The 250,848-nt window shown below is 44.4% G+C and overlaps 6 protein-coding genes across 14 annotated transcripts in view; 2 read left to right on the forward strand and 4 right to left on the reverse strand.

Annotated features, from left to right (window-relative positions):
• The first annotated feature begins 40,415 nt into the window (after window positions 1–40,415).
• LOC144691216 (epithelial sodium channel subunit gamma-like) lies at window positions 40,416–53,390 on the forward strand. Its single transcript, XM_078559270.1, has 12 exons — window positions 40,416–40,735; window positions 41,816–42,128; window positions 42,685–42,884; window positions 43,774–43,877; window positions 45,483–45,646; window positions 47,720–47,818; window positions 47,915–48,032; window positions 48,535–48,613; window positions 49,009–49,066; window positions 51,065–51,126; window positions 51,713–51,788; window positions 52,755–53,390. The coding sequence occupies exons 1-12, from the start codon at window positions 40,416–40,418 to the stop codon at window positions 53,115–53,117; spliced, it is 1,956 nt and encodes a 651-aa protein (XP_078415396.1). The 3' UTR covers window positions 53,118–53,390.
• A 14,653-nt stretch (window positions 53,391–68,043) lies between these two features.
• Window positions 68,044–88,606, forward strand: LOC144690286 (epithelial sodium channel subunit beta-like). The gene is made up of 12 exons (XM_078557641.1): window positions 68,044–68,363; window positions 70,138–70,411; window positions 70,693–70,883; window positions 73,379–73,482; window positions 74,157–74,320; window positions 75,060–75,158; window positions 76,726–76,843; window positions 79,606–79,684; window positions 81,407–81,464; window positions 82,855–82,916; window positions 83,773–83,848; window positions 88,163–88,606. The coding sequence occupies exons 1-12, from the start codon at window positions 68,044–68,046 to the stop codon at window positions 88,526–88,528; spliced, it is 1,911 nt and encodes a 636-aa protein (XP_078413767.1). The 3' UTR covers window positions 88,529–88,606.
• A 3,992-nt stretch (window positions 88,607–92,598) lies between these two features.
• cog7 (component of oligomeric golgi complex 7) lies at window positions 92,599–156,372 on the reverse strand. Of its 7 annotated transcripts, XM_078558443.1 has the most exons (19): window positions 156,266–156,372; window positions 145,888–146,064; window positions 140,150–140,347; window positions 138,550–138,698; window positions 137,158–137,274; window positions 136,068–136,236; window positions 131,017–131,099; window positions 130,317–130,439; window positions 118,943–119,141; window positions 112,881–113,008; window positions 106,952–107,106; window positions 106,344–106,460; window positions 104,982–105,047; window positions 103,576–103,762; window positions 103,299–103,439; window positions 102,914–102,997; window positions 97,989–98,103; window positions 96,200–96,343; window positions 92,599–95,326 (listed from the first exon to the last, which is right to left on the reverse strand). In XM_078558443.1, the coding sequence occupies exons 3-19, from the start codon at window positions 140,313–140,315 to the stop codon at window positions 95,160–95,162; spliced, it is 2,310 nt and encodes a 769-aa protein (XP_078414569.1). In that variant the 5' UTR covers window positions 140,316–140,347; window positions 145,888–146,064; window positions 156,266–156,372; the 3' UTR covers window positions 92,599–95,159. The 7 variants fall into 7 exon arrangements, with proteins under 7 accessions (XP_078414569.1, XP_078414568.1, XP_078414571.1 ...); XM_078558442.1 differs by lacking the exon at window positions 145,888–146,064; XM_078558445.1 differs by lacking the exon at window positions 145,888–146,064 and having other exon boundaries at window positions 140,150–140,344; window positions 156,266–156,357.
• Window positions 156,373–158,926: 2,554 nt separating this feature from the next.
• LOC144690705 (ADP-ribosylation factor-binding protein GGA1-like) lies at window positions 158,927–193,388 on the reverse strand. 3 transcript variants are annotated; one of them, XM_078558460.1, is made up of 17 exons: window positions 193,281–193,388; window positions 187,092–187,176; window positions 186,659–186,734; window positions 185,712–185,810; window positions 180,097–180,220; window positions 179,292–179,392; window positions 178,611–178,691; window positions 177,767–177,904; window positions 177,561–177,642; window positions 176,076–176,186; window positions 170,204–170,326; window positions 169,492–169,553; window positions 169,077–169,204; window positions 168,413–168,727; window positions 167,495–167,660; window positions 167,166–167,276; window positions 158,927–160,895 (listed from the first exon to the last, which is right to left on the reverse strand). In XM_078558460.1, exons 1-17 carry the CDS (start codon window positions 193,318–193,320, stop codon window positions 160,893–160,895), a joined length of 1,845 nt encoding a protein of 614 aa, XP_078414586.1. In that variant the 5' UTR covers window positions 193,321–193,388; the 3' UTR covers window positions 158,927–160,892. The 3 variants fall into 3 exon arrangements, with proteins under 3 accessions (XP_078414586.1, XP_078414585.1, XP_078414587.1); XM_078558459.1 differs by having other exon boundaries at window positions 158,927–162,594; XM_078558461.1 differs by lacking the exon at window positions 187,092–187,176 and having other exon boundaries at window positions 158,927–162,594; window positions 193,281–193,353.
• Window positions 193,389–204,106: 10,718 nt separating this feature from the next.
• ears2 (glutamyl-tRNA synthetase 2, mitochondrial) lies at window positions 204,107–219,165 on the reverse strand. The gene is made up of 9 exons (XM_078558462.1): window positions 218,881–219,165; window positions 216,951–217,106; window positions 216,380–216,593; window positions 213,763–214,235; window positions 212,920–213,028; window positions 208,138–208,291; window positions 207,749–207,879; window positions 206,664–206,802; window positions 204,107–206,081 (listed from the first exon to the last, which is right to left on the reverse strand). The coding sequence occupies exons 1-9, from the start codon at window positions 219,119–219,121 to the stop codon at window positions 205,998–206,000; spliced, it is 1,701 nt and encodes a 566-aa protein (XP_078414588.1). The 5' UTR covers window positions 219,122–219,165; the 3' UTR covers window positions 204,107–205,997.
• A 7,089-nt stretch (window positions 219,166–226,254) lies between these two features.
• Window positions 226,255–250,848, reverse strand: part of LOC144690708 (UNC93-like protein MFSD11) — a 25,819-nt gene continuing 1,225 nt past the window's right edge. The window contains exons 2-13 of the mRNA XM_078558463.1: window positions 244,074–244,129; window positions 242,002–242,109; window positions 240,585–240,664; window positions 240,035–240,131; window positions 238,670–238,728; window positions 237,480–237,618; window positions 236,785–236,834; window positions 232,971–233,036; window positions 232,255–232,380; window positions 229,620–229,785; window positions 228,536–228,671; window positions 226,255–227,143 (exon numbers count right to left, since the gene is read on the reverse strand). Of these exons, the coding sequence (XP_078414589.1) occupies window positions 226,991–227,143; window positions 228,536–228,671; window positions 229,620–229,785; window positions 232,255–232,380; window positions 232,971–233,036; window positions 236,785–236,834; window positions 237,480–237,618; window positions 238,670–238,728; window positions 240,035–240,131; window positions 240,585–240,664; window positions 242,002–242,109; window positions 244,074–244,129 (1,236 nt within the window). The 3' untranslated portion in view covers window positions 226,255–226,990. The remainder of the gene's footprint in view (window positions 227,144–228,535; window positions 228,672–229,619; window positions 229,786–232,254; window positions 232,381–232,970; window positions 233,037–236,784; window positions 236,835–237,479; window positions 237,619–238,669; window positions 238,729–240,034; window positions 240,132–240,584; window positions 240,665–242,001; window positions 242,110–244,073; window positions 244,130–250,848) is intronic.

Here is a 250,848-nt window from a genome sequence, read left to right on the forward strand (position 1 = left end):
TCTACCTCTATGTTCCTCCCATACACCATATTTTGATTATCCAACAATAATTTGTACACACATTGCACCTTTAACAGTGAAATGTCACAGATCTGTCATCAGACAAATTTGACATTGAGTCACATTCGGAGATTTTAAGACCGCTGAGCAAAAGCTTGGTCAAATAAACGAGTTCTAACAAGCTCTCAAAGCAGGAAAGAGAGAGATAAAGAAAGGCTTAGGGAGCGAATTCCAGTGCTCGGGGCCTAGACACCTAAAGGCACGGCCATCAATGGTGGAGCAAAGGAAATTGGGGATACTCAAAAGGCCAGAGTTTGAGAAAGATAAAGTTCTTCCTCAGTGGTGCCCTATGAGTGTCACAATAAAAGCCTGAGTCCTGGAGTAGGGCTTGAACTCACAACCTTCTGGATCAGGAAAAAAAAAGTTCTGCAAGTTCATAACGCAATGATTTCCAAGTGGTTATTTATCGGCAGATAAAATGAGTAAATGCTTCAGCCATTGAATCCTCATCTGATGAGCACCTAATCGCTTTTTTTCTGTTGTTCCATTTGCCTAAGAGAAAATCAGAAGAAAGCTAACCCAGTAGCAGGGTCATGGTTTGATGTGGGTGTGATATCAGAATATTGATCAAAACAGGAAACCAATATGGGTCTCACATCATCACCCACAAGATTAGTGCCCTTGTATATTGCCCCAGAGTGATAGTGAGCACCTACCGATGCACAGAAGCGACTATGACATTTCACCAATGCAATAATTGTATCAGAGGTTTTACAGTAAAATAAAAGCAAAATACTGTGGATGCTGGAAATCTGAAACAAAAACAGAAAATGCTGGAAAAACTCAGCAGGTCTGACAGCATCCATGGAGAGAGAAAAACAAAGTTAACATTTCGAGTCTGAAGAAGGGTCACACGGCCTCAACTTTGTTTTTCTCTCTCCACAGATGCTGTCACAACTGCTGAGTTTTTCCAACATTTTCTGTTCTTGTTTTACAGTAAAATCTGGCCACAAGAATCTTACTATGCAACCACTGGCTGAGTACTCAGCAATAATAGCGAAGTGGTATTCTCGGTTTTTTAAATGTTATTTGATTGTATGGTTTGGGTGGAGATTCTGGCTTGAAAGCCAAGTCAGTGTGAGAGGAGGAGGAATTTATTTGCACTTTTGGATGTAATGTCAACGTCAAGCTCAGATAGGATAGGTGGAACACAAGCTGTAATGAATTTTGAATTGTTTTGTTTCATTTTCAGATAATTTTTGATCCTAAACAAGATTCAGTCATTGATTTAGATTGCCAATGGCCACCTAAGTTTAAGTAGCAAGGAGTTCTTCCTATTGGGACACACTGTGTGTCACTGTCAATACCTGAGCCAACAGAAGATTGAACATTTAATGAGTCATTGCAAACATGAGTGCTGATTGGGAGTATGAATCCATGATTGCATCAATATAATTATGCAGATACATTTGTTTGTTGCAAAGTCAATTGTGGTTAAGAAATTTGCAGGGCCATGGGGAAAGATCAGGGGAGTGGGACTAATTGGATAGTTCTTTCACAGAAACAAACAGAAAATGCTAGAAATGTGCAGCAGGTCAGGCAATATCTGTAGAGAAAGAAACAGAGTTTACATTTCTGTTCTAAAAAAGGTCATTGACCTAAAATTTTAATTCTGTTTTTCTCTCCTGCTGCCTGACTTCTTCTGTGCTGTATGATCTTATGATAATATTAAGTTGCCCGATAATCTGACCACGAAGGAACAAAGGATTACCAGAAGGTCCCTGAAATACTACCAGAGTCATTGCTGCCTCTGGTGATTGTTCAGGCAGAAGGCACCTTGAATTAGTGATTAATGGAGACAATTCAACACAATGTTACACAGATGCTGAGGGTAGAATGAGGGTCAAAATTGACTGAACTTATCCTGCTAGTCACCAGAACTTTGTGTTTAAAAATGAAAAATAGTGTTATGTTTCTTCAAAAGAAATGATTTTTAAGGCTAACTGACCCTTTAAGGACCAAGTGACCTACAGTTTTTAGATTATAATATGTGCCAAAACTATTGGACTTCATAGCAGAATTTAATTGTGAATAAATATATAAACTGTAGTTTATAAAGCCTATTTTAGGTTTACCATCAGTCATTCCAAATGGGGTAATGGTACCGTAGAATAATAGAATCATTTGGAACAGAAGGAAGCTATTCAGTTTATCGTGCTTGTTGGAAGAGCTATCCAATTAGTTCCACTCCTACTCTTTCCCCTGAGCAGCTTCTGTGTCAAATAAAAGTTTCCTCATGTTGCTTCTGGTTCTTTTTCTGATCATCTTAGATCACGTTATCAGTCCTTCTGCCACTGGAAACAGTTTCCCCTTATTTATTCTATCAAAACTATTAATGATTTTGAACACCTTTATCAAATCTCCTCTGAATCTTCTCTACTCTAAGGACAACAACCCCAACTTCTATAATCTCTCCACAAACTGAAGTCTGTTAATTCTGGTACCATTTCGATAAATCTCTTCTGAACCTTCTCTAAGGCCTTGGCAACCTTCTTGAAGTGTCTTACCCAGTATTGAACACAATACTTCAGCTGAAGCTCAACCAGTGTTTTATAAAGGTTTAGCATAACTTCCCTGCTTTTGGATTCTATTCTTCTATTAATAAAGCCAAGGATCCCACATGATTTTTTAACAGCTTTCTCAACTTGTCCTGCTTTCTTCAAAAATTTGTTTATGTACATTTCCAGATCTCTTTGTTCTGCAACCCCTTTAATATTTCATGTCATCTGCAACCTTTGAAATTAACTGCCATGTGTACCCAAGTCCATTTCATTAATATATATCAAAAAGAACACCAAACCCTGGGAAATAACACTGTACACCTCCCTCCAGTCTGAAAAACAACTATTCGACCCTACTCTGCTCTCTGTTCATAAGCTAATTTTATATCCATGTTGCCACTGTTGTTAATTTCCATGGGATTTAATTTTACTAACAAGTCTGTTTTGTGGTACTTCGTCAAGCATCTTTTGAAAATCCATGTACACAACATCAACTGCACTGCCGTGTCATCAATACTGTCTGTTACTTTACCAAATAACTCAATAATATTAAGTTAGTCACACACAATTTACCTTTAATAAATCCATACTGATTTTCATTTATTAGCCTGTGCTTTTTCCAGATATCAGTTTTGTCCCCAATTATTGTTTCTAAACATTTCCCCACCATTGATGTTAAGCTGTCTTGTCTGTACTATCTGGGTTTATCTTCTCCCCGTTTTTAAACAGGGGTGCAACATTTGCAATCTTCCAGTCCTTTGACACCACCCCACATCCAAGGAAGATGGGAAGATTGTGACCAGAGCCCCTGTAATGTCCACCCTCAGTAACCTACGATTCATCCTAACTGGATCAGCTAACTTTTCTACTTGAAGTCTGCAAAGTCTTTAAGTACATCCTCTTTATCTATAACAAAAGTTTATCCTATCCAATACCGCTACTGCTTCCTTTACTGCTACACTGGCAGCATCCTCTTCTCTGGTGAAGACAGATCCAAAGTACTCATTCCGTATCTCTGCTTCCACAAGACTACGTACCTCCTTTATGCTCCCTAATTAGCCTCACTCTTCCTGTGACTATCCCTTTACTATTTATATGTTCATAAAGCACTTTTGGGTTCCTTTTAATGTTAGCTGCTGATCTATTCTGAAACTCTCCCTATGTCCTCCTATTTTAGTTCTCCTCTGTACTTTCTATACTCAGCTTGGTTCTTTACTGTATTATGAACCTTACATTTATCAAAAGCCTCCTTTTTCTGCCTCATTTTTAAACTCCATGTCATTAATCATCCAGGAAGCTCTAGCTTTGGATGCCCTTCCTTGCTCCCTCATGGATCCAAACCAGTTTCCCTTTGAAGGTCTCCCACCATTCAATTGCTGTTTGCCTATCAACTTTTGATTCTAGTCCACATGGCCAGATCCCTTTTCAACTTACTGAAGTTGCCCTTCCTCCAATTAAGCATTTTTATATTTGATTTCACCTTATCCTTTTCCATAACTAGTTGAAATCTAATGATATTATGATCAATGCTTCCCCATTTAAACTATTTGCCCTACTTCATTCCCCAGAACTAGATTCGGCATTGCGACCTTCATCATTGAGCTGTAAACACAATGATTAAGAAAGTTCTTTTTTACACATTCCTCCCCTTCTTTATCCTTCACACTATTACTATCCCAAATCTATACTAGGATAATTGAAGTCTTTCATTTTGTACTACTCTGTAGTTCTTGCATCTAGGAACATATAGGAACAGAAGTAGGTCACTTAGTCCCTCCAGTCTTTTCCAAGTTTAGGTGAGATCATGGCTGATTTCTGACCCAATTCCATATTCCCACCTTTGCCCTATATCCATTAATACTGAGGGTTAACAAACCATCATTATCAATCTCAGATTTAAAATGCTGTCTGTGGAAGAGTGTTCCAAACTTCTACCATCCTTTGTGTGTAGAAGTGTTTCATTCAGGAACTTCATTCCACCACCACCGAAGCACAGTGGCAGCAGTGTCTATCATCTACAATATGCATTGCAAGAACTCATCAAGGCTCCTTAGACAGCATCTTCCAAACCCATGACCACTACCATCTAGCAGGACAAGGGCAGCAGACACATGGGAACACCGCCAGCTGGAAGTTCCCCTCCAAGCCACACACCATCCTGACTTGGAAATGTATCGCCGTTCCTTCACTGTCGCTGAGTCAAAACCCTGAAACTCCCTCCCTAACAGCACTGTGGGTGGATGTACACCTCATGGACTGCAGCAGTTCAAGAAGGCAGCTCACCACCACCTTCTCAAGGGCAATTAGGGATGGGCAATAATGCCCACATCCCATGAATGAATAAAATAAAATTCCTGAAAGGCTTGGCTTTAATTTTTTAGGCTATGTGCCTCAGTTCTAAATTCCCCAAGCAGCAGAAATAGTTTTTCTCTGTCTATCCTATTAGTTCCCCTTAATATCTTGAAAGCTTCAATCAAATCACTCCTTAACCTTCTAGATTTCAAGGAATACAACACTAGCTTATGTAGTCTCTCCTCATAATTTCACCCTTAGAGTCTAAGTATCATTCTAATAAATCTATGCTGCATTCCTTCCAAGGCTTATCTATCCTTCCTAAGGTGTGGAACATAAATCTGCTCTTAGTACTCCAGGGGGGGAATTTTACACCAGCGGGATTTTACGGTCCACCAAAGTCAATGGACTTTTGAATGGCTTGCCCTATTTTATGGCTCTGCAGCCCCCTGCCCTCCACCCCCATGACGGAGGCTATAAAATTTTACCCTAGGTATCATCTAACTAGGGCTTTGTATAGCTGTACTGCAGCACAACTTCTGCCAATTCCATTCTAATTCTCTAGATAGCCTTTTTGATGATTTTCACTACTTGTCTGTGACATTTTAATGATCTGTGTACCTGGACCCCAAGTCTCTTTGGATCTCCACTGTTTCTAGCTTTTCACCATGTGTAAAGTATTCTGATCTATCTTTATTTGGTCCAAAGTAGGTGACTTCACACTTACCCACATTGAAATCCATTTGCCACAATTTTGCCCATTCACTTAATCTATTAATATTGTTTTATAGGGCAGGAATTTTAAGCCCCAATGGGGTAAACATGGTGGTGGGCAAGTGCAAAAATTAGCGCCACTGGCTGGAGTGCTGGTTTAATGTTGCCATTTCTGCCTCTGATGATTTTGCTCAGGATGGGAGAAGGTGAGAGTCAGCAACCCAACCAACTTGGATAAATGGTGAATTCATCTTGTTAATGAGCTTATTGTTAGTTCGTTAATGGCCAGTTTAGAATTTTGGTGAGGTGCATAGGTTACATGATGGATCAGAAACAGTCCAGGTGCATGAAAGTGGCAACACTGTGTGGGGCGACAGACAGTCACAGCCACACCATTGTACACAGGTGCCATCGGGTGAACAGAGGTTCCAGAGCTAGAGGGCTGTGCGCACTCGGGCAACGGAGGGAGACGTGACCCTCCAGGGATTGTGTGGCTATAAGAATGGTGGGGGTCCAGAAATTATTGTGAGTGCAGCTGAACATGAGCAAGGTAACAGCTTGACAGGAGATTAAAGTACTGAGAGATTGAGTTAGTAGCAATGAGGCTAAACATCCTCAGCAGCAGATGCAGAGCCCCGGGCATGAGGAGGAAGAGGAGAGAAACAAGGGGCAGGAACGCAATGGAGGCCATACCGACAGTAAATCAGCCATATTGAGTGTGCCATGAAAAAAGAAGCTACCTGGAAATGTTGGATAACCAGTGCCACAGGAGATGGCGCCTATGTAGCCAGATTGTCACTAAGATTTATGCCCCCTTTGGGAAGACATCACACCTCACATTACTGATCACCAGTAGCCGTCGAATCCCTGTGGCCATGAATTTCTTCACCCCTGGCTCCTACCAAGGATCAGCAACAGATGTTTGTGGCATCTCATAAGCAGCAACACACCACTGCATCTCGCAGGTCACTGATGTCTTTTTCATGAAAGTTGGGTGGTACGTACAATTTCAAACAGAAAGGGCCTTGCAGAGAGCGAGGGCAGTGGGTTTCACCTCCATCACTGAATTCCTGCATGTACAGGGCACCATTGATTGCACCTATGTGGCCATCAAGACACCAAATGAGTGGCCAGGGAGATTCAGTAAAATAAGGGCTTCCACTCTCTCAACGTTCAGCTGGTCTGCGACCACATCAAGAGCTTCCTGCATGTGTATTTGCATTTCTGGCAGCTGCCATGATGCCTTCATCCTCTGGCAGTCCCGAGTGCTGCAACCCTTCACACCAACCCCCATGGGATTCAAGGGGACAAGAGGAGAGGTGGCTATTTACCTATTTATATGATCTAGAACCATAAAGGTGCTACAGCCAAACCATCTGCTCGCAAGGATCAGTGCTGAGCAGGCCACAGGACTCCTGATGATGCAGCTCCAGTGCGCAGTCGGGCGGTGCCCTGCAGTAGACGCCTGCAAGAGTCTCACATTTTGTGGTGATCTGCCGCACTCTCTATAACATGGCCCACAAGAAAGCTGTAGACTTTGAAGAGGATGAAGCCCTAGAATGACTTAGTTCATGGGAGGAAGAGGAGCAGGAGTTGGAAGAGGAGGAAGAAGATGTAGAACACCAAGATGCCCAGACTGTGCAGGGAGGTGGCCAGGGCTGGAGCAGGACTTGAAGGTTTTATGAGGATGGTATCAACACCAGGGAACATTTGATCCAGGCAAGGTTTACTTCAGTGCTTCTGACCCAGGAGGATTGCATGCCCTGAAAGGAGATTGTCTCTGTGAAGGAGATTCTTTGATCTGCCTGCGAGAACACTTACATTGATGATGCAGCATTGAATAGATTGGCTCTAACCACCAATGAATGATGCATGTCTATCCAGTGGTCTCACTGTCCTCCTTCAAAAACCATGGCTTCCATTCAACACTTCATCCCTCTTTTTGAGTTTTGCTATTAAAGAATGGAAGCTTCCTTGTCTGGGGTCATATGTCAATATTTACAGTGTTAGCAAGAAGTAACAAAGTGTACATTAACAAGTGAAATAAACCCCAGTGAACCATTCAGTATTCTGACCGGCGCAGTGACTTCCACTTGCAGCCACTTCTACGTGATTCTCCCCTTGTGGCCATGGATGAGATGGAAGCAGTCTGCCCACTTGTGTCTGCTTGTTGCTTGATGCTTCTGCATCAGTGTCAATGCAGGAACAATCTCCTTCACAGGGCCCTGCTGCATAGATGGTCCCTCAATCAGGGGGGCCAAAGAGGCAATGAGGATGATGGCATCCTCTGAGTGGAGGTACCTCATCCTCATTGGTGACTGCCTCAGCCTTTGGATGGTCCTCCAGTTCAATAGAAGGGAGTATGAGTTAGGGCGTAACAGACATCCACTCCATGCAATTTTGAGGCACCAGTGCCACTGACCAGTCCAAGTTATAGTGCGTTGCATATATTCTGTGTTTGTCTGTGTGATATTCTTGCATCCATTCAGAGTGCTGTTGCACCTGGCTCTCCATGAGGTTGGCCTTTCTCACAATGGAGGGGCTCATGTGTTTAAAGTCCTGAGCCAAGATGGTGCACATGAGCTGAATGGACTCTTCCATTCTCAGCCCATAAGCTCACTCTGCCTATGGGACTCTGAAATGTCTGTCTTTGGTGGTCAAAGTAGAACCACCTTTCTTATAACTCACAAGGCTCTCCATCAGCGCCTAGCTGAGCAGGGCTATATATGTCTTCCATCCTCCAATGGGGACTGCCTACAGCTGCCTCTGCCTCTCTCAACTCTTCCTACTCACCACTGATGTTATTTCCACCCAGTGCCACCCTTTCTAACCGTACGCAAGAACCCTCTGATGTGAGTGTATCTGCACTGGTGGAGGATATGCTCGAATGATGTGACAATGCTTGCTGCTGCCTCAGATGCTTGACCTTCCAGTCAGTTAGAAGCCTCCCTGTACCAAAACCGTGGTCTGTGACTACTCCCACCCCTAGTGCAGATCAGGGCCTGCAAATGGTCTCGATATCAGATTCCCCACCCAGAAAGCAGAATTCTGCCTTTAATTATATGCTTTTACCTACACTGTTCACGATCCACCTATCTTTGAATTGTTGACAAACTTGGATACGTGCCTGTGTGTCCCATCATCTAAGTTGTTAATAAATGTGGTGCATAGTTAAGGCCCCAACACAAAACCTTGCAAGAGACCAGCAGTCACATCCTGCCAATTAGAGTACATGCCTATTAACACAGTATCACAGAATCTTTACAGTGCAGGAAGCCATTCAGCCCATCGAGTCTGCACTAGCTCCCTGAAACAGCATTCCACCTAGTCCCACTCCCTGCCTTAGCCCCGTAAACTTGCACATTCTTTCTTTTCAGGTAGCAATCCAATTCCCCTTTGAATACCTCAATCGAACCTGCCTCCACCACTCTTTCAGGAAGTTTCCTCCAGACTCCAACCACCCTCAGGGTGAAAAAAATTTTCTCACATCATATTTACTCCTTTTGTCAATTATTTCGAATCTGTGCTCTCTAGTTCTTGATGTTCTCTTGAGTGGGAAAAGTTTATCCTGTCCATACCCATCAGGATCGTGAATACCTCTATCAAGTCTCCTCTCAGCCTTCTTTTCTCCAGGGAAAAGTGTGCCAACCTCTCCAATCTATCCTCATAGATACAGTTCTTTATCACTGGAATCATCCTTGTGAATCTCCTCTGTACTCTCTCCAATGCCTTCGCATCCTTCCTCAAATATGGCACTCAGAACTGGAAGCAGTACTCCAGATGAGGCCTAACTAACATCTTATTCAAGTTCAACATGACCTCCTCACTCTCGTACTCAATGGCCCTATTAATAAAGCCTAAGGCACTATTTGCTTTATTAACTGCTCTCTCAATATGCCCTGCCATTTTCAATGACCTATTACATTTACACTGAGGTCCCTCTGTTCCTGCACCTCCTTTAGAGGCTGTCCGTTTATTTATACTGTCTCACTATATTTTTCCTGCCAAAATGAATCACCTCACACTTCCCTGCATTGAACTTCATCTGCCACTTGTCTGCCCCATCCACCAACATGTTTATGTCCTTGAAGTTCAAGACTATCTCCATCACAGTTGATAACATTTCTAATCTTTTTATCATCCGAAAATTTTGAAATCATGCCCTGCATACCACCGTTTAGGTCATTAGTATACATCAGGAAGAACAAGGTTCCCAACACTGTCGTCTGGGGAACTCCACTACAAACCTTCCTCCAATCTGAAAAACAATCGTTTATCACTATTCTTTGTTTCCTGTCACTCAGCCAATTTCTTATCCAAGTGCTTACTTTCCCTTTTATTCCATGACCTAGAATTTTGCTCACAAGTCTGTTGTGTGACACTGTATCAAATGCATTTTGAAAACCCATATACACCACATCAACAGTGTTTCCCTTATCAACCTTCTCCATTACCTATTCAAAAAGCTCCAGCAAGTTAGTTAAACATGATTTTCCCTTAATGAATCCATGCTGGCTTTCCTTAATTATGCTGCACTTGTCCAAGTGACTATTGATTTTATCCTGTACTATAATTTCCAGAAGCTTCCCTACCACTGAAGTCAAACTGACCAGTCTGTAGTTGCCAGCTTTATCCTTGCATCCCTTTTTGAACAAGGGTGTAACATTCACAATTCTCCAGTCCCCTGGCACCTCCCTCTGTCTAAGGAAGACTGGAAGATTATCACTAGTGCCTCTGCAATTTCCACTCTCACTTCCCAAAGTACCCTTGGATGCATCTCATCTGGTCCTCGTATCTTATCTATTTTAAGTAAAGATAGCCTTTCCAACATCTCCTTCCTCTCAATTGTAAGTTCTTCTAGTGTACCCCACTCTAGTGTATCCCTACTCTCTGTCTACTGCTGGTAGGCCAATTTCCTAACCAGCTTAATCATCTGCCTTCAAATTTCTGAATTTTAACTTTAGCTAACTGTCTCATGAAGCACTTCATCAAATGCCTTCTGAAGTCCATATAAGTAACATCCATAGATATTCCCCCGTCCATTTCTTTTGTCAAATCTTCAAAAAATTCAATCAGGTTTGTCAGACATGATCTACCCTTTACAAATCCATGCTGGCTCTCTCTTATCATCTGAAAATTTTCGAAGTATTCAGTCACTCTATCCTTAATCGTAGACTCTAGTAATTTCCTGATAGCAGATGTTACATTAACCAGTCTATAATTCCATCTCTCAACTTTCTTAAATAGCGGAGTGCCACACGCAATTTCCTAATCTGAAGGTACGGTTCATGAATCAAGACAGCTTTTGAAGATTATAGTTGTTTCATCTTGGGGTCGGGTTCTAGATGGGGTTTCTTTAGGGTTTGCCTGTTCACCCAAGAATGCTGCCATAGATTGTAATTTGTAGGAACCATTCTTGTTTATTGACAGACCTATGTTCATCTCAGTACTCTATACGAGGTTTCCCACCAGTTCTCAGTTTCTTAGACATGTAACATTGAATCATAGTTACATCAGTAGTTACATCAGTATCAAGTGCTCCCATTGTTAACCCTTTACTCTACATCTCCCCCCAAGTCTTCATTCCAACAATATACATCCTACTACATCTCCACCAAAGTCTCAGACTTCACAGGTTTGTCTCTGTGGTGCCTTGACCAATTTCCCTGATCTGGTCTAGATTTCCTTTCGAGGTTCAAGCCAGACTGCACTCTCTCGTCGTTGGATAAGAGTGTCTTCCACCTGGGTGGTTTTAGAGTTTCTACTTGTTTCTGATTCCTTGTCTCCATCCAGATCTAAATACTATGTTCAAGGCTCCATTGGTCTCCTTCCCAATGATATCAAGGCTCTTCGGTTCCCTCTGGCATTTCCATGGTCCACCTCAATTCTATGAGATCTCGGTTGTGGAACTCTATGACAATGCCTTCTTTCTATTGATCTCGTATCCACCATCTTTCCCCGGGCTGTAGCACTTTCAGTCTCGTGCTCTGTACCTGAAGTTGAAATTACGAGCTTGACTGTCTCTTTATTGCTCCTCACATTTCCTAATTGAGGTAACGTTAGGTTGCAGTGTTTGTTGTAGAGCTGGGAGTTGTGTTCACAGCTGTCTTCCCATCAATAGTTCTGATGGCGAGAATCTGCAGTTTAGCAGTGAGGTTCTGTAGTTAAGAAGGGCTAAGTTAATATCTTGGTTCTTTTTCATCAATCCCTCAATTGTTTGAACTCATTTTTCTGCTTCTCAGTATGACTGAGGATCTAGGCAAATTAGTCACATGTATGAAACCATATTCCTGTGCAAAGTTGTAGAACAGCTCATTAACAAACTGAGGTCCATTGTCTGACACCACAATGCCATTTGTCGTGAAGATCCTTCTTGGTGATATAATGACTGCTTCCATTGTAGTGCCATGCAGTCTACTGACTTCAAACCATAGTCAGTGATGATGATGAAAACTTTTCCTACAAACTCAAATAAGTCCATTGCTAGGTGCTACCATGGCCTCGAAGGAAAAGTGAAGGCATTCCAAGCCGTCACCGCCCTCTGGGTAAAAAAGTTTTTCCTCACATTCCCCCTAAACCTCCTGCCCCTCACCTTCGACTTATGTCCCCTCGTGACTGACCCTTCAACTAAGGGGAACAGCTGCTCCCTATCCACCCTGTCCATGCCCCTCATAATCTTGTACACCTCGATCAGGTCGCCCCTCAGTCTTCTCTGCTCCGACGAAAACAACCCACGTTTATCCAACCTCTCTTCATAACTTTAATGTTTCATCCCAGGCAAACACCCTGGTGAATCTCCTCTGCACCCCCTCCAGTGCAATCACATCCTCCTTATAATGTGGCGACCAGAACCGCACACAGTACTCCAACTGTGGCCTCACCAAGGTTCTATACAACTCCAATATGATCTCCCTACTTTCGTAATCTATGCCTTAACTGATAAAGGCAAGTGTCCCATATGCCTTTTTCACTAGTCCACTAACATGCCCCTCCGCCTTCAGAGATCTACGGACACACACGTCAAGGTCCCTTTGTTCCAAAGAACTTCCTAGTGTCATGCCATTCATTGTATACTTCCTTGTCAAATTACTCCTTCCAAAGTGTATCACCTCCCACTTTTCAGGGTTAAATTCCATCTGCCACTTATCTGCCCATTTGACCATCCCGTCCATAACTTCCTGTAGCCCAAGACACTCAAGCTCACTGTTAACCACCCAGCCAATCTTTGAGGCATCCACAAACTTACTAATCCTACCCCCCACATAGTCATCTATGTCATTTATATAAATGACAAATAATAGGGGACCCAGCACAGATCCCTGATCCCTGGACACTGGCTTCCAGTCACTAAAGCATCCTTCTGTCATCACCCTCTGTCTCCTACAACTAAGCCAATTTTGAATCCACCTTATCAAATTATCCTGTATCCCATGTGCATGTGTCTTCTTAATACGTCTTTGCTGAAATCCATATAAATTACATCAACTGCACTAGCCTCATCTACACACCTGATCACCTCCTCAAAAAATTCAATCAAATTTGTTAGACATGACCTCCCTCTAAAAAGCCATGCTAACTATCCCTGATCAAACCTTGCCTCTCCAAGTGGAGATAGATTCTTTCCTTCAGAATTTTCTCCAATAGTTTCCCTACCACTGACGTGAGATTCGCTGGCCTGTAGTTCCCTGGCTTATCTCTACAACCCTTCTTAAATAGCGGAACCACATTAGCTGTTCTCCAGTCCTCTGGCACCTCCCCCATGGCCAGAGAAGAATTAAAAATTTGGGTCAGAGCCCCTGCGATCTCCTCCCTTGCCTCCCTCAGCGGTCTGGGACACAAATCATCCGGACCTGGAGATTTGTCCACTTTTAAGCCTGCCAACATCTGCAATACCTTGTCACTCCCTATAGCAATTTGTTCGAGAACCTCGCAGCCTCTCTCCCCAAGTTCAATACCTACATCCTCATTCTCTTGGGTGAAGACGGATGTGAAGTATTCATTCAACACTCTACCGATGTCCTCTGGCTCCACCCACAGATTGCCCCCTTGGTCCCTTATGGGCCCTACTCTTTCCCTGGTTATCCTCTTCCCATTGATATACTTATAGAATACCTTGGGATTTTCCCTACATTTACCAGCCAGAGCTTTCTCATATCCCCTCTTTGCTCTCCTAATTGCTTTCTTAACCTCCACCCGGCACTTTCTGTACTCCACTAATGCCTCCGTTGATTTGCTTCCCTTGTACCTGCTAAAAGCCTCTCTTTTCCTTCTCATCATATCCTGAATATCTCTGGTCATCCATGGTTCTCTGGGCTTGTAACTCATTCCTATCACCCTAGAGGGAACATGTTGAGCCTGTACCCTCCCCATTTCCTTTTTGAACGTCCCCCACTGCTCCTCTGTAGATTTACCCACAAGTAGCTGTTCCCAGTCTACCTTGGCCAGATCCTGCCTTATTTTACTAAAATCTGCTCTCCCCCAATCCAAAACATTTTTTTGCAACTTGTATATTTCTTTGTCCATAACAAGCTTAAATTGTACCATGTTGTGGTCGCTATCATGAAAATGCTCCCCCACCACCATCTCAGCCACCTGTCCAGCTTCATTCCCCAGAATTAGGTCCAGCACTGCACCATCCCTTGTTGGACCCTCTAAAAAGTTCTCCTGTACACATTTCAAGAAATCCACTCCATCCAAGCCCTTAACACTATGTCTATCCCAATTAAATGTTGGGAAAGTTGAAATCACCTAATATAATTACCCTATTGTTATTGTTTTTACACACCTCTGCAAATTGTGCACATATTTGCCCCTCAATTTCCCGCTGACTATCTGGGGGTCTATAATAAACACATAACAATTTGGCTGCCCCTTTTTTATTCCTAAGCTCTACCCACAAAGCTTCATTCAATGCCCCCTCCAAGATATCATCTTTCCTTACTGCAGTAACTGACTCCTTAACTAATAATGCAATACCTCTTCCTCTTTTACCCCCTCCCCTGTCTCACCTGAAGACTCTATATCCTGGAATGTTGAGCTGCCAATCCTGCCCCTCTCTCAACCACGTCTCAGTGATGGCTACTATATCACAATTTAATGTGTCAATCCTCACCCTTAATCCATCCGTGTTACCTGTAATACTCCTGGCATTAAAGTAGAGGCCATCCAGCCTTACCTTACTCCTTTGAAACTTAATGCAGCTGTACTCCCTCTGACTTGATTGTTTTACTGTATTATGATGTGTCCCTATTCTGCTAACATTCTGTGCCCCCTCCCCCTGCCGAATTAATTTAAATTCCTCCCAACAGCACTAGCAAATCCACCCGCAAGGATGTTAGTCCCGCTCTGGTTCAGATGTAGACCGTCCCTCTTGTACAGGTCCCACCTTCCCCAAAAATGGTCCCAATGATCCAGGAATCTAAAACCCTCCCTCCTGCACCAACTCTTAAGCCACGTATTCATCTGCGCTATTCTCCTATTTCTGAGCTCACTAGCACGTGGCACTGGGAGTAATCCAGAGATTGCAACCCGAGAGGTCCTGCTTTTTAGTCTACTGCCTAACTCCCTGAATTCTTGATGCAAGACCTCATCCCTCTTTCTACCTATGTCATTGGTACAAACATGTACCATGACCTCTGCCTTATCACCCTCCCCCTTCAGGAATGTGGTTGACTCTTAAATGCCCTCTGAAATGGCCTAGCAAGCCACTCAGTTGTATCAAACCACTACAAAGCTCAAAGAAGGAATGAAACTGGACGGACCGCCCGCCATCGAACTAAACATTGGAAACACTGCCCTGTTGACCCTGCAAAGTCCCCCTTACTAACATCTGAGGCTAGTGCCAAAATTGGGAGACCTGTCTCACAGACTAGTCAAGCAACAGCCAGACATAGTCATCCCCATGGAATCATACCTTACAGATAATGTCCCAGGCACCACCATCACCATCCCTGCAGAGTTGGCAGCACAGTGGAATACAATCGGGAGGGAGTTGTCCTGGGAGTCCTCAACATCAACTCCGAACCCCATGAAGACTCATGGCATCAGGTCAAACATGGGCAAGGAAACCTCCTGCTGAATGCCACGTACCGCCCTCCCTCAGCTGATGAATCAATGCTCCTCCACGTTGAACATCACTTGGAGGAAGCACTGAGGGTGGCAAGGGCACAGAACATACTCTGGGTGGGGAACTTCAATGTGAAGGCGATACTTCGGTAGCACCACTACTGACCAAGCTAGCCGAGTCCTAAAGGACATAGCTGCTAGACTAGGTGGTGAGGGAACCAACAAGAGGGAAAAACATACTTGACTTCATCCTCACCAACCTGCCTGCCACAGATGCATTTGTCCATTACAGTGTCAATAGGAGTGACCATCATACAGTTGTTGTGGAGACGAAGTATCGCCTTCACATTGAGGATACCCTCCATTGTGCTATGTGGCACTACCACTGTGCTAAATGGGATAGATTTTGAACAGATCTAGCAACTCAAGAATGAGCATTCATGAGGCGCTGTGGGCCATCAGCAGCAGCAGAATTGTACTCAAACACAATCTGTAACCTCATAGCCCGACATATCCCCCACTCTACCATTACCATCAAGCCAGGGGATCAACCCTGGTTCAATAAAGAGTATAGGAGGGCATGCCAGGAGCAGCACCAGGCATACCTAAAAATGAGGTGTCAACCTGGTAAAGCTAAAACACAGGACTACTTGTGTGCCAAACAGCATGAGCAGCAAGTGATAGACAGAGCTAAGCGATTCCATGACCAACAGATCAGATCGAAGCTCTGCAGTCCTGCCACATCCAGCCGTGAATGGGTGGTGGACTATTAAACAATTCACTGGAGGAGGAGGCTCCACAAAAGATCCCCATCCTCAATGATAGGAGAGCCCAAAATTCAGCGCAAAAGATAAGGCTGAAGCACTTGCTACAATCTCCATTCAGAAGGTCCAAGTGGATGATTCATCTCGGCCTCCTCTGGAGGTCCCCAGCAACACAGATGCCAGTCTTCAGCCAATTCAATTCACTCCACGTGATATCAAGAAATAGTTGCAGGCACTGGATACTGCAAAGGCTATGGGGCCTGACAATATTCTGGCAACAGTACTGAAGAATTGTGCTCCAGAACTTGCCACGCCCCTAGCCAATCTGTTCCAGTACAGCTACAACACTGGCATCTACCCGGCAATGTGGAAAATTGCCCAGGTATGTCCTGTACACAAAGAGCAGGACAAATCCAACCCAGCCAATTACTGACCCATCAGTCCACTCTCAATTATCAGTAAAGTAATGGAAGGGGTCATCAACAGTGCTATCAAGCGGCACTTGCTTAGCAATAACCTACTCACTGACACTCAGTTTGGGTTCAACCAGGACCACTCAGCTCCTGATCTCATTACAGCCTTGGTTCAAACATAGACAAGAGAGCTGAACAGCCAAAGTGAGGTGAGAGTATCTGCCCTTGACATCAAGGCTGCATTTGACTGAGTGTGGCATCAAGGAGCCCTAACAAAACTGGAGTCAATGGGAATCAAGGGGAAAACTCTCTGCTGGTTGGAGTCATACCAAGCACAAAGGAAGATGGTTGTGGTTGTTGGAGGTCAGTCATCTCAGCTCCAGGACATCACTGTAGGAGTTCCTCAGGATAGTGTCCTCAGCCTAACCATCTTCAACTGCTTCATCAATGACCTTCCTTCGATCATGAGGTCAGAAGTGGGGATGTTCACTGATGACTGCACAATGTTCAGCACCATTTGCCACTCCTCAGATACTGAAGCAGTCTATGTCCAAATGCAAAAGACCTGCACAATATCCAGGCTTGGGCTGACAAGTGCAAGTAACATTTGCACCACACAAGTGGCAGACGATGAACATCTCCAACAACAGAGAATCTAACCATCACCGCGTGACGTTTGATGGCATTACCATCATTGAATCCCCCACTACCAACATCCTGGGGTTTACCATTGACCAGAAACTGAACTGGACTAGCCATATAAATACTGTGGCAACAAGAGCAGGTCAGAGGCTAGGAATCGTGCAATGGGTAACTCACCTCTTGACTCTCCAAAGTGTGTCCACCATCTACAAGGCACAAGTCAGAAGTATGGGAATGCTCCCCATTTGCCTGAATGAGTGCAGCTCCCACAACACTCAAGAAGCTTGACACCGTCCAGGACAAAGCAGCCCGCTTGATTGGCACCACATCCACAAACATTCACTCCCTCCACCACCGACGCACAGTAACATCAGTGTGTACCATCTGCAAGATACATTGCAGGAATTCACCCAGGCTCCCTAGACAGCACCTTCCAAACCCACGACCACTACCAAGTAGAAGGACAAGGGCAGAAGATCGATGGGAACACCACAGCCTGGAAATACCCCTCCAAGTCACTCACCATCCTGACTAGGAAATATATTGCCGTTCCTTCACTGGGTCAAAATCCTGGAACTCCCTTCCTACACCATGGACTGCAGCGGTTCAAGAAGGCAGCTCACCACCACCTTCTCAAGGGCAACTAGAGGTGGGCAATAAATGCTGGCCCAGCCCACATCATTCACACGTGAATGAAGGAAAAAAAGGAAAAAATGGAGTGACCGATGCTTGGCCACCAGACTGACTGCTGGGCTCTTGCTCAGCATTTCACTATTCCCAAGTGACCTTGATGTATTTTTTGGAGAATGTCGAGTGGAAGTGTTTTAGGGATGACTAGATTGTTGTTCATAAACTAAGAAATCATCAATGATTGTGAGATGTTTTCTCTGTTCAAGATACTGGCAAATTATTGGGTTGATAGGAACATAATCTGGTCATCCATTCTGGCAATACTCTTTTATTTTGATGCACTCATTATCCTGCTTTTGAACTTATTTAATTTCTTGTAAACTCTTCTCAATAGCTGGTAAATGTTCAGTAGTGAGCGAAATGTATGCTTCCACTTCCCCAATAAAATTTAAATCTTCCAGTTTGACTCCTTCCACTGGTATTCTTGTTAATGCATCCGCTGCATCTATTACTTCTGTAGAATGTACTCAGTAACTGAATCGTATCTTGTGAGTCTCAGTTTAAATTGTTGAATTCTAGGTGATATTTTTGAAATTTCCTTTAAGTTAAGAAGAGTTATCAAAGGTTTGAGGTCGGTATCAATTTTAAACCTTAATCCCATGACATAATCAGAGAGCTTCTTACAGGCCCATGTAGCTGCTAATGCTTCTTTCTCAATAGTTGTCTAACCCTTCTCTGTATCTGTGAGAGATTTCGAGGCATAATAAACTGGTCTTCTTTGTCCATATTTTTGTACTTGAAATAACATGGCACCGAAGCCATGATGATGCATAGGCTACTACAATTGTTGGCAATCCTGGATTGTTTCTGGTGAAATTAAGAGATTTTTGATCTTGTCAAAAGTATTTTGCTGGTTCGCATTCCAGCATCACTGTTGACCTTGTCTCAACAACTGTCATAATGGCTCAGTGATTTATGCCAAGTTTGGTAGGAACTTGCCTACTTGGTTGACCATTCCAAGGAACATTTGTAATTCTGTGGGAACTCTCTAATGACCTTGTTTTTCTGTGGGTCAGCTATAATTCCTAAAGCTTTCATAATGTGCCCTAAGAATTTTATCATAGGCTTTGAAACTTCACATTTGTCATTTAATGTCAAACCTGCATGACTTTGAGGGCTGCTCTCATTCAACAGTCATGTTCTTCCCTTGATGAACCATGTACGAGAATGTCATCCAAATGGCATATTACTCGTTCCCTATCTTCCAGGGTCTGGAATATTGTTCTTTGGAATAGGTCAGGTGCAGAAGCAATTCCGAATGGTAACCTGTTAAAATAAGAATGACCAAATGGGATGATTAAAATAGTTGGCAATCTGGATTCTTTGTCCAGGGGCAACTGCCAAAAGCTACGGTTTGCATCTAATTTTGTAAAGAAGGTGCTTTTTGCTAATTTGACGAGACTTTCATCCACAGATGCCATCGGGTGAATCTCGTGCTCTACTAGCTTGTTTAATTGAGTCAAGTCCACACTAGTTCTAATTGAACCATTAGATTTTTGTATTGTGACCATTTCAGAACACCAGTTCATCGATCTGGTTACTGGAGGGTTGGCTCCTTGTTGTAACATGTTTTCAATCTCACTCTTGACTTTGTCTAAGGGTGGGTGAGGGACCTTCTTCGCTGTGAAGAGAAATATAGGCTTAGCATCTGCTCTTATGGTTATGTGATATTCTACTTTGAGCTTTCCTAAGCCTGAAAATAGGGATGGAAGTTCATTCCTGTAAATCTCACCAGACTGCTCATTAGCAATTCCATCAACCTTGTAAATAAGCCTCAGTTGCAAACATGCTTTGCTGCTCAGTAATGATGATTCCTCATTCTTTATCACATACAGGCATTCAATAATTTCTTTATTCTTGTATCTTAATCTTGCCAAGTGTTGACCGATTACTTTTAGTGTAGTCTCTCTTGGACCTTGCAACTGGATGGAGGATGGCTGTGATGTGACACTTTTAACCATTTAACTTCATTAGATAATACTGAAATACCTGAGCCAGTATCCAGCTTGAATTCTTTGGGGTGACCATCAGCTTCTAATTTAATGCTCCAGTAATTATTTTACATTTCCTTAACTTCTCCTAAGAATGTTACTTGTTTTTTTTTCTGTGGCTGTTCCACTTCTTGGATTTTACTTGGTTTTGTTGTTATTTTCTCTTTCTTCCTATAGGAACTTTGGATCTGCAGATTATTTTAAAATGTCCTAACTTGCACAGTTGTGGCGTTCAGCTCCCCCAGCTGGGCATTCTTCCCACTAACATAAGGCTTTTCCGCCAATCAAGAGCATCTCAAGATGGTGGTTGGCGCATTTTTCTCAGTTTCGAGGGCTTTTGCTCCACTGCACTGTCTTCTTTGTCCAACATATTGAATGGCTTCACTCAATTTTTCCAAGGGTCATAACTTTCCCCATGAACAACCATTCTGTTTTGCTTCCTAAGCTTGGTCTGTTGCGCTATTTGCATTGCCTTTGTGAGAGTTAAATCTTCCCTTATTTGCAAAAGATTTGATAGGGTTTCATCTAACATCCCAACCACTATATGTTCACATCTTAATTCACCTCTGATGATCCCATAGTTGCAATTCCCCACAAGTCGGTATATATCATTTATAAGCGAGTCCATGGACTCACCTGGGTTTTGCCTCCTCTTGTTAAATTCTGCCCACTCAATTATCAAATTTTTGCAAACACAGAAGGATGAGCTGAATGCCTAGAGGACTTCCTCATATGAGCTCAAAGTCTCATTGACACCCTGACTTGCAATAACTTTATCTGCTCTTGTCCCTACAGCTTAGAGTAAAGTACTGACCTGATCCTTCTGATTCCACTTACACAAACCTGAAGCTGTTCTGTATCTGGAGAATGGCTTCCTCCAACTGTCCCAGTGTTGAATCTATTGCGAGCCTTCGGTGCTTCAGAACAGTTCTGCAGTGGCCATGTAGACTCCATGCATACCCTAAGCTCTGGATCTGTTGCTGCTTCAGCAGTTTGGCTGTTAAACTGCATTCTGTACTCACTGCCATCTGGACTCTGGGTCTGTGTGCCTGCTTGCATCTGGGTCTGTGAGCCTACTTGCATCTTGAGAAGCACCCACAATGCTCCATTTTCAGGTAAGTCTTCAACGTTTTTATCGTCTTGCCCTTTTTCCAAGGATTTGTAGGTGTTTCAGTTATGCAGTCTTCTCTTAGAGTTTTGCTGGGTCTTTAAGCTCTGTCCACTGCCACCATGTTTTGGTTGGTGTATATGAATGACCATAAGACGTAGGAGCAGAAGTAGACTATCTGGCCCATCGAGTCTGCTCCACCATTCAATGAGATCATGGCTGACCTGATAATCCTCAAGTCCACTTTCCTTCCTTTCCCCCATAACTCTTGATTCCCTTACTGATTAAAAATATATCTCAGCCTTGAATATACTTAATGACCCAGCCTCTACAGCCCTCTGCAGTAAAGAATTCCACAGATTCACTACCCTCTGAGAGAGGAAATTCCTCCTCATCTCTGTCTTAAATGCTCAACAGAAACCACCAGCTGCCACCATATTTTGTCTTGGGTTCAGTGTCTACCAGGGGTTTCTTTAGGGTTTGCCTGTTGCCCTAAGAATACTACCATAGACTGTTATTCATAAAAACATTCTTGTTTATTTACAGATCTACGTAAAGCTCAGTACTCTACACAAGGTTGTTCTTCTGTTTCCCACCAGATCGCAGTCTCTTGGTCATGTGATATTGCATCATGGTTACATCAGTAGTTCCATTAGTATCAGATACTCCTGATGTTAACCCTTTACTTTACAATAGTTGGGGCATCTACAATGTTCTCACCTATTTCCTTTAAAACCCTGGAATGGTTGCCATCTAGTTCTGGGTATTTGTCACTCTTTAGTGCCATTATTTTCTTCATTTTAAAAATTTGCTTAAGTTAATTTTAGTGAGTCACTGTCCCGATTCAATATTAGTTTCCTTGGGATTTCCATCATGTTGACCTCTTCCTCTACAGTAAATACTGACACAAAGTAATTATTCAACGTGTCCACCATTTCCTTATTTTCATTGAAAATATAATCGTTCTCAGCTTTTAAGGGGCCCATATTGCTCCTGACCACCCTCTTTTTCTAATATATTTGTAAAAAGAAAGACGTTGTTGATACCCCTTGCAAATTTCTTTTCATATTCCTCTTTTGTAGCTTTAACTATCTGTTTGTCACCCTTTGCTGTTCTGTAAATTGCCAGAAAATTTGCTCCTCCACCTCCTTCCCACTATAAAGTGTTTAAATCCAGCTGAGAGATTCCTAGAAATGGAATATGTGTTAATTCTCATGTCAAACAACTGAAGGTGATGACTTCTTGCACCACTGCAGTCCACGTGATGAAGGCACTCCCACAGTGCTTTTAGGGAGCTATTTCCCAGGATTATTGAGCCAGTGATGACAAAGGAATAGTGTGATATATGTCCAAGTCCAAGAATATGAGTTAAAATCAGACCCAACAGAAACTCTCAGCGCTCCCTGGCAAACCACACCACATTCTTCCAGTCCATGCCATCTTCACTATCTCCCCTATCCCTCTGCCCCCAAAGAGGGTTCAGGTTTGCAACATATATCCTTTGTCATTGGACCATTAAGTTCCTCAGACAGTTTGATTGTGTAATTTGGAACCACCAGCCAAAGATAAGGAGTAATTATCCAATCCTGTGTTTCTGGGAGGGAGTCTTATGCATCAAGAGATGCACATCAGAATTTCAAGGGATGTCCAGCCCACAATTTCCGATTTGTAATTTTGAAGCAGGAGATCCAAAAATCTCTCTGTCCAGTTTAATCCACCTTCTATTAATCAGAACAGAACTCAAGCTGACAGGTCTGGGTGTTCTAACTTTAAGATTGAGGTGAGATTTCCCACATTTTTAAACATCCAGTCCCCCAGAACTCAAACAATTTGAGTCAAACCCACCAATTGATATTGGAGTCTCGTGAATGAATTGCAGGGCTCAAAGTCTACGTGCAATACAGCAGATGGAGATGGATCTCTTCCCTCTGCCTCAGCTGTAGGTGCTAAAAACAACAGCTTGAATTTATATAGTACCTTTAACATGGTAAACAAACCACAAGGCCCTTTACAGGAACATTAACAAACAAAATTTGACACAGCCATATAAGGTGATAATAGGACAGATGACCAAAATCTTAATCAAAGATGTAGGTTTTAGGGGGGCACCTTAAAGAAGGAGAGAAGTGGAGTGAAGAAATTATTTAGAGACGGATTTCCAAGATTTAGGGCCCTGGCATCTTAGAACTTGGCCGCCAAGGGTGAAGCAATGAAAGTTGGGGATATACAAAACACCAAAATTGGAGGAGTGCAGAGAATTTTGGAGGGTTGAAGGGCAGAAGGGAATTATTACCATTGGTGACAGGCTGCTCTACAACTCTTGTAGTTAATCAATTAGAATGATTAATCCTTAAACAAAAACACTTAAACCCTTAATATATAATTGTGCCTTTTTAAAGGGGAACGAATAATAAATCGCAACTTCTAATAAAAAAAATGTCAAATTATATTGTTCCTTATACCTACCATGCACTCCAGTGCGCACTGGTTCCAGAAAGTCTCAAGCCGACTGTCAGACACTGCATCTTCACTCTCCAAGGACACTCAAGAAGTACAGAGGACATTGGGCATTGTGAAAGTGTTCAGCTCCTCCAGTGGAAGCCTGTCCCAGGAGTGTGGCTGACCTTTCTTTTGGAAAAATATACTGTATTCATAAAATATCTGAAGGAACATTACAAAACATTTCAAAATGGCCATCACAAAAAGTGCAATCATATTCCAGTTTTTCACATAGATCATGAGATGTTTCTATACAATCAATGAACATTACAAGCATTTCAACATAGTCAGTCAGACAGTGAAATGGTACTCATGTTATTGGACATAGATCATGTTGCACTCTGAGGTGCTTCAATACAATTGTGATACATGTAGTATTCACAGGATACATTCAATATGAGTCATACAACCTAAGGGGTCTAAAAAATTCCCAGCCCCTCTGTGCACTATGGCAGAAATGTCTCAGACAGCAACCTTTCCCCATTGTGCCTTTGTGGCGGCCGCCCCAAGCTTTACTGCGTCCCTCAGCACGTAGTCCTGGACCTTGGAATGTGCTAGTCTGCAACACTCAGTCGGGGATAAATCTTTGAACTGGAAGACCAACAAGTTTTGGGCAGACCAAAGAGCATCTTGCACCGAGCTGATGATCCTCCAGCTGCAGTTGATGTTTGTCTCGGTGTGTGTCTCTGGGAACAGCCCGTAGAGCACAGAGTCCTGTGTCACAGCACTGATCAGGATGAACCTCAACAAAAACCACTGCATCTCTCTCCAGACCTTCTTTGCAAAGGCACATTCCACAAGGAGGTGCATAATGGCCTCTTCCCTACCACAGCCACCTTGAGGGCAACGTGCAGAGGGGGTGAGACTCCCAGCGTGTAGGAAGGATCTGACGTGGAGGGCCTTTCCCACCACTGGCCAAGCTACATCTTGGTGCTTGTTGGAAACTTCTGGCAATGAAGCATTGTACCAACTGACTTTGACAGTCTGCTCGGGGAACCATCCGACAGGATCCAACATCTCGCTTTCCCGCAAGGCCTCTAGGACAATACATACTGACCACTGCCTGATGGACTTGTGGTCAAAGTGTTTCTCTGCATAAATTTTTCCATGAGGGACAAGTGGTACGGCACAGTCCAACTACTTGGAGCGTTCCACAGCAGTGTGGCCAGACCCATCCTTCGCAACACCGGGGACAGGTAGAACCTCAGCACGTAGTGACACTTGGTGTTTGAGTACCAAGGGTCTACGCACAGCTTGATGCAGCCGCACACAAAGGTGACCATCAGGATGAGGGCGATGTTGAGCACGTTTTTTCTTCCTTTATCTAGAGGTTTGTCCCTTCGAACACGATCCATTTTCGACCTCCAGATAAAGTGAAAGATGGCTCAGCTGATCGCCACAGCGCAGGAGTGTGAAGTGGGCCAGACCTGCGCCACATACAGCAACAGCGAGAGTGCCTCACGCCTGATGACCAGGTTCTTATCCACAATGGAGAGGGAGTGTCATTCCCATATCCCAGTTTCAGTTTTCTTTTCACCATAGCCACTCGCTCCTTCCAGTTTCTAATGCATGCCCTGGTCTCTCCGAACCATATCCTCAGCACCTTCAGGCCGCCTGACCTGACGGTGAAGGGGATAAAGGATCGATCACCCAATTTCCCAAAGAACATGGCCTCGCTCTTGCCATGATTTACCTAAGGCCAGTTTGAACTGGTCGCAGATGTTGATCAGTCTGCTCACTGACAGCAGATCCGAGCAGAAGATGGCGACATCGTCCATGTACATGGAGGCTTTGACCTGAGTGCCTCCGCTGCCTGGGATCGTCACTCCTCTTGTGCCTGGATCCTTCCTGATGGACTCAGCAAAGTATCCTATGCAACACACAAACTGGACAGGGGAGAGAGGGCAGCCCTGCCTGACTCTAGATGTAATTGGAAAGCTATCTGATCCCCACCCATTAACTGAAACTGCGCTACAGATGTTTGTGTAGAGCAGTTGGATCCAGTTGCGGATTCCCTCCCCAAACCCCATTTTGGAGAGCACATCCACCATGTAGGTGTGCGATACTCTGTCAAAGGCCTTCTCCTGGTTCAGGCTGATAATGCATGTGTCCTCACTCCTGTCCTCTGCATAGGCAATCGTATCCCTGAGCAGCGCGAGGCTGTCAGAGATCTTCCTGCCTGGCACAGTGCAGGTCTGGTCAGGGTGGATCATCAACTCCAGAGCAGACCTGACCCGACTGGCGATGACCTTGGACAGAATCTTATACTCTACATTCAACATATAGTCCAATTGGGTCACCAATTTCTAATTTCCTCCCTTTCCCCCTTCTGCTTGTAGATGAGGGTGGTGATGCCTTTCCTCATGGATTCTGACATGCTGCCGGCCAGGAGCATACTCTCGTACACTCCTAGCAGGTCTGGGCCGATCAAGTCCCACAGAGCCAAATACAACTAAGCCGGTAAGTCACCGCTTCTGGGAGTTTTACGCTTCTCAAACAACTCAAGGGCCTTAGCCAGTTCATCAGGAGTTAACTCAGTTAATTTGTCCAGACTCTCCCGTGTACTCTGGTCTAAGACCTCCGTGATAGAGGGCAGGAAGGATTGGGCGGCTGTGCTATCTGTGGGCTTCACGTCATACAATCTGGCACAAAAGGACTTGCTGATCCACAAAATGTCGGACTGCGGTGACTTTACTGAGCCGTCTTCTTCCTTCAGGCTGCTGATCACAGAGCTCTCTGTGTGTACCTTTTGGAAGAAGAAACGTGAGCATCTCTCATCCTGCTCCACGGAGCGGACTCTGATCGGAAGATGATCTTGGAGGCCTCCGAGGCAAAGAGCGAAGCTTGCTGGCTCTTCAGCTGTTGGAGTTCCTCCTTGACATCGACCCCCTTCGACTGCAGCCAGAGCAGGTTCTGCATGTTTTTCTGGAGTCGGGACATTTCCCTCTGTTCCTTTTTAGCTTTCTGGACACCTTTGAGGATGAAAAACTTCTTGATGTTCTCCTTGATCGCTTCCCACCAGTGTGTCAAGGACTCAAAGAGGGGTTTCATGGCTCTCCAACCTTTGTAATCCCTCTTGAGTTCCTCAATGTTCTCTGGGGTCAGCAGTTGCACGTTCAGCTTCCATGTCCCCCTGCCAACCCTCTGGTCTTCCTGTAAGTGACAGTTGGCCAGTAGGAGGCAGTGGTCAGAGAAGAACACCGGCTTGACGTCGGTGGATCTGACTGTGAATGCTCGGGGCACAAACAGGAAGTCTATCCTGGAGCGGATGGACCCGCCCGGCCGCTGCGCTCCATCTGCAGGGTTACTGAAGATGTTGTGCAGCTTGGCATCCTTTACTGTTTCCATCAGGAGTCTGGATGTGGCATCCAGTCTGCTGTCAGCCCTGCCGGATCATCTCGCTGCATCAATGATGCAGTTGAAGTCACCGCCCAGAATGATCATCCTGGAAGTCGGAAGCAGCAGTGGGAGCTGCTGAAGGACTGCTAGCCGCTTGCTGTTTTGAGCCGGGACATACACGTTAATTAGCCAGAGCAGACCATTCTTGTATAATACGTCTGCTACAAGGAGACGCCCACCCACCACCTCCATAACCTCAGAGATGGTGAAGTTGCCTCCCCGCAGCAGAATACCCAGGCTGGAGGAACGTGAGTCGTTTCCTCCCGACCAGATCAATGGCCCATGGGACCACCATCGTGACCATTGCCTGTAGGAGCTGAGGTGCGGTATCGCACACTCCTGCAGAAACAGCAGGTCAGCTTTGGCCTTGGCAAGGTAATCCAAGGTCGCAACAAAACAAGGAAATTAGAAATTGGCGGCCCAATTGGACTATATGATGAATGTGGACTATAAGATTCTGTCCAAGGTTATCACCATTCCAGTCAAGTCTGCTCTGGAGTTGGTGATCCACCCTGGCCAGACCTGCGCTGTGCCCGGCAGGAAGATCTCTGACAGCTTCGTGCTACTCAGGGGTATGATTTCCTATGTACAGGACAGGGGTGTGGACACCTGCCTCATCAGCCCGGACCAGGAGAAGGCCTTTGACAGAGTATCGCACACCTACATGGTGGATGTGCTCTCCAAAACGGGGTTTGGGGAGGGAATCCGCAACTGGATCCAACTGCTCTACACAAACATCTGTAGCACAGTTTCAATCAATGGGTTGGAATTAGATGTAACGCTACGCATGTTAATGGATACAATCTTTATCCCCATTTTTAAAGCATTTTGTCACATACCAGACCTGTTGTCTTTGACAGTTCCAGTCTTTTGGTCTGCTCCTGTATACCCGTCGTGTTTCCAAATTGTCTGACTTTGGATGGGCTGAGGAAACCATCCTGAACCACCCCATTGGAGATGTTCCGCTCAGGCGGCATCGTGCAAGGAGTGAGGTTTGAATTGTTCCCTGTTGGAGAAGTCTCTCCGATCCATTCCCCCTCCAGGGCCTTGCAGCTCCCGGCTTCCCAGAGCTCGGGTGCGCTGACCCCTTCAAGTTGAGGGCAAAGTTGGGGTATGCTGATCTCTTTGTTGTCTCCAATGTTCTGGAGCTTGGGTGTCACCTCGTCCAGCTCCCTAGAGCTTTGCCATTTCTTCTGTAGGTGCCGCCCTTGCCCTTCTTCATCCAAAGAGCAGCCCCTGCCATCCGTGTCGGATGAGAGTCACCTCTTGCCACTCGTCTGGGATGTGACTTGGTCCCTTCTTAGCCCCTTCTTCTTTCCAGTCTTCTTCACCAGCTGCCACTCGTCCAGTTGATTGTCTGCTGGTTCCTCCTCCAGTGTTTCGCTCTGCTGAGGAGTGGGAGGTTCAGTTGTTCCCAGTGCGGTGCAGTTGTTTGGCCATCTGCTGCCTCAATCTTTTCCTTCATCTTGTCTCTCTCTGTGTCCTCCTTTGTCCCATTGTGCTCGCTGGAGGCCTTGGTGGGTGGAGGTTTGCAGGTGTCCTTGGTGGTAGTGGCACTGACCATTTTGTCTGCTTCCCCCTCGTTGGTTTTGGCCGCCTGTGCATAAGTGAGGCAGCGTTTGGGGCAGGTCTTGTAGAGGTGGCCTGCCTCGCCACACAGGTTGTAGCACTTAGTCCGTTTGCAGTCCTTTGTCGGGGCTCTTCCTGTTTGCAATTCTTGCAGAGGACGGCGCTCCAGTTGGCCGCCACATGACCAGATTTGCTGCATGAGCAACAAAGTTTGGACTGCCCAGTGTTGATAAGGTAGCCACGGCTTCCCCCGATAGCAAAGCTGGAAGGAGGGTAGAGGATTGCTCCCTTACGATCCATCTTGAGTGTGACCTTGACCTGGCATTTGCTGGTCCAAATCCTGAAGGCGTCTTTGACCTTGGTGCAGTTCCCAACAACCTTGTCAACGTACCTGGCGAGGAAGGTGAGCACATCAACGACAGGAACATGAGGGTTGTAGAGGTGCACAGTCACCACACAGTCACATTGAGATGGCAGAGTAAACAGCGGCTCCGCCGTGAGGATTCTCATCTGTGGCTGCTCTCTCTTCTCCTTGAACGCCTTCAGGAACTTGACGCAGGCAGCCACGTTCTTGAAGGTCACATCGAAGTATCCAGCGCTGGGCAAGTCCTGCAGACAGTAGATCTCCACAGCTTCGAATCCACAGGATTCCAAAAGGATTCTCTTAATGACAAAGGCACGGTCAATGGGTGTACATCCTTCGCTGTCTTTCGCTACCACCCTAATGGTGTTACATACCTCCTGATTTGGGGATCGACTGGTTGCAGCCATCATCTCTTTAAGGGAGTGTGGCTGACATTCAATGGCTAGATGGCAGTACAGCATTGGTTTGCAAAACACTGCAGTCTTGGTCAATTCACATTCCAGCAGGCTGTATTCACATCGAGGGCGAGGGTGCATAGGGTATTAATTATTCCCAACTCATGGATTTGTTGGAATAGGATCATAGTTTTCACAGTTGCTATTAAATATGTTCTTCAGTATTATCATCAGTTTGTTGTGCTATATTTTAATCAGGGCCAGTGCAAGAGTATTCGGTGCCCTAGGCAAACCCTCAGCTTTGCGCCCATCCCCAACAATTAACTTTCAAAAATGAATATTGTGAATTTGTATGAATAAAAATTCTGCATTTATAATTACAGATTTATTTTATATGAAAAACGAGAATATTATGATACTGATTGTACATTGTCACTGTCTACACTTTTCACTGGTAAAAAAGGAACTTTATAATGTGTAATATGGCTACATAATGTGTTCCTGCAACAGTAATTAGATGATTTTATGCACAAGTTACGCACTCAACAATCATTAAAATAGAGTGGGCTAAATAAAATTGTGTTTTTTGGTATTATTTATTGGTTTGCAGTTTTGGAATAGTCATGTAGATGCACAAATTTGTAAAACTGTTACATAAACAGAATGAGGAATATAACATTTTGGGAAATACTGCAATGTAAATACATTGAAATCTATATGTATGTTAGCATACCTAGATATATATCAGTAGTTCTAGACCTGTCACTCTCACTGCTGAAGCCTGTTTACTTATGTAGTTTCATGAATAGTTCACTCATTTTTTTTGCTGCCACCCCCACCCCCCCACCCAAAATTTTGCCACTCTAGTCAACCACCTAGTTTGCCTAGTGGTTACACTGTCCCTAATTTTAATATAACCCATGGCGGTTTGGTTATACATTGTATGATTTAAAGATTTTTTTATCAAAGCAGGGTGAAAAGGTTACCTCACCACAGATCAGTGGTTCATGTTATGTTATGGGTTCGTTTGATGTCTCACTGATGAGATCTTGAGAATTATATGTTTAAACATGAACCACTTTGTGGTAATCTTGAACTATATACAGATCCCAGTTAATGTTATGCATGGTGCTGCTGCCATGCAGGTAGGCTGCCTCTTGAGTGTTCTCTCAATCTATTACCATGTGCCTCTAAACATCATATCTGGAAGGTGCTATTCGCCAGTCCCACATTAACCTTGCTCTGCTGAGTACCTTTACATTACAATGGCATGCAGGCACATACAACATCCCCTTTCTTTTCAAAAGGAAACTTTCCTCTCTTCCAACAGAGTATGACTATTTGCAATACAATCTTTACTTGCTATCCCTTCTCCCCAACCTCAAGTCTCTGACTTTATAAATTCAGACGGTCTTGAGGCTTGACAGTTCTTTCACATCTTAGTCTGTCATGTTTGAAGGAATGGTAGTAGTACTCTGTGTTTCTGGTTCTTGCTTATCTCCATGTGATTCACTTTTTACGCCTCTTTGAGTAGTGTTTCTCTTTATTAACAACCCATCTGCTTTTATCAGACATTGTAGGCTTGTGACATTCCTTCCAAGGGAAATATGCACTCCATTCATTCCTAGATTGGACACGAGTTTTCTTTTTCTGTGGTGTCCACCAAGTTCTTGCTGGATATGTATGTTTCATAAATGGAACCTTCATTTCCACTTGTTTCACAATCTCAGCCAAACATTTGTTTGCTGTTTTATTTTTAAATCATTTTGCAAGCTTATGAATCTTTTCATTCAGCTCAGCTTTTTCTCCTTCTAGTTCCTTGCGCTTCAATGTCGCATTTACATTTTCTGATCTTATTTCTGTCTTTTCTTTCTCTGGCTACAACAGAACTTTGTCCTTGTCCTTCATTTTGGTTTAACTGTTGGCCAAGTCTTTCTCCGGCAAAGTCTTAACTTGTTTCAGTTCCGTAATTGTGCTACTCATGGCTTCATTATCCGCTCGCAGCTTGAAGGATCTATGGATTTTCCTTCCAATGCCTCCTTGTTTTCATTCAACTGCTTCTTCAGCTCTTCAGTCTTTTTCCTGTAGATTTCATCTTCCTCCTGGAATATGGAACATTATTGAGTCTTCTCTGCCAACTGGTTCTTCAGTTTGTTCAGAGTGACGTTAAATTCATTTTGCTTCTCTTTGTAATTTTCCAGAAGAATAAACTTTGTCCTGAGGGATTCGCTGTAGCGTGGGAAGGTTCTTCAACAGATTTTCCTTTTCTGTGTGAAGCTCACTTGCTTCATCTTGAGTTTTCCTGTAATTCAACATAGTCTCCTTGAGTTTCTTTTGCTGTGCTTCCATTCTGCTGTTTAAGACAGTCTTCATTTATTCATGTTGTTGAATTCCTTTTGCATTTGATCTTGAAGGACAATCAGTTGTTCTTTCAACTGTTTATTTTCTTGTTGACCTTTTGCCAACTCACTCTGGGCTTCAGTGCATCATTTTGTTGCTACTGATAGTTCCAACGCAGCTTATTCTGAAGTGATATTCAACGTTCTTTTCAGCTCCTCATGTTTTCTCACGGCTACATGTTGATTTGCAGGGAATCTTTCAGGATCACAACTTCTTTGTGTGCCTTTTCTGCCTGTTGTTTTGCCTGGCTGTATATCTGGCTGAGTTTTCCCAACTCCCGCTTTGATTTGTCAGCTGTAGAATTGAGGGTCATTATTTCCTCCTGATACCTTTGTATCATCTCTGTAACTTGTTTGTTTAGATCGTGAACAGCTTGGTTCATTGAAGACTTTGGTTTATTGCACATTTTCAAAGGTATATACTCAGCTTGAATCTTGTTCTTCAAATCTTCCAGTTCAGCTCTGATATGAACATTTTGCTGTAGACAGCTTTATTTTCAAAAAACTCTATTTTTAAGCCTTTCAGCTGCTTCTCAGCCATCTCATTCTTCTGCACTAAACCTTTCAGCTGGTGCATTTCATTGCACTGACATGGCCAGCAACCATCTTGTGGTTTACTTGAATATTGTCTCCCTCACTCTGGGGTCTTCTCTCTCCCTCTCATTGGGGTCTTTTGTTTCCCTCACTCTGGAGTCTTTTGTTGCCCTCTCTCTAGAGTCTCTTGTTGTGATCAGTGCTTTATTGAGAGTTGCCCTCTCTCTCGGGTCTCTTGATGCCCCAGCATTTTATTGTGGGTGTGCTAAACTTTCTTCTAGGGCCTGCACTCTCTACAACTTGGAATTTAAAAGATTTGTCAAAGACTTTTAATATCTCACCAAAAGTTGTCAAGTATTGATCTATACCTTGGCTGTGGAGTACTTCACCAGCAAATAAACCAAAGACAAATAAAAACTCATCAACTTGTATTTCCTCTGATTCCTTGTTCAATCTTTACTTCTTCTGTACACTAAAATTTGTCTTCTCCAAGACTCCCAATCTTGGGTCTGGGTTTAGCCCTTTCTATAGCAAAAATGCATCTGGCACAGCTTTAAATGTCATTGCCCCTTTAAGACTGTCTGTGCAGTAATTGTTTTTTCACTCAGGCTGTCTGCAGTCTGTTAGTTTTCTTTGCTGTAAGTTCCCCCTGCTTTTACAATTTTAGCAGCCTCCCCAGTGATCGTTGGCCTTCTTAAAAAAAACTTTCAAGGTAGGAGCATTTATTTTTGAGGCAGTTCTTTCCTTTTACCTCTGCAGGAACTTTTAAATGGCAGCTATTCGTTCCTCTGTACCAGAAGCCAGGGACCCAGCTGAAAAGGGTTCCCTTTCTCTTAAACTCTGCAGGCTTTTTCTTTTTTTCAAAACTGTGCTCTGCAGATTGCTCTTGACTATGCAAGCTGCTTTTATTTAACTTTTTTTTAACTTCAGTGCAGCACAGCCACCACTGCTGCAATCTATTGAGCCCCTGGGACTGTCACCTATTCTACCATATAGGTATGCTTCTTTTTTGTAGTTTTTGCTCACCAGCTCGTGAACTGACCAGATCCTTTGACTCTGTGTTATTCAGGGTCTTGCAATTTTCTGTTGTGTTGCTCACTCTACTTGTGATCTGAGCAATTTTTTTGCTCTGTGTCACTCAGGGGGTCTTGCAATTTTTGTAGTTGTCCTCACCTGTCTTTGTGACCTGAGCAGGTGTTTTTCCCATTCCTTTAATGCAAGGAGGCTTCCTGTCCCATCAAGTGGTTCCCCATCACTCAGAGCTATTATTAGACAGCCATCCAACCCAGAATGGTCAAGGTCTGATGGTAAATGCTGACAGGCCCAACCCAGGGTGTCTCATTACCAGATGCAATGCATTTCACACTCAGCCCAATACATCTCACACCAGGTGTATGGTGTGTTTCACACCAGTTGTAGTGTGTCTTGCTACAACTATGCAAGGTGTTGGGGAGATCATACCTAGAGTACTGTATATAATTTTGGTCTCCTTATTTAAGGAGGGATATATTTGCATTGTAAGTGGTTCCAAGAAGGTTCACTAGGTTGATTCCTAAGATGAGGAAAGGTTGAGCAGGTTGGGCTGATACTCACTGGATTTTAGAAGAATGAGATATGATCTTATTGAAACATAAAAGATTCTGAGAGGGCTTGACAGGGTAGATTCTAGGAGGATGTTTCCACTCGTGGGGGAATCTAGAACTGGCGGGTAAGGTTTCAGAATGAGGTGTCTCCCATTTGAGATGAAAATAAGGAGGAATTTCTCTCAGAGAGCCATAAGTCTTTGCAATTCTTTACCCCAGAGTGCTGTGGAGGTTGAGTCATTGAATATATTCAAGGCTGAGTTAGACAGATTTTTGAATTCCAGTGGTGGGGGTTGAGGACTACAGGGAACAGGAAGGAAAGTGAAGTAGAGGCCAAGATCAGATCAGCCATGATCTTATTGAATGCTGGAGCAAGCTCGAGGGGTCATATAGGCTGTCCCTCAAATCAAGGATGACATCTACTGAGGGTCACGAGATTTTGCCATGGATCTTCAAGTGACCGAACAGGCCAATTCTCGGCCAGCAGATCTTTGGGTACATGGGTCAGGATGTCCCACAAGGTAGTAGCTCCGGAGTGCAGGATCTGCTTCCTTTCCCTTCCACCGCTCAGTCTCATCGTTAAGGCACTGGGACACAAAGCGTGATGCAGCTTGATGAACAAGTTGCCACCATTTTGAACAATTTGTAGTTAGCTCCTCCAAATCATCGATGTCAATGCTGCCGTGCTTCAAGCAGAGCTTCAGAGTGTCTTTGTAGTGTTTTCTTTGCCCTTCCCTGGAATGTTGGCCATTTGAGAGTCGAGAAAACAGGACCTGGCTGGGGAGACGGTTCTCGGCCATCTGGACAAAGCATCCACTCCATCGAAGTTAATTTTGCAGGAGTTTTGCCTGACTGCTAATGTAACCGACTTCAAGAAGGACATTGCATATGTCCAATGGTATCCCTTGAATCCGGAGGATACGGCGAAGGTATTGCTGGTGGAATTTCACTAATGCTCTTATGTATCACTGATACACAGTCCAGGTCTCAATGTGGTCCAGGTCTCAATGCAGTCCAGGTCTCAATGCAGTCCAGGTCTCAATGCAGTCCAGGAGTGTGGTCACGACAACTGCTCTGTTCACTAGGACTTTTGTTGACTTGCAGAGGAGCTGATCTTTGATGATAGCCACTGTCAGGTAGGTGCCAATAGTATGGGGGCTATCACACAGCCTTGCTTGACCCCAGTCTGGATTTTGGAGGCATCTGTTTCAAATCTCTCACTCAAGATAGTTTGAATCATATTATTATGAAGTAATTGCAGGATTGTAATGAGGTTTTTTGGACATCCAAATCTTTGGAGCACAATCCAGAGAGCCGCACGATTTGCCGAGTCAAATGCTTTGGTCAGGTCGATGAATGCAACGAAGAGTTCCTGGTATTGCCTAGGCATTTTTCTTGGATTCTCCTGGCAATAAAGGAGGTCCTCCTGTTGAAGGTTCCTTTGGAAGATCTGAAGACATACTGTGTCTCTGGGAGGATTTCCTCAGCCACAGGGAGTAGGCAATTCAGGAGACCACATGTAGGATTTCCCCTACTATGGACAAGAGGGAAATACCTCAATAGTTTCATGCTCAATAGCATGATTTATCTTCCTTCTTGAAGATAATTACTGTCACATTCCCAAAGTTGGGGGAAATTCTTTTTCCTCCCAAACCTGCAGGATGAGTGCATGGAGTCTTGATATGAGCAGAAGTCTTCCAGCTTTGAAGACCTCAGCTGGATACCACCACGGCCACAAACGTTGCTGTTTTTCACCCGTTTGATTGCTTGTTGCAGCTCTCCCACTGATGATGGTTCACCCATGAACTCTATCACATGGTACCAGGGGGATAGCCTGGAGAGTTTCAGCTGCCACTGCTGAGGAGTTGTTCAAAATGTTTTTTTCCAGCATTGACAGGTGGCACTGTCATCTTAAGAAGAGAAACACCATCCTGTGAGTGAAGGCGATTTTGTCCATTTGACTTTGATCAATAGAGGCTCTGGTGACTTCAAAAATGCTTTGTATGTCATGGTGGTGTTATGGACAGGAGAGAGATAGGCAAACTACTGATCTCCTCTCACACCTGTCCGTAAGCAGATGTTTTGAATTATTTTTAAAGTACGCGGTGGCATGGTTTTCCAATCCCTCAGTTTGCATGATCCAATTTACTAGCAATCCGCAGCAAATTTGCATTATCATTGACTCAGGTTAGTTTATATCGCTTTCACAACCCAGGGGAAGGCGTGTTCACAACTTCTCACTCTACTACACACACACACAGTAAAAGGGGGGAATAGAAAAAGGAATTTTACAACCATAGATATTAACAGTACAAGGACCACAGAAATGAGTATTAGTTCATGTGATTTCCAAAGTCCAGAGTCAAAGCCCAATGAGGAATTCTTTCACATGAGAATTTGAGTTCAGCTGGCTGAAGACGGGAGTTGTAGGTCACACTTTGCAGTTGGTGTGGATACCATAGATGAAGTAGGTACACAGAGACTTGGTCAGTTCTGCAGGTGATGGTAGGAAATCTTCCAGCAGAGACAGACTTGAAGGAGCTGAGAAATGGTAACTGACTGTTTGCTCAGCTGGGCAGCTGGAGTCCTTTCCAGTTGATTTTAAAACAGCAGATTGACGATTTCTCATTTCTCAAAGGCATAAAAGATTTCAAAATGGTCACTCGAGTCATGTGACCTTCTTTGCCCACAGTGACTTCCAAAAGGGATGTTTATCCAGTGTTTGGAACTGGCTTTGATTTCAGGACTGATAATGCCCCAGTCATTACTTGTTGAAAGATATTTAAAGGTCTGTGTCGGGAAGCCATCATCTAGACAGAACCATTGACTTCTCTAGCAAGGTGAGCTTATCAGATGCAAATGACATCCCTTTGGTTCCCCTTTCAAGTGGGCCTGGACAGTCCCAGAAGTGAGATGAGTCTGTTAGCAGCTGCGCAGGCATGAGTTTCAATGTGCAATCTCCTGGGCTTTGTGATTACAAGAGGTCTGCACAATGAGTTGTGAATTAGGAGAAAGTGGGACAGCTTATTTTTAGGCCCCCTTTTCTAGCCCCCTCCCCATGTTGGGTGAGCAGAGGGTATCCTAAAGAGGACTGCTCATTCACAGCTGCTGCTGCCCAGGGACACCTCTATCCCAACACAGGTGTCCAAGGGCCTTCATGCATCTGCTGCCTGTGTGCAGATTCTTGACCAGGGACTCCTAGGTTCACAGCTCTGTCCAGATTGCCAATTCTCCATCGCCACAGGACTTGGCAAATGGATTTTGCTGCAAGCCTCTGCATGACTTTGTTTAACTTGGCACCATGGGACGCCATCTTTGTCCACGCGATCTTGAGGGGTTGATGATCAGATTTCATTGATATGTCAAACCAAGGGGACTGGGACAACCTTGCCATTACAGCCTTCTTTCGCCTTTGCAGCTAATGAGATACACAATCTTCCTTCACCTGTTCTGCCACTGAGGACATTTTGGACTGCACTTTGTCTGGCACCTCCCACCAACCTTGCCACCATGGGTGGCCCAACCAGGGGCAAGGAGCTCCTGATGGCATAGTTTAAGGAATCTTTGGAGCACACAAGCCTCTCCACCACATCAACGTGATGACCCACAAAGAAAGATCTAGTCATAGGGTATCTCACACCAGTCAAAGGGTGTCTCACACCAGTCATAGGGTGTTTCAAAATAAGCTCAAGATGGCCACCCAGGATGCCTGAAACTTTAGCCTCCCCTAAATTTAGCAGTCAGTCCAATGCCTGTGTAAATTGCGCAGGGACCCTCCCACTATATATTGGTGCACTTTGTGCTTATTTTACGTCCAAAAAAAACAGGTACAACCTGTACACCTTACTGACCCCTGAAGTGGTGGAACAGGTCCCTCATTTGCACCATCAATCACTTTTGGCAGTTAGGGTTGGGCAATAAACGCTAACCTTGCAAGCGTTCCCTTATCCTGACAAATCTGTGGTATTTGCCGCTACGTTCTCATTTATTTGCTTTCTTGAATTGTGTTTTAGTTTGTTTTTCTAGTTTTCTTTTTTCAATTTCTCGACTTCTCCGGGACATATGATCCAGCTTGTCTAACATAGAGAAGGTGTTATTAGGTCATTGACCAGGGGCTGGACTAGAAGGTGTCCCTCGGAGCCCGAAGGCAGTCCCTGCACCTGGGGGCGGCTTTGTGCAGCAAGAGCTGGCAGTCGAATCCAGTCTCGCTGTCCAACAAGACCCGACAGAACTTCACAACTCTGCTATCCCACTTTCCAGGGATCGCTTAATTAAAAACGGTTGCTGTGTCTCTCGCGCCCTAAACAGGTATGTTCACCTTTATTTCTAATGTGAATTATCTCCAGTTAGAAAGTAATTTAAACTAATAATTCTGAAGAGAACTTTATCAGTTAGTACAGGTAAATAGAGAATCTAAACAAAGTCTCACTGGAGTTGTTGGTAAAACTTTTCAACAACTAGCTAACCATTGTGTTGGACTGAAACCCTTTCTCCCCTCCAACTTTTTGAACTGGATTCAGGTTGATATGAGAGAGGGCAAATTGTATGATTGATGTGTAAATTGTATGATTGATGTGTAAATTATATGATTAATGTGTAAATTGTATGATTGATGTGTAAATTATATGATTGATGTGTAAATTGTATGATTGATGTGTAAATTTTGTGATTGATGTGTCAATTTTGTGATTGATGTGTAAATTGTATGATTGATGTGTAAATTTTGTGATTGATGTGGAAATTTTGATTGATGTGTAAATTGTATGATTGATGTGTAAGTTGTATGATTGATGTGTAAATTTTGTGATTGATGTGTAAATTTTGTGATTGATGTGTAAGTTGTATGATTGATGTGTAAGTTGTATGATTGATGTGTAAGTTGTATGATTTGCTCCAAGATGTCCACAGGGGCTGAAGTGTGCTGGAGTCTCGTGTTATTTTTTAAATAACGAAACTGAAAAAGTTTAGAGAAAAAAAACACTTCAAAACTTTTTTTTAATTGTGGGAAGGGGCATTGATGCATCCCCTTAATTCCTTGAGGCCTTGAAATTAGTGAATATTTACTTAGTAATTGACAGTGCCGCTGGCGGGACCAACTCTGATCACTTCAAAAGAGGCAAACTTTTAAGAAGTTTGAAAGCTGGGTGTTTTGTTAAAGGAGTGGATCGTTCTTTCCTCCTTTGCCTGTAACTCCCTTCACCCTTCCACCACTCCCACCTCCCTCACAACACCGTCGGCACTATTCTTCTTTCTGAGGTATGGGTCCCGTGAGTGCCAGTCACATTTCAGAATCGCACCCGGTTGCTCATCCTGCTAAGTGTGAGACCAAAATGGGAAGTCTGGTCTTTTCTTCCAATGTGGCCATGACTTCCCCGCTGATGGCTGTAACTCATTTAAAATAACACCAACTGAAAGGCCCGGGCTTGAGCCTGAGTCAGCTATTCGACTGTGGGGGGCCTGCATCATTATTATTCGGGTCAGGCACGCGCTTTAAACTCCACCCGATTTTACTTACCATGGACCTCTTGAAACTATCCCTTTCTCAACCCCAGTGAGTCGGGTTAAAATTGGAGCTATAACGTTCTTGCTATTTATTTTGTATTTGAGCAATGCCATGGGAGGTAGACGCATTTCAATTCTTGGGGGAGGGGCCATGGGGAGGAGGGGTTTGGGGTTGGATGGATGAAAGGGGTAATAGGGGAGACAGGGAGAGGGAACAAAATGGGAGGAGAGGGAGGGGTAAGAAAAGGAGGAGTTACGGGCGAGAGACAGGGGACTGTGGGGGGTGATGAGGGAGGGAGAGTAGAGGACAAGGAAGGTGGATGTGGGGCGGAGGGGAGGGGTGGAGGGGAGGGGTGGAGGGGAGGGGCGGAGGGGAGGGGCGGAGGGGAGGGGCGGAGGGGAGGGGTGGAGGGGAGGGGCGGAGGGGAGGGGTGGAGGGGAGGGGTGGAGGGGAGGGGCGGAGGGGAGGGGTGGAGGGGAGGGGAGGGGCGGGGAGGAGGGGAGGGGGGGAGGGGCGGGGAGGAGGGGAGGGGGGGAGGGGCGGGGAGGAGGGGAGGGGTGGAGGGGAGGGGTGGAGGGGAGGGGTGGAGGGGGAGGGGTGGAGGGGGAGAGGAGGGGTGGAGGGGTGGAGGGGTGGAGGGGGAGGGGAGGGGTGGAGGGGGAGAGGAGGGGAGGGGGAGAGGAGGGGAGGGGGAGAGGAGGGGAGGGGGGAGGGGGAGGGGGGAGGAGGGGGAGAGGAGGGGGAGGGGGAGGGGGAGAGGAGGGGGAGGGGGAGGGATGGGAGTGGGAGGGAGGGAGAGGGGGAAGAGAGTGGGGGAGAGGGAAGTGGGTGGAGGAAGGGAGGTGGAGAAAGGAAGAGGAGGGGGCATGGAGACTGGTAGAGTTTACTGTGAAATCTTCTCCTGTGACAAGGTCCAGCTGCAGAGATCCAATGGATTCAGGAACAAAGCGACTGAAGGAGAAGATCAAAGAGAAGCTGCCGGTGACTGGACCACAAGCAGCAAGCGCCTCCGAGTTGCTGCGATGGTACTGCTACCACACCAACACCCATGGCTGCCGTAGGATTGTGGTATCGAGAGGCCGGCTGCGCCGGGCAGTCTGGGTGATCCTGACATTCAGCACGGTGGGCATCATCTTCTGGCAGTGCGCCCTCCTCATCATCTCCTACTACACTGCCTCAGTCACCGTCACTGTTCAATTTCAGGAGATCACCTTTCCTGCTGTCACCATCTGCAACATGAACCCATACAGGTCAGTCAGTATCCCATCAATTCCCAAACCTCAGCCTCTCACTAACACTACTCTCCCTGTGAAGCCAAGAGTGTGTCCAAAAAAAATGACCTCCCATTTCTACAGCGCTTTTCACAACCTCAGGATATGCAGAAGTGTTTTATAACCACTGAATTACCTCAAGTGTGGTCACTTGTTGTAATGTAGGAAATGCAACACACAGCAACCTCCCGCAAGCAACAATGAGATAATGATCAGCCAATATGAATCAGTGATATTGATTGAGGGATAAATATTAGCCGTGGTGTTGGGAGAACTCCTCTGTTCTTCTCCAAAATAGTGCCTTGGGATCTTTTACATCCACCCGAGAGAGCAAATGGGGCCTCAGTTTAATGTAAAAGCAAAATACTGCGGATGCTGGACATCTGAAACAAAAGCAAAAATTGCTAGAAAAACTCAGCTGGTCTGACAGCATCTGTGCAGAGGAAGACAGAGTTAACGTTTCGAGTCCGTATGACTTCATCAGAGCTAAAGAGCAGTTCTGATGAAGAGTCATACAGACTCGAAACGTTAACTCTGTCTTCCTTTCCACAGATGCTGTCAGACCTGCTGAGTTTTTCCAGCTGTTTTTGTTTTTGCTTCAGTTTAATGTCTCATTTAACATACTTCCTGGGGAGATGATGAGAGCAATTAGTGAGCTAGAGATCAAGCTATAGAACAAAGTCCCTGGGGAGATGTTGGGAATGGTTAGCATTGATACATTCAAATGCAAATTAAATAAATATCTTTGAGAAAACAATATCATGGGATACAGTGCATGAATAGTTTCAGACTTGATGTGTGATGGTGTAACAGAGCTCGCAAGTAACAGTTGTCCTCTGACCTATGGTTCCTAAAGCTTTTCACCAATGGGGTTTTCCTCGTCTCATGTCTGGGTCTGTTATAGACTAATTGATAGAGATTGATTGTTATAATTAGTCAACAACACCATAATCATTGTATCATGTGTACTAGGATGGTAGAAGGTGAACATGATGGATCTTAAATTTTATTGGTCCAACAATTCCTATTCAGCCTGAGTTTATTCATATCTGTTCACAGATACAATGCAACAAGACATCTCTTTGAGAAACTGGACCGGGAGACTCTGATTGCCATCAAGGAGCTGTACCGCTTCACGGATGGTTCCAATAACAGCCAGGTGAAAGCTCTGCACAAGATCCCCACGAACAGCCAAAATGACATCCTGTTCCACACCATTCCATTGCTGCAGATCGAGCTGGTCAACCAAGAGTATAGCATTGTGTCTGACCTCATCACCAAGAGACAGTACAGGATCAATGGGACAGTGAAAACCAAGCCAATCGAGGGCATCAACACACAGACCCGAGCCAAAATGGTCGGCTTCAAGCTGGTGAGTTCCACCTCCAGCTTCCAGGCTTATAAAGAAAGTCGTTGGGGCTCAAAACTAATCTGGAGTAGCAAGGGGCACAGGGTGGGGAGACACAATGGGGCCAGAGGGTAAGCTCTGGATAAACTGTGTCCTGACTTTGTGCCCAAGTTTCTGTGATGCCTTTGTGAAGGCATTGTGGGTATTGAGCAACCCAACTAACCAAAGCGAGGGTCCTGGCAATGACCACAGTGAGTGGGCTGGCTCTGACCACAGTGACCGGGTTTGCTCTGACCACAGTGACAGGGCTGGCGCTGACCGGAGCAAGGGGCCTGGCGCTGACTGGAGCCAGCGGGCTGGCACTGACCAGAGAGAGTGGGCTGGTGCTGACCGGAACAAGGGGCCTGGCGCTGACTGGAGCCAGCGGGCTGGCGCTGACCGGAGCGAGCAGGCTGACGCTGACTGGAGCAAGCGGGCTGGCGCTGACCGGAGCGAGGGGCCTGGCATTGACCTTGTGCTCTTTTTGCTGCTGTTCCTTTTTGTGATGTATTTCCTCTTGTTTCCTTCTCTCTGGTGACAGTGCGACAAAAACAATGATGAAAACTCCACCTGCACCATCTACACATTCAATTCAGGCATAACTGCCATCCAGGAATGGTACCGACTGCACTACCTCAATATCATGGCACAGGTGCCCCTTGAAACCAAACTGCAGATGGGTTACTCCGCTGATGACCTCATATTCAGCTGTCTGTTTGAAGGACTACCATGTGATTCAAGGTTAATTCACTGAGCTATCTGTAAATAAGTCTCTTCAATTATTTAGCTGTGGTTCAGTGGTGAGCACTGTCACCGCTAAATCAGGAGGTCATGGGATCAAGACCATCTCCAGGCTAACATTCCAGTGCAATCGTGAGGGAGTGCTGCACTGTCAGAGGGTCAGCACTGAGGGAGTGCAGCGCTGTCAGAGGATTAGCATTGAGGGAGTGCAGCGCTGTCAGAGGGTCAGCACTGAGGGAGTGCAGCGCTGTCAGAGGGTCAGCACTGAGGGAGTGCAGCGCTGTCAGAGGGTCAGCACTAAGGGAATGTAGCACTGTCAGAGGGTCAGCACTGAGGGAGTGCAGCGCTGTCAGAGGGGCAGTACTGAGGGAGTGCAGCACTGTCAGAGGGGCAGTACTGAGGGAGTGCAGCGCTGTCAGAGGGTCAGCACTGAGGGAGTGCAGCACTGTCAGAGGGCCAGTACTGAGGGAGTGCTGCACTGTCAGAGGATCAGCACTGAGGGAGTGCAGCGCTGTCAGAGGGTCAACACTGAGGGAGTGCAGCACTGTCAGAGGGTCAGCACTAAGGGAGTGCAGAGCTGTCAGAGGGTCAGTACTGAGGGAGTGTAGCGCTGCCAGAGGGGCAGTACTGAGGGAGTGCTGCGCTGTCAGAGGGACAGTACTGAGGAAGTGCAGCGCTGTCAGAGGGTCAACACTGAGGGAGTGCAGCACTGTCAGAGGGTCAGCACTAAGGGAGTGCAGAGCTGTCAGAGGGTCAGTACTGAGGGAGTGTAGCGCTGCCAGAGGGGCAGTACTGAGGGAGTGCTGCGCTGTCAGAGGGACAGTGCTGAGGGAATGCTGCAGCGTTGGAGGAGCAGTAATGTTTGTATCCCTCTCTCTCCCTATTGAAGGAACTTCAGCCTAATGCACCATCCCCTCCACGGAAACTGCTTCACCTTCAATGGCGGAGAGAATGGCAGTGTTCTCCGGACCATCACTGGCGGTCATGAAAATGGTAAAACCCACTGGGCAATAATGTTTATCTCTAACAGAGAGGCAATGTCAAAAGTTAAAGAGAAAATGGAACTTGAAATGATTTTGTACAACATTTTACTCTGCGGCCTACCCTATCCTCTGGCCCCTGGGCGTAGCCTACCCTTTACTCGGCTCCTAGGATGTGGCCTACCCTTTTACTCTGATCTCTGGGCCCTGGGTGTGGCCTACCTTTTACTCTGATCTCTAGGTGCACCCTGTCCTTTACTTGGGTCCCTGGGTGTGGCCTAACCATTTCTCTGTCCCTTGGGTGCAGCCTACCCTTTACTTGGGTCCCAGGGTGTGGCCTATCCATTTCTCTCACCCCTGGGTGCAGCTTACCCTTTACTCTGGCCCTCAGCTGTTACAGTTAGTTATCAGGTAGTAGCACAGAACAGAGGGTTCAGTTCTGGGTCCTCTGAAGCTTGTAAAGCTCAGTTACTGACTGGATTAATTTACTGAGTCATTGGGAAACCATCCAAAATCTCTTACTGCATGTATTCCAGCCTTATTTCTGCCTCTTCTCCTCCTGCAGTTTCAATTCTTCTCTTAAGTTTTGCTATAATTACCACAAAGTAGATGACCTTCATGATAGACTTCTTCTTGCACATAAACTGTGACCGATATCCATCATAAACTCTGATAACCATCTTAAACTCTGACTGATAACCATCTCAAGGTGTTACTCGCTCCTACCCATTGTCCTCTAATCCACTGTTTTCAATTTGACACCAAACACTGTCAGATACATGCATGAGTGCACTCAGCAACAACTAAAATTACTCAATCGAACAGCACAGAAGGTGGTCATTCAGCCCATTGTGTTTGTGATGGAAGGCTCTTTGAAAGAGCTTAGATCAACTCTTTTCCCCAGATCCTGTTAAATGTTTCTTTTTCAAGTATTTATCCACTTTGTTTTTGAAAGTTGCTATATATTCTGCTTCCTCGGTTGGACTTTCCATATTCTAGCAATCCTCTGCCTAAGAAAGTTTATTCAATCTCTCCCTTTGTTCTTAAAGTGTTTTTATCCTCTAATTACCAATCGCTTTCAGGAAAGAATGGGAGAAAGACAAGGGGTTGGTGAGGGAAAAATGAGAAAAACTTGCATCACACAGGAGTATTAACAATCAATGGCCAGTGTCAGCCATGGCTCATTAAGTATCTCTCGCTTCAGAGTCAGAAGGTCACGGGTTCAAACCCCACCCCCTCCTGAGATTTGAGCACATAATCCAGACTGGCACTCCAGAGCAGCACTGAGGGAGTGCTGTCTTTCAATGAGACAATAAACAAAGCTGCTATCTGCCCCCTCAGGTAGATAGTCAAGACCCCATGACACTAATCAAAGAGGAGCAATAAAGTTCTTATTATTATCTTGGCCAATATTTATCCCTCAATCAACATCATTAAAGCAAATTATCTGGCCATTTTCACATTGCTGTTTGTGGTGGCTTGCTGAACGCATATTAGCTGCTGCGTTTCCTACATTACAACAGTAATGACAGTTTATTGATTGTAATGCACATTGGGATGTCCTGAAGTCATGAAAGGCACTGTATAAATGCAAGACTTTCTTTATTTTCTCTCTCAGGCCTGAAGGTGACTCTACACCTGGATGAGAACGAGTATAGTCCATATCTGTTCACCTCAATGGGAGCGAAAATCGTCATTCACGATCAGAATGAACAGCCCTTTGTTGAAGACATGGGGATTGAGATACAGACAGCAACTGAGACAGCCATGGGCCTTGACATGGTAAACCACCCAACAGGAACCTCGTTCACCAGGTTTGGGGGAGGGGGAATTAAACATCATGCATGCATGAGCTAATAATCCCAGATCAACAGATGCCATATCAAACCTTTCAGAGCTCCACAATCTCGGCTTGGAACTAACTACAAATGTCAGGGCTCTTTTTGTTTGACTTTGAGGTTACCTAATCAAAGATTCTTAATGGAATGGACAAAAACTGTGGTGATGTGATTTTAAAATGTTGTTCATTAGGAATAAGAGTGGGAGTGAGGCAGGGAGGACTTTATCACTCAAGAAATAATGGAATTTCCATAGAATGTTAATTGTATATTAATTGTGCTTAATTGTATGCAAGTAGTGAGCAATAACTAGGGTCTCACTTGGGCACAACTTTAAAAGGGGTAATAAGAGACATTTATTGAAACTGGGGTGGTTGAGGTAGGAGATGTATGCTTGTAATGTTTTACTCTGTAAATAAATTTAAGCCTGAGTAAAGATTGGCTCCAGTACTATCCTTCACCAACTAGCTTTCCAGAATATAATGTAGAAACGCAGCCAGTATACATGGACTCAGGGGGTAATTTAACATCTTTTTGGAGAGAGAAAGAGAGAGAGGTTGAGGGATGAGATGAGGAAGAGATGTTGGTGAGGTTAAGAGATATATTTAAGGGCAAATTGTGTTTAACTAAGAATGAATTTTTGATGAGGTAACAGATAGTTGATAAGGTTGATGTGGTATATGTGGACTTCCAAAAGGCAATTAATAAAGTACTACAAATCAGGCTTGTCAGTAAAGTTAAAGCCCATGGAATAAAAGGGACAGAGACAGCACAGTATGAAGTTGGCTGAGTGACAAGAAGCTAAGAGTAGTGATGAAGATTTGGTTTTTGGACTGGAGGCAGGTATATAGTGGGGTTCCCCAAGGGTCGGTATTAGGACCACTGTTTCTTTTTGTGTATATTAATGACCTAGGCTTGAGTGCAGGGTACAATTACAAATTTTTCAGATGAAACAAAACTTGGAAGTGTCTTGAATTGTGAGGATAGTAACAGACTTCAATGGAACATAGACAGGCTGGTGGAATGAGCGGACACATGGCAAATGAAATTTAATGCAGAGAAGTGTGAAGCGATACATTTTGGTAAGAAGAACAAGGAGAAGCAATATAAAATAAAGGATATGATTTTAAAGGGGGTTCTGGAGTAGAGGGACCTGGAGGTATATCAGCACAAAATCATTGAAGGTGGCAAGGCAGGTTGAGAAGGAGGTTAAAAGGCATAAGGAATCCTGGGCTATATAAATAGAGACATAGTGTACAAATGAAAGAAAGCCATGGTGAAACTTGGGAATAAAAATGTTTTGGCCTCGACTGGAGTATTGTGTTCAATTCTGGACATTGCACTTCAGGAACGACGTATAGGCATTAAAGAGGGTGCCAGGAGTGAAGGACTTTAGTTACAAGGATCAGCTGGAAAAACTGGAGCTGTTGTCATTAGAGTAGAGAAGGTTGAGAGGAGATTCAATAGAGGTGTCCAAAGTCATGAGGTGTCTCGGTACAGTAGACAGGGACAAACTGTTCCTATTGGTGGAAAGGTCAAGAACCAGAGGATAAAAGAACCAGTAGTAACATGAGGAAAAGCTTTTTCACACATGAGTAGTTAATATTTGCTGGAGACTGTGATGGAAGCAGATTCAATTGTAGCTCTCCAAAGGGTATTGGATAAGCATCTGAAAAAAATTGCAGGGCTACAGGCAAAAGACGGAGGAGTGGGACTAGCTGAGTTGCTCTGGCAGACAGCCAGCATGGACATAGGCAAATGGCCTCCTTCTTTACTGTAACCATTCTAAGATTGATGATGTGATTATTTCAGTCTGTGTACAAAGGCTTGCTGCCCTGTGCTAAATTCTCTATAACGGGCTAACACCTGCGAAATAGCGCACAGGAACGTATTGCCTGTTTGTACACAATCTTCTCTGATAGGTGATTTTGTTGGCTGTGATTTATTTGCCTCTTTCTGAAGACTCTCGGAATTCCAGTGCTTTCCAAAGAGCCCATTTTTTTTGCTGTTGTTTCAGACTGTACTGAAGAGGTTGAGCAGCCCATACAGTGATTGTACAGTGGACGGAGCTGATGTGCCTGTGACAAACCTCTATAACAAGACCTACTCATTGCAGGTAAGGCTTCGACTCACTTGCAGCCGACAAAACAGATCTAAGGGCTGAGGATAGAGGTGGCAGTCTTAAATGGCTGATTTTCTGTTTTCCATATAGATGTGTCTGCACTCATGCTTTCAGATGGAGATGGTCCATAGCTGTGGCTGCGCTCACTATGAGAAGCCATTGCCACCGGGAGCAGAATACTGCGACTACATAAAGTACCCAGGATGGAGTAAGTTCACACTTTCTCCCTGTAGATACCTGCAGTTGTGTAGAATTCTATCACATCCAAAGATCATCACGTAACGAATCACTTTGAAACAATTTGACCTGTTATGTAGTTCGATACAGTGGCCACTTTATGCACAGCAAGATCTCAAAAACTGCAACAATTTGAATTTCCAGTAAATCTCTTTTGATGGTGATGGTTAGGGAAGGAATGTTGAGCAGAAGGTTGAGGGAAAGAGCTGATAGACGTGTTTAAAAGGACTAGACAATTTGATAGGAGAAGCTACTTCCTGTGGTGAGGGGGTGGATGGCCGGTGGGCAGAGTCCAGGACAAGGATTAGTAATCTTAAAATTAGAGCTCGCCCACTCAGAACTGAAATCAGGAAGCACTCTTTCACACAGGAATGATGAGAATCTGAAAGCATATAGATTTAATTCTGTGTTTATATCAAGTGAGATTATTGTGTTACATGTGATTGTTTAAGAAGCTGCTTTTTTCCCTGCAGTTTCCTGCTATTACAGACTGCACAACCAGTTTATTCAGGAGCAGTTGGTTTGCCAGAAGACTTGTCGACCTGCCTGTCAGTAAGTTCCCAAGACCCAAAACTTGACAATCCTTTCCCAACTCTGAGACAATTCTGGAGAGACGCACCAAAGATGCAGAATTGCAAATATTCCCCATGGCATTTACAACCGCACACCCTCTCAGCACTCATTACTGAGAAAGGTATTTCCTTCCCTACCTTCAGATTGTCAGACCACCTGAACAAATACAGTAAGAATGTTCTCTGTAGAATCATTATCCAGTTCAGTGCTGTTCCTGGACTGGGCTGGGTCCAGTTCGACGTTGCTGCTATATTGGGCCATTGTCTGGTTCAATGCTGGCCCTGTAGAGCCAGTGCCCTATTTCAATGATCCTATCTTTCTATTTACCTAAGTGACTCAGCTTGCTAATAATGCACTGTGTGATCTTTCCGCAGTTCCAAGGAGTGGACAATGACCATCAGTGTAGCTCAGTGGCCTTCATCACCATCTGAGGTGAGCAGCATCAGATGCGGAAATGTATCCTGTCTCTAGCAAATGGATCATTTATTTATCATCAGACTGTGTCAAATGAGAAATTAGTTTAAAAGGGAACATTGTTGGGGAGTCAAATATTGTGAACAGACACCTACATGCATGCTTCACACTGAAACACAACATACACACATTCAATTAATTATCCACACTCACATACACTCTCTCTCACACACCCACTCTCACACCCTTACTTGTCAGAGATTAATCACACCTCGGCATCATGTCGTACGTAGAAACCCCATTTATTATTTGTGCACAAGGGAGACAGCACAATGAGAGCTACTGTACAGTCTCATAGCAGAATACACGCAGACTTGTTAAAAGCATTTTTACAGCCAATCAGTAAATTTTGCACAAACCTATCTACTTATTTGCATAAGTTAACTGACCAATCCATGTTCCAGTAAATTTCCATTTCCCTCACAACAGATGTTTTGGTTACGCAGTTGCTTATCACAACCCTGATTACATTCGGCCTGGGAAAGAACAAAATGGAATGTCCCAGGGCTCATCCTACAACTGTGGTCAGACAAGATGGTATTGTTTCTCAAGGTTGGAGTATTTTTCTCTTAGGCCTAGGCATACAATTCAACTTCTCCATTAACCCTTCCAGCACCAAATGGGTTCCTTGCAGTTGCCTAGGCTACCACAACTCACTCAGTCACAAACCCAGTCACACCCATGGATACTCACAAGTAAAGACACATTCACACCAACTCGCATGCCCACTCATTCCCACTTAGCCAGACACACATGCAGATCAACAACTGAGATACACACAAACCCATTGACACAAACAAACATTCACATACCCATGCAGTCTGAAAAGAAATACAGATTTGCATTTATATAGTGCCTTTCATGACCTCACAACATCCCAAAGTGCTTTACAGCCAATGAAGTATTTTTGAAGTGTGGTCACTATTGCAATAGAGGAAACATGGCAGCCAATTTGCTCACAGCAAATTCCCACAAACAGTAATATGATAAATGACCAGATAATCTATTTATTGTGATGTTGATTGAAGGATAAACAAGGGCCAGCTGGTAGTATTCTCGCCTCAAAGTCAAAATGTTGTGGGTCCAAGTCTCACTTCAGAAACTGGAGCACCGAAATCTGGATTGATTTCCCAGGACAGTACTTGGGGTAACTCCATGCTCTTCTTCAAAATAGAATATTTTATATCAATTTTTGAAGTTTATTCTTTCATGGGATGTGAGCATCACTGACAAGACCAACATGTGTTGCCCATCCCTAATTGCCCTTGAACTAAAAGGCTTGCTGGACCATTTCAAAGGGCAGTTAAGAGTTAACCATTTTACTGTGGATCTGGAGTCACATGTTGGCCAGACCAGGTAAGGATGGCAGGACATTAGTGAAATATATGGATTTTTATGACAATCAATGATAGTTTCATGGTCACCATTGCTAAGGTTAGCTTTCAATTCCAGATTTTGTTAATCGAATTTAAATTGCACCAGCTGCTTTGGTGGGATTTGAACCCATGCCCCCCAGAGTACTAGTCCAGTGACATTATCACTACACCACCACCTCTTAGCAAGCAGATAGGCCTCAGTTTAATATCTCTTCCTAAAGGCAGCACATTTAACAGTGTAGCACTCCCTCAGTACTGTCCTGGGAAATCAGTCCAGATCTTGATGCTCCAGGCTCTGAAGTGAGACTTGGACCCACAATATTCTGACTTAGAGGTGAGAATATGACCAACTGAATCACAGCTGACACACCCTGTACTGGTGAGCTTGTGTAACTTATTTCTGGGAGGGTGGAACAGAGCATGTGGAAGGTTTCTAAAGGAGTTAGATTGACTCAGTGGTAAAAGTATATCGAACATGGTGAAAGGGAGGAGAGAGAAGCAGATGGATGTACTATAAACTATTCCTATTCTGACTATGGCTGAATGTGATGAAATTATCTCACTCCATTGTCCTTCCTAGGAGTGGATTCTTCATCTTCTGAGCTGGGAAAAAGGGCTCCATGGAAACAGAACATTGAGAAAGTAAGCTCTAATTTATTAACTTGTCCTAATTTCCTGAGGGTGCTGCCTCACACTGTACAGGATGGCTTCCACTCGGCTAGAATCCTCTTGTTCCTCACCTTAAGTGACATCCTTTATCCACAAGCCTGAACAGTAAGTTGCATTGAGCAGTTCAACTGTCATAGGATCAGCACACATGCGCACAATATGGAAGGGATTGGGGTGTGCAACACCACTTACCAACATCAGACATTCAAAAAAACAGATGGGAAGGAGGTTGGTCCATTGGCATTCTGTACAATGGGAGTGACTAGGAATGGGTTTGGTCCATTGAGATTCTGTACAGTGGAGTGAATAGGAAGGGATTTCATAAACAATGACTACACTTCAAAAAGTACTTAATTGGCTTTAAACACTTTGGGACGTCCTGAAGTTGTGAAAGGTGCTATCTAAATGGAAATCTTCTTCTTTCACTGGAATTCCATACGATGGGATAAGGGCCAGGGGGTTAGCTTATTCTATGCTTTATGTCTGTGTCTAACAGGTGTGTATATAACAGAGTGCACAGACTGTACTGAGACATCATGGTCTTATTTCCACTTAACAGGAATGAGTTAGCCAATCTGGGCATCTTCTACAAAGATCTCAATCAGAGGAACATCTCTGAAACAGCCGCAAATAATGTAAGTATTCAGTTATACTCATTAAACTCCCAGATGGCCCATAAAGCTTATTGTGAGTGCTTGAGCCAAACAGAGCAAGGCAATGACCATCTCCAACAAGAAAAAAATCTAACCATCTCCCCATGACATTCAGTGGCATTGCCATCACTGAATCCCCAACTATCAACATCCTGGGGGTTGCCATTGACCAGAAACTGAACTGGACCAGCCATATAAATACTGTGGCTACAAGAGTATTTTGAGGCAAGTAACTCACTTCTTGACACCCCAAAGCCTCTACAAGCCACAAGTCAGGAGTCTAATGGAATATTCTCCATTTGCCTGGATGAATGCAGCTCCAAAAACACTCAAGAAGCTCGACACCATCCAGGACAAAGCAGTCCACTTGATTGGCATCCCATCCACCATCATAAACATTAACTCCCTCCACCACCGACGCACAGTAGCAGCAGTGTGTATCATCTACAAGATACACTGCTGCACTGTGCCAAAGCTCCTCTGACAGCACCTTCCAAACCCATGACCTCTGCGCCTAAAAGGACAACGGCAGCAGATGCATGGGAGCATCACCACCTGCAAGTCCCCCTCCAAACCACATACCAGCCTGCCTTGGAACTATATTTCCATTCCTACACTATCGCTGGGTCAAAATCCTGGAACTCCCTTCCTAACAGCACTCTGGGTCTACCTACACTACATGGACTGCAGCAGTTCGAGAAGGCGGCTCACCACCACCTTCTCAAGGGTAATTCAGAATGAGCAACAAATGCTCGCCTAGCCAGCAATGCCCACAACCCGTGAAAGAATAAAAAGAAATGATACCAGCACAATGTCCTGATCAGTGTCTACACCTCATGTCAATCTGCACCTTCCACTCCACCCTCCCCCCCCACCTCCCACAATTCAGGGGTCCAGGCCACAGTCAATGACTCTGCAGCCATTCTAATACTCCACCTCTCATTCCAGGTTGTCACCTTACTCTCGAACTTTGGAGGCCAGCTGGGTCTGTGGATGAGCTGTTCTATAGTTTGCATCATTGAGATTGTCGAAGTGTTCTTTTTTGATATGTTCTTGATAATCATGCGGAAGGGTGTGCAAACAGTCCGCAAGTGGTGGCAGAAGGAACAGGAGGAGCTGCCACCAACCATCAGCAACGCAACTCATGGAGCTCCTTTCTACATCAGTGATGAAGACCCACCAACTTTCAACTCTGCCCTCCAGCTACCTCGTCCCCCTGTCCAAGACACACTTCCCCCCACTTACGAAACCTTGCGGATACGCAACAGTTTCATCCCAGACACTTCCACTATGGAGCCCTGCAGTCACTGATTGCACTATTGCAAGGGTGTTTGACCATATAATTTTGTTTAGCAGTAAAATGATTCCATATAGGAGGGTTGTGGGGAATGAGCTAGTGCAGGATGAGCAAGCATAGAGAGGTGAGCTAGTGTAACACGATCATTAGAGCAAATGATTCCATAAGTCCAGAAACTGTAGACAGTCTTCTTACCTCTTATCTTCATGATTCAATCAGTAATACATGCTATTTCAAATTGTTGCCAGTTAACAAACTACTGATGATCCAGCTGGAACTAGTTCAATCCGTAAAAAACAAGTTCTTCCATGTTTGATTCTAACATGTAACAAAAGTCACAGATTGTATATCATTTTCGAACGTGTAGCTAACACCTTTTATTGTAAAAATAAATGTGATTTAAAATTACGAATGCTTCATTCCCATCTGGTACTGTATGGCCTGTGTGTGTCTCAGTGTCAGCTCCAGCTTCTGTCTACTGCTGCCTGATGCTGTGTGTGTCTCGGTTTGACTATTTGTTTAGAACATTGGGTAAGCTTTTATTTTGTACTCAGAAGAGTGAGGAATTCTTTCTGCAGGTTTTGTACTGTGCCTTAGCATTGAGGTACTTCCTGACTTCTGTCCCTCCAGTGTCCATTCACAAATTCTGTATATTCCTATAATAGATCAGTTAAGAAAATCTGGCAAAGGATATCCAGCAGGCTGCAAACATAGTCCAGCCGTGATTGGGATTGTTCCCTTTAGAGCAGAGAAGGTCAAGGTCAAGATTTGATAGTGGTGTTCAAAATTGAGGGATTTTGACTAATAAGAAGAAACCATTCCCATTGGCTGAAGGGACACAAACCAAAGGTCAGAGATTTAAGATAATTAACAAAAGAAGCAGAGATGAGATGAGGAGACGTTTTTTCATGCAGCAAGTTATGATCTGGAACGTGTTGCCTGAAAGGGTGACGGAAGCAGATCTGATAGTAACGATCTAACGAGAATTGGAGAAATACTTGAAAGGGAAAAATGTATACTGGAATGGGGAAAGAGTGGTGGAGTGGTATTAATTGGATAGCTCTTTCAAAGAGTCAGCACTGGCACAATGGATTAAATGGCCTCGAATCCATGCTGTAAGGTTCTGTGATAATATAAAGAGAATTCAGCTTCAATTCATGTGCTGAAAGTAACTAATAGTCTCAGGCAGTTCTGAAGGTTACCAAATTTTTTTAAAGCTATTTTCAGGTCTGTTCCCATTCACAACACAGCCAGGAGAGGTGTGATTTCAGCCCCAGTTCATTGAGGAGGATGATTTTGTGTAATTGTCAGAGCGCCAGCGCACAGCAGCTTACTATGACAGGTCGATCAATTTCAGTAATAAATGAGGAAAGAAATGCCTACTGCCCACACTCTACCCCTAAATATTCCCCACTCCACACTACCCTTCAATATTCCCCCACTCCACACTCTACCCCTTGGAGACTCCCCACCCCACACTACCCCTCGGAGACTCACTCACCCCACACTCTACGCTTCGGAGACTCCCCCACACCACACTCTACCCCTCAATATTCCCCCATCCCACTACCCCCTCAATATTCCCCCACTCCACACTCTACCCCTCAATATTCCCCCACTCTAGCCCTCGGAAACTCCCCCCACCCCACACTCTACCCCTCAGAGACCCCCCACCCCACACTCTACCCTTCATAATTCCCCCACCCCACACTTTACCCCTCAGAGACTCCTACTCCCCACACTCTACCCCTCAATATTCCCCCACTCTACCCCTCGGAGACCACTCCACACTACCCTTCAATATTCCCCTACTCCACATTCTACCCCTCAGAGACTCCTCCTCACCACGCACTACCCCTCAATAAGCCCCCGGTCCACACTCTATCCTTGGAGACTCCCAGACCCACACTCTACCCCTCATGGACACCCTGCCCCATACTCTACTCAAGCTCTCTTTGTCCAACACTCTGCCCCTTGGGAACACCCCACCACTCTGCCCCTCAGGGACACACCACCTCACATTCTGCCCCTCGGGGTCACCCCGCCCTGCACTCTGACCCTTGGGGACACCCTGCCCCGCACTCTGACCCTCGGGGACACCCCGCCCCGCACTCTGACCCTTGGGGACACCCCAACCCACACTCTGCCCATCTGGGATGCTCTGACCCACACTCTGCCCCTCAGGAATACCCTGTCCTGCACTCGGCCCATTGGGGACACCCTACCCCACACTCCATCGCTTGGGGACTCCTCACCCAAGTCTTCTGTCAGAGATGCCCTCACAATGAATCCACTTCTTTAGTACTCCACAGTGCTATATCAGAGAGGTGAATGGGAGTTCTCACCAGTGTGTTGGCCAACATTTTATCCACCAACCAACATCACTGAAAACATTATCTGGTCACTTATCACTGCTGTTTTGGGATACCGCTGTGCACAAATTTGCTGTCATGTTTCCTATATTGCAACAATGACTACACTTCAAAAAGTACTTAATTTGCTGTAAAGCGCTTTGGGATGTCCTGAGGTTGTGAGAGGTGCTACGGAAATGCACATTCTTTTTGGAGTGAAGGCAAACTCTCTGGAATCTTTTAAAGGTATGGCTACCTGTTTAATTTGGATTCTAGGAATGGAAAACACAAGCCAGCTTGCATGTGTCAAATCCAGCTGGGATCATAGATCCAGTTCTTGGGTCCACAAATTGTGTTAAGGCAGCTGATTCGTAGATGTTTGGGCTTCTGGAATTGGGTCTAAGCAAGCTTAGGTCAGCGGGTCCCTCTCTTACCTCTGATTCAGAAGGTCAGGAATTCAAATCCTGCTCCAGAGTTGAGCAAATAATCCAAAGTGATGTTTCAGTGCAGCACTGAGAAAGTGCTACATTGTCAGAGGTGCTGCTTTTTAAATGATACATTGAAAGACTCCAGTTGAGAGTTCATTTAAAAGGGCTTTTGTATACAAAGAATGTTTTCCTGGTATCTGACCAAAATCCCTCCCTTAACCAACACGACCAAAATATATGACGGTATCTGCTTATTCTTGGACATGGGAGGTTGTCATGCACAAGCTTTTTTGTCCCATTTTGTATAAAACAGCAGTGGCCACGTTTCAAAAGTAATGAATGGCTTTGAAACACATTGCGATGTCCTGACGATATGGAAAGTCTTATGTAAATGAAATTAAAATGAACAAATGCCAGAAATGCTCAGCAGGTCAGGCTGCATCTGTGTGAGAGACAGAATTAACATTTCATGCCAGTGCTGTCTCTCTCCACAGATGCTGCCTGACCTGCTGAGTATTTCCAGCATTTTCTGTATCTATTTCAGATTTCCATCGCCTGAAGTGTTTTGTTTTTGTCTTAAGTCTGTTTCAAACTGTGAACAGCCTCTGGGGAAATCCATCAAGGTGAACAATGCAAATCCCCCTGAGGGACACAAAACTCAGATCTCAGTCTGAATCTGCAATTTACTCTACTCCACCCCGACCAGTTACATTCCAAAAATTCCAGCTCAATCATCTCTCTCTATGTTCTTTCACATGTTCTTTCAGCTCCTTATCAGATGGGTGTCATTGCTACCAAAATCATTGCTTCAGCAATAGTACGTTCAGTCTTCTAACCTGGTCAGATCCAAACTATGTTGTTTGGTTTCTGATGAAAGGTCATGACTTGAAAAATGACCGTAACTTCCGAGCTCCAGGGCAGTGTAACTCAGGGAGTACCCCAAAGGTGAGCTGGGGAACCTACCCCACAACCCCGGATGTTCCCAGGTAAGATTTGCACATCAGTTGCCCAGAAGTGCAAACTTCCCCTGTGCAACTGCCCTGCATTGGGAACCACCCGAAAATGTAATTTTATATCACAAACTTCGGATGGTCCGACTGGGTTACATCAATAGTTACCCAAGAAAAGTTACAAGAATTTAAATCTCTTCTAACTTCAGGGTAACTATTGCACAGGCCCACATTGGCCCCCGATAGGACTCCCCCAACACCATTGGCCCCCAGGGGACTGGCCCCCCCCATCCCCCGACTATTCGCCAACTCACCCCAGATGTCTATCCCACCCCCCCCAACTACACCACCCAACCCCACAGGACTCCCCCACCCCCAACCCCCCAGGGGATTTCCCCCCACCAGACTACCCCAGCCTGCAGGAAAACCCCTCCATCTTCAACGGACTACACTACCCCTGACAGGAACTGCCCAGCCCACGGGATTCCCCCCACCCCCCAACCCCCACACGGATGCTTTCCTTCTCCTTCCCCTGCAGGCCCAACTCTCACCCCCACCCTCCCAAAGGCCCGACCCGTACCCTCCAGAGACCCAACCCTCCCCGGTCCCCCAAGGCTCGAACCAACAAGACCCACTCTACAGGCCCAACCCAACCTGACACCTCTCCAGGCCCCACCCGATGACTCCTCCCCAAGGCCTGACCCGACCCCTCCCAAGGCCCAACCCAACCTCGCTGACCCTTCTATGCCCGACCTGACAGCCCTGCCCCCACCCCAGGCTCGACCCAACAACCTCTCCCTGAAGCCTAGCCCAACACCCCGCCCCCCAGGCCTGACCAGAACCCCCCCCTTCCACTGAGGCCCAACCTGACACCCTCACTCCATAGGGCCCAGCCTGATGATCCAACCCCCAGGCCTGACCCTCCCCCAAGGTCCAACCCAACAACCCCACCCCCAAGGCCCAACAAGAACTCCCCCCCCCGCCCCAATCTCCCTGAAGCCAACCTGACCTGACACCCATCCTGACCAGACACCCCCCCCCCGCCCCCCCCCCCCCACCCGAGGCCTGACCCCCCTCTCCCCCAAGACCGGAGGCACGTCCTGACCTGCCCCTCACCCCAGCCCGACCTGACCCAACTCGTTCCCCACCCCCCAATCCTACCCACTTACCTTGTCAAAAACTTTTAAATCTGGCTGAACTTTTTGTCCGCAAGAAAGACCCAAACCTCCCTGTCGCTTGCCATTTTAACACTCCACCTGCTCTCTTGCCCACATGTCTGTCCTTGGCTTGCTGCATTGTTCCAGTGAAGCCCAACGCAAACTGGAGGAACAGCACCTCATCTTCCGACTAGGCACTTTACAGCCTTCTGGACTGAATATTGAATTCAACAACTTTAGATCTTGAACTCCCTCCTCCATCCCCACCCCGTTTCCGTTTCTTCCCCCTCCCTTTTGTTTTTTCCAATAATTTATATAGATTTTTCTTTTCCCATCTATTTCCATTATTTTTAAATCTATACCTGTAATGCCCTGTCAGTCTTTCCACCCCACCCCCACTAGAGCTGTACCTTGAGTGTCCTGCCATCCATTCTTAATTAGCACATTCTCTTAGATAATATCACCACCTTCAACACCTCTTTGTTCCTTTATCTGTGACATCTTTTGATTATCTGCTCCTATCACTGCTTGCTTGTCCCTATAACCACCCCACCCTCAACTTCTCTCTGCGCCCCCCCCTACCTTAAACCAGCTTATATTTCACCCCTCTCCTAACTATACTCAGTTCTGTTGAAGGGTCGTGAGGACTCGAAACGTCAACTCTTTTCTTCTCCACCGATGCTGCCAAACCTGCTGAGTTTTTCCAGGTAATTCTGTTTTTGTTTTGTTTTACTCTTATCTGGTTTATGACAGCTAGTGCCAGAAGGGGACATGGCTTACTTCCCTTTGACTCTACAGACCGTGATGCTAGGCCTCAGGAGCACAGTGCACTGCCTGGATCTCGCCTGGCCTGAGTTGGAAGGTGGGGCAAGATAGGATCACCTGGATATTAAGATAAGAACTTTCAAGCAGTGCTGCAGTTCAACTCAATTGCCACTCAGTTGGAAGTTACAGCCCATTAACTCTATTTCTCTATCCATACATGCTGTCTGACCCGCTGAGTATTTCCAGCAGTTTCTGTTTTTATTTCAGATTCCCAGCATCTCCAGTATTTTACTTCAACAACTATTTGCACTTTATATCTAACACTTTAATGTATGAAAATGTCACAAGTCAGTTCACAGCAGAGTTATCAAACAAAATTTAACACCGAGTCACATAAGGAGATATCAAGGCAGATTACATAAACCTTGGCCAATGAGGTAGGTTTTAAGCGGTGTCATCAAGAAGCCAACAGAAGTAGGGATGTGGAAAGGTTTAAGGAAGGAATTCCAAAGATTAGGGTCTAGGATGCTGAAACACAGCAACCATTGATGAGCCATCAAAATCGGGAAGCCAAAATTGGAGGACACAGAAATCTCAGAGGATTGTAGGTCTGGAGGAGGTTACAGATTCAGAGATGGGCGTGGCCATAAAGGCATTTGAAAATAGGGATGAGAATTTTAAATTGAGCCATTACTGGACCAGGAGCTGTATAATCAGAAGGAGCAGGGTGGAGAGTCAGTTGTCTTCCTGGCATCTGATTAAATAAGGGGCACGGAAGGTCAAGGTCGGCCTTCCTGCCCTTAGGTCAATTAGGGGCCACTTAAAGGTCTCATCCAGTCCTTGCTGGTATTCTACCAGCAGCAGGGGGCACTTACCCAATGCAGTGAGCCTGGCAGCCTGGCTGGTGGGCAGGATTCCCTGCCATATTGAACACCCTCATGCCCCACAGAGGTCGCCACCACCACAAGAAGAAGCCCCTGCTCTCCACCAAACCCCCGGCACCACCCCATCACTGGGGCTTGCCTGACTGGCTCCAGCAAGGCGGCACCACTTACCTGCACTCCGGGCCTCCATGGCTGCTCCTCATCCTGGGTCTCTTGCAGTCCCACCATTGGCCACCACTCCCAGTGGCGCTGCTGGGTCTGAAGAGCTGGCAGTCCATGATTGGCCGGCAGCTTTTGGAGGCAGGATCCTCATCCTGAAAACCCCAGGAAGCCCGTAGACAGATAAGTGCCTGATTGGAATCTAATCCCATCAGGATTCCCAGAAATGGCCATGGTGGGATTCACACTGGTTCTCCTGCCGGTGGAAGGGGTCACCAGCGCAACCATTAAATTCAGTCCATTATATTCCATCTGCCATATTCTTTCCCATTCACTTAGCCTATCTACATCCATTTGCACCCTCCTCGCAGCTTATTTTTCCACCTACCTTTATATCATCAGCAATCTTGGATATATTGCATTTGGTTTCCTCATCTAAGTCATTGATATAGATCCAAGCACTGATTCCTGCATTACCCTGCTGGTTACAGCCTGCCACCCTGAAAATAACCCTTTCATCCCTACACTCTGCTTTCTCTCTGATAACCAATCCTCCATCCATAATAATGTTTTGACCACAAACCCATGAACGCTATTTAGTATTTTGTGTGGCACCTGTTTGCCACCTTCCAACCCAGGGGACTGTTCCAGAATCTAGGGAATTCTGGGAGAACAAACTCAAGGCACCGACTATCTCTGTGGCTCTTTATCTCTCTTTTAAAATCCTAGGTTGCAGGCCATCAGGCCCAAGGGATTTGTCAGCTTCTGGTCTAATTGATTTTTCCAGTTCTGCTTCTTTACCAATAATATATTTTTAAAGTTCTTCATTCCCATGAATCTCTTGCTTCCCTACTATTTCCAGAATGTATTTTGTGCCTGTGGATCTGTGCCCCAGAAAGAGCCAGTGCTATTGGGGTGGGAGCGGGAGATGATGGAAAAAACGGGCGAGAAAGGGGAGAAACCACCCATAAACCAATCTTTATGCAGAAAAACACCTTTGACCACAAGTCCATCAGGCATTGGTCAGCAAGTACATCCTTGAGGCCCTGCAGGAAAAAGAAATTGTCAACCCTGTCGGATGGTTCCCTGAGCAGACTGTCAAAGTCATTTGGCAGAATGCCTCATTGTCAGAACTTTCAAACAAACACCAAGATGCAGCTTGGCTGGTGGTGAGAAAGGCCCTCCCCGTCACATCCTTCCAACATGCCAGGAGTCTCACTCACTCCATATGCTGCCTTCAAGGTGGCTGTGGTGGGGAAGAGAGTGTTGTCTATCTCCTTCTGGAATGTACTTTTGCAAGGAAGGTCTGGAGAGAGATGCAGTGTTTTTTTGTCGAGGTTCATCCCAAGCCATGATGCAGTACTCTGCTCTATGGGCTGTTCCCAGGGACGCACACCAAGACCATCAATTCCGGCTGGAGGGCCATCAACTCAATGAAGGGTGCTCTTTGGTCTTCCAGAAACTTGCAGGTTCACCAGTGCAAAGAGTGGTCCTTCACCGAGTGTTTCATACCGGCACATCCCAAGACCCGGTCTATGTGCTGAGGGACGTACTAAAGCTTGGGACAGCCACCACAGAGGCACAATGGGGCAAAGCTACTGTCTAAGACCTTTCATAATACACCAAGGGGCTGGAAACTGTAGAACCCCTCAGACTGCATGCCTGACATGGAATGTATATTGTAAATACCCAAAGCATTGAAACTGTATTGAGGCACCTCAGAGTGGAACATGCTGTCAGGAGAAAAGTCGAATTCTATTCCACTTTCTGTTATTTTCAATTTGAAATGTTTTGAAATGTACTTTTACAGATTTTATGAATAAAATAAGTTTGGAAAATAAAAAGAGGGAAAATAAACCCAGAAAATAGTGAGAAGTGTCTATTTTTGAAGATTTGAGGTAATATTTTTGGTGATAAATCTGCTGATAGCTGAGATTTACAATTCTATAAAGGAGCAATCTTGAGGTTTTTAGTGGGATCACTGCCATCTCTTGAGTGAGGAGATGAGAGTTTGAACCCTACTCCAGTCAATTCTGGGATGTGAAGATAGGAGCTCTGGCTCAGAATTCCAATGGGATACACATGTCTGGTGAATGTGGGTGCCCATGCTGCTGCCCCCACCTCTCCCATTGTATGAATTGCCTTCCACAAAATAGACTAAACCCCAAGCAACACTATCCACATTACTTGGTATAAAGACTCCGTATGTGTGTTTGAGAGTATGTACGTGTAGCAGTTGGAAATTTTTATCTGAATGAGTGTGTATTGCATAGTATTTACTGAAACAGGCCATTTGGTACAACTGGTCTATGCCAGTGTTGCTGCTTGGATATTGCAAAGGCTCTGGGTCCTGAAAACAATATTACTGAAGACTTGTGCCCCAGAATTAGCTGCGCCCCTAGCAGTACAGCTCCAACACTGGCATCTACCCAACAATTTGAAAAATTGCCTAGGTATGCCCAATCCATGAAAAGCAGGACAAATCCAATGCATTGCAGGTACAGCAAGTAATTAGGAAAGTTAATAGAATGTTACCATTTATTGAGAGGGGAATTGAATATAAAGGTAGGATGGTTATGCTTGAGTTATTTAGGGCATTGGTGAGACCACATCTGGAGTACTGTGTACAGTATTCATTTAAGGAAGCATGTAAATGTGTTATAAGCAGTTCAGAGAAGGTTTATGAAACTAATACCTGGAATGGGCAGGTTGTCTTATGAGGAAAGATTGGACAGGTTAGGCTTGTATCCACTGGAGCTTTGAAGAGTAAGATGCAACTTAATTGAAACATATAAGATTCTGAGGGGTCTTGACAGGGTGGATGTGGAGAAGATGTTTCTTCTTGTGGGGGAATCTAGTACGAGGGGTCACTGTTTAAAAATAAGGGGTCGCTCATTTAAGGCAGAGATGAGGAGAAATTTTTTCCCTGAGGATTGTGAGTCTTTGGAACTCTCTTCCTCCAAAGGCAGTGGAAGCAGAGTCTTTGAATATTTTTAGGGCAGAGCTAGATAGATTCTTGATAAGCAAGGAGGTGAAAGGTTATTGTGGGTAGGTGGGAATGTGGAATTGAGGTTATAATCAGATCAGCCTTGATCTTATTGAATGGCAGAGCAGGCTCGAGTGGCCTACTCCTGCTCCTAATTCATATGTTCATACGTCCATCCAAATTCCACCCCATCGGCCTCCTCTCGATCATCAGCAACAAAGTGATGGAAGGTATATTTGACAGCGCTATCAAGTGGCACTTAAACAACAATAACCTGCTCACTGATGCTCAGTTGGGTTCTGCCAGGGCCACTCAGCTCCTGATCTCATTGTAGTCTTGGTCCAAACAAGGACAAAAGAGCTGAACTCCAGAGGGGAGTTGAGAGTGACTGCCCTTGACATCATGGCAGCATCTGACCGAGTTTGCAACCAAGGAGCCCTGGCAAAACTGAAGTCAATGGAACTCTCCACTGGTTGGAGTCATACCTAGCACAAAGGAAGATGGTTGTGATTCTTGGAGGACAATCACCTCAGTCCCAGGACATTGCTGCAGGAGTTCCTCAGGGTAGTGTCCTAGACCCAACCATTTTCAGTTGCTTCATCAATGACCTTCCCTTCATCATAAGGTCAGAAGGAATGTTTGCTGATGATTGCACAATGTTCAGTATCATTCGTGACTCATCAGGCACTGAAGCAGTCCATGTCCAAATAAGACCCGGACAATATTCAGGCTTGGGCTGATAAGTGGCAAGTAACATTCATCCCACACAAGTACCAGGCAATGACCATCACCAACAAGAGAGAATCCAACCATCTCCCCTCAATATTCAATTGCATTACTATCACTGAATACCCCACAATCAACGTCCTGGAGGTTACCATTGACCAGAAACTGAACTGGACTAGCCATATAAACACTGTGGCTACAAGAGCAGGTCAGAGGCTGGGAATTCTGAGACAAGTAACTCACCTCCTGACTCCCCAAAGCCTGTCCACCACCTACAAGGCACAAGTCAGGAGTGTGATGGAATACTCCCCACTTGCCTGGATGAGTGCAGCTCCAACAACACTCAAGAAACTTGACACCATCCAGGACAAAGCAGTCCACTTGATGGCATCCCATCCACCAATTTAAACATTCACTCCCTCCTCCACTGATGCACAGTGGTAGCAGTGTGTACCCTCTATAAGGTGCACAGCAATAACTCACCAAGGCTCCTTAGACAGCACCTTCCAAACCCATGACCACTACCATCTTGAAGGACATGGGCAGCAGACACATGGGAACTCCACCACCTGGAAGTTCCCCTCCAAGCCACTCACCATCCTGACTTGGAAATGTATCATCATTCTTTCACTGTTGATGGATTAAAATCCTGGAAATCCCTTCCTAACAGCACTGTCGGTGTACCTATACCACATGGACTGCAGCAGTTCAAGAAGGCAGCTCACCACCACCTCGTCAAGGATAATTAGGTATGGGCAATAAATGCTGGCCTAGACAGCAATGCCCACATCCTGTGAAAGAGTAAAAACAAGCCATCTCCCATCCTTCATCATCTAACCTCAGTATGTGTTCTTCTATTCTTTTCTCGCTTGTGTGTTTTTCCAGCTTTCCCTTAAATGCATTTATCCTATTCACTTCAATTATTCCCTGTGGTGGCAGGTTTCACATTGTAATCACTCTCTGGGTAAAGAAGTTTCTCCTGAATTCTCCATTTGAGTTATTAATAACTATCTTATATTTATGGCACCTAATTTGATCTTCCCCAATAGGGGATACACCTTCTTCACGTCCTACTCTATCAATCTTAAAAACCCTTATTAGGTCATCCCTGTGGTTTTATTTCCCCAGAGAAATGTGCCACAGCCTGTTCAAATCTTTGCTAATTATAACCATTCAACTCAGGGATCATTCGAGTAAACCATTTTTCACTTTCTCCAGTAACTCTACATCTTTTAATAGTATGGACACCAAAACTGATCGCAGTACTCCAAATGTGGCTTAAGCAAGGTTCTATATAAGTTTAACATAAGGTTTCAATTCTACCCCTCTAGAAATGGACCCCAATGCTTTGCTTTTTTTGGCCTTTTTAACCTGCATTGCTACTTCTGTGATTAAAGTATCTATACCCTCAAATCTCTGTTCCCCCACCCCATTTAGACACTTAATTGCAGCAGTTGGAAATTGTCTTTTGTGCATATGAGTGTTTGAGTGTGTTTGAACTAGAGCATATGTTTATGTGAGTGTGTGGGTGTTTTTGTAAATGTGAGGGTGTGTGTATGTGTGTTTATGTGTGTGTGTAGGTGTTTGTATGATATGTGTGTGTGTGTGTGAATGTGTGTAGGTATTTGTGTATGTATGTGTGTAGGTGTTTGTGTGAGTATATATGTGTGTGTGTTTATGAGTGTGTGTAGGTGTTTGTGAGTATATATGTGTGTGTGTAGGTGTTTGTGAGTATATATGTGTGTGTGTGTATGAGTGTGTGTAGGTGTTTGTGTGAGTGTATGTGTGTGTGTGTGTATGAGTGTGTGTAGGTGTTTGTATGATATGTGTGTGTGTGAATGTGTGTAGGTGTTTGTGTGAGTATGTGTGTGTAGGTGTTTGTGTGAGTATATATGTGTGTGTGTTTACGAGTGTGTGTAGGTGTTTGTGAGTATATATGTGTGTGTGTGCAGGTGTTTGTGTGAGTATATGTGTGTGTGTATGTGTGTGTAGGTGTTTGTGTGAGTATATATGTGTGTGTGTTTATGAGTATGTGTAGGTGTTTGTGAGTATATATGTGTGTGTAGGTGTTTGTGTGAGTATATATGTGTATGTGTGTGTAGGTGTTTGTGTGAGTATATATGTGTGTGTGTGTGTGTGTATGAGTGTGTGTAGGTGTTTGTGTGAGTATATATGTGTGTGTGTTTATGAGTGTGTGTAGGTGTTTGTGTGAGTATATATGTGTGTGTGTGTGTGTATGAGTGTGTGTAGGTGTTTGTGTGAGTGTATATGTGTGTGTGTTTATGAGTGTGTGTAGGTGTTTGTGTGAGAGTATATATATATATGTGTGTGTGTGTGTGTGTGTAGCTGCACAGTCTGTTTGACCTGGATGACTTGCTGACAAAGTCAAGTTGATGAGCCGGATTTGGTTGGAGTTGTTCAGTTTGAGACTGAGTGCCGGCCGGCGTCGGTCCCATTTCCTCTCCACACACTCGAGCAGACCAGAAGGTGAGGCTGATCTCTCTCTCCCTCACTCTGTCCTTTATCTCTTCTGAGTGCGAATTGCTGTCAGTCTCTGTCCCAGTTTAAAGTTATGCCTTATCTTGGATCCGCTTGGTTTTGTCTCGTATTTGGGGTAAAGTTTTGAGGCGACTCTACGCAGCTTAATAATGAATATTATTTACAGGAGACCGTTTACATGTTTCTGGCGGTGAGATTCTTGATAACTAAACCTGGACCACTCTAGGTAAAACAGTGAGAATTTTTCAATTGTAATCAAGTAGACTTTTCATATCAAAATTCTAGAAAATAGCCCATGATTAATATTAATATTTGGTCAAAAAGTCCATAAAATACCTGGTCAAATTTCTGCCAATATTCAATAAACACACATTAACTGCGAATAGATTCGTCGCTACTGTTTTTTTCTAAGTAGTGCGTATTTTGCATTATGAATTAACATTTGCATTATATATTGCACAAAAAATGTTAAATATATAGCTGCTCAGATTTAAAGTATGAAAATTGTGTAAGTAATTTAATTAAATTGTATAAATGTCTTTACATATGATATGAATTACAAATATTTGTACTATTCTCAAAATATTAAACATTCGAGTTGTTTTTCTGACCGCGTGAATTAGTGCCCAGATCTGCCTTATCTTTCAGTCAGATTCCAGTCTGGAATATCCAGCGGTTCGCCCTCTCAGCCCTGCAAGGATAAACGCCTCGGCAGCGCACAGTTGTTGCGGGTCCCCGGGGGAGGAGGGCGATTGGCCGAAGCTCTGTGTGATTATCCCGAAATGAAAACCCAGTGTCCCGCGGTTTGTCTCTGAACTAACGGGATTAGAGGAGCCTGGAGGTTAGAACGAGCCCCAGCCGATTCCATACTTACACACAACTAAACCCGTCAAAACCAGACACCCAACACAATTGAAGGTAATTAGAGTTGGGGTGTACTAACAGCCTTGCGATAGCAACCGATGGTCTGAGGAAAGTCCTGAGGTACTGGGGCTCCCCATTCGAGCAAGAGAAGGGGGCGAGGGGCCGGAGGTGGTGGGGGGGGTGGGGGGGGGCGTGGGGGGTGGATGATGAGGCTCATAGTGAATCAGGAGAGAGCATTTCCTCTGGGTTGGGAATCAGTGAGAATGAAGTCAGTGTAAAGTTATCATAGAGTGAGGTGTGTAGGAGCAATTTCCTTAGAGAGGATTGTTCAAACTGTTACACCACCAGCAAAGGATGACACAAAGAGAGAATAGGATTAATATTGGATTGTTACAGGGCAATGGGGAGTGTGGGACAGTGGGATTAGTGTGGGATTGCTACAGGGCGATGGGGAGAGTGTGGGACAGTGGGATTAGTGTGGGATTGCTACAGGGCGATGGGGAGAGTGTGGGACAGTGGGATTAGTGTGGGATTGCTACAGGGCGATGGGGAGAGTGTGGGACAGTGGGATTAGTGTGGGATTGCTACAGGGCGATGGGGAGAGTGTGGGACAGTGGGATTAGTGTGGGATTGCTACAGGGCGATGGGAAGAGTGTGGGACAGTGGGGTTAATGTGGGATTGAAACAGAGTGATAGGGAGAGTGTGGGACAATGGGATTAGTGTGGGATTGAAACGGAGTGATAGGGAGAGTGTGGGACAGTGGGATTAGTTTGGGATTGTTGCAGAGTGATGGGGAGAGAGCGAGGCAGTGAGATTAGTTTGGGATTGACATGGAGTGGTGGAGAGAGAGGGGCAGTGGGATTAGTGTCAGATTGATACAGGGCGATGGAGACAGTGCAGCTAGTGGGACTACTATAGTTTGGGATTGAAAACGGGCTACTGGGAGGGAATGGTGTAGTCACATTAGTTTAGGAATATCAGTTTGGATTATGTGCTCAAGTCTTTTAAACACACGCTTCATCCTGTTGGTGAGGTAAGAATGCTAACATTAAACCACGACTGACATGCAAGGAGGTTACTGGCTGGGTTACAGTGAGTGTGCATAAAGTGAAGCATTGGAACTGTGATAAAGTGCTGTACAAACTGATCTTTCCCACTGTGCCAAGCAGGATGGTTTGTCTGAAGGTGCGGCAATATTTCACCCGCGCTCTGCACCGGCTGCAGAAAGGACCAGGTTACACCTACACCAAGCTCCTGGTTTGGTATTGTGAGAACACCAACACACACGGACCCAAGCGCATTGTAACTGAAGGGCCCAAGAAGCGGATGGTGTGGTTCATTCTGACTCTGGTGTTCACGGGGCTGGTCTGTTGGCAGTGGGGGATCCTGATCCAGAGTTACCTGGCCTGGGAGGTCAGTATGAACCTGCGGACTGGCTTCAGAGCGATGAACTTCCCTGCTGTCACCGTCTGCAACACAAACCCTTTCAGGTAAAGCTGTGCTGTTGAAATATTTCACTTGGGGCTTTCCCTCTGCACCCAGCCCTCCCTCCTTCCTGAAAGGCTCATAAATCTGGAGCTTTATCCTCTGACAGGGAGTGTCACCTGTCTGGAGGGTGCACCAGGAATTTCGACCTAGGCACTTTCCCAACCCAGAAAATCCTATGTCTGATTTTCTGATTCGCACTCCTGCCAGAGGTACAAGATGGGAAGGTGCTGGCCAGAACAATGCAGACGGTTTCCAGTGCTTGTCGCCCACCCAGTGTTGAGAGAGCTGATCTCAGCAGTGTGGCAGTGACTGGCATTGCCAATGGGCTGTGCCCGTGGGCCAGGGAAGGAAATCAGGCAAGATTCCTGCTTCCTGATCATGATCCATAAACTCCCAGTGAAAAACACACCCGAATGGATACCGAGTAAGAACAGCATCAAGTCTTCTGGTGATCTCAAACCTGCACCAATTATCAGTCTGTCTAGACTGTGAAGACTTGGCACTTGGGTAAATTGGCGAAATTAAAGTCAGGCCATTCGGGAATGAAATCAGGAAACACTTCTCCACAGTGGAATGGTATCAAAATTCAGAATTCTTTCCCCCAAAGGGCAGTGGAGGCTGGAGGACAATTAGAACTAAAGACTGAGATGAATAGATTTTTGTTGAGTAAAGATATCAAGAATACAGGTCATTCGGGCCATCGCCCCTGTGAGGCTTCATTGGAAGATTTATCTCATTAGTCCCACACACCTACTCTTTCCCTACAGCCAAAATCTTTACCCTTTTCACAGATTTATCCAATTTCACATTGAAAGTGATCAGTGAATTTGTTTCTATCACACTTTCAGGAAGTGCATTCCATCGTTACAAGCATTGCATCAAGAAATTCTCACCTTGTCCTTTTTTATTTTTTGCAAATTATCTAAAGTCTGAGTCCTCTGGGTACCAAACCTCTGACAGTTTCTCCCTCTCTACTCCATCAACATACCTTCTAAGAAGCTGAGGCAGGTAAATGGAGTAACAGGTCAGCTGTTATCTAATGATAAGGTGGAACAAGTTTGAGGGGCTGAATAACCTCCCCTGCTCAATAATCCTGAAGGTTTGTTGCCATTTTCCCCCAGCCAGAATCACTGCCTTCGGGAGAGAAAGAGACAGCACTAATGCTTCAATTATACAAAGCCCTGGTTAGACCACAGCTGGATTACTGAGAGCAATTCTGTGAATCGAACCTTAGGAAGGATATATAGGCCTTGGAGGGAGTGCAGTGTAGATCTACCAGAATCATACTTGGACTTCAAGGGTTAAATCACAAGGAGAAATTACACAAACTAGGGTTAAAGTCCCTGGAATATAGAAGGTTAAGTGGTGATTTGACTGACATTTTTAAGATATTAAGGGAAACAGAAAGGGTAGATAAAGAGAAATTATTTCCACTAGCTGGGGAGTCTAGGATTAGGGGACATTGCCTAAAAATTAAAGCCAAACCTTTCAGGGAATTAAGAAACATTTCTACATAAGGGTAGCAAATGTTTGGAACTCACTTCCACAAACAGCAATTGACACTTGATCAATTGTTAATTTTAAAATTGTGATCGATAGATTTTTGCTAACCAAAGATATTAAGGGATATGGGGCATAGTCTATGGAGTTAGATCATAGATGAGCCATATTGTCATTGAATGGTGGAACAAACTCGAGGGATTAAGTGGCCTGCAGTTCCTTTCTAGGGAAGGATCTCTTGGTTCTTGGTTTTCACACAGTATGTTCCCTGTTCAGGTACACAAGATCTAAGCAGTTACTGCAGCATTTGGACAAGTTTGCCAAACTTGCATTGGAACGTATTTACATATACAACCAGAACGGAACAATTCCAGAGGACCTTCCACTATCACAGACAAACTGGAGTAAGGTGGCGTCACTAGTGATCATCGAGAAGAGTGACCAGGGGGAAGAGACTGTGCTACATGTCCTGGGATCAGATCAAAGCCAAACCCACTCAGCAACGTGGAACCAGCCATGGACAGGGACCTACAAGGTGTCACTGCAACTGGTGAGTAAAGGCAGTACAGTTTTTGTGTATGCATGTATGTGTGTGGCCATGCACATGCATGTCTGTATGTGTATACATATCTGCACACATTAAGTGCATTTGGGTGTGTTTTGCAGTGTTTCAAGCAGTCAGTGTATTATCGGTGGGTACAGTGGGTGTGGTGTTAATCAAGTTAGTAGGTACAGTGCTTGTACAGTGTCAGCACGCAACATGTAATGTGTAGGTACAATGAGTGCATTGTGCACAGTGAGTGTGACACCTTCTTTCTGTTTTCCTCCTAGTGCAATCATGACAGGTCAAGCTGTATATACAGAAACTTCAGCACAGTTCTGGAGGCAATGAGTGAGTGGTACTCCCTGCACTACATGAGCATCCTGTCCAACATGCCTCAGTCAGACCGCAAGATGATGGGCGAGCAGGGCGAGGATTTCATCCTGGCCTGTGTTTTCGGTGGGCAGCCCTGTAACCTTGAGTAAGTTCTTAGATTGCCTCCTGCACTGGAAGGGAGCTTCATTTCTAAGAGCCTCGTGCTGCAAGACGGCCACAGACCTAATTGTTTTATCCAAACAGGGTGCGATGGTCTTCCAACCAGATTTGCACCATTTGTCTGATGGGATCAGTTATTATCCAAATTCATAAAGGCTAAACATCCAGACCTCCACCACCAGTAGCTGCAGTGTGTACCATCTACAAAATAGACAGAAGCAACTTGCCAAAGATCTTTGTACCGCACCTTCCAAACCCACAACCTCTAGAAGGACAAGGGCAGCTGATGCAAGGAAACACCACTGCCCAGTGGCAGAGTTAGAGCTAGTGGAGCCCTGTGCACAGCTTCATTTTCAGCCCCCGCCCCCCCCACTCAGGGCCCAGCCAAGAAAAAGAAAATTCTCTCTTATTTTCCCCCTCCCATTTTTCATTCTTTGCAAACATTACAGCATATTTACCATGACAACTCAGCATTTACATTTAGGAGAGGCTAATAGCTGCAATACTTTAACATATCGCAGATGCAAGCCATCAGGGAAAGAATATTCAATCCTTTTTGCTTGCGCAAAGTAGGACTGTTTTTAAAGACACAGAAAGAAAAAGCTGATTTTTCACTATGTGGTAACATTTTTATTGTGGATTTTCTAATCCCTGATAAACCAGATCAAATTGTTGCCAAATACAAGATAATCATAATTCAACAAAATAAGCCCCACACACACACACTGTGCGATTATTAAAAGTGTTCTTTGTAAAATGCAGATGAATAGTGCACATGGAAGAGACGGTGTGAGTCCCGACAACTCAATTGCTCTTTCGGAGAGCAGCAATGGAAGGGCTGAATGGCCTCCTCCAGTGCTCTGTGACAACCCCATGACCGGGCAATGTCCAGGGCTTTCACTCCGGTCCATTCATTAAAAAACAAACCCGAGCATGGGAGTTTAAATGTTGGGGAAGTAACAACCACCAAAAAATGTTTTAAAAGGAGTTGTTAGTGGATTATTAACTGTTTAGGTCTAACTAACCTGTCAAGAAGTGTCCACCTCCTTTTCTACTTCAGCTGAGTGGCTGCTCAGTATGTTGGTGGCTCTGGACTTTGTTGTCTGGGTCCCATCTTGTCAGTGGGGTGCGGGGAGGGTGTCCCAGGACCTTGTGGTGGGAGGGGGTCCATGGCTTTTGGGCGGGGCACGGTGAGGGGGGTCCTGGGGCCTTGGTGGGGGAGGGGGGGTCACAGGGCCTTGCGGGTGTGGGAGGGGGGTGAAGGGAGGTCCTGGAGCCTTGAGGGCAGGAAGGGGGGGTCTGGGGCCTTGGGGGGAGGGAAGGGGGTTACAAGACCAAGTGTGGCAAAGTGTTGTTGTGAAGCTGAGGAGCGGTGGCAACCATTTCCCGCTCGCGCTCTGCAAACGCCCAATGGCTGCGGTGCTCATGTGGCACTCATGCCCTTTCTCACCCTGTGACATTACTCCCCCTCCCCCAGCCCTAGGCCACGTGCTGCACCCACGAAGATCCAACCGTGTGTGCACAAACACACACCTAGAAACCTTTTGCAACACAAAAAATGGCAATCTTAGACATGCCCAGCTCACATTCCACTGTCTATCTTTGCAAAGGAAACAAGTAAATGTCGATTTAGACTATTGCTCCCTTGCGCATGCATTATGCAGCAAAGGTGATTTTGCTTTTTCGTTGGCAGGTTGCAATTTATTTGTCAGATTTGTCCTGCATTTTGGGCCCCCTGTTGTTTATTGGTCCTGTGCCACCACACAGTTTGTTTCATGGTAGATCCGCCACTGCCACCATCTTCAAGTTCCCTCCAAAGCACACACCATCCTGATTTGGAACTATATCGCTGTTCCTTCATTGTTGCTGGGTCAAAACCCTTCCTAACAGCGTTGTTGGTGTACCAACACCTCATGGACTACAGCAAGTTCACCACCACCTTCTCAAAGGGTTGGGTGATAAATGCTGACCTTGCCATCCCAATCATGATAGAATAAGGATAAAGATGTGAGGTGCCCAAATCTTGGAAGAAGGATATTTCCTCTTGATAATCTCCCCAGATTCTGTCCTGTGGGCTTGCATTCCTTTAGGTGCAGCTCTATGGTTAAGTCAAATACCTCACCCAAGTGACTATAATTGACACATAGCTCCAGTTAAGGAGCTAGCACCAGTACCTCATGGTTTGGAATTGATGATTCAATGGGGTGGAATTCTGTTGCTGCTTGAGCAGAGCGCAGAGAGGAAGGACTCCCCTCTGACTGAGCCTCTCTAACTCTAGGATATTGATCTCAAATGTGATTACCCCACTGTCCTCTCAGCTGCTGTCAGCCAACACAATGGAGACCAGAATGGTATCCAGCGCCTGGTTGGTCATTGAGCCAAAGGGGGAATAAAAAGCAGCATGTCCAATAAGAACTGAGCACAGCAAGTGTCAAGGATGCTGGAAGAGGATGAGAATAAAATGGCTTTCTTGTCTTTCAGGAACTTCACACTATTGATGCATCCAACTTACGGCAATTGTTACATCTTCAACTGGGGTTCGGAGAGCGAGGCACTGGTGACATCCAATCCGGGTGCAGGGTTTGGTACAATTTTCCTTGTATTTTTGTGCCAGTCAGCTATAATTTCTTAAAACCAAAGTTTCACTTTAATTGCATGAATGGAACAATCCCATAATTCACCAGTGACAGCCCCAAGTCTTCAGTGTGTCCAGTCTCTCTTCATATTTTTAAAATCATCCTTAACTTTTCCTTCAGAAATACCTGCACATTTTGTGTATTTGTGTATGCATCTGCCTCTCTCTCCCTTTTTCTCCTATCTCTCTCTGCCACTGTTTATCTCTCTATCGACCTCTCTCTATTTCTTGCCACCTCTGCCTCTTGCTCTCTGTTTGTCTCTTTCCTCCCTCCACCCTGTCCATCTCTCTCTCTCAACTGCCAAATCAAGTGGCAATGTTCAATTGAGAGGCCCAGGAAAAATCTACCATCCTTACCTAGTTTGGGCCACATCAACATGGCTAACTCTTAACTGCCTCTGAAGTGGCTCATCAAGTAACTCAGTCACATCAAACATTGTCTTAGGGTAACTAGGGATGGGTAATAAATGCCAGCCTTGTCAGTGATACCCAGACCCTGAGAATGAACAAAATGCATTTTTTACTCAGTGTTAGTGTATACATAGAGATAAATGTTCTTTCAGTCTTCCTAGTGATACAGCTGAGGGGATCTGTCTTAAACTGATTGTTGGTCATTGTGTGCAGGGCTGAAGCTGGTGCTGGATATCTCTCAGGAGGATTACAACCCCTTTCTCTCCATTGCAGCTGGAGCCAGGGTCATGCTGCACCAGCAGAACACCTACCCGTTTCTCCAGGATCTGGGCCTGTATGCCATGCCTGGCACAGAGACCTCCATTGGCATATTTGTGGTAGGTGTACAGTTGGCATTGCAAGGCAGATTGTGGGAGCAAAGGGCAGGGCTCCTCTCTTTCACCCTAGGAACTGAGTTGAGATACAAACCAGACACCTGATGTGAGGCGGAGGTGAGATGATCCTTTTTACAGCTCTCAGCCCCTCCATTTTGGTTTCTTGATTGGAACATTTGTCCAGCTGATGACCACCAACTCAGCAGAGGCCAGGATCTTCCTTAGCTTGTTTGACTCAGTACCACAGTGGGTGGTACCCTACCCTCTGAGCCATTGGGTTTATCCATAATCCCTTTCACTCAGTGATAGAAGAATAGAAGACCTTACCTCCAGAGACTTAAGCACATAATCCAGGCTGCACTTTAGTGTAGTCAGTGCTGCACTGTCAGAAATGTCACCATTTGGATGAGACATTGAACCAAGGCCTACCTCTCAAGTAGACATAAAAGATCCCATAGCACTCTTTGAAAAGAGCAAGGGAGTTTTTGCTGGTGTCCTGGTCAATATTTATCCCTCTCCAAACATCACTAAAATGGATGACCTGGTTATTATCATATTTCTGTTTCTGGCGTTATCCTGTGTGTAAAGTGGCTGTTAGTTTTCCTACATTACAACGGCGACTAAATTCAAAAGCACTTCACTGACTGTAAAGTGCTGCAGGGCATCCTGAGGTCATGAAAGGTGCTATATAAATGCAAATTTATCATTCTTAAGTGCTCGTATGTCTTCTGTCTCTGGCCAGGATGAAATAGCGCGTCTGGGTGGTTCCTACAGTCACTGTACATTTGATGGTTCAGATGTGGATGTGAAGACTCTTTACAATACCACCTATACAATGCAGGTACTTTAGCCCTTAAATCAGACGGTCCTGTCTCTTTTTCCATCTTTTCCTCTCCCTCCATAGGAACATAAGAGCAGAAATAGGCCATTCGGCCCTTTAAGCCTATTCTGCCATTCAATAAGATCATGGCTAATCCAGCTGTGGTCTCAACTCCACCTTCCTGCCTGCCCCCCCCCATAACCCATGACCCATAACCCTGTCTATCAAAGCTCTATCTAATTCAGCCTTGATTAAATTCAATGACCCAGCCTCCACTGATTTCCAGGGAAGGGAATTCCACATACTAATGACCCTCTGAGAGAAAAAGTTTATCCTCATCTCCGTCTTAAAAGGGAGACCTCTTATTCTTAAACTGTGTCCCCTAGTTCTAAACGACCCCACAAGAGGAAACGTAATCCTGGTCAATTATATCCTTTTTCAAATAAGGAGACCAAAATTGTACACAGTATTCCAGATGTGGTCGCAAAATGCACTGTACAGCTGCAGTAAAACTTCCCTACTTTTATATTCCATTACTGTTGCAAGAAATGCCAATATTTCATTTGCCTCCCTAATCACTTGCTGTATCTGCATGCTAGCTTTTTATGATTCATGTACCAGGACACCCAGATCTCGCTGTACCACCAAGCTCTGCAATCTCTCTCTATTTAAATAGTATACTGCCTTTCTAGTCTTCCTGCCAAAGTGGCTAGTTTACATTTTCCCACATTATACTCCATCTGCCAAATTTTTGCCCACTCACTTAACCAATTTATATGCCTTTGTAGACTCTTTGCCTCCTCTTGACAACTTACAGGTGTTTGCCTACTTATCTTGGTGTCTTCAACAAATTTAACTACCTCACATTTGCTCTGTTCATCCAAGTTATTGATATAGATTGTAAATAGTTGAAGCCCCAGCACTGATCCCCGTGGCACTCCACTGGTTACAGCTTGCCAACCTGAAAATGACACACTTATCCCTGCTCTCTGCTTCTTGTTAGCTAATCAATCTTTTATCCATGTTAATATGTTACCCCCTCCATCATGTGTTCTTATTTTGTGTAATAACGTTTGATGTGGCACCTTATCAAATGCCTTTTGGAGTTCCAAGTACAACTCATTTTTAGGTTCCCCTTTATCCACCTTGCTCGTTACTAACTCAAAGAATTCTAAATAAATTAGTTGAACACGATTTCCCTTTCACAAAACCAAACCCCTTCAAGGCGAAACCTCATTTACAACTGGATTTCAATTTGAGGCTAGTCTTTCTGGATTGGGGTTCCACAGGCACTGGCTTTAACTGGGGTAGGGATTCCACAGACACTGGTTCACAATGGGGTATAGGTTCCACAGGCACTGGCTCCTACTGGGGTATGAGGCTCCACAGGCAGTGGCTCTCATTGGAAGGGGTTTGCTATATTTGGATTCTGTACAATGGGAGTGAATAGGAAGGGGTTTGGTTTATTGGGATTAAGATTGTGCACCTTCATTGGGAGGTCAGTAAGCTGTAGTAAATTTATTTAGTCTGGGAATGAAGCCTCTACAATGTTGATTTCTCTAATGTTATGGCTGTATTCTATCCTCAGACCTGTCTGCACTCCTGTCTGCAGGATCACATGGTGAAGTTTTGTGGGTGTGGACATCATGACTACCCTTTACCAGAAGGGGCATATTACTGTAACAACAAGGACAATCCGAACTGGGGTAAATCAGTGACTTAAACTGACAGGATCCTGTGCAAAGTTTTGCCTAAGCTTTGCGGATGGGTAACCGCGCAGCAATTGGGAACTTGCCATGCAGGGAACAAGCAGGCTGCGTACAAGAAATGCTCCCTTTAAGATGCATGGACACGCGGCCGCGTGTCAATATTAATGAGAATGCACAGTTCCAGCTGTGCAAAGCAAACAAAAGTTAGAGGAAACATTGATTCCATCTCTGAACGCAGAGTGTCTTAAACTGACAGGATCCCGTCATCGAATATAGAGAGTGTATTAAGCCAATAGGGTTCTGTCTCTGAATATAGAGACTGTATTAAACTAACATGGTCCCACCTCCAAATATTGAGACTGTATTGAACCAAAAGGGTCCCATTTCATGCAGACAGTGTATTAATCTGACAGGATCATGCACTGAATATAGACTGTGAATTAATGTGGTCCCAATGGCTGGTTCATGTAAATAAGAACATAAGAAACATGAGCAGGTGTAGGCTATTCGCTCTTTTAAACCTGCTTCTCAATTCACCAAAATCATGATTGATCGACTTTAATTCCACCTTCCTACACAATCCCCATATTCCTTGATTCCCTTAAGATCCAAAACCTTATCATCCTTTGTCTTGAATAGACTTACTGACTGAGCATGAACAGCCCCCTAGGATAGAGAATTCCAAAGATTCACCACCCTATATGTGGAGAATTTCTCTACATCTCGGTCCTAAATGGCTGACACCTATTCTGAGACTGTGACCCCTAGTTCTTGACTCCTCAGAAAATCCTCCTGGTGTCTATCCTGTCAAGTGCCTTAGGCATTTTATGTTTCAATTAGATCACCTCTTATTTTTCTAAATGCTAGGGAATATATAGGCCTAGTTTATTCAATCAATGACCTTTCTTCCATCGTAAGGTCAGAGGTGGGGATGTTCGCTGATGATTGTACAATGTTCAGCACCATTCGTGACTCCTTAGATACTGAAGCAGTCCATGTCCAAATACAGCAAGACCTGGACAATATCCAGGCTTGGGCTGACAAGTGGCAAGTAACATTCGTGCCACACAAGTGCCAGGCAATGACCATCTTCAACAAGAGAGAATCTAATCATTGCCCCATGACATTCAATGGCATTACCATCGCTGAATCCCCCACTATCAACATCCTGGGGTTACCATTGACCAGAAACTGAACTAGCCATATAAACACTGTGGCTACAAAAGCAGGTCAGAGGCTAGGAATCCTGCAGCAAGTTAACTCACCTCCTGACACCCCAAAGCCTTTCCACCATCTACAACGCACAAGTCAGGAGTGTGATGGAATACTCTCCATTTGCCTGGATGAGTGTAGCTCCAACAACACTCAAGAAGTTTGACACCAACCAGGACAAAGCAGCCCACTTGATTGGCACCCCTTCCACAAACATTCACTCCCTCCACCATCGAGCACAGTGACAGCAGTGTATACCATCTACAAGATGCACTGCAGGAACTCACCAAGGCTCCTTAGACAGCACCTTCCAAACTCACAACCGCTACCTCTGGAAGGACAAGGGCAGCAGACACATGGGAACATCACCACCTGGAAGTTCCCCTCCAAGCCACTCACCAACCTGACTTAGAAATACATCGCTGTTCCTTCACTGTCACTGGGTCAAAATCCTGGTTCTCCCTCCGTAAAAGCACTGTGGGTGTACCTATACCACATGGGCTGCAGTGGTTCAAGAAGGCAGCTCACCACCACCTTCTCAAGAGCAATTAGGAATGGTCAGCCCAGCCAGCGAAGCCCACATCCTGTGAATTAATAATAAAAAATCTTTCATCATAGAAATATCCCCTCATCATTAGAATCCGTCTAGTAAAACTTTGTTTTACTCCTTCAAGGCAAATGTATCCTTCTTTGAATAAGGAGACCAGAACTATATGCATTTGTCTCCAGGTGTTCTCATTGTAGTAAAATAATTGTAGTCAGATTTCTTTACTCTTGTACTCCAACCACTTTGTATTAAAGACTATTTGCTTTCCTAATTGCTTTCTGTACCTGCGTGTTAACTTTCTGTGATTTGTATGCAAGGACATCCAGGTCCTTCTGATACCAACATTTTCAGTCTCTCGTCATTTTAAAAAATATACCGCTTTTCTATTTTTCCTTCCAAAGTGGATAACTTCACACTTCCCCAGATTATATTCCATTTGCGTTGTAATTGCCCACTTACTTAGCCTGCCTATATCCCATTGTGACCACTTTCCCACCTAACTTTGTATCATCATCAGAAAACTTGGGTACATTACACCTGGTTGCCCCATCTAAGTCATTGATGGTAGATTGTGAGTAGCTGAGGCTCCTGCACTGATCCTTGTGGTACCCTACTCGTTACAGCCCGCAAACCCGAAAATATTCCGTTTATTCCTACTCTCTGTTCTCTGTTATCTGTGTCGATAAGGATGGATGCCAATATTGCAATACTGAGAAATTATTTTCACTTATGAATGGATCACTAAAAGGGTCTTAAGGACAGGATTAGGACTAGTAGTATACAGTGGGAGGAGAGAAGGAAATTTTTCACAGAGTTATAAGATTATGGAATTCATTCTCAGAAGGGGAATTAGATAAACTCTCAAGGGAGAGAAATATAGCACACTGTGGTAAAAAGTCAGGGAAATAGGACTAGAGTTGGTCATGTGAGTTGCAGATCTAGGGCTGAATGGCCTCCTCCTGTGCTATAGTTCTAATGTCCACTGTTTTATATCCACTAGGTTACTGTTACTACCACCTGAAGCAGCAGATAGAAGCACATCATTCAGAGTGCCTGGAGAGCTGCAAGCAACCCTGCAAGTGAGTACTGTACTGCTCAATTCTCAAACATTTAGTCCAGGGAAGCCATTGGGGCCCTTCCCCCCACCCCCTTGCGCTGCCTCCTCAATTTGTCTCTACTCCTGGAGCACATTCAAGGTACTGGTCACTCTCTGCCCCCCACCCCATTCCCTGACAACCTCTCTTGTCCTTGATCAGGGACTGTGAGATCCTGCAATTGGTGCTGCTCAATTTTTCAGATAAACCCCATTATAAAAATTGCTGTTAGAGAATGAAACTGTTTTTCCTTGTGGTAGGGTGGAGGATACCATTATCAAACCTCAAGTGTGTAACCAGATCCCATTTTTCCACTGCTCCCACACACCGCCCCCACAATGGGTGCCCATGATGCAGCCACATGATGCCTCCCCAAAATATGTAAAACAGATGAGCCCTGCCACTCGAGGGAGGGATGGGGGCTCAGAAGAGGGGTCAGCAGTATAGTGGATTCCCATTTCCCCCAAACTCATGCGCAACAAGATCAAAGGTTTTTGGACCCATAGTGCACAAGCACACTGAGTAATCTTTAATTGCCCCACTGAGACCATTAAAAACAGCACTGGCTGTGGTCTTCCCAGAGCTCAGAGTGGTGAATCTAGTATTGGTACTGAGTGACACACAACAGCAAGGTTCCAGCTTCTAGCTATAGGTTGTGCTGCACTAATCTCAGCTAAGTTGTGTACAGTATTGGTCTCTTTATTTCAGGAAGGATGTAAATACATCGGAAGCAATTCAGAGAAGGTTTACTAGATTAATACCTGGAATGGGTGGGTTGTCTTATGAGGAAAGGTTAGACAGGCTAGGCTTGTATCCACTGGAGTTCAGAAGAGTAAGAAGCGACTTGATTGAAACATATATCATCCTGAGGGGTCTTGACAGGGTAAATGTGGAAAAGATGTTTCCTCTTGTGGGAGAATCTAGAAGTCGGGGTTACTGTTTCAAAAGAAGGGGTTGCCCACTTAGGACAGAGATGAGAATTCTTTTCTCTCAGAGGGTTGTGAGTCTTTGGAACTCTCTTCCTGAAAAGGTGGTGGAGGCATATTTTTAAGGCAGAAGTAGATAGATTCTTGTTAAGCAAGGGGGTGAAAGGTTATCAGGGGTAGGTGGGAATGAGAGGTTGAGGTTGCAATCAAATCAGCCATGATTTTATTGAATGGCAGAGCAGGCTAGGGGGGCCGAGTGGCCTACTCATGCTCCTAATTTGTATGTTCATATGTAAGTTGGCAGCACAGCTATGAGAATGGGGCTCCTATCAAGGGGAATAGGGTCCAGTGTCACTGGGAGAGAGTACATGTTGGAATAAAGGGCAGTTTGAGGGAACGGAGAGCAAGGCAGTAGATCAGCTTGTAAATCGGAAGGATTATGAAGTCAATGTGTTTTGGGATGTTACTAGAGGTTTGATGAGCACAAATGGAAAAGAGGAGGAAAAAATAAGCAAGAATGAGACAGAAAAACCAAAGAAGTGAGTGAGAAAAGATGAATGAAAGAGTTGAGAAAATGAGAGAAGAGAGATTGAGTGAAGGGATGGAAGAGAAGAAAGAAATTGAGGATAAATGAAAGAGGCAGAGAGAGAGTCAGATGAACAATGGGGAGGAGAAAGAAAGAATAAGAGATGTTAACAAAGAAACTATGAAAATAACTGAGATATAAAGACAGATGGGATTTGTTCGGAGTAACTTACTCAAGTATCTTGTTTTCCTACAGTGAGACCCAGCACAGACTGACCGTCTCTATGGCAGATTGGCCATCTGAATCCTCGGAGGTAGGCCCAAACTTCCAGTACAAATTGAACAATATCTGCTTAGCTCCCCCAGTGGCTCAGATGGGAATTGCACATGTGTGGTAATGGAGTTATTCAAAAACAGGAGCAGCCCACGTAGAGTCTCCTTCCCTGCACCATTCACCTCACATGTGTGCTGATACCAGCTGGGAAGGGGGCTATAAGTGATAATTGACCTCATTGTCCTTGGGCTGCGAGAGAAGGGTGAAATCAGCCAGGTTTCCTATTCCCGACAGTTGCTCGGAGGGGGAGCAGTTGGCTGAGACAGGACAGGGCTTGTCTGTGATCCCAACCCAATATCCAGGCTTGTACATGGTCACCTGGGAAAGGAACGGTGCGAATGAGACCACCATAACTACACATCTTGGGGACGGAGGACAGGGAAGAAGGTATCTCAGCAATTTCACATCAAAAAGAAGGATTCTAACTTAAATTTTAAATTATTACTGAGAGTGAGGGGAGAGGTCTGGAGAAATTTACTTATACAGGGGATTGTTAGAGCATGGAACGTTTTGCCACAGAGTATGGTTGGGGCAGAGGCAGGGACAATTGTGTCTTAATTAAAATAAGATAAATATTTGAATCAGAGTAAGATGCATGGCTATGGGATGAGAAACAGGCAGTGGAAGTAAATTGGGATTGATACAGGGCTATGGGGAAACAGCAGGCCATAGGGATTAATGTTAGATTGATACAGCAAAGATCTAGCATTGATACAATAGGCCAAATTGCCTCCTTCTATGCAGAAAACCTCTATGGTTTAAAGAATTATACGCTATGTCCGGATTATGATTGAGCCATACCTGGAGCAATCCACTAACATTTTTTTAATTTTCAAAAGAATGTAAGTGTGCAGGGTGCCTACCTATTGTATTGACTATGAATTTTAGTTCCAGGATGCGGCAGTTACACCTCAGCCTAGCTATGTCCACTTGCCGCTTCATTCTTTCAGACCCTGGTCAGCTGGCCTGAGAGTAACCACCTATAAACTGTCCAAGCAAACAAGAATAAAGAGCCTTTCATGATCTCCAGACATCCCAATATGCTGTATGATCAAAATACTTTTGAAGTGCAATCACTGTTGTAATGTGGGAAGTACAACAGCCAATTTGTGCACAGCAAGCTCTTTGGAATGTATTAATGACTGAGGGCATTAACCTTGGCTGATTGGACTCTTCCTTAATGCAAGGTTATCTAATTCTGTCCTCCTGGCTGAGGTAAGCCATCTCAGTGCAGCCCACAGATGAAAACTGGGAGGTCCTGGTTTTTATGACTCAGCTACTCACTGGGTAAATCTGATGATCAACTGGAGGTTTGCTACTGAAACCCATCAATAAAAGTATCTAAAATCCTTTTTTAATCTAAAATTTAGGACTGGATTTACCACATTTTGTCATACGAGAGGGATTCCTCAGCTGCTGTTACCGTAAACAGGTGAGTTCCTGGGGTTAGCCAAGTATCAGGGTCCATGCCCACAGATCCTAAAATGTATTTGAAGGATTTTGGGGAGGACTTCTGAGCTTTCCAACACTCTATACTGGTAATCTGTCTACGGGCTGTGAGCAGCAGACACAGTAGGGAATACATTGTCTGATGTACAGATTAAGGTTTATGAAAATAATTTGCATTTATAAAGCATCATTAATGTAGAAAAATGTTTCAAGGCATTTTGCAGGACAGTATCAAAGTTTGTCAGCCAAGGTATTCCCTGTAGTATAAGGGTCTGGCATAGAAAAGGTTAATGTGGGACTGAGTACAGTACCGACTACACTGTGATGTAAAGGCATACATGACCACATGGCCCGAGTCTACAGAGCAGTCTTGTACTGGACAGAGACGTGTGTAGAAGCAAGCATAGAGACAGCTCCAAGTTTAAACCTTATATACAGGTAAATAGTTACCAGTAGTTAATAAAGCAATTATTGTTAAACTATATAAGACTCAGAACCTCTTCAGGAGACCTACTGATTACACACAACATCTTACAACATTCCCTTGAGTTTGGAAGATTGAGGGATGATCCAACTGACGTATTTTTAAAAATTAAAGGATTCAATAGGTAGATAAAGAGAAACTATTTCCTCTGGGTGGTGGTGGTGGTGGGTGGTGGGTGGTCTACAGGACGAGTCCATAATAATCTTTAAAATTAGAGATGGGAAAATGAAAATAAGAGAACTGGAAAGATATGCTGGAACATTGAGATGAGTACAAATACTGCTGTATGCAAATGAGCAGAATATATCTGAGAATAAACCTGAAACATTTAATCATGACTTTAAATATTTTACAGGACAAACATCTTGAAATTAAACCTTTACTTCCAAGAGATTAATTACAGGACGATACAGGAGGACCCTGCCCTGACAGTAAGTTTCTACGATGCACATCGACCTCTTCAAACTACATTTCCCCAAAAGTATTAGTGGGCTCCACAGATCCTTTGCAGCTGAGGCACACGCAGGGTGCACAGTATCAGACGCTGTCACACCATGGGATTGCACAGTACCGGGCTGGAGTGAATAGTTCACTTTTACTTGGGTATGGAAGGAAATTTACTGTTCAATGTGTTGGTAGTGTCCATGTCCACAATAGGGGAGATTGTACACGGGGTGTGACTTGATGTTCCAAATGGTTTCAGGTGGTGGTGTTCCCATGCTGCCCTTGTCCTTCTAGGTGGTAGGGGTCACGGGTTTGGAAGGTGCTGTCAAAGGAGGCTTGAAGAGTTGCTGCAGTGCATCTTATGATGGCACGCACTGCTGCAGCTGTGCGTTAGTGGTGGAGGGGTCAATATTTAGGGTGGTGGATAGAGTGCTATTCAAGCAGGCTGCTTTGTCCTGGATAGTGTTGAGCTTCGTGAGTGTTGTTGGAGCTGCACTCATCCAGGGAAGTGGAGAGTATTCCATCACACTTCTGACTTGTGACTTGTAGATGGTGGACAGGCTTTAGGAAGTCAGGAGTGAGTTACTCCCCACAGAATTCTCAACCTCTGACCTGCTCTTAGAACATAAGAAATAGGAGCAGGCGTAGACCATTCAGCCCTTAGAGCCTGCTCCTGTAGTTCCAGTATTTATATGGCTGGTCCAATTTTTGGTCAGCGTTAGCCCCAGGATGTTGATAGTGGAGGATAATAATGCTATTGAATGTCAAAGGGAGATGGTTAGATTCTCTCTTGTTGGAGATGGTCATTGCCTGACACTTGTGTGCCACGAATTTTACTTGCCGCTTAACAGCCCAAGCTTGAATGTTGTCCAGGTCTTGCTGAATAGGGACACGGACTGCTTCAGTATTTGAGGAGTCACGGATGGTGCTGAACATTGTGCAATCATCGGTGAACATCCCGACTTTAGACTTTATGATGGAGGGAAGGTCATTGATGAAGCAGCTGAAGATGGTTGGGCCTAGGTCATTACCCTGAGGAATTCCTGCAGTGGTGTCCTGGGACTGAGATGATTGGCCTCCAGTCATCTTCCTTTGTGCTAGGTATGGCTCCAACTCAGTGGAGAGTTTCCCCCCATCCCCCAATTCCCATTGACTCCAGTTTTGCTGGGGCTCCTTGATGTCACGCTCGGTCAAATGCTGCCTTGAGGTCAAGCGCGGTCAATCTTCCCACTTGAATCCAGCTCTTTCCTCCATGTTTAGACCAAATCTGTAACAACTTTAGGGGCCAAGTGGCCCTGGAAGAACCCAAATCGAGCGTCAGTGAGCACGTTATTGCTGTGTCAGTGCTGCTTGATAGAACTGTCAATGACACCTTCCATCACTTTACTGATGATCGAGAGTTGGCTGATAGGATGATAATTGGCTCTGCTTTTATGGACAGGGCATACCTGGGCAACTTTCCACATTGTCGGGTAGATGCCAGCGTTGTCTCTGTGCTGGCTACAGGTGTGGCTAGTTCTGGAGCACAAGTCTTCAGTACTACTGTTGGAATATTGTCTGAGCCTATTGCCTTTGTAGTATCCAGTGCTCTCATCCATTTCTTAATATCACGCAGTTAATCGAATTAGCTGAAGACTGGCATCTGTGATGCTGGAGGCCTTGAGAGGAGGCTAAGATGGATCATCCGCTCAGCACTTCTGGCTGAAGATTGTTGCGAATGCTTCAGCCTTGTCTTTTGCACTGATGTGCTGGGCTCCCCCATCATTGGGGATGGGGATATTTGTGGAACCTCCTGCTATGATTAATTGTTTAATTGTCCACCAACATTCACGATTGGTTGTGGCAGGACTGCAGAGCTTAGATCTGATCCATTTGTTGTGGAATCACTTAGCTATGTCTATCAACTGCTGCTCTGTTTGACGTGTAATTGGTCCTGTGTTGTAGCTGCAAAAGGTTGACATGATTTTTAGGTATGTTTCTGGCATGCTGTTTGCACTGTTCATTGAACCAGGGTTGATCCCCCAGCTTGATGGTAATGATAGAGTGGAGATATATGCTGGGCCATGTAGTTGCAGATTGTGGTTGCGTACAGTTCAGCTGCTGCTGATGACCCACAGCACCTCGTGGATGCCCAGGAGATCTGCTAAATTTGTTCTAAATCTATCCCATTTAGCACAGTGGTAGTGCCTCACAACTCAATTATTAGGGTATCCTCAATGTGAAGGCGGGGCTTCGTCTTCATAAAGACTGTGTGCTGGTCACTCCTGCTAATAATATCATGGACAGGTGCATTCGCAACAGGTAGATTGGCGAGGACCACGTCTAGTAGGTTTTTTCCTTTTGTTGGTTCCCTTTCCACCTGCTGCAGGCCAGTCTAGCAGCTATGCCCTTTAGGACTTTCTTGATCAATAGTGGTTCTACCAAGCTAGTCTTGGTGATGGACATTGAAGTCCCTCACCAGAGTACATTTTGAGTCAGTGCTTCTTTCAATTGAAGTTCAACATGGAGGAGTGCTGATTCATCAGCTGAGGGGGGCAGGAGGGCAGTGCATGGTAATCAGCAGGAGGTTTCCTTGCCCATGTTTGACCTGGTGTCATTAGACTTCAAGGAGTCTGGAGTCAACGTTGAGGACTCCCAGGGCATCATGAGTGGTGTGCCATAGGGATCAGTGCTGGGGCCTCAACTTTTTACAATTTATGTAAACGACTTGGGTGAAGGGGCTGAAGGAATGGTGGCTAAATTTGCTGATGACACAAAAATAGATAGGAAAGTAAATTGTGAAGAGGACGTAAGGAGACAACAAAGTGACATAGATATGTTAAGCGAGTGGGTAAAGATCTGGCAAATGGAGTATAATGTGGGCAAATGTGGAATTCCTCATTTTGGCAGAAAGGGTAAAAAAGCTTATTATCTAAATGGTGAGAGATTGCAGAGCTCTGAGATTCAGAGGGATCAGGGTCTCCCAGTGTATGAATCACAAAAAGTTAGTATGCAAGTACAGCAAGTAATTAGGAAAGCTGATAGAATGTTATCATTTATAGTGAGGAGAATTGATTACAAAAGTAGGGAGGTTATGCTTCAGTTGTACAGGGCACTGGTGCGACCATATCTGGAGCATTGTGTACAGTAATGGACTCCTTTTTAAAGAAAGATGTAAACGCATTAGATGCAGTTCAGAGGTTTACTAAATAATACCAGGAATGGGCAGGTTGTCCTATGAGGAAAAGCTGGACAGGTTAGGCTTGTATCCACTGGAATTTAGAAGAGTAAGAGGCGGATTAATTGAAACCTTTAAGATCCTGAGGGGTCTTGAAAGGGTGGATGTGGAGAGGATGTTTCCTCTTGTGGCAGAATATAGAACTAGGGGTCATTGTTTAAAAATAAGGGGTCACTCATTTAAGACAGGTGAGGAGAAATTTTTTCTGAGGATTGAGTGTCTTTGGAACTCTCTCCTTCAAAAGGTGGTGGAAACAAAGTCTTTGAATATGTTTAAGGCAGTGCTAGATAGATTCTTGATTAACAAGGAGGTGAAAGGTTATCGGGGTAGGCAGGAATGTGGGGTTGAGGTTACATTCAGATCAGCCATGATCTTATTGAATGACAGAGCAGGCTTGAGTGGCCTACTCCTGCTCCTAATTCGTATGCCCCTCCCAACTCTATACCACTGTGATGTTGCCTTTGTAAGGTCTGTTCTGCTGTTGGGACAGGACATAACCAGGGTTGGTAATGATATCTCCAATGTCTGGGACATTGTCTATATATTATAATTCTGTGAATATAACTGTGTCAGGCTGTTGCTTGACTAGTCTGTAGGACAGCTCTCCCAATTTTGGCACAAGCCCCCAGATGTTAAGAAGGAGGACTTTGGAGGGTTGATATGCCGGGCAGCCTGTCTGGTTTTATTTCTTTTTGACTTTTCTGTAGCAGTTTGGTGAACTGAGTGCCATTTTAGAGGGCATTTAAGAGTCAACCACATTGCTGTGAGTCTGGAGCTATGTTTAGGGCAGACCAGGTAAGGACAGCAGATTTCCACCCTAAAAGATGGGACCAGATGGGTTTTTATGACAATCGATGACAGTTTCATGGTCACCATTAGCGGAACTAGTTTTAAAATCCAGATTAATTAATTAAATATAAATTCCACCAACTATCCTGGTGGGATTTGTATCCGCTGTAGCCTGGGTCTCTGGATTACCAGCCCAGTGATATTACCACTCTGTCACCTCATGTTTCCTATGCTCTTGTATACATTTATATTGCAAGAGAAACCGTTTCCTGATGGTTCTCCGACTCTTTTCCAGATCGATTGGCTCCCTTCCAAACTAGGTGGTCAGTTTGGATTCTGGATGGGTGGCTCCATTCTCTGTATCATTGAGCTAATCGAGATCCTGATTGACTGCCTGTGGATCACTGTTATCAAGGTGGTGAAGTGGTATGCAGAGCGCAAGTCCCGTCGAGCTCGGGTGCAGGACTCTGACCCACCACCAACCATAGCCCAGTCAACCGAAGACCATACCAATGCTGGATTCCAACCAGACCAGGCTGAAGACCGTATAGAAAGGCCGTGTGCCCTGGTGATCCCAGGGACACCCCCTCCTCAGTATGACTCATTTCGGATCCACCCAATTCACCAGCAGACCATAACTTGGGATAATGGTGAGAATTGATATTTTGAGCAGCTGTTGGTGGTGACATTTCCAATAGGCTCAAGAAAAATCATCACTGCTCCCTCATATATACTGGTACCTGGATAGCACAATCCATTGAGCTCATCTCCCAAAAAATATGCATTCCCAATCATGCAAAGAATTTGCATTATTCATGACCTCAGGGTGTCCCAAATTGCTTCACAATGAAGTACTTTTGAAGTGCAGTCACTGTTGTGTTTTAGGAAATACAGAAGCCATTTAAAACAAAGCAAGATCCCACAAACAACACCAAGATAAATAACCAGGTAATCTGTTTTGATGATGTTGGTTAAGGAATAAATATTGGCTAGGAAACTGGGGAGAACACCCTGCTCTAATTGGAAGAGTACTATGGAATGTATTATGTCCACCTGAGAGGGCTGCCAGAGCCTAGATTTAACCTCTCATCTGAAAGACGACAACTCCAACAGTGCAGTGTTCCCTGGGGAAAATCAGTCTGGATTATGGGTTCAGGCCTCTGGAGTGGGAATTGAATCCACAATCTTCTGACTCAGGGGCAAGAATTCTACCCACCATAATTTGAAATGTTTAGTCACTAATATGCTTCAAATGTGATGGATTGAATTTAGCAAAGCTAATTTTAAAAATAAGGGTTTGTTAAAAATCACTTGCTTTGAGAAAATAAAAATATATTTGTTAAAAAAACATGCTATTGAAAAAGATGGAAATAAATTAGTATTCCAGAGAGTATGAGCAGTGTGCATCTCGTGGGTATCAACCTTCCAGAAACTTCTCTCAGCCACAAGTTTGGGGGAAACCAAAACAACCATGGGCATTACCAGAAATAATCAGTGGGTTTAATTCTGGAGTTCAAATCCCAACATGGGAAGTTGAATTTAGCTGAATATGGTAATTAGTGGGCTGGCACCAGGGAAAGTGAGTGTGAAGAGTGCCAGATTACCATAAAGATCCAAACTGGTTGACAAATTCCCTTTAGTGAAGAGATCCTACCAATTCAATCTGCATTGATCTATTTGGAAGTCCAATCCTGGTTAACTCTCATGTCCACTCAGCAACATTCTTGGGGGTAACTGATAATTGCAGTGCAGATCTCAAAAACAAATACAAATCTGAAGTGCAACATCAAAAGAATGCTATAAATCAGGTCAATGAAATTGTAACAGCTTCAATCCCTGGTTTATGCTAAATTAGCTGATCTCAGCCAGTGTAAGAGATGCTACAATTGCCTTTAGGATGCCCAAGGATGGGGAAGGAAACCAGCCCAATGACCATCAAGCAGCCACTCCTGTAAGAGTGTGTGCACACACTTGTGTAGTGTGGGGGAAGAGAATATCAGGAAAACGGCTACCTTGCATCCTATCACTGTCAAACATTGAGTCAACACAGTCTAGGCCAATATTTAACAGATGCATCAGCAAAGTAACAGATTATATTCTGTGGCACCACACCTGATCAAGGGTCTGCACCTTCAGTAGACAAGGGGGAAAACTGTGAATTAAAGAAGCTCCACTTTTAAGGTTGGGGACAAACCAGAGTCAGAGTGCGATGGGACCTAACTTTCAGCAGAAACCTGTTGCCCCATCCCCACCATCTCCCCGTCTTAACCTCTCCCCATCCCATCTTCCAGGATTGGAAACAAGGCCTTAACCATTTTTTTTTTCTTGATGTTTATGGAAAACTACAGAATGCCATTATATTGTAGCAGAACATTGAACATTGAATTGTGAATGCTTCGGACCTAGGACAGAGCGCGAGATGATTAATAATGACCTTGCTTGTAGTGAGGACAGGGTAGAAGATAACATCAACTCTCACATCCAAGAAACTCATAATAAAATCGTTTACCTTAAAACAAATTCATTAGAATGTAAAATTTTAAATTAAAATGAAGGAAATCACTGCTAGGAAATAGGACAATTACCCACTTTACAAATTAAATGCGGATTAGATACAGAATAGAGCTCCACCTACACTATCTGAACAAACACTCCCCAAGGCAGGAACTGCACAGGTAAGAAATAGAATAAAAAGGTACTTTTGTTGCATCAAATCATCATCTTCTCATACCAACTCAGGATGGGCAAGAAATTCTGGCCTTGCCCAAGGTGTCCACATTCTGACAATGAATTAAGAATAATCAGAAGTTGGCACACGGGAGGTGGTAACTTAGCCCACCACTCCTGTAGTGGCATTAGCTGCTCTTGGAGTTGTGTTGATTAGTTGGAACTCAACTGATAGATAGGGAACCAATTACCTGCGCTTCCACTGCTGACAGTTTCTCTCTTGCAGTTGTTCAACCTGAAAGAGATGGCTTAATTAAAAAGGTGAAAATATGTCTTCTCCACCCTTACCCAACCAAAACACACAACCTACAGTAACTGAAATGCACTGAAGTACAGGTTTGACCAGGATCTAACTGGCCAGGACTCAGACACAAAGCCTTTGCAACAGATGCGAGACGGTTCTGTCTGTGAACTGACAGTGGGGTTATGCAAGAGGAAGAAAGGTGTAATTATCAATGTGCATAGAAAGCCCTTCCAATTGTCTATGATTGCTTATCTGTTGTCCAAAGAGACGTTTTCACAGGAGCCTGCCTGCAAGTCTCTAAAGAACTGCTTGCAACTAAATTGGGTTTGAAATGACAGCAGGCTGTACGACATGTTTACAATTGTTTCAACTCGCAGCAGGATTAGTAACTTGAGGAAACAGGTTTAATATAATTTGCAAAAGAACCTGGAGAGATGATTTTTTAAAAATTATGCAGCAAGTGGTTATAATCTGGAATGCATAGCCTGAAAACACAGTGAAAACAGTATTAACAGTGACATTTAAAAGAGAAAAGCAAAAAACTGCGGTGCTGGAAATCAAAAACAAAAATACCTGGAAAAACTCAGCAGGTCCGGCAGCACCCGCGGAGAAGAGCACAGTCAACGCTTTGCTCCTCTCCGCGGGTGCTGCCGGACCTGCTGAGTTTTTCCAAGTATTTTTGTTTTTACATTTAGAAATGGATAAATACTTCAAAAGGAATGTGGGACTTATTAGATACAGTAGGTCTTTCAAAGAGCTTGTGCAGGCACAATGGGCCAAATGGCATATTTCTCTGCAGCATGATTCTATGTGGGATAATGGCAAAATGTGTAATCGGGAGAAAAACAATTCATTATTCAGGTATCGAGTGTGAGAATGTTTCCTGTGTTGCTCAATGAGCAGCAGTATACAGACCAGGTCAGCTGCCCAGTTCAAATGGTAAACATGGGCAGGCAGAATAGAGAAACAGCCAGGTTCCAGCTCCTGATCTCTCTCCAGCAAACTCTATGGAATATTTATGTGTATGGATATGCTTGAGCACAGGATCAGGCACTAGTGCAACTTCCCAGCCAACTGCATAATCTTTTGCCACAGACTGCCCAGAATCAGGCATGAACCTAGTGTCGGAGCATGCCAGGGATATACACCAGCTGGGAGGCTAGAGCTTCATGATAGATGGGAAAGAAAATTTGGTGAAGGTCTAAAAAAAAGATAGAAAATAGGGGCACAGTTTTTAGCTCTTGCAGTGACTAGCTAACACCAGCTCTCTGTACTTGGCCCCATCAAACACTCCATGGGCAGCTATGGACGCAGAGCTGAAAAGAATGCAAGAATATTTATCTCAGGTACTGATCTCTAGAGGCTGAGAGTAAGGGAGAAAAGTGTATGTAAAGGAGATGCAGAATTAGAGCAAATGAGTGAGTTAGGGAAACAAACCATATGTGTGAATGTTTCACAGTGAGGCAGAATGTAAATAAATGAGGGAATGAGTGAACGTTAGGGCATGGGAGAAATACAGTGCAGAAAATGGGAGTATGCAAAGGAAAGTGAGTAAGCATGGAAGAGAAAGTGTAAGGGTAAGAGAGCCATCAGACTCTCATTCAGAGATTGGAGGCTACATGTGAGAAGTGACAACTAAAAACAAGCTCTCATACTTTTGTGTCAGTGGCTCGGAGCAGGCACTGAAACCAGGAGTCAGTTATATCGACAACATATTTTCATGGGAGATCTGAAGTACAAGGGAAATCAAATCACCAGTATTTTTATTTCAGAAGAATTTTAATCAATTAAATACACAGGGCAGCCAGAGATTTGCCATCTGGAAAGAGTCTACAAATCATCAGCTTTTTAAAATTCAGACAGTAGCACTGACATCGACGGCAGAGGGGAGAGAGATACTTTGCATGAAACAAAAATTTCTTAAATGATCTGTGGAGACACAGACTGAGATGACAGAAGGAATAAATCATAAGCACCAGTTAAAGCTTAAGGAATAAGTGTCAGGATTCTTTGGTTGAAAAAACAATTGAGCAGTCAAGATGTGAGAATACCCAAAGTTAATGATGATAGAGTCTACAACTCAAGCAGCTGGTAACCCACAACATGGGAGAGGAAACAAACTTACATTTATATAGCATAATTCTTGGCCTCAGGACAATCTCAAGCACTTCACAGACGGTGAAGTACTTTGAGCATATTATAATCCAAGAAATGTGGTAGTCAATTTGTGCACAACAAGCTTCCACTATCAGCAATCTGACAATAAGAAAAACATTGGAGAGTCTGAAGAAGTCATACGCACTCAAAAGGTTAACTCTTTTTCTCTCCACAGATGCTGTTAGACCTGCTGAGTTTTTCCAGCATTTTCTGTTTTTGTTGTATGGGAAAAGCAATCTGATTTTTCCCCACAAAATGATGTTAGTTAAGGCAGGACACTGGAGGTAACTGTCCTGTTCTTCATATAGTGCAATGGGATCTTTTACATCCACCCAAGGGGACAGATAAGATTTAACTAAAGATGACACTTCCAACAATACAGCACTCCCTCAATACTGCACTTGAGTGTCAGCGTAAACCTTATGCTCAAGAGTCCAAGATGAGACTTGATCCCACAATCCTCTGATTCAGAAGTGAGAATGATGCCCACTGCGCCACAGCTGACAATTAATCCATTGACACTGAAATGTTTTGGAATGTCCTTCCATCAGTGCCTGGCCTCCTCAGCTCTCCCTCTGCAGGAGTAAAAACCAGGAATTCACACTGAGGAACCAGGGCATTATCCCATGTTTGATCACAGCAATGCCAATACTGGGTGACAAAAGCAATCACATTCCTCAGATCTGACATGTGCCTCAACAAAAAACACAAACACACACAAAGCTCCCTTTCCAGTTCCTTACTGCCCATCTGCTAGCAGTGCCACCCAGTGTGGGCATCACTGGCACCCACTACATGCCCACACACCCAACCCACACTTCCCCAACCAATCCAGAGACATACAGAAACACACAGACACCCCCAACCCACTGGTCCTGAATTTACTTTCTCCCAGTTTGAATACCCCACTCCCATTTATAGTTCAGTTCAGTGTTCTACATTTCCCTGTCATATACAGTTTACCATCTTATATCCCTCTGTAAGCTGCCTTTTCAATCACTTCCATCCAAGGCAGAAAATCCAAAGCCTTTCCTTCTGTTCTCAGAACCCAAGGATCGATCTTGTGCCTCTTCTCTGCTGCACCAGCTCCTTAAATTATTTTACAGATCAGTACTGAGATGGAGGGGAAATGGTTACAGAGATTCTTAAGATACAAATTGTTTGCAAATACAATATTCCACCCACACACTGTGCAAAGAAGCACACAGTTACAACAAATGATCGTTATATCCTCAGTTCACTTGTTTTATCAAAAGGCAGCCATTATTTTTTCTGGATTCCAAACATTATCACAAATGCTTGCAGCCTATGCAAGCCTCAACCATGAACACTTAAATTTTGTAGTCAACTCATTACAGAATCATGCAGGCCTGCTCCTCCATGGTTCCGATGAGGGCGTTGAATCATCCCCTTCTGCTTGGTCAACATGGTCCATTGATCAGTCTCAGTGGGGAGGCAGAGGGCTGTGGGATGAGCCAGCCTGTGTACCTTCCCCTCTTGGGTCTGCTCTGGAGTAATTTTTAATGAGCAAGATGCCTCAGGCGGGGAGGAGGCAGTACTACTGCGTGAGATGGAATCTTAACAGCTACACTGCACTACTCAAAACTCCCTCCTCTCCAGAACATACCTCCAATGTTCAATTATTCCCTCCGCTCTAGGAGGTGTTGACTCCATGTCAGGTACTGGGAAAGCTCAATGGGTCAATTTCAATTACGTGAGCGGAATAGGAAGCATGAACAGGCATTGATGTTGATCCTGGTTCCATCCTCCCAAGCACACATTGCTTCTAGCTTTGGGGGAGGGGGCTGGGTGTCTCTAGATCTTGGTCAAAGTGGAGGCCTTATTAAATTTTTCCCTCCCTAACCAGGGATACTGAGCAACTTGCAGCATTCCAATCATCAACCCCAGTTTATTCAGCACAAGGGGAGATCAAACCTGGGACACACGCTCAGGGCTGAAAACCATCCGAAGACCCCCACTTAAACCTTTCTAAAAGAGCACATCTTCAGTACAAAGATGTTGCATCTTAACAGGAAAATTGAACATTTTCATCAGTTGGTTCGAGAGCCGATCAGAATTAGGGCAGCCCTCAACCACCAGATGAAACACAGATTTGTCACTAAACAGTGTATTTGCACTATTGTTCTGTGAGCAGGACTGTGGGTCAGTAATGGATGTTCCTCATGGCTGTGATGGTGCTGGTCAGTCTCCGGGGGAGTCCCTTCGCTGCTTGCCTGAACTCTTCAGGTTTTGCTTTCAAGGCAATCACAATCTGTTGCAGAGTCCGAGATGGCTGTAAACCAAGAGCATCCATGACATTGCTGAGGTAATCTGGGAACAGAAGAAATGCAACATTCCTTTAAGAAAGAGCAATTTAATCACAAAATTCGCCAAACAACACCTTCCATTTGTATAGCACCTGTGCAGGACAGAATCAAGATTGAAAACAGGAGAGAATGTGACTTCTTCATTTAGATCGTATTCACCTTGGGTTTTTAAAGCTTCTAGGTTTATGGGAGACAGAGAGAAGGTGAGCAGCTCAACAATTCTGAGGTCCTGGCTAAGATTTAATTTTTATTCATTTACAAGATATGGGCATCACTGGTAAGGGGGCCAGCAATGATTACCCATCCCTAATTGTGTTTGAGAGTAAAACTGAGTAGCTTGCTAGGCCATTTCAGAGGGCAGCTAAGAGTCAACCATATTGTTGAGAGTCTGGAGCCACAAATAGGCCAAACCGAGTAAAGGCGGCAGATTTCCCTTCCTAAAGGCAATTAGTGAACCAGATGTGTTTTCACGACAATCCAGTAATTTCATGATCACAATTTTAAAATATATTTAATTAATTAATTGATTTTAAATTACCTTTTGCTTTGGTGGGATTGGCCACTGGATTGCTAGTCCAATAGCGCAACCATTATGATAGCATACTCTTCAATAGAGTCAGGATACAGGGGGGAGGAGGAGGAGGAAGAGTATGTACGATGGAATATTTGGTGATTAGAAGAAATAACAAATGTATGTTCAGCGAAACTTTGCTTTGCAGGGTATAGGGAAAAAGCATACTAAATGGTACCAATTGAATAGCTGTTTCAAAAAGCTGGCACAGGCATGATGGACCAAGTGGCCTCTTTCTGTGCTGTATGATTCTACCTCTAACCACATCAATAAAACACATCTGTTTCCTGTATACGTTCCACTTACCGATATCTGTGGCGAGTTGTTTGGTTGCATGCGGTGTGAGCTCTGGGATCTGTAGAATGGAGTCACAGTAAGTATGCATTGTCGCCCTGGCAATGGAGCCCAGCCAATAATCAGCCATGTTATCCAACTCTGGTAGTTCATCACCTAACAGGGATTACAAGCATGCAAAAGTGTCAAATCCCACCTGTAAGTGAATACAAACTGATAATCCACACAACTTCCATCAATGCCTTTCATGAATCTCAACTAGTCTGACAGCCCACACCAAGTCCCCACTCACCCATCACCTCACTGACCGACCCATATAGGCTCCCCACCCACCTCAATAACCTACAATGGCTCCTTGTTTCCACTTCCCTCCCACCACCCTCCAAATCTTTGTCCGAATTGTGTTGAAGCCTCCAACTACAACGTTCAACAGCATCTATTCAGCTTACAACTCTGAGCTGTGAATTCCCTCCTTTCCCGATCATCCTTGACCCAATTCTCTCAGACTCGTTCCCTAAACACCTTGCCTCTCTTGTTGCTGTTCTTGAAATATATTGTATCTTTCTCATCTACCCTTCACTCATTTCTCAGAACCTCTCAACAGTTTGACTTCCATTTCTTACTATTTCTATGAAATACCTTTGGGCACTTTTGGTACATTAAAAGGTGCTTAAGAAATGCAAGCTGTTGTTCTACGGTGAAATTAGGAACTGGGTGGAGACTGCCTTAAAGTTTATTGCAGTTAAGGACTTCAACTGGTCCAGGATTAAAATCAAACTGAAGCTCCCAAACAGCTACTTGTTTATGTACAGTATTTTAAGTATTGGGGTGCTGCGGAGAGGTTACTCAAGGAGACTCTGGATCCTCATGTGTCCCTATACCTTCCACTTTGATCTAGATTTTATGCACACGCTGAAGACTTACACTTATGATCAGGTAGCCAGGCTATTTTTGGGGTGAAACTCCACAATGGGAAAGGAGCATGGTTACTATGTAGAAGCAGATTTGGACGATGCTGAGGTAGAAGTATGTGGTCTTAGTGATGGTGCAGATATGTAGTTGGAAGTTCATCTTGGGATCAAATACAGCACCAAGGGCAAACAGTCAGTTACCCAATAGAGATCTAGCCATTTCAGTCTCGCAAATGCCAACTGTTTCCCAGCATCCACAGGCTTTTGTGAGAGAGGATTCCAGATTTCATTACCCTTTAAGTGAAGATGTACTTCCTGACTTCACTCCTGAATGGCCTGGCTCTAATTTTAACAGTATGTCCTCATTGTTCTGAGTCCCCCCACAAGATGAAATAGTTTCTCTTTATCTATCCTATCAAATCTTTTTTTTTTTTACCATTTTTGACATTCAAGGGATTAAAAGCCATGTTTAAGCAACTTGTCTTCATAGTTTAACCCTCCAAGTTCAATTTCATTATAACATTCTCCCATAATTGTGCTGCTAACAAAAATCACATCCACAGGAACAGCAAACTTTGAAGTCGTGCATTTGCAGATTAGTCAGTTGGCCCAATTACAGACACTAACAGGCACCAACTTAACTAGCATCCAAAAAGAAACTTCAACTTCACAATGTCTATTTCTGAACTTTCAGTTCCTGTCATTTAGTTTCTTTCTTTGTCCTCTCACAATGCGATAAGCAATCCTAGCAATCCTCCCCACTCACCCATCCCTGCTCCTAGTCACAGCCCACATGCTCTGCTCCATCCCCCCCCACTTCTGTTGCTTCAACTTTACCCCTCTCCTTCCGCCCAGACCCCACCTACCCACAGCCCCCAACCCACCTTTACCTTGTTCCGGAGGGTATGGAAGTTTCCCAGAATGCAGTGCCAGCTCCAGTGCTGGATCCTCCTGTGTTACAAAGGGCTCCAGGTGCAGAGGCAGGGACATGATGTACTGGCCAATCTGGAAACAACAGACCCCACCAGCAAACAATTAGAATTCATAAGCCTAGCAACTACAAGCTAGTCAGTTTAACCTCAGCAGTGGGGAAACTTCTAGAAACGATAATGCAGGACAAAATTAATAATCACTTGGAAAAATGCAGGTTAATTAAGGAAACCCAGTATGGGTTTGTCAAGGGAAAATAGTGTTTAACTAACTTACTTAAGTTTTATGATGAGGTAATAGAGAGAGAGTTGATGGGGGCAATGCTGTTGATGTGGTGTACATGGAATTTGATAAAGTGCTGCAAAATAGACTTGTAAGCAAAGTTAGAGCTCATGGAATAAAAAGTAGCAACATGAATATGAAATTGGCTGAGTGACAGGAAACAGAAAGCAGTTAACAGTCGTTTTCCAGGCTGGAGGAAGGTTTATAGTGGAGATCCTCAGGGATCGGTATTAGGAACCCTGCTCTTCCTGATATATATTAATGACCTAGACTTTGGCATACAGGGGACAATTTCAAAATCTGCAGATGATACAGAACTTGGGAAATATTGTGAACTATGAGGAGAATAGTGTAGAACTTCAAAAGGACATAGACTGTTTGGTGGAACAGGCAGGCAAGTGGCGGATGAAATTTAATGCAGAGGAGTGCAAAGTGATTCATTCAGGTAGGAAATACGTGGAGACACAATATAAAATAAAGGGTACAAAACTGAAGCAGGAGCAGAGGGACAAGTTGACAGAGTGGTTGATAAAGCATTTGGCATAGAATACAAAAGCATGGAAGTCATGTGAAACCTATATAAAACACTGGTTTGGCCCCAACTGGAGTATCATGTCCAGTTCTGGGCACTACACTTTAGGAAGGATGTGAAGGCATTAGGGAGGGTGCAGGAAAAATTCACGAGAATGGTTCCAGGAATGAATGTAATGGGGATAGATTGGAAAGGTTGGGACTGTTTTCCTTGGAGAAGAGGTTTGTGAGGAGATTTAATGGAGGTATTCAAAATCATGGGGAATCTGTACAAGGTAGATAGATAGAAACTGTTCTCATTGATGGAAGGATCGTGAACAGAAGGCACAGATTTGAGGTTATTGGCAAAAGAAACAATGGGGAAAAACTTTTTAAACACATCAAGTGGTTAGAATATGGAATGCACTGCCTGAGAGAGAGGTGGAGACAGGGTCAATCAAGGCAATCATGAGGGAATTAGGTTATTATTTGAAAAGGAAAAATTGTCAGGGCTATGGAGAGGAGGCAGGAGAATAGCACTAGATGAATTGCTCCTTCAGGGAGCCAGACATGATAGGCTGAATGGCCTCCTTCTGTGCTGTAACCATTCTATGATTCTAATGGCAGAGCCTTGATGATACTAAAACACTTTGCATGCTGACATTCCCCAATTCTCAATGAGCTGACAAATGCCAAATCAAATCTCATCGAAATTGGAGGAAAGACAAGGATTAAACACACACAAACACATCCTGCAAAGGATAACAAGGGAGCCAGTAAGCAGCAGAGCTACGCAGAGCAGGTCGTCGTATTTCTAACCTTGTACTGAATGACCCCATCTCACTTGACAGGGTGCTACCATTAGCCTCAGGCCCCATGGCCAGGGAGAGGACAATCAGCTAAGAGCCCCACTTGTGATCACAACCAGGAAATATGATTATTGGACATAGTTTTGTTAAGTTGGACAGGGGAAGGTGGTGTGATAGAGACACACAAATATTTAGCTTCACTGAGAGACATTCTGAGTCAGTTTTAATGAGAAATTCCAGTCAGTATAAAGAGTTTTAACACATTAACATTAAAAATACAAAGCAGGTTGACTTGCATCTGAAAAGGAAAGGTGAACATTTCAGATATAACATCCTCCCACCTGCTTCCCTTAGAACTCCAATTTCACCTGAAACGGTGACTTTTTTGTCCCTGCTGCACAAATAGCCCTCTAAGCCATCTTCCTGAGTCAGGGAATGGTACATAGCAAAGAGATGGACTACTTGTTCCTTCCCTGGTTATCAATGTTTCTATCCCACATTTCTCATACATCAGGAACACTCAGAGGTCTTGGAGAAATGGTCACATGAAGCAGAGGGTAGCTGCTTCCCTCCAGGAGGATTGTCCACCCTAGACTATTCTGGCAACTCCCTTCAAAGCTCAATTTCCAAACTGCAGTATTTACATGATGTACTGCAGCAACTTAACAAGGCTTCTTCAATAGCACTTCCCAAACTCATGACCTCCATCACTTAGGACAAGGTGCATGGGAACGCCATTGCCTCCAGGTTCCCTTCTACGTCACACATACTATCGCGACTTGGAAATATGGTCGGCATTCCTTCATTGTTGCTGGGCAGTGCCGGATTTAGGCTTAAGTTAATTAAGCTACAGCTTAGGGCCTCACAAAATGAGGGGCCTCTAAATGAGGAAAAAAGCTGACTCAGTATCAAGGTTTTATCATAATCTGTTGTTAAATAAAGATATGGGAAAATGACTCTTTAAATATGGACTTTCCATTCTAATATGACAAAAATATGCATATATATATATATATGGCTACACAGTTAATAGTCTTGAGTTCATAAATTTGTGCAGATATAACAATAATTCATCTCAAAATTTCATGAAAATCCATTGAAAAATATTGAAGCCGGACAAAATAAAAGATCTTGGTCAGTTACCCCTGCGGCTATCCACAGAATTATTGTCTCTGTTTTAAATGTGTCCACGGTTGAAGTTTTAATTTGTATATTATATGTATAATAGCCAGCTGCATCAGTTGTGCCTCTGTCTGAGTTGCACAAAGATCCCTTCTCTTTGACACAAGGTAAATATCTACATTATTGAATACGCACGTGTGTAAATACAGCAGTTCAACATGTTTAGAAGCTTAAAAAGGAATATATCTTTGTAAGAGTCTCAAGTTCATAAAAACTTGTTGACTTCAGTAAGTTTAGAGGACAGTCATATGATAAATGAGCTAACATGGCAAAAAAGGTATAATGGCATGCAGCAAAAGTTTCTAGAGAAAAATAAGTATGTTATATATATTCCATGTGCTAGACATTCACTGATTCTTGTTGGCCATGCTGCAGCTGATTGCTGCCTAGATGCAGTAAATTTTTTTGCTGCTGTGCACCAAATATACACTCTGCCTCTACAAAACACTGGGCAGTGCTCAAATCATTTTTGGATCTTGATTCCACCGTGCCAAAATGTCTCTCTGACACTAGGTGGGAAGCACATGCAAAGGCTGCTTCAGCTCTAGCTGATAGTTATAGTTCAATTATTGATGCTCTTAATCATCTTCATACTGATGACAATGAAAAAGGTGATACAAGGAGAGAAGCTAGTATTCTGCAGGAGAAAATGGAAAAATTAGAGTTTGTATTCATGGTTGAATTGTGAGTTGGATCAGTTCCACAAAAGCAGCAAGGCACACAGGATGCACAGATAGCCCTTAGGGCATGCGCAAAATATTACACATCACTGTCCCATTTCTTGAAAGAAACCGATGAGAGTTTTGGCGAAATTGAGCTCAAAGCAAAAGAAAAATCTGCCAGATGTAGGCTACAAGTGTGTGAATAAACAGAAAAGGATTAGAAAAAAAGTCAATGATGGTGATGCACTTAATGATGAGGAAATGCTTCCTCCAAGAGACAAATTTTGGGTGAAATCCTTTATCCCCATGATGGATGCATTTGAAACTGACTTGAAGAAAAGGACAATCATATACAAAAATGTTGCAAACAACTTTTCGTCTTTGGTTGATTATGCCTCGGAAAAATGGCTGAGAGAAATTGTAAAACTTCTGATGAAGGACTATCCTGAAGATGTTGATGTTAACCTTGTTCGGAAATAAAGCACTTTCATGCTTATATTAAGGAAAAATATGCAGTCAAAGGACATTTAAGCCGCTAGGACCTATATCAAGTCATCATCCAAGATTAGATTCAGTTGGCATTCCCTAATGTAGAAACAACACTGCAACTATTTTAGGTAACAAATTGCTCAAGGGAAAGTTAATTTTTGCGACTGAAAAACATCAAGGATGAACTGTGAACAACAATGCTGCAATGAAAGCTTTCTGCATCAAAAGTGATAAACTTCGCAGCTTATCATTTGAGAATATCAATGATTTGGCTCTCCATAAATCATGAAAGAAAATGCTTTATATTTTTAACTTCATGTTATGTGCAAAGAGACACACTAAAGGTTGTATTACTGCTTCCATTTAGTAAGTTGCTGATTTGTGTGACAGCTTTTCTGTTGGTGTTGATAAAAAGCTTTCATATACATTCATGATTTAATTATTGTATTTTAATTTGAAAGTATTATATAATGCAAACAGGTATTTTGTAAGACATATTTTAGTTAGATAATAAATTTTTCTTTGTCCCTTCGCCTTTGTATACAAGCAAATATAAAGCTTTCATATTTATATTTTCAGTGCCCTGTGAGAATAACAAAGTATGACTTTTATTGTATGGGGCCTTTTAAGCTTGATATAGTTTAGGGCTCCAGCATTTCATAATCCAGCCCTATTGCTGGGTCAAAATTCTGGTAATCCCCACCTAGCAGCACTGTAGGAGCATCTTCACCACATGGACTGCAGCAGTTCAAGGCAGCAGCTCACCAACACCTTCCCAAGATCAATCAAAAATGGGTAATAAATGCTGGCCTTGCCAACAACACTCACATAGTAAAGACATTTTAATGTGAACATTCACCTGGTCAGAGTGAGTGCAGAAACCAGAGAAAAAAAGATACATACTAGTTATGACAAAAACAAGACTGTTTCTCAAGAAAACAAGACACTTACATTGCTGATATATTCGAGAGGAGCAAGGCTAAATGTTGGGAGATCCTCAGTTAATGTCTCTCCCATTGTTCCTGTGTTCCAGGTCTTTTCAAGAGGGGAGGAGAAAACACAAGGGTCAGCATACATGTGACAGGGTAACTGAGCATTTTGTGCAAACAATCGTAGAACCAACATAAACATTTGTGTTCACACTAAGTTTCTACTTCATTGGCATAGTCATTTCCCCCATCGCAGCCACTCACCCCAACCATCACAGATAATCCGCCCGCCAGCCAACCACAATTGCCCCCTGCCCCTGCAACCCCCAACCACCTTATCCTAAACAGCTTGGAGTGAGGGATAAACTCCAATGGGCTGAACAACCAAGCCCCCACTTCCACCTCACCTCCATCCTGGGCACCTGTGTGAGCTGTTGCTTGATGCGGAGGAACACAGAGTCAAAGGCAAGCTGATGTGCCTGCTGGTTGAGCCGGGTCAGTGCTGCACGAGCTTCCGACAGCAAATTATTGTTCCCTGCTCCTTTTTCCTACAAAGCAGGAGGAAAGAATTTTAGCGATGAACCCTTAACCAGAGGGACCCATCGTATCAGACCTTTTGAAAGACTTTCAATTCGTCCCCCTGCAGTTTTCTCGCCTGTTCTGAAGTAGGGAATGGAATCTTACCTTCAGCATATAAAGCATTTCCATCAGACTGGCATATTCACTCGGATTTGCCTTCAGTAAATAATTATATTCTTGCCAAGGATTCTTGATGGAAGTTTTTTTGTCGGAGAAGCTGGTTTCTTGTATACCAGTCAGACTGTGCGGACTGTATGACTCAGACAAATACTTCCCTGCAGTAGATAATATTCTGCAAGAGAGATTCCAAAGGATTGGAAAACTGCTCGCGATCCAGATTAAACATGGTAAGGCATTTATGAAGTGGAGGATAGTCTCTCTATCTGTCTCTCCCCCACACATAGAATACTACAGTACTAAACTAGGCCATTACACAGTGTCAGTGTTTATCTCTGCATCAATCACCTGCTTCCTCATACTCATTATATTCCAATTCTTCAAACAGGACTCTAATCCCTGTACAAGAATGTACAAGCTCTGTTTCAACAATGGTCTTTGACAAGAAAATTCCACATTCTGTGAGAAAATATCTTTTTCTACCGCCCCCCCCCGCCCCCCCCCACCCCCAAGTTAATTCATGCCTGCGATTGTCTTAAGGTCGCTGATCAGCAGAAATCACCCTAACTGAAGAGCTGAGGTTGGGAGGAGAGGCCTTTGCGCACACTGCACAGAAAGCAGACACTGTCTGCACCAGGCACTCACACTCTTAGATGCTCAGGCTGAGTGGTATTAAGAAGACTTTCCAATGAACTCAAGCAGGAAGCAGTTAATGTAGTGAATGGCCAACCTCTACAGACCAGGAAAGCAGAGTGTTGGCAGGCCACAGCTGAAGTGGCCGAACAGATACGACCCAGTTGTGATGCTCCTTGGTTAAGCGGGCATCCAACATTCACCATCAAGTTCTATCCCTGCATAGCAGTCATTTGGGTAAGGTATAAGAAGGGGACCAGCCCCTGAGGAAATATACCTCAGCAAAGAGTCAATGCCTTAAGGGGAAGGGAGAAAAATGGCAAAGAAAATTACAACATTGCTTGAAGGCTCGAAGCATAATTCTGGAATGGCTGCATTTGGATTTAAGCTGCTAACCAGCTACTAGCCTTAAAAGCCTTTACCCTTTGAAGATGTTTCCTACTAGTTCAATGCTCAACATTGATGGTTGCCTGTCTAGCATACTGCTTCCCAATAACCCAAATCAACACGCCCATCATATTCCATCTGTATCCCACCGTAACAAGCCTCATAGGCATCCTACCCACTAACTAGTTCACTGGCTTAATACCACTCCACACATAGCTAGCCTTACTGGACGAATTTGCCACACTTCCTTCTAACTCCTACCCCCAATAGCCAGACTCACAGGCTTCCTTCTCCATCCTCATAATTAGCCCCATTATGCTATCAAATCCTCAGTAGGCTCTAATGGAAGCATGTGTGTGTTACTTGGAGCCAACCTGTTGGACAGTTGCTGCTCATAGTCTCCACACTGCCGCAATAGTTCACCGCAGGTTGCTATAATTCTGAAATCAAAACAGGGTGCAATTAGAGAATGGAAAAGAATCTAACAGTCAGTCATAACTAACTGAGAACTTCAGTTAAAAATGAAATGAATGAAAACCAGGACACACACACAACCTATTAACAGATCTCCATCTATTTCTAACTCCATAACATCGCCTGACTCTGCCCCTGCCTCAGCTTACATGCTACTGAAATCCTCAACTATGCCTTTTGGTACTTTCAATGCACTCCTGGTCAGCTCTCACATTCTACTCTCCGTAAATTTGACATCATCCAAAACTCTGCAGCCCATGCCCTTATTTGTGCCAAGTCCAGTTCAGCCATCACCCCTGTGCTCACTGACCTACATTGGCTCTTGGCTAGGCAGCACCTCAATTTTAAAATTCTCATCCTTGTTTTTAAATCTCTCCATGGCCATGCCCCTCCTGATCTCTGTAGGCCCCTGCAGCCCTACAATCTCCCAGACATCTGCACTTAACTAATTCTGATCTCGAGCATTCTTGATTTTAATTGCTCCACTGTTGGCAGCCGTGTCTTCAGCTGCCAAGGCCGTAAGCTCTGCAATTCCCCGTTTAAACCTTTCCACTCTCTTCCTTTAAGACTCTCCTTAAAACCTAGCTTTGACCAAGCTCTTGGCTATCTACCCTAATATCACCTTATGTGGCTTGGTGTCAATGTTTTCTTGATAACGCTTCTGTGATATGCCTCTAGATGATTCATTATGTTAAGGGCACTGTATAAATGCAATTTGTTGTTGTCGAAAGAAGGAGCATGCAGTTACTCGCTTGATTGAACTCAAAACATCACCACCATTAACCACAGCAGCTTCCTCCATGTCTGATACCGAATGGTTCTGATGTGGGAACTGTCAGCTTCTCCTTATCAAACCACAAGTCTGCCCTCATGCTGTCATTAGCATCTCGCAACAAAAAGAATAGAATGTAGAAATGTCTTTCCTTGGGATATCATATTTAAAAACATTTTTCTGAACCCCAAATCAAACGGGCTGACAATGTGAGGGGGTGGTGGGGGCATGAAAAAGGGCATTAAACTGGCAGGGGTTCAAGGGTGATAAAAGGTACATGTAAACAAGTGTGTGTTATATGGAGGGCTGGGTACATTTCCAGGTAAAACAGTATGTTATATTGACAATCTGGGTAGAGAAGAAGCATATATCAGTACAGATGTGTGTGACAGGAGTGTAAAAATTGTTGAACGGGGGTGTTAAACTGCAAGCAAAAGGGGGAGGAGGAGGAACGAGGATTCTGCTCTGCATTCACTCACTGCCTCATCACCTGATAGAGTTCTGGAACGCAGACCAATCTTCCTGGAATAAGGATCCATTGGTGATTTCCTCCAGTTTGCATTTCTTGCGAATAGACTGAAGAGTGCTAGCAAAGTTGGACACATATCTGGAACAGAGAATTAAAACGTGAGCCAGCATACCCCCTCACAGGAATAATCCAATACCGGCATCCTCCTTCCTTGAGAATTAAACTGTAATATTTTATATTTTAACTTGATCCAGAATAACCTGCACCATAGAACATGTGGCAAATTTAAATGGTTGACATATGTTTAAGTGCATCAGATGATTTTACTGCAACAAGATACTGAATTATAGTACAATGATCTGGATACTTGCTGCATATATATAAAATATGATTAAATGGAAATTGAGATCAACAATTTGTATGTGCAGAAGTTATAATGCAAAAATCAGGCAGCAGCCACAGCACATCAATGCAGAGAAGCGAGTCAAGCAATAGTCCCTGTGGACTGCTATCTTGTTTTTCTACTAATTCTGGAAAGCTTCCATGATTGACACGCAGTCACCGGGCAGCACAGTGGCCCACAGCCATTGGGCAGCGCCTAAAATTTAGATAACTGAAAGGGGGCTCACTTTGAGAAGAGAGCTTTCAGTGCTTTGAGTAGGCCACAAACTGCAAGCCCATCAGTTAGTTTGATGCATCTGTCCACTGCCCCACTGGCCAGGCTGAAGAGTTTATTCACCGACTGATTAAGCTCCTGGACACAGTCAATAACCTCTCCACACTCCTGAAGAGAAAAGGCAGACAAAGGAAATTGTTAACAAAGGAAGATGAACATTTAAAACTATAGTGAAGGGCAAGGGAACACATTCTTTTTAAAAAAAATCCATTTCTGGGACATGAGCAAAGCTGGCAAGGCCAGCATTTATTGCCCATCCAAAATTACCCTCGAGAAGGTGGTAGTGACTCACCTCCTTGAACCACTGCAGGGCATCTGATCCTTCCTAACAGCACTGTGGGTGTAAGTTCCAGGATTTTGATCCAGAAACAGTGAAGGAACAGTGACATAGTTCCAAGTCAGGATGGTGTGGAGCTTTGAGGGGAAGTTGCAGTGGTGGTGTTCCCATGCAACTGCTGCCTTTGTCCTCCTAGGTGATAGACGCTTTGGAAGGTATTGTTGAACAAGGCTTGGTGAACTGTTGCAGTGCAATTTATAGGTGGATGTACACTGCTGTCGCTATGCATCGGTGGTGGAAGGCATGAATGTTTTGGTGGTTGATGAGGTTCCAATCAAGTGGCTGCTTTGTTCTGGATGGTGCCGAGCTTCTTGAATGTTGTTGGAGCTGAACTCATCCAGACAAGTGGAGAGCATTCCGTCACATTCCTGACCTGTGCTTTGTAGAAGGTGGATAGGCTTTGGAGAGTCAAGAGGAGAGTTACTCACCACAGAATATCCAGCCCCTGAGCTGCTCTTATAGCCACAGTTTTTATGTGGCTGGACCAGTTCAGTTTCTGGTCTATACTGACCCCCAGGACGTTGATGATGGGGGGATTTGGTGATGGTAATGCCACTGTATGTCAATGAGGTCAAACAGTTGTTGGGCCTAGAACACTATCTTGAGGAACTCCTGCAGCGATGCCCTGGGACTGAGATGAATGGCCTCTAATAACCACAACCATCATCCTTTGTGCTAGGTATGACTCCAACCAGTTAAGAGTTTTCCCCCTGATTCCCACTGACTTCAGTTTTGCTAGGGCTCTTTGATGCCACACTTGGTCAAAGGCTGCCTTGATGCAGTCACTCTCACCTCATCTCTTGAATTCAGCTTTGTGTCCATGTTTAGACCAAGGCGGTAATGAAGTTTGGAGCAGATTGCTCCTGGCACAACCCAAACTGCATCAGTGAGCAGGTAACTGTTGAGTAGGTACCACTTGATTGTACTGTCAATTACATCACTTAGAATACCTACAGGGGATTAAGTCAAAAATTGCTCGATTTTACTACGCTACTTGAGTCCTTCCTGCTCTGATCATTCCTCTCATGTTTCTCCCAAGCTTCAAGAAGTCCATGCTATATTCTTTTCCTCCTGGTGTCTTGGATATGTTGCTTATCAAGAATCTCGAGGTTGTTTGAACTTATTGCCTCCCTTAGTCTTACCTTGGCCTGCACTCAAGTTTTTTCTTAAAGCCAAACTTGACAGTGATTATTTCCAATTCACTTTATTTCTCTCCCTCGGTTTTAAACCTTGGCGTCTGGCAATTTAGTTCTTGAGGCTTTGCTCAAAACAGAGAAACAAAACCGGCTGCACTACTTTAAAAGGAGGTTCTGCTAAAATAATTTGAACTGTTAAGAGCTAAATCAAAAAGCAGAACCTCCAAGGTAATAATCGCGGGATTACCACCCGAGCCACCATCAAACTGGCATAGGGTAAATAAAGTAAAGGAATTAAATGTGTGGCTCAAAGACTGGTGTTGGAGGAATGGGTTTCAGTTCATGGGGCACTGGAACCAGTACTGGGGTAGAAGGGAGCTGTCCTGGTGGGACGGGCTTCACTTGAACCGTGCTCGGACCAATGTCCTGTTGAATCAAATAACTAGGGCTGTAAAGAGGGCTGTAAGCTAAATAGAGGGGGTGAGGGCTCTGGAGGGGGATACGTAGATCTACAAAGCAAAAGGATATGGCAGCATTGCATAGCAGCTATTTAGGTAATGATACCCAGAGTGAGACAGGAAGGGATAGAGTGTACAAACATAAAAAAGCAGCAGGATCAAATAGGGTCAAAGGGGGGAAAAAAAATGGTAAAAGGCAAAATTAATGGCTCTTTACTTAAAAGCATGCAGTATTCGGAACTAAAGAAATGAATTAACGGCACAAATAGAGGTTAGTGGGTATGATCTGATAATCATTACAGAGACATGGTTACAAGGATATCAAAGCTTGGAACTAAATATTCAAACGTATATGCCTTTTCGAAAGGACGGGCAGCAAGGAAAGGGTGGTGGGGTAGCTTTGTTAGTACAGGGTGGAATCAGTATGATAGCAAGGAATGATCTTGGATCAGAAGATGTAGAATCCATATGAGTGGAGGTAAGAAATAACAAGGGGAAGACGACACTGGTGGGAGTAGTTTATAGGCCCCCCTAACAGTAGCTATACTGTAGGACAGAGAATAAATCAGAAAGTAATGAGGGCATGTAAAAAAGGTAGTACATTAATCATGGCTGACTTTAATCTTCATGTAGATAGGGAAAATCAATTGGCAGAGGTAGCCAAGAGCAAGAATTCATAAGAGTGTATTCGGGACAGTTTCCTAGAATAATATGTTGTAGATCCAACCAGAGATCAGGCTATTTTGGATCTGGTATGCGTAATGAGATAGGTTTAATAAATGATCTCAGAGTAAAAGATCCCCTAGGGAACAGTGACCATAACATGGTAGAATTTAGCATTCAGTTTGAGTGTAAGAAACTTGGGTCAGAAACAACTGTGCTAAACTTAAATAAGGGTAATTACAAAGGGATGAGGGCAGAGTTGCCTGGTGTGGACAGGGAAAGGAGTTTAGCAGAAAAGACGGTTGATGAACAATGGGAGATGTTTTAAAAAATAGTTCATGACTCACAACAAGGATATATCCCAGTGAGGAAGAAGGATTCTAGGAAGGGGATAAACCAACCATGGTTAACTAAGAAAGCTAAGGATAGTATCAAATAAAAGAAAAAACATACAATGTGGCAAAGATTAGTGGTAAGTCAGGGGATTGGGAAAGTTTTAGAAACCAACAAGATGACCAAAAAATAATAAAGGGGGAGAAAATAAACTTTGAGGGTAAACTAGCAAGTAATATAAAAGTGGACAGTAAGAGCTTCTTTAAATACATAAAAACGAAGAAAGGGGCCAAAGTGATCATAGGCCCCTTAGAGAATGAGGCTGAGGAAACAATGGTGAAATCAGGGAATGGCAGAAGAGTTGAATAAATACTTTTTATCAGTCTTCACGGTAGAAGACACTAATAGCGTTCCAAAAATACTAAATAATCAAGGGGCAAAAGAGGAGGAGGAAATAAATACAATAACTTTCACGAGAGAAAAAGTACTAGGGAAACTAATGGGGATAAAGGCTGATAAGTCCCCTGGACCAGATGTGTTGCACCCTAGGATATTAATGGAAGTAGCTACAGAGATAGTGGATGCACTGGTGGTAATCTTCCAAGAATCCTTAGATTCTGGAAAAGTCCCAGAGGATTGGAAAACTACCAATGTAACACCCTTATTCAAAAAAGGAGGGAAACAAAAAAAAAACACTAACTATAGGCCAGTTAGCTTAACATCTGTCATTGGGAAAATGTTATGAAATGTTATGAAAATGAGTCTATTATAAAGGATATAATAGCAGAGGATTTAGAAATGCATAATATAATCAAGCAGAGTCAGCATGGCTTCATGATGGGGAAATCATGCCTGTCAAATTTGTTAGAATTCTTTGAGGAGGTAACAAGCAGGATTGATAAAGGGGAACCAGTAGATGTAATAAGAACATAAGGAGTAGGAACAGGAGTAGACCATTCGGCCCTTCGAGCCAGCTCCCCCATTCAATAAGATCATGGCTGACCACCTTGTGTTTTGATTTCCACATCCCCATCTACCCCGCCGATAACCTTCGATTCCCTCGCCTAGCAAGAGTCTACCTACCTCTGCCTTAAAAAAATATTCAATGATATATTTGGATTTTCAAAAGGCGTTCGATAAGGTACCGCACATAAGGCTACTTAATAAGATAAGAGCCCATGGTGTTGGGGGTTATATATTAGTATGGACAGGGGATTGGCTAACTAATAGAAGACAGAGTTGGGATTAGGGGGGGCATTTTTAGGATGGCCCCACAGTGCCACAGGGATCAGGGCTGAGGTTCCAATTATTTACGATAAATATTAATGGCTTGGATGAGGGAAGTGAATGTACTATCGCCAAGTTTGCGGATGACGCAAAAATAGGTGGGAAGGCAAGTGGTGAGGGTGACACAAGGAGTCTACAGAGGGATATAGGCAGGTTAAGTCAGTGGGCAAAACTTGGCAGATGGAATATAATGTGGGAACATGTCAGGTTATGCACTTTGACAGGAAGAAGAGGAGCTGAATATTATTTAAATGGAGAAAGACTGCAGACTGCGGCTCAGAGGGATTTGGGAGTCCTCATGCATTAATCCCAAAAAGCTAACATACAAGTTCAGCAGGTAATAGGGAAGGAAATGGAATGTTGGCCTTTATTTCAAAGGGAATGGAGCATAAAAATAGGGAAGTATTGCTAAAACTATACAAGGCACTAGTTAGGCCACACCTAGAATACTGTGAACAATTTTGATCCCCTTATCTAAGGAAAGATATACTCGCATTGGAGGCAGTCCAGAGAAGGTTCACTAGGTTGATCCCAGGTATGGAGGGATTTTCTTATGAGAGGTTGAGCAGGTTGGGCTGTACTCATTGGAGTATAGAAGAATGAGAGGCGACCTCTTATTGAAACATATAAGATTCTTAGGGGGCTTGACAGGGTAGATGCTGAGAGGTTGTTTCCCCCTTGTGGGAGTGTCTAGGACCAGAGGGCATAGTCTCAGAGTAAGGGGTTGCCCATTTAAGACAAAGATGAGGAGGAATTTCTGCTCTCAGAGGGTAGTGAATCTGTGGAATTCTTTACCACAGAGAGCTGTAGAGGCTGGGTCGTTAAGTATATTCAAGGCTGAGATAGACAGGTTTTTAATCAGCAAGGAAAACAAGGGTTATGGGGAAAAGGCAGGAAAGTGGAGTTGAGGGTTATCAGGCCAGCCATGATCTCATTGAATGGCAGAGCAGACTCAATAGGCCAAATGGCATACTTCTGCTCCTACGTATAATGGTCTTAAGTTAAAACCAAATCTCACCCGCTCTTTTAGATAGATGTAAAACTTCCCATGGCACTATTTCAAAGAAGAGCAGGGAATTATCCTGACGTCCTGGCCCATTTTTACTCCCCAATCAACATTACAAAACGAAAACAGATTATCTGGCTATTATGACATTGCTGTTAAGGGAGCTTGCTGTGTGCAAATTAAGTGCTGTGTTTCCTATTTATAACAATTACTTTCAAAAGTACTTATTTGGCTGTAAAGCGCTTTGGGATGTCTGGTGGTCGTGAAGGGCGCTTTATAAATGCAAGTCTTTCTTTCATGTCTCACAGTGAGACCAAGCTCTAGCACACACTACAGTTAAAGGTATTGGACCATACCATTATACAGACTGGTCTTGCAAAGTACAAATTATACTGGTCATGTGCAGTCCGCCTCATTCCACATATTCACTAAGAACAAAATTAAACAAATACACATTATGCCACAGCCCTGTCTGTCAGATTTTAAACAAAACGAAGGATCGGCAACAATTTCATATCGAGGCCAGCACTAGTTACCATGATGCCAAAACTTCCCCTGTCCCTAGTACACACCCCCCTCCCAACTCCATTACAATCTCTCCCACAGTTGTTACACTAGCAGGGCGCCAGACAGTGATCTGAGCAGTATAGGCCAGGTCTTACCAGCGGGATTGCACTGATCTGGATGAGCAGGTTTGATCCCTCGAGATCACCATACTGCAGCTGATAAGACAGGTAAGGGCTGTGGATTGCTGCAACGAGTTCCGTAACTTTCACCAAATTGGTCTCACCTGTGAATCAATGAAAATTAACAATTGTTTAAAGGCTTGCTGCAATTACTCAGAATCTGAATGTATTGGTTCACATAAGCCTGAAGCAATAAGTATTTAAAATTTTGTCCAGCATTCAGTGCTTAGTGCAAGTTGTTTAGAAAAAGAATAAAAAACCAACAAAGCAGTAGATATAAGTCATATAAATAATCCAGACTAGAATATAAGAACCTAAGAAATAGGAGCAGGAGTAGGCCATTCAGCCCTTCGAGCCCACTCTGCCATTCAGTGAGATCATGGTTGCTCTTCTACTTCAACACCATTTTCCTGCACTATCCCCGTATCCCTTGGTGTTTTTAATATCTATCTATCTCAATCTTGAACATTCTCAATGACTGAGTCTCCACAGTACCCTGGGGCAGAGACTTCCAAAAAATTTACCAACCTCCGAGTGAATAAATTCCTCCTCATCTCAGTCTTAAATGGCCTGCCCCTTATTCTGAGACTGTGCCCCCTGGTTCTAGACTCCCCCCGCCCCCCAGCACCCCCATCCCGCCGAGCAAGGGGAAACATCCTTCCTGCATCTACCCTGTCGAGCCCTGTAAGAATCTTTCCTCACAGGACAATCTCTACATCCCAGGATTGAGTTTGATGAACCTTCGTTGCACTCCCTCCAAGGCAAGTATATCTTTCCTTAGGTAAAGAGATTAAAACTGCACACCATACGCCAGTTGTGGTCTCATCAAGGCTCTATATAATTGCAGTAAGACATCTTTAGTCCTAAATTACAAAGCCTCTTGTAATAAACAAAAACATAAAATGCTGGAAAAACTCAGCAGGTCTAACAGCATCTGTAGAGAGAAAGACAGAGTTACCGTTTCGAGTCTGTATGACTCTTCTTCAGAGCTGCTTTGAAGAGGAGTCATACGGACTCGAAACTTTAACTGTCTTTCGCTCCACAGATGCTGTTAGACCTGCTGAGTTTTCCACAAATACTGTTAGACCTGCTGATATTTTGCATCATTTTCTGTTTTTGTTTCAGATTTCCAGCATCCACAGTATTTTGCTTTTACCTTATGTAATAAAGGCCAACATATGATTTGCCTTAATTGCTTGCTGAACCTGCATGTCAGCTTTCAGTTACTCATGAACAAGGACACCCAAGACCCTTTGCAGTTCAACATTTCCCAGCTTCTCACCATTGAAGAAATACTCTATTTCTGTTTCTCCTACCAACATAGATAAACTCACATTTCTCCACATTGTATCCCGTCTGCCAAGTTTTTGCCCACTCACTTAGCCTCTCCAAATGCCCTCGAAGCACCTTTGCATCCTCTTCACAACTCACATTTCCACCTAGTTTTGTGTCATTTACAAACTTGGAAATATTACATTTAATCCCCACATCCAAATCATTGGTATAGATTGTGAACTGCTGGGGCCCCAAGCACTGATCCTTGCAGTACCCCACTAGTCACCGCCTGCCAACCTGAAAATGACCCATTTATTCCTTCTGTTTCCAATCCACTAACAATTCTCAATCCATGCCAGTATATTAACCCCAATCCCATGTGCTCCAATTTTGCTTATTAACTTCTTCTGTGGGACCTGATCAAAAGCTCTGAAAATCTAAGTATACCATATTCGCCAGTTCCCTCTAATCTATTCTGCTAGTTACATCTCCAAAAACTTCAACAGGTTTGTTAAACATGTTTTACCTTTCATAAATCCATGTTATCCCAGTACTATCTTTACTTTCTAAATGTCCTGTTATCACATCCTTTATTATAGATTCTAGCATTTTCCCTATGACTGATGTCAGGCTAACAGGTCTGTAGTACCCTGTTTTCTCTCTCCCTCCTCTCTTAAATAGTGAGGTTACATTGCCACCTTCCAATCTGCAGGAACCATTACAGAGTCTATAGAATTTTGAAAGATGACCACCAATGCATCTATTGTTTCTACAGTCACCTCTTTCAACACTCTGGGATATAGATCATCAGGTCCAGGGGATTTATCTACTTTAAGTCCCATTAATTTCTCTAGTACTTTTTTTTGCTAATATTATATCTTGTAGTTCTTCGTTTATAGTGGTCTCTTGATTCTCCAATATTTCTGAAAGGTTTATAGTATTTTCCTCCATGAAGACAAACACAAAGCATTTGTTTAGTTTCTCTTCTAATTCCTCATTCCCCATTATAAATTCTCCTGACTCCGCTTGTAATGGACCCACCTTTGTTTTTGCTAAGTCTTTTCCTTTTTACATACCTATAGAAGCTTATACAGTCTGTTTTTATGTTTCTCACTAGCTTACTCTCATTCAGTTGACTACAATGGCGCAAACCATTGTCCTACAAGATGGAAGGCTGCCAATAAAAACCACCATCGCGCTAAGAAAGGATATAACAAACAGGCAGTGAAGAGGGCAGAATTAAGTAACAGAAAAGGATTTAAGAACATAGTGGCAGTTAGCAGCTGTGGTTTTAATGGGAATTTTAACTTCATATAGGTTGGGATAAGCACACTAGCGCAAGGATAGTAAAGTTCTTGCGTGTATCTGGGGTTGCTTTCTGCAGCAATATGTCACGGAACCAACAAAGGAGCATGCCTTCTTAAATTTAGTAACGAATAATAAGCCAGGTTTAGCAATGAGAAATGAGCCATATTTAGCTAACAGCTTAATAGTGCATGAACATTTATCTAATAGCCATCATAATATAATCGAGTTCAACGCTGTGTTTGAATGGGAGAAACCTGCAACAGCTAAGGCTTTAGGCCAGGCTGACTTCAATGGGATGAGTCAGGGACTGTTCACTATAAACTGAATAGATTGTTAATTGTTAAAATGACCAAAGATCAGTGGGAAGTGTTCAAAAAAATACTTAACATGATACAGTATGAAACCAGGGGCAAGAGCCCTACTTGCCAAAAAAGACAGCTATGGACAAACAAAGTGGTAAGAGACAGCACGAAACTAAAAGCATACAAAAGTGAAATAAAAGTACAGAACACAGCAAATAGAAAAGATACAAAAGGACAAAGGGTGACAAAACAGATAGCTAGTGTTACAAAAAGGGAGTATGAAAAGAAACTTGCAAAGAGTATCAAAATCAACACAAAATTACATTAGGAAAAAGTGTAGTCATGAGCAATCGGGTCCCCTTAAAAATTGATAATTGTGATGTTGTTGATGAACATAAGAAAACGGCAGATGTGTGTGTTTACAGTCAAGGGAGTGGTCAGCATGTCAAACATCCAAGGAAACAAATACCAAATCAGGATCAGGGACTCACTAAGGTTAATGTAAATAAAATAACAGCAATTAAGAAACTTAATGGCATTAAAGAGTGACAAATCTCCTGGACTAGATGGTTTCCATCCCAGGGTTTTAAAGCAAGTAGCTGAGAACGTTGCAGATGCCCTAACTATAAACTTCCAAGTTCCTCAATTTGGCAACTGTTCCTGCAGATTGGAATGTTGCATGTCAGTCCGCTATTTAAGAAAGGTGAGAGGGGGAAACCAGGGAATTATAGACCAGTTAGCTTAACATCTGTTGTTGGGAAACTACTGGAGTCTATAATTAAGGATAGGGTGACTAAACACCTTGAAAATTTTCAGCTGATCAAGAGAACATCAGCTGGGTTTGTAAAGGGTAGGGCATGCCTGATGAATCTGACTGAATTTTTTTGAAAAGGTGACTAAAGTAGTGGATAGGGGAATGTCTATTGATATTATTTATATGGACTCCCAGAATGCATTTTATAAAATCCCTCTTAAAAGACTGTAAGCTAAAGTTGAAGTTCATGGAATTGAAGGCAAATCGATGAAATGATTAGGAAATTGCCAGGAGGCAGGAGACAGAGTAGGGATAATGAGCAGGTACTCTAATTGGCAGAATGTGCCTCGTAGTGTCCCAGAATATGCCAGCGCAGACATCGACACTGACAACTGGGAGACAGTCGCTGAAAGGCGCGACCTCTGGAGACTTACTGTTTGGAAGGACATTGGAAAAGGCAAGCAGAAATGCACAATGATCTGTATTGCGGCCTCAACTATTAACTGCATTCATTGACAACTTAGATGATGGCATAGAAAGCCACATATCCAAATTTGCTGATGACACAAAGACAGGTGGCATTGTAAAGCAGTGCAGAAAAAGTCATAACATTACATAGAAATATTGATGGATTAAATGAATGGACAAAACAGTGGCAACTGGATTTCAATGTAGGCAAATAATAAGGTCATCCACTTTGGACCTGAAAGGGTACTTTCTAAATGGTGAAAAGCTAGAAACAGTGGAGATATAAAATGATTCCATACATAAATCATTGGAATATCATGAACAGGTACAGTGCATAAAATAATCAATAGGCTAATGGAATGTTGGCCTTTATATCTAAGAGGACCAGAAGAAATACAAGGGATAGAATTCATGCTTTAGGTTAAAAAAAAAAACCGTGGTTAGATAATGCTTGGAGTGCTACGAGCAGTTCTGGGCAACATGCCTTAAGAAAAATATAACGGCCTTGAAGGTAGTACAGTTTAGATTTGCAAGAATAATACTTGGACTTTAAATATTAAATTACAAGGAGAGGTTACACAAATTGGGGTTGTACTTTCTGGAATTTAGAAAGTTAAGGGATGATTTGATTGAAGTTTAAGATATTAAGGATAGGAGAGAAAATATTTCTGCTGTTTGGGGAGACTAGGACCAACTTTTAGTGATTGTTACCCTGGACACAAATCCTTTGGCTGTCCACAGCTCCTAGTTTCTCACCATCATGAATATCTTCTGATTTATCTTTCTCAGATCCCAAGTGGGTGATGCTACACTTCCCTATATCGAACTCTCTCTATCCCAATGTTGCCCACTCATTTATCTGTCCATGTCTGTTTGTAACTTGTTTCACTAACCCACACAATTTTCTGTGCCTTTCTTTAATTTATTCTCTGGATGTGGGTGTCATTGGTAAGGTCAGCATTTATTACCCATTCCTAACTGACATTGAGAAGGTGGTGGTGAGCCACCTTCTTGAATACAAATAAATGCAGTTAAGAGTCAACCATGTTGGTGTGGGTCTGGAGCCACAGATAAGTCAGACTAGGTAAAGACAGCAGATTTCTGTCCCTAAAGAATATTAATGAACCAAATGGAGTTTTTACAATAATCTGGTTGTTTCATGGTCCTGATTACTGAAATTAGCTTTTAATAAATTAACTGAATTTTAATTCCTCATTGCTAAAATGAGATTTGAACTTGTCTCAGGATCATTAGACTAGACCTCTGGATCGCTAGACTAATAACATAGCCACAATGCTAGCGTACTCCAAAACTTAATGTTGTCTGCAAACTTGGATATGGAACTCTATTCCTTGATCCAAGTGAGTGAAAAACTGAAGCCCCAGTATAGATTCCTGAAGAACACCACTTGTCACATCCAGCACTCTTGGATGCTGAAGCTGCACCTCAACAATCTGGATTGGTCCAAAAGTTCTGCAGGAATCCCCATGGTGAAGATTCCACACACATGCATCTTATACAAGGAATAACAGCTGTATGGAACAAGTCCCACTGAAGCAGGCAGTTGAAACAGTTATCCAGGTGACCAGGTGCAACAGGGATTAAGGGACAGGAGGGTAAATCCACCAGTCCTGCACTGCTAAGGGGAGCTGTAATCAAAGCACCAGCAAGTTGGAAACAGGGCTATGACAACCTGGGGCTGGTCTTCCAACCCACACTTCCCTCTGGGAGCAGGAGGCCAATGTGAATTTACCCCAGAATATATAGATGAGATAGATCTATCACAAAAGGATGGGTTCTGCTGCTTATCATGTTACTAAGAATTCTTCCTCTGCTCCAAGAGGAAAGTTACTCAATGTGTTGTGCTACATGAATGCCCTCCTTTACCCCTGCTATTCCTGTAGGGTGCCAGGTTCAGTGTGCCAACGTACCCAGGTGCGGAAGCATTGCTGCCTCCAGGCTCTTAGCAAAGTGAACAGTACTGTCATGGATATCCAGCAGCATGTGAAGCTTGTCCTCCTGGTCTGCTTTCTCCATCGCCGTGCTGAGGCAGACAGGGATTGATGGAACGATGGCCCCCAGGGTCTGGATCTGCAGTACGGTAACAATCTCACAGGGATTCCTGAAGACCTGGCCAACATAGAGTTTTTTGTTTAGGTACAGTTCTTAAAAGGTCTCAAAGTACAGAACTAGTCAAAGTTGGAGCAAATTTCAGCAAGAATCATAACATTAAAAGGTAATGAAAAGATTTAATTAAATGTTAATTCTTCACTTATTAGTGAAAATATCATAGATAAGAACAGAAGGCCATTCAGCCTGTCGAGTCTGCTCCACCATTCAATACCATCATCATGGCTGATCGAACACTTCAATGCCTTTTACTCATTATCCCAATAACCCTTTACGTTATTGTTAATCAGAAATTTATCAATCTCTACCTTAAACATACTCAAAGACTGAGCTTCCATAGCCCTCTGGGGTAGAGAATTCCAAAGATTCACAACCCTCTGAGTAAAGAGATTTCTCTTCATCTCAGTCCTAAGTGGCTTCCCCCTTAATTTGAAATTGTGTCCCCTGGTTCTAGACTCCCCAACCAGAAGAAACATCTTACCTGCATCTACCCTGTCTATTCCTTTAAGTATTCTGTAGAGTTCAATGAGATCACCTCTCATTCTTCGAAACTCTAGAAAATATAGACTCAGTTTCCCCAATCTCACTTCATAAGACAGTCCCACCATCCCCAGAACAAGTCTGGTGAACCTTCGTTGCACTCCCTTTATGGCAATAATATCCTTTCTGAGGTAAGGGGACCAAAACTGCACACACTACTCCAGGTGTGGTGTAACCAGGCTTCTATACAATTGAAGCAAGGCTTCATTACTCCTGTACCCAAATCCTCTGGTGATAAAGATCGATCAATCGGTTTTGGACCATAAATCCTTACCTTTCATCGGGTGAATCCCATACAAAAGCAAATACTGCAGCATGTAATGTATGGGAACTATTACAGCACAGAAACAAACCATTTGGCCTAAAATGTGTATGCTGGCATTTATGCTTCACATGAGATTCCTGCAGCCCCTCTTTATCTCACCCTTTCTCCCTTAAGTGCTTATCTAGCTTTCAGTTAAATCTATGCTATTAACTGATGTGGCAAGTGGCAAATGTAGCCAACTAAACGCCCAATTGAGAACCATCTACTCTGGTAGCTGGCATTTTGCTGGCAACAGAGCAGCCCTCACAATGTGGGTTGGCTAGCCATCAGCTTCAAGGAGGTAGCCTCCCTGTGGCTTCCTGGGGTGGAGGCAGCAAAACAAGTGGGTCCATAGCCCCAGCAAATAAAGCTCACCCCTACAGCCCCAATCACCAGGGCTGCCTGGCCTTGGCAGAGAAAAAATTTTCCGGAGGTGCCCTCTCGCTCTCCTTGCAGCTTCAGCAGCGGCCACCTCTTTATGCTGCTACTGAGGACGGACAGGCAATGTGGAGAGCCAGCCCGGCATCCTTAATTGAACGGTGGGTCCAGCGGCAGCTATTTAAGAGGCTGTTGCTGGGAAGACTGCCACTGCAGTCCCGCTGCCTGCTTGTATGGGGTGAGCACTCACATTTGGTCCTGATATCAGGATTTGCCCTTTTCCAAGAAAATCCTGGTTATGTAAACAGGAAATACATCTTAGGAGTCCACATACAGTATGAAAACACACACTGCCGCCATACAAAATCAAAGATCAACACAGTAGGAGATGCGATGGCCTCTGCCTCAACCAATCCCTGTAGCAAAGGATTCTATGCTCCAACAACCTTGTGTAAGGAAATTTCTCCTAAAGAACTCTCTTCTCACTCTCGGTGATCCCTCATCACTGACTAGTGGAAACATTGCCTTCCTATTCACTCTACCAAAACCCTTCAGAATTTTATAACCTCTATTAAATCTTCCTTTAGCCTTCTTCGCTCCAGTGAAAGTTGTTGTTTTCTCAAGTCATGCCTCATAACTCTTGGAGCTAATCCTAGAATACTACAGTACATAAAGAAGCCTATTTTATATTCTATGCCACCTAGTTATAAAGACCCCAAACATTATTGGTCTTTTATAATGGCTTTATCTACCAGTATTCTCACTTTCAGGGAATTCTGCGCGTGAATCCTTTGGTCTCTCTGTTCATCTTCAGCCTTGAGTGCCTTTCCATTGAGTACATACTTTCATTCCTTCTTTTTCTTATTACACATTAAATTGCACCTGTTTTCTCATTCTGCTAACCAATGTCTTCCTTCAGTCTTTCACAATCCGCTTTACTGTGTGCCAACTAGCCTCTTATCAAAGGTTTTCTGAAAAATCAACAAACACCACAGCAAGGGCATTCCTTTATCTATCCAATCAGTTATTTTTGCAAACAAAACCTCTATTCAATTTGTCAAAGGCTTTGGGAATTGATAAAGCCTTACCGTAAATCCAAAGTCCTTTGTTTTTTGTATGCGGCATGCTGATTCAATCCACCCATGTTCTCACCCTACCCACTTTGTGATTGTGTTTTTGTTCTTCTCCCCTAACTTCCTGCCATCCCCACCCTTTTCAAAATACCTTCTCAGAACATGGGCACCACTGGTAAGGTCAGCAAATATTGCCCAGCCCTTGTTGTCCAGAGAAGATGGGGGCGAGCTTGCTTGAAATGATGGGTGTGATTTCATCCAAATTCCAGGGCACTTCAGAGAACAATTAAGAGTCGACCATATTGGTGTGGGACTGGAATCACATGTAGGTCCAGGCTGGTAAAAACAGCAGGTTTCCTTCCCTAAAGGAATATCAATGAACCATTTGGGTTGTTTTTTTTTTAAAACAACAATCTGTGTAGTTTGAATTCAGGTTTTAAAATAACTGGAAATAAAAAGCTGGTTCTCAGTAAAAGTGATGACGAAACTGCCATAGTGGAATTATTATCTGGATTCTTAGTCTAATAACAAGCAATACGCCTACTTGGGGTTCAAATCCAACCCCCGACCATCCCCTCTGTGACATTTTATTATTATGCTTTAGATTGTTTGATTCCAGATTTCTTTTAACTTGCAGTTTAAAAATAGGAATCAGCCCATGCATTTTTCTCTCTCACATCCCTATAGAAATGGAAAGACTTCCATGTTAACCAGCCTTTTGCAATCTCAGAATGTCCCAAAGTTTTTTGGTTACCAATTAAGTGTTTCTGAAGTCCAGTCATTGTTGTAACGTAGAAAATGTGACAGCAAATTCCAAACAGCAAGACACAAACAGCAATGTGATAATGACCAAATAATAGATTTTTTTTAAAAAAGTGTCATTTGAGGAATATTAGCCAGGACACGGAGGAGGACTCCTCTGCTCTTCTTCAAAACTTTGCTCTTTATATCCATCTGAAGGGGACGATGGGGCCACCTTTTAACATCTTGTCTGAAAGACTGGAGTGTCTGCCTGGATTATAGGCTCTAGTCACTGGAGTGAGACTGGAACCTTCTGACTGCTTCCCTGTTATTTCTCATCCCATGTCAACGTACAGGTAAAGTTCCGGTCAAAAACTTGATTCCCTGTTATTATGAGTCTTGACTATGGCTGACTGCCCTAAATACGTTGCCTGCAGTTATGGAACACAACATGCAAGATCCGGAGATATTTTACCTGAGATTTTGCATTTATTGCTTTTCAGAAGTAATGTCTTAATGTTTAATCTACTAACACAAAGTTATTCTTGGAAACAGATCAGAGATAAGGCAGAACATTTAATACATTTGTAACAAGTCGTACTGGACTGGAGACTATGCCCTCTGGGAAAGAATTAAAGGGAAGGCAAGAATTTTCAAATACTTGGCAGGGCAGGGGGGAATATTTCCATTAAAGGGTATGAAATAAAACACCAGGGAGTGCAAACTGACACCTAAATTCAGAAATAAAAACTTAACTACAGGAATCATCATCCCCTTAGGCTTGCCCTCCTAACTGTTGCGCCCAGCTGTCCAGCTGATTGGTTTGCCCAGCTCTTCACTATTAGCTTTCTCCATGGTTCCCCTTATATATATTTCATACACACACCCATCAACTGAAATTGGAAAAATGTAGTCACCATGGTGTTCATGGACTTCTGGAAAGCCTTTGAAAATGTATTACCAGAAGAAGCGATTGAAGCAGAGCCCATGTCAATATTTTAAGGATAAATGATTGAAGGAAAGAGGGATAAAGGAATATGGGAACAGAACAAGCACATGGGGCATGAAGAACACTGATGCTCTTGCCTGGAATGACGAAGTGATGGGTGGTGACCTTATCTTGAAGAACTGCAAATGATAGGGTGATGGTCATGTTTTGTTCAGTGCTTTATTAAATTATTTGAGAGGGCACAAGACCAAATAAGGGAGAGTAACGTTCAAGTGGTGCAAACAGAGCCCACGTTTGCTAGTGGTGGTCACTCTGCAGTCAAGAGGGGGAATTCTGGTCAATTTTACTTCACTCTCCGCCCAAGCTTGAGGCAGTTTTTCAGGACCCTAACCCCAACCTCAGTTGGTTAACCAATTGGGATTGAAACAGGAATCCCAGCCCCCACCAAAGTTGTTGTGGTTCATTTATCATTCCAACAGGGGGCAGCAAGAGTCGGGCACAGACAGCAGCTGTTGGAATCTTCAGCTGACACTCAGTTCAGGGACTTTGAGAGCAGAAGAGAGAGAATAAAAGAGAGACAGTGAAACACTAAGCAGATTCAGAACGCCCTATAACACCAGAAAACAACCAGTTCACAGGTTATTAAACAAATTCCACATACGCATTCCAGTGATTAATGGAACTTGTTATCTGCATCAGTGCAGAAGCTAAATTGACAAGCTGTTGCACTTTTTACTGTTATGGGAACATAAAAACAGGCACATTGTGATACCTGCAGCCAGTTGAGAATTATTCTGCCCTTGCACAATTTCACTTAGCATTTCGGAGCTGTGATGCCCACGTCAATATGAGGCATGTAACTGTTGTAAATTTTCCCCGTCCTTCACAGCCACATACCTTCCCCCCCCGCCAGTACAGGAAAACAACACTTGTTTTACAAGTACCATAGCTGCTCTGACATTGGGGTTCACTCCTGCTGGATACAGTCAATTCCTCACCAGGTACATTCCTGCTGGAATATAGGGAATTCTGCAGCAAGTAACTCATGTCCTGAATCCCCAAAACCCATCCTCCAAGCTACAAAACACAACTCAGGAGGACAATGGAATACTCCCCACTTGCCAGGATGAGGGTAGCTCCAACAACACGCAAGATGCTTGACACCATCCAGCACAAAGCCGCCCACTTGATCAGCACCCCGCCCATCACCTTTTACATTCACACACTCCACCACTGATACAGTAACAGCAGTGTGTACGATATACAAGATACTCTGCAGCAACTCTTCAAGGCTCCTTCGACAACACCTTCCAAACCAATGACCTCTACCACCTAGAAGGACAAGGTTGGCAGATGAATGAGAACAACACCACCTGCAAGTTACCCTCCAAGTCACATACCATCCTGACTTGGAACTATATTGCCATTCCTTCATTATCAAAATATGATTCATTATGAGTCAAAATCCTGAAATTTGATCCCTAACAGCACTGTGGGTGTACCTACACTGAATAGACTGCAGCGATGAGGCAGCTCCCTATCACCTTCTCAAAAGCAATTAACGAAAGCCAACAAATGCTGGCCTTGCAGCGATATGTTTATATCCCATGAAAGAATTAAAAAAAACATTCTCTCCTGAGTACATTCCTGCTGAGATAAAGTACTAGAGGCATATCCATCCTATGTTATCACGCTCCCACTGTCATTCACACCTGAGCCCTTGACAACTCCACTATGGAGATGTAGTAACTCAGCACACACCAAACCTCAGGCATGGAAGAGGGCAGAGAGTGAGCGGGGGTGGGGGCTGAGCTCCCGAGGAAGGGGGAGCGAAGGAGGGGAGCTCCTGAGGGCAGGGGAACAGACCAAGCCAAGGGCGGGGGTGAGGAAAGGAACAGGGTGGGGGTTGGGGGGGGGGAATGGATTGAGGGCGTGCCCATTGGCAGGGGGGCCTGAGTGAGGGAGAGGAATGGAGAACACAGGCAGGCCAGCCCGGGGGTGAGCCAGAGATATATAAATGCACACCATGGGTGACTCTGGGTTAGGAGAAGTCCTGGTTATGAAACTGCATCCCATCACTTAATACCTTGCATTGATGTTCGAATGAGTCATGCAATGTTTACATCACAGATGGTGGCTATTTGGCCCATCATGTCTGTGCTGGCTCTCTGAAGGAGCAATTCACCTAGTGCCACTCTCCCATCTTCTCCCTGTAGCCCTGCACATTCTTCCAGGGGAATAGTCCCAGCTTCTGCAACCTTTCTACATAACTGAAGTTCTTAATCTCTTGAAGCCACTCTCATGAATCCTTTCTGCACCCTCTCTAATGCTTCCATATCCTTCCTAAAGTGTGGTGCTCAGAACTGGACGCAATACTCAAGTTGAAAACAAACCAGCATGTCATACAGGGTTAACATAAATTCTATGCTTTTGTACTCCTTGCCTCTAAAGATAAAGCTCAGATGCCATATTCTTTATTGTCTGGTCTCAACCTGTCCTGCCACCTTCAATGATTATGCACATTTAAACCCAGGTCCCTCTGCTCCTGCACCCTTTGTTTCATATTATCTCTCCACATTCTACCTGAACAATGAATCACTTGAGACTTCTCTGCATTAATTTTCATCTCACTCATCCCATCAACCTATGTCCTTTTGAAGTCTTACACTGTTCTCCTCAGTTCCCAACACTTCCAAATTTTGGATTATCTGCAAATTTTGATATTGTGCATTCTACATCCAAGTCTAGGTCATTAATATACGTCAGGAAGAGCAAGGATCCTAACACTGATCCCTGGGGAACTCCACTATAAACTTTCTGTCAGTCTGAAAAACAATCATTAACCACTACTCCCTTTTTCTTGTCACTCTGCCAATTTCATATCCGTGTTGCTACTGTTCCTTTTATTCCATGAGCTCTAGCTTTGCTCACCAGTCGGTTATGTGGTACTTTATGGCCTTTTGGAAGTCCATGTATACCACATCAACAGCATTACCCTCATCAACCCTCCCACTGTGTGTCAGTGGTGGAAGGAGTAAATGTTTGCGGATGGGGTACCAACCAGGCTGCTTTGTCCTGGATAGTGTTAAGCTTTTTGAGTGTTGTTGGCGCTGCACTCATCCAAGCAAGTGGAGAGTATTCCATCACACTCACACACCACTTGCAGATGGTGGACAGGCTTTGGGGAGGAGGAGGTGAGTTATTCACCACAGGATTCCTAGCCTCTGATCTGCTCTTGTAGCCACAGTATTTATATGGCTAGTCCAGTTTAGTTTCTGGTCAATGGTAACCCCCAGGATGTTGATAGTTGGGGATTCAACGATAGAAATGCCATTGAATGTCAAGGGGCAACAGTTAGATTCTCTCTTTTTGGAGACGGTCATTGTCTGGCACGAATGTTAATTGTCACTTGTCAGCCCAAGCCTGGATATTGTCCAAATCTTGCTGCATTTGGACATGGACTGCTTTAGTATCTGTGGAGTTACAAATGGTGCTGAACATTGAGAGTCATCAGCAAACATCCCTACTTCTGATCTTATGATGGAAGGAAGGTCATTGATGAAGCAGCTGAAGATGGTTGGGCCTAGGACACTACCCTGAGGAAATCCTGCAGTGATGTACTGGAACTGAGATGATTGACCTCCAACAATCACAGCCATCTTCCTTTGTGCTAGTTATGACTCCAACCAGAGGGAGAGGTTTTTCCCCTGATTTCCAATGACTCCACTTCTGCTAGGGCTCCCTGATGCCACACTCGGTCAAATGCTGCCTTGAAGTCAAGGGCAGTCATTCTCACCTCACCTCTGGAGTTCAGCTCTTTTATCCATGTTTGAACAAAGGCTGTAATGAGGTCAGGAGCTGAGTGACCCTAGCAGAACCCAAACTGAGCACCAGTGAGCAGGTTATTGCTAAGAAAGTGACCCTCTCCATCACTTTACTGAAGGTCAAGAATAGACTGATAGGACGGTAATTGGCCAGTTTGGATTTGTCCTGCTTTGTGTGTATAGGACATACCTGGGCAATTAAGACCATAGAAAAGTTACTTTGCAGAAAGAGGTCATTTAGCCGATCGTATCTACGCTGGCCAAAAAAAAAAGGAAGAAACTATTTTACTCCCACTTTCCAGCACCTGGTCCGTAGCCTTGCAGGTTACAGCACTTTAGATGCAGATCCAGGCAGTGGATTCCAGATGCCCACCATTTTTTGTGATAAAGTTTTTCTTCATGTCCCCTCTAATCCTTCTGCCAATTGCCTTAAATCTATGCCCCTGGTAACTGACAGCTAGGGAAACAAATCTTCCCTGTCTCCCCTATCTAGGTCCCTCATAATTTTATACACCTTAATTAGCTCACTCCTTAGCCTCTCTGTTCCAAGGAAAACAACCCTATCCTAACCAATCTCTCCTCATTGCTGCAATTTTCAAGCCCTTGCAACATTCCTGTAAATCTAAATTTTCCACATAGCCAGGTAGATGCCAGTGTTGTAGCTGTGCTGGAACAGCTCGGCTAGGGGTGTGGCAAGTTCTGGAGCACAAGTCTTTAGTACTATTGCCGGGAATATTGTCAGGGCCCATAGCCTTTGCAGTATCCAGTGCCTTCAGCCGTTTTTTGATATCACGTGGAGTGAATTAATTTGGCTGAAGACTGGCATCTGTGATGCTGGGAATCTCCAGAGGAGGCCAAGATGGATCATCCACTCAACACTTCTGGCTGAAGATTGTTATAAATGCTTCAGCCTTTTCTTTTGCACTGATGTGTTGGGCTCCCCCATCATTGAGAGTAGAGATATTTGTGGAGCCTCCTCCTCCAGCGAGTTGTTTAATTATCCACCACCATTCACAGCTAGAGATGTGGCAGGACTATAGAGCTTAGATCTAGTTGGTTGTGGAATTGCTTAGTTCTGTCTGTCACTTGCTGCTTATGTTGTTTGACACTCGAGTAGTCCTGTTGTATAGCTTCACCAGGTTGACCCCTCATTTTTAGGTATGCCAGGTGCTGCTCCTGGCATGTCCTCCTGCACTCTTCATTGAACCAGGCTTGATCCCCTGGCTTGGTGCTAATGGTAGAGTGGGGGATATGCCAGGCCATGAGGTTACAGATTGTGGGTCGAGTACAATTCTGTTACTGCTGATGGCCCATAGCGCCTCATGGTTGCCCCATCTTGAGTTGCTAGACCTGTTAAAAATCTATCCCAATTAGCACGATAGTAGTGCCACACAACACGATGAAGGGTATCCTCAATGTGAAGACAAGACTTCATTTCCACAAGGACTACGTGGTGGTCACTCCCACCGACACGGTCATGGGCAGATGCACGTGTGGTAGGCAGGTTGGTTGGTGAGGATGAGGTCAAGTATGTTTTTCCCTCTTATTGGTTCTCTCACTACCTGCCACAGACCCAGTCTAGCAGCTATGTTCTTTAGGACTTGGCCAGCTCGGTCAGTAGTGGTGCTACCGAGCCACTCTTGGTGATGGGCATTGAAGTCCCCCACCCAGAATACATTCTGCGCCCTTGCCACCTTCAGTGCTTCCTCCAAGTGGTGTTCAACATGGAGGAGTACAGATTCATCAGCTGAGGGGGGACAGTACGTGAAATCAGCAGGAGGTTTCCTTGCCTATGTTTTACTTGGTGCCACAAGTTTGGAGTCAACTGTATACCACTGTGCCACCACCTCTATTGGGTCTATCCTGCTGGTGGGACAGGACATACCCAGGGATGGTGATGGTGGTGTCTGGGTATTATTATCTGTAAGCTATGATTCCATGAGTATGACTATGTCAGGCTGTGAGACAGCTCCCCCATTTTTGGCACAAGCCCCCAGATGTTGGGAGGAGGACTTTGCAAGGTTGACAGGGCTGAGTTTGCCGTTGTCGTTTCTGGTGCCTAGGTCGAAGTCGGGTGGTCCGCCATGTTTCGTTCCTTCTCGACTTGTTTTTAGTGGTTTGATACAACTGAGTGGCTTGCTAGGCCATTTCAGAGGGCATTTAAGAGTAAACCACATTGCTGTGGATCTTGAGTCCACATGTAGGTCAGACCAGGTAAAGGACATGAGTAAACCAGGTGTGTTTTTACGACAATCGACAATGGCTTCATGGTCATCATTAGACTTTTAATTTTAGATATTCATTGAATTCGCCATATGGCGTGGAGGGATTCAAACCCCAGTCCCCAAAGCTTTACCCTGGGTCTCTGGATTACTAGTCCAGTGACAATACCACTATGCCACCATGACAAGCTGTGCAACTGAACTCAATAAATCTGGTGGCTTGTGACTGTGAAAATTTGTTGTAGAAACTCAAATGGTTCACTCATGCCCTTTTGTGAAAGGATCTTCCAGCCTTGCCTGATCTGCATCAAAAAGTGACTGCAGTTCCACACTACATGACTGATTCTTAAAGCCCAGGGAGCAATTAATGGGTAATAAACGCTGCCTTGCTAGTGTCACCTGTATCCCAGAACAATTTATTTCAAAATAACATACTCCCTCTAGTGACAGGAATATATTTCTGATCCAAAAGTTAGCCAAATGGTTCAGCTAAATATAGGCAATTGTCTTCCTCTCAGGCAGATGTAAATGGCACTAATCTGAAAAAGAATAGGGTATTCTGCTTTGAAAAACAGCACCATAATAATGGTGGATCTACAGTAATGCGCCATTATTCTATTGCAGAAGATCCAGGAAATTATGGTACAAGTAACCTACGACACACCATAATTTTCTGAGAGATTTGTGCTGCTCTGCTGTTACCTTTGCCAAAACAGCAAGAAATTTTAGACTGGACTGTCATTTGATATTTATCCCTCAGCCAACAAACACTAAAACAGGTTATCCGGGTCATTTATCAGACTGCTGTTTGTGGGAGCTCACTGTGCATAAATTGTCTGTTACACTTCCTACATTACAACAGTAACTACCAAAGTACCCTGTAAAGTTACGTTGTTGCATGCAGCCAGTTTTTCCAATGCGCGGGAGCTTTAAGTATTCCACAGATGCATAATTTAACATGGAAAAAGGCCGGTGTGGTACCTTTCAGGCTACTGTATGGACGCATATGCATGCAGCTTAGCAGGAACATTTCAAGAGCTGTAAAGAGGTTTAGAACATCCTGAAGTTGTGAAAGGTGCTATATAAATGCAAGATATTCCTTTCTTTATGTGAGCCTTTCTTTATTTGTAGGCTTTGATGTTACCTGACTGGTCCACTGTAGTTGGGAGTGCCATGTTGCCAGTAGTGTATCATAGAACTCTGTTAGTTGGTGATTCAGATTGAAGTCACTCTGACACAGCTCCTGCCATGTGGAGACCAGTTGACTCTGAAGAATGCAAAGCACAAACACAATTAAATGAATACACACAGACACACACAGGGTGCTCACGCAGCTGTCTCCAGTACACTGTTTTACTTACCATTGTGTCCCAGCCTGAACAGCGAATGAGAGATGAACCCAAACCTGCAGTTCCTGGAAATCCATGCGGTGAAAGTTATTGAATAGCGATCAGGAGCAGGGTCACTAAACCCGCCACCCAATGCTGCCACCCAAGATGGGGTTAATAATAAGAGTGGAATCACATTCCAGGGGATATTTGGATGGAGAGGGACTGAAGGAGGAATGCGCTGTTAATGGCTAATTGACTACTTGCTATGTCTGAAATTAAAAGGGAACACAGGAGATCTTCCTCATCCCTGTGAGGCAGGGAATTTCCCACAGCTAATTGCTCAGCCCCACAACAGTAATTTCCACTGTTTCTCATGAACCCCAGCAGATATTTTACCCTTTTGACTTTAGGCAATTAAGCCTGCTTTGCATCCACTCCCTGCACTACCCCAAACCTGTAGAGTGTCTGGCCAGCTCTTGCTTTGAATACTAGGATGACAGCGTTGTATCCAACCTTGTGGCACTTGTAGTAGTAGGTCAGGAGCTGGGGCATTCGGTCCACTGCCACAAACACTTTGACAAAAAGCTGGGCCTGATCTGAAACAGAAACAAATACAAACAGGTAAATACTGCACAAAAACAGAATTACCTGGAAAAACTCAGCAGGTCTGGCAGCATCGGCGGAGAAGAAAGGAGTTGACGTTTCGAGTCCTCATGACCCTTCAGCAGAACTGAGTATAGTTAGGAGAGGGGTGAAATATAAGCTGGTTTAAGGTGGGGGGGAGAGAGAAGTTGAGGCGGGGTGGGGGGCGTTGGTTGTAGGGACAAGCAAGCAGTGATAGGAGCAGATAATCAAAAGATGTCACAGACAAAAGGATCAAAGAGGTGTTGAAGATGGTGATATTATCTAAGAAAATGTGCTAATTAAGAATGGATGGCAGGACACTCAAGGTACAGCTCTAGTGGGGGTGGGGTGGAAAGACTAACAAGGTATTAGTTGTAGATTTAAAAATAATGGAAATAGGTGGGAAAAGAAGAATCTATATAAATTATTGAAAAAAACAAAAGGGAGGGGGAAGAAATGGGGTGGGGATGGGGGGAGGGAGTTTAAGATCTAAAGTTGTTGAATTCAATATTCAGCCCGGAAGGCTGTAAAGTGCCTAGTCGGAAGATGAGGTGCTGTTCCTCCAGTTTGCGTTGGGCTTCACTGGAACAATGCAGCAAGCCAAGGACAGACATGTGGGCAAGAGAACAGGGTGGAGTGTTAAAATGGCAAGCGACAGGGAGGTTTGGGTCTTTCTTGCGGACAGACCGCAGGTGTTCTGCAAAGCGGTCGCCCAGTTTGCGTTTGGTCTCTCCAATGTAGAGGAGATCGCATTGGGAGCAACGAATGCAGTAGCTAAGTTAGGGGAAATGCAAGTGAAATGCTGCTTCACTTGAAAGGAGTGTTTGGGCCCTTGGACGGTAAGGAGAGAGGAAGTGAAGGGGCAGGTGTTGCATCTTCTGCGTGGGCATGGGGAGGTGCCATAGGTGGGGGTTGAGGAGTAGGGGGTGATGGAGGAGTGGACCAGGGTGTCCCGGAGGGAACGATCCCTACGGAATGCCGCCGGGGGGGGTGAAGGGAAGATGTGAACCTGCTGATCCCTAGATCTGTATTTATATCTTCCCCTACCCATAGTCTTGCCAGTCTATCCTTTCAGGTGAATGTAAAACACTCCACAGAAGAACTGAAGAGTTCTTCATTGTCCTGGTCAATATTTATCCCTCAGCTAACATCATCAAAGCCAGATGACTCAGTTATTATCACATTGCTGCTTGTGGGGTCTTACCATGTGCAAATTTGTTGCTGTGTTCCTTACATTACAACAGTGGCTACACTTCAAAAGTAGTTTATATGATCAAGGCTTTAAATCATTTTGGTGCATCCTGAAGTCATGGAAGATGCTATAGAAATGCAAATTCTTTCTTTTCTTTTAGTTACTGTTATGGTCTTCCGTGTGAGCAGGTTACCTTCTCCCAGACATCTCCAGCGCTGCACCACAACTAGTGCAAGCTGCTCAGAAGGCCCAGGAAAGGGGGAAGAGATGGAACGAACCCTGATGGCCATCCAGGTTGGCACTGGTTATCATTTTTAGACTTATTCCAGAAAGGCGTGTACTGTGGATTAAGGCCAATGCCTTCTCTGCTGATTCTTGAAAAAAAGGCCACATTATGCTACACACCAAGGATTTGAGGAATATTATAGGATCATGGCCTACAGTAGGCTTATCCTATTGTAGTGGCTGTGTAAATAGCCAAATTTTTAAATCAGAGAAAACCAGACAGCACAGAAGGAAGCCATTTGGCCTATCATTCTTGTGCCGCCTTTTTGAAAGAGCTATCCAATTAATCACAGAAAATGCTGGAAAAACTCAGCAGGTCTGACAGCATCTTTGGAGAAAGAAACAGAGTTAACGTTTCAAGTCCGTGTGACTCTTCTTCAGAGCTAAAGAGAAGTAGAAATGTGATGGAATTTATTCTGTTTGAGGGGGGTGGAGCAGGTAAAGCAGGATAGAAGGTCAGCGATAGGTGGGGGCTAAGGAGAAATTATAAAGATCTCATGGACACAAGACAAAGGAAGTGTTAATGGTAGTAGTGAAGACTAAAGAAGGTGCTGATAGTGACAAAGGTAAGTAAGCAGAACGTGTTAATAGCAGAACAAGGGTCAGTACTCTGTGAAAGAACAGCTTAGAACAAGTAACAGGCGGCCCCTTTTTGCAGGGAGGTGGGTGTCAGACCTGCTGAGATTTTCCAGCATTTTGTTTTTATTTCAGATATCCAACATCTGCAGTATTTTGGTTTTATCCAATTAATCACACTGCCCTGCTCTTTTCCATAGCCTTGCCATTTTTTCTTTCAAGTATACACCCAATTCTCTTTTGAAAGTTATTATGGGATCTGCTTCCACCACCATTTCAGGTAGCGAAAGCCAAAATATCCTAACTCACTGCACAAAATATTTCTCCTCATCTCACCTCTTGTTCTTTTGCCAATTACCTTAAACCTCTGGTTACTGATCCTCCTACCACTGGAAATAGTTGCTTCATACTTTATAAAAACCATTCATAATTTTGAATGCCTCAATTCTATCGCCCTGTAACCTTCTCTGCTTCAAGAAAAAAATTCAAACTTCTTTCTAATACATTGTTAAAAAAAACACTTTCAGAAAACACACAGGAAAGTCCATTGTGTTCTATGAATACGACCTAGGTTTCTGGTTTAATCCTGGAATCAGCTGACCTGTAAGAGGGGCGGATTGTGGGGCACAATCAGTTTCTATGTCTGAGCTATTCTGGGGGATAGTGGAGGAGAGACCAGTTGATCAGATCAGAAAAATCGGTCAGGGTTCTTTCAGGATTCTTATTTGTGATCAAATATCAACTGACTCATGGTGTGCCGCCGTTGGTTGAAGGCGCAACTGAACTTGATTGTGATGCCTTCTCAGTCAAATAGCCCAACCGCACTGATTACTTAGGCTGATGGTCACTTGGGGCACGCCACAACAATGCGGCTAACTCCACCACAGCTTCTGAAGAAGAGGGACAAAGAAGGCACTGGAAAGGGGGAAACGGATGAAAGCAAGCTGATCACCTTAGATCAGTGCTGACAAATGTGCTGTGAGGGACCAAGACCTCACCCTGCATTTCTTAAATAAAATATATGGAGACATGTTCATTGCTATTCCTAAAAATTTAAAACTGGACAAAGACCTAAAATGGCTGAATCTATGTCTGTCTGTGACCCTCAGAAACTACCTGGCAGTATCAGGGAAACTCACATCATCATCTCTGAACAGCCACTAACGACACATTGTGGGCCGCACAAACCAAATTCAAAAAGAGAACTATACATAGGCCATCGGTATTTCATAACCCAGGCTGGCCAACAGGAGTCTGCTTGTCTGCTTAGAGAAAGGGCCTCGCAACCTTCCTTTCAATTCTTAATGGTTGAGGCATTCAACAATCTCAGGAACCCAGACAAGGGATACAAACTCTTTATCAAAGGCAGTGTGAAGAGGTGGGTGTCATGTGACATGGACTTCTGGGTTGTGGCACCAGTAATATTGCCTTGTTGGATTGCAAAGTCTCAGTCTGCTATTTTACCATCTAACTAGCAGCATCACAGACAAGGAGCTCTGGTCCAGGTTGGACACCCAGCCCCATCTACACCGCTTCTGCTAGAAATTCTGTACCACTGTCTACAAGACTGACCATCTCTGCATGTCTATCTCATCATATGATGTCAATATCACTGGAAAAGTGAATTATACAGCATTGTTTTTCAATCCGCTGACCTCCGTGAAGGAATACCTATTGGACTTTGATTCTGGAAATTGGAACCCACGTGAAGCATTTTTTTTCCTGTGGTTTTTGTACTGTAAACCTTTCCTTTCTCTATCCCTCTTTTACTGTATGAACACAAAGGAGGCAATGTTGCAACCCTTCTCCTGCATTTTGTGTGTGTAAGTAAACTAACCCTTTGAGTTCATCCTATCTCGAGTTTGCTGTGGAGTTAGAAATAAAAATTGGACCACGCTAAAACTGAGGGCTGGGAAACAGGCTACCACTTATAAAAGAGGGAAACAAATCAAAAACAGCTTTCTATTTACGGACAGGTGGGTGAGAGGAGAGATTTGTGCTGTTTAATTTAACCCCCCTCCTGTCTTTGTTCTTAATATTCCCGATAGTTCTAAAAGACCACTGCTAATGAGTTAACCCATTAGCCTTTTGGTAAAACTTTTGGATTCCTGCTCCTTCTGCAACCTAACTCTCCATATCAAAGGAAAAACCCTGACTTCTTAAAAGTTCGTATTCTGGTGTCATTCACATTCCCTCCACTCAGTTCTCATTGTGAGTGATCAAAGATTACTCACTGATAGCCCCTGCTGTTTGTTTCCTAACTTTGCACCCAAGCTTCTCTCAGAATGTTAAGAACAGAAGATCAGTTGCCAGCATTCTCTTTCTCTCTGAAACAGCTATTCCGCTAGTCATAGTCATCCTTCACCCATGCTCACTGACCCACAACGGCTCCTGGTCCAGCAACACATCAATTTCAAAATTCTCATTTTTCCTTTCAAATCCCTCCATGCCCCTCCCCATCTCTGGGTTCTCCTCCAGTCAGATCTCTGCGGTCCTCCAATTTTGGCTTGTTGTGCATCCTTGATTTTAACCACTTCACTATTAGTGACCATGCCTTCAGCTGCCAGGGTCCTCAACTCTGGAGTTCCTTCCAGAAACTCCTTACCTTTCTAATTCTCTCTTCTCCTCTAAGATTTTCCTTCAAACCTACCTCTTTAACAAAGCCTTTGATCACGTGTCCTAATAAGTCTTTATGTGGCTCATCATCAATGTTATTCTGATAATTTTCTTGTGAAGCACCTTGGGCACCTTTACTGCATTAAAGGCACTATATAAATGCAAGTTGGTTGTTCATTTTGAAACAAGGGTGAACAGAACCAAATGTAACTGTGTACAAAGTGAATATGCCACACATCCCAACTGCACTCACAGAGCCCAGATCACTCACCAACAGACTGAGAGTTGAACGCAGCCACAATCTGTGTGCTCGCCATGGCTTCCAGCCGGTTCTTTAGCGCCTCGAGGTGAACACATTTCTCAGAATAATCTGGTGTGTCGACCAGCATTGCCAAGCTGTTCTGCATACTGGTCAGCTTGGCCGAGATAGTCTCAACGTCCTGTGGGGGGCAAATCGTTTCCATCACTGGATGCCACCACGTAAAGAGCAGCCACCCTTCCCCAGAGCAACCAAGACAATGACATATGGTAACCCCGGGTTCCCGATCTGGCTACTTCAGCAGAGAGTTGCAGTTTTTAAACAAACAGTAACCACCCTTCTTTTCTTGTGTTGGGGTGGGATGGCTGCATTGTTCCATGGGAACTCAGCAACCGTTGCCATCTCAGCCAAATCACTGTCTTTCATGGGTTGACCCTTACTGTAGTGTGGGTTAGCAGTTTCTTGACTACAATGGCCATCACAACTGAACTCAAGCCTATTCCCTTCTGATACATCCGTACACATGCATGTATACAGAGTCAACACACGCACACAATCCCAACTTCCCACTAGCAGACAGAGCCCAAGCTGATATTATCTGCTTCTCCATACCAAAAGCCCTTGGGCTATTTCTAAAATTTCTTACCTGACTGAGATTCCACAGCAAAACTCAAAACTGGCTCCTTCCACTCTGTACAACACAGGGCAGCACATTTACCAACTCAGTTTGATGCCTCATTTGAAAATGCCACCTGACAGTGCAGTGATCCCTGAGTACTGCATTGGGTGTGTCAGCCTGGATCATGTGCTGAAATCTCCGGTGTGGGTCTTGAGCTCACAACCTTCTGAGGTCAGAGCGCTGTCCACTGAGGCATGGCAGATATCCAATTAATTGACTGCACAGTTTTTTGAGGGACTTTTTCCCCATAGTGCCTAGAGCAGAGACAAGGAATTCACACTGTGGGCAACCTGAACCCATAATGGGTCACAGGACAACACAGCATGCTGCCAGCTCCACACCCTCGTACCAATACCATTTTATTATACTGCTGTTTGACTGAAATCTATGATAGTGCTGAACTGAAAAATATTCCGGTCCTACCTGCGACTTCAGTGTTTCTTCAATATCCGCACTGAGTGTGCTCCACTTGTCAGCCTCCTGCAGTGCCTCAGACGCTGCCTGCATCCTGGACTTTACTTCGTCAAGCTCGACCAAAACCTGCAGCATGCACCAACAAACAAATAAACACAAGCTGGTCATTGGAAAGGAGGACCATAAGACACAGGAGCAGAAATTAGGCCATTCGGCCCATCGAGTCTGCTCCGCCATTCAATCATGGCTGATAAGTTTCTCAACCCCATTCTCCCGTCTTCTCCCTGTAACCTTTGATCCCCTTACCAATCAAGAACCTATCTATCTCGGTCTTAAATACACTCAATGACCTGGCCTCCACAGCCTTCTGTGACAACGAATTCCATAGATTCACCACTCTCTGGCTAAAGAAGTTTCTCCTCATCTCTGTTCTAAAAGGTCTTCCATTTGCTCTGAGGCTGTGCCCTTGGGTCCTAGTCTCTCCTACTAATGGAAATATCTTCCCCACGTCCACTCTATCCAGGCCTTTCAGTATTCTGTAAGTTTCAATCAGATCCCCCCTCATTCTTCTAAACTCCATCGAGTATAGGCCCAGAGTCCTCAAACATTCCTCAAACGGAGGGGGAGCCCAGCTGATAATTCAGTGGCCAGTATCTTTTATTAATGGGCTCCTACCATGTGGATGTGGACTCACCTTAAGAGAAGCGCTGGAGAAGGAGCAAATAAGATTCACAAAGATGACACAAAAATCGAGAGGGTACAGCCATCAGCAAAGACTGAACAAGCTGGGGTTCTTTTCTCTGGAAAAGAGAAGACTAAGGGGTGACCTAAGAAAGGTTTAAAATTATAATGGACTTTGATTGGGTAGATGTAGAGAATTTGTTTCTACTTCTGGAGGAGACCACAACTACGGGGCCATAAATATAAAAAAAGCCACCAATGAATCCAATAGTGAATTCAGAAGAAACTTCTTTACCCAAAGAGCGATTAGAGTGTGCTACCACAAGTAGTCGAGTCAAAATACATGGATGCATTTAAGAAGAAGCTCAAGTAGTACAAGAGGGAGAAAGGAACAGAAAGGTATGCTGATAGGGTTAGATGAAGTGAGATGGGAGAAAACTCATGTGCAGCATGAACACCTGCATAGACCAGTTGGGCCAAATGGCCTGTTTCTGTCCTGTACATTCTATGTAACTAAGTGATTATGGATCTGCCACATGAAACAATGAGTGCTACTGACTGAGCCATACTGACAGGGAGGGCATTCAGTTCACATCTGGGGACAAGAATTTCCTCTTTTGTAAAAGAAATAAAGATATTTTGCATTTCAAAAACAACCACCCAACATGCATTGAGTAGGCTTGAAACTAATCCAAGCCTCAAATTATTCAACATCCTTACCTGCATGGATTGCGCTGTGTCCTGTTCAAATTTCCGAATATCTTCCTTGACAAGGATCATTTGCTCCTTCAGAAAGGAAGCTTCCTGTTTCAGAGCTTCCACATCCCTGAGAGCCCTGGGCATGTTCTGGAGTGCCTGGTGACTGGTCTCTGAGCGCAAAAGAGATTGTAAGGTAGAAAGGTCATGCATACGTCACACAACCAGACATTTTGTAACCTGCAATAACTTGAGAACTGACACATGAGATGGAGCAATCACAAGAATAAGAAACAGGTCCACACTGAACAGACCTGCTTCTAATCCAATCAATACTATGTAAATACAGACAAACTCCTTGGGGACCCTTTGCAAATACAATCACACTCCTCAGGGTCCTCCTGTAAACACTGACAAACTGTACAGCGATCCCCCATACTGACACACACCAGGTACCCCTTCTAAATAATGGCATATTCCCCAAGAATCCTCTGTAAATAATAGTACATTCCTCAGGGCTCCCCTGTAAATACTGACACCAGGGTACCCCACTAAATAATGGCACATTCCCCAAGAATCCCCTGTAAATACTGACACACTTCTGCAGGCCCCTGTAAATACTATGCACACCTTGGGACCCCCTTTAAATACTCACACATCCCATGGGATCCCCTATAAGTATCACCACACTCCCAGGAACTCCATGCAAATACGGATGCACTCCGGGGTCTTCCTTAAATAGTGACATATTCTCTGGGACCCACCTGCAAATGGGCTACTGGATGATTAATCCAAAGGCCCAGACTAATGCTCTGGGGACATGTGTTCTAAACCCACCACGGCAACTGGTGGAATTTAAAATCAATTAGTAAATCTGGAATTGAAAGCTAATCTCAGTAATGGCGACCAAGAAACTATCATCAATTGTCATCTGGTTTACTAATGACCTTGAGGAAAGGAAATCTGCCATCCTTACTCAGTCTAAACTACATGTGACTCCAGATCCAGAATAATATGGTTGATTCTCAACTGCGTTCTGAAATGGTCTAGCAAGCCACTCAGTTCAAGGGCAATTAGGGATGGGCAACAAAGGCTGGCCTTGCCAGTGACACCCATACACCATTAAAGAATATGTAAAAAAAATTACTGGCAGACTCCCCTGGGGCCCCTCCTGCAAAGACCGGCGCACTCCCCAAGGCCTCCCCCGCAAAGACCGGCGTGCTCCCCAGGGCCTCCCCCTGCAAAGACCGGCGCGCTCCCCAGGACCTCCCCCTGCAAAGACCGGCGCGCTCCCCAGGGCCTCCCCCTGCAAAGACCGGCGCGCTCCCCAGGGCCTCCCCCCGCCGCTGCAAAGACTCAGATGCTCCCTGAGACCCCCTCTGCAAAGATAGACACACCCCTATCCTCCCTGCAAATACTGACACCCCTGGACCCTACGCAAACAATGATACATTCCCGGAGTCTTCCTGCGATAATGACGTATTCCCTGGGACCTCCTGCAAATACTAACATGCTCCCGGGGGCCCCTTATAAATACTGGCACACTCCCAGGTACTCCCTGTAAATATTGACAGATTCCAGGGTAAAAGAACACACACCCAGGTAATTTGCAACACACCCGCACCTTCAATGGCATTGTTCACCTCCTGAATGAACAACTGCAACTTCATCACCAGAGTGGCAGCATGACTGTCCACCTTTCCAGGTTCCTCCTCCTGAACAGTCTTGAAAGCCCCATTCACCCAGTCCTTGACATCAAAGTTGTTGTCCAGGAATTTCGAGAAATCCATTCTTCGTGCTTTAAAAATAGACGAATCTCCTCCTGTGGAAACAAACTGTACTTCAACAAAGTCCCAACCATTCAACGTTCTGCCATGTCCAAGAGGAAACATATGCAAGTGTGAGGAAAGAGGCTGCATGGTAGAAAAATACTAGAAACACTCAAGTCAGGGGAAAAACAGCAATCAACAACTCAGATGTTCCCAGAAGGTCAACAGTTTGAAGTATTGACTGCAGTTTTACCCACAGATGCTGACTTGATGGGTGTTGCCAACTGTGTGTTTTTATAAACAAAAAACTACTGCGGATGCTGAAAATCCAAAACAAAAACAGAATTACCTGGAAAAACTCAGCAGGTCTGGCAGCATCGGTGGAGAAGAGTCGACATTTCGAGTCCACATGACCCTTCAACAGAACTGTTCAACTTGAAACGTCGACTCTTTTCTTCTCCACCGATGCTGCCAGACCTGCTGAGTTTTTCCAGGTAATTCTGTTTTTGTTTTGTGTGTTTTTATTTCCATACTTAGGAACACAAAAACAGGAGGCCATTTGGTCCCTTGAGCCTGTTCTGCCACCATTCAGTAAGATCATGGCTAATCTAATCTTGGCCTCAACTCCACTTTCCATAACCTTTGACCTCCCTTAGAGTTCAAGAATCTGCCTATCTCAGCTTTGAATATATTCAATGACTCAGCCTCCACAACTGTCTGGGGCAAAGAATTCCAAAGACTCACAACTCTCAGAAGAAATGCATCATCTGCTTAAATGGGAGATCCGTTATTTTGAAACTGTACCCCCTAGTTCTGGATTTCTCGAGGGAAAACATCCTCTCAGCATCTATCCTGTCAAGCCGCCTCAGAATCTTATATTTCAATAAGATTGCGTCTTATTCTTCTAAACTAAAATGAATGCAGGCCCAAAGGCAACCCTTTCCTCCCAGGAATCAGCCTAGTGAACCTTCTCTGAACTGCCTCCAATGCAGGGAAAGCAGCTGATTGGTGAGTAGGATTGGTGAGTATTTCTAGTCTTTAAAGTAAAAGTAAGGTCTTTAGTTTGTGTTTAGGTCTCTAATCTTATCTTTTCTCTTTTTCTTAAAAAAAGCTTGTTAAGTATAAGATCGATACTGGTGTAAAAAAACTACTTACAATAAAGCGTAAAGAGCGGGGGATTCTTCAAGTGTAAAGGGCAGGGATACTAATTAGTAAATTAAATAAAATACGATAATGATGGCAGGACGGGTGATGTGTTGCTGCTGCAGCATGTGGGAGCCTGCTGGACACCAAGGTGATCCAGAGCGAACACATCTGTATTAAGTGTTTGCAGCTCAAGGAACTTCAGATCCGAGTTGAGGAGCTGGAGTCCGAGCTGCAGACATCACGCCACATCAGGGAGGGGGAAAGTTACCTGGACACTTTGCTCCAGGAGACAGTCAGACCCCTCAGATTAGGTCATTCAAATTTGGCCTGTGATCAGGGAGAGAAGGGTGTGGCTATAGGTATGGGGTCCCAGTGGGTAGCATTCGAGGAGCCTTGGCCCCTACAATTGTCCAACTGTTACAAGGTTCTTGCAAGCTGTGTGGATGAGAGTGGGGACTGAGGGAGGATGAGCAAACTGACTACGGCACCATGGTACAGGGAACCATTCAAGTTGGGGGGAGGAAATAGGAACGCAATAGTGGTACGGACAGTATAATTAGGTGGTTAGATACTGTTCTCTGCAGCTGTAAGCATGAGTCCCAAAGGGCTGGAGAGGAACTTGGAGTGGGAGGAGAGGGATCCAGCTGTCATCATCCACGTTGGTACCAACGACATTGATAGGACTAGTAAGCAGGTTGTGCTGAAAGAATTCGAATAGTTAGGTGCTAAATTAAAAAACAGAACCTCCAAGGTAATAATCTCGGGATTATTATCTGAGCCACGGGCAAACTGGCATAGGGTAAATAAAGTCAAGGAGTTAAATGCATGGCTCAAAGATTGGTGTGGGAGGAATGAGTTTCAGTTCATGAGGCACTGGAACTAGTAGTGGGGTAGAGGGCAGCTGTTCTGGTGGGACGGGCTTCACTTGAACCCAGAGTCCTGGCGAATCAAATAACTAGGGCTGTAGAGAGGACTTTAAACTAAATAGGGGGTGGGGGTGGGGGGGGGGGGGGGAGAGAAGAGGAGGGATCTGGAGAGGGGATATGTAGGCTTACAAAGTAAAAGGATATGGCAGCATTGCAGGGCAGCTATTTAGGTAATGATTCCCAGAGTGTGACAGGAAGGGACAGTGTACAAACAAAAAAAAAAAGCAGCAAATAGGGTCAAAGGGGAAAACAAATAGTAAAAAGGCAAAATGAACAGCTCTTTACTTAAAGGCACACAGTATTCGAAACAAGATAAATGAAATAACGGCACTAAAAGATGTTAATGGGTAAACTTAAATAAGGGTAATTACAAATGAATGAGGGCAGAGTTCACTGGAGTGGACTGGGAAAGGAGTTTAGCAGAAAAGATGGTTGATGAACAATGGCAGACGTTTAAAAAAACAGTTCATGACTCATAACAAAGATGTATCCCAGTGACAAAGAATGATTCTAGGAAGATTAACCAAGAAAGTTAAGGATAGTATCAAATTGAAAGAAAAAGAAACATACAATGTGGCAAAGATTAGTAGTAAACCAAAGGATTGGGAAAGTTTTAAAAACCAACAAAAGGTGACCAAAAATATAATAGAGGGAGAAAATAAACTTTGAGGGTAAACTAGCAAGTAACATAAAAACAGATAGTAAGAGCTTCTTTAAAATATATAAAAAGGGAGGGAGAGGCCAAAGTGAACATAGGCCCCTTAGAGAATGAGGCTGGGGAAATAATAATGGGGAATCAGGAAATGGCAGAGGGGTTGAATAAATACTTTACATCAGTCTTCATGGTAGAAGACACCAATAGCTTTCTAAAAATGCTACATAATCAAGGGGCAAATGGAAGAGGGAGGAAATAAATACAATAACTATCACGAGAGAAAATGTACTAGGGAAACTAATGGGGCTAAGTCCATCAGGATAAGGCCTTATGGGTTGCATCCTAGGATATTAAAGGAAGTAGCTAGAGATAGTGGGTGTTGATGGAAAACTTCCAATGTAACACCCTCATTCAAAAAGGAGACAAAAAAGCAGGTAAATATAGGCCAGTCAGCTTAACATCCGTCACTGGGAAAATGTCTGTTATAAAGGATGTAACAGCAGAGCATTTAGAAATGCATAATATAAATCAAGCAGAGTCAACATGGCTTCATGAAGGGGAAATCATGCCTGACAATTTATTCAAATTCTTTGAGGAGGTAACAAGCAGGATAGATAAAGGGGAACCAGTAATGTAATATATTTGGATTTCCAAAAGACGTTCAATAAGGTACCGCACATAAGGCCACTTAATAAGATAAGAGCCCATGGTGTTGGGGATAGTATATTAGCATGGATAGAGGATTGGCTAACTAAGAGAAGACAGAGTTGGGATAAGGGGGACATTTTCAGGATGGCAACCTGTAACTAGTGGAGTGCCACAGGGATCTGTGCTGGGGCCACAATTATTTACAATATATATTAATGACTTGGATGAGGGAAGGGAATGTACTGTCGCCAAGTTTGCGGATGACAAAAATAGGTGGGAAGGCAAGTGGTGAGGATGACACAAGGAGTCTACAGAGGGATATAGACAGGTTAAGTGAGTAGGCAAAAACTTGGCAAATGGAATATAATGTGGGAAAATGAGAGGTTGTGCACTTTGGCAGGAAGAATAGAGGAGCTGAATATTATATAAACGGAGAAAGACTGCAGAAAGCTGCAGCACAGGGATTCCGGGTGCATGAATCACAAAAAGCTAGCATAGAAGTTCAGAGGTAATAGGGAAGGCAAATGGAATGTTGGCCTTTATTTCAAAAGGGAATGAGGTATAAAAATAGGGAAGTCTTGCTAAAATTATACAAGGCACTAATTAGACCACACCTAGAATATTGTGAACAGTTTTGGTCTCCTTATCTAAGGAAAGATATACTGGCATTGGAGGTAGTTCAGAGAAGGTTCACTAGGTTAATCCCAGGTATGGAGGGGTTTTCTTATGAGATCTTGAGTAGGTTGGGTTTATTCTCATTGGAGTTTAGAAGAATGAGAGGTGACCTTATTGAAACACAAGATTCTTAGGGGCTTGACAGGGTAGATGCTGAGAGGTTGCTGAAAGTCTAGGACCAAAGGGCATAATCTCAGAGTAAAGGGTCACCCATTTAAGACAGAGATGAGGGAATTTCTTCTCTCAGACAATAGTGAATCTGTAGAATTCTTTACCGCAGAGGGCTATAAAGGCAGGATCTTTAAGTATATTCAAGGCTGAGATAGGCAGATTTTTAATTAGTAAGGGAGTCAAGGGTTGTGAGGAAAAGGCAGGAAAGTGAAATTGAGGATTATCAGATCAGCCATGTAATCATTGAATGGTGGAGTAGACTCGATGGGTCGAATGGCCTACTTCTGCTCCTATGTCTTATAATCTATAATTTCCTGTTTTGTTTCCTTCTTTTCATGAATAGGGCCATTACATTTATGGCTTTCCAATCCACTGGGACCTTTCTGGAATCCAGGGAATTTTGGAAGGTTGCAGCTAATTTATCCATCATCTATGCAACCACTTCTTTTAAGACCCTAGGATGTAGGCCATCATTTTCAGGGGACTTGTCAGCCTTAAGTCCCATTTGTTTTCCTAGAACTTTTTCTCTAGTGATAATTATTTTAAGTTCCTCCTTTCTGCCCCCAAATTTTCTACTATTACCATTAATCTTTTTAGTGTCTTCTACTTCTACTGTGTATCTGAGGACAGATGCAAAATATTTGTTCAAGCTCAAAAAAGGTGGAGGTGAGGTAGAATTGAGTGCCATTGGCTTACTTTTGGAAACTGACACTTCCAGTTGATGTGACTGAGGGTAGCATGTAGCTAAGAAATAGGTTTGAACCAAGGATAGATCCTTAGGGGATACAAGAGGTAATGGTGTAGTAGAGGGAAGAGAAGCCATTGCAGGTGATTCTCTGGTTACGATTAGATAGTTAAGAATGGAACCCGGCAAGAGACTTAGAAAGAGCGCGAGAGGCAGCAAGAGGGAGACTCCCGGCAAGAGGCTAAAAAGAGCGAGAGAGGGAGACCCCCAGCAGGAGGCTATCCAGTTCAGTCCATTCAGTTGTTTGGAGAAAAATTTAAAAGTGATGTCAAGGAAACAGGCAAGTGATCAGTTGGTGAGTATTTTGCTCATTTATCTTTCAAAACTCAGGTAACTTACTAATAAATCCTTACAATTACTAATATTAGTAAACTTTACTAGCAGTAATAAAGCTTATTGGGAGTAGCAGGGTTTATTAATTATAGATTAAGAAAAATAAATAAATTAATACATAATAAATATAGCAGGGCAGGTGGTGTGTTGCAACTGTGCAATGTGGAAGCTCCTGTACACCAGTGCGATCCAGGGCAAATACGTCTGTAGTAAGTACCTGCAGCTTCGGCTCAGAGTCAGTGAGCTGGAGACTGAGCTGCAGACTCTGCGATGCATCAGGAGGGAGAAAGTTACCTGGACACTTTGTTCCAGGAGGTGGTCACACCCCTTAGGATAGTGTCTTCTGATTTGATCAATGATCAGGGACAGGAGGGTCTGACTGTGAGTGAGGCAGGTTAAGAGGATCAAGAAGGTAGAAGTGGTGGAGCCTCAGCCTCAGCAATTGTCCAACCAGTTTGAGGTTCTTGCAACCTGTACGGATGAAAGCAAGGGCTGCAGGGCCTACATTACATCGCCCATCAGTCACACCAAACCAAGTTGCAGTCATCTGCTCCATGTAGCAAGGACACCGTTGGAAAAGTAAAACGCATCACCTACAATGAACTGAAAAAACAACACCAGCAACATGCAGAACATGGCAGTACTAATCCCTTCAATATCACAGAACTGGAGGAAGCATTTAGGGGCTTAAATGTGGCAAAGCAGCGGGATACGGCAACATCGCACCAGGATTCCTGAAACAATTTGGCCCCCATGCTTGTGCCTAGCTAAGTTCTACGCAAGAATCATCAGCTAAAACTCGCTCCTGAAGGTGTGACGTATGACAAAAATCATTGCCATTCCAAAATCTGGAAAAGATCTCACATTGGCGGTCAGCTATTGACTGATTTCACAACTTTCTATGTGCTTTAAGATATTTGAGCATCTTATCCTGCAACGCGTCTCTCCGGAAGTAGAGACCATCCTTAAAGTTGACCATGCTGGCTTCTGTCAGGGTCACAGCGCATGTAATCAAGATCTGGCACTCACCACCTACATCAAAAATGGCTTCCAAAAGAATACAAAGACAGGCATAGTGCTAGGTCCTCACAGCTACCTATGATACAGTGCGGCACACTGGCCTGCTCTTAAAGCTGTCCAGAATGCTTCCAACCAGGGTTGGGACAGTTGTTGACACACTCCTTCGCAACAGATGATTCAGAGTCCACCTTGGGTAAAGGAGATGTGCATGGAGAAGACAGGCCAGTAGGCTACCACAGTATTCAATGCTAGCCCCAATCCTGTTCAATATATATACACAAATGACCTGTCAACAACCACACCCCACAAGTTCATCTACACTGATGACATCTGGTGTACCACCTAAGTTCCATCCTTCTGCACTCTGGACCAGGTCCTGAACAAAGATATTACAAAGCTGACGGACTACTGCAGCACATGGCATCTCACATTAAGTCCCTCCAAAATCATATTCAGTGTATTCCACCTCCATAATGCCAGTGCCAAACAAGAATTGCATATCTACATTGATGGCCAGAGACTTAAGCATGATCCCAGCCCAACATACTTGGGAGTGACTCTCCAAAGGACTCTGCCCTTCTGGGAACATTTGAAGAAAACAGCAGCAAAGTTCAAACCAGAAACAACCTAACCAAACCTGCTGGATCTACATGGGGTGCTGCTGCCACAATACTCTGGACATCATCACTTGCCCTATTATACTCCACAGCAGAGTACTGTGCACTGTCTGGCAAAGGTCATCTTGCACACATCTTGTTGACACTCAACTGAATGCAACAGTGTGCATCATAACTGTAACTCTCCGCTCAACGCCCCTCCCCGGATTCATCTCCTTGCAAACATCACTCCGCCACACATCCACCAAATGACGAAACCCACAGGCTGTTTGAAACCATCTATGCTGCACCTCACTTACCACCCCATGATGACCTGCTCAACCCACCTACTGCCCAGCTTCCATCTCGACACCCCATATGGAGCACCCTTCCTGACCACGATCTACCAGCAAACATCCTCTGGATCAAGGCATGGGAAACATGAAAAGTCAATAACAAGTTCCTTGTGACAAACCCCTTCTGTCGAATGGCAGGTTTGAATTGCCACAGCAACAGTGGCTCTAACTAAATATGTTCAGGATAGGCCAGGGGCCCCATCCAGCCAACCTCCACCAATGGTGCCTCAGTACAAACCCCTATGCACTTGCGAAAAGGCACAATGCTGCACATTACCGAGGAGTGCCCCTCTACAGGTTAAGTGGCGGACTGATCACCTTAACCTCAACAAATGAGGAGAGAGAGAAAAAGAGAGAGAGAGAGAAAAAGAGAGAGAGAGAGAAAAAGAGAGGAGAAAAAGAGAGAGAAAAAGAGAGAGAGAGAAAAAGAGAGAGAGAGGAGAGAAAAAGAGAGAGAGAAAAAGAGAGAGAGAGAGAAAAAGAGAGAGAAAAAGAGAGAGAAAGAAAGAGAGAGAGGGAGAAAAAAGGGAGAGAGAGAAAAAAGAGAAAGAGAAAGATAGATAGTGATAGCAGGGAGCAGTATAGTCAGAGGATAGACACAGTTCTCTGCAGCCAAGAGTGAGAGTCCAGACGGCTGTGTTGCTTGCCTGTTGCCAGGGTTCAGGACATCTGAAACAAAAACAGAAAATGCTGGAAAAACTCAGCAGGTCTAGCAGCATCTGTGGGGAAAGAATAGAGTTAACATTTCAAGTCCATATGACCCTTCTTCGGGACATCTGCTCTGGGCTGGAGAGGAACTTGCAGTGGGAGGGGGGGGGTCCAGTGGTCATGGTTCACGTAGATACCAACGGCATAGTTAGAACTAGGAAAGAGGTTCTGCTTAGGGGATATAAGCAACTAGGGGCTAAATTAAAAAGCAGAACCTCAATGGTAATAGTCTCTGGGTTACTACTTGAGCCAGGAGCACATCGGTGTAGGGTAAATCAGATTAGAGAGTTAAATGCTGGCTCAAAGATTGGTGTGGGAGAAATGGTTTCGAGTCATGGGGCAATGTAACCAGTACTACTGGAACGGTGTTCACCTGAAGAGCTGAGACCAGTGCTCTGGGAAGTTGTATAACTAGGCCAGTAGAGAGGGCTTTAAACTAAATTGTTGAGGGGGGGTGGGGGGGGGTGAGGGATCAAGTTCAGGAGGATGTGATAAATTAAATAGGGATAAGGCAAAGCACGAGAGCAACGTAGGAATAAGGGAAATGATAATCAGAGCATGGCAGAAAGGCACAGAGTGTACAAACCTAAGAGTGCACCAGCAGGTAAGGCTAGAGGTTACAAAAATAGTAAAAAGACAGAATTAAAGGCTCTGTATCTGAATGCATGTAGCATTCATAACAAAACAGGTGAATTGACAGCGCAAATAGAAATAAATATGTATGATCTGATAGCCATTAGAGAGAGAGAGCTGCAGGATGACAAAGGCTAGGATGTGAAGATTCAAGGGTACATGAAATTTAGGAAGGATAGCAAGCCAGGAAAAGGTGGAGTTAATTAAGGACGACATTGGTACAATAGAGAGAGATGACCTTAGTCCTGGAGATCAAGACGTCAAATCAGTTTAGGTAGAGGTAAGAAATAGTAAAGGGAAGTCACTTGTAGGAGTCGTTTATAGGTCCCCCAACAGGAACCACACTATAGGATGGATTATACAGGAAGAAATAATGGGAGCTTGTGAGAAAGGTATGGCGATAAGCATGAGCGATTTCAATCTAAATATTGATTGGATGAATCAGATTGGCAAAGGTAACCTGGATGATGAGTTCATAAGAGAGTTTTTGGGATAGTTTCTCAGAACAGCACATTCTAGAGCCAACCAGAGAGCAGGCTATACTAGATCTAGTGACAGGAACATAGGACTTAGGAGCAGTAGGCCATTCAGCCCTCTGAGTCTGCTCCACCATTCAATAAGGTCATGAGTGATCTCAACTCCACTTTCCTGTCTGCCCCCCATAACCACGGCTCCCTTGTCTATCAAAAATCTGTTTAACCTTATCATGAATAAATTCAATGACCCAGCCTCCACTGCTTTCTGGGTAAGAGAATTCCACATGCTAATGACCCTCAGAAAAAATTTCTCATCTCCATCTTAAAAGAGACCTCTTATTCTTAGACTGTGTCCCCTAGTTCTAGTCTCCCCGACAAGTGCAAACATCCTCCTGGTATCAACGCTTTCAAGTCTCCTCAGGATCTTCTACGTTTCAATAAGATCGCCTCTCATTCTTCTAAACTCCAAAGGGTATAAGCCCAACCTGTTCAACATTTCTTCATAAGATAAGACCCTCATCCCAGGAATGAGTTGAGTGAACCATCTCTGAACTGCTTCAAATGCAATTATATCCTTTTTCAAGTAAGGAGACCAAAACTATACACAGCACTCCAAATATGGGCTCACCAAGGCCCTATAAAGCTGCAGTAAAACTTCCCTGCTTTTATGTTCCATTTCCCTTGCAATAAATGCCATCATTCCATTTGACATCCTAATCACTTGCTGTACCTGCATTCTAACATTTATGATTCATGTAGCAGGACACCCAATGCGAAATGAGAAAGGATTAATTAATTATGTTATAGTGAAGGTGCCCCTAGGTATCAGTGATCATAATATAATTGAATTTCACATTCAATTTGAGGGAAAGAAGACTGGACCTAAGACAAGTGTTTTAAACTTAAATGAAGGTAATTATGAGGGCATGAAGACAGAGCTGGCTAAAGTGAACTGGGAAATTAGGTTAAGGGATAGGTCAGTAGAGATGCAGTGGCAAACACTTAAGAAGATACACCCTAGTGAGAAAGATAGACTCTAAAGGAAGGAGCCACCATCCCTGACTAACTAAGGAAGTTAAAGATAGTATCAAATTGAAAGAAAAAGCATACAATTCCACAAAGATGAGTGGCAGGTCAGAAGATTGGACTGAATATAAAGAACAGAAAAGAATGACTAAAAGATTAATAAGAAGGGAAAGCTAGTTAGAAATATAAAAACAAATGATAAGAGTTTCTACTGATATTCAAAAAGGAAAAGAGTAAGTAAAGTGAACATTGGCCCTCTACAGAGTGAGTTTGGGGAATTAACAATAGAAAATTTGAAATGGTGGACAAACTGAACAGATATTTAGTGTCTGTCTTCACTGTAGAGGATACAAATAATATCCCAGAAATATGTGCGAATCAGCAGGCGAAAGGAAGGGAGGAACTTAAAACAATTACAATCAACCAGGAAAGGGAACATTATTAGAACTAAAAGCTGACAAGTCCACTGGTCCTGCTGGATTTCATCCTAGGGTCTTAAAAGAAGTGGCTGCTAAAATTGTAGATGCACTGATTTTAATTTTCCAAAATACCTTAGATTCTGGAAAGGTCCCATCAGATTAGAAAATAGCAAATGTGACTCCACTATTCAAGAAAGGCAAGAGAGAGAAAGTAGGAAACTACAGGCCAGTTAGCTTAACATGTCAGAGGGAACACGTTGGAATCTATTATTAAGGAAGTTATAGCCGGGCACTTAGAAAATCTCAATACAATCAGGCAGAGTCAACATGGTTTTGTGAAATGGAAATCATGTTTGACTAATTCATTAAAGGTTCTTTGGGGAAATAACAAGCAACGTGGATGAAGGGGAACCTGTGAACTTAGGCCTCCAGAAGGCATTGGACAAGGTGCCACATTAAAAGGTAACTATGCAAAAGAAGAGCTCATGGCATAGGGGGCAATATTTAGCATGGATAGAGGATTGATTAGCTTACAGGAAGCAGAAAGTAGGCATAAATGGGTCATTTTTGGGTTGACAAGATACGACGAGTGGAGTGTCCCAGGCCTTAGTGCTGGGGCCTCAACTATATACAATTTATATCAATGACTTGGATGAAGGGCTCGAATGTATGCTTGCTAAATTTGCTGATGACTCAAAGATAGGTAGGAAAGTAAGCTGTGAAGAGGACATAAAATCAATTCATTGTGTCCCTGGGTGCTAAATTAGCAGTCTGTGGAGATTGTAACATTTGAGGTACAGAATGTTCCAATGCTTGTTACATTAGTTCCTGCCTAGTAACAAAGGCCCTCCTGCAGTGTTGTGATAGGTCACCAAATCAGTTCAAGGGTCAGTGAACAGCTCTTCTTGAAGCAGTTAGTTTCAGGGAGTCTGCCAGGCAATAAATGCCACAAAGACAGGGGCAGGCAGAGGTCCCAGTTAAGTTAAAAAGTTAGAGAAAGGGTTGCAGGGAGCAGAATTTAAGTAAAAAGGGCCAGTGGGGCAAAGATACCCCTTTGGAACAGTGGTGTTCTGCTTGGCACGGCCACAGATCTGAAAAGGTGCTTGTAAGCTAATGTTCCAGTGTACGCGGGGATCCAGGGAGAATAAATTTGCAGAAGGTGAGATTGAAACCTTGTGAGGCGGGCCATTGTTAAAGCAGTCCGACTGGAAGCGACATTTGGAGAGAATTCCAACGCAGGATCTTCAAATGTGGAGGTTGGAAACCCTTGTGAGAAAGATGAAGTTTCAGCGAGATTTGTTGGCTCACAATGTGACAAACGCCTGGGTGGGGTGTTGAAAAATCCATGGAATCAGGCTTCATACTTACCCTGAATGTTAGAGTATAAGACAGATTTGTAAACTGTTTTATCGTTCTGACCTTGTGTGGTAAAGTTTATTTTACTTTGTTCAAAACCCATGGAATCTTGTGACTTTATTCACTTGGTAAACATCTTGAATCTCAAACTTTATCTACTTTAAACAAAACATCATTGGTCCCTGCCTGGATCTCCCCCCACATCCCGGGGTCTGGCTAGGGATCATAACAATAGTTTGAGTGAGCAAAAATTTGGCAAATGGAGTAAAATGTGACGAGATATGTACTTGTCCACTTTGGCAGGAAGAATAGAAAAGCAGAGTATTATTAAATGGAGAGAAATTGCAGAACACGGTGGTACAGAGGGACCTGGGTGTCCTAGTACATGAATCACAAAAAGTAGTATGCAGGTACAGTAAGTGATTAGGAAGGCAAATGGAATGTTGTTGTTTATTGCAAGGGGAATGGAATATAAAAGCAAAAACATAAGAAATAGGAACAGGAGTAGACCATTCGGCCCCTCGAGCCTGCTCTGCCATTCAATAAGATCATGGTTGATGATCTTGTGTTGCGATTTCCACATTCCCATCTAACCCCAATAACCTTTGACTCCCTTGCCTAACAAGAATCTATCCACCTCTGCCTTGAAAATATTCAATGACCCTGCCTCCACCACCTTCTGAGGCAGAGAATTCCAAAGTCGCAGGAATTCCAACCCTCAGGAAAAAAAAATTCTCATCTCTGTCCTTAAAGGGCGACCCCTAATTTTAAAACAGTGGCCCCTAGTCTTGGACTCACCCATAAGAGGAAACATCCTTTCCACATCTACCTTGTCAAAGCCGTTTAGGATCTTGTATACTTCAACCAAATCACCCCTCACTTTTCTAAACTCCAGTGGAAACAAACCTAGTCTGTCCAACCTTTCCTCATAAGATAACCCACTCATTCCAGATATCAATCCAGTAAACCTCCCTTGAACCACCTCCAATGCATTTACATCCTTCCCTAAATAAGGAGACCAAAACTGCACACAGTATGAGATGTGGTCTCACCAATGCCCTGCATAACTGAAGCATAACATCCTTACTTTTATGTTCAAGCCTTCTCGTAATAAAGGATAGCATTCCATTAGCCTTCTTAATTACTTGCTGTACCTGCATACTAACTTTTTGTGACTCATGAACTAGAACACCTAGATCCCTCTGCACCTGAGAATTATGCAGCCATTCTCCATTTAAGTAGTACTCTGTGCCTTTTTGTTCTTCCTGCCAAAGTGAACAGCTTCACATTTTCTCACATTAAACTCCATTTTCCAGATCTTTGCCCACTCACTCAACCTATCTATATCCATCTGCAACCTCATGTCCTCTTCACAACATACTTTCCTACCTATCTTTGTCATCTGCAAATTTAGCTACATCTTCACTCCCCTCATCTATGTCATTGATTTAAATCGTTAAAAGTTGAGGCCCAAGTACAGACCCTGTGGGACTCCACTCGTCACATCCTGCCAATCAGAAAAAGACCCATTTATGCATTCCCTCTGCTTTCTGCCAACCAGCCAATCTTCTATCCATGCTAATATTTTACCCCTACACCATGTGCTTTTATTTTCCATTATAAACTTTGATGTGGCACCTTATCAAATGCTTTCTGGAAATCCAAGTACAGTACGTCCACAGGCTCCCCTTTATCCACTGCGCATGTTACTCCTTCAAAAGAAAAATCCCAATAAATTGGTTAAACATGATTTTCCTTTCATAAAACCATGCTGACTCTTCCCAATTGCCTTGAGCTCTAAGTGCCCAGCTATAACCTCCTTAATGATCGATTCTAATAGCTTCCCCACGAGAGACGTCAAGCTAACTGGCCTATAGTTTCCTGTTTTCTGCCTCCCTCCCTTCTTGACTAGAGGAATTATGTTTGCTACTTTCCAATCTGATGGAACTTTTCCAGAATCTAGCAAATTTCAGAAAATTAACTCCAGCGCATCAACTACCTCATTAGCCATCTCTTAAGACCCTAAGGATGTCTTTTTACAGATGTACAAGGTGTTGATGAGACCATATCTGGAGTACTATGTAGAATTTTGGCCTCCTTATTTAAGAAAGGGTATAATTGCTTAGAAGCAGTTCAGCGAAGGCTCACTAGGCTGATACCTCGTATGGGGAGTTATCTTACGAGGAAAGGTTGAACAAGCTGGGCCTTTATCCATTGAAGCTTATAAGAATAAGAGAGAATCTTATTGAAACACATAAGATCCTATGAGGGGGACAAGAACTAGGGGACACAGTTTAAATGTAAGAGATTTCTCCTCATCTTCCCCCTACATGAGAGACTTTTTCTTCTAGTGGGTCGAGTGTCTTTGGGGCTCTTTTCTCCAAAGAGTGGAGGAGCCAGGGTCGTTGAATATTTTTAAGGCAGAGGTAGATCGATTCTTTACTAAGAAGGAGTGAAAGGATATCAGGGTAGGCGGGAATGTGCAGCTGAGGCCACAATCAGATCAACCATGATATTATTGAATGGCCGAGCAGGCTCAAGGGGCCAAATGGCGTTCTCCTGTTCCCAATTCATATGGAACCAGGTGATTGTAGTCCCAATGGACAACGGTAGACAGGCATTGCAGGAGGGTGGCATTGGATTTATTCAAGGCAGAATTAGACAGACTTTTGATAGTCAAGGGAGTCAAGGGTTGGGGGCAGATGGCAAACTGGAGTTGAGACACAACCAAATCAGCCATGGTCTTATTGAATAGTGGTGCAGGCTCAAAGGGCTGAATGGTCTACTCCTAAATCCCATGTTCCTATGGTGTGGTCAACTGCAGTTGAGAAGGGCAAGGGTGTTTACCACGGTCATAGTTACTTAGAATGGCCAGCTCCTCTCAATCACACTGTGGTATCTTTAATATCCAACGGTTAGTAGGTGAGCCCTAACCAGACATCACTGCAAGAATAAGGGTGAGGTTAGGGAAAGTTGTTTTCAGTGGAAGATTGTCAGGACACAGAATGTCTGGGCAGAAACAGCGGGCGAAGCAGGTTTCATAATTACTTTTACACAGAGTTACATAATTTACAGCACAGAAACAGGCCTTTCTGCCCAACTGGTCCATGTCTCTGTTTATGCTCCACATGACCCTCCTCCCATCCTACTTCATCAAACCTTATCAGTATGACCTTTTCTTCCCAACTTCACCCAGATGCACATCTAGCTGCCTGTTAATATTCAATTCATCACCTCGTCATCGTAGATGAAGTTTTCCCTATTGGTTTTATTGGTGACTATCTTATATTTATGGCCCTGAGTTTTGGTCTCCCCATCAAGTGGAAATCACTACATTAACCCAATCAAACCTCTTCAATAATTTAAAATCTATTAGGTTACCCTCAACCTTCTCTTTTCTAGAGAAAAGAGCCCCAGCCTGTTCAATCTTTCCTAAAAGTATTAGCCTGAGAAGAAATTGATAAATATTTTAAGATGAAAAAAATTGAAACAAAAGGCTTCCACTGCTACAGCCCTCTTCCGAATTGCAACTACTGCTGTAATGTAGGAAACAGCAGCAGCCAATTCCACAAACAGCAATGTGACAATGACCAGGTATTCAGTTTTAACGACGTTGGTGCAGGATACCAGAAAGAGCTCCTGTGCTCTTCTTGGAAGAGCGGCCTTGCGATCTTTAACATCTACCTGAGGGGGCAGATGGGGCCTTGGTTTAATGCCTTATCTGAAAGGCGACTCTTCCAACAGTGCAACCCTTCCTCAGTGTCTCCCCTCCAGCAGCGCTCCCTCGGCGGCAACGACCCCCTGACGGCGCAGCACTCCCTCAGCACTGCAGGGAATGTCCGCCTGGATTTTGTGCTCTGGTCCCTGGAGTGGGTCTTGAAGTCACCGCCTATTAACTGGAGAACGCTGCGCACGGCGCCAGGCTGACACTAATGACAGTGAGTTTCATAGGGAGCTCGCCAAAGAGCCAGAACAGGTGCGATGGGCAGAATGGCCTCCTTAGATTTTGCACTCGAGATCCCAAAACCCGAATTCCAATGCCAGCCCGGTGAGAACTGAATAACGCGACTTGGTACCTGTACCTGACCCCGGGCTCGGCTCCCGCCCCGTAAATAAACCGAAAACTCAGCGACGTAAACAGGAAAAACCGCAGCTCCACTGCCACGCAACCGGAAAGTGGATCGCACCCGGTCACTGTCGCAAATCGCACGCCGTAAAGTAACCTTTGGGACCATGCGGTCACCATCTTGGGAAGGACATATCCCCCATTGAACGTGATATAAACGGCGCAGCTTGGCAATTAGCAAACCGAAATCAAACAAGGGGCCAACTGGAGGCTAAGGGCCGCTCCTGGGAGGTGTCAGCTGTGGCTCAGTTCATAGCACCCTCGCCTTTGAATCAGAGGGTTGTGGGTTCATGTCCCACTCCCGGAAACCAAGAACTGTGATTGTACTCAAAAAGAGTTGCAATCTGTGACTGTTGGTAACTCGAAAGAGTTTCCTGCAATGGCCTTTCCTACAGCGGCCCCGTCCCCAGAACACGGGTCAAAAGCAGGAGCTTTGGCTGATTTCCCTTTCTCCACTTCAGGGTAAAATACCAATGGCAACAACGTCCATACCCCATAAACGAATAAAAATGTACATATGATTAATAATTGAGAGAAAAAGACGCTCTGGATTTTCCAGCCTGTCCACACCGTTGCAATACTTTAATGTGTACCAGAATATATATACTCCAGGCTCCCCCTCATTGAGGATGGGACGATTCAAAATTCTTTCGAGTTATCAACAGATCGCATGTAACTCTTTTCGAGTACATTCACAGTTCTTGGTTTCCAGGAGTGGGACATGAACCCACAACCCTCTGATTCAAAGGCAAGGGTGCTATGAACTGAGCCACAGCTGACACCTCCCTATGGGATGATTCAAGGAGCCTCCTATTCCCAATAATTATTTATTGTTCACCGCCATTCATGATTGGATGTGGCAGGACTGCTTTGATCTGGTCCTTGATTATTGGATCACTTAGCTACAATTATAGGATGCTGTTTCTACTTTTAGCATGCATATAGTGCTGGTTTGTATCTTCACCAGGTTTGTATGTTATTTTTAGGTGTGCCTGGTGGTGCTCCTAGCTGGCATGCTGTCCTGCACTCTTCATTGACCCAGGCTTAATGGTAAGGGTAGGATGAGGAAAAGACAGGGCCATGAAATTTTCTGATTATGGTGGAATATAATTCTGCTGCTGTTGGTGTCCAACAGCACCTCATGTATGCCCAGTTATGAGTTGCTAGACCTGTTTCCACATCTGTCCCATTTAACTTGGTCTCCGCACAAAATCTGTGCTAATCACTCCTACCAATGGACAGATGCATTGGTGGGGATGAGGTCAAGTTACTTTTGTCCCTTGCGTTCACTCTCTCACCATATGCTACAGAGTCAGTCTGGCAAATCTGTACTTGAGGTGGTGATACCAAGCCCCTTTTTCTGATGGATATTGTAGGCCCCTACCCTAAGTACATTCTTGCTCACTGCTTCTTCCAAGTGTTGTTCAGCATGGAGGTAGGTGGTAATCAGCAGGAGGTTTCCTTGCCCATGTTTGACCGGGTGCCATTATACTTCATGGATCTGGAATCAATGGTGAGGACTTTCAGGGCCACTCCCTCCAGACTGTATACCACTGTACCCTATGGCACATCACTGGTTGGTGATGAAGGAGTCTGGGATATGGCCTGGGCTATAAGGTATGATTCAGTGTTGCAAACTAGTCTGTGGTATAGCTCTCACAATTTTGACAGGAGAACTATGCAGGGTCAACAAGACACTTGTCATATTGGGTGCCTAGCTTGATGCAGGTTGGTCCACCTGGTTTTATTCTTACTCGACATTTTTTTGGCTTGCTAGGCCATTTCAGAGGGCAATTAAATGTCAACAACCTTGCTGAGTCTGGAGTCACAAAGTAATAAGGACAGCAGTTTTCTTCCCTAAAGGGTATTAGTGAACCAGATGGGTTTTTACATGTTTTATTCCAGATTTATTAAATCTAAATTCCCCAGTTGCTGTGGTGGGATTTGAATTCATGTCTTTATAGTATTAATCCATGTCCCTGGATTACTCGCCCCATAAGATAACCACTATGCTCCAGTTCCTGACAATTAACTTAAGTATTAACTGCCACTACCATATTTAGAATAACTCAAATTTACAGTTGATAATAGTTACTTCACTGTAGTTAAAGGTATTTTTAATGTATTAATGCATTAAGCTGTGACACATGGGTTAGATTTCATCCTATAAGGAGGTAGTTGTTTCAGCCAACAGTGACTGTGGTGACAGAGATGATCCTTCTTTAACACATGTGGGAAAACAAGTAGGATTTTCAAAAAAAATTTTTATAAATCATTTTTAGATACAGTAGTATAGATTTTGTAAAGAGTCTAACCTGTTAAGGGATTAAATAAGCCACTAATGAGGTTTGAAACCAACTGTCAATCTATATTGGTTTATGTTTGAAAAACAATGTTTATATCAAATCTCTTCATTTTTAAGAATTTGTCTCAATTTATGAGTCAATGGGGTTGGCATTACTGCGGATAGAACATGTTGAAAGTTATTGGCCTACCCAGCACACAAAACATCTCCCAGCAGCCAGTGTGGTCACACATTACTGGGAATCTGAAATACCTATGACCTGTAGGTCCTGGAGCTTGTACAGGAGGACAAGAACGTACAAAAAAAACTGATGTTTTAAAAGATTTATTTTACTCTCAGCAGATAGAAATATTAAAACAGACTTTGTCAACAGTATACCAAAGTAAAGCATAAAACTACCAGTTCACATAACTTAAAATTACATGGCTCTATTACAGCATACTGCCCAAGTACCACGAACAGGAGGTGCATATTGTAACGACCTACATTCATATAGTGCATTTAATGCAGTAAAAGTCCCAAGGCACTTCACAGGAGTGTAATCAGAAAATAAATTGATACCAAGCCAAAGGAGACATTAGGACAGCTGAACCAAATGCTTGGTTAAAGAGGTAGGTTTTAAGGAGCATCCTAAAGGAGAAAGGAATAATAAGTGAATTCCAGCACATAGAACCTAGACAGCTGAAGGCACAACCATCAATGGTGTAGCCATTATAATCACGAGGGCAGAGTTGGAAAAACCTTTTCCAAGGGTTTCAATTATAACACTAAGATAAAACCAAAGTACTCTCTCTCCACAGATGCTGTCAGACCTGCTGAGTTTTTCCAGCATTTTCTGTTTTTATCTCAATTATAACATTCTTTCTGGTACACAATTTCCTCAGTGTAAGGTTCTCAGTTATAACACTGCACTCCACCCTCAGAGAAGGGTAATGAACCTACTGCACTATACAATGGAAAAAGTCAAATTTTATTGAAAGAAGAGGATTTTTAATATAAAACAAATTTGAAAATTGAACTTATGTGCAACAGTTTAGCAGTAGGAGTACCTAAATTTAACAATGAGAATTATAATAATCTATAATCATAACAGATTCATGGTGATTTCCCACCACCCCCCACCCCCCCCGCCATTTTATTGAAATGCAGGACTCAGGAAGGAGCATAGAACTCAGTTCCTACAGATTTCACGCCTGTCCCTTCCCCCACCCACCTCACTGAATTAGCATCCAATCCAGTGCACAAATGCAGTCTTTTGCAGCCTTAAAATATCACACAAAATCAATACAGCCGTCTGCTACAAGGAAAAATAAATTTATTACATAGCACCCACAAACTTCAGGTATGTCCCAAAGTGCTTCAGATGCTATTAAATTACTTTAAAGTGCAGACATTATTGTTAGGGAGAAACACCAGACATCATACATAGCAAAATCCCACACTCCCTGTTAATTGAGAGAGAAATGTTGGCCCAGGAGACTGGGGAGAAATCCTTGCTCTCCTTTCAAATAGTGTCACAGGGTCTTTTACATCCACCAGGACAGATAGACAAGATCAAACATCTCATCTGAAAGATACATTTCTGACATTGCAGCACCCTGTCAGTACTGCTCTGAGTATCAGCCCGGATGACAGGTTCAAGGACTGAGTAATTTCCAGGCTCTATCCTTCAAAGTCAGCTGGAGTGCACCTTTATACATAAACATGATTTTACATAATCTGGATTGTAATATCGCTTAAATGTCCGACAAATCTACAGAGGTATAAAGCCTGGCAGTTACATTATTGCATGTTCTAAAATTACAAAAATATATATATATATTATATTTATACACACACTTTGATTACATTTTCTCTCCTTAAACATTTATTTCTTTGACTGTGTCCAAGAACTTGCTTTCGCTTTTTGTAAATTGTCTCTTAGCTTAGAGGTGGCTGTGCAGAATTTCCAGATGGTATTTTCAATGGCGTGAGGTCTCCTAAACTTTACTTTCTGACCACAAATTAATTTCTTCTGTAAAGGAAGTAAAGCAACTGCCACCCCTGAGAACAGGTCGCTATTTCAATTAGACACTCGGAAGCGAGTTACTTTCTTCCATATATTGAGTAATGCAAGCACAGAGAAAATTAAAGCTACAAGTGTCCAAACTGGATCACTGCATTTATGAAAAAACAGTCCCACAATTGCTGCTGAGTGTCAAGGTGTCACCATCATATACTGACCTATGCTATTCACACTGAGTGCTGCAGAATCTGATCACTACATCACATGGATAATTCACTGTTGGGGCAAAAGGACAAATTACTCAAGGATGTGCAACGATTCTAGGGGCTGAATGGCCCATTTCTGTTCCTATGTACTCCCCTTTCCCCCAATATTAGCTTCTCCTGTCTCATTACCGCAGTTATTGATGTATGGTAGAGCAACATGTCAGAGCAGCCAAACTTCTGCTTGCAATTATTGCCAAGGATCCAAGGTGCAAAGAGTTGGGGACCTTGTAACTGAAAATTAAAAGGGACTATATTCTCTCCATCTCCCTTCCAGTGGTTGTGTTTGTGCTGGGAGTTCAATTCTGGATCCATAGGATATCAGTGATCGCAGCGAGGATATATACACTGTGCTTTCCCCCTCATTGGTCTACTCCTGGGCCAGTCCAAGTTGGTTATTAGCAAGTCCAGGCAGCAGGCAGTTGAGGGGGTCATTCATCCTGACTACCTGCCTCCTTCTTTTCCAAGGTTACCTTCGCATCCCTGGAGAGGGAGCATACGATGTCCACTGGTGGGGCTAGAGTGCATCAACACCCCTCAAAGTGAAATTTAATCTAATATGTTTTCTTTGATTTGTTTTAGTTGTAATAATGTTGAAGTACCCCTTTCAATGGGGTTGATCATTTGTTTATACTTTAGTTTATTTCTCATTAGTTTCGAAAGAGTATACAATGCCTTGTAAACAAGTGACATCTGCTTGTAAAACACAAATGCTCCAACACCCCAAATAACAAACATCTGTGCAAATTTACATTGCTTCCATCTTCTATGCAGTGGCTGTTAGATAGTTCAGCATCTAATCAAACAGAACACCAAATCGCTGGGAGTATGTGAACTGTAGCAAATCTCCAGGGGTAAGGGTCAGGAAATATGAGTATTTCTAGTGTAAGCAGGCAAACACATTGCATCAGGTCCGGTGCATTCAGCAGACATTATGTACACTTGAGCCAAGGGTTAAGATCTGGGTCTCCTCCAATACTTAGTGGGTAAATGGCACTTCACGGTGTGGCAATGAACCACACAGATCAAAAGATATAACTGAGGTTGGCAGTGGTGAGGAGGCAGAGTGGAGGCATGGTGGGCAGGGCATGAAGTGAGGGTACATTCCCAATTGTTGATGCTGGGTATACAGTCTATCAGTGCAGAGGGAAAACGTCCCTTATGGGTGGGACTGCAATGTGTAGCATAATTGTGAGGGATGAGAGTGCCCCCTGCATGTTGACACTGGATGTGTGGGGTATCTGTGGATGGGGAGAGCAATCCAGGTTGTTGATGCTGGGTGGGCAGGGATTGCACCTCTACCTGTGCAGCAAAATGAGCATTAGTGACCACAAGTCATCGTCTGCTTGAGCACCAATTCTATAGAAAGGAGAATAAACAAGAAGCAACATGGCAAAATTGTGTCCAGAGCTATCTAAAGTTGTAACATTTCCTTGCAAAAATAAAACTATCCCAACAATCATCAGTCACTCTCAGAGTGGAATCGAATATAATTTGAGGGAATTCTGTGGCACTTTTGTTAAGAAAAACCATGATGATCCTTCATGTTTAGGGGTGGTGTCCCCCAGTTTCTGTGTCCTTCTATGGTCATTCTTCACTCCTCACAGACTGCCCCAGGTCTCTGTGGCTGGGAACTCAGTGACCTCCCCAACCTCTGTGAAGGGCTGTTCTGCCAAAGTGTAGAGTAGCTTAAAACGCAAACGTACCTTTTCCTGAAAACAGGCACAAAGAAACAAATAAATAAATAATCACAATCCACACACTGGGGTTGGCAATGCTCCAGGTTTGTCCTGGGGTCTCCAAGAATGAAATTTATCTCAAGGACACAGCTGCGAGCAGGGGAAAAATGATCATAGGGCATTAAAGTTATCTTTGAGTGCTTTTGTTTATTAGTTATAAAAATATTGAAGATGGGGAAAAGCTGTGACTGATGGTCAAGAATCATCCAATCAATTGATGGTGAGCTTGTTTGATGTCCAACTGGCTTGGGAAGGGAGGGCCTTGTGAGGATGGACCAATGGGCGTGGGGAGGTCATGCATCATCATGAGGATTAGCCTGTTCGGTAGCCTATGTTGGGACTGTGTGATCAGTTGGAAGTCACTTGACAAATACGTTCCAGCGATACATTCTCCCAGAGATAGAAACCCTGACAGCAAGTTGACCCCTCACCTTTACATTGACCTCAGCCATCAGACTACAAAGTGCTTGTAATGGAACCAAGTCTTTCACCAAAACAATCAATCTTCAACTCAATGAAGCACATAAGAAATAGAAGCTGGGCTAGACCATACAGCCCCTTGAGCCTGGTCTGCCATTCAATGCGATCATAGTTGATCTTCTATCTTTTCTTATTCACTCGTCGGATTTGGGCACTGCTGGCTAGGCTAGCATTTATTGCCCATCCTCACTGCCCTCGAGAAGGTGGTGGTGAGCTGCCTTCTTGAACCGCTGCAGTCCATGTGGTGTAGGTACAGCAACAGTGTTGTTAGGGAGGGAGTTACAGGATTTTGATGCAGCGACATTGAAGGAACGGCAATATATTTCCAAGTCATGATTATGAGTAGTTTGGAGGGGAACTTCCAGGTGGTGGTGTTCCCATGTGCCTATTGCTTTTATCCTTCTAGATGGTAGCAGTCATGGATTTGGAAGGTACTGTCTAAGGAGCCTTGGTGAGTTCCTGCATTGCATCATGTAGACGGTACACACTGCTGCCACCATGCATCAGTGGTGGAGGGAGTGAATGTTTGTGGATGGGATGCCAATCAAGTGGGCTTTGTCCTGGATGCTGTCAAGCTTTTCAAGTGTTCAAGCTGCGCTCATCCAGGCTCCTGACATGTGCCTTGTAGATGGTGGACAGGTTTTGGGGAGTCAGGAGATGAGTTACCCATTGCAGGATTCCTAGCCTCTGACCTGCTCTTGTAGCCACAGTATTTATATGGCTAGTCCAGTTCAGTTTCTGGTCAATGGTAACTCCCAGGATGTTGATAGTGGAGGATTCAGCAATGGTAATGCCATTGAATGTCAAGGGGCGATGGTTAGATTCTCTCTTGTTGGAGATAGTCATTGCCTGGCTTGTGAGGCATGAATGTTACTTGTCACTTGTCAGCCCAAGCCAAGTAGCAAGTCTTGCTGCATTTGGACATAGACTGCTTCAGTATCTGACTGAATTTTACATCCAGTTTGAAGGAGAAAAGGAATGGGTCTAAGACTAGTATTTTAAGCTTAAATAAGGGCAACTATATGGTTATGATAGCTGACATGAACGGGGACACTAGGCTAGAGGGTAGACCAATAGAGGAACAATGGGATACATTTAAGGGGATATTTCAGAATATTCAGAATAAGTATATTCCTTCTATAAAGAAATATTCTAAGGGGAGGTTCCACCATCCTTGGTTAACTAAAGTAGTTAAGGAAAGCATCAAACTTAAGGAAAAAGCATATAACTGTGCAAAGAAGAGTGGCAGGTCAGATGATTGGTCAGAATATAAAGAACGGCAGAGAATGACTAAAAGGTTAATCAAGAGAAAGAGTATGAGGGGAAGCTAGCTAGAAATGTAAAAACGGATAGCAAGAGCTTCTTCAGGTATTTAAAAAGGAAAAATGAGAGTGTTGGTCCCCTACAGAATGAGAATGGGGAGTTAATAGTAGATAATAAGGAAATGGCGCATGAAATGAACACATATTTTGCTTTTGTCTTCACGACAGAAGATATAAAAAACATTCCAGTAATAGCTGTAAATCAAGAGGTGGAAGGGAGAGGGGAACTTGGTGAAATTACTATCACTAGGGAAGCTTACTTAACAAAATGTTGGAACTGCAGGCTGACAAGCCTCCGGGTCCAGATGGACTTCATCCTAGGGTCTTAAAAGAGATGGCTAATGAGGTCGCAGATGCATTGGTGTTAATTTTCCAAAATTCACTAGGTTCTGGAAACATTCCGTCAGACTGCAAAGTAGCAAATATAACCCATCTATTCAAAAAGGGAGGAAAGCAGGAAACTATAGGCCAGTTAGCCTGACATTTGTCGTGGGGAAAGTACTAGAATTGATCATTAAGGAGGTTATAGCTGGGCACTTAGAAAAACTCAAGGTAATCAGGAAGAGTCAGCATGGTTTTGTAAAAGGGATATCATGTTTAACCAATTTATTGGAGTTCTTTGAAGGAGTAACTTGCATTGTGGATAAAGGAGAGCCTGTAGATGTACTGTACTTGGATTTCCAGAAGGCATAAGGTGCCACATCAAAGGTTATTGTGGAAAATAAAAGCTCATGATGTAGGGGGTAACATATTAGCATGGATAGAAGATTGGCTGGCTGGCAGAAAACAGAGTATGCATAAATGGATCTTTTTCTGATTGGCAGGATGTAATGAACGGAGTCCCGCATGGGTCTTTGCTGGGGCCTCAATTTTTTACCATTTATATCAATGACTTAGATGAGGGTAGTGAAGGCATGGTAGCTAAATTTGCAAATGACACAAAGATAGCTAGAAAAGTATGTTGTGAAGAGGACATAAGGAGGTTGCAGACAGATGTGACAGAGTGAATGGGCAAAAATCTGGCAGATGTATAATGAGAGAAAATGTGAAGTTGTTCACTTTGGCAGGAAGAATAAAAAAGCAGAGTATTGCTTAAATGGAGAATGACTGCAGAATTCTGAGGTGCAAAGGGGTCTAGGTGTTCTAATGTATGAGTCACAAAAAGTTAGTTTGCAGGAACAAGTGATTAAGAAGGTTAATGGAATGCTATCCTTCATTACGAGAGGAATTGAACATAAAAGTAAGGATGTTATGTTTCAGTCATACAGGGCATTGGTGAGACGACATCCCGAATACTGTGTGCAGTTTTGGTCTCCTTATTTCACGAAGGATGTTAATGCATTATAGGTAGTTCAGAGAATGTTTGTTAGATTGATACCTGGAATAAGTGGGTTGTTTTGTGAGGATAGTTTGGACAGACTGTGCCTGTTTCCACTGGAGTTTAGAAGAGTGAGGGTTGACTTGATTGAAGTATATAAAATTCTGAACAGTCTTGATAAGTTGGATGGGGAAATGATGTTTCCTCTTGTGGGTGAGTTCAGAATTAGGGGGCATTGTTTTAAAATTAGGGGGTGCTCCTTTAGGACAGAGATGAGGAAAATTTTTTTCTCTCAGAGGGTTGTGCGACTTTGCAACTCTCTGCCTCAGAAGGTGGTGAATATCTTTAAGACGGAGGTATATTGATTCCCTTGCCTAACAAGAACCTAAGGTTATCAGGGGTAGATGGGAACGTGGAATTAGTAAGACAAACAGATCAGCCATGGTCTTACTGAATGACGGAGCAGGCTCGATAGGCTGAATGGTTTATTTCCGCTGTTATTTCGTATGAGCCATGAATGGTGCAATCATCAGCGAATATCTCCCACTTCTGACCTTATGATGGAAGGAAGGTAATTGAAGCAGCTGAAGATGGTTGGGCCTAGGACAGCTCATGTTCTCATCCACCTTAGCATCATCAGGAAACTTAGATACATTACTGCCTGTCTCTTTATCTAAGTCATTAATATAGATTGTAAATAACTTGAGGCTGCAGCACTGATCCTTGTGGCACTTCACTAGTTACAGCCTGCCAATTTTGGACAGGAGAAAATGGGACAAAAGAAAAAGAGAGCAATTGTTAAACTATTTCATCAGAGAAGCCAAAGCGGATCCAATTTCACATTGAGGTTCTGGATTGGGAGGAGGTCAGTGTTGCCTCAGAGTCTCCATGAATTGAGGATTAATCTCATGGACACTGTTGTGGCAGAAAAACCGCCATTGCAAAAAAAGACAAATACTGGAGATGGAGGGAAAAAGGCCAATGACTAATCATCTATTCGGGTAAGGAAAAGTCCATTCGCTTTCCAATGGCAGGGTGTGCAGCGAGTGGTTAAGATCTGGAAAGCACAGCCTGGGAATGAGGTGGAGGCAAATTTAAAAAGGGAAGTAGATAAATTATTAGAAGAGAAAAAAATTGCAGGGCTACAGGGAAAGGGTAGGGGAGTGGGACTAGCTGAGTTGCTCTTGCAGAGAGCCAGCATGTACACAACAGGCCAAAAGGCCTCCTTTGGTGCTGTAACCATACTATGATTCAATGCAGTGTGTGACGAAGTCAAGCATATGGGTGGCCAATAGCTAGGCACACAGTACTTGGCAAGGTCAAGAATATGGGCAATCAAATGGAAGGAGATGATGTGATGAAACTTTCCAGAATATATCCAGAGTTGGTTTATTGAAAGCAAAAATGTCCATCAAATCCCTTACCTTCTGGGGATTGGCAAGAAGCATAACTTGTGAGATGACGGAAGGCGGGAGTACAGGATTGAATGCGGGAAGCTCTGTGCCAGAGGCAGGCTGCAGTTTCACCTTCATCACCTGGAAGCAAACAAATAGCCAGAGCAATAAATTGACAGCCATGACTCCTCCAACACAAGGTCACACTGCAGCATATAAATGAAGCAGACTTCCCTCAGACACAAGGCACAGACAAAGCACACATCAGTAACACTCATATCCGGTTAAACTTGGATGTGATTTATATGAGGGAAGTCACACAAACACATGCATCTGCGATGGGCAGCCTGCAGTCTTACCTTTGGAACTGCAGCTTGGAATGTGATACTCTTTATGGGTGTTGGCGCTGAGCTCAGCAGTGTGATGACAACGACCAAAAGATCCGGTCTCCCGGGAGGAGGGGCTTTAGCGAAGTGGAACAGAACTCTGAAACCATCTCTGTCGAAGGCTGTGACGGGCGGAACGCTACCTGCAGGTTTAATGGGGGAAAGAAGTTATGCCGGCTGTGCTACAGAGATAGACAACTAGGATCCTGTCCTGCTATTTTGGCCAATCTTACCGGGACTGCAGTATGGGGACTAAAACTGGCCTCTACACCCCAAGCCCTGGAAAGGAAGATTAGAACATCTCTCATCCAGGCCTAACATCTCCTATTGGTATCCAAAGCCCCACCATTGGCAGCCATGCCTTCAGCTTCTGAGGCCTAGCTCAGGAGTTCCGTTCCTAAAATCCTCCACCTCTCTACCTCTCTCTCCTCCTTTAAGATGATCTTTAAAAACTTACCCCTTTGACCAAGCTTTGGTTCAAATGTTCTCAAGTATTACATTTTTTCTGATTACACTCCCATGAAGAACGTTGGGACAATTTACAGCATTGAAGGTGCTATATAAATGCTAGTTGTGGTTGTACCAGTTACTGAAGATGGCTGTAAAGTACATATGAGGAAGGCCACTTGACCATCGGACTGATCCACGGGTGCTCAGTAGGAGTGTCTGACTCCCACTTCCTTTCCTCAGCCCTTTCCAGGTACTGATCTCTGTGTATGTCAAAGGCTGATTGCTGACAATAGCCCTAAAGCTCACTAAGAAAACTGCATCTCCACCATTAATCATTTCGAACACCATTAGATCCCACCCCCACCTGTCAAAACTCATGAGGGTTGTAAATCCCTCTCTATCGATGAACACAAATAGTCCTTCTCATCGCTCTTGTTGCACCTACTTGCTTTGATGCTCTCCAAAGGCACAAAGACATTCTTCAAGGAGAGGTCATTGGTGTCAACTTGCTGGGGATTGGCAGGTGAGGGACTCTGTGGAGCAGCTGAGACAGGCATAGTGTAGAACGACTGGGATGGGGAGTCCCGGCAGAGCCCTGGTGCTTCAGAAGATGGCATTGTCCATTGAGGGAGGAGAGCTGGTGCTGTGAGCTGAGCTGACACCGCAGGAGCGCTGGGATCCATGGCTGTAGCCAGCTGGTGGGTCAGAGCCTGGTTCTGAAGCTCGTTCAGCGTGGGTTTCACTTGTGGCTGGTCCCTGCTCAGATACCGAATAGAATATTGTTATTTTGAAAGGAAGGAGAGATTTAGACCCTTTAATTGTTTTTGGTGCCTTGCTCCTTGAAACTATCTTCGGTTTTGCTAGGAGCTCGGAGACCCACTTCACAAATTGATAGAGTATTGAGGGACCGCCGCACTGTTGGGGGGGCAGTACTGAGGGAATGCCGCACTGTCAGGGGGCAGTATTGAAGGAGTGCGGACAGTCAGGGGTCAGCACTGGGGGAGTGCGGCAAAGAAAGAGACAAAGAGAATGAGAGAGAGCGAGTAAGAAAGAGAAACAAATAAACAAAAGGGACAGAGGGAGAGGAATAGATGGTGGTTCTCACCATCGGAATGGCTGAGCTCGAGGTCCAAGAGATTGTTCCATCAGTGTCCTCCCCAGCAAGTCCAGGCCGGCCAGACCTCTACTCCCATTGGTCGTGGAGCTTGGTACGGTTACAGTCGGAGTTGCTCCCTGCAACATGAGAGACACAGCAGCACACCGAGAATTAAAGGAGAGTAATACATGGACTCTAAGAGGGCCAAACTTTTATATAAGTTCTCTCTGCAGCAAGAAATAGGTTGTGGGAACATTAGGGAGGAGCTCCCTAAACCTTGTGCAGTGTGACACACACATCCATTCACTCAACAAGTCAAGCAAACACGTTAACTCACTCATTATACCCAACACACATTCAGTGTAACAAAGGGTAGGTCATGCAGCAGAGGAAGAGGGAAGTTACCCAGTTCCTTGTTACTTACCTCAAATGTGTTCCAATTTGCAGATCCCTGTGCCTGCTGGATCACTGGGGGGTCATTCAGGTCTGGAAAAGCAATATGCCATTGAGTTACTATACAGTAGCTAGCCACACCCTTCCAAACACTCTGTCCCTCACCAAGGGTGATTTCTCTGGGCACCAATTCATTATTTGATCCAGGATTCCTTGGAAAGGGTGATCAGTGGAGGCAACATCAAGCAATTTCAATCCATGTTTTAGATCAGAGGAAGTTTCTCCGAATAGTCAAAAGGGGAAAAAAAGAGGGAAAGCAGTCAATGATTCTAAAGCTTGGGTGACAAAGGCCAGTCAGCCTAGTTGATCCCATCCCCTGAACACCAACTCTCTCTCTCTCTTCCCACTTACATCACAAATCCACTTAAGATGGCAGACGGGCCCTTGGTTCAATGACTCATCTGAAAGATGGCACCTCCAACACTTCAACACTCTCTCAGTGCCCTGGGAGTGTCATCTTGGATTTTATGTGTGCAAGTATCTGGAGTGGGACTGAACCCAGGATCTTCTGACTCAAATGCAAGTAAGATACAACTCAGTCAAGCATGTTTGACCAATTAAGAGAGAATGGACGTGGCCAAGGTAAGAGACCTTGCATATTGCCAGCAGCAGCATGCTGCAGACTGAGACAGTTGTGTGACTCAGTGCTATTTTATTTAGTTAAAGAGCAGAATGTTACTCACCCAATGACATCAGCTCTTCATCTAGCCAGGTTGGCAGCTGCTTCCTGAGGTCCAGATTCGAGACGGTCCCAGGATTTCTAAAGCCCAACTCCAGATCAGTTAAATCTGCCAGCACGGGATCAGCTTCAAAAATTAAACGACTGAGTTTCAATTCATGATTCCAAAAATCAAGATTTAATTCAGGACCACCTGCACTCTCACTTCTCTATACTCGGCCTCCCACACTCGCAGTCTGAATTCTCTGTCCTCCCACCCAGCCAAAACACTTGCACTCTGTCCTCAGCGTCTCCCCCACACTCTGACCTCTGACTCTGGTCCCCTACACTCACATCTTGACCCCTCTGACTCTGATCTCCCACACTTGCACTCTGACCTCTGACTCTGGACCTCTACACTCGCACTCTGACTTCTTTGACACCGTACTTCATACTCATGCTTTGACCTGGACACTTCACACCTTTTCAACATCGAGTTCAACAACTTTAGATCTTAATCAATACTCTCCTTGGAGCCCTAGCACGAATAATATTGTCATACAAGAATAAGAACTAAGAACTAGGAGCAGGAGTAGGCAATTCAGCCCCTTGAGCCTGCCCCGCCATTCAATATCATGGCTGATCTCATTTCGGCCTCAACACCAATTTCCCGCCCTCTCCCAATAACCTTTCAACCCATTACTAATTAAAAATCTGTCTATCTCCTCCATAAATTTATTCAGCGTTCTGGCATCCATTGCACTCTGAGGTAGTGAATTCCACAGATTCACAACCCTTTGAGAAAAGTTAATTCCTCCTCATCTCTGATTTAAATCTACACCCCTTAGCCTAAAACTCTGGCCTCTCATCCTAGAATGCCCCACAAGGGGAAACATCCGCTCCACGTCTACTTTGTCTATCCCCTTTAGTGTCTTATATACCTCAATTAGATCTCCTCTCATCCTTCTAAACTCTAGCGAGTATAGGCCTAAACTGCTCAATCTCTCCTCATAAGACAAGCCCCGCATCTCTGGAATCAATCTAGTGAACCTCCTCTGAACCACCTCCAATGCAGCTACATCCTTCCTCTAGTAAGGGGACCAAAACTGTGCACAGTACTCCAGGTGCGGTCTCACCAAAGCCTTGTTCAGTTGCAACAACACTTCCCTATTTTCCTACTCTATTCCTTTAGCAATAAATGCCAAAATTCCATTTGCCTTCCTTCTTACCTGCTGCACCTGCATACCAGCGTTCAGCGATTCATGCACGAGAGCACCCAGATCCCTCTGCACTGAAGTTTCTCTCCATTTAAATAATAAGTCGCCTTTTTATTCTTCCGACCAAAATGGATAACCTCTCACTTATCCACGTTAAACTCCATCTGCCAAATTTTGGCCCATTCACCTAACCTGTCCATATCCATTTGTAAATTTCTTATTTCTTCATTACAACTTACTTTCCCACCTATTTTGGTGTCATCTGCAAATTTAGCTATAGTACCTTCTATCCCTGAATCCAAGTCATTAATATAGATTGTAAATAGTTGGGGCCCAAGGACTTAACCCTGTGGCAGCCCACTAGTTACAGTTTGCCATCCAGAAAAAGACCCATTTATCCCAACTCTCTGCTTTCTGTTGGTTAGCCAATCCTCTATCCAAGCTAATATATTACCCCTAACTCCGTGTGATCTTATCTTGTGTATTAATCTTATGTGCGGCACCTTATCAAAGGCCTTCTGGAAGTCCAGATATACTACATCTACAGGATCCCCATTACCCACTTTGCTTGTCACATCTTCAAAGAACTCTAGCAAATTAGTCAAACACGATTTATTCTTCATAAAACCATGCTGACTCTGATGGATTGCATTTTGACTTTCCAAATGCCCCATTACTAATTCCTTAATAATGGATTCCAACAATTTCCCAATGACAGACATTAAACTAACTGGTCTATAGTTTCCTCCTTTCTGCCTCCCTCCCTTTTTGAATAAAGGCATTATATTAGCATTTTTCCAATCCACTGGAACCTTTCCAAAATCCAGGGAATTTTGGAATATTATTACCACCAATGCATCCACTATCTCCGCTGCCACTTTCTTTAAGACCCTGGGATGTAGGCCATCAGGTCCTGGGAACTTGTCATCCTTTAATCCCAATAGTTTGCTCAGTACTTTTTCTCTCATGGTGGTGATTTTTCTAAGTTCCTCCTTCTCTATACCCTCTGCACTACCTGTTACTATTGGGGTGGTACTAGTGTCCTCCACCGTGAAAACGGAGGCAAAATATTGATTAAGCGTCTCTGCCATTTCTGCGTTCCCCACTATTAACTCCCTAGTCTCATCCTCCAAGGGACCAACATTCACTTTAGCTACTCTCTTTCCTTTTATATACTTGTAGCAGCTTTTGCTATCAGTTTTTACATTTTGAGCTAGTTTTCTTTCATAATTTACCTTTGCTCTTTTTATTATTTTTTTAGTAACCCTTGGTTGATCTTTAAAAGTTTCCCAATCTTCCAGCCTGCCACTGACCTTTGCAATTTGGTATGCCTTAGTTTTTGCCTGTATGTTATTTTTAACTTCCTTGCTTAGCCATGGGTGCTTTTTCCCTCTCTCACCATCTTTCTTCCTCTTTGGAATATATTTTACTTGGGGAGGAATTGAATATCTCCTTAAATATCTGCCACTGTTTATCAACTGTCCTACCTTGTAGTCTTCCTGCCCAGTCCACTAGGGCCAAATCTGCCCTCATGCCCATGTAGTTACCTTTGTTTAACTCCAGAACACTAGTGTGGGACTCAAGTTTCTCGCTCTCAAATTGAACTTGAAATTCTAGCATGCTATGATCACTCTTCCCTAGAGAATCCTTTACTATGAGATCATTAATTAATCCCATCTCATTACACAAAACCAAATCCAGAATAGCCTGCTCTCTGGTTGGTTCCACAACATATTGCTCCAAGAAACAATCTCTAATACACTCTATGAACTCTCCCTCGAGGCTACCCTTGCCAATTTAATTAGTCCAGTCTATGTGCATATTAAAATCACCCATGATTATTGCCGTGCCTTTCTTACATGCTCCCAGTATTTCCTGGTTTATACTGTGCCCTACTGCTGAACTACTGTTTGGGGACCGAAAGATTACTCCCACCAGGGACTTCTTTCCCTTGCTATTTCTTATTTCTACCCAGACTGACTCTACATGTGGGAGAATAAAATACATCTACAGGATAACAAAGGGTTAAGTGGTTAAACCATAGTGGAATACTACAACGAAGTCTCCTTGCACCTGTAGCAGACAAACCTGTGCTGTCAGCTATTATGAAGGAAGAAAAACAAGTATCATAATCAAACTACCAAGAGTCCTTGAAACAAAGTTAGGATGTCTGTTATCAGCACATGAGACAGGGCCTAGTCATGCTATCTGTTGTCTGTCCAGATGACTAGTCGCCAGATGGGCTACTCAAGGTTTTGTGTAACTACTCAAGGTTTTTGTGTAATTATAAACTGAGACAGAACAATTGTATGCATGCCAAAGATAAAAGTTCAATGTTATTAATTACGCATGCTTTTACTATAACTATGTGTGTACTCTGGTGCTTCCTCAGAGCGCCGGCTAGCTCCGTTGTATGCTGCTGGGCTCTCCATGATATCATGATTCAATAAAGACTTCCAAGACAAACCTCCTGGGTCTGAGTGTTCACTCCGTTTTCCGCGACACTACATCTTGCTCTCCAGTGCCTATATCATTCCTCACTATAGCACTGATCTCTTCCTTTACTAACAAAGCTACATCACCTCCTTTTCCTTCCTGCCTATCCTTCCGAAACAGAGTACCCTTGGATATTCAACTCCCATACCTGTTCTCCCTGTAACCACGTCTCAGTAATCGCCACCAAATCATACCTATTTATCTCTATTTGCGTTGTTAACTCATTAGTTTTATTCCAAATGCTACGCGCATTCAGATACAAAGCCTTTAAGTTGCCCTATTGTCAATTTTCCCTACTCTTATCTGATTCTTTGGCGCAATATGGCGTTCACACACTCTGTCCCTTCCTTTCACTTTTTGGTAACAATCAGCCTCATCACTAACCTGCACTCTTACCCTCTCCTTAAACTTTGATTTTTTATATTTCCATGCAACTGAACCCTCCCCCCCAATATTTAGTTTAAAGCCCTATCTATTAACCTAGATACGCGATTCGCCAGGACACTGGAGCCCATCCGAACAGAATAGCTCCCTCTTTCCCCAGCACTGATGCCAATGTCCCATGAATTCAAACCCACTTCTCCCACATCAATCTTTGAGCCACGCATTTACCTCTTTTTAATCTTATTGACCCTGTACCAATTAACTCATGGCTCAGGTAGTAATCCGGGGATTATCATCTTTTTGGTTCTGCTTTTTAATTTAGCCCCTAGCTGCTCGTATTCCCTCAGCATAACCTCTTTCCTCGTTCTACCTATATCGTTGGTACCTATGTGGACCACAACAACTGGATCTTTCCCTTCCCACTCCAAGTTCCTCTGCAGCCCAGATAATAACCCTGGCACCAAGTAGGCAACACAACCTTCGGGACTCTCGATCCTGGCTACAGAGAACAGTGTCTATTCCCCTAACTATACTATCCCTGATTACAACTACATTTCTCTTTTCTCCCCCCACGTGAATGGCTCCCTGTACCACAGTGCTATGGTCAGTTTGCTCATCCGCCCTACAGTCCCCACTCTCGTCCACACAGGGAGCAAGAGTCTCAAACCTGTTAGATAAGAGCAAGGGCTGAGGCTCCTGCAGTGCTACTTCCTGGATCCCTCTACCTGCCTCACTCATAGTCACACCCTCCTGGCCCTGACCACTGGCCGAATTTAAAGTAGTTAATCTAAGGGTTGTGACTGTCTCCTGAAACACAGCGTCCAGGTAACTCTCCCCCTCCCTGATGTGTCGCAGTGTCCGAAGCTCAGACTCCAGCTCATCAACTTTGAGCCAGAGTTCCTCGAGCAACCAACATTTGCTATAGATGTGGTCACTAGGAACCACAATGGGGTCCACCAGCTCCCACATCATGCAGCTACAATACATCGTCTAGCCCTGCATCTCTATTTTATTTAATTAGTTTTTCAATTTGTTTTTAAACTTCCTACTGGTCTTTAATTTATCAATCTGTAAACTATTTCTCCTATTTACCTTTAATCTGAAAGCAAGTTAGAATAGAGATTCAAAATACACTTTTTAAAATCAACTGGAACTTGTTCTCTCTGCTGAGTTAAAACTGAAGTGTTAGGCCTCCGACCCTGGGCTCCAGTAGTCACCTTTAATCTGAAATCAATTTAGAATAGGTAGTTCAAACTAGCAGTTACTTACCAACCAATGAACTTACGGTTTTCCTGTGATATTACTCTTTGTGAATATTACAAGAATCCTTTTTTAGCTCCCTGAATATATTTTAAATTAAAAAGAATAAGAAAATACTCCCATTTTCTCTTGGACATTCTGTAACCATTTACACCTCATCTGAACCCATCTATTATTTCCATGCTTGTGCCTTTATCACCTCCTTTTGCCAGTTAATCATTCTGGCCCTCCATAATTCTGTTCACTCCCCCAGCCCAACATTTTCCCAAGCTCTGCATTAAGTTTAAAACTGTTACATCTGGGACACTTTCCCATTCTGGTGAAAGGTCATTGGCCTGAAAAGTTAACTTTGTTTCTTTCTCCACAGATGGTGCTTGACCTGTTGAGTATTCCTAGCATTTTCTGTTTTCATTCCAAGAATTCTTCATCCGAAAACACACAAAAAAAAACACAAAATAAACCTTGGTGAAATCGTGTATTGACGTCTGCCAGTTGCAGTGAGTAGATTGCAGTGAGTAGAAGGCAGGTATCCAGGATTACCTTTGGAAGCTGCTTCTCTTGAGGCCACTCTGTCCTCCTCATGTCCCTCCACTATCTTCTTGTACGAGTTGACCATAAGGGTGAGTGAATCATTGGCTTGTAGAATCTCCACTAAAAAGTTGGGAAAAGAATCAGCATTACTGAGATATCCTTACAACTCCATGATAGAAGAGTGGGAAGCAAAAGATTTCCCTGCCAGAAACAGCAGAAATTTAAATTTGCATAATCCTTTCTTGGTGACACAGCTGATGAAAAGATTTTTCTAATTTTTTTATTCATCCATGGGATGTGGGTGTCGCTGGCAAGCCCAGCATTTTTATTGCCCATCCCTAATTGGTGGTGAGCTGGCTACTTGAACCGCTGCAGTCCATGTCGTATAAGTACACCCACAGTGCTGTTAGGGAAGGAGCTCCAGGATTTTGACCCTGCGACAGTGAAGGAATGGCGATATATTTCCATGTCAGGATGGTGAGTGGCTTGGGGGGCATGTGTCTACTGCCCTTGTCCTTCTAGATAGTAGCGGTCATGGGCTTGGAAGGCGCTGTCTAAGGAGCCTTGGTGAGGTCCTGCAGTGCATCTTGTAGATAGTACACACTGCTGCCATTGTGCGTCAGTGGTGGAGAGAGTGAATGTGGAAGGGGTGCCAATCAAGCGGGCTGCTCTGTCCTGGATGGTGTCAAGCTTCTTGAGCGTTGTTGAAGCTGCACTCATTCAGGCAAGTGGAGAGTATTCCATCACACTCCTGACTTGCACCTTGTAGATGATGGACAGGCTTTGGGGAATCCGGAGGTGAGTTATTTGCTGCAGGATTCCTAGCCACTGACCTGCTCTTGAATTACATAGATAAGAGAAAAGCTGCAGAGACAGGCTACACTAATTCTGAGGGAGCAGAGCAGGTTTACCAGAATCATTCCAGGGATGAGGGATTTTAGTTACAAGGTTAGATTGGAAAAGCTGGGGTTGTTCTCCTTGGAGCAAAGGAGATTGAGGGGAGATTTGATAGAGGTATACAAGATTATGTCAGGTTTGGATAAGGTGAGCAAGGAAACTGTTCCCAAAAGCTGATAGCACAAGGATCAGGGGACACAGAATTAAGCTTTTTGGGCAAGAGGTGCAGAGGGGATGTGAGGAAGAATTTTTTTTATATGCAGCAAGTGGTAGTGACCTGGAAGGTGGTGGAATTGGAAAAAGAAGTGGAAAAGTCAGTGATTTCAAAAGGAAATTGTATGAGCACATGAAGGAAATAAATCTGCAGGCTACGGGAAGCGAGTTTTGGGGGGGCGGGGGGCGAACTGACTGGATTGCTGCACAGAAAGCCAGCATAGATTCAATGGGCTGAGTGGCCTGCTTCTCTGCTGTAATAAATGGCTGGAAACAGATCAGTGAACCTTGTCACCGCTTCCCCACCCGCCCACCCACCACCAGCACCCCCCTCCACCCTGCCCACAATTTGCCCATGCCACAGTCACCGCCCCCCAAACGTACCCAAAGCTTCATCATTATCTATGGTGTCACTTGCAAGTCGAAATAGTGTCGGCCGCAGCTTCTCGCAGCTCTGATACAAGCCCTGTACACAAAGAGCAGGGAACACAGTCAGACTGGAAAAATAGCAGAAACTAACAGATACCAAAGAGCAAGTTACAAATTGGAATCTAGTCAAGAGGTTTGTGTGGTTTGTTTAAAATTGTCACCTTCAATATTTCTATCTGGTCTTCGGGCAAGCCTTCTGTCTGGTACAGGCTCAGCATCTCGCTCAGCAGCTTTGTATTGTTGTGCACTTCCTCGATGGTGTGAATCCTTTTGCTGATTTTCTCAGACTTCTCCTGGTCCTGTGAACAAATTCAGTTTGAGAATTTACTGGGCAACAAATACCTTCAATTACATTCACTTCTTTCTTTCATGAAACCTTCAGCTGTACTCTGAGAGTAGGAGGATGATGCGTGACACAAATCTTCATGAGCGAAACTAAACAGGGAGTGTAGGCTGGCTGTTTTCCTGTGACCACCTTCAGAGGATACACACTTTCCTGGCTGGATTTCATGCCTGGACAAAAAGACTGATAGCAACTGTAGCCTTTGCAGTGCTCCCCTGCCAGGTCCATCAAATATGCATACCAGAACCAACCCTGGGATCCTGAAGCAAGCTTTGTACCCCAGTTAACACAACATTTATCCACTGAACCAAAACCCATTACCTGTATCTCTTAACACCAGCTGAAGGAAATCCCTGTTATAAATATCCAATCAAATTGCTGTGTTATTCTGACTCATTTGAATGAAAGACCTGTCCCCAGGTCCTTCACCCTGCCTCATCACTGCTGGATCAAATGGGTCACAAGATACACATTGTAGGGTTTAGCATGTCAGTGGGGATGCACTGCTGGTTTAGGGGCTCAAACAGAATATATTGCAGGTTAGGGGGTCAATGGGGATACACACCACTGGTTTAAGGGATCATTGGTTCAATTAGCTGCAATTGTGTTTTACCAAAGTTGGAAGGAGGGGATAGTTTGCCAGCCGTTGTGAATGAACTCACCTCTTTGATGACATTCTTAATCAGTCTGTTGGCAGCTTGCAAGTCCTCTGGGTTGTTGCTTTTGATAAGTCTTGCAAGAAGCTGTGGCGACAGAATTTTACAGAAAGGATTTGCTTTTTTTTTTGAGCTCATTTATCACCCAACCCTTTAAATATCACACTTTATTTACATTCCACATTTACAGTAAGATATAATTTTCTGTTGCAGAATTTCTTACATGTTAAAAAAAGCCATAGTCCATTGATTTGTCCAAAATTTACTGACTCACCACCACTCTAATGGTGGGCATTGGGGTAGAAAGAAGAAAATAAAGACTTTACCTCTTATATTTCCCCTTTCATAATCTCAAAGTGAATAAAAAAGTGAGAAAAGGTCAATCAGTAGTGAAAACCAAGATGCAGAGATGCCATCAAGGATGACCAGGTCAAGGTAATGGAGAAGGGAAGAGATTAGGGAGTTGATGTGAAGAGTGGTAATGATGAAGGTCAGGAGAGAGGTGCAATTGAAGGAGTGGAGTTGGGGAAGTTGAGGAAGGTCAGGAGAGAGGTGCAGTCAGAGGAGAGGGGCTGGGGAGTTGAGGAACAGCATGTTGAAATCACAGAGAATGAGAAAGCTGGTCAAACACCTGACTAGGGTGACAGAGCTTCACAAGTGTGTGCTGTAGGAGTGTCTTTTTTTAACCTTTGATTTCTCATCGTCATCAAAAAGTGAGCTCTTCATTCTCGGAGAAGGCGGTGGCAAAGGCTTCTCATCCGGTAACTTAGGGTCTTTCTTTATGACACCTAATGAATGGGAAGACAAAAAACGTAAGGAAGGAAAACCAAATGTTCATAGTAGAATAATAGTAAGAGTATCATATTACTATGCACACCCAGCTATCCACCATCGGAGAAATTGCATGCAGTGCAGAAAGGATGATATTTAACAAGCACACCTTTCTCAAATTGTTCTGTTCTCTTTAGAGAAGATTATACATGGGTTGAGGAAGGAGATTCAATAGAAAGTATATTAAGAGAGTATAGTATGTAGAGAGTATAATAAGGGAGGCTGTACATGGGGTGTAGAACGGGATTCAATGGTTAGATAGAGTTCATGATAAGGGGGATTGTACGTGAGTGTGAGAGGAATCAGCTGCCTTTTTGAGAAGATGTTAAACCGAACTGTCTGCCCTCTTAGATGGACGTAAAAGATTCCACAGCACTATTTCGAAGAAGAGCTGGGGAGCTTCCCTGGTGTCCTCGCCAATACTTATTTGTTAACCATCACCATTAAAAAAAAACAATCTGATCATCATCACATTGCTGTTTGTGGGATCTTGCTGTGTGAAAATCAGCTATCATGCTTAGACATTACAACAGTCACTACACTTCAAAAGTTCATTAGCTGCAAAGTACTTTGGGACATCCTGAAGTTGTGAACGGCACTATAGAAATGCAAGTCTTTTTTTTGTTCTCACTGTGTGCTGAGTCAGTCACGTATTACATACCTTGCTTCTTCAGCATCTGATAGGCATCTCTGATTTTTATTTCACTTGGTAGCCATAGTGTCCAACTGTACAACATTTCTATTATCTTATTCTTCACTTGTTCTGAAGACCACAAGCCCAGGTACTGCAGGGAAGAAAATGCAGATTAAAAAAGGTCTAACTGCCGGGAATGGCAGTCCTGGACACCTTCATTCTCCTAACACTGTCATCCTACATTGTCCTTCAACCGAAATGCACTCACATGGCTCGCTCAGGGAGCTTGTAATGTGTTGGAACAGAGTTGAGGAATCCAGTGATGCAAAGATGTTTAATTTCATGATTCATGTACTTTAGGAAGATGACTTTTAGGTTGGGTACTAGTTTTGATATGGAAGAGAGCGCGCATTTGCATTTTTTGAATAGAGCATTCAAGAAGCGGGGTGAAAACTTCACGCCTATGTAGCAGATACCAAGCCATATGTTTATATTATTAATAAAATTGGTACGATGAAAGAGGTTTCATTGTTAAAAGGTGAAGTTCAAAGAGACTGGTGAGACAATGAGAATTTGAATTCAATCAGTGGCGGTAGGTATAACTTCAGTAGTTCTTGAGTGTGCACAGCACAGGCAATATAAGATCAAAAGGCAGCTGAAAGCCTCCAACTGGCTTCACAGTGAAAGAACCTTATTTTGAATTCGTAAGGTGAAAATGCTTTGCCTGGTGTTTTGGTTAAGTCTATGGGTTGCTGTTGCCTTAATGGAGATTAGTTTGGGAATTTGTTAAAAGTTATGATAGTAGTAACCTGTAGACATGTGTATATATATTTTCACCTGTGTAAATTAATAAAATGTTTCATTTAGTTTAATATAAAACCGTGAGAACTTGTGGTCTGATTCCTGAGTTTAGAGTCGCATCTCAAACAGAACACTTAAAATTATTAGTAATGACAGTTGTTTAAAGTTTCCCTCTGGGATTTTTTTAAGTAACTCCGCTTTACCAACTGCATCGGTCATAACAGAAGGCAAAGGGAGTGATAATGGTTGTAGTAAAGCAGCAAAGAGTTTCTAAAGTAAATGTAAATCCCAGAATAATGAACAGCTTTGTCTGGTAGCAAAATCATGAAAAACAAGATTCAAACCGGCACTTGGCAAAATAAAAACAGAATCAATTGGGGACACAGAGTTCATAGTCTGAAATTGTTGTGCTCAATGTTGAGTCCAGAAGGCTGTAAAGTGCTTAATTGGAAGATGAGGTGCTGTTCCCCATGCTTACGTTGAGCTTCACCGGAAGGCTACAGGAAGCTAAAGACAGAAATGTGAGCGTGAGAACAAGATGGTGAATTACAATGGCATGCAACCAGAAGCTGAGGGTCATGCTTGTGGAGGGAGTGGAGGTGTTCCACAAAGCAGTCACTCAATCTGCTTTTGGTCTCCCCAGTGTAGGAGAGACCGCATTATGAACGACGAATACAGTATACTAAGTTGGAAGTGAACTGAAAGAAGTACAAGTAACTCGCTGCTTTACCTGAAAGGACTCTTTGGGGCCTTAAACAGCGATTGCATGGGAAGGTGCTCTGGGAATGGGACGAGGTGTTGGAGGTAATTCAGGAGTGGGCTAGGGTATCACTGAGGAGTGGACCAGGGTATCACTGAGGGGACAGCCTCTTTGGAATTCTGACAGGGGAGGGAAGGGGTAGGTGTGTTTGGTGCTGGCATCATGCTGGAAGTGAAGGAAATGGCAGAGGATGCTCCTTTGAATGCGGAGGCTGATGGGTGGAAAGGGAGGACAAGGGGAATCCTATCAATAATTACCAGTCAAAGGTTGGTTCATGTTTACTTAAAGGGGTTAGTCAGAGGTGTGAAACAATAAATTACAGATGGTCCCCTCTCTTTGCTTTGTTATGGAGCCAAAGAATCTGGTAATATTGCAGTTGGTCCCATTAGAGGTATAAATTATTCATGTAATTCCCCAGATCAAGGACAGGTTGAAAAACAAATGGGAAGCAAGGGAAATTCTTAAAGTATTCCTAGAATAACTAGGATAATAGTTAGATCAAAGGCACAGGTTTGGAAATTGTGGATGAATGGTTTGAATCTGGGAGATCCCAGGGGTGCTTTGTTGCCATGGGGATAGATTGTCAGGAAGGTACCCTTTTGTGTTGGGTTTCTCAATGTGTTATTCTTACAGACACAGGCAGAGAGACAGAAAACTGCCAGGAATCAGCTTGAGAAGGCAGTGGTATGTCTGCCAGCAGCATAAACAAGAAGCATAGATGCCATTAGGAACCAGGGGTGTTCCTGAGTTGCAGCTACTAAGCAGAAATTGTAAATGGGGCCCATGCTCAAAATGAAAAGTCCAAATTCACAAGGAATTAAAATTGTCAGATCTGCCAGGTAAAACTAGTGAAAGATCAGCAGGGGAACTCTCAAAGACTTCCAGAGCGCTGGCGCTCCAAGTGCCAGACATGGAAACCGAGGAGTAAATGTGAGTTCCCAAGAGTTGTGGTACACCTTTGTTTGATCCCAGAGTGGAAGAACCCTCAAGACTCCGGCAAGTATAGGGGAACTCTTGGGTGGAGTTAAAAAAACACAACAGGAGGTGGTTGGTTAAGATTTTTGGGTTTAAAGAATAAGGGTTCATGAAATATAGTGTCATGAAATACAGTGTCAAATTAGTACTGCTTCGTTTAATTCCTGTACAGTATAAGTTTTTGTTTAAAATGTGAAACCTCGTGGCATAGTTTCTTTCAGTTAAAAACTGGGAATTCAAATTTCTTTTTTTTAAAAAAAAGTTAATGGTCTTCCTCATGATCATAACACCAGGAATGGGAAAGTGTTGACCCCAGGCTATCAGAGAAGGTTATGTCATCTGATAAGGCATTCTCCACTTTTTATGCCACTTCTTGAGGAAAATCCTTTCAACAAGGAATGCATTTGGCAAATTCTGAAGTGGTTGAGGTGTACGGATCAGACCCCATCTTGTGTACCGTGTCCAGTTCTGGGCACCATACCTAGGAAGAATATGTTGGATTTGGAGGGGTTCAGCACAGAATCAACAGAACGATACTGGACAAAAAGGGATAACTTACACAGACTAGGCTTGCATTTTGACACAGCAGTTGGTAAAGACTGTTATTTAAAATCCCAGAGGGAAACTTTAAACAACTGTCATAACCTATATTTTCAATTGGTATGTTTGAGATGCAGCTCTAAATTCAGGAATAAGACTACCAGTTCTCAAGAGGTTTTTATATCAAACTAAATGAGACCTTTATTAATTTACAACAAATTAAACATATATACATGGCTACAAATTACTACTATCAAAACTTATAACGAATTCCCAAATTAATCTCCACCATGGCAACAATAACCTTATCTAGGACTTAACTAGACACCAGGCAAAGCATTTTCACCTTACAAATTCAAAATGTGGTTCCTTTGCAGACAGTTGTAGGCTTACCGCTGTTTTGATGCACATGCCTCTCTGACTTACACACACAAAACCCTCTCAGCTCATACCCAGCCTCTCTATTTGAATGCAAATTCTCATTTTATCACCAGGCCCTTTGAACCCCACCTCTTATAACAATAAAACCCCTTTCATAGTACCAATTTTATTAGTAATATAAACATCTTCCTTGGTGTCTCCTAGCTAGGTGCAAGGTTTCACCCCCAGTCTTTGAATGCTCTATTCAACAAAATGCAAATGTACCTCTACCTAAGGTGGCTCCAAGAGTTGTGAAAGTCAAGGCTATCATGGATTTCCTAGTGCCTACAACAAAATCAGAAGTTTTGAGATTTCTGGGCATGAGTGGGTTTTACTGGAAATTTGTACCAAATTTTAGCCGTGTGGTTGCTCCACTGACTGAACTATTAAAAAACAAGAAGTTTCAATGGACACTGGAATGTCAGAAGTCATCTGATAGTTGAAAACTGTATTAACTACGACACCAGTTTTGGAAGTACCCAATTGTGCCAAGCAATTCAAGTTGGTCGTTGATGCAAGCAATATAGGCATTGGGGTTGTACTGTTACAAGATGACGACACTGGAATTGAAAAACGGATTGGGTATTTTTCACAGAAGCTGAAAGTACAACAGAGAAAATATTCAACAATCGAAAAAGAGACTTTGAGTTTGGTGTTAGCATTGCAACATTTTGAAATTTATGTTGCAAACAATTCATCAGAAACAATTGTTTATACAGACCATAATCCTTTAAAGTTTCTGGACAAATTTAGAGACAAAAGTGCAAGACTTTGCAGATGGAGTCTATTATAACAACCATTTAATCTACGGATTATGCATGTTGCTGGAAGAGAAAATCTGTTCACAGATGCATTATCAAGGGTTTGAAGCTTAAAGGAAAACTGGACATTTTTAAAACCCTGGATTCTGAACTGGAGTGATTTCTGTTGATACCAAGGACTTGTGTATATATAGTTATGTCAATGCATGCATCTGGTAAGGTAATAGTGTCATAAATATAGGAGATAGTGTGAGATGGGTTATTTTTTAAAAATGAAGCTGTCTTTTAGAATTATGATGGTTCATTTTTCAATAAGAGGGATGTCATGAAGCTATTAATGTATATAATGTTATTGGAATTTTTTTTTCTTTAAATAGAGGTATAGTCTGTGGGTTCATCTGTGTGTGTTTTAATTGGATTGAAGCCAGCTAGTCTGGGTACTTTGATGTATACGTTTTGAGATGTAAACAGAGGTAGAGGTACATTCGCATTTTGTTGAACAGAGCATTCAAGAAGGGCGGTGAAATCTTGCACCTAGCTAGGAGACACCAATCAATGTTTATATTACTAATAAAATTGGTACTATGAAAGGGGTTTTATTGTTAGAAGAGGTGGAGTTCAAAAGGCCTGGTGATACAATGAGAATTTACATTCAAAGAGAAGTGCTGGGTATAACAGAAGGAAGTTTTGTGTGTGCAAGGCAGGAGCATGTAACATCAAAGCCTGTAAGCCTACAGCTGTCTGCAAAGGATCCAAATTGAAAGGAACCACATTTTGAATTTGTAAGGTGAAAATGTTTAGCCTGGTGTCTGCTTAAATTCTATGGGTTGTTGTTGCTTTAGTAGAGATTAATTTGGGAATATGTTAAAAGTTATGAAAGTAATTTGTAGCCATGTGTATATGTTAATTTGTTGTAAATTAATAAAGGTCTCATTTAGTTTGATATAAAAACCTCTCAAAAACTGGTGGTCTTATTCCTGAATTTAGAGCTGCATTTCAAACATACCAATTGAAAATATAGGTTATGACAGTTGTTTAAAGTTTCCCTCTGGGATTTTAAATAATAGCCTTTACCAACTGCTGTGTCATAACATTTGATCCCCTTAAGTATAGAAGATTAAGGGGTGATCTAATCAAGATGTCTAAGATGATTAAAGAATTCAATACAGTAAACTATTTCTCTACTGGAGTGGGGGTGATGGAATTCAAGACAAGAGGCGGTACAATCTTAAAACTGGAGCTATGCTGTTCAGGAGTGATGTCAGGAAGCACTTCTTACAAAAGATAGTGGAAATCACAGACAAACTAGGAAAATTGGATAAGAAAGCACTTATTAGCACCATGTTCAAAGTTACAATATTAATCTGGAAAGCATTCTACAGTACCTTTGGAGATAAGACTTTAATAAGATCATTTAAAAATCGATATTTCCCAGCTTCATTCTGAAAACGTTTGCCACAATTATTCATACAGGTCTCCAACACCTGTGGAAAGAAAAGACTACATCATCAAATTCCACACATCAAACCAAAATCATCAGCTACAATCAACTCCACACACATAAACATCAAACCAAAACCATCAGACACAACATATGATGAGAGGTCAATCTGGGGAGAGAGTGAGAACGGTTCATGAGCAAGAAGGCCATGGAACAAATTCCCTGAGGTGGAGTGGTGGTGGGGGAGGGTGGGTTAATGGGAGCAATTGGTATTGATTTATTCAATTTAGATACATCTTTTTCAGAAAATAATATATTTGCATTCAATGTGTGTGTAATTTGAGACACGATGTGTGGTGAGTGTCACATCATTTGGAAGGAACAAGTAACTTTGAACCTATAATTCTCAAAGCTCTCCACCACTGTGCTTTTCTCACCGCTTGCCTGGGTCTGTTGTGAACTAATTAAAAGAGATTGATTGCTGTAATTTTTGAACCCATTAATTGTTGTATCATGTGTCTTACCAGGATGGTAAATGGTGAAATAGATGGACCTCAAACTTCTGTATCTACCATTTCCTATGTTCCTATAACATAATTTTGCATTGAGAGAGACAATGGATGTAGAGGGAATTTTTGTCTGTCTCTGTCCTGAGCTATACCTCCCTGGAGTGTTTAATGAGACATGTAGAGGGCACTTTATTGTGTACCTAAACCTGTGCTGTATATGTCCTGGGAGTGTTTGATAGAATAGTGCCGAAGGAGCTTTAATCTATATCTGAACCTTGATGTACCTGCCCTGATGGGATTCGTATTCAAGTTGTCATGCTGCTGATAATTAAACAGTTCTGTGTAAAGTTATGTGTCCACTACAATCAGTGAATAATCTCACCGTTAGTGCGTACAGTGCCTCCCTTTCTTGTGGCGATTGGATTTTGTGACCCAAAAGACGAGTCGCAATCTGTGGGCTGAAGATAGAGGAATTTACATTTCAATTGTCAGTCTTTCATGTTTTCTCCTTTTGCATTTAATACCTTTCTGTACAGTGCCTTTATGAAGAAGGCAACCCAACATCAGGACCCCTCTCAAACTGTCATCCTGTTACATGTACCCTGATGCTCATATCATAGAATGATATTGCAGAGAAGGAGGCCCAATGTGCCTGTTCCAGCTTTCAATTAGTCCCATTCTTTCCACAGAAAGCTATAAACTTTTCAGTGATCTTGGAATAGGATGATAATGATCTAAACTGCCATGCATGTCTCACAGAACAAGTATAGTCTCTCCTTACGCTGATGTCACTTTAAAAACCAGTCTCCTCTTACCCTTCCAGCTCCAGATTGACCTGATCGCAGAATCCTTTGATGTATTCCCATTTCTCTTCAGTGTTTAGAGGATTGGTAGCTTTATCTTTAAAAGAAATACAAACATTAGAACAAACAGTGCGTGCTGCTGAAGGCTCCACACCTGATGTGTCAACTCTTCTTAACCTCCGCTAATACTGACTGGCTGTCATAGTTTCGAATCTAATCAAGGGGTTTGAGTGTTTTATACCATAGATCGCAAATGGAAGATGACCCCATTTTTCTGTGTCAAAAATCATACCTTTACATATACTTGGCATATAATTCGACCCCCTTTTCAGCTAAGAAATGCTATGCTCACATTAGTAGTCAGCCTCAATTTTTCACCCCAGAAATGCATGTTTTAGTTACCTTATACTGTAGGTCAGCACATTGGATCAAGCAGGCAATACAGCTGTGTTGTGAAGATGTGCGGGAGTTTAAAACACCCCAACACAGACCAGACCATGCACAGCAAACGACAAATAGAAATGGGTCCTCCAGCAAAAAGAATGAAGTACGAAGCTAGTTTGAATCATAAGTCGTAACATTTGCTAACTCATCAAATAACTGTGCTGCAACGAGGGAATTCGGTGCTAGTGAAAAACTGGTGCGAGAATGGGAGACAGAGGAATCCATCCTAAAGAAAATGCTCAAAACCAAATGCACCATCAGAACAGGGACCAGCCACTGGCTTGATCGTGAGAGGCATGTAATGGAATGGGCCCGCAAAAGTCTTTGGATTGGTTGCAACATCATCAGAAATGCAATTCGTGTATAAACGCACCTAAGTGGGCCCAATCAAACCCTTAGTCCAGCCAAGATTTCAGACCAACAGCTAGTTTGTGTAGCCACTTTATGGAATAAAACATTCTAGTGTTGCGACAGAAGACCAAGAGCAAGAGACCTTGATGCGAAAATTACCAGCTTCCAGCAGGTCATCATCAGCAAAAACACATGTACCCATTAAGTCGCATCAGGAACATGAATGAAGCGCCCATGAATTTTAATACGTCCAGCAGCCAAACAGTGGAGTGGAAAGGTTCGAAAACAGTGAAAACGATAGGACCCGAGAAGACAGGATTCACGGTGGCACAAGCCTACATGGCTGACGGAATGAAATTAAAGCCGTGGTAATTTTCAAGCGTAAAATCATGCCAAACATCGAGGTCCCTGAAGGAGTTTTTGTGCATGTCCATGCCAATGGTTGGTTGGGTGGATGAGGATGGAGTGAAATCATCGATCGATAATGCGTTGGCCTGGAGGCCTGTGCAAAAATTGCAGCTCATTAGTGTGGAACATGTTTAGATCCACATAACTTTGGATGAGTGCCTCAACAAGCCATTCGAGGATCTTGTTTGCGCCAAATGGAATAGGTGGATGATTGACAAAGAAAAAACTTTCACAAAGAGTGGAAATGTGTCTGCTGCCCCACTTGATGTTTTGTGAGGTTTAATTACCAAATCGTGGGATCCTATTAATGCACAAAGTGTCATCAGATCGTTCAAAAAAATAAATGGACTATCCAACTCAGTGGATGGAGAGGATCTTTGTTGTGGACGGATGATTCTGAAAGCGAAAGTGCCAAATCTGATCTGATCTGATCTGAGTGGGATCCTTACAATGGAGCCATAGCCAAAGTGACTCAGAATAAATTCAATTAACTCTTTGCATTGGATGCCGACGACAATGAACTTAATGGTTTTAAAACACTTTGATTGTGGTTAAAGGTATCTTTGCACAATTAATTCATTCAAATAACCATGCCACGTTAATTTAATCTGAATTACAGTTTTTTTTTCACATTTCAAAATGGTGGCCACCCACACCAGCAGTTCACATTTTACAGTCAGCGTATAAGTCGACCCCTGTTCTTGGAAGGATTTTTGGAGGCTTCAAAGGTTGACTTGTACACCGTGATCTAAGGTAGAGATATCCAGGAATAAGGAACAGGCTGGGAATCTAATCAAGAGGTTGAGGGTGAGGTGGGGGCATTTAACATTAACATTCTCTCTAAGCTGCACAGGTGCTGCAACTGTGCAGCGTTTTGATACATTCTGCACAGAACAACAAACAAGCTGCACACAAAGAAAAATGAGAGGAAACATTGATTTATATATAGAATAGAGGATACCTGGAAGTAAGTTATAGGCTGGAATCTAATCAAGAGTTCGGGGGGTGTGGGCCACTTGGATATAGGATAACAGATACCCATGAGTTACAGATAGAATACCTGTTTATATATATATATATGATAACAGATACTCAGGAGTGAGTTACATATTAACACAGCAAGATGGGAAGATTGTGGGAACAATGCTGACATATATAAATGTCACTTTGACCTCTGGCTCGGGACATTGGAACTACCCATGGCAGTCTTGTTATTCCATAAGACCATAAGACATAGGAGCAGAAATTAAGCCAATCGGCCCATCGAGTCTGCTCCGCCATTCTATCATGGCTGATAAGTTTCTCAACCCCATTCTCCCGCCTTCTCCCCGTAACCTTTGATCCCCTTACCAATCAAAAACCTATCTATCTCGGTCATAAATACACTCAATGACCTGACCTCCACAGCCTTCTGTGGCAATGAATTCCATAGAATCACCACTCTGTGGCTAAAGAAGTTTCTCCTCATCTCTGTTCTAAAAGGTCTTCCCTTTACTCTGAGGCTGTGCCCTCGGGTCCTAGTCTCTCCTACTAATGGAAACATCTTCCCCACGTCCACTCTATCCAGGCCTTTCAGTATTCTGTAAGTTTCAATCAGATCCCCCCTCATCCTTCTAAACCCCATCGAGTATAGACCCAGAGTCCTCAAACGTTCCTCATACATTAAGCCTTTCATTCCTGGGATCATTCTCATGAACCTCCTCTGGACCCTCTCCAGGGCCAGCACATCCTTCCTGAGATACGGGGCCCAAAATTGCTCACAATATTCTAAATGTGGTCTGACCAGAGCCTTATAAAGCCTCAGCAGCACATCCCTGCTTTTATATTCTAGTCCTCTCGAAATAAATGCCAACATTGCATTTGCCTTCCTAACATTCCAATCCCGAGCTCAGGTGGTCCACAGCGCTCCATCGCGAGGAGAGGACTAACGAAACCTAGATCATTAATAGGACCTGGAGAGGGGGTTGAATTGGGATTCTTCCCACTGGCTTCAGTCTTTCCCATAAATAGGGAGCTCATGGCTGGGCCATTGGGAAACCTCCAAGTGCTCCATTCAATGCAGTTTTTGTTGCTTAAAAGGCCTGGCATTCATAGAGATCATGACCTCAGAATGTGCCAGAGTCTTTACAGCTACTTGTGAAGTGCAGTCAATGTTGTAAGGTAGGAAACCTGGCAACTAATTTGTGCACAGCAAACTTCAAAAGAATTAGATAACAATCAGATATGTTTTAGTGATGTTGGTTGAGGAATATTGTCTAAGACACTGAGAACTCCCCTGCTCTTCTCTGAATAGTGCTGTGGGAACTTTTATGTCCAATTGAGATGGCAGAAAGGGCCTCAGTTCAACGTCTCACCTAAAAGGCACCTCCAACACTACTGCACTCCCTCAGTACTGAACTGGAGTGTCAACCTGGATACAGTATTCATGCTCAGGTGCCTGGATTTGAAGTTGAAACCATGACCTTCTGACTCAGAGATGAGAGTGCCACAGCTGACATCTTCGTACTGGGGGCTTGAACTATTCCCCCAACTCCACTCAAAGCCCGTATGTGACTCATTCAGACAGGCAGATGTCTCATGTTACTTTTGTCAAGAAGTTTGTTTGGGGTGATGGGTGGGTGGGGGCAGGGGGAAAGATCCTCCACTGGAGAACTGTCAGGAATAAAATGTGCAAAAGAATGAAGCAACAAATGTCATCCACCCAACACTTGTTCCTGCAATGCATATTCCTGGTGCCAGCTTCACTTTGGCTCCATGACAAGGTAGCGCTAAATGTGGCACACTACTCCAATAGTGGAACTTTTCTCTGCTGAAAAGATGATTCAGTTAGATCCTCAATGGTTGATTTGTAAACTTGGATAGAATCTGTGCTTGAAGTCTTTAAAAGTTCTGTAATGATTTGATATTTAACTACAATAGGAAAACACAACTTATTCTGTACTATATACATGTGAAGTACATTTACTTGGATTGTATATTAGGTGTTTTCTACTGAAATTAATCCAAAAAACTAAAACAATGTTGCCATAACCAACAGTATAACCCAGTACTTGGAGATAACCTACACAATCCTTGTATGTAACATATATATAAAAAAATTAGCCAAACAAAGATCTCTCCAAAAGATAACGCTTGCTGACGTCAGTGAGGTGCTGTGTCCGGGAGAAACTACTCTATCACAGACAACACAAGAACAGAATTACCTGGAAAAACCCAGCAGGTCTGGCAGCATCGGCGGAGAAGAAAGGAGTTGACGTTTCGAGTCCTCATGACCCTTCAACAGAACTGAGTAATATTAGGAGAGGGGTGAAATATAAGCTGGTTTAAGGTGGGGGGGGAGAGAAGTTGGGGGGGCGGTGGTGGTTGTAGGGACAAGCAAGCAGTGATAGTTGAAGGGTCATGAGGACTCGAAACGTCAACTCCTTTCTTCTCCACCGATGCTGCCAGACCTGCTGAGTTTTTCCAGGTAATTCTGTTTTTGTTTTGGATTTCCAGCATCCGCAGTAGTTTTTTGTTTTAATCTTTTATCTGCTCCAATCACTGCTTGCTTGTCCCTACAACCAACGCCCCCCCCAACCCCAACTTCTCTCCCCCAACCCCCCCACCTTAAACCAGCTTATATTTCACCCCTCTCCTAATATTACTCAGTTCTGTTGAAGGGTCATGAGGACTCAAAACGTCAACTCTTTTCTTTTCTTCTCCGCCAATGCTGCCAGACCTGCTGAGTTTTTGCAGGTAATTCTGTTTTTGTTTTGGATTTCCAGCATCCACAGTAGTTTTTTGTTTCTATCACGGACAGATGGCCCTGTGCTTATCTTGTGACTCCACCCATGATTTCCTGATCAGCCAATTTCTGTAACCACACTCTGTGTTACTGCAATTCTCAGATCACTTCCTTTATCAGAAAGGCACAGTAGTAACATTTTAAAATGAGACCTTTCCACTGCGCCTCCCACCCCACCAAATCAAAAAGAGCAGACGATCACTCAAAAATAAATTCTCCAAGATAATTTGAGAGTGAAACTCTTGGGCCAATGATCATGTCACATTCTGTAGGCACAAAGATTTGCACAATTCAGGGCTATGACAGGTTAACGTACAGGCTGACAGGGCACCAGCTGGATATGCCTCCAACCCCCTGGACCATACATAGCAGGAAAGCTGCATGGAACTATTGGATCAGTTTAAGGGTAATATGTCATGATGATTTATTTAACTATTAAGACAATGTAAACATGCTCGAGGTCATTTTCTTCCTGAATTTTATTAAGTGTTGCTGGAGGCCTTATAGGAAATGTTTTTCTAAACGCAGGGAGTGGGGTTTGCTGCATTTCACTATTCTATCAATGCCCAGTTCATATCCGGGTACCCTCTCTGTGACTTTTTTTTTAGGGTTGGCCACAACTCAGTGGGTTGTACTCTCACCTCTGGATTAGGAAGGTGATGGGTCCAAGCCCCACTCCAGAGACTGGAGCCCATAATCCAGGATGACATGGTCGTACAGTACTGAGGAAATGCTGCACTGCTGGAGGTGCCATCTTTCATATGAGAAGTTAAATTGAGGCCCTGTCTGCCCTCTCCAATAGATGCAAGGGCTACTCCCCATGTCGTGACCAAAATTTATAATTACACCAATATCACCGAAACAGATAATGAACATGTTTCTGTTTGTGGGAGCTTCCTGTGCAAGCCTTTTCCCCTAAATAGTCCCCCAGGGAACTTCAGCCAGCAGTGGGGAGCCAGGCAGTTGGTCAGTGGGTCACACACTCCCCCTCTATTCACGGGCTCGGAGCCAGGCTCGCCTCCTCCTGTCCAGTTGCTTTTACTCTAAAATTAACTCAAAGCTCCTGATCCACAGCCAAGTCGCTCTCCCCAACCGCCTGAACTCAGGTCTGGGTCTGGGGCCCCGTCACACCCCCCCGGGGGCCCCGCTTCCCCCCGCCCCCGGGACGGGGGCCCCGTCACCCCCTCGCCCCCGGGACGGGGGCCCGCACTCACTCAGCCACGACTCCAGAGTATCTCCCTCCTCCGCCGCCATCTCTCCGGCTCCTCCCCGAGCGGCCTCGCGAGAACAAACACCGGCTCTTTTAAAGTGACAACCCAGATCCGACCTGGGAGGGGATAGACCAGGGGAACGGGGATATGGGGGAAATGGGGATATGAGGGTTCAGGGGTATGGGCAATGGGGATATGAGGGTTCAGGAGTATGGGCAATGGGGATATGAGGGTTCAGGGATATGGGGAACAGGGATATGGGCAATGGGGATATGAGGTTTCAGGGATATGGGCAATGGGGATATGAGGGTTCAGGGATATGGGGAACAGGGATATGGGCAATGGGGATATGAGGGTTCAGGGATATGGGGAAAAGGGATATGGGCAATGGGGATATGAGGGTTCAGGGGTATGGGCAATGGGGATATGAGGGTTCAGGGATATGGGGAACAGGGATATGGGCAATGGGGATATGAGGGTTCAGGGATATGGGGAAAAGGGATATGGGCAATGGGGATATGAGGGTTCAGGGGTATGGGCAATGGGGATATGAGGGTTCAGGGATATGGGCAATGGGGATATGAGGGTTCAGGGATATGGGCAATGGGGACATGAGGGTTCAGGGGTATGGGCAATGGGGATATGAGGGTTCAGGGATATGGGGAACAGGGATATGGGCAATGGGGATATGAGGGTTCAGGGATATGGGCAATGGGGATATGAGGGTTCAGGGGTATGGGCAATGGGGATATGAGGGTTCAGGGATATTGGTAATGGGGATATGAGGGTTCAGGTAAATGGGGAACAGGGATATGGGCAATGGGGATATGAGGGTTCAGGGATATGGGGAAAAGGGATATGGGCAATGGGGACATGAGGGTTCAGGCGTATGGGGAACAGGGATATGGGCAATGGGGATATGAGGGTACAGGGGTGTGGGCAATGGGGATATGAGGGTTCATGGATTTGGGGAGCATGGATATGGGGATATGAGGGTACAGGGGTGTGGGCAATGGGGATATGAGGGTTCAGGTAAATGGGGAAAAGGGATATGGGCAATGGGGATATGAGGGTTCAGGGGTATGGGCAATGGGGATATGAGGGTTCAGGGATATGGGCAATGGGGATATGAGGGTTCAGGGATATGGGCAATGGGGACATGAGGGTTCTGGGGTATGGGGAACAGGGATATGGGCAATGAGGATATGAGGGTTCAAGGATATGGGCAATGGGGACATGAGGGTTCTGGGGTATGGGGAACAGGGATATGGGCAATGGGGATATGAGGGTTCAGGGATATGGGGAAAAGGGATATGGGCAATGGGGACATGAGGGTTCAGGCGTATGGGGAACAGGGATATGGGCAATGGGGATATGAGGGTACAGGGGTGTGGGCAATGGCGATATGAGGGTTCAGGTAAATGGGGAAAAGGGATATAGGCAATGGGGATATGAGGGTTCAGGGGTATGGGCAATGGGGATATGAGGGTTCGGGGTATGGGCAATGGGGATATGAGGGTTCAGGGATATGGGCAATGGGGATATGAGGGTACAGGGGTGTGGGCAATGGGGATATGAGGGTTCAGGTAAATGGGGAAAAGGGATATAGGCAATGGGGATATGAGGGTTCAGGGGTATGGGCAATGGGGATATGAAGGTTCAGGGATATGGGCAATGGGGATATGAGGGTACAGGGGTGTGGGCAATGGGGATATGAGGGTTCATGGATTTGGGGAGCAGGGATATGGGCAATGGGGATATGAGGGTACAGGGGTGTGGGCAATGGCGATATGAGGGTTCAGGTAAATGGGGAAAAGGGATATGGGCAATGGGGATATGAGGGTTCAGGGGTATGGGCAATGGGGATATGAGGGTTCAGGGATATGGGCAATGGGGATATGAGGGTTCAGGGATATGGGCAATGGGGATATGAGGGTTCAGGGATATGGGCAATGGGGATATGAGGGTTCAGGGATATGGGGAAAAGGGATATGGGCAATGGGGACATGAGGGTTCAGGGGTATGGGGAACAGGGATATGGGCAATGGGGATATGAGGGTTCATGGATTTGGGGAGCAGGGATATGGGCAATGGGGATATGAGGGTACAGGGGTGTGGGCAATGGGGATATGAGGGTTCAGGTAAATGGGGAAAAGGGATATGGCCAATGGGGATATGAGGGTTCAGGGATATGGGGGAAAGGGATATGGGCAATGGGGACATGAGGGTTCAGGGATATGGGGAACAAGGATATGGGCAATGGGGATATGAGGGTTCAGGTAAATGGGGAAAAGGGATATGGGCAATGGGGACATGAGGGTTCAGGGATATGGAAAAAAGGGATATGGGCAATGGGGACATGAGGGTTCAGGGATATGGGGAACAGGGATATAGGCAATGGGGATATGAGGTTTCAGGGATATGGGCAATGGGGATATGAGGGTTTAGGGACATGGGGAACGGGGATATGGGCAATGGGGATATGAGGATTCAGGGATAAAGGAGTTCGGGGATGCAAGGGTATAGGTATAAAGGGGTTCAGGGATATGGGGAACAGGAATAAAGTGGTTCAGAAATGTGGGGGTACAGGGACATAGGAGTTCAGGGAATTGGAGGAAATGGGCAAATGAGAGAACAGGGATATGGGCAATGGGAATATGTGGGGTACAGGGATAAAGGGGTTTAGGGATATGGGAGAACAGGGCTGATGGGGTTCAGGGATATGGAGAACAGGGATAAAGTGGTTCAGAAACGTGGGGATATGGGGATAAAGGGGTTCAGGGATATTGGGGATCAGGGATAAAGGTTTTCGGGGATATTGGGGGAACAGGAATATGGATGATGGGGATATGAGGGGTACAGAGATAAAGAGGTTTGGGGATGTGAGGGTACAGGAATAAAGGAATTCAGGGATATGGGGGAACAGGGATAAAGTGGTTCAGAGATATGGCGGTACGAGGATAAAGAGGTTCAGGATAGAGGGGAAATGGGGATGTGAGGGTTCAGGGATATGGGGGCAATGGGGATACGAGGGAACAGGGATATGGATAATGAGGATATGAGGGGTACAGGGAGAAAGGAGTTTAGGGATGTGAAGATGGATGTTATTATTTTAATACTTTTGGGAATTTGTGGTATCTGTAAATAAGGCTGTCTGTGTATTTGTGTGTGTCCATGATTAATTAAACTGGGCGGAAGGTTAGTAAAGACAGCTTGTCTATGGGAACTGAGAGATGAAAGGTAAAGATGCTAGATGCATGCATTTGTAATAAGAGGCTATAGTGAAGTTGGAATTACAAGTAAATAAATTGGGTTTTAAAATTTGTATTTGGTGATAGGTAAGGATTTGACTTTTCAGCTGTTAAATTTCAAAGGGAGTTTAAGGGACTTTTACCAAGGTTTCATAAGTAAACAAGGGAAAGTTATTGAATTTTCTTTGACCAGAAAGTGGAGAAAATCGGAAGACACATGAGCAGGAGTGGGCCATTCGGCCCCTCGAGTCTGCTCTGCCATTCAATAAGATCATGGCTGATCTGATCGTAACCTCAAATCTGCATCCCGCCTACCCCCGATAACCTATCACCCCCTTGCTTACCAAGAATCTATCCACTTCTGCCTTAAAAATATTCAAAGACTCTGCTTCCACCGCCTTTTCAGATAGAGTGTTCCAAAGACTCTCAATCCTCTGAGAGAAAACATTTCACCTCATCTCCGTTTTAAATGGGCGACCCCCTATTTTTAAACAGTGACCCCTAATTCCAGATTCTCCCACAAGAGGAAACATCCTCTCCACATCCACCCTGTCAAGACCCCTCAGGATCTTAAAGGTTTCAATCAAGTCACCCTTCTAAACTCCAGCAGATACAAGCCTAGCCTGTCCAACCTTTCCTCATAAGACAACCCACCTATTCCAGGTATTAGTCTAGTACACCTTCTCTGAACAGCTTCCTACACATTTTACATCCTTCCTTAAATAAGGAGACCGATACTGTACTCAGTACTCCAAATGTGGTCTCACTAACGCTCTGTATAACTGAAGCATAACCTCTCTACTTTTGTATTCAATTCCCCTCGCAATAAATAACATTCTATTAGCTTTCCTAATTACTTGCTGTATCTGCAGACTAGCCTTTTGCGATTCATGCACTGAGACACCCAGATCCCTCTACATTTCAGAGCTCTGCAATCTCTCACCATTTAGATAATATGCTTCTTTTATTCTTCAAAATGGACAATTTCACATTTTCCCACATTATACTCCATTTTGCCTACTCACTTAACCTATCTATATCTTTTTATAGCCTCCTATGTCCTCTTCACAAATTACTTTCCTACCTATCTTTGTGACATCAGCAAATTTGGCAACCATCCCATCATCCAAATCATTTATATAAATTGTAAACAGTTGAGGTCCCAGCACTGATCCCTGTGGCATACCACTCGTTACATCTTGCCAACCTGACAAAGACCCATTTATACCTACTCTCTGCTTCCTTCCAGCCAATCTCCTATCCGTGCCAATATGTTACTCCCTATACCATGAGTTTTTACTTTACACAATAACCTCTGATGTGGCACTTTATCAAATGCTTTCTGGAAATCTAAGTACAGTACATTTACCTGTTTACCTTTATCCACAGTACATGCTACTTCCTCAAAGAACTCCAATAAGTTGGTTAAACATGGTTTCACTTTCACAAAACCATGTTGACTCTGCCTGATTACCTTGAATTTATCTACATGCCCTGCTATAACTTCTTTAATAATAGCTTCTAACATTTTCCCTATGACAGATGTTAAGCTAACTGGCCTTTAGTTTCTCACTTTCTGTCTCCCTCCCTTTTTGAATAGGGGAGTTATATTTGCTATCTTCCAGCCTAATGGGACCTTCCCCGTATCTAGGGAGTTTTGGAAAATTAATACCAATGCTTCAACTATCGAACTAGCCACTTCTTTTAAAAACCTTAGGATGAAGCCCATCAAGACCCGAGCACTCGTCAGCCTACAGCTCCAACAATTTACTCAGTACCACTTCTCAGGTGATTGTAATTTTCCTGAGCTCCTCCCTCCCTTCCATTTCCTGATTTATAGCTGCTTCTGGGATGTTACTTGTATTCTCTATAGTGAAGACTGATGCAATATACTTGTTCAATTCAACTGCCATTTTCTTGTTTTCCATTATCAATTCTCCAGACTCACTTTCTATAGGATGAACGCTTACTTTGTTAACTCATTTCATTTTAAAATATTTATAGAAACTCTTACTATCTGTTTTTATATTTCTGACTAGCTTTCTCTCATACTCTAATTTTTCACTCCTTATAAATATTTTAGTCATCCTTTGCTGTTCCTTATATTCTGTCCAATCTTCTAACCTTCCACCTGTCTTTGCATAATTAGATGCTTTTTCTTTAAGTTTGATACTACCTTTAACATTTCTAGTTAACCGTGGATGATGTGTTTGTCCCTTGGATTTTTTTTACTCGTTGGAATGTACCTATTCTGTGTATTCTGAAATATCCCCATGTTTGCCACTGCATCTCTGTTGAACTATCCCTTAACCTAATTTGCCAATTCACTTTAGCCAGCTCTGTTTTCATGCCCTCATAATTACCCTTATTTAGGTTAAAAACATGGGGCAGAATTTTCCGTGTCCGCTGGTGTCAGTCATGCTGGGTGGCGTGAGCAGACAATATGGTGAGAAGGCCAGTAAGGGTGTTTGAAGGAGTCAGGAAGGGGGAAGGACAAGGCCGGGGGGGGGGGGGAGTCTGCGGGTGAGGGGAGACAGGGGGGATTAAGGGGTTCCAAGCATGGAAGGGGTTCCAAGTGGGCCGAGGGGTTCCATGGGGGGAGGGGTCCGGGGGGGATGTCTAGGTGAATGTACTAGGGAGGGCTCTGATGAGTCCATGACTGCCTCCTGGGCAGCGAACTGAGGGTGGGCATGGTACGAGGGAATGTGAGAATGACCAAGGGCAGAGTGAGGTGGTAGGGTGAGGGTTTGGTGGTAGGGGTAGAAGGGACGGCGAGTGTGGTTGGTGGGGACTTGGATGCAGATACAGACTCTGGGGATGGGAAGGAGGTGGTTGGGGAGGTTAATGTGGATGGGGGTGGGATTTTTGGGAAGGAAGGGAAGATGCACGTTCACCTGGACATCCCCGAAGGAAAAGGGCTGTAGCTAATAGGTCGCGAGGGGAGGTGAAAGGTGATGCCAGGTGGTCAACAGTGATGGAGGAAAGGAAATGAGTGATTGGGAGAGGGGAAAGGATGGGGGAGTGAATGAAGAACTGAATCACCACCATGCTGTCTAAATCAAAAGTGAAATGAGAGTCGTGGTGGGCGAGATCAGGGGAGTGTGATCAGTGCAAAAACAAAAATACCTAGAAAAACTCAGCAGGTCTGAGCATCTGCGGAGAGGGATACAGTTGACGTTTCGAGTCCGTATGACCCTTTATCAGAACTAAGACATATAGAAATGAGATGAAATATATGCTGGTAGAAGGGGCTGGGACAGGAGAACTCGATAGAGGGCCACTGATAGGTGGAGGCCAAGAAGAAACTGCCAAAGGTGTCATAGACAAAAGGACAAAGGGGTGTTGACGGTGGTGATATTATCTAAAAGATGTGCTAATGGGGACATTAAGGGAAGCAAGCTAGTGGCAGATGGCCCTAGTGCGGGTGGGGTGGGGAAGGGATTGAAATGGGCTAAAAGGTGGAGATGAAACAGTAGATCAAAATAAATTTAAAAATAGGGAAAAGAAAAAAATATAGTGTAAAAAAAATTATAAATTATTGGAAAAGGGGGGATTGGAAAGGGGGTGGGGATGGAGGAGAGAGTTAATGATCTGAATTTGTTGAACTCAATATTAAGTCCAGAATGCTGCAAAGTGCCTAGTCGAAAGATGAGGTGCTGTACCTCCAGTTTGCGTTGAGCTTCACTGGAACAGTGAATGCTCAGGCCATTGAAGTGAGTGTGATACAGGAAGGGTCCACGTGCGAGGGAGAATGCTTGCATGAGGCTCCAAAAGGCCCTGCCACACACACACTTCTCCCTCCAGAATCACTCATTGGCCAGCTGCTCCCTCTGTGGTGACAAAAGACGAGGTTGAGGGGCTCACAGGCAAAGGGGACTTGGAGGGAGAGGAGAGCCTCTGAGATTACTGAGTGGATGACCCAGGGGTATCCAGCTACAACTCCTCCTCCCTTCGGGTGCCCAGAGGCCCTGGCCTGACTCCCTGAGGGGAAGGAGCACCTGGAGGGATGTTGAGCTGCCCCTTTTCTCTCTCGTGTTGCCACTGCAGAAACTCACCTATGGCTCCCGTGATGGAGTACAGATCTGCACACATCTCTTCATTCTGCTGGATCAGGGTCTCCATGGAGACCTCCATATGCACCCATGTGGGCACCACTTCATCAGAGAGCAGGCGGACACACTCCTCCGACTCGCAAGCCACTTTTTTGAGGGCTTTCAACAGTTCTGTGTGATGTTCCCGTGCCTTCTGCTGACTCTCCAGGATGAGTTGGAAGGCCAAATCCAGAGGTTCGTCATCTGACTCGGACCTCACAGTTACCTCTTCCTCAGCAGTCCTCCAAGTGCCGGGGAGCTCAGCTGAATCTGTCTTCCCCCTGCTGCAGACACATATTTCTGCAGTGACCACCTGATTATGAACCAAAGCCTGCTCTAGATCTATGTCCCACTGAGGTGTGTGTCCCTGCACTGGTGGAGGGTTTGGATAAGCGCCGTGGCGTGTCTTCCAGGCTGCTTATTTCCAGCTCTTCAATGGAGGAGGTATCCTCTTGCTGGAGATGAAGACCTGGACGGAGTTGAGGGACTGAATAGCTGAAGGTGTCGATCGCTTGGCAGAGCTCCCTGTGAACCAAAGTAGAGATAATTAGTGCGTGGCAGCACAGTGAAAAGCAGGAGAGAGAACAATCACATTTGCGTTGAGAGGGGGATGATATGGTGCAGGATCCTCACGAGGATGTTCGCCGCTGACCTCTGTCACTGCAGGCATAGTCCACTTCCTCACCAGTCAGCATAACGATCCTCATGGCAAGTGAGGGGCCTATGGTGGACCACTCCACCCCCGGTCTGGGGCCTCTCCCGCTGATGTGAACAGGCTTCTCCTGCATGGAAACAGATGGAATGTGTGAGAGCAGGACACATGGCACTGCATGGAATGTTTGTGTGGTGAGGGGAGCATGGACAGTGTGGGAATGCGAGCTCCAGAGGATATGAGTCTGATGGAGATGTGAGGGTGTGAGAGCTAGTGGTGTTGTCCCTTGAGATGTGAGACCCTTGTGGATGTGTGATGTGTTTGAGAGTGTGAGTTGAGAGTGATGAGAAGAGTGACTTACCCTGGCAGAACGGATGAGACCATGGCACTGCGTGGCTGTCCTCTTTTGCAGGGCATTGGTGCTGACCTCTCATGCTGGATTGGTGATGCCGCTGCCCCTCCTGTGGCCAGAGCGGGGTAGAGGACCGCAGCAGGCCTCCATGGTGTCCAAAAGGCACTCAAGGGACGCATCACTGAACCGGGGTACTGCAGTCTTTTTGCCTTTCGGGGCCATCCTGTCTTCTGTGCAGCAGTCCTGGGCTGGGAGCACTGCGAGGTGTGTGCCTGGCTGCACTTTAAATATGGTGCCTGGCATGATGAAACGGCGAAGTGATGGTGTGGTGGGCAAATGAGAGTCTGCCCGCCATTGAAATGACATCTTTCCCAGGAATACATAATTAATGCGGTGGGTTTGGGACGATACAACGTGAGAAGCCACCATTGCAGCCAGCGGGTAAAACGTCATTTTTCCCGCCTGCTACCCCACTTAATGCAAATCTGGGATAATTCCACCCACAGTCTCAGACCCACTCCTTGCTCCCTCAAACTGAATGTAAAATTCAGTCGTGTTATGGTCACTGCTACCTAGGGGCACCTTCATTATGGCACCTTCCCATCTTGTTGCACAACACTAGTATAATCTGTTCTGTTCTCTGGTTAGCTCCAGAACATGAAAGATTTTTATATTTTGGAAAAGTTAAGTTCAAAAGGTGCTTAGGACAATGGAGTCTAGGATTAAAGGGTAAAAAAGGTATTTAAAGAAAGATGTTTAGTTGAGTTGTGCGTGGCTCTGTGGGGGAGATGTCCTGACACCAGCTCTGTGCTGAGAAAGCTTGTGAATTTGAAGCAGCCATCCAGTTTCAAGACAGAAAGGTCTTAGCTTTTAGAAAGCAATCTGTTTCTGAACTTCCTTCGGATTCCCACAGCAGAATGGAAGAGAGTGAGAAGTTGTGTGGTATACTTCATAAAAGTAGCAGCAGTTTTTGCCTTGGGTTTAACACCACAGTTTAACATATCAGACACAAAAAAAATCAGAGATTACCATAAATTTTACTGCATTTCATGATTTAGTGTGGTGGGGAAATGACTGACAGGAATTGTTTAGAATTAAGAAGCTGATGGGTCAATTAAGAGGTATTAAAGGCATATGTTCGAATTCACATTGTTGTCTGGGCTGACATTTTCACATACCCTTGTGCTTTCTTCTAAAAGACTTCTATTTACATAGCACATCTCATTACCAGCGGACAACCCAAAATCCTCTACACCCAGTGAAGTAAAAAAAAGGACGCTGTTACCAAGTAGTTTACTTGTGCGTTCTGACTAAGTGGGGGTTTTTTTGGGGAATGTTTTGTAAGACTGTTTCAACTGTGTAATTTTACTCATGTGTTTAAGTTTTTTTTTCTTGTTTATAAATCGTTTAATTTTTAAATCCTAAAAGAGTTACTGGGATTATAAGCTTCTGGGGTCAGTAGTTTTCCCCCCGTTTTCAAAATACAAAAAAGGAGTTACGATCAGTAAGCCAAGTTTCCAGCTGGGATTTGGCTGCTCAGCAAATAACATCAGTTGCAGACGTAACAGGAATACGGGGTTACAGGGATAAAGGGGTTTGGGGATATGAGGGTGCAGGGATATGAGGGAAACAGGGATAATGGGGGTACAGTGATATGGGGGCAATGAGGATATGGGGGTTGTAAACGGGGATATGTGGGGCAAACAGGGAAATGGAGAGGGGACTGGGGATAATGGACAAATCAAAAGAAATAAACTAGCCAAGAGCCAGAGACAGGCAGGAACAGAAACCAAGGCAGGCACAAAAAACGAGAGACAGCTGGGGGAAAAAAATAATGAAAAGAAACATGTTCCACGCTTAAATATTTTGCCACACAATGTTACAAATGTAGAAAACTCTGGAGATACGCTACAGGCCTATTAAACAATGAGAAGACAGACTATCCGATCACATGAAAGGCAAAGAGTCTAGAAACTGACAGTGACTGAAACTATAAGTGGTGTCTCTCAGATGCTGCATATTTTCAGCATTTTCTATTTTTATTCCAGATTTCCGACATTCGCAATCTTCTCCACTTTATATTTCTTTCGACCCATCCCGAATAACAAAGAAACAATGAGTTATAGCAATACCTGTTTAAAGGATACTTTATTTAAATAGAGCTTGATTAGAGAAATATGAATATTTGTGTTTTTGTTTGTTATGGGACGTCACGAGGTTGGCACAGCCACAATTGTTGCCCAATGAACCACAGTGTGGGACTAGAGTCGTATACAGAATAGACCAACAGGCCATTAGTGAATCATTTTGGGTTATACTAACAATCTGATATCTTTCAGGGTCATTTCTGCTGGTGCCATCCCACAAGATTTACAGAACTAAATTTCACAATTTCTCCCTGGTAGGAGCTGAACTCATGGGCTGCAAATCCAACACCACAGTTTAACATATCAGACACAAAAAAAATCAGAGATTACCATAAATTTTACTGCATTTCATGATTTAGTGTGGTGGGGAAATGACTGACAGGAATTGTTTAGAATTAAGAAGCTGATGGGTCAATTAAGAGGTATTACTGAAGGCATATGTTCGAATTCACATTGTTGTCTGGGCTGACATTTTCACATACCCTTGTGCTTTCTTCTAAAAGACTTCTATTTACATAGCACATCTCATTACCAGCAGACAACCCAAAATCCTCTACACCCAGTGAAGTACTTTTGAAGTGTAGTCATTGTTATAAAGTAGGAAATGTGGCACCCAGCAAGGTCCCACATACAGCAATGTGATAATAATTAGATAATCTGTTTTTGAGATGTTACTTGAGGGATAAATACTGGCCAGGACATTGGGAATAGCTCCCCTGTTCTTCTTTGAAATAGTACCATGGGATCTTTATGTCCATCTGAGAGGGCATACAGAGTCTTGGTTTAATATCTCATCCAAAAGATGGCATCTCCAATAGTGCAGCATTGGAGTTGTCAGCCTTTGTATTTGTGCTCAAGTCCTGAAGTGAGACTTCACCCCAAATCTTGTGACTCAGAGGCAGGAGTGCTATTAAGTGAGCCACAGCTGACAGTCCAGGAATTTCCACTTCTTGATACACTGCAGAACTCACCAAGCCTCCTTCAACAGCACCTTCAAAACCCGCAATGTCTACCACCTAGAACAGGCTTGTCCAACTCGCAGCCCGTTCTGATCTGCCCCACATGAGGAAATACCTTCTCAACATTGATCTGATCATAGCCCTTCATAATTTTGAAGATCTCTATTAGATCACCTCTGACCTCTACTTTCCAGAAAAAAAAGCCACAGCCTTTTCAGTGTTTTCTGATGGTTTTAACCTCTATTATGTATATATAATTATATGGGAACTAATGAGAATTAGCACTGTGTTTATATGTAGCCTCTGCTGGTATAGGCTGGATATTCCTGCAATAGATCTTTTAAAAATTCATTCATGGAATGTGAACATCACTAGCAAGACCAGCATTTATTGTCCATCCAAACTGCCATTGAGGTAGTGGTGGTGAGCGGCCTTCTTGAACCACTGCAGTCCATGGTGTAGGTACACCCAGTACTGTTAGGGAGGGAGTTAAAGGATTTTGCCCAGCGACAGTGAAGGAACAGCAATATAGTTCAAAGTCAGGATAGTGTGTGGCTTGGAAGAGAACTTGCAGGTGGTGGTGTTCCTCATCTGGGGGAGGCCAAAACTAGAGGACATAAATATAAAATAAATCCAATAGGGAATTCAGGAGAAAATTCATCCAGAATGTGGGTGGGAAGTGGAAAAGTGGGATGGCAGGAGGTTCATGTGCTGGTATAGACCAATTAAGCCGAATGGCCTGCTTCTGGTCTGTAAATTCTATGATGCTAACAGATATGGTGTTCAGAACTAGGGTGTGTCCACTAGTGAAGACAAAAACAGCACTTTCCAAACCTTAATACAAAACTCAATACAGGAGTGAGAAATATAAATACAAGGAGCGAGTGGCCTGAGGTCCTCAGCAGTCAGATAATCAAAGCAACAAGACACTGCTTGTGGTCCAGCAGTCACAGGTTTGAGACGTAGAACAGGTGAGTGTCTTGGGGCAGACTGTGCAAGAACGGGGTGTTTCTCCCCTCTCTGCTGGAGTGCAACTCAATTATCCCCCAGCTCCCTTGGCCAGAGGAAGACAGTCACAAACCAGAGCCCAACATGGCGAGAGGTCATTAATACGCCAGGTGGCTGCATCCTGGAGTATAAGAAGTTTGGTTATCTGTATTTTCCCTTCCTAGATGATTTGTCTGCAGAGAAACACATCCATACAAGTCAAGGGGCAGTGTATCACACGTGACTTCCCAAGCGTACAGGTCACAGGAAGATACCTGTGGTCATTGGACGGCCGCTTGCTGCAGACGTTGACACACCTCTTTAGGACCCAAAGACAGCATCATCTCAGCCACACTTGGTCCTTGCTGCAAGGAAATAAAAACAGAATCAGTTCTTCAAAAATAGTATGAGAAAAACACTAAAACTTCAATGTTAGTTACTTAAAATATCCTTCTCAATCGTCTCCTTCCCCTATGCACCCCACTCAGATATCAGATCCTTTTCTCTCTGTTCACAGGGTGCCAAGATTGGACATTGTACCTATAATCATACAATCTTACAGCACAGGAGACCATTTGGTCCATAATGCTTGTGTCAGTTCTTTCATAGAACTATTCAATTAGTCCCAATTCCCCCCACCCCTCTTTGCCCATCGCCCTGCAAATTACAGATCATAAGAACCTGCTGAGTAAAAAAAAAATCTTCATCTCTCCTGCAACTCCCCTGGATTTTTTGTCAAATATATTAAATGTGTCTTCTAGTTTCTGACCATCCTGCCTGTGGAAATAGTTTCTCCCTATCTACTCCATCACAACCAGTCAAAATTTTGATCACCTTGATCAAATCTCCCTTGACCTTCCCTGCTCTAACGAGGACAATTCTAACTTCTCCAGTCTCTCTACATAACTGAAATCCCTCATCCCGGGTAAATCTCCTCAGAGCCCTACCTGCTGTCCACTGAGAACCAGTCGAAGGAACTTCATCATGACACTGTACTTGGTGCCTGTGAATTGTGCCTGTAGCGCTCTCAGTTCAGAGTTCAGCTGTGCTGGGGTCACACTGTCATATGGCCAGGTCTGGAACAAGCTGAAATTCAAAGGGTCAGTTCCCATTCGCTCATAGTAAATCAGAATTGCAAAACTTACTTACAGGATGCCCACACTCGAGGGAGATGTGGTGGGGTGGGGGTAAGGTTTGGTGTGGTTAGTGTAAGGGAGAGAACCATGGGAGATGGGAGGAATTCTGCCTGGTGGGAGTTGGAGGAAAGGAGGAGGAAAGAGAAAGAGACTAAGAGAGATAGATGGAGACAAAGAAAAAGAGAGACAGAGAGAGATAGAGAGACAGGGATAGAGAGAAACAAACGCAGAGAGACAGACAGGCAGAGAGATAGAGAGGAAGCTGGAGCAGGGAAGCAGAGAAAATGGGACAGATGGGAAGAGTAGTACAGCCTCCAACACTTACACCATCCCCAATCATCATAGGTAGGTGCCTATATTGGGCAAATGCCAGTAATCATTCACCAGTTCCACAGGAGTCAGTTACAAAGGTGCTGTTTATAACTTAATAACAGTGCCGGCTATTTTGGGCAATCCTTTGCACCTCATTATCCCTATTCAGTATTTAGTGATGGGCAATATTTGGTATTTATCACTGTCTACAGTGAACCTCATTGCTGGAGTGTTTCTCATGCAATTCTCTCTTTGCTGGCAGATTGGTAGTTTTTCCAGAGCAGGAGCTGAGTGAAAGCTGCAGCATACAGAGATCTGTGTTTCAGTGATTGCCAGAACCCATAGGGATTGCAGCAGTGGCTATTGGTTTCAGAGGGTATAATGGGTAAATAAGGCTAACACTAACTCTGCCTGCTCTAAGCTGTGCAACTCTCACTGCAAAAGGTTGAGGAAGGATGGGGAGAGTAATGTCTCTGCCAAGTGAAGTGGAGCTAGGGGAAGAGAAAAATGACTGGTGGGAAGTGTTATATTGCGTATAACTTCAGCCCAGGTAGCCTGTGCAAAGCTAACAGACAGACACTTACCGCATCACCACCCTACAGATATTCTCTCCTTCTGTTGACAGATTCAGCATTTGCTCACGAGGCACAACAGGCCTGATCCACAGGTATGAGTAGGCCGGTGACACCAAATCCTGCAAACGGGTGATGTGGCCCTGCCCAGCAAAAAAAAAACACATCTAATTTAGAAACTAGATCTTGCAGTTCATTAAAACTGGGCTTTCACCGAGGGCTTTTCCTGGGTATGAACCCTAATGGATTGGAAATTCAGACCAACACCGATCCAGCACAGAAAAGTTCTTCCCACACTTACACTTCCCACACTGTCAGTCTGGGCTGATAACCAGTCTCTGGGCTGGGGTACAGTTAGAAAGTCCAGAAAGACGGGAAATTGAAAATGACATTGTTCTCACCTTGCGGTATAGCAGCACCCGCTCCGCATAGTCAGTGCACAGGGCCTCGCCATCCATCAGCTTGTCACCATACTCTTTCTCAACCAGGGCTTGCAGCTCTGTCACTAACTGCTGTCGTGAGCTCACATTTTCAACATGCCGCAGCAAATGAATCCTACATAAGAACATAAGAAACAGGAATAAGTAGTAGGTCATTGGGTCCCTCGAGTCTGCTCCACCAGTCAAAAAGGTCATGGCTGATTCAATGCAGCTTTTACTCCACTTTCCTGCCTATCCCCCATAACCCACAACTCCCTTGTCAATCAAAATCTGTCTAATTCAGTCTTGAATATATTCAATGACCCATTTTCCACTGCTCACTGAGGGAGAGAACTCCAAACACTAATGACCCTCTGAGAGAAGACATTTTTCCTCATCTCTGTCTTAAATGGAGACCCCTTATTTTAAAACTGTGTACCCTAGTTCTAGATTCCCCCATGAGGGGAAACATCATCTCAGCATCTAACTGTCAAGCCCCCTCAGAATCTTATATGCTTCAATAAGTTCACCTTTCATTCTTCTAACCTCCAATGAGTATAGGCCCAATCTGCACGACCTTTCCTCATAAGACAATCCCTTCATCCCAGAAATCAGCCTAATGAATCTTCTCTAAACTGCCTCCAATGCCAGTATTTCCCTCCTTAAGTGACTAAAACCAGACACAGTACTCTAGGTATGGTTTCACCAATCCTCTGTACAATTTTTTAAAAATTTATTCTTCATGGGATGTGGGCGTCACTAGCTAGGCCAGCATTTATTGCCCATCCCTAATTGCCCTTGAGATGGTGGTGGTAAGCCACCTTCTTGAACCACTGCAGTCCACATGGTGTGGGTACACCCACAGTGCTGTTAGGAAAGGAATTCCAAGATTTTGACCCAGCGACAATGAGGGAATGGTGATATAATTCCAAGTCAGGATGGTGTGTGGCTTGTAGGGGAACCTACAGGTGTGGTGCTCCCATGCATCTGCTGCCCTTGTCCGTGAGGTGGTAGAGGTCACGGGTTTGGAAGGTGCTGTCAAAGGACCCTTGCTGAGTTGCTGCAGTGCTTGTTGTAGATGGTACACACTGCTGCCACTATGTGTCAGTAGTGGATGGGGTGCCAATCAAGAAGGTTGCTTTGTCCGGTATGGTGTCCAGCTTCTTGAGTATTGTTGAAATTACATTCATCCAGGCAAGTGGAGAGTATTCCATCACACTCCTCACTTGTGTCTTGCAGATGGTGGACAGGCTTTAGGGAGTCATCCTCCGCAGAATTCCCAGCCTCTGACCTGCTCTTGTAGCCACAGTATTTTGTATGGCTGGTCCAGTTCAGTTTCTCTACAATGGTATTATGACTGGTCCCGGGCAAGGTTCCCCAATTTGTCAACTTCCTGAACGAGACTCCAATTTTGTTATGCTCCCAGGTGAGGAGGAATTAGTTGGCTCCCCCTCTTTATTCCGCCCCCTCAGTTGGTCACAAAAAGGTTAATTTAAAATGGACCCCCCCCGTTGCCCCCGCCTCCCTTCCCCACACACCATGGACACCTTTTCCCAGTCCAAATGAATTTATTTTTTAGAAGGAGCCACTGTAACCAGGCTTTCCTGAGTCAAAGAAAAAGTTCATTAGTTACTAAAGCCAGAGAAAAATAATAAAAATGCAACACACATACACACAGATCAGAAATGAGAAGAGTCCAAAAAGAAGCAAAAAAAAAATTATGAATCAGTCTTTGGCTTGTCCGTGAGGCGTAGGTGGTGGTACGTTGCGGCTGTTAGGCTGGGTGATTCCGGTACAGCTGACTTTGGCAGTTTCGCAGTTAGTTTTGGAGGCACTTGGTTCTGCAGGGTAGCTGATGAGGCTGTCCTATTTCCTTTTTGATTGTGGCTTCTGCTGAGCCTTGCCTGCAGTAACAGAGACAGACAGACAGAGAGAGAGAGAGACACAGAGAGAGAGAAAAAAAATAGTCGTCTTGCAGCCATCTCAGAACTATTTTTACATTCTGAGATATAAGCCAACAGGAGATGGATTTTTGGGTGATTGCTGAGACGTGCAAATCAGTCTTTTGTCCGCAACCACAGGGGATTAAAGTTCAGTCTTTTGCATCTTTCCTATCTCCCTTTCAAGTGTCTGCTTCAAGAAGGCCATGACATATTTTCAGGTGCGCCACTCCATGTTCTCTCAGGACAGGTCCGTCAGTATAATCCACAGAGGGATTTTCCAGAAAGAGATCACTTTACATTATCAGCCATCTTTTGCTCAGTGTTCTTGATTGTGTTTCTTTGAAAACACACAAGTCTTTCTTAAAAAATTCAATATGCCCATATGTAATTTGTGGCAGTAATTGGCATTTCATGACAATGGTAACTGGAACAGCTTGGCTAGAGGTGCGGCTAGTTCTGAAACACAAGTCTTCAGTACTATTACCGGAATGTTGTCAGGGCCCATTGTCTTTGCAGTATTCAATGTCTTCAGCCATTTCTTGATATCATGTGCATTGAATCAAATAAGCATCTGTGATGCTGATGCTGTGAAGCATGTAGCAAGACTTTCCTACTTTTATACTCCACTTCTCGGAAGAATATGAGAAGGCATCAGGTGGGTAAGGATAGGAATAGGAACAGGAATAGGCCATTCAGCCCCTCAAGCCTATTCCACCATTCGATGAGATGATGGTTGATATATGTGTCTTTGCCCCATATTCCTTAACATCCCTTTTGCACCAATCGCTTGGAAGAGTTTGTGGAAGAGAGCTCCTCCCTTTCTCTCCCAACAGCATTGACTCTCCGCTGGGGAGCAGCTTCCTCTGCTACCTCACCCAACATTGCTCATATGGCAATCTGCAAAGGGACATCAATAGGTTAAGTGAGTGGGCAAAAATTTGGCAGATGGAGTATAATTTGGAAAAATGTGAACTTGTCCACTTTGGCAGGAAGAATAGAAAAGCAGCATATTATTTAAATGGAGAGAGATTGCAGAACACAGAGGTACAGAGGGATCTGGGTATCCTGGTACATGAATCACAAAAAGTTAGTATGCAGGTATAGCAAGTGGTTAGTAAGGCAAATGGAATGTTATCATTTATTGCAAGGGGAATGGAATATAAAAGTATGGATGTTTTGCTACAGTTGTACAGGGAATTGGTGAAACCACATCTAAAGTATTGTGTACAGTTTTGGTCTCATTATTTAAAAAATGATACAAGTGAAGCAGCTCAGAGAAGGTTCACTCAACTGACACCCGGGATGCGGGCTGGGGGGTTAACTCATGAGGAAAGGTTGGACAGGCTGGGCCTGTATCCATTGGAGGTTAGAAGAATGAGAGGTGATCTTATTGAAACATATAAGATCCTGAGGAGACTTGACAGGGCGGATACTGAAAGGCTGTTTCCCCGTGCGGGAGGGACAATAACTAGGGGACACAGTTGAAAAATAAGGGGTTTCCCATTTAACACGAAGATGAGGAGAAATTTTTTCTCTCAGAGGGTCATGCACCTTTAGAACTCTCTTCCCTGGATAGCGGTGGAGGCAGGATCATTGAATAGTTTTAAGGCAAAGGTAGATTGATTCTTTACTAACAAGGGTGTCAAAGGTGAGAATGTAAATTTGAGGCCATAATCTGATCAGCCATGATCTTATTGAATGGTGGAGCAGGCTTGAGAAGTTGAATGGCCTACTCCTGCTCCTAATTTGTATGTATGTTATTCCACTATGGGGGCCATCCCATTCTGTGGGAATTACTGTGTGGCAATCCGATGGGCTCTGGCTGATCTTTATTCTCATCAACCCATGAATACTGAGACCAGTTGCAGTACCATGAGGGTGATTAGCTACTCAATTCCGACCAGCAATCAAATCGGAGACCGTCACAGTCTGTATGGCTCAATAACCGGCTTGCATCTCTATAGCACATCCCTAGGATATGCAAGAGCACTTCACAAGCAACAAACTGCTTTTGAAGGACAGTCACTGCAGCAAAGTCCAACAAACAACAGCTAGCTAAGACACTGGGGAGAACTCCCAAGCTCCTCTTTGAATAGTGCCATGGAATCTTATACATCCAACTGTACAGATCAATGGGGCCTCCATTTAATGTCTTAGCCAAAGACAGCACTTCAGACACTGCAGCACTCTCTCAGTACTGTACTGAAATGTCAGTCTGGATGATATGCGCTGCTCCACGTTGCAGCTTGAATCCAAGGTCCTCGTTCTCAGGGGTGAGAGTACAACCACAGCCACATTGTGCAGCAGCACCACACCAGCTGGGATATTTCCCACTGCATTTACAGACATTTGCCTTGACAACTTATTAAACTCTATAACTGGGTGCAAATAGATAGAACAAATATACACTTGACAGTAAAGACACACACTGCTAATGCAGGACAGCAAGAACAGAATAAAGCACATGCCGGCAGCGTTGATAGGGGGCAGGCTGCAGGCCGCCAGCGAGGGCAGGCAGCAGGACGCCAGCGAGGGCAGGGAGCAGGACGCCAGCGAGGGCAGGGAGCAGGACGCCAGCGAGGGCAGGGAGCAGGACGCCAGCGAGGGCAGGGAGCAGGACGCCAGCGAGGGCAGGGAGCAGGACGCCAGCGAGGGCAGGGAGCAGGACGCCAGCGAGGGCAGGCAGCAGGACGCCAGCGAGGGCAAGCAGCAGGACACCAGTGACAGCTGGGCACACGCTGATGGTACTTGCGGAGAAATGCGTTTAAAGGGTCTGCTTTATGGTCATGTGTGTGTGTTCTACACTTGGATACTTACACACCTGTTGAAATCTGGCAGCTTATTAAGATCCAGGAGTGCAGAGTGGGTTGTGATCTTGGTCACATCAAACTCGCTGACCAGTTCCTCTAGGATTCGACCTGGCCGATTACCTGTAAACACAATATAAAGAGAACACGTTTTCACAGAGGCTTCACTCCACTTGCATTTCTTTTCCATTTTCTCCTACTTATCTCTCTGGGTCTTCACATCGCTCCACACAGCAAGGACCAGGAGGGTGAAATACCGGCTGTCAGGTGGTATCCATGCTGCTCTCAAGTTTACGCTATCCTGTAGACAACTACTCCAGCCTGTATCCTATCCTGTGAATAACATATTCAACCAGTGCACAGTCCTGTGTGCAATACAACCCAACCTGTGCACAGTCCTGTGCGCAACACAACCCAGCCTGTGCACAGTCCTGTGTGCAACACAACTCAGCCTGTGCACAATCCTGTGTGCAACACTACCCCACCTGTGCACAGTCCCGTGTGCAACACTACCCAGCCTGTGCACAGTCCTGTGTGCAACACTACCCAGCCTGTGCACAGTCCTGTGTGCAACACTACCCAACCTATGCAAAGACCTGTGTGCAACACAACCAGCCTGTGCATAGTCCTGTGTGCAACACAACCCAGTCAAACCTAGACAGACCAAGCTGCACACAGTTCTGTGGATAACACATCCCAGACATCATGCAGTCCTGTGTACGACACACCCCAGCCTGCACAATCCTGTGTGCAAAACTCCAGCCTGTGTGGTCCTATGTGCAACATGTGCCAACCTGCAGGCCGTCTCTGTACGACAAATTCTAAATAGAGTAAATCCCTTTCCCTATTCACAGCACCTGAGAAGCCAGATCCACAGTTGGTGACAATATCAAGTAAAGCCTCTGGCAGGAAGCCATTCCGGGAAAAGTTCTGGATGAACAGATCACCCTGACGCTTGGACAATTTGCTGCCATCTTTGTTCAGGAGAAGAGGAAGATGAGCAAAAGCTGGTGGGTCCCAGCCGAAGGCCTTGTACATTAGTAGATGTTTGGCAGTGGAAGTGAGCCACTCGGTGCCCCGCAGAACATGGCTGATCTTCATGTGGTGATCATCGACTACGTTTGCTAAGTGATACGTTGGAAACCCGTCCGCCTTAATGATGACTGGGTCTCCCTCCACACTGGCAGGATCCAGCCTGTTCACCCCGTACACTAGATCTTCAAAGGGTTCAGCACCCTCCTCCAGACGAAATCGAATAACATGTGGGCATTCTTGTGCCAGTCGTTCCTCAATCTGTTTCGAAGTCAGGTGCCTACAGCGATTATCATATCTGAAAAGGGACAGCATTTGTATCACAAGAGGAGCCTGCCCACATATTTTTAAACTATTTTTCTACAATTTCTTTAGGCAGAGCTAGATGGTATCAGTTGACAATATGAAAGAAGGTAAGATGATTGAAGGGATTGGGGGAATGGGTAGGAGGCTAGGGGGTAGGGGTTGGCTTGTTGAGGGTGGGATCAGGGCAGTAGGGTTGCAGGCAGTCCAGGTCAGTTTATCCACAGTAAAGTTTTGCACCAAGGAGTCACAGGTACACAAGTAGGCCACTCAGCCAGTCCAGCTTGTTTGTCAGTCAATAAGATCATGGCTGAGCCTCCTCCTTCAAGTAAAGAAATAAAATCAATGACAAGGAGACAGAAGGAAAGACAAATGACCCGTGTCCATGGACAGCTCCCCGTAACCATATGCTTCAAACCTACTTTAGTATAAAAATAAAAAGCGCTGGAAAAACTCAGCAGGTCTGGCGACATCTGTGAAAATAGAAACACAGTTAACGTTCTGAGTTCAATATGACTCTTCTTTGCAAATGAGAGAGGCAGGAATTTGATGGGTTTTATGCTGTTGAAAAAGTGGGTAAGGGGGTCAGGTGGAACAAAAGGGAAGGTCAGGGATAGGTTAGAGGACGGGGTAAATTAAATGCCAAAGAAGTCATCAAATAAAAGGCAAAGGGAGTGCTAATGGTAGTAGTAAAGAAACAAAGCATTGGTCTAGAGTGGGTGTTAATAGCAGAATAAACGTCAGCTCTGAAGGCAAAAACATGAAAAAAAGATACAAACTGGCACTTGGCAAAAAATATTCAAAATGGAGGAAATAATTCATGGTCTAAGAATTTGTGGTCTTCAGAGGCTGAAAAGTGCCTAGTTGGAAGATGAGGTGCTAGTCCTCCGACTTGCATTGGAAGATGAGGTGCTGTTCCTCCAGCTTGTGTTGGGCTTCGCTGGAACATTGCAGCAGGCCGAGAACAGAAATGTGAGCAAAATGGCAAATTGAAGTGGCAAGCGACAGGAAGGTCGGGGTAATGCTTGCATGGTGTTCCACAAAGCAGTCTCCCAATCTGTATTTGGTCCCCAGTTTGGGAAAACCGCATTTTGAGCAGTGAATACAGAATACTAAATTGAAAGAAGTACAAGTAAATATCTGCTTCATCTGGAATTAGTGTTTGGGGCCTTGGACAGTGAGGAGAGGGGAGGTAAGGGGACAAGTGTTACAGCTCCTGCAATATGGAAAGCTGCTGTGGGAAGGTGATGAGGTGTTAGGGGTGATGGAGGAGTGGACCAGGGTGTTGCCGAGGGAATGGTCCCTTCAGAATGTTAACAGGGAGGGAAGGGGAAGATGTGTTGGTGGTGGCATCATGCTGAAGATGGCAGAAATGGTGGAGGATGATCCTTTGAATACGGAGGCTGGTGAGGTGAAAGTGAAGACAATGGAAATCTGACTATGATTCTGGGAGGGAGGGGAAGCGGTGAGGGCAAAAGTGCGGGAAATGGGTCGGACATGGTTGAGGGCCCTGTCAACAGCCCGGGGGTGGGGGAGAATCCTCAGTTCAGGAAAAAGGGAGACACCTCAGAAGGTAGCATCATCAGGACGGATACAATGGAGATGGAGAAACTGGGAGAATGGAGTCCTCACAGGAAGCAGGGTGTGAAGAAGTGTAGCCAAGATAGCTGTGGGAGTCGGTGGGCTTGCAATGAATATTAGTAGACAGTCTATCAGCAGGAATGGAGACAGAGAAATCAAGGAAGAGAAGTGTCGGAGATGGACCATGTGAATCTGAGAGAAGTTCCGGACGAGAGGAAAAGGTGGCACCAATACAGTTATGGCTATGCTGGAAAAAGAGCTCTGAGGAAGAGTTATACAGACTCGAAACGTTAACTCTGTTTCTCTCTCCACAGATGCTGCCAGACCTGCTGAGTTTTTCTAGCATTTCCTATTTTTATTTCAGATTTCCAGCATCCGCAGTGTTTTGCTTTTATTTATTGAAGAGTTATGGGAGTTGGCCTGAGTTGGACTGGAACAAGGAATGTTCCACATACCCCGCCAAAAACAGGCATAACTAGGGCCCAAGCAGATATAGCTGTGCCTTTTATTTGGAGGAAGTGAGACAGGTCGAAGGAAAAATTTTGCTTTTAAACCTACTTTGGTGTTTGTCTCATTCTCAATGCTTCCTTCTTCAACATTTCCAGACGCCGGGGACTGCAGAAGCAATAATACGCTGCATTCTTCATTACCAGGGTCTCAGTGGCCTTTAATACCAGGGTCTCAGTGGCCTTTAAGTAAAGATCCAGTCGCTCCGACTGCTTGTATGGTCCATAGGAGCCCCCTCGCTGAGGGCTTTCATCAGGGGGGATACCTGTGTAACAAGTAAAACAGAGAGAGTGTGATAACCAAGAGTCTTATACTGTCTGTATGCAACAAAGGGAATCCTATAACTGAGAGCCTTATACTGGTTGTAACAGTGTGTGTTATAACTGAGAATCTTATGTTAATTGTGTGTAGCAGAGAGAGCATTATGATCTAAAGTCTTATGCTGAGGGTGTGTAACAGAGACAGTGTTGTAACTTAGTGTCTTATACTGAGATTCAGGTGTATAAAAGGGAGATTGTGATATCCGTGAGTCTTAAGCTTAGTGTGGGATTTGTAACAGAGTGTTATGACTGAGAGTCTGATACTGTGGGTGTGTAACTTAGAGCCTCCCAGCATACACTACCTGCCCACTCCAGTACATTCTCAATGCTTTCCACTGCTCCAGGTACAAGACGGCTCTGATCCGTATCTTCAATCCGGAGGATAAAGCTGCCTCCATGTTTTTTGGCAAATATATAATTATACAGAGCTGTGCGGAGTCCACCCAGGTGCAGGAAGCCTGGTGAAACAAGCAAAAATAACAGGATCTTAGAAGCACTCCTTCAACAAGTCATATCTGAGCTGCACCCCAAATACGAATTGGGTGATCTAGTGTGATCCAGAGACAAGGAGACTGAGAATGGAGTCTGGATTGTCCCATCTTGTGGTAAAATTTTTATCTTAGTTGGGGGGGGGGTGGCATGTCTGATGGCCTACAATTGGGCCTCAGCACCCAGGGAGGCAGAGGGCACACAAGAGCACCCTGGGAAGGTAGAAATTAAAGCGAGGAAAGGGCTGCACTGAGGTAGGAGCTGCCATAAAGACAATGGTATCAGACATGGTCAGTGGAGGTAGGGGGAGAAAGGCAGGTACGTGGGGGAGAATGGGAGGCGCATGGGGCAGGAAGGCAGGCACATGGGGGAGGAAGGGCTGCACCTGGAGGAGAAAGGGGGTGCGTGGGGGAGAAAGGGCATATGGGGATGGTGAGACAGGATAGGGGGAGGGGAAAGGGCGTTGGGGGGGGGAGGGGAAAGGGCGTTGGGGGGGGGAGGGGAAAGGGCGTTGGGGGGGGGAGGGGAAAGGGCGTTGGGGGGGGGAGGGGAAAGGGCGTTGGGGGGGGAGGGGAAAGGGCGTTGGGGGGGGGAGGGGAAAGGGCGTTGGGGGGGGGAGGGGAAAGGGCGTTGGGGGGGGGGAGGGGAAAGGGCGTTGGGGGGGGGAGGGGAAAGGGCGTTGGGGGGGGGGAGGGGAAAGGGCGTTGGGGGGGGGGAGGGGAAAGGGCGTTGGGGGGGGAGGGGAAAGGGCGTTGGGGGGGGAGGGGAAAGGGCGTTGGGGGGGGAGGGGAAAGGGCGTTGGGGGGGGAGGGGAAAGGGCGTTGGGGGGGGAGGGGAAAGGGCGTTGGGGGGGGGAGGGGAAAGGGCGTTGGGGGGGGGAGGGGAAAGGGCGTTGGGGGGGGGAGGGGAAAGGGCGTTGGGGGGGGAGGGGAAAGGGCGTTGGGGGGGGAGGGGAAAGGGCGTTGGGGGGGGAGGGGAAAGGGCGTTGGGGGGGGAGGGGAAAGGGCGTTGGGGGGGGAGGGGAAAGGGCGTTGGGGGGGGAGGGGAAAGGGCGTTGGGGGGGGAGGGGAAAGGGCGTTGGGGGGGGAGGGGAAAGGGCGTTGGGGGGGGAGGGGAAAGGGCGTTGGGGGGGGGGAGGGGAAAGGGCGTTGGGGGGGGGGAGGGGAAAGGGCGTTGGGGGGGGGGAGGGGAAAGGGCGTTGGGGGGGGGAGGGGAAAGGGCGTTGGGGGGGGAGGGGAAAGGGCGTTGGGGGGGGGAGGGGAAAGGGCGTTGGGGGGGGGAGGGGAAAGGGCGTTGGGGGGGGGAGGGGAAAGGGCGTTGGGGGGGGGAGGGGAAAGGGCGTTGGGGGGGGGAGGGGAAAGGGCGTTGGGGGGGGGAGGGGAAAGGGCGTTGGGGGGGGGAGGGGAAAGGGCGTTGGGGGGGGGAGGGGAAAGGGCGTTGGGGGGGGGAGGGGAAAGGGCGTTGGGGGGGGGAGGGGAAAGGGCGTTGGGGGGGGGAGGGGAAAGGGCGTTGGGGGGGGGAGGGGAAAGGGCGTTGGGGGGGGGAGGGGAAAGGGCGTTGGGGGGGGGAGGGGAGCCGATGGGGGTCAGGTCCCAGGATGAGATTCCATGTGGGCAGCTGAAACCAGAGTTCTGCTGAGTCAATACAGTAATGTCCAAGCCTATTTGCATAATTGATATTATTAAATATTTATATATGAATATAATATAATCATCCTGTCAGCAAGTCCTTCTGCCTCTGTACCTGTGGGGCTCGGCCCGAACCGCAGCCTCACCCCGGCCCCGGCCCCGGCCCCGGCCCCGGCCCCGGCCCCGGCCCCGGCCCCGGCCCCGGCCCCGGCCCCGGCCCCGGCCCCGGCCCCGGCCCCGGCCCCGGCCCCTCCGCACAGGCCGGATCTCAATACCGCTTTCCACCCCACAGCCAGGCCAGAGGCAGCCTGAAGCCGCAGCTGCCGGGACCGGCGGCGCACAACTGACAGCATCATCGCGCTGGCTTCGAACAGCCGCCTCCCCGGGTCCCACTGAGAGATCCACTTCCGGTCCCTCCGCTTTAAACTGGGGGCGGGGCTTCTAGCTGTCCATCAACCAATAAAACCCGCCCCCCAGAAGGTGAGTGACAGAGAGAGTGACAATGATGGATAGAGAGAAATAGTGTGCGCGCGACACTGAGATGGGGAATGTGTGTAGCAATATATAGTGTGTCTCGAGAGTTAGACAGAGAGAGAGAGTGAGTGTGGGAGAGCTGGAGAAACAGAGAGAGTGAGAGAGAGGGTATTTTTGTTTTTGTTTTGGATTTCCAGCATCTGCAGTTTTTTGCTTTTATCTGAGTGAGAGAGAGGGGCCATTGACAGGACCGATCAACTCCTTTTCCAACAGGGCTTCTAGGACATTACAGAGAATTAACCTTCTCAGATGTTGTTTCTCAGAATTCGTCCTGGGGTTTTGCACACACAATGGCTGTTCTCAGCATTCCTTATAATTCCTTAACAAAAACAAAAATACCTGGAAAAACTCAGCAGGTCTGGCAGCATCTGCGGGAGGAATACAGATGACGTTTCGAGTCCATATGACTCTTCATCAGAACTAAGGAAATAGCGAAGTGAGGTGAAATATAAGCTGGGGGGGGTGGTGACAGGTAGAGCTGGACAGAGGGCCAGTGATAGGTGGAGGCAAAGAAGAGATTGTCAAAGATGTCATAGACAAAAGGACAAAGGGGTGTTGACAGTGGTGATATTATCTAAGAAATGTGCTAAGGGGGACATTAAGGGTAGCAAGCAGCACAAGCTAGTGGCAGATGACCCTAGTGGGGGTATTTTTGTTCAGCTAAAGTGTTTAACTCAAGGAGGTTAGTGGAGTTACAGAAAAATGATTTGCAATTAAAGCAATTTTTTCAGAAAGCTTACTCAGAAACAGAAGCAAAATGTATTCCAGTATGTTATTACATTGAGAGATATTTTAATGAGAAAATAGAGGTCAGATCATGTCTCAGCAAATGAAAGCTGAAGTGAGGTGCATCAGATTGTTATCCCATTAGGGTATAGAAATGAGATTCTGAAGATTGCTCATGAAATTCCAATGGGGGGACATTTAGGAATTAGGAAAACACATGAAAAAATGCAGAGGGATTTTTTTTTGGTCAGGATTACATAGGGATGTAGTCAAATTTTGTAGAACTTGTCATACATGTCAAGTAACAGGAAAACCACAAGCAGTGATTAAGCCAGTGCCTTTAATCCCAATACCAGCATTTGAATAACCTTTTACCAGGATCACGACTGATTGTGTAGGACCCCTCCCTAAGACTAAAAGTGGAAATCAGTATTTACTGACAATAATGGATGTGTCTATCAGGTTTCTTGAAGCAATACCTTTAAGAAATATTACAACTAAGTGGATTGTGGAGGAGTTAACTAAATTTTTTTACAAGATATGGTTTACGTAAGGAAATACAAACAGATCAGGGGTCAAATTTCATGTCACAACTGGTTAAGGAAGTAATGAACAGTTTGGGAATAGAACAGTTTAAGTCAACAGCTTATCTTCCAGAGTCATAAGGAGCTTTGGAAAGATGGCATCAAACTTTAAAAACTATGATGAGAGCACACTGTCAGAATTATCCACAGGATTGGGATACAGGAATTCCATTTTTGTTTTTTGCTATTAGAGACACTCCTAATGCATTGACTGGTTTTAGCCCCTTTGAACTAGTTTATGGTCATGAGGTAAGGGGACCACTGAAATTGATTCACAAGAAATTGGTGGTTCAAAATTCAGAAACTATTCTCCTGGATTACATATCAAATTTCAGGGAAATTGAATTGATTGAACAGAGCATGTGAGTTGGCTAAGGAACATTTAAAGACATCACAGCAAGTGATGAAAGTGAGGGCAGATAAGAAAGCTAAAGCTCGCAGTTGTTTCTGGCAAGTACTAGTTTTGTTATCAGTATTAGGTGATTCATTAAATGCAAGATTTAGTGGGCCTTACAGGATTGAAAAGAAATTGAGTGAAGTAGATTATTTACTATATACTTCAAATAGAAGAAAGAAGCAGAGGGGATGTCATGTAAATACGCTTAAAAAGTACTTTAACAGGGAAGAGGAACAAAAAGAGGTATTAGTGATGGTAGATGATGAGAAAGAGGTAGAAGTGCAGGACTCTGAAACTGATTTCCCTCTAATCAAATTGGATAATGAGGGGGTGCTTGAAAATTTAAATTAAATATTGAGTTACCTTCCAAGCAAGTGTCAAAGTGATTTGGAAAAGCTATTGCAGTCACACAAATATCTTTGTGGAAATAAGTTGGGAAAGACACATTTAGCTGTACATGATGTCTCGGTTCAGGTTTCATCTTCAATAAGGCAACATCCTTATAGATTAAATCTGACAAAGTTATCACAAGTACAAGAGGAAATTGATTTCATGCTTCAGAATGATATCATTGAGTCTAGTTGCAGTAACTGGAGTTTGCCTATTGTACTGGTACCGAAACCGGATGGAACACACAGACTGTGTGTGGACTATTGAAAAGTGAAAGTGGTGACAAAAGCGGATTCATATCCTATACCATGGTTGGAAGATTGCATTGAGAAAGTGGGACAATCAAAATTTATCATAAAGATTGACTTCCTAAAAGGATATTGGCAGATACTGTTCTTGGAGAGAGCAAGGGAGATATCAACTTTTGTAACGCCAAGTGGACTATATCAATTTAAAATCATGCCATTTGGTATGAAGAATGCACCTGTGACATATCAAAGACTGACAAAGTAATTGCAGGTCTAATCAATTGTGCTTATATATATATTTTGATGATCTAATAGTTTCCAGTCAGACATGAGAGGAGCATTTACAACATCTGGAAGAATTATTTACTCGATTACAAGAAGCTAATTTGGTGATGAACTTGGCTAAAAGAGAATTTACAAAAACGCAAGTTACGTATCTAGGCCATACCATTGGACATGGTAAGGTGGCTCCAAGAGATGCGAAAGGTAAGGCTATCGTGGATTTCCCAGTGCCTACAACAAAACAAGAAGTTTTGAGATTTCTGGGTATGAGTGGGTTTTACCAGAAATTTGTACCAAATTTTAGCCGTGCGGTTGCTCCACTACTGCCAGAAAAAAACAAGAAGTTTCAATGGACACTGGAGTGTCAGAAGTCATTTGATAGTTGCATTAACTACGATACCAATTTTGGCAGTACCCACTTGTGCCAAGCAATTCAAGTTGGCCGTTGATGCAATCAATATAGGCATTGGGGTTGTACTGTTACAAGATGACGACACTGGGATTGAAGAACCGATAGGGTATTTTTCATGGAAGCTGAATGTACAACAGAGCAGATATTCAACGATCGAAAAAGAGACTTTGGGTTTAGTGTTAGCATTGCAGCATTTTGAAATTTATGTTGCAAACAATTCATCAGAAACATTGTTTATACAGACCATAATCCTTTAAAGTTTTTGGACAAATTTCGAGACAAAAGTGCAAGGTTTTTTAGGTGAAGCCTATTATTACAACCATTTAATCTATGGATTATACATGTTGCAGGAAGAGAAAATCTGTACACAGACGTGTTATCAAGAATTTGAAGCTTAAAGGAAAATTGGACTTTTTTAAAAAAAATCTGGACGCTGAACTGGAATGATTTCTGTTGATACCAAGGACTTGTGTATATATATATTATGTTAATGCAAGCATCTGTTAATGTAATAGGGTAATAAGTATAGGAGATAGTGTGAGGTGGATTGTGAAAAAATGAAGCCATCTTTTAGAATTATGACGGTTCATTTTTCGATAGGAAGAGGGATGTCAGGAAGAGATATTATTTATAATGTTATTCAAAATTATTTTTTTTTAAATAGAGGTTTAGTCTGTGTGTGTGTTAATTGGATTAAAGCCAGCTAGTCTGGGTGTTTTGATGTATAGTAGTTTTGAGATGTAAACAGTGAGGTAAAGGGTGCGTCTGCATTTTGTTGAATAAACCATTCAAAAACTGGGGGTGAAATCTTGCACCTAGCTAGGAGACACCAAGCAATGTTTATATTACTAATAATATTGGTACTATGAAAGGGGTTTTATTGTTAGAAAAGGTGGAATTCAAAGGGCCTGGTCATTCAATGAGAATTTGAATTCAAACGGGAGGCTAGGTAGAACAGAAAAGAATGTGTGTGTGCAGGTCAGAGGTACGTAAGATCTAAGCCTGTAAGTCTACCACTGTGTCTGCGAAAGACCAAATTGAAAGGAAAATCATTTTGAATTCGTTAGGAAAAAATGCTTTGCCTGGTGTCTTCTGAAGTCTATTGGTTACTGTTGCCTTGGTGGAGATTAACTTGGGAATTTGTTAAAAGTTATGATAGTAGTAATTTGTAGTCATGTGTATGTGTTTAATTTGATGTAAATTAATAAATGTTTCATTTAGTTTGATATAAAAACCATTGGAGGCTTGGTGGGTTCATTTCTGAATTCAAAGTTGCATCTCAAACATACCAATTGAAAATATAGGTTATGACAGTTGTTTAAGGGTTCCTTCTGGGATTTTTAAATAACAGCCTTTACCAACTGCTGTGTCATAGCACAATATATTATTTATGTTTTACTGACAATATGACATTTGTTGCTGATGCTGAGCAACAATTCTATCAAGATGCACCTCTGACAAGCAAATGTGAATGTCACGGTTAATCTGCATCCTGGCTCAGTATATTGTTTTCATTAGTGCTATTGCTGAAAATTAAACTTCACATAAGTAGGTTAATGTACTAAGTGGGACCAACTCTTTCAGTGCTGTATTCATTGGACCATTTACAGCTGGAGCTGCCTCTGGCACCGGGAGCCCTGGCTGCCTCCGGCACCGGGAGCCCTGGCTGCCTCCGGCACCGGGAGCCCTGGCTGCCTCCGGCACCGGGAGCCCTGGCTGCCTCCGGCACCGGGAGCCCTGGCTGCCTCCGGCACCGGGAGCCCTGGCTGCCTCCGGCACCAGTAGAGCCCAATGTCTCCAGTATCAGGAGCCTTCATTGGTTCACACCCGAAAACATCTCTCTATTGAAACTTCTATTCCTGCATGTGTCGATAATTCAAACAGCACAATCAGCTTGCACCATTCAGAAGCATGGAGGCGGGGTGCAGGGTGGAGGAGTGTTATGAGAGGTAATAAATCAAGCATCACACAGTCATAAAATAACACCTTTTATTAGATCTAAACAGTGAAAATATATTAAAAATAGTCAGTTGTTTTGTTTTAATGTTGAACATTGCCAATGAATAGCTGTCTCAAAATAGAGGGGTCAGGTGGGTCATGTGACTTGTATGGGGTTGACTGTGATGGTTGCCAGTCAACTGTTGGTAAAGGCTCAGCCGATCTTGCGGCAAGGTTGATGGTACCCCTTGAAATCCACATACCCCTTGAAATCTCCTCGCAGACGCTGTGGGCGCCAGGGACCCTAGATTGAGAACCCCTGCATAAGGCCATTACCTGGTTGCAAGGCTGGGCTGGAGATTCTATCTCCATTCTGCCATAGTCGTTCCTGGGTGGACCTGCAGACAATGTGCCAGAGCAACACTAAATGACTCTCTCTACACTTTCCACATACTACAAACGTCAGCTGTGGCTCAGTGGGTTAAGTCCCACTCCCAAGGTTTTAGTCCATAATCCAGGCTAACACTCCTAGCACAGCACTTGGGGATCATTGCAATGTCAAACATGCTGACCTTAGGAGGAAACATTAAACTGAGGTCTCGTCTGCCCTCTCAGGTGTACGTAAAAGATCCCATCGTACTTTTTGAAAAAGAGCAGGGTAGTTCTCCCCAATGTCCTGGTCAACATTTATCCCTCAAACAACATAACAAAAACAGATTATCTGGTCATATTCATTTGCCAATTGTGGGATCTTGCTATGCACAAATTGATTTCAGTGACTACATCTCAAAAGTATTTCATTGGCTGTAATGCGCTTTAGGACATCATGAAGTCATAAAAGACACAATAGAAATATAAGTCTTTCTTTCAATAGAAATTATTATCGTGAAAAGTGCAAAACATTTTGTCCTTGGCTATTCAAAGATCCTTCATGTTGGAGTGGGGTCCTCTCTTTACCCTGCAGCATATTGGAAGGGTGGAACTCTGACCATGATTGGGCAGTTCACCCCAACTCTGTAGGTCAGAGCATACTCTGTTTTATAACAAGGACAGATGTTACCTATTAAGTATGCCACAGAATATGTTTCAGGAAGTAAGTGCACTTACTTACTAACACTTACAGGAAGTGTACTTTTTATTCATTCATGGGATGTGAGCACGGCAGCAAAAGGCCTTTTCACAGCCTGATGGTCCAGGATTTTGACCTCCAGGCAAGCATTTATTGCCCGTTCTTAATTATCCTCAAGAATGTGGTGGTGAGCCGCCATCTTGAACGATTGCAGCCTGTGTGGTGAAGGGCCCGATTAGCAAGAAGGTTGTGGATCCCAGTCCAACATTTCAAATGGCTCCATTCAACCCAACTAGTCTCAACCATAGGTTGAATCTCCATGGTCCCAATGACTTAGAAGTATTCAAATCCATCCATGGTCTCGCCCTCCTGATTTGTGTAAACTCCTCCAAGCCTCTTGCACATTCGAGATTTAATTGCTCCACCATTGGTGGCCATGCCTTTAGCTGTCAAGTCCCAAAGCCTTGAAATTCCCCGCTGACACCTTTGAGTCTCTACCTCTTTCTCCTCCTTTAAGACGCTTAAAACCTGCCTCTTTTGGTCACCTACCCTTATATCTTAATGGCTCGGTATAAAATTTTGTTTGATAACTCTCCTGAAAAATGCCTTGCCATGTTTTACTCTGTTAAAACTACTCTATAATTAAGGCAGCAATGGTGGAGTGATGAAAATTGGGATGCATAAGAGGCCAGAATTGAAGGAGCACAGAGTTCTTGGAGGGTTGTAGGGCTGTAGGAAGTTACACAGATAATGAGAGATGAGGCCAGAGGGGAATACGAAAGCAAGAATGAGAATTCTGAAACGTAGGCATTGCCTAGTTAAGTGGCTCAAGAATCTTGTATGTGATGTTTGCATTCAGAGCTTTCCCAGCAGCAGAAGGCGACAGACATACACACTGGATTACTTGCCTCTTTAATGAAGTGGATTTGTAACTAACACCTCCAATGACATGATAAGTGATGATTATCTGAAGGTTATGAGCACACAAAAGGACTCCCATCAATTCCTGGTGAGGAGCAAATGACAGTAACAATGGACTGTTCGATCCTGAGCTATTACCAGATACTGTGCTTATATGGTTATACTCTGGTTTGTAAGGAATGAGCAGTTGCTTATAAATGCCCTGCATCGACAAAAATAACAGCTAATTTGGATATATCAGAATATCAGTCAGTGCAAGACAGAACTAAGATACAAGGGCAGGGGAGAAATCCTATAGTGTAAAGCAATACTGTACTGTAAATCTATTTGTTATTTCCACTGATATCAGAATGTTTTTGTTTAGTGCCCACAGAAATTCTCAGGTTGGGTGGGCTCTGGCTTATTTCTTCTGTAATGGTTATTGTAGGTTCAACATTATCATTTGACATAGGACACTCACACCTGACATCTCCAAGAATGAGAGACTAAAACGGTTTTGCAAAGGATTGAAAACACTGCAGTACATGGTCTCCACCACCAGGCGTCCTTAGTGATTTAAATACTAAACTCCCTCTAGTGGCAGAGGAAAGCTGCTGCAACATTCTAATCTGCTCCATGAATCCATGGGATTTTCCAACTCCAGCAGGTTCCAAAGCAACAGATCCCTGGAATTCAGAGCTGTGGATATTCCCTGCCACCCCTGCACTTTTAGGAACATTGAAGGTCAGAAATCTTGCAAGCCCGAGGCACTGTCTTCAATTTTCTTCACGGTGAAAAAGGAAAGTGTGCCAAAAAAACAGAAGCTGGTCAGGATGAGGAGCTGCCATGAAAGTACCAGGTAGTTGCTGTACCCAAAAGCCACTGCGGCAGAAATGGACTGAAAGCCAAGGAGAAAGAAAACGGTCACACAGATGAGAATAGTGTTTTTTCTTTCTGCAGCATGGACGGCTGTTCTGCACACAAACATATGAAAAAGGCCTGCCAAACCCATCCCTGTCCAGATGCGATGCAGCCATTTCAAACAATCAGGCTGCCTCCCACACATAAGGGGGAGGGAAAAACCAGAAGATAAAAAAGGGACAAGAAATTTAAAAGACTGCATGAAGTTCCTTCTCTGATTCTTTAATCTGGGAGTAATCCAGAAGCACTTTTAATCCCAGATAATTTGCTGCTGTACCTGAGAACATGCTTTCTCAGATGTGCAACACACGCTTCAGTTTGTTCCAGAGGCCAATAACTCTCTGCAAATTAACACTTCCTAACATATAGCCTAACTTCTTGACCAAAACATTTCCAACTTGTCCCGAGTCCTGCCCATCTGGGAGCGCCTTCCCTTCTCCTTTTAAAAACCTCAATTATATTTTCTTCTGAACTACATTTCAACCCAGACTTCATAAACTCCCTCCTGATAACTAAGCCCAGGACAGGGTATGATATTAGTTACCCTCCCATGTGCCTTCCCAAGGTCTTTGATATCACCCAACATGCACAGGACCAAAGACACCATACTCTAATTGTGTTGGATAATGAGGCTGTATTTTAGCTATGTAATGCATATTGGAGACGGTAGGTGTATCATAACACAGTGTGATACATTATGGCAACAGTATTCACTACTCAACCCACTGGCTGTACCCTCTCATGTCTTTCCTGCAGTCCACTCACCGGCTCTTCCCCACTCCCTGATCCTACCGCTCACTGCCTGTCTTCCGCTCTCCGACTTTCTCCCTGACCCTTCCATTCAACACCCCCCGCACCCCCTCTTGCTTGCATATTTCCTCCTCACTGCCCCTCTCCCGAGCCCTGGTTCACAGCGAGGTTTTAGGAGAGGGAAGCGCAAGCGAAAGTTAGTGGAAGAGGGAAGTGGTGAGTGGGAGGGAGGCAGTGAGTGGGTGAGGTGGCGGTGAGTGGATACCATGGGTGTAACTTAGCTCAGTTCAAATAAATAGAGTAGATATACAATTAAACACTAAGATAAAAGCAAAAAACTGCAGGTGCTGGAAATCCAAAACAAAAACAAAAATACCTGGAAAAACTCAGCAGGTCTGGCAGCATCTGCGGAGAGGAACACGGTTAACGTTTCGAGTCCGAATGACCCTTCAACAGAATTAAGTAAAAACTTACTTAGTTCTGTTGAAGGGTCATTCGGACTCGAAACGTTAACCGTGTTCCTCTCCGCAGATGCTGCCAGACCTGCTGAGTTTTTCCAGGTATGTTTATTTTTGTTTTAGATATACAGTTGTAGATTGAGTGTTTCTGGTAACGGTACCTGTACGAATTTGAAGATTGCGAAAGCTGGGCCGCTTTGCTGCGGGTACAGTATGCCAAGGATGCTGTAGAGCTGAGTGTTGAAGCAACTGTCACCCAGGCCAAGGAGGAAGCTGCTTACTAACGCTGCAGCAGGACTGTAAATACAACAACTGTTACCGTCCCGTCCGTGATACCGGGAATCACCATCTGCCTCAATTCTGCCTGATCCAGCACACTGCCCAACACGCCAATACTGTCCAACACCCCAATACTACCCAATGCCCCCATACTGCCCAACAGCCCAATACCGCAATACCACCCAATGGTCCAATACTGCCCATGCCTCAATACTTTCCAACACCCCAATACTTTCCAATGCCCCAATACTGCCCACACCCCAATACTGTCTAAAGCCCCAATACTGCAATGCCGCCCCAATACTATCCAACTCCCCAATACTGCCCCATGCCAAAATACTACCCAACTCCTCAAAACTGCCCAATGCCCCAATACTGCCCAAAGGCCTAATACCCCCAATGCCCCAATACTGCCCACACACCTATAATGTCAATGCACCTATAATGCCCACCCCCCAATACTGCCCAATGCCCCAACATTGTCCAAACCGCAATACTGTCCACATGCCAATACTTCCCAATGCTCGAATACTGTCCAGCCCCCAATACTGTCCATGTCCCAATACTGTACAGCCGCAATACTGCCCAGTGCCCCAATACTGCCCAGTGCCCCAATACTGCCCAGTGCCCCAATACTGCCCAACATCCCTATACCACCTGTCACCCTAATAGTACCAGAAACCCCAATACCAGTTGACACCCAAATACTGCCCAACACCATCACATCCCCAGTTGTCTAGGTGGTGATGCTGGACTTTCACCTTGAACGCTGGTTAATGGCTTGACACAACTGAGAGTCTTGCTTGGCCACTTCAGAGTGCAGTGAAAATTCAGTCTCATTGCTGTGTGTCTAGAGTCACATATAAGCCCAGACCAGGTGAGGAAGGCAGGTTTCCTTCCCTAAAGTAAACCAGTTGGATTTTTGTTACAAGCCAATAGCTTCATGATCACTTTTACAGATCTTACCTGGGGGTCAGGTAAGGCTCACTGGTTGCACCCCCTATTGGAGTGTCGCCTGGGATTATAAGGAAGATCAGGTAGAATGCCAGGAGATGCACAATGACTCCGAGGAGGATTGCTGAGGTACGTCGGAACTGGTTATTGGTACACAGCAGCCCGAAGATCCCACCCCCTGTAACAGAGAGACACACATTTACCATCTGAATCCTCACTGAACCAGCTATTTATTTCCAGCAGCCCATGAGGATTTCATTTATTCACAGGCGAACTGAGTGGACCTTCTTATGGTGTGTCTGCACCGAAAGAAGTCACCCTCTCCCCTGTGATAAGCCATCCTAAACACCCATTCAAAAGGGCAAAGGAAGGGTCTCCCTGATTCCCAGCACCACAGTCCATATCTTGCCCACCTCAGCAGCACAAGCTAGCCCTGACCTGATGTGACTTGGCCCCTCCCAATATATTAAATGGACAGGACAAGTTACTGAGTGTGAGAGAGGGACCTTGCAGCACTAAGCAGGGGACCATATAGACTGTGGTCTATAATCCCCATGCTTTCCAACCTTAACCGGTTAATTCGAACAAGAAGGCCATTGAGCCTCTCGAACCTGTTACACAGGAACAGGAGGAGGCCATTGAGCCTCTCAAACCTGTTACATAGGAACAGGAGAAGGCCATTGAACCTGTAGAGTCTATTACACAGGAACAGGAGAAGGCCATTCAGCCTCTTGAAGTTGTTACATAGGAACAGGAGGCCATTCAGCCACTCGAGTCTGTTATACAGGAACAGGAGGCGGCCATTCAGCCTCACAAACCTGTTACACAGGAACAGGAGGAGGCCATTCAACCCATCGAACCCCTGTTTTTTTGTTTTATTCTTGAACGGGATGTGGGCGTCGCTGGCTAGGCCAGCGTTTATTGCCCATCCCTAATTGCCCTTGAGAAGGTGGTAGTGAGCTGCCTTCTTGAACCGCTGCAGTCCATATGGTGTAGGTAAACCCACAGTGCTATTAGGAAGGGCGTTCCAGGATTTGACCCAGCAAGAATGAAGGAACAGCGAATCCAAGTCAGGATGGTGCGGGACTTGGGGGGGAATTTGTAGGTGGTGGTGTAACCATGCATCTACTACTCTAGTCCTTCTAGGTGATAGAGGTCGCAGGTTTGGAAGATGCTGTCGAAGCACTTGGTAAATTGCTGCAGTGCCCTTTGTTGATGGTACACACTGCTGCCACTGTGCGTCGATGATGGAGGGAGTGAATATTTACGGTGACAGATGGGATGGCAATCAAGCGGACTGTTTTAATGAAAACAGAAAATGCTGGAAAAACTCATCAGCTCTGGCAGCATCTGTGGAGAGAGAAACAGTTTTAACGTTTCAAGTCCATATGACTCTTCTTCAGAGCTGATTACTTTGCCCTAGATGGTGTCGAGCTTTTTGTTTGAGCTGCACTCATCCAGGCATTTGGAGAGGATTCTGTCAGACTCCTGACTTGTGCCTTGTATATGGTGGACAGGCTTTGGGGAGTCAGCAGGTGAGTTACTTGCTGCAGAATTCCCAACCTCTGACCTGCTCATGTAGCCACAGTATTTATATGGCTGGTCCAGTTCAGTTTCTGGTCAATGGTAACCCCCAGGATGTTGAAAATGGAGGATTCAGCATTGGTAATGCCACTGATTCTTTAGTTAGGTTCTTTCTTGTTGGAGATGGTCATTGCCTGGCACTTTTGTGGCACAAATATAACTTACCACTTATCAGCCCAAGCCTGGATATTGTCGAGGTCTTGCTGCATTTGGACATGGACTGCTTCAGTATCCAAGGAGTCACGAATGGTGCTGAACATTATGCATCATCAGCGAACATCACCACTTCTGACCTTACGATGGAGGGAAGGACATTGAAGATGGTTGGCCTAGGACACTATCCTAAGAAACTCCTGCAGTGATGTCCTGGGAATGAGGTAATTGCCCTCCAGCAATACAGCCATCTTCCTTGTGCTGGACATGACTCTAAACAGTGGACAGTTTTCCCTCAATTGCCATAGACTCCAGTTTTGCTAGGGCTCCTATCCCACATTCAGCCAAGTGCTGCCCTGATGTCAAGGGCAGTAACTCTCATCTCACCTCACCTCTATTCTGCTATTCAGTTAGATCTAGGATGATCTATATCTTCCATTGGGGGGGAGAGTTCCAGATGTTCACTGCCTTTTCTGTTTCCTGATTTCACTTGTCTGGATGAGTGCAGCTCGACACCATCCAGGACAAAAGTAATCAGCTCTGAAGAAGAGTCATATGGACTCGAAACGTTAAAACTGTTTCTCTCTTCACAGATGCTGCCAGAGCTGCTGAGTTTTTCCAGCATTTTCTGTCTTCATTAAAGCAATCTGCTTGACTGGCATCCCATCCACCACTGCAAGCATTCGCTCCCTCCACCATTCACACACAGTGGCAGCAGTGTGTAACATCTACAAGAATGTCCTGATTCTAAATTTAATAGTGCAACTCTTTGTTTTGCCCTCACAGACCCTCCACACAACCTCTTACATTGCTCCCTAGCCTCCTCCTAACATCTGACCTTCCTTCCAATCCTCCCATCCTCTCACCTTCCTCCCATGCTCTGCTTGGCACAATCATTTTTCAAACTTACCAATAATCTCTCCAATGCCAATGAATATCCCTGAGAGACCAATGAGACCCTTGGCCACTGGCCCGAACTGTCTGGTGGCTCCAATACACGTCCCGTACACCCCACTGTAAAAAGTCAGCACCAGCCCTGGAACAACAACACCCCCAAAACAAGAGTTAAACAAGGTTTGACCCACCAACACAATGAGAGCAGGTACACATGTTAGATATAGAGTAAAGCTCCTCTACACTGTCCACATCAAACATTCCCAGGTAGGTATAGCACAGATTGTATACAGACTAAAACTCCCTCCAGACTATCCCATCAAATATGATGATAATCTAATTTTCCCCACCAGCTGTCCTTCATAGTCCTAATAGCTGATGTGGTTGAAACATGGTGGGTCCATGCCCATTAGGGAGCAGATCAAGATGATACCAAACTCAGGCCCTTACCCTGTTGGGACAGTGGAGGGAGGGAGTGGAGAGGAGTGGGCAGTGTGGGATACTCAGGGGTTAGGGTGAATGTGAGGAGTGGAGGAGGTGGGGCAGATTGGGGGTGGAAGGGAGGTGGGGATAGAGGGGAGGGAGGGGGCAGTGCGGGACCAATGTGGGGAAGCCGTCATCACCCCTGCTCCAGTGGTAATGCTTTATTGTCAGATGTCAAGTCTCACAAATTGTAGAGTCTGTACACTCACCCACCCCTGTACAGCCACTCCTGTACACTAGCTTACTCACCACTGTACATTATTGTCACGCTCAATAGCAGCATGTTCTTTGTGCGAAACAACCTCAACATTGACCCTGAAAAAGAGATTGAACTGAGTGAGGAGAGAGAAGGTTTTCACACCCAGTTCTACATTACCCTTGAACAGTGAGGTTGAAAAGGGTTTTCAGTTTTCAACCTGTGTGTTGACCTATGACTGGGTGACTTTAACTAGCACCAGAATCTCTTGCATTCACTTGTAGATTCATATCCCGCAACACATGGGAATTACAGGATACGTTACTTTCAGTGTTCAATTTGACACCAAAGGGCTCCTGTCACATTGGGGCTTCGATCTTCCCACTTCTCAGGACAATATTGTCACACCCCAAACACTAACCCACTGTACCCCACAATCACTATCCACTGTACCCCAAAACACTAACCTACCACACCACCCAATCACTAACCAACCGTACCCCGCCAATCACTAACACACTGCACTACCCACTCATTGTCTACCGTACCCTCCAATCACTAACCTACCGTACCCCGACAGTCACTAACCCACCGTACCCTCCAATCACTAACCCACCGTACCCCCCCCAATCACTAACCCACCGTACACCCCCAATCACTAACCCACCGTACCCTCCCAATCACTAACACACCGTACACCCCCAATCACTAACTCACCGTACCCCCCCAATCACTAACCCACCGTACCCCCCCATCACTAACCCACCGTACCCCCCCAGTCACTAACCCACCGTACACCCCCAATCACTAACCCACCGTACACCCCCAGTCACTAACCCACCGTACACCCCCAATCACTAACCCACCGTACCCCCCCAATCACTAACCCACCGTACCCCCCCAATCACTAAGCCACCGTACCCCCCCAATCACTAAGCCACCGTACCCCCCCATCACTATCCCACCGTACCCCCCCAATCACTAACACACCGTACCCCCACCAATCAATAACCCACCGTACCCCCCCAATCACTAACCCACCGTACCCCCCCAATCACTAACGCACCGTACCCCCACCAATCAATAACCCACCGTAAACCCCCAATCACTAACACACCGTTCCCCCCCAATCACTAACCCACCGTACCCCCCCAATCACTAAGCCACCGTACCCCCCCAGTCACTAACCCACCGTACACCCCCAATCACTAACCCACCGTACCCCCCCAATCACTAACCCACCGTACCCCCCCAATCACTAAGCCACCGTACCCCCCCAATCACTAACACACCGTACCCCCACCAATCAATAACCCACCGTACCCCCCCAATCACTAACCCACCGTACCTCCCCAATCACTAACACACCGTACCCCCACCAATCAATAACCCACCGTAAACCCCCAATCACTAACACACCGTTCCCCCCCAATCACTAACCCACCGTACCCCCCCAATCACTAAGCCACCGTACCCCCCAATCACTAACACACCGTACCCCCCCAATCACTAACCCACCGTACCCCCCCAATCACTAACCCACCGTACCCCCCCAATCACTAACACACCGTACCCCCACCAATCAATAACCCACCGTACCCCCCCAATCACTAAGCCACCGTACCCCCCCATCACTATCCCACCGTACCCCCCCAATCACTAACACACCGTACCCCCACCAATCAATAACCCACCGTACCCCCCCAATCACTAACCCACCGTACCTCCCCAATCACTAACACACCGTACCCCCACCAATCAATAACCCACCGTAAACCCCCAATCACTAACACACCGTTCCCCCCCAATCACTAACCCACCGTACCCCCCCAATCACTAAGCCACCGTACCCCCCAATCACTAACACACCGTACCCCCCCAATCACTAACACACCGTACCCCCCCAATCACTAACCCACCGTACCCCCCCAATCACTAACACACCGTACCCCCACCAATCAATAACCCACCGTACCCCCCCAATCACTAAGCCACCGTACCCCCCAATCACTAACACACCGTACACCCCCAATCACTAACCCACCGTACCCCCCCCCAATCACTAACCCACCGTACCCCCCCCAATCACTAACCCACCGTACCCCCCCAGTCACTAACCCACCGTACACCCCCAATCACTAACCCACCGTACCCCCCCAGTCACTAACCCACCGTACACCCCCAATCACTAACCCACCGTACCCCCCCAATCACTAACCCACCGTACCCCCCCCAATCACTAAGCCACCGTACACCCCCAATCACTAACCCACCGTACCCCCCCAGTCACTAACCCACCGTACACCCCCAATCACTAACCCACTGTACCCCCTCCAATCACTAAGCCACCGTACCCCCCAATCACTAACACACCGTACCCCCCCAATCACTAACACACCGTACCCCCCCAATCACTAACACACCGTACCCCCCTAATCACTAACACACCGTACCCCCCTAATCACTAACACACTACACTACCCACTCATTGTCTACCGTACCCTCCAATCGCTGACTCACCATACTCCCAATCACTAACCCACCGTACCCTCCCGATCACTAACCCACCATAAACCCCCCGATCACTAACCCACCATAAACCCCCCGATCACTAACCCACCTTAGCCCCCCCCGATCACTAACCCCCCATAAACCCCCCGATCACTAACCCACCTTAGCCCCCCCGATCACTAACCCACCTTAGCCCCCCCGATCACTAACACACCTTAGCCCCACCGACCACTAACTCACTGCACCTCCCGACCACTAACTCACTGCACCTCCCGACCACTAACTCACTGCACCTCCCGACCACTAACTCACTGTACCTCCCGACCACTAACTCACTGCGCCTCCCGACCACTAACTCACTGCGCCTCCCGACCACTAACTCACTGCGCCTCCCGACCACTAACTCACTGCGCCTCCCGACCACTAACTCACTGCGCCTCCCGACCACTAACTCACTGCGCCTCCCGACCACTAACTCACTGCGCCTCCCGACCACTAACTCACTGCGCCTCCCGACCACTAACTCACTGCGCCTCCCGACCACTAACTCACTGCGCCTCCCGACCACTAACTCACTGCGCCTCCCGACCACTAACTCACTGCGCCTCCCGACCACTAACTCACTGCGCCTCCCGACCACTAACTCACTGCGCCTCCCGACCACTAACTCACTGCGCCTCCCGACCACTAACTCACTGCGCCTCCCGACCACTAACTCACTGCGCCTCCCGACCACTAACTCACTGCGCCTCCCGACCACTAACTCACTGCGCCTCCCGACCACTAACTCACTGCGCCTCCCGACCACTAACTCACTGCGCCTCCCGACCACTAACTCACTGCGCCTCCCGACCACTAACTCACTGCGCCTCCCGACCACTAACTCACTGCGCCTCCCGACCACTAACTCACTGCGCCTCCCGACCACTAACTCACTGCGCCTCCCGACCACTAACTCACTGCGCCTCCCGACCACTAACTCACTGCGCCTCCCGACCACTAACTCACTGCGCCTCCCGACCACTAACTCACTGCGCCTCCCGACCACTAACTCACTGCGCCTCCCGACCACTAACTCACTGCGCCTCCCGACCACTAACCCACCATATCCCCCCAATCACTAATTCACTGCCCCTCCCAATCACTAACCCACTGTACCCCTCAATCACTAACTCACTGTACACCCCCAATCACTAACCCACCGTACCTCCCAATCACCACACCAACATCCGCTGACTACACCCTAGTGCCGAGTAGCATCAGTTCATAACCATGTTTCCATTGTGAGCATTTAACAGGAACAAGAGCTCAGACTGAGCTCAGTAACCTAACCCCTTGAGCACAGGAACAACTTACTGAACTCTGATGTGATCTGATCCAGGGTAGACATCGCTTTCTCTTTAAACCTAGAACAACATTGAAACAAATCAGGCAGCTGTAAAAGCTAATATAAATTTAAAAAGAAAAGGACTTGCCAACCAGTGCTTTACAACCAAGTGTAGTCAATGTAGGAAACGTTAGGCAATGTCGCAGCTTGTACATGGCAAGATCCAAAACCATAAATGTGTTATTGGTTTGAGGTGTTGGCTGAACATTAAGCATCAACCAGGACAACAGGAGAACACCCCTGCTCTTCTTTGAAATAGTGCCATGGATTCTTCACATCTACCTGAGAGATTAGGTGGTCTTATTCCTCAGTATTGCACTGGGAGTGTCAGCCTGGATTTTGTGTGCCAGTCTTTGGAGTGGGGCTTGAACCCATGACCTTCTGACTCAGAGGCAACAGCATGAGCCATTCAGCCATGGCTGACACACATTTGTTTTAAATACGTTATTTTCACAAAGATGTTTTTAGACTCAACACACAATCTTGGTCCCAACACAGTGAGATCCCGATCTCAGCCAGGGTTATCTGGAACAGGGTAAGGCAGCTCCCTGGCATCCCCAGTGGCCAGTTTTAGAACTGCATGTAGATTGTGTCCTCATGAGCATAGAACGATCCACAGCGCAAGGAGGAGAGCCAGGCCATTGGTTTCCATTTGCATACTTACAGCCTAGAATCCTGAAGCAGAGGATCATTGATCTCAGAGTTGCTGTCCACGTGTTTGATGTTTTTAAGTGTAAGTAGGATGGCTGTCCCAGCAAGAGAGATTATGGACAATATGATAAAGAAGGTACTTCTGTCATGATCTGACAAGTCAAAAAGAAAGAACTTGCATTTCTATATTGTCCTTCACAACCTCAAGACATCACACAACACTTTACAGCCATTGCTGATGTAATGTAGAAAATGCAGCAGCTAATTTGCCTACTGCAAGATTCCAAAAACAATGAGATAATGGCCAGATAATATGTTTCAGTGATGTTGGTTGAAGGATAACTATTGACCAGAACACTGGGGAAAATTCCCCTGACCTCCTTTAAATAGTACCATGGGATCTTTGGTGCACACCTGAGAAGGCAGACGGGTCCTCTGTTTAATGGCTCATTCAAATGGCTGCATTTTCAACAGTGCAGCACTCCCTCAATACTCAATACAATGGAGTGACACCCTGATTATGGACTCAAGTCTCTGGTAACGGGCTCAAACCCATGACTTTCTGTCTCAGAAGCAAGGGGCCTGACCTTGTACCAGTGGAACCCGTCCCTCAGTTGCCCGTCTATATCACTCAGAACCTGAGGGGGGGGGCCATGGTAGGATCCTGCTATTGCTCCACGAGTGGGTCAGAGGGGCTGAGATGGTCAATAGGGTAGAGAAGGTCAGAGGCCCCCGCGATGGTGCACACGGCAGAGACGGTCAGAAGGACAGAGACGATCAGAGGGGCAGAGGCAGTCAGAGAGACTAAGACAGTGGGAGGGAGGGGCCGAGGCGGCCAGATGGTCAGAGGGGCCGAATGGATCCATATTGGATCGGCTGAATTTACGAACATCATCTCGTGAAATGTTGGGACCCCAATTTAATCCTTTGCTCAAGGCTCCCACAAGACTAAATGTTCCCTCACCCCACCACTCCTATCTCTCCCACCCACCCGGTCAACACCCATCATCCTTGTTATTCCCACTTCACCACCCTGATCCTCCACCCCACCCTCCATGATCCTCCAATCACCCTCTTACACTACCCAGCCCAACCCCCCACACACCCACATCGTGACAGACCCACCCTCCATCGCTCTCCACACCTCCCTTCCCCTCCCCTCCCATAAAAAAAAATGAGCAGGAAGCAAAGCCAGTCTTTTACCTGAGATCACTGTTGTATCTCGCCATTGCAGGTAAACATAGAGGTTTCCAAACAACATGCTGCAAAAATATATCAAACCAGTCAGATTAGAGGCACTAAAATGTATTGGTCACCCAGAGTAAAACAACATGACCCAGATTCCCCTTACAGCAGCTCATTCTGGGGCAGAGGTTAGGAGGAGGACAGGACGATACTGGAAAATAAATATCGTATCCCTTTCACATTCAAAACATGATTTCAATATTCCAAGACACACAGAATTACATACAATTTATAACATAGAGACAGACCATTTGGCCCAAATGATCCATGCTGGTGTTTACATGCACCACAAATCTCCTGTCACTGAAACCAAGTATAGGCACAATGGGCCAAATGGCCTCCTTCTGTGCTGTAAGTTTCTAAGGTTCCATAAGTGGGAGGGAAGAGTTACTCCATCAGATTGTAGCCCAAATGATAAAGATCAAGATTTGCCCTCCCACCACGATCCCACTATCACGCTGCGTCACCCAGTGACCCCACCATGACCCTCACACCCCAAGATCTCGCCATGACCCTCACACCCTGTGACCCCAGCATCACCCTCACACCCTGTAACCCCACCATCGACCTCACACCCCATGACCCCACCAATGACCTCACACCCTGTGACCCCAACATTGCCATCACTCTCACACCCTGTGACCCCAGCATTAACCCCACACCCAGTGACCACAGCATCACCATTACCCTCACATCCTGACCACAACATCACCCTCACACTCCGTGACCCCAAAATCACCATCACCCTCACACCGTGATCCCAACATCACCCTCACACCGTGACCTCACCATCACCCTCATTCCCCATGACTCCAACATCACCCTCATTCCCCATGACTCCAACATCACCCTCATTCCCCCTGACCCCGCCATCACCCTCACACCCCATGGTCCCAACATCACCCTCACTCTCACATTCCATGACCCTATAATCAACCCCTCCCATGACCCTCACACCCTATGACCCCATCCTCACCGTCATACACTGTGATCCCGCCCTGCCCCTTATCATGACCCTCACATCCCATGAGCCTGCCCTCATGGTCATATCCTGCAATCCTGATCCACAACCTCACCTCCAGAACACAGCCAGAGTTCCAGCTGATTTTACAATCATTAGCTCATCCCAAAACCATTAGGTTTATTGAGTTCAATCCTGCCAACTTGCCATAGCAGGATTTGAACTTATGACCTTGAGTTACCAGAATCATTAGGCTACCATGTCTGGTCTCTGGATACAATAGTGGACAGAGGAAGAATATTAAAGGGGATCAGACTATGGATATGTTGCCCAACTCTTGCAGGAGTCTGCAGTTCCCTTACCTGCACTGTAACAGAGCCCAGAAGGTGCCAGTGTTTCTGTTGATAGTGGTACTGTCAGAGTTCAGGATAAGGAAGCTCTCCTGAGCTGTCCATAGCACTGACAGAGAAGGAAGAACATGGGCAGAGCTGGAGGGTCCTGACTGCCTCCCCAACCTGTACTGAGTTAGCTGTTCGGTGATGAGACAGAAATCAGGACAACAACTGGGTTGGAGTCTCTGGTGTGAGGATGGGGTGGGACACAATAAGCCTGTCAGGATTGCCAATCCTGTTGCTGCCCTGGTTAATAGTGAGTGTGGGCATCAGATGAAACTATGATCAGATTTGGCTGCAGCCCCCAACCCACCAGCCCCCACTCCTCCCAATTCAATAGCCTGAGCACCCTCATTGTCCAGGCTCGAGCACAAAAGCTGATCACTTGCTTGAAGCATCTGATTAGGAATGGGTAGAATTGTACCCCAGGGTGTGGGGTGGGGGACAGGATCCCTCAGGAGAGGCCAGGAGACACATTGATACTGAGATTTTGAAATAATTGTCCAGGAATTCCACTCACCAGCTGCAGCAAATCCGATGAGGATGGAGGCGATGTAGAATGACCAAGTCATCGGCTCACAGAACGAAACCACGTAACCACTAGAAAAACCAAACAAAACACAACAACAGTAGAGGACCAGTCAGTCAGAGCTTCACTGCAGGTCCACCCAGGACAAAGCAGCCCGCTTGATTGGCATCCCATCCACCACCTTAAACATTCACTCCCTCCATCACCAATGCACAGTGGCAGCAGTGTATATCATCTACAAGATGCACTGCAGCAACTAACCAAAGCTCCTTTGACAGCACCTTCCAAACCCACGATTCTACCAACTAGAAGGACATGAAAGCAGATGCATGGGAACACCACCATCTGCAAGTTCCCCTCCAAGCCACTCACCATCCTGACTTGGAACTATATCGCTGTTCCTGTGCTGTTGCTGGGTCAAAATCCTGGAACTTCCTCCAAACAGCACCGTGGGTATACATACACCACATGGCCTGAAGCAGTTCAAGAAGGCAGCTCACCACCATCTTCTCAAGGCAATTAGGGGTGGGCAAAAAAATGCTGTACCAGCCAGTGACACCCACATCCCATGAAAGAATAAATTTAAGAAAGGTGCTTATGGTACAGAGTCAGTTAAAGGAACAGGAGACAACCATTCAGCACCCCCCACTCAACATTCCTTTCCCCCCCAATTGGTACAGCGCCATAACCTATTTTCAAAGGCATCTGTTTACTACCAGCCTGTGCCAGTTCCAACCCAGCACTCCATAAGAATGTGAACTGCCAACTGCCCTAGCCAACATTTCAGTTTCTTCAACAAGTAATGGGGAATAAGTGAAGTGTTTTATCACTTTTAATTAAACATAGTTTTCTGGAAAAACAGGATCAAAATTATTTTTGAACTTGATTGAACCGAAGACCGCTGAACATAATTTTTCTGCAAACCCCTCCCCACAACATTGGCTCATACTCTGCGTCACCCAACGACTGTCTACAGATTCTGGTCCCAAGAATGCCCAATTTTGCTGTGCTATGGCTGAGAGAACCTGGTATCCGATCACCTTAGGGGTCGGGGAAATTTCCATGAAGTGGATGGGTAGGACTCACCTGCAGTGGCACAGCTGAGAGAACAAACTGGCAATCGGAGGCAAGAGACTGGCACACCTGGGCCATCATTGAATCTTACAGCAAATAGGAAGGTCATTCAGCCTGTCAAGTCCACACCAGCTCTTTGAAAGTTCTGTCCAATTAATTCCTCTCCCCCATTCTTTCCCAATTGCCGAGTGGATTTAAAACTCAGAAGGAGAAAGCATGGAATGTTCTCAGGGTACAGACCAGGGGATTATCAACTGAATAGAGCAGGGACAAGTTTTATCTTGGATGGCTTGCAGGAGTGTGGGAGACTAAAACCCACAGGGATCAGGCTTACCTATAAACAACTCCACTGAAGACCATCGACATCTTTGGTCCAACAACTGCGACCACAGATGGTGCAATGAGGTTAGAAACTGAAAACACTCCATAGATAATGGCAAGGCTGGCAAAAAAAGCACAAGGAACTGTGATGCTTGGGCAAGGATTTTGGCCTTTCATTCCTGCTTTTCCCACAACAAGTACTAGCAACAATATTACAGACCTTTCCTACCCACTGAACCCCTTTTCACACCCCATGTAAAATCTCCCCACTTATGGACTCCACCCACTTACTATATCTCCTTCCACTCCCAATGTAAAATCTACCTTATCAAGGACTTCTGAAGAAAAAAGTTTATTACTTAAACTGAATTGTAATGTTATGCACATCTTTGGGTTATACATTGGACAGCTAGCAGATGATGCTCATACTCATGAGGATGATTAGAACTGGCAGTAAGATATCAGCTAAGGCATGCTCTTTGCCCAATTTATACTGAGGAGCACTTGGAAGCTCATAATTACATCCTGCAATCCTAACTCACACCAAGTCCTATTCATCTACCACTCCTGTGCTTGTCTACATTGGCTCCAGGTCCTACAATGCCTCAACTTCAAAATTCTCATTCTTGTTTTTAACCTCCATGACCTCATCCCTCCCTAACTGTAATCTCCTCCAGCCCTACATCACTCCAAGATCTCTGCAAACCTCCAATCCTACATCTTGCTCATCCCTGATTTTAATTACTTCACCATTTGTGTGGCAATGCCTTCAGCTGCCTGGGCCCTAAGCATTGGAATTGCCTCTCTAAACCTCTTCATCTCCCAACCTCCTTTAAAATGCTCCTTAAAACTCACCTCTGACCAAGCTTTTGGTTATCTTCTCCCTTGGTTTGGTGTCAAATTTTGTCCCAAGAGCGCCTTGGGACATTTTACTACATTAATGGTACCATATATATAAATACAAGTTGTGATTGCAATGGGCGTGTTAAGCTGACTGTCAAAGGTAATACTGTAGGATCTAATAAGATCGCTTGATCAGAAAATTATTTGCTTCGGAGCAGGAAGGGGTTCTGAATGTTCACCCTGGCCTCACCAGATGATACCGTACACAGCATGTGGACAAGACTCAAGGCTGAAATCAGAGAACAGTGATTCATGACACCTGGGGCAACACCAGATCTCCAGCATGCCACAGATGACGAGAGAACAGTGTGGCACACCAGCATTAATGCCAACCAAATCCTGTAAATGCAAACTCCTAAGGTGGAATTTAGTCCTCCCCTGAGGTAAGTTTGATGGCAGGGGGCATTTAGTTGGGCAGGAGGGGGGCAGGTGGGGACCCCACATGCTTTCCCACTTCTGCCCTGATTAAGTCCAGGACGGGAAGGTTCGTGGACGGTAATTTGTGCCAACTTAAGGGACTCACTCTGCTACCGCTGGTATTCACCCAGCGATGGGCATGCGAGAAGCCCAAAAAGCAAACCCTGTCGGAGTTGCTTTCAGGCTTCTGGTGGTGTCCATCGTTCAAAGGAACTCAGTGCCTAAATGAGGGAGCCACATCAGGAAGAGGGTGGGGTGCCTACTGAGAGCACCTCTCTGCTCTTGCTGCCAACTGCCTCCACTACGACCTCCATCACTCACCTGTTCCCTGGGTCCTTTGGCGATCCTGAGCATTAGGTAGGTGCATTAGCAGCAGCTGCCACTGCTTCTGTGGTGGTGCTACCCAGCAACACACAGTTGCCAGCCTCTGATTGGCCAGCAGCTCTTAGGGGGTTGGGGGGCAAGATCTCTGCCCCGGAGCCCTTGATTGGCACTTAATTCGGCAGGCCTTCCTGAAAGCAGGTAATGCAGGGCTCTTGCCAGCTCTGCAGCTGGTAGGCAAGATACTTGTCAACTCTATTAAATACTACCCCTAATGTGTAGCAAAAAACCATGATCAAGTTTATACACTAGGTTTCAGTTATGCTCACAGGTAAGACATCCACCAGAAGCACAGTGGCTGAGGGGGCAGTGGGTGCCTCAGTCCACCAAAAATGTTGTAGACAGATTCAACAGCCAATAATAAAGACTCAGGGTCTCTGATACCTGTTGTAACCACTGCCGGAGAAACTGGTGTTGGTCAAACTCCTTATCACTGTTTGCTGCAAAAGAAGAACGTTGAAAGGATTTACATTTATACATCTCTCAGATATATCCACAATGAATTACATTGAAGCATGGTCTGACTAGTGCTGCATAGGTACCAGGCAGCAATTTCCCACACAGCAAGATCCCACAAGCAGGAACCGAGGCAGTTCATCTGTTTTTGATGGTGTTGGTTGAGGAAGGAATGTTGAATCACGGTACTAGGGAGGCCCCCTTTCTGGACATGGGGTCTTTAACATCTATCCCAACTGATAGACAGTACCTTGGTTTAATGTTTCATCTGAAAGACAGCACTTCTGATAGTGCAGCACTCTCTCAGTACTCCACTGAAGTGTCAGCCTAGATTACATGCTCAATGCATGGTGCGTGGCTATATCAAATAAGTAATGAGTAATGAGCCAGATTTAGTTAACAATCTAACTTTGCATGACCATTTATCCAATTAATCATAATATGATTGAAAGGGAGAACCGTGAAACAGCTACTAAGATTCTAGATTTAGACTCTAATGGCATGAGACTAAGACTATCCACAGTAAACTGAGAAAATCTGTTAATGGGTATAATGGCACTGATCAGTGGGAAATGTTTAGAAAGGAATTAAACCTCTAAAGGACAGGGGTTCTACTTGCCAAAAAAGACAGCCATAGACAACTAAAGTGGTGAGCGACAACATAAAACTAAAAAAAAATTTAAAAATCACAGATCCTAGAGAACGGGAAAATACAAAAAAACAACAAAGGATGAGAAAATAGATAGTAAAAGTTACAAAAGGGGAGCGTGAAAAGAAACTTAGAAGGGATATCACAACCAACTTAAAAAATATTTGCAATGACTAAAGGGTTGATTGGAGCAATGTGGGCCACTTGAAAATAGGTGATATCGTCAATGAAAATAAGGAAATGGCTGAATAATTACTTTGTGTCAAGCCTTACAGTAGAATAAGAGGTCAGCATGCCAGACATCTCAAGGAAACTAACATTAAATCAGGGACAGGGACTCAACCAAACTAACATAAGCAAGAAGAAGTAAAGGAGAAATAGATAGCACTGAAAAGCAACAAATCCCCAGGACCAGGTGGTTTCTTCCCCAGGGTTTTAAAAGAGGTAGGTGAAAACATTGCAAATGTTCCAATTATAATCTTCCAAAGTTCTCTAAAACCAGAAAATGTTCCTTCGGAAAATTATGCATGTCACAGCACTATTTAAGAATGGTGACAGAGGGAAACAAGGGAATTAATGACAAGTAGCCTAATAATGTCGGGAAATTGCTCGAGTCTATAATAAAGGATAGGGTGACTGAACAACTTGAAAGTTTTCAGTTGATAAGAGAGAACCAGCTGGATTTGTAAAGGGTAGGTCATGCCTGATGAATCTGATTGAATTTTTTGAAGAGGTGACTACTGAGCAAACTAATGGAGCTATGGGCTGACTAGTCTCTGGGTGCAGATGGACTTCATCCTAGGGTCTTAAAAGAGGTGGCTCACGAGATAGCAGATGTGGTGATGTTAATTTTCCAAAATTCCCTAGATTCAGGAAAGGTTCCATCAGACTGGAAAGTAGCAAATATAACCTCTCTATTCAAGAAGGGAGGGAGGCAGCAAACAGGAAATTATAGGCCAGTTGGCTTGATGTCTGTCGTGGGGAAGGTGTTAAGAGTCGATCATTAAAGAGGTTATAGCTGAGCACTTAGAAAAACTCAAGGTAATCAGGAAGAGTCAGCATGGTTTTATGAAAGGGATATCATGTTTAACCAATTTATTAGAGTTCTACGCGGAGTAACATGTGCAGTGGATGCAGGGGAGCCTGTGGATGTACTGTACTTGGATTTCCAGAAAGCATTTGTAAGTTGCCACATCAAAGGTTATGGCGGAAAATAAAAGCTCATGGTGTAGGGGGTAACATATTAACCTGGGCAGAAGATTGGCTGGCTGGCAGGAAACAGAGAATATGCACAAATGGGTCTTTGTCTGACGTGTCGAGTGAAGTCCTGCAGGGGTCTGTGCTGGGGCCTCAACATTTTACAATTTACTTCAATGACTTAGATGAGGGGAGTGAAGGCATGGTAGCTAAATTTTCAAAACGACACAAAGATAGGTACAAAAGTACGTTGTGAAGAAGGCGTAAGGAGTTTGCAGACAGATAAAGATAAGTTGAGTGAGTGGGAAAAAATCTGGTAGGTGAAGTATAATATGGGAAAATGTAAAGTTGTTCACTTTGGCAAGAAGAATAAAAAAGCAGAACTACTTAGATGGGGAACGACTGCAGAATTCTGAGGTGCAGAGGGATCTTAGATGTTCTCATGCATAAGTCACAAAAAGTTAGTATACAGGTACAGAATGTAATCAAGAAGACTAATGGAGTGCTATCATTTATTATAAAAGAAAGTGAACATAAAAGTAAAGATGTTATGCTTCAGTTATATAGGGCATTGGTGACACGGCATCTCGAATACTGTGTGCAGTTTTGGTCTCCTTATTTATGGAAGGATGTAAATGCATTGGAGGCAGTTCAAAGGAGGCTTACTAGATTGATACCTGGAATGAGCGGGTTGTCTTATGTCAGGCTGGACTTGTGGGTGAGTCCAGAGCTATTTTTAAATTAGGCCGTTATAGGACAGAGATGAGAATTTTTTTTCTCTCAGAGGGCTGTGCGACTTTAGAAGGTGACGGGGCCACTGAATATTTTTAAGACAGAGGTATATAGATTCTTGTCAGGCTAATCAAAGGTTATCCGGCATAGATGGGAATGTGGAATTCGAAACAATAACAGATCAGCCATGATCTTATCGAATAACAGAGCAAGCTCAAGGGGCCGAATGACCTACTTCTGTTCCTATTTTGTATGTTTGTAAAGTAGTGGATAGGAGAATGACTACAAATGTTATTTGTATAGGCTTCCAGAAGGCATTTGGTAAAGTCTTTCATGGGAGACTGTTAGCTAAAGGTGAATGAAAATTTTTGACTTGGTTAGAAACTGGCTGAGCGGTAGGACAGAGAGTAGGGATAATGGGCAGGTAGTCTACTTGACAGGATGTAACTGGTGGTGTCCTGCAAGGATCTGTATTGGGCCTCAATAATTCACTGTATTCATTAACAACTTAAACAATGGGATAGAAACTTCAGCTGTACAAAGCCCTGGTTAGACCATACCTGGAGTACTGCGAGCAGTTCTGAGCACCACACCTTAGGAGGGATATATTGTCTTTGGATGGAATGCAGTGTAAATTTACTAGAATGATCCTTGAACTCCAAGGATTAGGCTACAAAGAATGATTAAACAAACTAGGGTTGTATTCCCGGGCATGTAGAAGGTTAAAGGGTGAATTGACCAAATGTTTCAAGCAATAAAGGGAAACAGATAGGGTAAATTGGGAGAAACTATTTCTGCTGGTTGGGGAGTCTAGGACTAGGGGACAAAGTCTAAAAATTAAAGCCTGACCTTTCAGGAGTGAAATTTGGAACACTTCTTCACTTAAAGAGTGGCAGAAGTTTGGAGTACTCTTCCAGAAACAGCAATTGACGTTAGATCAATTGTTAACTTTAGAACTGAGTTTGATAGATTTTTGTTAGCTAAAAATATTAAGGGATATGGGGCAAAGGCAGATATATGGAGTTGAGTCATTAATCAGCAATGAGCTCGTTGAATGTTGGAACAGACTCGAAAGGTTAAATGGCCTACTCCTGTTTCTATATTCCTGTGATTTGAACCTATGACCTGACTCAGAGACGAGAATAGTACCCACCAAGTCAGACTGGTCTTTTTACTTTCAATGGCACTGACATTCAGTATGGTTCTTCTGAGTGACTGTTTTAGATTAAGCCATGATTTGATTGAATGGTGGAACAAACTTGAAGGGCTGAAAGGCCTACTTCTGTTCTAATACTAATCTAAATTTATAACCTCTTAGCATCGACCAGTGGAATTAATGTTTCAGTATATCTTCTCATGCTCTCCCAAAACACAGAATGCTTTTTAGAATTTCACTTAACCTTCTCTACTCCTCTGAATACAGACCTAGATTTTAGCTCTCATTGAAACTCTTAACTTCTCATGCCTGCTACCTTCCTGGTGAATCTATGCTGCAGTTTTCACAAAGAGAAAGAAAGAGCAAAAAAGAGAGCAGAAGAGACACTAAACAAGTCTACAAGTAAAGAAATAATAAATTTGCCCAAACATTCTTTAGGCTAACGTTGGAGCACTCTGTGATAAACTTATGAGGAGGGTCTTGAGCTACCGGAATAATCTGTATTGGAGCAAAGAAGGGTGGTTTATTGAGGTTTTTAAAGTTATGAAAAGATTTGAAAACACAGCACTATAGGGAGAGAGCTGGGCAATGGGATTGTTTTAGATTGCTTGAGCAAAAAGCCACCACAGATATGATTGTACTGCTTTGTGCTCTAAATATATGACTCTGAATAGAGAGTTTAATTGAGCTTTGCCCTGTGACTCCTGTTTAAATGATGTCATTATCATGGGTTGCTGACAGGAGATACTGTTATCTGAAAAACAGTTTCTCTTTGTGCCCCAGTCAAGGGATCATATGCTGTGAATTGATGAGTGAATATCAACGGCAGTCAATTATTTCAGTTACTCCTGCAAGGTCTGTTTGTCCCATCTGTGATTTTCTCCCCTCTTCTCCAGCTGGCCCCTTACCATCGCTCCTCCAGTAGTTCGCGCACATGGCCATTCCTTACAAGAGAACTAGATAGTGAATGTCGGAAGACTCTTTGACTGTGGTGGGAATCACATGTAAACCCGATTTACCCATTCCCCACCCAGAACCACGATAGGGTTGCTCTTGTTCTCACCTTCCACTCCACCAACCTCCATGTTTAATGGATCATCCTCTGGCATTTCTATCACCTCCGTCATAATGCCAATACCAAACACATCTTCCCCTCCCCTTTCAGCCTTCCAAAGAGGCCATTCGCTCTGCAATACCCTGGTTCACTCCTCAATCACCTCCAAAGCCCCATCCTTTTCCCACAGCAACTTCCCATGCAAGCGCAGGAGATGCAACACCTGTGCTTTTACATCATAGGTTCTCACCATCCAAGGCAACTAGCAAACCTTCCCAGTGAAACAGAGATTCATTTACACTTCTTTCAATTTATTCACTGTATTCACTCATAATGCCTTGAGGAAACCAAACGCAGATTGGGTGATCGCTTAGTGGAACATCTTTGTTCAGTCCACCAGGATAACCCCAGAACATCCAGTAGCCTGCCATCTCCGCTCATTCCTACTATAACCTCTCCCATACTGGTCCAGTGAAACACAACATAAGCTTGAGGAACAGCACCTCATCTTGTGATTCGGCACTTTACAGCCTTCAGGACTCAACAGCACCTATACATTCATTAAAGGTGCAAAAACCCAGAAAAGGTCAGTCAACTGTGGCTGACAAAGGAAGTTAAGGATTGTATAAAGTTAAAAGAAAAGATTTATGAAATTGCCAGAAGTAGTTTTTAGAATAGAGCAAAGGAAGACCTAGAAACTGGTAATGGGAGAATAGGATATGAATGCTATCTAGCAAACAACATAAAAAGGACTGTAAAGCTTCTATAGGTATGTAAAAAGGAAGCGTTTGGCTAAGACAAATGTGGGTGCATTACAGGCAGAGTCAGGAGAATTTATAATGGGGAATAGAGAACTAGCAGAGAAGCTAAATTATTACTTTATGCCTATTTTCACTGAGGAAGATACAGGGAATCTCCCAGATTTAGAGATCCAAGGGACTAGGGAGAATGAGGAGTTGAAGGAAATTAATACAAGCAAGAAGATTGCATTAGAGAAATTAGTGGGACTGAAAGTTGATAAGTCCCCGAGACCTGATATTCTGCATCCCAGAGTGTTGAAAGAGGTTGCTATAGAGATAGTGGATGCACTGGTGATCATTTTCCAAAATTCTATAGATTCTGGAATGGTTTCTGAAGATTGGAAGGTAGCAAATGTCACCCCACTATTTATGAAGGGAGAGAGAGAGAAAACAGGGAACTACAGACCTGTTAGTCTTACAAAAGTAGTAGGGAAAATGCTAGAATGTATTATAAAGGATGTGATAAATGGATATTTGGAGAATCATGATCTGATTGGGTGTAGTCAGTATTTGCAAATGGGAAATCATGTTTGAAGAACTTGGTGGAGTTTTTTGAGGATGTTACTAACAAAATTGATAAAGGAGAGTTGATGGACGTAGTATACTTGGATTTTCAGAAGGCTTTTGATAAAGTCCCCCACAGGAGGTTGATTAGCAAAATAAAAGCACATAGGATAGGAGGCAATATACTGGCATGGATTAAGGATTGGCTAACAGGCAGAAAAGAGAGAGTAGGAATAAATGTGTCATTCTTGAATTGGCAGGCTGTGACTAGTGGGGTACCGCAAGGATGAGTACTCGGGCCCCAGCTGTTCACAATATATATCAATGATTTGGGTGTGGGGACTAAATGTAATATTTCTAAGTTCGCAGGGGATACAAAGTTAGGTGGAAATGTGTGTTGAGGGGAAGATGTAAAGCGGCTACAGGACGATTTGGACAGACTTGATGAGTGGGCAAGAACATGTCAGATGGAATATAATGTGGAAAAATGTGAGGTTATCCACTTTGGTAGAAGGAACAGATGTGCAGAGTATTTCCTAAATGGTAGGAGATTAGAGAGTGTAGATATACAAAGGACCCTGGGTGTCCTTGTCCATAAGTCACTGAAAGCT

The sequence above is a fragment of the Cetorhinus maximus genome, chromosome 15 (genome assembly GCF_964194155.1).
Source record: "Cetorhinus maximus chromosome 15, sCetMax3.hap1.1, whole genome shotgun sequence".
NCBI classification, from domain to species: domain Eukaryota; kingdom Metazoa; phylum Chordata; class Chondrichthyes; order Lamniformes; family Cetorhinidae; genus Cetorhinus; species Cetorhinus maximus.

Excerpts from the sequence above, each read along its gene's own strand:
- LOC144691216 (XM_078559270.1), top strand. The coding sequence starts at position 40,416 with ATGGATTCAGGAACAAAGCGACTGAAGGAGAAGATCAAAGAGAAGCTG. Across the intron at positions 47,819-47,914 it reads ACAAGACCTACTCATTGCAG|ATGTGTCTGCACTCATGCTT; the intron begins GTAAGGCTTCGA and ends TTTTCCATATAG. Across the intron at positions 51,789-52,754 it reads CTGAAACAGCCGCAAATAAT|GTTGTCACCTTACTCTCGAA; the intron begins GTAAGTATTCAG and ends CTCTCATTCCAG.
- LOC144690286 (XM_078557641.1), top strand. The coding sequence starts at position 68,044 with ATGGTTTGTCTGAAGGTGCGGCAATATTTCACCCGCGCTCTGCACCGG. Across the intron at positions 70,412-70,692 it reads ACAAGGTGTCACTGCAACTG|TGCAATCATGACAGGTCAAG; the intron begins GTGAGTAAAGGC and ends TTTTCCTCCTAG. Across the intron at positions 82,917-83,772 it reads GCTGCTGTTACCGTAAACAG|GACAAACATCTTGAAATTAA; the intron begins GTGAGTTCCTGG and ends AATATTTTACAG.
- cog7 (XM_078558442.1), bottom strand. The coding sequence starts at position 140,315 with ATGGATTTCTCGAAATTCCTGGACAACAACTTTGATGTCAAGGACTGG. Across the intron at positions 130,440-131,016 it reads ACTACTACAAGTGCCACAAG|AGTCAACTGGTCTCCACATG; the intron begins GTTGGATACAAC and ends TGCATTCTTCAG. Across the intron at positions 102,998-103,298 it reads CACAGGTGCCCAGGATGGAG|ACCTGGAACACAGGAACAAT; the intron begins GTGAGGTGGAAG and ends CCTCTTGAAAAG.
- LOC144690705 (XM_078558459.1), bottom strand. The coding sequence starts at position 193,320 with ATGGCGGCGGAGGAGGGAGATACTCTGGAGTCGTGGCTGA. Across the intron at positions 185,811-186,658 it reads AGGCACTGTACGCACTAACG|GTGTTGGAGACCTGTATGAA; the intron begins GTGAGATTATTC and ends TTCTTTCCACAG. Across the intron at positions 167,277-167,494 it reads TCCAAGCTGCAGTTCCAAAG|GTGATGAAGGTGAAACTGCA; the intron begins GTAAGACTGCAG and ends GTTTGCTTCCAG.
- ears2 (XM_078558462.1), bottom strand. The coding sequence starts at position 219,121 with ATGATGCTGTCAGTTGTGCGCCGCCGGTCCCGGCAGCTGCGGCTTCAG. Across the intron at positions 208,292-212,919 it reads AAGCTGCCAGATTTCAACAG|GATTCATTTGCTGCGGCATG; the intron begins GTGTGTAAGTAT and ends GTTCTTATGTAG. Across the intron at positions 207,880-208,137 it reads GGGTGCTGCTATACCGCAAG|GGCCACATCACCCGTTTGCA; the intron begins GTGAGAACAATG and ends TTTGCTGGGCAG.